Genomic DNA, 252543 nt, shown 5'->3' with positions numbered 1-252543 from the left:
TCCCCCTGATAAGACTCCTATGCACAATTAAAACTCATTTGTTCAAACTGCATCTTGCATCAACATTGAAGTGTAAACACTCATGCCATACCCATAAACACATTTGCTATATCCTCAAAGTTCCTTTTGCGCCTACTCTGGCTCTAATGACTCCTACAATTTTGACACTTCTTGTATGCATTTCTGTAAGTCGCGCTGGATAGAGTATCTGCTAAATGGCTGAATGTAAATGCAGATGTAATTATATGGTTGCAGACCAATGAACTATTACTTTCATTCTTACAATTTGTGATTTGGGCTGAAAGGTTAATTAAATGTTGTAGCAATAGCTTTCAATAGGTCACTGACTGATGTAACTTCACGTACTTCGATAACGACTTGTGTAAAAAGTTACCGCCAACTCTGCGGTGTTAGTAAGCTGTGTATCAGCCATTCCTGTTATTCCATCTTTCTTCCATAGCTCAGATTTTGTGTTTTCACATGGTACTGCGCACGATCAGAAAGGATCCCAGCATGCCATGTGTCCTGTGTCATCTGACCTTTCACCTTTGCTGGCTGGCATGTGGTCCATGCTTTACCACATACCTTTCCTGTTGCAACAGAAGCATCCATTGCTGACACTGTGCCTGCCAACAAGAGCAGTGCCTTTTTCCAATCAATATGTTATGGAAACAGGATCTGGAAGCTACAAAATGGCTTCCTTAACCATTATGCACCCCCACCCCAACCATCTTTTAGATGGATCATCATCCAAAAACTACAGTCTAAATTTAGCTTATATATTGCCTCCATTTTTCCAAAATGGTAATGCTGGGGTCAGCAGATATAGTCAGAATTCTTTCTCCAAAGAATATTTTGAGGTCAAGCATGTTAGGCATAGGTTCAGAAATAAAATATCCCAACTGTTTAAAAAAGGAAAAGTTTCTCACAAAAATCCACCAAGAACCACGCATGCTGTACAATCGAATACCTTTGCGCCTGCACATGTTGCTCTTTAAGCCGAGCCTTATTGACTCCAGGCTCATAATGAATTCCCCTGATAAGACTCCTATGTCTTTACGCCCATATGGCCAGAGTAGAATGGCAATTAATGAAGCTATTTAACCTGAACACATTCCTGACTGGATACTCATTCCTCCTCTTTTCGGTTAGACCTGTTCTGGAAGCAATCACTGCTTCTCATTTATGTCACCCTGGTGGTGGCACTCTAGAACAAATTAGCCAAATAAATCAGAGGTTAGTAACACTTTGTTATAACCTTCTGAGTGATTCCTTCAGACAAGCTTGCAGCAGCCATCGAGCTGTTTCATGGGACTCTGTCAATGCATTTAATAACACAACAACCAAAATAGTCTTCCTCATTAAAATCCTTAACGCATACAAAAAAACAATCCGCAAATTATGGAAAAATAAACTTTATTTCAAAGCCGAATACAAACGCTGTCTCTCACAAGCATAAAAATAGTTAACTCTGTTAATAACGTTGTGCACTGCATCAAAGCTGAAAAATGCCTTGGAGAAGATTCCTGGAGAACTGCTGTCTCTGCTGGTTGCTGAGGCAGATCTCCTCCCGTGAATCTCTCCCCCCGATCGGAACACTTCCTCCTCGGATTCTGGGCCTCCGTCCCTCCCGCTCAGGCTCTTCCGCGGGTTTGCGCAGCCTGGCAGCGGCTCTCCCTGAGTCCTGGGACTCGATCATGTCTCCTGCCGGTTAGGGCAGCGTTTATCTACGGCTCACCCGCAGTGGATTGACCCCGCGCACCTTTAAGCATTCTCGCCCGTCTTTCGCCTGTGGACGGAAGTCATTCAGAAAAATGTTAAATTAAAGAGTGAAAGCGCAGCTCTGTCATTCATAAAACTGAACTACTTCTGTCACGCCTGCAGCTACTACAGATTAAAACAACATCACTTCTAGTGTTACATTACTAACAGCTACAATACCATTTTAAAGTACAATTTCAGGTGTCAAAAGAATTATTTACACTACAGATAGTATAATGTAATTTGATAGTGCAAGTCTAAATAATTAGCTTATTTGGCTGCTTGGTAAATAACAAAATGATCATTACGGAAAGAAGAATGCTTTACTGACATAAGCATATTTTCTGTGTGGTTCTTTTCACCCGTATACCAAACAAATCCAATCTGACTCTCACGCTAATGTTAAGTAGAGTCCTAAGAGAGCTATTAGGGCACATTAATGTGCATTTATCCCTGTCTCTGAAATAGCATGCATTCTTTCTCATCTTAAATGCCATTTAAAGGAAACCAAAGCATAACGAACACTGTCAGGTACTATTTCATTTGCAAAACAAATTTCAAAATGTACTTATTTGTTACTACACTTAATTTATTTACTACTCCTGCACTTTAAAAGTACATTTACAATGTGGGTATTTTGTGACATTATTTGCCTGTGGACGTCTGTACAGTTCAGCACACAGTGTTAATGTGGGGCAATTTAAACACCTTCAAGAAAAAAACTTAAAATTCATCTTTTCAAACTGTATTCCTAGCCTGCCTTCCTTCTTATCTATGTCTGTCTGTCCTCTTGATTGCTATTTTCATTAAACAAAAGGCACTCTACACTAGCCTAGTGCTTAACTTTGTTAATCTTACTGACCTCTTGTAATACTTTGCGATACCTACTCTTAGCATCGTGATGCATTTATTTGGAAGTCGCTCTGGATAAGAGCGCCTGCTAAATGAAGTAATGCCGTGTAATGTAACTGAATATTTTCATTCCTGACTTCAAGTATATGACTAAAATACCTCTGAAGAATGATACTGAAAATGGCCATAATAACTGTATTTAAATCGTCATTATAAGCTACCGGAGTGCATTATACTTATTAGCATAATCCATACATACAACTGAAAATTATGATCTTTGTCCATACCAACAGGTAGTGTTGCTCGCTTTGAGCCAATTTGAGAAAGTAGTTTTTCTGTTATTACATGATCACTACTTTGGTGGTCACTGAGGAAAAACATTTTGTAAGAATAAAAAGAAATGCAATAAATGCTTGAATTACTCTAAGTTAAAGACAAAGCATCATATAATTAAACTGAATTACCCCCTTTACCAATGCAAAAATGATGTAGGTTATTTCATTTTTGGATATTAAGAACAAGATATTACTATTTGTATTCATAGTTGAAGATAGATGTCTACATCTAGATAGTGGAAACTGCATGTGTGTGTCTGTGTGTTTACTTTAGCAAAATCAAGTACTGGCATTGCATGTATTATAAAGTGATCCCTACCTGAATCCCAGAGTAACTCCTGTCTCACAATAATGTATTTTATCATGGACAACAGCCCTAATTCTGACACAGTGTTATATAATAAACATGCTAGTATCTGAAGATATTTCAGTGTTGTCACAAGTGTACATGATTAGAACATATTTTAAAAATTAATTTCAATTAACAAACAATGTGTGTATATTCACTTTTAGGTCATTTTTTATTGGGTGAAAATTTGTCCAATGAAATATAGATTTTTAGATAAAGATGATCCTGGTATTTCAAAATTTCTGCAAATTGCTTTGGTCATGATTTAAGAATTACAAAGAATTACAAATCAGCCAACCTATATGCAGACTTCCAGTTAGCATCATTAGTCCCTGGCCCTGTGGAAGACTGGCACCCCTGATGGTACCCTACCACTACACCACTGGCACCAGGACACTTATGTTCAGTTGCAGTTAATTCCATTCTACAAATGTGTTGCAGAATGAAGCAAGTACCAAAATGGAAGTGAATGTAATCAATTCACTAATAATAATAATAATAATAATAATGGTGTGCATGTATTACTCAGATTAAAAGGAAAAGTGTCATAGCGGTTACAAGAAATGCCATAACCTGGAAGTGGACATCTGTGAAGCAAATAATGAAATAAGCTGTTTCCACAACTTCCATCTTTAGTATTTCCAAGTCGATAAGGACACAAAGATTAAGTCTCATGATCTTATCTTCTAATGATCTTCTATTTTATATTCACTAAATACTTGTGTTGTAATTTCACGGACGAAAGCCATGGAAGAATTCTACAATAATTCTCCACAAACTCACAGATGTTTCATCATGTGAGATCACTTCTCTGGGTACGCTAGAATAATCATAAACTTTTCAGTTTTTTTTTTGACATCGGTAAAATGTCATTGAAAAATCCTAGCCTAAAATCAGCCTAAATTGATGCTCTAAGCATTCTGTGTGCTCCATATACGTTTACCAGGACCTCCTTGGAGTATTACTGGCCGGGAAGCATCGATTGAGATGGAATTCTGGTGCGCGATGTACAGACAGAAATCTTACCCCTTTTCTTTGGTTGCTGAGACAGAAGGTGCATATCGCCCTAGGCTGCTTTACATTACTGTCTCCAGACGCGGTGTACATCGCGTTCAGACAGGGCTGCCCGTCTGCGTTACCGTCACCGAGCAGCAGGACGTTCGCTAGATGCGAGATGTAGCTTGATGCCAAACGGAGAGTTTCGATCTTGGAGAGCTTTCTGTCCACCGGCTCCGTGGGTATGAGAGTTCGCAGGGCCGTGAAGGCGGTGTTCACGTTTTGCGTCCGGTCCCGCTCCCGGGCGTTGGCAGCGTTCCGCTGCTTGACGAGTACCAGCCCGCCGACCCCGGACAAACCGGTGAGCGTCCGGCGCTGATTGGAACCGACGCAGCATCCATAGCTTTGCTCCGAACTGCCGTCACTCTCGCTGCGGTTGTCCTCATCCTCGGACATCACCAGGTCAGGATAAATAAGGTGGGTCGCCATAGGCCTCATCATAGCGAAAGTCATCATCGAAATAGTATGATTTCCGATGGAATATATCAGAAATAATAGAATCCTCTTAGACTACATCCAATAGGCTTAAAAGGACAGCATTACACATCCACGATCCCCTCAAACAACATAAATATGTGCAATGATTGTTTTCTTATTAGTTTCACTTATGCTGTTTATGCGTAATGCTTATATATCTCCGTGTGGTACTCTGACCCAAACACAGATGGTCAGCAGCGCCAGAACTCAGGCAGTTCTTATAGCCCGAGGGGAGGGGTCATTAGAAGCATGCAAATTCCTCCCTTCCCAGGCAAAGGAACACTATTTCCCTCCAGATTCCCATTTATCAATGAGTCCGTGTCATTGAGATTTATTTTACAGCCCCCTTTCTCCTTTGGCTTCAAATTAAAAACATGAATTTTGCGATATTGTTTTAAATGGATTTGGATGACCTTTGGAAAATCTGGGCTAATTCTCTGAATTATTATGACTATCTATTATTTGTATGTATTGGCGATTATGACTAAAACGATGATCACTGCGACTAAGTACAAATCTTTGATTAATTCATTTAACACCACTCAATAATTTGTTACGGACACAAAAAACATAATAAATACATACATTTTGTTAGTAGCGATATAAAAAATAAATATCGTCTTGCATACATTTTTAATTTTACTCGATCCGCAATATGGATTATCTGAAAATGATTATATACAGTAATCATATATAAAGATTAATTTATTATAGTGTTAAGAGACCCAGCAAGTCGCCACATTGTTGCATTTCACACGAGCTTAACTGAAGCAGTGTTACTTTCTTCCAGAGAGTCACACTTAACAAAAGTGTGTTTTCACTCATGTAGGAACATTAAAATATAACTTAGGCGTTTTAAATTATTTACTGAAAATGATAACGCTATACATGTAATGCAATATAAGTGATGGTTTAACTTAAAACAACGTGTAGCTACACGTGTTATCTCTGAGATTTATTTAGTTATTATAATTACGTGTATTTGTTAGTTGTGTGTATAATGTAAAGGGGAATTATGTATTATTCCACTTTTATGAATGTGATAGTGTCAAAAGTATCATACATGCCATTCACAATATCAGTACCTTGAGCATGGATGGGAAAATGTAATATTCATATATTCCATATATAGCCACACAGATTGTAGAACACAGATTACATACTGTAGAATGCATGCCACTTTTCCATGGGCCTGCATGTTTGCATAGAATTTTATGTAAAATAACTAAACATTTCCTTCTGTTATATGCAATCAAGAGCAAATGCATGCATTACATGTTTCTAGAAAGACAATCTTTTGCAAGGAATCTTGCTGCATGTTATCATTGCAGTCTACGAAACTTCAACAAATAGCCAAACCTGAAAGCAGAGCAAAAGAAAAAAAAAAATCCAAGCTGTCATTTTTCTGTAATCACGCACAGTTATTATGGATCATTTCAAGTGCTCCACAGTGGGATATCACCCATGTATAAAATATTTAACGAATGACAGCAGACTACGTGGAACACGTTAAATCCTTTCATTTCTGACATGAAGAAAAAGAACCTCACTGTTCTGTGCTTAATATAACGAATCGGCCATTAAAACAGAGTGAGCGTGGGCTTGTAAGCTGTTTTGTCTGAGTTGTGCCACAGGTCATTGCTTTCTCCATTTGCAGAGTCAGAGGCAGCGAGGGGATTGTTTTTCCTGCAGTGGCACTAACCCCCACAGAAGTCAAGAGGATAACAAGCTTCCTGCACAGCCTCCTTGTATTTATCTAAGCCTAAGACTTAGGTAAAGGGCACATCTCACCCCCTAATCTGCCTCTCTTCGCTTCCTCGGCTATTTTTAGGTTTCCTTTTCTTGGAGGTATGTGTGAGCGGAGCTCCACCTGTGTACACATCCCTATTCCACAGCTTCTTCTGCCAATACCTCCGTATGCGGCACAGAGGGAGGCTGAGTGCATCGGGGTGCCCATGCCAGTCAGATCTGCCTCTGTGCAGGACCGGTAACCCAAGGCCTTTCTGCCTGCACAGAAATCCTGCACAGTAACTGAGCGCATGATGCTGTGCTTGCAGCAGCACAGCTAAAATCAAGGTACTGTAACAAGGCTTACCAACCATGTGTGCAAAGAGCAAGAATACAGGCTGTGTATGTTGGTTTACCAAATACGCGTCTGTTCTAGAAGAAATATTACACCTCAGGCCGAACATCTTATCCGTTGAAATAGTAAGTATACTGTAATTAACATCACTAAATGAAAGCCTGTTACTGTTCATATATAAGACGGGTGACTGGAGTTAATATTAATGCCAGTATGCAGCTGACTCAGCAGGCAGGTTAATCCAAGGGCGTAGCAGGCTGACCCTTGGTTACCCCCCAGTCTCCCTGCTGGATACAGAATCGATAAAAATGTTAGAAAAAAAAATCCAGAGCGCACTTCAAACTTAGGTCTTCTCACTTTCCAGAAATAGTCTTCAGGGGGTGTACTGCAATGTGTGATTCACCAAGTGTCTTGCAGGCACATCAAAAAATAGCTCGTACCGGAGAACTGAAGCCAGCGGTATTGCAGTTAGCATGTGTTCTATCAACTGTATATGAGGCAAAAACGGGAAAAGAAAAGAAAGATTCTAAATGTCAAGTAAAGATGAGTGTAAAACTAATAATAGGACTTCCACAAGTTCAAACTGAAGTTTGACTTCAAAACTTTACATTTGTGTCGCTGTTAAAGCAAACAAATTAGACAACATTTATATTTGAAGATGAAATAAAACAAATATGCTCTTGTGAAAAATCTATTTTCCCTCCAGCAGTGCATTATTTATGTCATTGATTGGATTAGATGAAGTGTGCGATCAGGTGGTGGCTGTCATGCTGTTTTTCGGGGTACTCAGGGTATGAAAAATTTTACTGTGTAGTGAGATCGATAAGCCATTATTCGCTTTGCAACTGAGCTTCTGTTTTCATTTCTTTTTGAAGTAAATCAAAGATTTATTTAATATTTTTTTGAGGTAAGACTGTATTATACAGTACTTCATGTTACAGGTGATAGACGTATGTTTCGTTTTAAATATCATTTTGGCAAGTGACCCCTTGGCATGTGGCAATAAGTGAGCCAACAAACGCTGAAACATTTTCATTTTATAAATTAAAATGAAGAATACCATGCAATATTTTATTAAAATGCATAAACAAACATAAAAATAAAGTCATAATCGCAAAGCCAGTGGTGGCAGTTTTGAAAGTCCAAGGGAAAGAATTGTTGCTGTCACTTAACATCTGTATTTCAAGTTCTGTAATGCAGCCATTACTTAAGTTTCGCTATCATAGTTAGCATATATGAGTAAGACATTTCCTCTGTGAAAGGAATGAAAATGATAAACAGAAATACTCAAAAACAAGCACGTGTTGCGGCTCCCCGCCGGGCATTTGGCCAGATTCACAAATCTGTTTCCTCCTGTTTGTCACTGAAACAAAAGATGAGAAAATCGCTAATGTAACGGCACACCGCACATTCAACAACCCACACATTAAGTCGGCATCCCAAGGGCATAACCCCACCTCCCTCCTATTCAACTTCACTTAAATCATGCATTGTATACTATATTTGGAGGGTGTGTGTAATGAGAATATGAGAAAATACGACTCCACAGTCTCGTTTACAGAAGACGTCCTCATTAGCCGTGCCGGGCCCGCAGCATCCGGGTCTCATTTGTTTGTGTAACGGGAGATAGTTAAGTGTTAAGCAAATAAACAGTGAGCAGATGTGTGTTTGGGGGGGTGGTGAGGGGATGGGGGGGGAGCAATCCTTAGAGCCTCTCCCTGAGTCAGCGTTTGAGAAAACAACCAGAGGAGGCAAATGGCTTCCAGAGAATGAGGATTTATACAGAGAGGGGTCACCAGAGAGCAGGGGCTGACACATTTAGCCCCGCACTGCGGTTCAGCTGCGCTAACAGAGCCGACCCAGAGAGGACCTGAACCCACTTTAAAACGGGGGACACCCTAGTGTCGCTGAGGCCTGAGGTGAGGACCGGCACGGCCTCAATACTGTTTCACCCCCCCCTCTCTAATAATAAATACTTTAGTTCAGGAAGGAATGCAGTGAGCCTGGTAAACAACTCAGGAAAAGAAAGTGCATTTGAAGGCAAATGCATTGTGCATACTCATTTAGCTATTTCAAAACTCTGAACATAGACATCTCTTAAGGAGTTTATAATGCATTAGAAATATAGATACTTCATTTTTAAAATATTGTTTTACATATGTAAAAATAAATAGCACACACGAGAGAGATTTTTATTTGTATTTTTAATATTCTCTTAGTTCAGTTGCAAAGTATAAGTATAACAAAGCAGTATAAACAAAAGTGAAAACTAATTAATGCATTTTGTCATTCTGACACATACGTCAAACAGATTTATTATACTGGTATTTTGGATTTCACATTTGAATGAAATATGAAGTATGAATAAAACATGTATTTATTCTGAGAAAATGATGTGTTGGTCTGTCTTTTGTTTTAATGACGGCTTCAGTGCACTGTAGAAGTCTGTCCACTAATTTCTGGTAACGTGATGGTGGTATTGTGTTCTATTCCTCCTTAAAAGCATTAATAAACTCATCTACTCAAGAGGGCAGTTTTAGCCTTGCCATAATTCTGCATTCCGTTTAACCCCAAAGATGTTCTGACTAGTTGAGTTCAGGGCTCTGTCGTGGCCACTGCATATTCTAATGTTATTCTCTTCAAACCATGCATGGTCACATCCATAGTCACACCCCTTTGCCTGCATTCAGATGGAGTGTACCATGACTACATAGTCCATGGATAGTGTATATTGGCCTACGTTATTTTTTGCATATATTACTAAAAGTAATTTTCTTGTATCTAGAGCAAATGCACTCCCTGTACTATGTAAAAGGAATAATAAAAATTAGACTGAACCAAAGGTATTGAATAAAATATTCCTAATTATAAAAGGTAACTAAATACAACAGGGGCTGAAATGTAGGGGTTAAAAACTACAACTCTTACCCAAATCGTAGACCACGACTCCCGATCGTCCTGCAGCCATTTGTATCTCCAGGTAATGCGTTTATGAAGTAAATCTGAAAGGTTATATATTCACAGTGGAGATGATGTGTGACACTTCATACTCGAATTTCATAAAAGAAGTGAGCGAGTAGAGAAATAAACTGATGCACACTAATAGCCCTCAGGCACTTACAGAACTCATTGGGAGGCATCATCCTGGGAGCCCTCAGAGTTCCATATCCATCTATAGAACTAGCAGAGAAGAACAACAAAGAGAGGAATAAGGAGGATATGACAAGCAGATCTGAGGCCCACCCCCAATTTCTTTTCTTATGCCTGCAGCTTACAGGTAAGACACACTGGGGTCGTGACAGGGCTGCCTGTTATTGAGTTTTTAATGCTTTTGTGAGTCTTATGCCACAAAGACACAAGGAGCATCCTGAACCTGCTGTACTTAAAACGGGGACGTTTAGAGAGGACATCACAAGGAGTCATGACCATTTCTGCATTTGCATACCCAAGGCTCATACAAAGACATGGTGCAAGTAAACTATATTTCTGATTGAAATCATGAATATTTTGTAAAGCCATTAAAGAGTACTCAAAAAAGGAAAAGAAATTACTACAGGCACTCCACTTTTTTCAAAAGGTTTCTGTAAACCTGGAATCTTATTTTCTATCAGTTTTTTTAGAGAATTATAGGATGCAGAGAACATGAAGGTCGCAGTCTTTGGACAGGTGCTTACTAAGCTAGAGAGTGACCAAGACAGTGGAAATACTCAAAGAATGATATTTTGTGAAATGGTCATTCGCTCAGATTCACTGATGAATCTGAACAGGAATTTGTGGCCTGATACTTAAGGCCGCCTCAGTGTCATCTTCCATGGGATCCTACAGGAAAAAGCCCTCACGTCCATCCGGAGGAAGTGCTCCAGGTCAGCCATGAGTGGGAGGTAATCACCCATGTAAAAGGACACCTTTAGGAACCTGGGTGATCCAGCTAGGGAAGCTGAAGAACACTGCTTCAGTGTGAGAGGGGCACAACCTCCAATCCACTTTTACCACGGCAACATATGGAACAGGAACGCTCAACTGAACTGGATTCTTCTGGAGCCTTGCTCAAAATGGTTTAGGGATCGAGCACTCGGGCATAACTCTGTCTCACTGCCCCATTTTTCTTCCACGTACCCCTCTGGGCAATAACCAGGATTCACCCTCCCAAACATAAAAATCTGAAAATATCAAGAAAGCCAAGATGGAAAAATAAAATGGTTTGATCATTCTGGTAAAATGGTGCTCTATAGAGGAGCTGGCCGCCACTTCTCTCATAAACGAGCCAAAAACAAAAAGTTAAAAACCAATAATTTATTTTAAAATCCAAACAGACAAAGAAACCAACCTATGCAAGCCAACAGCAGGGACAAAGTGAGCCTCCCCTGCTTTAAATACAGCCACACCTGTATTTAATCACCTTTCAATTAGCCAGGTGTGACTCGTTACCAAATAGGCTGGCTCCCCAAACAAATTGCCAACGTGTGCACATAATTACAAATGATTGATACACAACTGACAATTTACAATTAGCATTTAGTCCAAGGAAGAGGTGGTGAAGGCTCTTCTTCACATGATTGTTAAGTACTTCGAAAGACCATTGAAAGACCATTTTTTGTTTCTTCAATCATTACAGTACTTAAGATGATGTGTTACACATTATAAGGCAAGTGGTACATATCCGAATATGATAAATGGTGATATCTTCAAGGAAACCTGGTCAATCATTAGTCCTAAACCATTTTAGCTTCCACATTCAAAGAATATTTTTTATGAAATGTATGTATGTTGCCTTCACTATAATCTGACGATATGGTGGCCCAGCCAAATCACAAATGAATGGCTGTGGAGCAGAACCAAGCAGGATGACATTACGAGTGTGATAAAGTGAGGAAAATAGAAAAGCATCAGTCTTGTGCTTAGGAGAGAGACAGCAAATATAACTTGACAAGCGCTGCACTACGACCCACAAGGAAAACGAAGGCATGACAGGCCAAAAAAACAACTGGAAACGCTCCACACTCCATGATCTGAACTAACTGGGATTCTTCTGGCAAGAGGCCAAAGATCTGGCACAGAAACGAGTTCAGGGGAGAACCATGGCAGACACCCTACACTCCTGAGGGGGCCAAGAGGAGTAAGTCAGTCAAGTTTCATACAAAATATGTAATTTGGTCCAAAAAGGCATGCTGAGCAAATACACTTTGCATATTCAAAAAGAACATACTTTCAGTCTACCGCTGATATACAGTCCATGAACTCAAACTTTAATACAGTTGGATTGGGTACAGGATTGAACTTCCTGTACACGTCCTGCTGTGAAGAGGAGCAGCGCCTGTCTGAAAGCCAAGGTCCGCACACAGCCGAGAGCAGGCCATCAGTCAAGCTGGAGGAATGACATCAAGGCCCCACAGATGGTCAGCCGACGCTGTGGCTGAGGGCAAACAGATGAGCCTCAAATTTTGGGCGGGCCGCTGCTCTCGGTGGCTGCGGTGGGCCAGTGAAGCCAGACGTCTTGGGGGGGGGGGGGGGGGCGTCTGGTACGCATTACATGGGCACTGCGGCAGGTAGCCCGCTGGAATTCCAGGCGGGGACCCCAAGAGGCCACACCGGGGGGGGTTGCTTCCACGCGGACGAGCTCTCAGCTCAGGGGTGCAATGGAGGGGTGAATGACTTCACTGGAGGTCACTTTTCCTAATTTTTTTGCGGTTGGCCCCCATGGAACAACGAGGATCAAGACGAAATTAGGGGTTCTTGCGTAGCTCCAAAGAGGGGCTCAAAGGAGGCGCCTTTGTTTCACGATTTAAAGGCTATGCTGGATGATATTGCTGGGTACAAACACAGACCCTCTGCTACAGGAAAAGGAGCAGCAAATGACTGGACCTAAAAGACGACAGGCAACAGGTTAGGTTTTCCTGTCTATCACACAGAGAAAAGGAGCTGCCATCAGCTCCACAGGTGGAGGTGTGATCTGTTCAAAGCAGTTCATGTTGTGCCTCTTCAAGGCCCAAAAGAAAAATTCATGGAAGGCAAAGTTATTTTACAAAATTTTGATTGAAATTACCAGGCAGTGAATCCACGCTGTGTACATTGTTAAGAGAGGTACTGTCCAGAGACTGAGCGCTCAAAAGCTTTTTGTCAGAGATCATTATCACAGCAGCAGTGATCTTAATACAAAAAAACAGTCATTTTTATAAATGCAATTCAGGTCTTCAGGTTATCGTTCACCTGATCTCATATTACCCGGAGCACTGCTTTTCCAAGGGATGGTAATATAAAATGGTAGGTACCTCCAAGCCCAACTGTAGCCGTAGGAAAGCTCAGAAAAATGCCCATATCCATACCCGTATCTCTGGGGTTTATGACTCTCTGACACTTCAAGCGGCTCATGACTTAGGGAGGAATGTGCCCACTGTGTAACTCACACCAGCAATTACATGGAATACTTCCTCTTGGCAGGGATCTGTGATCCATGTGGTGAGTTTTTTTTGGGGGTTTAAAAAAAAAAGGGCCCTACCAGAATTGATTTCCAAAAAAGCGGCAGGTGCGATTCAGTCCCCGGGGGCAGGTTGTCCGAACATGATTCTCGCGTGTCAAGAACCTCTTGAGGATATGGTTACTTCCAGCCGCCCGGCCGGGTCTTCCCTCGTAACAGGAAGTCTTTTCACACGCGACGATTCTTTGGAGGACTTTAACCGTCCTTTAGGGCCGTTTCAGCAGCGGTTCCTCTGGTCCGGTCCTGCCGGCTTCCTCCCGGGCCTCTCGGGGGACCGCTGAACTGTGTCTCCGCTTGGACGACTTTCACATCGTGGGCCGATTATCTCGGAGCGGCAATCTTCAAGGGAGCCATAACCTTCTGCTCCGTGAGCCTTCCTCCAAGGTCAAAGACCTTGATGAAAGAAGCCCTGAAGAAAGGGGCCATTAATTCCCTTTTGTTTGCGACCCTGTGTACGCCAAACGGCTTATCGACACACACCAGCTTAAGTGACGTCTCCTGGGATGTCCCTAACGAGCCTGTCTACTGTATGTCACATACAGACACATGCCACATGCATTCCATGTTTGGCTTCTTGCTTACTTGGTAACTCTGTTACACAAACAATGCTATATTTAGCTATATTTAGCTATGTAAACAGATTATAATGCTTGAAACTAAAGTGAAAACATACCCAGCCATATAGAGCATTATTTTCAATCATCAGATCGGAGATGGATGTTATTCTTTTTTTTGGATGATTCCCTGGAAAACTTATTTATTGGTTCCAGTTGAAACGACCTCTCAGCATTTGACACGCAAATATATTAACAGCATTGCGATGACAGATATGTTAGAAATACTAGCTTTATCGCCGTTCCCCAAAGAACAGAGAGCGCGTGCCTGATATTGTGGGAAAAATTCAATTCTGTCTGCAACCACTGAGGCCAACGTCTAACAGAATTACATTACATTATTGTCATTTAGCAGGAGCTGTTATCCAGAGCAACTAAGTATAGTTTTAAGTAATAAAAGTTTTAGTAATAGTTTTACATGTTATCCATTTATACAGCTGGATATTTACTAAGGCAATTCTGGGTTAAGTACCTTGCCCAAGGGTACAACAATACCCTGGTAGGGAATCGAACCAGCAACCTTTCGGTTACTAGTCCTGCTCCTATGCCACATTACAGCCCTGAATAACATAAATACTCATTTTCTAAGAGGATGCATGCTGTACATCCCACTCTAAGGTCTCCAGAGCGATTTTCTACACCACTTGTTCTTCACCTCAGAACACCAGAAACACATTGAAAGGGCATTGGGAGTGTCCCTGTTGCAGACTCTGCTGCAGATGAACGCAGCTATGTTTGGTAGACGTGATGTGGGTGGCGGAACAGCGCGTTTCCACCGCAGTCTTAAAATAGCCGCCCTGGCGTGGAGCGAATTTGCTCTTCTCACTCTCCCACAGGGGAGTCCTGCTAGGCCCGGTGGCTGGGGAGGGCCCGGCCCAGACTGGAGCGTGGAAGTGTTCAGTTCTCATGACACCTGACCCGGGACACATCCTGTCCCCTGCCTTATGGAGTGTGGTGAGGGAGCAGGCATTGCCAGAGGAGGGGCGTGGGGGACGGGGCGGTGGGGGGGGATTGTGGACTTTCAGTGGACTTTCTTTTTTCATTGTGGACTTTCTCCAGTCTGCGGTTCCTCTGCGGGCCATCAACTCTCTCTCTCTGATCTCCGAACTTTCTCCAATCTGCATCCACTCTCTGGTCTGTGCCCCCTCCAGGTTGTGGTCTTTCTCTCTGGTCTGTGCCACCCCCACAGGTTGTGGTCTTTCTCTCTGGTCTGTGCCCGCTCCAGGTTGTGGTCTATCAGGCAACTTCTGGAAACTACCGCTGTAGTCACTCATCACCAAAACCAATTTAACCCTTTCGCACGTAACTTATTTTATGCTATGTAGTGTGCGTGTTACATTACATGGTTCATTATGTTTTCATTGTTCATTATGTTTTCGTTTCAACGCTAATGAAAACATAACGAACCATATAATGTAACGCGCACTACATGGCATAAAATAAGTTACGTGCAAAAGGGTTAAAATAATCAGCCACAGACCGCTTCATCTTTGGAATACGATAACAGCTAAATGGATTGTTTCGTGCGTTTCTTCACCAGTGCGCATGTACAGGCAGGGAGAGACCGACTGAGCCAGTGAAGAAGAGAAAGTACTTCTTTCAACCACAATGGCCAACGCAGAACCTTTGCCGGAGGGGGACCAAAACAGCCTAATGATCATCATGCACTCGCACGAATGCAACCACGTGAAATTTTAACTCGCACTCTCTCAAAAAATGGTCGCATATGCGGGCATATTTGCAAGTCGCACTGGTGCGCCTAGTTATAAAAATTAATTGCGCTGTCTCCAAAAATGGTCGCAAAATGCGACTAAATGGTCGCAGTCTGGAGCCCTGGAGTAGCTGAGTGTCAGGCCTGATACAGTAATTATGCAAGGCTAGCTAAATCAGGCAGACCTGACACATGGCAAAGAAGTAAAGCTAACTTATTCACTGTCCCTGCCTTTGAAGACAGACCAGGATGAGGCCAGTGGTCTTGTGGTAAACCTTAACATCAACTCATCTGTGGGCTAAATCACACCAAAATTCCTGGCTCTAAACAATGCGTGATGGATGGGGTTTCTGTTCCTGTGAAGCACGGTTATCCTATGCACAGTGTGTAGCTTTAAGAGTCCTGTCACATATACCCACAGCATCCAAATGCACCCCTGTATGTGCTCAGAATATGAATACTGAGGCTAATGTGGAATATGATCAAATCTGAGGCATTTGAATTCTACACCTGTCCCTAGCAAAGGTGGGCTGGCAAGTGAATGCTAATGCAACCTGTCATCAACACTCCTCATAGTAGGTGATGGGTTAATTTTGAGATCCCTCTCTAGCGGTATAAATAAAACAGGGATGTGCTACTGCTGTAGGAAATTTTGTTTCAGACAAAAAACAGGCACTTGCTAAAACCTTCTGGAGGAAGGCCAACTTTCATTCATAATTGCACCTGGTACTTCTCATACATAACATTACATAACATAACACTAAGCTTAGAGTACTATGCAAACTGAAAAACCTAAAGGCAGTTGAAAACCCTTGTGCTTCTCCTTTTGTATAAGAGGGTAATTGCAAATCACTGTCCCTGTAGAGCTCCGCAGAGCCAGCCATTTCTTCCTGCTCTGTTCAAAGCACTAACACTCTCAAATGGTGATTCAATGAATCAGAAAATTAAGTGGTTAAGTTATTTTCTGGACAACAACAACAACAACAATAATAATAATAATAATAATAATAATAATAATAATAATAATCATAATCATCATCATCATCAGATTCATCATCATAATCATCATCATCATAATAAAAGAAGAGATTTTATCATTTCAAATGCATATTTTTTTTCACTTGCTAAAACCCAAGGTTGCTGAATGCCTGGCAAAACCGATCCCTGTAGGAGCAGGACTAAGGAGCCCTGCCTTGCATCAGTGTGAAGCAGAATGACAGCTCCACCTGCTGGTCAATATTTGCACTGCATTAAAGTAAAGGATAGGGTCATTGTTCACTGCTTATTGCACATTGTTTGCTATTATCTTAATATCATAAAGGCAAAGGAATTAACAAATGGAATAAACACTAAGATCTGTAACAAACGTGGCAAATAAGTGTTCCCGTTTGAATAATGCATATTGCCTCCACAGAAGTGCAAAACTTTCACACGGGGCCCGTCTGTGGCTAGCAGAGCACATGAGTGAACAGGCTCCTAGAGCCCAGTAAATATAGAAAGTGATGTGTAAAAACATTGTACTGGTGTACTGGGATCGTGACCTCAATCAATAAAGTCTCCCGGCCTCTTTTGTTGTTTCTTTCCTGTGCTCGAGCAGCTGCTTCCACGCAGTGCGTCTCCCACATCAGTTAGCATTCACAGCCCACCGCTGTTTATCAGGCATGTATCCTTTCCAAACGGCTAGGCCCGTTTTCCACTGCCAGCTTTCATCCATTTCGTCCCATAAAGTCACACAAACGCACATCCGGTTACATTCACATTGTCGCCGTGCATTCCCGCGCCGGAGCTGTTCCTGGAACGAACCATGCCATGACATCGAAGCTTTCCAGAAAGGGATACTTTTCTGAGGCTGGAACAGCAAGTATAAATAGGCATGTTTGATCTCAACAGGGTCAGTTCAGTTCACATTACAGCAGGTGCAAAAAGACTGTATAGCATTATTTTTTCATCTGCAGTGTCAGTTTGATTGATTGATTGTACATGTGAACACTTGAGGATTGATTGATTTTTTTTTTTTTGATTGATTGATCTTCAAATTAAAACATAGTATCAAATAGAAGTTAACAAATAATGAGCTTAAAAGAGAAAAAGAAAAGTACACTATCTTACCAACGGTCATGGGACAGCCCATCTGACTGCAAGAAAATGGGTGTTGCATGTGTTGTGTATGCATGGTTTGAAGAGAATAACATCGGACCATTGTAGTGGCCAGCGCAGAGCATTAATCTCAACCCAACAAAGCATCTTTGGGATAAACTGGAGATGCAAAATTAGGACAACCAAATGTAATGTATAAGCAAATATTACATTTTTTTCTCCCAAGGTCTAGGTTAATTGGTATCTCTAAATTGCTCACTTGTGTGCACACGGGCATGTTTTGTGTATGTGTGTGCATGTATTTGTGTATGCGTGTGCAGGTGTATCTACAGCACACCCTTAAATCTTGTCCTGTAATGGGCTGCTCTTCCTGCCAGTGTGTGCCCTCTCCCTGCTCTCCTCAGTACCTTCTGAGGAGCCCTGCACCCACTAAATGGATGGATGATGTGACATCTAATATTCATGCAACATTTCCCCCTCTGCGAAGGTCTCACCTCATTCCTTTGATCTTATTTCTACTTCCCGTGTGGTAAGTGCCTCTGAACACCTTCAGCATTAGTAAATAAACATGTGGTGTATTGGCCTGGTATTTGAAATTTCTTGTGGGTCAGCAGTCCAGGGATCATAGATTTTTAAAAGGCAAAGTTAAGTCTTTCTTGAAAGACTTATTTTTCACATCTGTGCTTGTGGGAATTTGACCTATTCCCTCACAGAGTAAACAATGACAGGGGTGAACTGTGTATTTTTAAGTCAGTGTAACTGCTAACATCCCAACACAGATGGATGTGGGTGGATGTTACATGTGTTTGTTGAACCTTGAGGTGAACTGTGGCCTTACTCAGTACGGCTCTATCCTGGAGGGAGGTGCAGCCAGTAGGTGGTGTAGATGGCTTTACATCCCTACATCGTATGTCGCTTGTGGCAGTTTGGTTTTACACAGAGTCTAACCCTAAGCAAGATGTTATTTCTACCTGTACCCCCAAGCAAGAATTACATCTCAATACATTTACACTTCACAAGGCCCAAGGCCTCCTAATTAGAATTCCTTCCCCCAATCAGTCCTGTAGATGAAAAAGGACACTGAATGAGAGAAACAGGAATCTTACAAGGAGATACTTTTTGTTGGGATTTTTATTATGCCTTCCTTCAAAAGAATTTGCCCCACATCTTATGCATAAATTCAAAGCGACGAAGACGTTGCCATGGCAACGGACAGACGTCTGGCGCTAGCGCTGACAACCAGGTGTCAGTTAACCCGTCGTTGCTTCAGAGATCTGAAGATCCGAAAGATCTGCGCGTCTGAAAAAAAAATACATTGTTTTTTTTCTTTTTCTTACCGAGATAGTCTCCTAATGAGACAGTGTGTTCCAGGTGGATTGATGTTCAACTTCAAAATGCCATTTCTGAAAATAATCTCTTAAAGCAGCCACGTGATTCACAACATACTAATCAGAAGTCTACTTTATCTGTTACATTTCCTAATGATATCAAGCGTTACATTTTTATAAGATTTCTTATTCAAATAGAAATGTTGTGTATGACATGAAAAATTTGAAATCTTTGTTAAATTAACTGATGAAAGTTAATGACAAATTACACTGTATTTAGATTTAAATCTCAGCCTCAGTTTTCCATCTGCATTGATGATCTATTTATATCTCACAATATTTTGCATACACACAAACTAAATGTGTTGTTTTCATGTTGCGCTGAACAATAGCTACACAGGACATGTTTGTACGAAAGTTTTCAGTCCCTTCAAACTTATTAATTATCCTAGATATACATCAGGCAACACAATAGTGGTAAATAAAATATGAACCAACATTCTCTCTATTTAGCATAACTTCTTTGTATAACTTCTCTGTGGATCTATCCTGCATTGCTACACTATTGTTATTTACAGGTTAGTCACACTCTTGTTACTTTAGAGTTATCTATGCTATTGTCAAGAACATAAAAAGTTTACTGGCAAGAACAGGTTATTCAGCCCAACTAGGCTCATTATACACAAGTTTGTATTCGTCTAGTGTTTATCTAGCACTGTGTCAAGCCTGGTCTTACGCACTCAAAAGCTGTCTGCTTCTGTGTAAATATTGAAAAACTATCGTACACATTAAAACGTTAAAAATACAGAAATGCTTCTTTGTGTTTTGTGTCTCTTTATAATTGCCAGACTCAAGAATAGAGATCAACCTTTACACTCCATAATTCTGTCTTACATTGATCTTGCCCAAATATATAACCAAAATGTATGAACCTAAATTTATTTTTGCATTTGGCTGCCCAATTCTGGATTATGTTTATGTATGTTTATTCTAGTAACTTCTATATTGGCTGCTTTATCCTATTTGGAGCTCCTTCAAAGAAATCCAGGAGATTTGTTAAGTACAATCTGCTTCTTAGAATGCTGTGTTGACTACCCATTATTATACAGGTTTTTTTTTTTTCAGGGAAAAATTCTAATTTATCTGTTATGATAAATTCAATATTATCAAAGCCTCCTGGGTATTGGACATAACTGCAGAAGTATTATTAACCCTTTCCCTGCTGCAGGTCTCAGTAAAGCAACAGCAAAGTGAAGGGCATTTCTGCAAGAATACACATCGATCGGCACAGCATACTACTGAAACAAAACCGGAGGGAACGATATCTGGAAGCATAAAGTTTTAAATTTCATTGCTGCACTCACAAATAATTACTGACCAGATCCCCCTCTGGTGGACAAGCACCCTGACGCTAATTATTGTTAGCGTGGATGAGTCACAGACATGATTGTCAAAATGAGGCTAATTAGTGTTAGCATGAAAGTGTCACAAAAATTACTGTCAAAAAGAGACCGCAGCAGCACTCTGTATAGTGAAAACACACTTCACTTTAATCCAGAATAGGCCAAATCAAGGTAATTGAGAAGTCAATCATCCCTAACAGTGGGAGAGAAGGGCATAGAATTCCCTTCCTGGGGTGCAGCCTAATTTTTTTATGTTGTTGTTTTTTGATTATTTTTTGAATAATGACTCATGCGGTGTGTATGTGGAATTCTCTCAACAATAGACAATAGCAACAGCGACAAGATCAGAGGAAGAGGAAGACAGTGGCGTGGAGCAGACACAAAGGAACGGGCCAATTGCTCAACATCATGAAGTGAGTTACACTGTAGCGCTAGTGAAACAACCTCGCTTATATATCAGTATATATACACATATTAACCTTGTTGCAGCATTATAGTCATGCATTAGAATAATATTTCCATGGCATGTTTGATATAATGGCAGCCTTGTGGAGCAAACATTCTATAAACAGGATCGGGCAGAGTAACAGAGTGTCTTTGGAATGATAAATGCTTGTTTTGTCAGAAATACGCTCTCCATCTCTAAGATCACCTGACATGGAAATGATCTCGCTCTGGACTTATGCATTGGTCACATGACAGGCCACAGGCCAATGTAGCACAATGGCTGTAATGTAGTGGTGAATACAGAAGAGCAATAAGCTGATCCAGGACAGTGCAGTGTAGACATGCGTGATAGTTTGGTTGGCACTGAAAATTACCTGGGTATTGACTGGATGGACCCACTGACGCAGGGCCGGTACTATGAGGGTGCTTCGGGGTGAGGGTGCACCCCCAGACGGACCTCAGTGCATCCTCAGTTGTCTCCTTATATCACGATGTCTACATCGTATTTATTAAGTATTTTTTTAAGATATTGTGTTTTGTGTCGGCAGCTGTCTCAGACAGGGAACATGGACGGCATAGTAGCATAGCGGTTAAGGGACAGGACTCGTAGCCAAAAGGTTGCCGGCTTGATTCCCACTGCTGCTGTAACCCACAAGTGCCTCAGTAAATTTCCAGAAGCTCTGGATAAGAGCCTCCGCCAAACGCCAATAATGTAATGTAATGGACCAGAAGAAAGGGTTAAATAATGAGCATAAGGCAGAAGCCAGCATTGTTCCTGATGTCCCTTCTCCTGAAATAGGGAGGAAGTCATTGCCACGTTTCTATTCATTGCTACCCCAGTTGTCACCAGTGAAGAACATACAGTATGTGTGCTCTTTCACTTTGTAGGGAAACATCACTTGAAAAACTGTGTTCTTTAGCTATTTCATGAGGTACACCTGACTCTGACAGAGCTGTTTATCACTGCCCATTCCTGTACAAATGTTTTTTTTTTCTTATTTATTTTGAAGATGTTCCTCAGCAGAGGTCTTTTCTACAGCTCCTAAAGGTTACTATCACTTTTAACCAAACACCTCTGTCAGCTTGTCTTGGACACAGCTCCAAGCTTACAACGGCACAGGTGAAAAAATGCTGTGCTGTGCGGTGCCAAAAATACCACTGCATCCCAAATCTTCACAACCTTGTCCTAATTCTTTCAGATACCACTCATTACCCTCCTACATTTGACAAAGCACAGGCAAAACTGCAAGGGCTGTGCTTTTTGAATTTTTGCTGACTGGATTAACGTAACATTTCCAAAAACAATTCCATGGAATGCCTTCATGGTTCATGGTTTCACTGCACAATCTGGACCCCTTGCATCTTTGCTGTTCCGTGATTTCTAAAATCAGTTTTCACTCTGACATAACATTCACTTCTATTGAATTAAGTTGTGCAATATTCTCTCTGTGGAAATGGAATCACTTTGCCCTTTCCCTTACCTGTCAATTTCAAAAGCCTGTGGAGTTAATTATACACGCACTCATGTAACCCTGGGGTACAACTCTGTAATTGTGAAAAAGTGCCTATTTTATAAGTTAGTCACACACACAAAAAAAATCTGAGCGGGATAAAATTTCTCCAGGGCAAAAACTTTATCAAGAGATGATTTCCTCTCCAGAGCAGAGCATTTTTTTTTGTTCAGAGCAGATTTCAGAGTGGAAAGTGTCTCCAGGGCAGATTTTCTTCCTTTCACAGTTTGAGTGATTTATTGTCCCCCCAGAAGAACACTACCAATAAATGCAATAATGGGCAGTGTAATTGTTCTGTGTTTCACAGGTTCTTTTTTTCTGATAGCAAGAGGCTATTACAGCTTGAGGCTTACTCCAGAGATTTTCCTGGAGAAACTTCATAGCTGTAACTTTTATGAAGTAACAGCACTTTTTAAAAATAACATAATTGCACGTTGGGGTCGTTTAAGGTCAGCAGTTTTTCTTCCTTCCAGTTTTGGTACACAACGCATGCTCATTTTGTAAAAAAAATGACAAACAAACAAAAAAAAATTAACCTGGAGAAAAAACATGAGCGCTACTAAATTGACACATGCGGTATGTTAAATATTTCAAATGTATGTTTGATCTCTAATGTAGCTAGAGGTCGACTGTGAATTATTTAAGAGCTGAAATGCATTAGCTTGCAATGAAAGCGGTACAGCTCATAACCGCACTTTGCAGCTGAAAGCCATCTCAGATTCTGCTGTTTCTGCTGTTTTTTGTGTCCTTGTTCTGTCCTGGATCCGTGAGCCATCAGAGGGCACTCCAGCCAAAGCTTTACACAACAGATGGAGGTCCACTGACACCTTACACATACACTGTAGCTACAGCAGAATATGTAAGAAATGGGTAAGAAATTTATTTCAAAACCTGCAAGTACATGGAGAATGTGGACATATAATACTGGATTTTCCATTGAATTTTTTTTTCACTTAAGGTATTAGAAGTAAGGGTGACCTTGATTCTTCTCCTGGACCCAAGAATAAGTAGAAATTTGTAATCAAAATACATAATGCTATACTGCACCAATGCGCCTTCGTTGTAGTGTATATTTAATATGATATGGGTTACAACTGCTGATATTTAACTAAGGTTCACTTTCCTTTGAAGCTGAAGCTAGTCAGGTTTGTTGCTATCACAGCGCAAACAGAACAGGTTTCTCTGTTCTTTTATATGGATTGATATCCATTGTGCCTGCTGTGCTCCTCGGAAGATTAAATCTCTTCAGCAACACTGGTCACATTGTTGATGCATTATTTAGTCAATACAATGCATAATGCTTCATTACACATTGCTAACTGCTCAATACAAAAGACATCCAGTCCATTATTACACCTGTTTTGTTGCATGTCAAATATTGTAGGCTGTCGGTTGGTTTAATAGAAAATGAGATTTAAATTCTTCATCATATACTGTTACCTATTTTTGCTTACTAGAATACATACGTGTTTTCACAAAATTATCTATGCTTTAGGTTTGTAAAATGTATGCAATAATGCGCTAAATTCTATTCAACAAATACATAACTCTCTGTGTTCATGAGAGAGGGAGGTTCCTGGGTTTCAAGAAGATAATAAATAAATAAACAGACTAATAAATCAACTGACAGGAGCTCACCTCATCTCAGCAAAGATGTTTTTCTCAATTATTGGAAAAAAAATCTTATTTCTCTGTTTGTATGCCAGATGGTTTTCCTGTTTTTGTTACATGTGAGATGAGAGAAAGAGGAACTCGGTGACAGTAGACAAAGCCTGTGTGTCTAACAGCGGACTCATCTGTTCATGCAAAGCAGTCAGATGTCCAGCACAAGGTAACACTTCCCCTTTGGCACTGTGTGTCTGGATAGAGAACAGCTTTTGTTGTTCCTGTTCAGTAAAATTATTTATATGGCTGTTTTCTTTACAGAGGCACTATTGATAAAATAAAAAAAAAGCCATCCAGAATGGAATGGAGATGGAACAACATCAGGGAAAAAAAATGTACATCTATTATTTAAGAACAATAGAATATCTTTCAGGCTTACTCTGAAGTACTGAGTTGCATCCGACTGGGTGGAATGTAGACAGACAAACAATAATAAAAGTGACCTGGCTCTGTGACCAAGGCGTGACTACAGAACTGGAAATACGTATTTGTAGTATATTAGTTGATGATTATCCTTTCAGAACTGGCAGTAACACTGTTTCAGATGACCTGTTTTTGCTTTCAAATATAATTCCATACAAATATTAGTGTCTATGATACTCAATTCAAACCCATACACTGTATACACACACACATCTTGGTAAAAGGTTACAGTCATATAACAAACATCACAGCAACAAAACATATTGTCCCACAATATTATTTGCTAATACTCCCACCGAACGCATTTGAATTAATGGGAATGTTCCAATTTTCACCATGTTCTCTTAATCACGTCAAGTTTTGAAAGCGGTGTGGCTTGCTAGCTGGGAAATGTCATATTATGTTTCTCATATATATGCCAGAAATTAGGTGTTTGTGGTTTAAAAAAAGATGCGTACTCATGGTATCATTGTGCTATTGTTTTATTAGCATTATAATCATTATTGTCATTATCATTTTTAACATTTACAGAGTAACAAAGTGAAAGACCTTTCTGCTCTCATGGCTTAGATTTCTTCACACTTGGTGGAAATGACTGAATCGAAGAAAGAACAGATAGGACTGAATTAAATGGAATAGTGGACATTTATCCTCAGAGCCATATGGAAGATCATGTAACCTGCCTGACATTTTTGGCACGTGCCATCATTGTGCAGCTAAGCGGAGAATATAAAGTAAATACATGAATAAAAATGGAATTGTACCACGTTCCCAAAAAAACAGAAAACACTGAATTCTTGGCTTGTTTCAATGCAGTGTCCTTTGTCTAGACTTTGAATAGAGTATTTCAGCTAATTTTGGTGTATTTTTTTCATCCCTGACTGTACATCACAGTCTGACTGTTACATCACAATGTCACACATTTGTTGATTGCTGAGAAGAATATAAAATGCTGTGCTGCTCGACAGACATCACTCACTTTGATGTGTGGCTCAGTAAGGACACAGCACCACAGTGGGCAGACTGAAAGGCCCTCGTGAGGGAAATACTGCTGGTAAAATGCCAGAGGAAAACTTTTTTAACAACTACAAGAGTCACAGATGTTACTATATTCATGCATTTTGAATTATTTATGCGATATATATACTCTACATATGCATTTTTTCTTTTAACTTGATTACTGTCAAATGAATAAATGTTGATGTCTGCCAAATGTCTGACAGATGAATAAATATAAATGTAAATGTTATAAGAGGGATAATTTGCCCTGCCAGTTTTCCACCCAATCTCAGTCTTAATCTCAGCAAAGCTTCATGAAACATGGAAATATGAATTTAGTGTTGCTTCATCCCCATACACTTAATCATTCAATAACACATTCATATGATTGACACTTAAGTGCTTCAGAAAAAGAGTAGAGTCCTTGAATTCATGGGGTGGCAGCTTGGATGTATCAATGCAAATCTACCTAGTCTTTCTATTCTTTCTGCAGTTGGCAGACTCTAGTTTCCCGTCTGAACTGTAGCTTCATATGTCAGAGTGTGGTACTGATCAACCTTCTGAAACAGTCTGAAATGTTCAGGAATATAATATTTATCATAGTTATTTAAGGGAAAGAAAAAAGAACAGCAAACATCTGAAGCCTGGAAATCAGCAGAACTGAAATGTATGATCTCAGCAGAAATCACTCAAAACAACTGTGACAGTCACACCTGGCATTACAGGCTCAAATCAAAGGTTTGTTTACGCCCAACCTCAAGGACATGATACGCTGGATATCCTATTATAGTCTCTGTGGTGGATGTCATGGCGGGAGGGACAGACACAGAAAAACTTGTAACAGGTTTGCGTGAACTCCATTTTGTGGTTGTATCATATGTTATGAATATACAGAAAGCTGATAGTTCATGTGACATGGTTTGATCTGTAATCGTTTGGATAATTGATTACTGGCTGCCACACCTTTGCCAGTACTCCATCAACACATTACCAGATTTTCAAAGAGAGCTATTTATAAAGGGGAGTATAACTGATTTAAATGAATGCATGTGAATACATTTAAGTATATGAATGATATACTTTTGAATGGTATTCATTGTAAACAAGTTATATTTCATTCATTGTAAACAAGTTATATTTTATAACATGGAGCATTATGACTCTTTTCAATATTGTGACAGTTTCTGTTAAATGTGTCCTGAATAATTTGAAAATTTTCCTTGCCTAGTTCAGACATTAGTTTCCCATTTTGCTCTTCTGCTTCTGCAACTCTAAATAACCAGCAGCCAGAAGAGAGTTCCCTGCAGATCTGTAAGGATGCTTGCAGTGGCATTTGTTTATAACAGTATGAATGTGAATTTCTATAATGTTTCCCTTTTAAAAGTGATATGAGTCATTTAAAACATAACGTCACGCAGCTTTTAATTGCTAAAGATTGATTTAATCAATGCCATTGTTCTTTTGAACACAAATAGCAGGACATTCCGGGAAGTTAGAGTGTATTTGCAGAGGTGTGTGGTTCAGGCATTTTACCTCTTATTGCAACACCTTATTGATACCAGCTTGCTCTGTTTTTTTTTTTTTCATTATTTCGTTCTAAAATGCTGCATTGTATCTGAGTTTAGTTTATCTGAATGTAACAGCCACAGTAAAATAAAGACTGCAGCACTGAAGAGTCCTGTTGATACTGTCTCCTTATTTGTCATTAGAGTAATGTCACTACCACTGATTGGTGGAAAAGGGCCATGGTGATATTTCCAACCCAGGACACAAAGCCTAGAATTCAAATGGTAAGACACTTTTTGGAATGAAGTACCTTTCTCAAAATGAATTCCTGCCACCAGAAAAACTAGTCTAAGTTTAACACACATGAATTTGACTTTGGTGTGATGAAAGAGTAATTGTCATTCCTTGTGAATTCTAGATCTATGTAAGTGGTTAAGTACAGGTCATAAAATGATTGATGCAAAATGATAAATACCGATGAGACTGGTTATTGCTGTTGAAATTATTGCTGTAAATCTGTAAAGCATAAAAACACATGATTTTCAATCGTTTATTTGGAAAACAAACCAGCCTGCTTGGGAAACAAGACAGGCTTTTAAGCCAAATGCAGGATTAATAATAATTTATTGTAATTATTCTTAATTTATTGCCTGTTAATGTCCACAAACTGACAACAGAACAACAATTGCGTTGCTGTGCTGAAGAAATCATTCCCATGAAGCAGATATAACGCGTCTTCAGTTCATCCCAACAAACTCTCAGTCCGTTTGGTCCTTTTTAAGACCAAAGCCCTGTGGACCTTCTACAGTTTTTCATGCATATAAACAATTTCAGTGAGGACCAGCAGCATTTTACAGTCATTTTGTTCAATAATTCCTACTTAAAATAAATTAAAAGGATAAATAAATAAATAAATAAATAAATAAATAAATAAATAATCAGTTGGTCATAAATAGTCAGTCAATTAATAAAAAAAATACAAAATGCTACTTAAACATATGCCATTCGTCCAAAGTGTCAAGCGCTTTTGGTGACAGAAGAGACAAAAGGACATTGTCTTTGTAAGCGAGTGGCTCAGGCTCCATTCTTTCCTTCTGAGGTATTTCTGGGGGTTGGGAGGGGTGTCCCCAGCGACTGGACTGTTGAATTGCTTATTTGTGCTCAGCTGTGTAAATCCGAGGGAGTCACACATGGGGGGTTCAAACCGGCCATCGTGACAGGGGAAAGGGGCAGGTGTAAGGTCTGTCTCCATTATTGCGGAAGCACCTGATGCAGTCGGGAAGAGGTGGACATGTTTGGTTTTTTGCATGTACCACTATTGCTCAGTTGTCAGTATCCTCTGCCTCCACCTGTTCCGCCGGCTCCAGTGAAATGCACCTGAATTTGCTTTTTTTTTTTAAATAGCTATATTGGTAGTTATAATGCTATATGACAACCGTTGAGCTACATGCATCTTACTGTACAACAGTATTCAAAGGTTTTTAAATATGAGAGGCATTATCAAAGTAAGCGGATGACTGAATGCATCATAAGGATATTAAAACTGTTCTTGCTGTTTGGTGCACCTGTTCAAAAAATTGTATAGACTGAGAGCTGAATTTCTTAGTGTCTTCAAATGACTCTTACAAATCTGAATAATTTTTTTTTTGCATCTGATAATGCCCAACACTTGTGTTAATTGCTTTTTCTTTTCTTTTTGATAAGCAATTGGAGAAAAAATTGGCACAAAATATAGTTCATAAAAAATGATTGCATTAAAGAAAGATGACAAACTATTTCGATATTTAAGTCTGATGAAAAACATGGCATTTTTCTCTTTTTGCAAATACAGTTATAGTTCATTTTCCATTTTTTTCATAAAAAAAGTTGTCAGCAGTTGCAAAAAAATTCAATTCTTAGCAAAAAAAAAGCAGCATAAAAATACAAGAGGTCTTTTTCATTTCAAATTTCCCAAACATTATTTGCTATAAAATATCTGAACTATGAATATGATTACTATCATCACTAGGGTTTCAATCCTTGATAAAAAGTCACATGCTGAGCCTCATAGCTACTTTTCTTGAGCGTGTTCGTTTGTTCGTTTGTTCGTTTGTGTATGTGCATCTGTGTGTACTTTCATAGCAATTGTTCAAGGAAAAAAAAAATCCAGCACCCTTTATTGTCAGCGTCATTGTAATTATTACCTTTCTCGTAAAGTAATCTCAGTAAAAATATTGCTTTCTGAAAAAAGGGAAGCAAGAGATGGTTTTTTTCCAAGAGGGGAGGGTGGTGTTGGGCCGGCGCTGTCCGCCCGGTTAGTGCTCCGAGCAGGAGTCGTCTTCGTCGGCAGAGCCCTTGAAGCAGGCCGACTCGTAGTGCTTGTTCAGGTAGGACTTGAGGGCGAAGGTCTTGTCGCAGCGCTTGCAGCGGTAGTGCTTGAAGGCGGAGTGCGTCTGCATGTGGGCGCGGAGGTTGGAGCGGTCGGCGAAGGCCTTCCCGCAGTGGGCGCAGGCGAAGGGCTTCTCCCCGGTGTGCGAGCGCATGTGGCCCTGCAGGAGCCAGGGCCGGCTGAAGGCCTTGCTGCACACGTCGCACTTGTGCTTGAGGTCGTGGGTGAGGATGTGCATGGCCAGCGCCGGCATGGACACGTACACCTTGTCGCAGGTGGGGCACTTGCGCGCCATCTTGCTGTCCAGGCTTCGGTGCGTCTGCTTGTGCCGGCTGAGGTTGGAGGAGGTGGCGTAGGTCTTGCCGCACTCGCTACAGGTGTGCCGCGCGTGGCCCCTGCCCTGCCTGGCGCCCAGGTCCCCCGTCTCTGCGGCAACGCTCCCCTCCCGCCCGCCGCCTCCTCCTCCTCCTCCTCCTCTTCCCCCGCGACCGTCTGCCTTGCCCTTCCTCCGCGAGCGCCCGTCGGAGATGAAGAAGGCGTCCATGGTGTAGCCCTCGGTCAGGGCCTCCGCCTCGCCGCTGAAGAAGCCGCCGGCCGTCGCGGCCGACTGAGGGCTGTCGGGGTGCTCCATGTCGTGGTCGGAGTACTCCTCCCCTCCACTGCTCGCCTGGGAGTAGGGGGGCTCCGACGCCACCGGCGTCAGCTTCAGCCCCATGCGTTTCTCGCTCTGGTAGACCGACGGCGTGATGTAGTCCTTGATGTAGCCTGGAGTTTTGGGGTGAAGGGTGGGATACAGACACACGCAACATTAACAGCCATGTTATGACCAAATGAAAAGCAACGCAGATTCACTCCTAGACATATTGGTCATGTTCTTCACTCACAGATTTACTAGGCCAAAGCCTCTGATTTTTACACTTAAACAGATTCAAACTCCTTTACATAAAGTATGTTTTAGTGGCCACAACACAATGATCAACTAGATTGTAGTGAACATTGTGTTAAGGTGGAAAATAGGGATGAGTGTCAGTTATGAATAAACATAAATAAACAATGTCAAAATAGTATAATATTGTGTACTGAAATGATCTAAATATTACATATTTCATTCTATTTACTTTTTGAGTTGAATGTTCAGACTACGCTGATCTGAATGCTCAGCTAGGACTTTGTTATAAAGTCATCCATGGCTGAAACACGTTCATAAACTTCAACAAAGCCTTCGCTGTTTTCTCCAACGTTAAATGGCTTGCTTCTGCAAGCCGCCTGCGATGTGCTGCGATAAACTGATGTGCCCGCGTTCATGCGTTTATTTAATCTTCTCCTGAGAAGTTCTCTGCGCGCAGACATTAACAAGTTGAGCGGCGCGGACGGAGGTGAAAGGCCCGCGGCGTTCAAGCAGCGCAAACCCCGCCCGGAGTGCGATTCCCCCGGCGCTAATGTGACGGCACGAGCACGCGCAAAGCTCTGCTGTTTACACGGGGGCGCGCGGGGAGCTGCCTCAGAGCAGCGCGCGGATTGATTTTGCAGGCTCGCGCCTGATTAGATTTCTCACGGCGGAGCACGCGGAGGAGCCGCGCTGCGTCACAGCCCCTCTCTGTTCACGCAATTACGTGCAAATGAGTGAGGAGCAGCTGCCTGGAGGGGATGATCTGGCTGGCGCTGTACGGCAGGGGCTTTCAGTTTAGTGGGCTGAGCACAGCGTGGGGAATGCTTTCAAATCGCTGCCGTAGCAGTAACAATCTTTAATTCTTTGATCAAAATGAATGGCTCTCAGTGATGGTTTGTTTTAGTTAAAGGGGCCAAGCAGTGTTCTGTGTTGGTGTTTTTGGTCTGGTTTGGTAGCTGCTAAAAGCAGAAAGGCCATTTTTTTATTATGGAGCTGTTGCTGAAAGCGAGTATGTACAACCACTTCCTGGTGAAAGACAGATGGTCAGGCCTACTTTTTCATGACTGAAACGTCAGCTCTGTCAGACATTTCACTACCAGTGCTCAAAGTAAGAGAATATTCATGCTATACCGACAATTTCAAACAGTAAGGAAAGTCAACTTCTAGCTTGAAGTGTTCCTAATAGCAGGGCTTATGAAACTTGTTCTAGTGGATGTGGCATTGGCCCATGCTTTGCCTCTCCAGCACAGCACTCGGCCTTGTTCTCCTTCCTGATATTTAAATGTTAAGTCGTCTAATGTTCCAGGCTCATAATTAATGTGTTCTTCTAGTCAGGCTTTTAAAAAATTCATACTGACTTTTCCTTCATGAAAAAGTAACTCATTGGGCATAGACACTCATGGGCCTTTGCAATGAGCCCATGCGATGTAAAGATTTTCATATGTGACACGTTTCATAAAAAGGATTTCAAGCTGGGAAATTTCTGACACAAGGTGGATAAAGCTTAAAGGCATTACATTATTGTTATTTGCATAGGTTACAATTTTACTAGATATTTACTGAGGCAATTGTGGCTTAAGTACCTTACCCAAGGGTACAGCAGCAGTGTCCCAGCAGGGAATTGAACCGGCAGCCTTTTGGTTATGAGCCCTGCTCCTTACTACTGTGCTACACTACAGCATTAGAAAAGGAAGAAGTGAGAAATAGATGTGGGTTTACTTTGATTTGTGTCAAAGTGTGTTTCAGGGTAGAAATCAGTGCACTGCCACAGAAAAGAACCCATTCCAGAATGCTGTTTGCAGCAAGCCGTGGAAATTAAGTATTGACCTCCTTTTAATGAAATTCTAAATTTTGCACAGATCAATAAGCCACTGGGTAAAAGAGAGTGTACTAATCTAGAGTGGGAAGATAGAGGCACAGATGAACACGTTCACTGTTGTGGAAAATAACAAGGCATAATAAAAGTGACCAAGAAGCAAATAGATAAATATATCGTTCATTAAAAGAGCTGGTGGAACCTGTGGATCAGGTACTGAAATGATTTAGAAAGAAGAAATACATATGATAAAGCTTCACACACACCCCAGTTATGAAAAGCAATGTTATACAGGTGCTTCATTTACCTCCTGTTGTATGTGGTATTTTTGTGATCACCATGACCCCTTACTACAGGTAGGACATGATCTTGTGTTATATATACATCCAGATGGAAACTTTTCATTTTCATGTAGATTTCAATAGCAGATCGCCTAGAATCAAACAATTCAAATGATGTACCTCTGTGAGCCAAATGTGCAAAATATATAAGTTAAAGCAGTAAAATTATCATAGACCATTGGCTTGACACTTGCTCATTAAGAAAAAACCTAATTCTTTTGTATATATCCAGTCATTGTTACTGTGCAGCAGTATTAAATATACTAACATGTTTACATTAAACATTCTGACATATCACAGAATCATCAGAATCATATCTACATCACAGATGGTAAACAGAGCCCATTTCTATTATTATTTATATGATATGAACTGTCAGTTCACCTGAATACAATGCTAGACTCCAGCCCGTTTCATTGCAACTGTTTATGAACTGTGTAAGCGTGCTCATGTAACAAGTGTCAGTCAATACCAATCGAGGTCAAACAAAGAGTCCATTGTCATTGTCTCACTGAAGCAGGGACAGCTGTTATAACCTTACCCTCTTACGCAACACAAGAAAAACATTTTATTTCATGATATGCTGTATCCTCCTCTGTTATCTGATAGACACGGCAGATGAAGTCGTTTGATTTATGCAACAATAATGATTTTATGCAAGCCTGTACTTACAGAGCAAAAGCAATTTGCTCTACTGTCAAAATTAAAGCACGGAGAGAGAGGAGTGCCTGAATTATTTACATAATCTCTGTATGTGTGTTTATGTGTACATGTGTCTGCACGTCTGTGTTTTTATAATAATATACGAGACGTGAAAAATGTATACACATAGAAAACGCTGGCCATGTAAACACAACACAAAATATATGAGTAGACACTTTGTGCGTTCCTGCCTAGAAAGAGTCCTTGTTGCTATCAGAGTAACAAAAAAAGCCTGAGCACATCAACAATACACAACTGAGTACAGTGCCTGTGCATCTTTTTTCTCTCTGAGATGAAACTATTTTCCCTCTGTAATCCCTCATCAATTTGATATTGTGTTAAGGGTAATCGACCTCAGCACCAAAATTTGATTTAGCTGTACCTGAAATTGCCTGCTGTTCTGGCGTTACATACAATAAACTTATTATTATTGCAACTTATTAATATTATGATTATTGCACCTGTTATTGTCATACTCTTGACAGTCATTTTGATTTCAGGGTAAAAAAACACCCCATCTTCCCACAGCAACAATCTATGTCCACTTTATTACAGTTCAGAGAAAAGTCCTCCTCAGATGTGTTCTGTTCTTACGCGGGCAGTGTGTGAGACTGCTCAGGAGCTTGACCGTCATTATATAACAGGTGATATCACAGGTCTGGACTGCAGTGCTGTGTGCGCGCGATTACAGGGAAAAACAAAGGGAATGGGACAGCCGGCACCCTGAATCTGAACGCAAACGGGGCAAGCCAGCGGACGGGCTGCGGGAGTCAAGGGGACGTTGCGGCCAATCACCCGCCAGGCTTGCTCGTTTCGGTAAAATACACACACAGCACATGTAGGGAAAAAAAGATGTGAACCCGTGAGTATAGCAGGAGAAGGTGATATCAGACATATCAGATTGTCTCGTGTGCACATACAGTCGTGTGACCTCTAATACTGCCACCAGCATTTCGTTTTTTTTTTTTTCTTTTTCCTTCTCGTCCTACAGTGATGTCTCTTTTTGTAGCAGGGCAGCAATTTGACCCCTAGTGGGCTTCTAACACCCAGAAGGATCGGAATTTTTTTTTGGGGGGGGGGGGGGGGGGGGCTGAGAGAAACTCAAGGGCAGCAGGAGGTAAGGGCAAATGTACCATACCGTGCTGATCAGCATTCTCTGGGAACGGCTGCTGGTTCCCACAAAGGCTGTATGCCGAGAGGAGATGGTGACGCTGGGACACTCTTGGTCACGGTACGTGTACGCTACGTGAACAATGGCCCCAAAAAATCAAGCCCCGTTTCCGGCACTCATTTACATAAGCCGATTGCTCTGCTGTGACCTGAATTCTGTTTGCGCATCATCGGAGTCAAAAAACAAAAGTCTGAATTCATGGAGCATGGAGGGGTGGGGGGGGGGGGGGGGGGGGGTCGGGGGATTTACTTAGGGTATCACTGCAACAGCACCCAGCTTTATGGAACATATGTCTTAACCAAGGACAACAATCCTCAATGGAGTGGCTCTGTTTTTAATTTCAGTAAAAATAACGTTAAATGTTTTTCCTAATATTTATACACATTCCTCGGTACCAGCCACCCATAAAATCAGAAGTAAGAGAGTCACAAGTGTATTTTAAGCAATAATATTTAAAAAAAAAGGAATTCATACTGACCATTTTCACTCAGCCGGACCCCCAGACTGGCCACAGAGTCTGTGATGGAGCGTGCGAAAGTGTAGGAGTCGTCCAGGTGGTGGTGGTGGTGCTGGTGGTGGTGGTGATTGGAGGCCACTGCAGATGACGAGAAATCATCGAGCTTAACCTGCTTCACCAAAAATGAACGGGGCATCTTTCAACAGCCGGCCAGGCGAGCCCAGGAAACGCACATGAAAAAAAAGCAGCAAACACAAAACAAACTAAAAAAAAAATTAAATAAATAAAAACAGGTCGATGGTAATCCGTATGCAACTTCGAGACACCCAGCAAAAAAAAAAAAAAAAGAAAAAAAGGACAATGGAAAAACAGAAGAAGAGGATGACCCCCAAAGCTGTGAGCTGTGATTCCCTTCTCACTGGAAAAAAAGAAAAAATCAATCTTGTTCAGCACTGGATAGCTCCCGTGATGCAAGCCAGAGAAACAGACGGGGGAGAAAGTGGAGGAGAGAGTGTAGAGACAGAGAGAGAGAGAGAGAGAGAGAGAGAGAGGCAGAGGAAAGCGCCTGTCAGACTAGCTGAGATCAGCAATCACGCTCGCCTTTATATGGGGCACAAGCACTGAGATCAGGTGGTCCTTCGAAATGGAGCTGCTTAGCTTTAATCCATCAAATGTCCCGGGGGACACACATCGAATTACTACTCAACCGTCTGTGCACCCACACACACACACACACGCACACACACACGCACGCACACACACACACACACACACACACACACACGCACAGCAACAGAGAGCACAGAGCCGAGCCAGTCTCTCCCCTCCTCACCCCTCCCTCTCTGCCTGCACTGAGGAGAGCGGGGAGCAGGCAGACAATGGAGGCGCGTGGAGGAAACTGCACACAGGATCTCGCTCCTCCTGTTGTTTTTCGGGCTGAAGTGACACAGTTGGCATCGCCTTTTAACCGTGCCACCTCTTTCTTAACCCCACCGCTCTCGAGTGTCTTGTCTTCTCAAGTATCCTTATTTTCCCTTCATATCATATGAGATGATTTTATGAGACAGAGCAGCATGTACAAGCGTCGTACAGATACTGCTATTGGCATTTAAATTGATTTATGAGCTGTTTTTTGGTGCCTGGAGAGATTTGTGTCCTACTAAGCATGGCTATGTAATTCACTCATTTAGATTATGGCTAAATCTACATCATAACAACATTTATTAATATAAAGGAAATAAATTTTGCATGTCATTGTTTAGGTTAATTTCAACCCGAATGAGTATGGTGTCTGAACTGCAAGTGCGCTCCAGTTTTTTTTTTTCCTGACAAAATAGTAAGCATTCAAAATAACAGCATACACGGTTTGATTGTCTCAGCCGCACGGATGAAATTTACAGCGAGTGTGACACTAGAACATTTTCAAAATATATCCTGGCTGAACGCTCACGCGGGTTCAGTTTAGGACAATGCTAGGACTCCCAGTGGTGTGGAGCTGTCACTGGCTGTGAGGCTACACAAAAGATCTGGGCTGGCCGGCCTGTATTGTCTCTTTCGGCTCCCGCTGTGTGAACCGGACAGCTGAGGGTAAGCCCCCTTCTTAGTAACCAGGAGCTGGGGGTAGTAATGCTGAAACCCCTGCCACACTTACGAGGCCTATAATTATACATACTTTATAGAGGACCTCACCTGTAGGATCTTTACCAGTTTTTGGTTTAATGCACAGTATTGGTTAAAGCCTCTCAATCCAAATCAGGCGTCACAGAATTATGAAAGATGCTTAAAAAAATGTAAATGAATCATTACAGGGCTGCTCTATTAATTTTAATATAATACATAACATGAGCGTGTGCAGTTTCAACAGCATGTTTTATACACTGGGGATGAAGCAGAGGTCCTTTAACAAGCAGGCCTATTCCGACTCGATTGTCTGACAGTGAATGCTTGGGTGAATGCAGAGGCAGACCGGGACCCCAAGGATTTCACCACAGTCCGATCTGAGCGGAGCGGAGGCAGACAGGTGGTCTATGGTGACACAATCAAGCGCATTTGGACTGACAGAGAAAACACACTCTTTGTCATTAAAGTCTTATGCCTTATGGGGCGTCCAGGATAAGAGCATTAACTGAGAGATTTAGATAACAGCAATGAAGCATTGCAGCAAAAATTCAAGATGTTCTCCCTCACGCACGCCTGCAACATAACTTCATACCAGAGAATGCTAAAGTCCCTAACCTGTATAGAAGACCGTGCAGTTATGCCCTATAGGTCTAATTAGCTAAAGAAGATGTAAAGCTGATCTCTATATTTGTGATGAGGAACACAAGAAAACATGTCATGATACAGCAAACAACAGACAACAAAGAAATATAAATTCACTCTGTGAAAGCAAGAGACTTGATCATTTATTTCGGTACACTTCTCATTGTAATAAGCAAATCACAGAGGAAAATCTGTGGAGAGCGGTGGCGTCATTAGGTCCGATCGTTCGGGGCTATAGCCCCGAATATTTCAAGCCTAGCGCCGAATATTTTCGCCCTGAAAAAGGAGGTGTTTACAGCAAAACAACAGACAGACTGTGTAACAGAGCGGAACTTGACTTGCACCATCTGAAGGCGTGATAATATTTATTTATTATAAAGGTAGACATAGCCTCCCTAGCCTACCGATGCTGATCTCCCTTCAAAAAAAAGACAAGCCCCAGGCAAACTTGACTTAGCCCCGGATCTTTTCAATAGCTAGAAATATCCCTGGTTGAGAGGATGACTATGGTTTACAGGTCAAATAAAGAGCACAAAGCAACATATGCTCTGTATAATATGAAGGACAAAAACACATATAAAAATACATGACAACGTCCTTATCTTTTGTGTCTACCATATATCATATCTTTGTCTATCATATCTGTGGAAATATTTTCATTTATATGAGCTTCCTCACAGAGATTAACTAGTGGCATTTTCAAAAGACATAACTGGAATTTTGCATCTGCTTGCGATGTGTCACGGTGACCTTTTGTTCTCTAAATGTTCAGGCCTCATTCAATTGGTTAATGTAAGCATCTGGTGGATCGGGGATTCCTTTGAGGTGGGACAGTACCGTCTCTCTGTTTTCATATGCAAAGCGAGCCTTTGAATTGAATTGTTCCAGGGTGCCAAGTGCTGACTAAATTCAGTTGAGTCCCAATTGTCAGCTTTTGCCTCCGTGTTCTCTGCGTTGAATTCCAAGCGACAAAAGATGAAATTAATATGAGCACTAGACACAACCTGCGATATGAAACACTTCACAGATTAGCATTTTTTTAGAGATGAACATTCTTAGATTTATTCACACAAAACAAATGTCAGTAATTTCAAATTGTTCGTATAATTACACACGATTCATCCCCGGGTGTGATAGAGAAACGATTCCTAATGATGTGATTCACATCAGGACCCCCTGGCTGCCCGACAGTGTAACGTCTACATGCGGTAAGCTGTCATCTCACTCCCCACACATGCAAACAACTGCCTCTGCACAGAGATGGCAACCAAGCAGTCGTATGCATATTTTAGCATAATGCTGGCTGTGAATAATTCCCTCTTAACTCGTCCTGACCCGAGATTCAACTCCTGCAACAGGGTATTTTATTATTCTCCTTAATTCACAGTACTGTGGAGGATGGTCAGTGTACTCAGCTCTCATTCTGACAGACAAACACTTTCATGTTTTTTTGAGTTAAAACTCCTCCAGCCTATATTTTGATTTTAGGATTTTCTTTACACATGCTTGAACATGGGAAATGAAATGTATATTTCGACTGAGGTGATGACTGGGTTCATTATCCATTTAGTTCATGTCTAGGTCGCTTTCCTGTTTCAGATTTCTTAAACCCACACCTCAGAACATATTGAGTTTAATCTATCCACCCCTCAATCCCCCCCCCAGAAACAGAAACACACACACACGCACACACAGCTCACGTACCCACACACCTTACAGAGCCTTTCCTGCTCTCTCTCTCTCTCTCTCTCTCTCTCTCTCTCTATTGTTCTGCTGCTCAGGCATCTTGTTACCACCCCGGCGGTCTCGGCCGTGTTACCATAGTGACTCGCACCCTTGGGCCCACGACGGGATGACCTTGCGTGTCAGAGGGGCATCAGTGTCACTCACCGGGGTTTAAACAGGGCGGCTGCGTTTCGGGTGCAGCTGGACCCGGAGCACAGGGGGTGGGCTGTGCAGAGGAGAGGGCCGTGTGATCTCAGGGGACACCCCCCCCCCCCCTCCCCCCCGCAGCCCCCCACCCCCCCCAACCACCCAGTCCCCTGGCAGCCAGAGATAAAGCGCCCCACTTTCCACAGAGAAATCCAACTCTGGGACATGGCTTCCACGTTACACACGCCACACCTTGATAATCTCAAAGAACTTCTACATCCTCTCCTCTTAAATTCTCTCTGAACTCTGCTCACATGGAAAATGAATGTACTATCAGAAAAATATCTATATATTAGCAAAAAACTGTACAGCTGTATATGTTACATTACTGTCATTTAGCAGATGCTGTTATGCAGAGTGACTTACATAGGTTACAATTTTTACTTGTCATCCATTTATACTGGCGGATACTTACTGAGGCAATTCTGGGTTAAGTATCTTGCCCAAGAGTACAGCAGCAGTGCCCCAGCAAGGAATCAAACCAGCAACCTTTTGGTTACAAGCCCTGCTCCAAACCACTGTGCTACACATCCACCCCCTGTATTGACACTGCTTTGTACCGATCAGCTGGCCCCACAGCCCGTCTGCTGGGCTTGGTCAGTGGGAAATGAGAGCAAGGGGCTCAGCATAGCTGTGGCGGCTCAGAGCCACAAAGACACGTCTGCATGTGTTTATCTCTGGGATGCTAATTACATAGGATAGCAGAAGCTCAAACTGCCGGGTGTCTGGACATCACTTCCCCTCCATGTCACAGCAATTAGGGGAAGGGCATTTCAGGTTTAAACTGTATGAATTCTCTCTCTCTCTCTCTCTCTCTCTCTGTCTCTCTGTCTCTCTGTCTCTCTCTCTCTCTCTCTCTCTCTCGCTCTCTCTCTCTCTCTCTCTCAGGCTGCGGTCTGAGAGCACCAAGGTGAGAGGACCGCCTCATTGGTAACCTAATGGCCCACTCTCTGGCCCTGGAGCTTATCTCCTGTGATTGCTCTCCTGAGCGGTTTTCATTTGTATCTAATAAAAATTTCCGCCTCTTCATGAACTGGGGAGATGTTCAGAGATTTACACATGGTCAGCTTTTGTTGCGCATTAGTAGAATGAACAATCTCCCAGCATTTCCGCTGCAGATGGGCTAGGTTAATGATGGAAAAAATAAATACTGTCAGCTTAAAATTGGGCTGGGTATCTGCCTCAGTGGCATTATGGTTATTCTTCCACTGCTTACAATATTCAGATGTTTTTGGTTTATAAAAAAAACACACTATCAAGAAAAAAAACGAAAACATTCCCATGTCCTTAAATTATACAATAAAGACAGCTTTTGTGGCAATGTTCTTGTACAAAGAAACACATAGTGACAATTTTAAAGTGCCCCAGCACCAGTACAAGGGCTGATATATGTAGCGATGGCACAAATCTGTCATACCAATTCTTCCATTGGAGATACACTGAGGAGCCAAAACATTATGACCACTCACAGGTGAACCGAATAATGTTGATCATCTCCAAACAAGGGCACATGTCAGGTCTGGGTAGATTAGATCGTAAGCGAACAATCAGTTCTTGTAGTCAGCGTGTTGGATGCTGGAGTAAAGACCTGAGCAACTCTGACAAGGGCCAAATTGTTATGGCCAGATGACTGGGTTAGGGCATTTATGAAACGGCAAGGCTTGTGGGGTGCTCCCGGACAGCAGTGGTGAGTACCTACTGACAGTGGTCCGAGGAGGTACAAACCACAAACCGGTGACAGAGTGTTGGGCACCTAAGCCTCATCGATGTGCGAGGGCAACGAAGGCTATCCCGTCTGGTCCGAACTGACAGAAGGTCTACTGTGGCACAAGTCAGAGAAAATTTTAATGATGGTTACGGGAGGAATGTGTCGCAACACACAGTGCATCATACCCTGCTACGTATGGGGCTGCGTATCTGCAGACCAGTCAGAGGGCCCATGATGATCCCTGTCACCCGTCGAAAGCACCTACAATGGGCACACGAGTGTTGGAACTGGACCTTGGAGCAGTGGAAGAAGGTTGCTTGGTCTGATGAGTCCTGTTTTCTTTTTGATCATGTGGATGGCCGTGTACATGTGCGCCATTTACCTGGGGAACTGATGGCACCAGAATGCACTGTGGGAAGACGACAAACCAGTGGAGGGAGTGTGATGCTCTGGGCAATGTTCTGCTGGGAAACCCTTGTGCCACCTACCTAAACATCGTTGCAGACCAGGTACACCCCTTCATGGCAATGGTATTCCCTGATGAAAGTGGCCTCTTTCAGAAGGATAATGCGCCCTGCCACACAGCACACATTGTTCAGGAATGGTTTGAAGAACATGATGAAGTGTTCAGGGTGTTGCCCTGGCCTCCAAATTCTCCAGATCTCAATCTGATTGAGCATCTGTGGGATGTGCTGGACCAACAAGTCCGATCCACGGTGGCTCCACCTCGCAACTTACAGGACTAGAAGGAACTACTGTTAATGTTTTGGCGCCAGATACCACAGGACACCTTCAGGGGTCTTGTAGAGTCCATGCCTCAGCAGGTCGGCGCTGTTTTGGTGGCACTCGGAGGACCAACAGCATATTAGACAGGTGGTCATAATGTTTTGGCTGTATAACCCCCCAGCATCATTTTACAGTAATTTTACACATTCAGTATAGTTTCTCATTTCTGACCAACAGCACATTGCACATTGCACTTTTTGTGTTTCATTCATTAATTCATTTGCGTGATAGTCAATATTGTGCAAGAAACAAAAAAAACTAAAGTTTGCTTAAATTCATTATAGTTATGGACATAAGTGTATATGTGTTTAGACTGGATGAGACTTTTTAGAAACAGTTGTGGGAGCTTCAAACTGTGTGCAGGTATGCGTAATTTCACAGCTACATTTTATATTCATACCCAGCACCAGATGAGTGCATGTTCACGTGCCTCATACATTAGGATGAATCTAGGCCATATACAGATACAAAATGGCTGCTGACATACAAAAATCAGTGACATGCCCAAAAGGCCACAGAGATTGAGATCCATGATTACAGTCAACACAGAGTGTTCAAAGAGTGCTTCTAGGAGTACATGAAGGACATTCACAGGAAGTTTTGATGGATTTACTGGACTAAATCACAATGTTAAACTCAGAAGTGAACCAGAATGTCAAGAACTGAAAACTTACACTTTTATTGCACTGATGCTCTTATTTTTGTTTACTCAAAACAAAGCAAAATAATAGAAATATATATTTTTTTCTAAAGAGGACAAAGACAAAGCTGTTCCTCTGATGTATCTCTTTCTAATGAAGACACCGTGCCCAGCATAAATGGATGCAAGTAAGCATATAATACATTACTTATGCCCTATTTGGCTGGTGCCTGCCTGTTATCTTGAGTGTTTCTGTCTACGTATGTGACTGCAATTTTTTTTGTTCACACACAGGCAACTGCCGAATAAGTGGCGTAATTAAGTGTGAAAGCAGAAAGAAGCTAATGTGTTCTTTTCAGTCAAAGGGCAGGATAATGTATGCTAATAGCACTCAATCACAGGATCGGTCTGCTAAAAAAAAAAAAAAAATGATAGCGGACCCTTTTAAATAAAACTTCCTTTTATCCTTTGTTACAAAAAAAGAGACCTGCTCTCGAACACCGTACAGTGGGACAGCTGCATGGTAATGAGTGACAGTTCGCCTGTCTCTCTTAGTCAGCAGTGGGAGAGATCCAGCAGAGGAGAGCTGTGCTGAGAGAACCTCTACAGGAGAGGGAAGGGCATCTTGATATGGGAGCATGCAGTCTATTACCGCCTCTCTGCTGTGCATGAGTGAGAAATGAGCATTATGAGCACCCGGCATGCCTCAGTGGAGCAGGGATGAGAATGCTCACTCTGATGTTTGATGCTGTGCTTAACTCACATGCATCAGAATATTACATTTCATTGCATTACATTACATGTAACAGACGCTCTTTTCCAGAGAGACTTCCAGTACAAAATAACAGAAGTATATCCATTCAAGGTGAACTAGCAACAGTGCCAGACCAGGCTAACAGCATTCCCAGACCTTTGATTGTGAGCATAGCACTATTCAAGCCCTACCACAAGTTAACTTGTGCAGCCTGACTAGACAAAGGAAGCCAAGTGTACTACCATACATTACAGTCACTAGGTCACAGAATCCAAAACAAATTGCAATATTAAATGTAAAATAAACAGCACATAATACAAGAATAGGGTCCAGATTTAACAGAAGTTTGATTATCTGTAAGCTTGAGTAATTTTGAGAGTTGTTGAATTATGTAAAAAATATTATGCAAGAAATAAGCAAAACAAAAACACATATTTTTCATAGTGAGGAGTCATAACCATTAAAATTTCTAAGAGTACGAATACATTTTTAGAATTAACAATGCTAAACCTGAATCCATTCAGATAGTGAATGCAATGCATAAGTCTTGTTCCACCTTAAATTCAGATGAAATAATCCATGGTTTGCACTCATTCTACTTTTTCACTAAAATCAACTGAAGTATTAATTAATCAGTAATTAATCAATCCGCGGATCGAGGCACAACCCTCTGTGCTTACTGTGGCATTGCCTGATTTTTCTGCTGTTTTCCACAGTGACATTCCTCAACATTCTGCACTTCATTCAGCATGGATCGGTTATAACCTTGTAAGGCTCTTCCTGAATGGTGTTCAACCCAAAGAAGACAAAAAAAAAAAAAACCATTAATGTATTAAATCCGATACATGAATAGCACCACTTAATACCATTTAAGCCACAGCTTGGCCGGCAGCCTCCAGAACATAAAATCCTTTATTATGTTGGAGATGAGCAGAATGTTACTGACTTTGTGAGGCATGGGCCATAATGACTGGTCAATAAATAACTCTCCTGGTGAAGGGAAAGTGCTGGACCTGCAAGTCAGAGCAATAAAGAACACGTAATGGCTTCTGTACATGCAGGATAGAACAGTTGCTAATCATATAACAAACTGTAGTGCTGAACTCTTAATTGCCAGCCTAGGCAATGCATTTTAAACTGGTGAAGTTTGTGTTTAAAAATAATAAAACCCAAATTATATGTGTGGTAGCTTAAATCCACTCCATAAATTTGGAAAGCAAATTTAAATGAGCTTGATCAGGTGTCTTCTGAATGTATCCAGCTGCAGACTGCTCCACCCCAGCCAGTTCCTCAGCAGGTTTAGAACAGATATCTTCGGGAAGCAGACAGAATCCAGTGAGTTGTCTAGAAGCATCTCTAAGCAATGGACGGGAAAAAGTCAAGATGACATAAAAGGTTTTTGTCTTTTCAAAGCTCCTCTTGGGGTTCTTCAGCATGTGATTATGTCAGCTCTTGTTTGATGGTATAAATTCCGTCTTGTTAATGTTCTGTCAAATAATGTAAATTTATTACATTTCATTACATTTTATTATAATTAACTTTAAATTGAACTAATGATGTGCCATATGCTGACCATTACAGCCATGACATGGTGATGTTAAAGGCATGTATATACACAAAGGTGTACATTTCATTTCAGTGTTTTATTTAAAAAAATGAAGAATCCTTCCTGTTTTAATGTTGAAATGCTGATGTTAATGCTGAAATTCCTCTGACAGGTGCCTGCTAACCCTGCCAAAGACAGTGGAGGAGTTACAGGTTTGTATTTAAACACCTGTGAAAGACATAAATGAGCAGGGGAGAAAACCTGTTAATCCGAGCCAATACTTACCTGATGAAGCCAACGAAATACATAATGACAGTATACGAATACGAATGACAGTACTAATGTGGTTCCCAGAAATGACTAATAACATTTGCGTCTCTCTCTCATTCTATACCATGTTTAAAAAATCTATTTACCTGAGATTAGAGCTGGCAAATACCCTGACAAATAATTGCCAATAATTTCATTTCAATTTTTAAGACATGGTGGAGGATTTCAATTTTTCCCGTGGCTTTGTTAGGTAAGCCAGCGTTTCACAAATGAGCTGAGTGCGACTGAATCATGTCACCCTGTAAACTTCACCTTGGGGCATGTCAGCATTTGCATATATATTGAGTGCATACGTTTGGGGTTCATTATGACGGCCAGGGACAGGAGGACTGGCAAGCAGCCAATCACCTGTTTCATGAGCCTCCAACTGTGGCCCAGAGAGACAAAAACGCAGACAGATCATTTTAGCAAAAAAACCAGCATCACAATATATTTGGCGCATGCCACATTTTTCCCCGTGCTGTAGTTAAAACAAGCAAAAGATTCACATACGAGATAAAGCCCCCGTTCTCTCAGAGCAACCCAACAACAAAAAAATCTGTACTCATTCACTAAACCTCACATGTTAAATAAAATCATGTAGTTAAATGAAATATACAGTTATGCATTTTGGACAATCAGCTGTTGTCCCTGCAGTGTGTATGCGCATGTGCTTTTCGGTTAGCTGTGCACTCGAGTGTGTGCGTGCTCGTGTGTGCGTGTGTGTGTGTGCGTGTGTGTGTGTGCTTGTGTGTGCGTGTGTGTGTGTGTGTGTGTGTGTGTGTGTGTGTGTGTGTGTGTGGGCACACGTGGTACAGCTGGCAGAGGGGTACCCACCGCCAGAAGCGTCTCCAGGCTGGCACGCACACAGACGGCTCTGGCACCTGGGGCAGCCCTTTTTTTTCCAGCACAATAAAAGCTGCTCCCCTGCTTGGCTCCCGCTCCAAGCTCCACCATGCGCACGGAATACTAAATTCACATTTTGAGTAAGAACTGAAAAGGAAATAGCACAATCCCAGCGCAGTGTGGCAAGTGTGCATTGTAGCAGATCTTTTTTTTTTGTTCTAATTAGTTCTATTAGCTTTAATTAAATTGCTACATGTATTCTTACAGACAATTACTTTCTCATTGTGGCAAACATTATCTCTGATTATTTTATCTGTAAAAAAGTGTGATGTGGGGACACAGTATATTGCACACCCATTTCCCTGCTTGATGTATATTGAATTACCCACATGAAAACATAAACATGAACACATTATAGAAGTCTCTGCCAAAATGAGGCACGGCAATAAATCTGTGATCGCTTGACAGTTTAAGCTGAAAGCACACCTGTCAAAGAGCCCACTAGCTCCATCTCTGCCTCTTATTAAGGCGTCTGGTTTGGCTGGGACTGGTAATGAGAGGTATCCAGGTCTGTCCCCTGAGGTTGAAAAACTGAGTGTGTGATGCAACAGTATCCATCCGTCCATGTCCATTAGAATAATGCATCAAATGGACCTTTTAATGTGAAGTTTCCTCTTCAGAGGTCTCCTTCTTCTTTAATAAAATCCCTAGGCGTTGAAAGCAAACCATTGTGCTGAAACATGGGTTTATCTTGCATACTTAATGACAATCGCCTGGGTCCCCCCCCCCTTGACATTTTGCTGCATTATGAGCTCGTAATGTTCTTCTTGTGTGCATTTATGTATGCATATATGTGTGTGTGTGTGTGTGTGTGTGTGTGTGTGTGTGGTGTTTGTGTGTGCGTGTGTGTGTGCATGACTTGTTGCACTGATGCACTGTCATGACTAACAACCAAATCAGAAAAAATTCTGTGAACAATGAGAGCACTCCTGTCAAAAGGCATTGCACCAACTGAGAAAAGAACAAAACAACAAAAAAACAAAAACAAGCACATATACATTCTGTAACAAATGCAAATACATTATTTATTTTTTATTAATTTATTTTTGTCATATTCATGTAGAAATCTGCATGAAACTAAAGCACTTTTGACAATCCAAGTCCCTTTGAGCACTGAACGTAATTTCAATGGATTATGATTAACTAATGCTTAGATAGTCTGTATTTCTTTAAAAGCATTTAATAATTTCAAGGTTATATTGAATCATGCTCTCAAAATGGATCATATCAAAGTGCATCACATCATGTCAAAGTGAGCCCTTAGATATCCCAGTATAGCTTACTTAACAAGGAAAGACACACCATCACAGGTAGAAAAGGCTTATTGAAGCGCATGTTTGAAAGGGTAGATTCCCTGTCTGGGGTTAGCGACTCCAGGTGTTGACAAAGTAAGGGCTGGGGATGGGGTTTAAAGCCATAACCGGTCGAATGTTGCATGCAGGACCAGTTGCATGTATGTGATTGCACTTTTGCAGATAAAATGGGGTCTGCGATGAATAAATGATGTGCTTTCCCATCGGTTCATAACACTGCACTGTATTTCTGCACCACAATGGTCTGCCCACTTCCCTACAGCCATTAAATATGCATGGGCTCTATCTGTGCATGTGCAAGCGCAACCGGGTATAAACAAAACCCCCTCCTGTAATTACAGGGAGTTTTTCAGCGCAGCACCTCAAGCAGGTAACTGTGAGCTGTGCGGCTGCCAGGGAGGATTGAGCCGTAAGCAAACAAACTGGAAATGATGGGGGGGTCGGGGGGATTAGCACCCGGAGCACTGAACACACACCCTGGGCTGTTTCTCCTCGGGAAACCGGTTTTAAATTACCCAGGGGGTCGTGTCAAACAGTTACGGAATTCCTGAAATACTGTGACATGTGGTCCACTGAGCAAGTAGAAAATGTGGGGCTCCGTTTTTCTGTTTTTCACTACTTGTTGGGTGAATGGGTATTTTACTCAACCATATAAAAACAGGCACAGTAACCTGTACAGCCAACCATATAGAAAAGGGCACAGAAACCTGTAAAGCCAACCATATAGAAACAGGCGCAGAAGCACTGATGGAAGTTTTGAAATTTGTATGATGTGAAAACGTTTGCGGATGAAAAATTCATGCATTCCAGGGGGCTTTGAAAATGTCACACCGTCAGCTGAGCAAACAGTCCCAGCAGAATGTGTGACAGCCTAACTTTGCGCACTTCTGTGACAGCATCCAGCACAGCTAGATTCCTGATAAAGATTTCTTATGCATGGAGAATAAAATGATAAAATAAGAATATAATATGCTTTCATAACAGTACATTTCATAATTGGATAGTACAATAATTAATAATAGATAATAAACAACTTATAAATTACATAATGTCAATTACTTTTTTTAAACACTTTCTTTGTAATATTTGACATTCCATACAATTATTACATTTGTTAAATTTTCACAAGAAGCTGAATGGTCCAGATATAAAATGTAATTGCTGGAATCAATAATTAATTGCGCCACGCGCACGCACGTGTTGTGCCCAGCATGGCCAAGAGAAAGCTGCCGTAGAAGTCACCTTGAAAACAAATGACAGCGGTTTCTCAATGGAGCTGCCCTGTCTCCATTCAAAACCATCCGCCATAGCAAATAAAAGCAAAACGAATCGCCACCAGCGTAACAAAAAAAAAAAAAAAAGCATTTGTCCAAGACCTCATCACTCAGCACTTCTGTGGGGCGTCCTGCGTTGGGGTGACCTCGTTTCAGACGCAGTAACATGCGTGAAATGAACATCACGGGCCTGCCGGCAGTGACTGAGCAGTCGCTGGCCTGCACACCTGCCAGTCCCCAGCTGGCTGCAGTGCGTTGCATACGCTATGATGAAAGAGACTCGCCCTCATCATCGAGACTCCATTTCAAACATCCTCTTAACACCCTGGGGCCTGGCTGTGATGAATGTAAATGTGTAATTTTGGAAAGCGCGGGTTTGGGGGGGGGGGGGGGGGGGTGGGGGTGGGGGGCAGCACCAAAAATAAACCAGTGTTGTATCTTGTCTGAATCTTCTAATATTTCAGATTACTCCCAGCACCTACAAACGTCACTGTTCCATCGTCTCTTGTACTCAGAGATGCAGGGCAATGCAGTGGCCAAGCTTGTGCTGAAACACGTGTGTGAATTTCACTTTTCACTCATAATTGGTGGAGGGTTTTTTTCTTGAACAGCTTATCTGAATCTGAGCAATCCATTCTGAACTCAGCCCTCATCAGTTTACCTGTAAAAACCTCTCATTATATTACTAATATTTACTTTATTCCTCAGTGAATAAATGCACAATATTTTACAGTGGAAATGTGCAGCATTTATGCAGCATTACTGAAGTGGTCCATGCAGGGGATTGAGTTCCAGTCTCAACCACACAGCGCAGTTCCTGCCAGGAAACCTGATTAGCTCACCATGCTGAGGGCCCAGGTCTCCAGCTCGGGTAACCTATTGTACTCCTCCACTGACTCTAGGGGTTGACGTCTCTCTGCAGTGAACCCACATGCACTGCAGAACACTAATACATTCTCCATCACCACACACCCCCTGGTGCCTCGTCCAAACAGCAGCTCTGATTCACAGCATAACTGTGACCTCACAAGCACCTCTTAGATTTGTTTCTGTAGAGGTGCTCCTGGGTCCAAATACTCTCAGCATAGCCTGGAACTGAACTGAAGCTGATTTGGGTATAGCGGTATTTATGTTGGACTTGAAGTCTGACGTAGGGATCACACCTAGCTGAGGTTGCCAAGTTTCTCTGCTCAGAAAGTTATAAGGATATTAGTGCTAAACGTTTATCAGAATAGGATTAAAATCTAAGTGTAAATATTGCTAGCTGCTTTGTAGAAAACAATATGTAAACTCATGTATCTAAATGCAGCCTATTTGCAGAATGTCAGAATCAATCTGAATTTGTATTGTTACACAGAAAAAAAATAACTATTGTGAGATAAAATGCTAACAATAAAGTTGACTTTCTGGTCAGGAAAACAAGTTATATAACACAGTAAGCTGGGCCTTTTTATAACACTGTATCATGTGCACAATTTTTGCCTCTTAAAGGCTGACATTTTATTTCAACTATGCCATTCATCCTTTTGTGATATTCATCATTTTCAGCATTGAAAATCTCCACAGAAGTATTTCTTTGTGGTACAACACATACCCTTCTACAAATGTCACCTCTACCAAAATAGTTCCCCGGTCTTTTTTGTGAAGCTCTATCCCATCAGTGCATTTTGCCCTTGCCCTTGTATGAGGGGAAGAATGAGGGCAAGGCCTGTGGGGTATAGCGCATCATTTCTGTATCTCGCATCCTGTTTGTTCCAAAGGTAAGTGTGTCACAAACTACTCCCCTGCAAAGACAAGCCAAAAAAATCACGGTAACCATGGGGCTGCAAGGGGCTGAGAAGCCTGGACTGTGAAAACACAGCCCTTAGAAGGTGAAAGAGTCCATTTTTAATCAATAAGCCTCCCTCAGGAGAGGCGCCAGAGGTCCCACATGGAAACCAGAGAGGGCAGCTCTCTCTCCTAATGCTCATCTCCCCCTGCGCCAGGTTCCAGCTACACCTCTGCAGAAGCTGACAAATTGTCCCCTGTCTGCCTCAATCAGAAGGAAGGGCCCAGGAGATTGCAGGCTTCCCTCTAATCGTGCTCCTTATGCGCGGATGGGGGCTTCATCAGTGCCGGGGCTGTGACCTGCATTCTCCTCCACTCTCTGCGTACGGCGCATACCGAGGAGGAGTGTAAAAAGACAATAAATTACCCAGCGCCGCCATTCTCGTATGGGGAGGAGAACCATAGAGCCCACCTCAGTGGCATGCCCGCATGCACCTCCCCGCGCCCCAGGCGGCGTTCCGCTGAGGTCGGCCCTACGGTTTTCCTCCCCGTGGCGCTCTAACTTTGAAGCTCTCCCTCGCTTACGCGACTCACGGATGACACGGGTATCAGTCACCCCCCCAAACCCCCCTGCCCCCAATCCTTCACAGAGATTGCGAGATGATCGCGGCGCATCCTGTTTTATTGTTGCAGCGGTGGGGCTGTGAAGGTGCTGATAAGACGGCGAGTGTGGGGGCGGGCGCGAGTCCCGGAGCCGGCCCCCGATGGCGTGAGATCACTGCGGCTCCGTCGCCTGCTCCTTTGTTCTGTGCGAAACAATGGCCCCTGCCATTCATCTCCGCCAGACCTTCTGTGGTCGCCCGCTGCCGATTTTCAGCAAAGAAAAGGTTAATGCTGCGTAATCCCTGCAAATCAGGCACTGAATGTATTAATTCAGTGTTATGTATTAATTCGATATATGGAACAAGTCTGCATTGTATGTTTGTTTATTAACAGTGCAAATACTTTTCAGGAAGCCGGCTGGCTTTCTCTTCATACCTTTGTCCTTGAAGGGAAAAAATACACCTGCCCTCCTGCTGTTTAAATTTTGCAGACTCCTTTGAATTTAGAGGCACACCTTCTCTATTACGGGCACATGACGGCACTGAAATACAAACTCTGGACATATTCATCAGGCCAATTGATTATCTGTCTGAAGGATGTGCTGATATGGGTTATTCAATCTGCCCTGTGACATACCCACCGCTTCTGTGAGTCGGGCAGGTGAGATTTTTTCAAGTAAAAACATGCTGAGATGAAAAGTGTTATTTCGCTGTACTTCTCTGCAGAAAGAAATGTGGTACAGACATCCAAAGGTCACTGACTGTATATACTTACCTGTTAAATACATGTTGAATGGCTGCTAGTCCAAGAATTTCTGTAACAGGTTATTGCATGCATTTAGCTCCTGTTTCAAGCAATATTAGCCTGTCTGAAAACTACTGATAAAAATACAGCACATACAGTATTAGTGACACAATGTTCTAAAAATATGGTGTAATTTTAAGGATATGAATATCAAGCATGGATAAAAGGAATATTTAGAAGCAAAAGCATATTACTGCATCCCAGATTAATATTTTATTAATCTTAGATTTAATATATTAATGTGGATGTTGAACACAAATATAGTTTAATTTTAATTTCAATTTTTAATCCTAATAAATTTAAATTGTTAAAACACTTTGAGACTACAGAAATATGACCTACCAAGCACCCAGGATTACACTCCTATGCATAGATTCATATTCATTGTGTTTAATGTTTTTTTTTTGTCATTGTTTTGTGGCTTTACAAGTGTGACATAAGCTGCATAGAGTAAATTCTCAACTGTGCCAAGCATGTTGTTTCTGTATAGCAAAATATACAGCTCAGTTAGCAGTTTGTTTCCACCAAACGGGTTCTTTATGGGTGAAAAAGTGAGAAAGGACACAGTTCATATGTACATTAAAACTGCATTGTTCCTGGGATACGCAGGCATTGTCTTTCAAATCACCATTGGTGCGTCTCTACAACAATTCATCTGGTCAAGTGAGTACAATTTACTGACGTCATTCACACATGCACATGTAAATCACCAATGCGCAATACATATGAGCGAGGCACAAGGTCAAAGCAAACCGAATATCTGCATTAACCTGCATGACACACTCAGGCAAAGTAATAGGCATCATATCAAATGCGTCCTCTGTATCTCTCCACAAGCGTTCAGTTACCTGCATTTCTCCCTCATACATGACCAGACCGTCTACGCAAAACACCAGGCTTTTATTACTACGAGCACCCATGAGTAATGAATGTTCAATCTTTCAATCCTTGTCACTAATTTGGTAATTACTTAAATAAACACATGCTATAGAAAAAGCAAACAAATTGTCAAGCCACACCCTGAGCCCAATCTTGCAAATTTAGTGAATTTGGTGCAGGCGTAATCTGTTTAAAATGTAGATACACTATCTGAGTGCCTCAGACACTTGTACCTCGGCACTTGAGGACAATTTTTGGCAGGACCCTTAAGGGAACAGTGCGGATCTGAGGTGAAGGGTGGGTTGGGGGTGGGGGGGGGGGGCAGTGGTGAGGGGGGAGTGGCGGGGCGCGATTCTCAGCGGACCGTCTGGCACAGGGTGATATGGGGGAGGACTGCTGAATTATACAGAGGGGATGTTCAACTGCGTTTTAATCTAGTCGTGCTTCAGTCGTGATAAAAGGATTCTCTCTATCTCCCTCTCTTTTCAATTCATGCCGTCATCAATCACACATGTCACTTCCTCTGGTCCCAGAGTTCCCGCGGGTGGGCGTTGGGGGGGGTCGGTCCCCGGGGGGTACGGAAAGGCCCGAGACACAGATGCTGCCGAAAATGAAAGTAGAAGAAAGAACGCAAGGTGCATGAGAGCTAATGAGCAGGACTGGGACAGAGACAGGCAGGGTGACAGCAGCACCAAAGCAAAGGAGGAAAAAAAAAACAGATTAGGACTTCCAATTTACATTTTCTGTAATGCTCTGGGTGTACAAGATTCAGAAAAATCGTGTCCTTCATTATAGCCTTTCCCTGCTGTTTTGACACTTGTGTTACACTGCAGATTTTTTTGCAGTGGCACAGGTTTAAAATGCAGTAACAAGCTCTGAGGCTTGTTTGGCCTAGAGCTCAGTCACCTTTTGATCTTGGTGTAAGGACACAGAGACAAGAGAGAAAAGAGGAATGAAAACAGGGTCTTTGCAGCTGAGAACTCAGCTTTAATTACAAATGGTATTCCCTCTATTATCAAATTATTAGGTATTAACCCACCAAGATTAAATGAGCGTCACTACTTTTCAGATGTGTGTAAAGTGTGCAGTAATTAGCCAGTGTTCCAGTATAAGTCATTCATCTACACAGAGTGTCTCAGTGGGTCAAAGAGAAGGACTGAAATTAAATGAATTGTATTAGTGATATTTTCATTGTTTAAATGTAAAATTTGATTCACATAAAGTGTCTTCGAAAATGCGAATCCTGGTCCCGTGTAGGTATTAACAATGAATTTATATACGGAAAAGGCTGTGTTTCAAATATAGAATTACACTGCCGATGGATAGAACTCAAACAGTCTGGAGTCAATAGTCTGGAGTTATCCTGTTTATTCTTAATGCATTAAATAATGCAACAAATGCATAATGTATAGTATAATATGGATCAAATGACAAACAGCGTTCTATGTGCCCTCACATCTAGATACAACGTCCTTGGTCAGTGCGGTCACAAGTAATATCAGATGAGCCAGAAAGGAAAGGCAAAGCAAATATAATCAATTCCAAAACACTGAAGGTAACAAAATGTAAAGCTATATCTTATTGATTAAATGTAGACTCATATAGACGTGTGGCAGACAAAGCTATCAAACTCAGTTATATATCACAGAGTCCATCCAGATGATACCATAAAACCACTTTGGCCACTAGCAAACAACAAAACAACAAAATGAGCAAGAGAGGACCAGACCAAACACAATTAGCGCGTGCGGCACTTTGCACTGGAATACCGGGTATCTTTAGTGTGAGGGAGACCAGGTTATTCCACTTCAGCAAAAACAACATAATATCCCCTCCTTTTCAGCTCAGCCATCCTCATTAAAGCCTATATTCAGCACCAGCTGTTTGCAACCACTTCTCAAGCTGCAGACAATGCGAGCCATTGCGCTCTTTGACACGACACAATGGCGAGCATGCTCTTGCGACCCCCCCCCCCCCCCCGCCACCCCCCTCTAACACACACAGACACACACACACACACACACACACACACACACACACACACACACACACACACCAGTCGGTATTCCTATGTCAGATCCCATAACACTGCACTCTCTATCCACAATTACCTGCTACCATCCTCAAAAGCTTTTCAGTGTCAACAGCCCTTTTGCCACTGTGGTAATATTGAGGTAATAGGTCCACTGTGGAGAGTTTAAAACATGAAACATTCCCATCCTTTGATGGTCATGAGCTAATCCTGGTGAACACTGGAATGGGAAAAGCAGCAAGCACCAGATTATTGGTCCTTCCTGTCAGTCTCCTCATACTGACACACATTTGTCATACATTTAACAACTCAGCCCAAATAAAAGCTGCCTCTCGGGTTTGCTGGAGAACTCACATACCAGCATAAATATATATGGCAAATAATTTGGTGTAATTGGCCACTAATTACATGCAGCAATTAAAATACAGTCACTTAAATCTCCTTGATTTTCAAGTGTAGGCTGAATGTTGCATTGCTTAACAGTGTGGTATGGTGTAGGCTTTAACTGATTCTCTGCAGGCCTGCACTTTGGGTATTTGGACCATTGCCAGTTTGTCTGTGGTTTTCCTTATTCTTTGTTTTTCACCCTGAATATTTACCAGATGCTTCCTCTATGCCACTGTAGAACCTGACAGCGTTTAAAAAATGTTGACTCCAAAGCGATATCTACTAAAAACAAACTCAAAGAAAACTGAGACAGCCTTTGTTCTGTGGAACTGAGAAATTAGTTCACACCGCTCCTCTCAGTTTCCTGTTTTTTCTTCTTAAGTTGTGTGACTCTTATGGGATAATGGCATAAGTGCTTCATGGGGAGCAATTCATTTATCTCTTCAGTGCTCCTCTTGGGTTCACAGTTGGTTCTTATGGACTCACTTCAAGGGGTCTTCTGTAGCGGTAAGGACTCTTTAGCTAAAGGACACTTAAAGAGCACTAAAGTACCGATATTTCTATAGGACAGCAAAGGAGGTGGGGGCCCACTCACATGTCAAAGCACACACAGGTGGAGAGAGTATGTCACTGAGTCAAGATTTGTTAGGCCTTAATCTCTCTCTCTCTCTCTCTCTCTCTCTCTCTCTCTCTCTCTCTCTCTCTCCCCTTGCTTCGGTTGACCACACATCACACATCTCAGTGCTGACCCCATCCCACTAAGGTCACACCCCCCTGAGCACAGGTTAAGAGGAATGCTCTCTCCATCTGATGAAGCCTCCGTCAGCACTGGCTGTGCTGTGGCTGAGGAGCCCCACTTTTACACTACTGCAGCACACTGTATGATGCCTCAAAAAAAATCAGCTTCTAAAATACTCGCTGATTTCCTCCTTTCCATTTGTGCCCAAATTAGCCTTGTATCTCATCTTGGGCGTCCTGTCTTTGTAATCATTGTCTGAAATTTCTGGCAGTGAAGTCCTAAGACACACAGCCCCCTACTTCGTGTTAGAAATCAAGCCTTCACTCGCAGCATGACAAAAACTCTCTGCACAGCTTTCATGAAGCCTTCACATTATGTCAACGTGCCGCACAGTGAGTACCTTCTCTAATTATCAGCCGAGAAGATGAAGTGATTACGTTCTCTCACGTGCCTCCTGGCTTTTCATGGGGAGATAGTTTTTGGTATGAGTGACAGTTACCTATCTGATGAAGTACAGAATGTTGCGGTATACAGAAAATGAAGACATGGTATAAAAACAATCAACTGCTTCTCACCTGAGAGGAAAAAAAAACCTCATTTGCATTGGTGTGGAATGCATTCAATTGTCTTAAAATGTTACGATACAAACGTGCTGTCACAAGGATATCACATACCCCTGTAAGGAGCATATTGCACAGAAACCTGTGCACGAATCAGATTTTCCAAAGGGAATTGTTAGCAGGTGAGAAACAACTGTAAAGTGAACTGCTGTGAGGATTACATTACATTCAGCACTGTGTAATAAACAATTTACTCTGACAGACCTGTGAGAGCCGCAAAAGGGGAGGCTGTCATTTGATTTTGTAGCAACATAATATCGGGAGCTAGGTCTTGTGAAAATGCTCAGCGCTCACACAGAAGCAGCACAGCCCAAACAAAATGTAGGAAGCGGGAGCCAACCTGCCTCCCACATAGGCATAGAATACTACGCAGGAGGAGTTCCAAGCAGTAATTCATACACTCCATTTTTAAAGGAACTCTGATCCTGTTGCATGAAAGCCAGACTAAGTGACTCTTTAGAACTTTTTAACATCTGAATGCATTTAACTCAATATCATAATTAAAGTGATGCTGAAATATTTCCAGAGGCCTCAGAGCACTCGAAGGCCAGCATTGCTTACTATTAATATAATGAAGAGACGCTGTTTTTTTTTTTTTTTTGAAAATTGGATGTCTGCTGACATACACAAGCGCATATGGGTAGCACTCAAGTACAATACAAAGCAATGATGTAACCCTTATATGAATATGTGTTTTTTTTTGTCGCTCACTGAAACTCATAAGCAGTTTAGCTAATCTGCAATTCTTATCAAAAGCCCAATAAGAATAGAATGAAAGTCATGTGATCTCCAGGGAAAAGGCAGCATTCCCTTCAAGGCAGCGCCCACGGAGACAGCGCAGTCTGTGATTTTGTTCCCGCTCACCAACTGGACTGCCACGCAACTTCATCTACAGATTTGACAGAATGACAGCGCACGGACGAAACTTCTGTGGAACGCTGTGGCAGAGGTACCGGAAAGGTTCCGTTTGAAGACGCAACGTGCGCTGACAAATAGCCACGTTTGCGGTGGGAACATCCAACAGTGGGCGGTATAGAAAAGTGAGAGGAATGATTTAAGGGAACGGGCTTCCGTTTGATGTTTCATGTTTAAACATAAGGTTTGCGCTCATTTCCATCATGCAGATTTGCGGTATAAATGGCACAAAACAAAGATTTCTTATATTTTTCGGCATTACATACCACCAGGACACCCCCATATGTTGCATAAATAGGAGTGCCTGAGTGCCACATGATTAGATAAACAAAAAAATGAATCAACAGAGCAAGAGTCTTGGCTTTTATACTGCAGAACTCATTTTTAACCATCCCTGTGAAGGGGGTAAATATATATGTATATAAATTGTTAGGACTTTGACAAACAGCAAGTCAATATGCAAATTGACCTGTGTAAACTTCATTATAACCCAAGAGAGCCCTGAAATGGAGGCCTTTATGTTTCCAGGGCCAAGTGTCGGCGAGTCATGGCTCCAATTAATCTCTTTGCCTTTTTAAAAGCGGCGGGGGAAGTGATTGCCCGCAGGAGTGCACTGAGGGGGTGTGTGTGTGTGTGGGGGGGGGTGAGCGATGGGGGCCAGGGTGGCGGTGGAGGAGGAGGAGAGGAGGCTGTGGTGGGAGAGATAAGAGGGGTCTATGGAGCTCGGGCCCGGGTCCAGGTTATTCATGGCCTCCCCGAACGCCTCGGAGATTACACAGGCTGCCCGGAGCTGATACTGGGGGCTCCCTACCCCCCCCCTGCTTTGTTCCCATCCATCTGCTCGGATCTCACAAAGGCCCTGCTGGGGGGGGGGGCTGCCTGGGGGGAGGCGGGGGCGTGGGGGAAGAGTGAGTGAGCAGCGTTGTGTATCCTGTATTCACATACCTACACGTGAAATTGCACCATAATACGGGAAATCTTGCCAAAACTGCCAAGACGCACACCTTGATTTCCACTACTGTGCAAAATATTACCGTTTCAAAACTGAGTCTCAAAGGCTATTGTCAAATCTAGATAAACAGGACAGGTGTACTCACCTGTCATAGCTAAAAATTTCATCAACGAACCTGTTAAGCAGCTATAGGTAACTTGCTGGAAAATTGCTCCGGGAAGTGGCTGAACGCGCAGGATTTCAAAGTTTGAATTTGAGAAGGCTTACTTGACCTTATTCTACCTTTGATACCCCGAGTGGTGTCTGAGACAGCAGGCAGGAGCAGAGATATCAGAGCTGGAGGGCTGCCAGCTGGGCAGCATCTGAGCCACTCCTCAGGGAAATGTCGCTCTGTCTATTGGACGGCAGACAGAGGTAACAGGTGTACGGGTTTAAAGAAATACGATGAAATATTCTTCAGCATATGCATTTATTGCACATATGAAACTGACAGCACATTAATTTTCTTGTAGTATATTATGAACATGTTCGTATACATGTTACTCATGCGCTGGATTTCATTTTTTGCTATATTTTGACAAATACGACATTTTTATTATTTTTTTTTTTTTTGTAAGGCACAATTCTTTGTAGCTCAACTGCACATTGTCCCGCATGGCTGGTTCTACAGCTGACAAACCCTGACATGCGAGGAGCTGTTGAGGAGGGGTGGTGTGTGTGTGTGTGTGTGTGTGTGTGTGTATGTGTGTGTGTGGGGGGGGGGGGGGGGCTGCTTTTGTATTGTTTTACTTTCCAGCAGTCGATTCTAAGGTGGACAAATCATTCAGCGTGAGCAGTAACACAGAGGGTGACTCGGTCCCTCTGACAGCTTTCTGAGAGGGGTCCAGCGGCTCTCTCTGCAAACAATGATGAATAAACCGCACTCCATTCACGAGAGCAGGAGGCTCGAGCCCGTCCCAGACCGCATTGACTCAGCTATCCATCTTGCTGAGGAATTACAAAAAGCCCCTTTTTATTACAGGGTTCCTGCGAGTTTTACTGCCCATTTCATCCACAGTTAAATTCCATCTTCAGAGCAGCTTTTGTTCGACATGGGCGTGCAAAAAGAAATGTCTGCTAGAGATATCCTTAATCTACCAAGTTTTGTTATATGAAGGATGAAATTAAGTACTATTAATGGCGGCCAGAACTCAGCATGCAAAAAAAATTACTTTCAAAATATTGCCATGAAATGTATGGTTTGCTGTTGTATCTCATAAATATGTTGTCTAGATGATAGTATGACAATATATAATGCACCTTTACTGTCATTTATGACATTTTAGTCACGGATAATCATTTTCGGTTTTGGTTGTTGAGGTCAGATTTAGTTTACCTTTTTGATAAATCATGGCTACTACAGTTTTCATTAACGTTATTTTCATATCAGTATACCCGGATCCATCCAATTCACTGTCGTCTAGTCAAAAAAGGCTAACAAAACGTGGAGCAGTTTTTGTCATGTGTTGCTGTGATGAATTCAAAACCTCTGATGTCTATATCACCATGTCAATCTGTAAATATAGACAAATGTCTCTCATTGTCCTTCAGGTATGCCTAACTTGTCCATCTACTGTGACAGGGAAGCAGGCCTCTAGACCACATCGTAACCGAAGAAAATTGAAAATGGTCAGTGACAACATAACTAATAATGTAATACATCAGCCAAAACCACCCTCTATCCAATAACGGCCATCCTTTGTGCTACAGTGCAAAAACACCTTACAAGGTATGGGTTAATTTCCATGTCATTTATACCTACAGATTTCTTCTCCATATTATAATTTCACCTTTATAACAGCTAAATAATCATACTAATCATTTACAAAAATTCATAACAAAAATCAATACAGAAAGAAACATTACTGACAAGCTACTTTATTCTTGAACTAATTAAACAGGTCATTATATGCTCTGAACGGACTTCATGTCAGAATACTCAAGACACAGACAGAATAATATTCTGCTGGATCATTCACCTCCTTTTAAAATGATGAGCAGGAGATCTAAGCAAGGTTTCATTCATGGCAGATGAAGGCACATGGAGAAACATAACCAAAAAGGCAAATTTGTGACGTTAAATGTAAAACTGTTGTTCAGGACTCATGGAATCCAGCACTTCGATCTGAAAGTGAAACTGAAATGGGTTTGTCATAGCAATAAGCCAAGCAGTACACATAAGGAGTGTCCTCACATTATAGAGGCAGCTGTCTGCCTCTCTCCCTCTCAGCATCTTCAGCTTTTCACACACATCTACAATAATCACAAAGTCACTTCTCCTCGTGATCCCTTCCAGTGTAAATAGCTCATACTTGAATGTGTAAATGACTTTGAGGCAGTATATAAGTGAAATATAAATTACACGCCAATTACTTTAGCTCAGAAATGGAAATACAGGGGGGATGAGAGAACTGGGAAAGTGGCAAAAATGGCTTTGTTCTTTCAGCAGCTTTCCTCGTGGCAAATTTTCCTTTATGTCCTTAGAAATAGGGGGAGGGGTTAGGGACATATGTTGCTGAGAACAAGAGTACACTATGGGGGAAAAATTATAGAGAAAGACAGACAGAGCACTAGAGATGGTACATATAGATACATTTCTTATGTAACATAAGAAATTATATAAGGCAACTTGGTTTTAATTAAAAAAACATAATTATGAATTTAAGAGAATTGATATTAAACCTTCTAGAAGCACCAATGATTTTTTTTTTTAGTGGAGAACCCAGTTTTGAAGGAAATAACGCTGTTCCTGTATAACATAATAATAATGCTGACAGGAACAGCTGTCACATCACAACTGCTGAAATGTATTGAAACAGCGATTAAGTAAACCAAAGTTAAATGTGTCGCAATAATAATTAATCACATTAGTATCAAATGACAGAAACTTGGGTTTGTAAAAAACATGCAAATGAAATGTGTCAATCAATAATACGGAGTGTATGGAATAGAGCCGGATAAACTATTTTAATTAAAGGCATCAGTATAAGTCTTTAGTTCAACATGTCTTTGCATGTATGTTTCCCATTATCTTAATCAGGCGTGTCCAAACTTTTGACTGGTACTGTACATGTGAGCCAGATTACAGCCCATCTTTGGTTTCCCACTGCAGATCCACAGTATGGCACGGCTGTCATTTCAACGCCAACGCAGGACATATGGCCAGCCTCCCATGGCTTAATAGATGCTGATTCGGCTTTATGTTTACCACGGGGGAGTGAAGACGTCACCTGTTTGAGTTCTCTTGAGTGAGAGCTCAACTCCTGACCCATTGATTCCATCTGAAAAGGTCTCTCATCCATCTCTCTGACTCCTGGAATCCCACACTTTACAGCTGTTAATCACCCTTGCACAGACAGACAAAAAGGCGAGGGTTCTCCTTCCCCCGCCTCACGCGGATGAAGATGTATTTCCCTGTTGCTGAATGCACAGCCATTTCAATTTCCATTTCCTTCATGTAAAGGCAACCTCTCCCTCGAAATGATTCATGCACGTATCTTACCACAAGATTTATAAATATGCATGATTGAACCAAGATAGTTCCCAGGTTCATTATTTTTTAATTTAATGGGTGAGAGTTGCTTCAGTGGTGCCCTGTATTAGCATGTGACACATATCTGATTGTGTTTGTGAAAGATGGTGGACAGACATACCAAAGCCGTGAGAGGACATTTTGCAAAGCAAGTTTTCCTCGACAGCGTTTGGTGATCAGCCACAACACAAAAAGCGTGATGTGTTCAGCCTTAGCTGAGTCCTGAGGGATTGAGTGGCCTGCATGCAGGTTGTTGTCTGTCTGTATCATACCTGCCATGAAACACATTTGCCTGCAATTGATACATACATGCAGAGAGACCCTCAGATAGACAGGACCCTCAACCTTCTCTGAGGAAGACTGCATTGGTCAAATTGGCGGTGTTATTTCCCAAAGCCTGTGGGAGAGTGCCATCTGCTCTCTGAGCACTCTGTGATGCGCATGAAGCCAGTGGCATGACATCACAATACAACCTGCTTCCTGTTCTCAACGTTTTCATTCATCAAGTGCCTCTTTTGGGCAAAGCGTGCCGTCCATTCTTCGGGCCCTACTGTGAGGGAACAGAACGAGAAGAATGACCAAACGCAGTTGGTTCTGGCAACATTGCCGTTTTAATATCTGATAAAAAGCCACATGGTTGGATGTGGTCATTTTCCACATTAGCTCTCCCTAGCCTTGCTTTCAGTGGGTATGGCTGCTCCTGGACCACAGTATAGTATATGAGGTATAGACTGGCACCAATGTGAAATGGAATGCTTTATTGTTATTCATATCTGCCATTTAAAAGGTGCTGTTAATGTAGATGTATATTGTATTGATAATACCAGAAACGATAAAAGGGAATAACTATAAAAAGAAGAATTTATTGAACATGTGGGGGAGGGATCTCCACACAGATACCTCTCTAGTCATAATACTACATATAAATCTTTTAAGGCACACTAATTGTTACACAATATATTTGTGCTACAAATGTTTTGCCTTGTGTTTAATATTTTATTTGCACTATGGATAAATCATGTATTAATAAATGTCCGTTTTTAGATCACAACGGGCAACAGCGAAAGATTAATAATGAAACACCAGCTGCATTATTAGTTGATTAATTTCCCATCCCTCTCAATTAATCACTGCAGCATAGCCCTGCAATCACAACACTTAGGCAAGGTACATACAGGTGGATCAATAAAGTGCCACAAACAAGAAAAAGTCAGGATCCAGAACCATGCAGAGATATCAATCCCAGTTTAAATGACCCTGCAATGCCATGGAAAATGTGTGTTTCTAACACACAGTTACACAAAGGCACAAAATTCTCCTTTACAAACTTTTATACAAACTTTGCAAAATATTCTGCAAGCTTTACAGACCCTGCACTCTTTTAACAGTTCTATGGAGCATGTGAGGGTTGTAATAAACAGCAGCTGTATTTGAAGTATATGAAGCGCAAACAATATTTGTTTTAAACACACATCTACTGGCTAATATATACTTTTTAAAATGTACACTAATAATAAAAAATCTAGTTCAGGAACAGTTGGGTACTCACTTGCGGACTCCTGAAGTGCATTATAATCAACGGAGGCTGATGCAGTTTGCAACATTTCACCACCAGGTTTAATGGACATATATTTCACAGAACAATGAGTTTGGGACAAAATGTTTGCCAAAATACCTTCCGGAGGGGCTTGGAAAGGGATGCTTGATCCGAAAATGAGGACGTTAACCTTTGTCAAACTACTCTTTCCCGCAATATCATTTCTTTCTCATTTGTTTCTTATTGTCCTATTCTTGGTACCCATTCCTTACAATGAAAGGCATGGATAAACAGACCCTTAAGTCTGCTCCGTAGTGCAGCATTTTAGGTGATGTCCTTTTCCAGACCCACAAGATACCCCTTAGAGAACTCTCAGCAGCAGTACAGGCAGGTCTGGTCAGAGTGGTGGTTAAACTGATCCAGACAGTGCGGTCAGGGTCTGTGTGTATAATCTGAAGCGTACTGAACATATTGTTTTTGACATTTATTTTGTAAGGTACAGTGTACTGAACTATAGGAAATACACAAATCAAGTCTGATTGTTAAAACCCAGTACTCGTCCATGTACACCCTTGATAAGGGATAAACTCCATCCCATCCAGGCTGCTCCTCTTTGAATCACCCTCAATAGGCTGGAAGTGTACATACGAAATAACCCTCTTGGGATGGCACGAGTGTGTTAGTGAGCTTCAGGACCTTGGATATCTCTTGGGATTGTTATTGAAAAACAGCCCAGGATCTGCCTGATGGTGAAAGATGACCTCTGCTCCTCTTGAGCATAAGGCTGGGGCACTGCTCAGTACAACAGCAGTGACTGCTGTTGTACCCTTGGGCAAGGTACTTACCCCCCAGTTGTGTTGCAGGATCTAGGCAGTAAGCATCATCTATTTCCCATAGCTACATCACCATCAACCTGGTGATCTTTCCCCAAAGTTTTTTAACATGGTGCATTTAGATTCAGAATGAAAGAGGTTAAGGTTCTACATAACAGTATCTGTCTGTAATCAGAGTGAAGACCTTACTGATCTGAGGACTATGTGGTGAATAATATTGTAATAATTGTTGTGGAATTCTTTTTAATAATTTTACTTGCCTTAAGCATATGGAGCACACATAGCACTGCCATTTCAAGGCCTCATGATCTTTGCATACAAGCAGCAACAATCTATCCCGGTATGTCCAACATTAAGGCAACATCAATCGATAACATCTCTGTAGGATAATTGCTCTTTTCACATCAATTATGTTGTTATGCATGTTACCATGTTAGCACATCTGAACAGTTTTAACTCTTGCAATGTATTTTTCAGTGGGAAGCCCCACTTCTACTTTGATAACGATTATACATTCACCACGTACAGCAGCATTTCTCACACAGACTCTAAACTGAAAAATTATAACGCCACCCAGTAAGACACTGACAGAGCGGACCATGACCATGCATCAGAGATGAACACCAGCCACACGTATTTAATGATGGGGGAGCTCAGCAGAGGCACCATACAAAATCATTCTTAACAGAATTCACATGTGACTGGCGCATCAATGTACCATCAATGTATTTGCACCACATACACTTTCAGAAACACTAAATGTGCATGAGGTTGTATTAGATATATCATGCTTCCCCACTGTAGCTCTGAGGTATCGTTCCAGCATGCCCCTGCTGTCTCTTTGTCACAAAAATTATCCAGGGGGGCTGTTTGTTTGCGCCTGTCTTTTTCCCTCATAAACACAGTAATGGCTGTGTCATAGACCCGTGCACTCGGCGTTAACACTGCGGCTGTCGATGGGCATCAAGCCTCCTGAGAAGATGATGGCTCTCTGAAGTGGCTTCTCATCAGAGCTGCCATTTTCCACTTGACTGCCTTTAACACAAAGGCTGGAACAGAGCACTGCACCTGCGTCTGGACCGGTGGGGTTGAGGCCCAGCCACCAACACCGTCCTGTCAGAGCACAATTCAGCACTCGCCTGAGCACTTAAACACTGCATCAATTATTCAGCGTTCGGTCCTTGTCGGTGTACCACGTGTAACGATATTTTCTTTTCCCCGGTCACATCACCGTTTGCATCTCGTAAGTTTCCTGGTGTTTGCTTTGGTGTTGGTGCAGTCTGAATGGGTTTATGTATAATTCAGCACTTTTGCTGAAGTCCCCCAACAGACATTCATACTGAGGAGTCTTCACTGAGTGACTCAGTTGTATTACAGTGTCTGCTGTTGCAAACAGGTTAGGTGTGTGAGACATAAAATGTATTGAATAAAGTGTTGTCTTTTTTTAAACGCGATACAAAAGGCAGCAGTGTAGCATAGCAGTTAAGGAGCAGGACTCGTAACCTAAAGGTTGCCGGTTTGATTCCCTCCCTGGGGCACTGCTACTTGTGGGTTAAGGTACTTAACCCACAAGTGCCTCAGTAAATATCCAGCTGTATAAATAGATAACATTGGAAAAACTGTAACCAATGTACGTTGCTCTGGAGCGTCTGCTAAATGCCAATAATGTAATGTAGTGTAATAATGCAATACTATACGTGGACTGACCTCCATACTGAGAGAGAAAGGGGGTGAGTTCATGGGGTGTTGCAGTGTGGTGTAGTGGTAAGGAGCAGGGCTCATAACCAAGAGGTTGCTGTTTTGATTCCCTACTAGCCTACTGCTGTTGTACATGTGAGCAAGGTACTTATGCCATAATTGCCTCAGTAAATATCCAGATGTATGAATGGATAAAATTACAATCCATGTAAGTTGCTCCAGATTAGAGCATCTGCCAAATGACAATAATGTATTGTAGTGTGATGTAGTCTATGACCCGGCTTCCTGTATGTCACCCAGGCTAGCTGTGCCCGTGCACTGTGTGGAAGCTCTTCATCTCCATCCTCATCTCTGTATGCTGAGTTCCCTGCAGGCTGACCCTCTTCCCTTATTCCCAAATTTCAGCAGCCGCGGGAAGACAGGCTTTAGGGTTTCAGATGGAACTCTACCTCAGACTGGGTCCTGTCTGTGTCCTGGCTCACCTCCTGTCCTGACAGAATGTTCAGGTACAACCTGCAGTCACCAGAGTGGCTAATGTAGGATTAAAAGTTACAGAAACCTGTCATTGAGATGGCAGGATAAATATTGATGTGACATGAGGGCTAATACTAATTATTGATTCATTGACTCTCTTATGGAAAGCTAACTGACAACTTAAAAGGAATGCTCCTAAATTTCAAGGGCTGATATGTTAAATTATGACTGGCATGTGAAAATGTTTTGAATTCACTTTCAATACTTTTTTGGAATACATTCACCGATAACTTTGAAGACACTACATACTGTAGTCCAATACCAGATGCATAATTTCATGCATTTTCAGTTATGTTTTTCATTGGTTTCTATAGAAAAGTTTTTTTTTTTCCAATTTATTTTTGCTGAGATCACAGACACATTGCCTGGAGAAGCTTCTGGGATTTTTGGCCATTACTACAAAATCCCATCAATTATCAATGCCAAATTAAGCATCATGCAATAACAAGCTAAAGAAGGAGACAACATGCATTTCACAATCCTGTTAGTGGCAGATCAAAAAGAGTGTAAAATTGTGCTTGCAGCTGGAACTGCAGCGTTGCGGACATTTTCAGGCCCAAAAGTAGGCACAAAGCCATCAAGCCAGTGTGTGCAGATTTACAAGGATGAAAAACTATTGCACCAATAAAACTTTCCTCCAAGGTTTCTGTATGCTCCATAAATCTTGTGACATTTATGTAATTTCTTGCCTGCCTTTGCCTGTGAATAGCTACATTAATGTCTGCAGTGTGCTGGTGAGTCTAACTGAAAACAGTGAAGATCAATTTATTTATCAAGCCTAGTGCCTACCTGTGCCTTACCTCTGGGACTAATTATTCAGGACTTCACAAGCAGCAAGACACATTACTGTGTTGGCTGTATGTTTTATTTAAAACTCAAATGGGCCTGAAATAGGGAAAGGCACATTTACTGTCAAAAATGTCCCCAATAATTCAACCCTTGGCCTTCCTTCCCCTCTTTCTTAAACATAAAATTGATCTCTTGCTTTGCTCGGGACACCAGCAGACTAACAATCACGTGTCTGTAACGGCATGCTTAATTCCGGGTTTATCTGGGTTTTATCAGGAGTCGGGGGCGCGTCCAGTCTAACAGTACACGCTTGGGACCAGAGACTGGTTGGAAGGAAAGTCACACGCAGAGCACTTGGTCGGTTCAGATGTTCAATGAGTTAAGTGGCTTAAACGCTTCCAGGCAGCCAGCTGTAAGAGCTTTGATGGCTCAGAGAGACTTCCGGAGAAAAACCGACTTGTTGCAGTGAATTATAAATCAAGTGGCCGTTCATCACTCATGCATTAGCGGGGGAACGGCAGGCACTGACACCAGAGTGTGGGAAGAATTATGGAAGGGAACGGAAAATTTCTCTGCCGTGATGCTCTCTCACACCGCCACCGAGCTTTTCATTATAGGTACACCTACTTAACTGCACTGTAAGAAATCACTCACTTCATCAAACAGCTTTGGGAAAGGTACCCATTAGCGATATTTGCTTTGTTATATGTCCACCTAAACCCACTTTTTAGTGCCTTATCCTTCGATTTCTAGATTTACTGTATATCTATACAGGTACCAGCTACATTTGACTGTTTCCAAAGCCAACATCATGTAAGACCACCTACTTGTTAATGATTGAAGCAGTTAATGATTATGAAGTATTTTGCAGTCATAGGACCCATACAAATTAATCATAATTGATGTTTCCCCCTCTCGATTGATGCATACAATCAGCAGGGCCATCTTTTAGGCTGCTGGGAACTGATGTTAATAATAAATACTTTACCATTGTCTAATTGTCTACTTTCACTCAGCTCTCAAACAAATTGCCTGATTCTTTCTATTGCCATATTCAGCCTTCTTGGCATGTCATACCAGCATATTTTGTTTTCTAAATACTAAACGTATTTGCTGCACATGTTCCCAAAAGACCACTAATGGTCTTTCAGCTCTTATCAGTTCTTCAATAACCTTCTCTATCCTCCACTAAGCATAATGAAATGAGGCAATATCAAGCTATCGTAATGGTCCTGGCCAATGCACTGAACATAAAAACAAACAGAGGGAGGGGAAAAAAAAAAAGTACCTGGCAAAAGAAAAGAAGCAGTCTGAACCAACCAACCAAAGCAGCTGCTTTAAAAAGTGGCCTGGCTCATCAGATACACCTGTCTTTAATATCATTGTGGAATAGCCAGGTGAGGCCTGTTAACCAATGCCTGGTCCAGACAGAGAACCACAAACCCCATTACAATCACAGACAACCAGAGCTATCCTGTTTGAAAATGCAGTCAGTGGAAAGAGCTCAGTTATTTGATAAAATGATAAATGGTCAATCAACACACTGATTGAACACATTTACACAAACATTTAACAGTTTAATCTACAATTAACAAGTTATCAAAAAAAAAAACAGTTGTGTGGAGAGGTATAGAGTTGAAGGCCTTGCTTTACAAGTTTATTCATATCTTCCAGTTACAAAAGACTTATTTTCTATGATCTATGTTGGTGTATTCCACACAGCTGTAACTTACTGCTTTAGGGCAGTAATTCTCTCACCAATGAGTCTTTTTTATTGAAAGTGAGATCTGCTCTGCAAGTCAATAACCTCCACTGCTGGCAGGTTATATATATCTTTGTCACCGGCAAAAAATGATTGCGTTATCCTCCGCAAGAAAACGCATTCATTTAGGCATGCCTCTGAATTCCAGATCCTTCAAAAAGGGACTCGGATAACACATCCTCTGTCATAAGACGAGAATGATCTTCAATTGATTAAATCTCAGAAAGGGAGACTAGTGGTGGGTCACCCTTGGTATTCTTTCTCAGCTACCGCCTGACAAAGAGTAACATTAACTTAGCCGGTCTCGCTTGAAATGGCTGAAATAGTTGCCTGTAGCTCCCCCCACCCACAGTCGTCAGCTTCTTTGTCCCGATTTGAATCAGCTCCGGTGGGGGTTGCTTGTATCTTCATTTCTCTTGATGATTCCAGCTGACTGCTGCTTAATTTCTCCTGCTGGAATCAGCAGTGATGAGATCATTATTCTGCTGGGGGTTTTTTAGGCAAGGAGAAAACATCATATGAATCATATGAAGTCTCTATTGGACGTCTGACTGTATATTTCAGTTACATGGAAACCAGAAGGCCATCTCTTATCTTTCAGCATTGGAGGTGATTTTTTTCCATGATTTTATGAAATCATATGAAGTCTCTTTTGGACGTCTATCTGTAGATTTTAATTACACAGAAATCAGAATTCCTCCCATATCTTTCAGCATCAGAGTTGATTTTTTCCATGAGCACTGTATTGTTCAGTTGATGTACTGTACTTCTACCTCCACTGGTACACAATGTTGGGCAGTGGAGTAACATGCCCTACATGACAACAGTCCTGCACTCTCACCCATTTCTGCCTCACCAACACTGCTGACACATAAAAGAATGCCTACTGAAAAATGCTAATCATCTCTCATACCAGTCTTTCAGGTCAGAGCAGAACTCCCAAGTAAATACCTGAATCTCACCATATTCAGCAGTTACCTGTAAACCACTTCCTGTTAAACAAGCCATTGCAGTGGTTTTATCTTCCTGCAGCCGTTCAAAACTCTAATTTTGGTCTTGTTACCAAGGTGAGTGGTTTTAAATCATGACCAAACATACTTACCAGTGGGATGCCACGACACGGCATCCCACTGGTAAGGTTATACTCTCTGGGTAGTCCAGCCCCTATTGTGTGGCCATTACAAGTGAAGACAAATCTCATCTGCTGTAGTGTCATAATTAACTCAGTATGGCAGCATAACAAGCAGGCACTATCCCCCCTCCCCCCTGCTGTGCAGCCATATAATGGGTCCCCTCCATATGTGATACTGTAAACTTGCGAGACAAAGAGCTCCCAGAGGGGCCAGTAACTGACCCCACTGACCTCCTCACAACAATGGCAGACAGGAAACATTTACATATGCTGACTTCTCCCAGGGGCCGGTCCAGCAGTTCATGAAATTGTCAGCATCATTCACAGCACCAGCCAGGAATGGTATATGAAAGAGGGGGTCAAGAGGAATCCCTTGCCATACAGTATTCCCACCCCGACCTCTCAGAGAAGAGCTGGAGTTTGGCTTAACAGTGACGTGTGTTTAAAGCAGACATGCACATGCAGAGGGAAGGAGAATCTGTATCACTCTAATGTCCATTAAAAAAAAAAAAAACTAATTTTGGAAATGAACGTGGGTCACTTCTGTAATTGTGATAAATGGCAAAAATTAGGAGACTCACACAGTGTGGTAATCGTATCTGTACATATCAATTTCTTTATGACAACTATATCCAAGATATATAGAAACAATAAGGGAAGATTATACATGAATACTATGTTCTATTAATACTATGTCAAAACTGCCTCAGAATGATGGCACAGATAAGTAACTATTTTTTCAATTTCTGTGCTTTATTTCAGCAATTGAATTGGCCACAACTAATTGACAGATTCAGGATATTGTTTCAATACCTGACTCAGAATGTAGGCCATAAATATTTCACGGCGGACAGATTGTGGTGCGGGATAATACACGACTGGAACAAGTGTTAATTGTTCCCGGAGTTCATTCCCTTCCATAAAAAGGCCGTTAAAGGTGGATAATCTAATTTCAATTGACAGGTGCAAAATCCAAACTGCTCACTTGGCTGAATGTCGCTCCAGCCAATGGGGAAGGCCCTCCCCGAGGTGTGGGGCCGGGAGCAGACGGGTCTCTCCTGGAGGCGGCTGTGGTGGCAGGGGCTCACAGGAGCAGAGGGGTGGTCCAGGTGGTAACGCCCCTCCCCCAACCCCCCCTGCCAGACCAGACGGACGAGCAGTACCCATCTGACACCTCGGAGAACTGATACACTCTCAACCAGCGCTTTGCATTTCAATACAGCAACCAATGTAGCTGAGTCAATCAGGGCAGGGACTGGAGATAATTATGTCACAGGGCATTTTACTGAATCCCACATGTTCACTCCGATGTCCACAGACAGCAGGACTCAACAGTTTACGCTTTACCTGCTGTCCTCTTTCAGCTTGCTCATACATTATGCTACACCAGCTTTCATAAACATCCTTATGTTAATACTATAAGCACATGGCTTTAACACATCTAAGCTAAAAACAACACTAGATAATTAGACCAAGGATGTAAAATACCTTGGAAAAATTATCAGAGGAAGATCCTGAGGATTTAAAGTGATTTATGTCCCATACTGGGAATTTGCACAACAGAATAACACCACAAAACTGATTTAGATTCAATGGTCCATTACAAAAGTCTGCTTTTCATCGTGACATACAACTGTGTGCATGCATTGTGCATCAATGTACATTTTGTTTGCTGGTGAAAATGGCATTTGCTTTCTCCTCAGAAGCTTAGATCTCACCAGAGAAATCCTCTGTCTTTAGTTGTTAAAATCATTCACCTCCAGGCGTCTTCTTATTTGTAATATATATATATATATATATATATATATATATATATATATATATATATATATATATATATATTTGACAACACAGATACTTGAACCATTGCATCATATGGCCTTGATGTAAATCTTAACTTCTTAATTATATATGATAAATCTTATTTATACAGAAGCGGAAACATGGTAACGGTCAATTGCCAATACACTGTCTGTAGTCAAATATGAAATCAAAGACACAGTACTCCAAGGAAGAGGTTTCATTAAAGTGAAGTAATTGATGAGAAGCCTGCATGTGAGCAGCTTGCTAGCTGACCTCTACTACAGCAGAGGGAGTTGGGATAATTGAAGCCTCCTCTTTTTTAACTCTATTAGGGTCAGGGAAGCTCGTAAGTGACCAAGGACTGGGCCAGCAGCTGACAAAGCCCCATTCTAATTGTGATTAATTAGATTTTTCTCCCTTCGAACCCAGGTCACGTCACAGTCTTTGTCCTTCCTCATCACCGGCTGTGGTATCAGAGCTGGGGATAGAACAGCTGCTGACTGGAGGCTGCTTTCCGATTCCCATGAAACCCAGGCATCTTGCATGGCTACCGAATGGTCCAGCCGTGCACACGGGATAGGCACTGGGAAAGGAGGTTTGACAGCATGTGTACACATACACACACACACACACACACAATCTGGAACATTTCAATAACAAGTTAAGAAAAACTGTTTTAAGGAAAGGGACTTGTTGCAGGTGTACAGTCTGGGTTTGATTCTTCCAACACCAGGATGAAGTCCTTCAGATTAAAAGCACTCTTTAAAAATCATATTTCTGTAGAATTCCTGGGAATACTCACAACTCCCACGCCGAATCTTTGTATTTGTAGCATAACCTTAAAATTCTGCACAGCAGCTTCCTGGCAGCCTTGCAGACCTCAGATTCTACAGATCGCAGAACACAAATAAGTTATGGTGTGCTGTGTACATACTGCAAATATTAATTTTATAGTTGATAACTTACCATATATTGAATATCCTATTTTATCATAAGGACAGTAAACAAACCCAGTGGTGAGCTCATGAATGCTTTTCACTTAGAAATGTCCCTTTTGACTGCTGGTGCTGGGCAATAGCACCCTCTAGTGTTCATACTTTACCTAAGCCAGCGTTTCCCAAACCTCTCCTGGAGGACCCCTTGTCCTGCTTGTTTTATATCTCTCCCTGCTCCAACACAGCTGATTTAAATGATCAGTTTGTTATTAAGCAGCTTCAGGAGTTCATAACGAGTTTATCATCATTTGAATCAGCTGTGTTGGAGCAGGGAGATACCTAAAACATGCAGGACAAGGGGTCCTCCAGGAGAGGTTTGGGAAACGCTGACCTAAGCTATAGCCTTTTTTGAGTAAATAAACATCTTGGATTCCGAAACCAAGGTGATTAGGCCCCTAATACTGACTGTTAACTATACTCACTATCCCACTGTCCATACATGAAAACAGTCAACTGCTCAAACTTGTCTTAACCAACCAGAGTATATTTCTCTAGTGGGACATTCACCCCCCGGTTGTTCAAAAAGACCAGTTCTACCCATACACTGCTGTTTTCAGCTAATCCTTTTCATGCCGACTGGGTGTAGTATCACTGTAGATATCAAAGCCTACCATTGTGCCTCCCAACAACAAGGCTACTCAGCTCCAGTCCTGAAGGTCTCTTTCAGCACATTGAGACAACTTGGAAAGAATTCTGTATTGGCGCAATGAAGACAATCTGTACGTTTGCGTTGAATTTTAAATTTTTAAATTCTTCTTCTTCCTCTTCGTAAATTGTGTTGTACTGTGATACTTAATAAATCGAATAATACCGAATGTCAGTAACACATTATTTAACATCTGAAGCATGAGCATAAGTTCTACCAGCTCCCATCTGCAATAAAGAAGCTGCAGTTAACCATGTGCAATGATGCAAATGACCTCAATCACACTCATTCTTAAACAGGTTTAGTCTAAAATACTTGATACACTAAATCTGTCAGAAATAGAAAACCGGAAAATGATTTTAGAACTTATTTACATAAAAGATGGCCTCAGGAAGCAGACCTCAAAGTGTCAGCTGCCAGCCTAAAACACCAAATGGAACGTAATGGAACACCACGTGCTGGGATGTCATGAAGTCATCTTATGACAAAAAGAAAAGTGTCCTACATCACTAAAAACACACCTGTTCCCTGGTGTAGAGGGCAGCCCTTTAAAAGATGGTCAGCACTGCACTTACTGATGAGAAAGTCCACTGCTGTTGGCTTGACCACAACTTCTCCAATATTATCCCCGCCAGGAAATTCTGTCATTCTGTCTTGTGAATAAGCTGGAGTCAATCTTAGGTTATGGCTCCTGCCCTACAGTGATTCTACACAAATCTGGTCACAACCATGTGTTAGCAATAGCAATCCATTTTTATATGTTCTTTTTATGAATGTAAATTCAGTCCTTGACATTGATTCCATTTTTTCCCCCAAGCAGTAGTATTACATTATTGGCATTTAGCAGACGCTCTTATCCAGAGCAGCTTACATAGGATACAGGTTTTTTTTTCCACAATGTTATCTATTTATACAGCTGGATATTTACTGAGGCAATTGTGGGTTAAGTACCTTGCTCAAGGGTACAGCAGCAGTGACCCAGTGGGAAATCGAACCGGCAACCTTCCAGTTACTGGTGGTTAAGTCCTACTCCTTAACCACTATGCTACACTGTCACCCAGTATGCTTTCATTGTTTCCTACATTTATTAAATCACTTAACCAAAACCACATTATCCAGGGGTATGCAATCCACATGGCAACTTCAGTAACATACAAAAATCAAAATCATGAACATTTTGAATGCACTGGCTCATTTTGAGCCTTTTGATGATGCTCAAACATGCCTTTGCTGTTCATTTCACAGAACTTCCAGAGGTCACACGTGAAGGAGGAAAGGTTCACTTAAATGGCATATGGTCTGCATTTTGCATCCATCATTGGGTGTGCCATTTTTGCATGCCAACCTTCTCTTGGTGGGCAGAGTTTGCACTCCATCAAACATACGACCACACATGGCTGACACACAAGTGCAAACCCTCACCATATACCAGACAAAATAAATCCCGCCACTGCCAGAACTGCTTAAAGCAGCCCAGTTTTGGACTGGGGTAGGAGAAAAAATATGTACGTATGCCAAATTTTGTGCAAATAAAGGTGTTTGAGACATTTTGGCTAACACAGTAATTTTTTTTCAAAATGGCACAAAAAACATACAGTGGAACCAGCTAATGTAGATGGGAAACTAAGTTATGGCTAGAGGCACACATGCAAAGTTCCAGGGCTCAACACCTTATGGTTTATTTCCTGAAAATTGTTTTCTGATGACCACATTTTGCTGACACCCACAGTGTTATGACCTATGGCAACATATTGGGCCTTCACCCGATATGAAAATGTCAGCCTCTGTGACTTTTCAATGTAGTTTCATACCTTATTTTTAAAAGTGGAAGAAGAAAAAATAAATCTGAACAATGACAGTGGGGCGCCTTGCACCTTTCGCGCCTGCCCCCCTACACACAGAACACAGAGGAGAACAAAAATGGCAGAATGATTTCATAATTTCATAAATAAATAATGTTGGATATTGGATCCAATACGAAAGACACACAATCACACCGCTGTAGTGTGTCAGGACTTTTAGTCTGCAGTTGCCTGAATGAAGGCGAGAAAAACCATTATCTCATTTTTATCAACTTATTTTTACAGCAAAACTGATATTCTGGGCAGCGGCCTTATTTTCAACCTGCATATGGACTCCACTTTCAATTTTGGGTGTAGAAATACATTCTAAAGAATCAGTTCTGATGGGATTCTGGAGAAAAAAAATGAACAAAGACAGCAGAACTAGAGTGGCATACAGTAGAGTGCATACCTACTAGGGCACTGGTCACCGCAGGCCTAAACTCTAACATCTTCCTTTTCACAAGGTGAACCATTTCACAAAGTTCATCGGCCCACAGCGTTCAGTTTTGTTCAGACACACAAACACATAAGGGTTGATCACAACCTCTGCTCCACCTAATGGTGGGAGAGGGCAGTTTCGGATCAATGACCCTTTCAGGACAGACTGACCGTCATTAAAGCATAAAGTCAACAGTAACTTTCTTGACCTCTTGAATTACTTCCTGTACTGCAATGCCTGCCACTGTGGAGTACAAAGAGGCCAAAGCAGACAGGTGAACCTGGAGGGGTCCACAGCACACAGGTGATTCATTAACCTGGTTGGTTGAAAGAAAAACAAATTAGGCTTTTACTATAATTATTTCTGATGTTATCACACAAAGAGCATAAGACCATATGGCACACAGGACAGAGCATGTATGGAAAAGGATGAAACTGCCTAATTACTGTAGACCATGAGTAGCCCCATCAAATGTACCGTAAACAAGTTAAATAATTCCATCTGACCTGGATGTGTGGCAGCTACACAGTTCTTGTCATCTGCATGCAATTTACGAAACAAAAAAAAGAAATGGATCAGATTTAAGGAGAACAAACTGCAGAATGACTTTATCCACATTAGATTCATATATAACTGACTCCTTCACAGACAAAGCGAGTTGGGCTTCTTCTGACACATCGCCTTTACAGCTAGAGATCTGTTACCCTCGGCTGAAGAACGCAGGAGACACAGCGGTCGGTACACTCAATAAGATTATTTATGTTATTTTACAGTCTGCATTTATAACAAATAATAATAAAAAAAGATTAGTAAGATGTACAGTATTGTAATGGTCAGGTCTGTGCTGCAGAGTCCTTCCATTCATCTGTCTTTCTGTCCATCCGGGGAGAAGCAGCAGTCAGGGGGTTTCAGCCGGAGGTGGGGGAGGGAGGAGGGGAGTACAGGGGGGGCGGGAAAAGGGTTTTCGGAGAGTCTCGAATACACTCTGAGGAGGAGACTGCTGCCTGTGTGCGTGTGCGTGTGCGTTTGGTGTGTGTGTGCGCGTGCACGCACGCGTGTGTGTGCATGCCTGCGTGTGTGTGTGTGTGAGTGTGTGTGTGTGCGTGTGAGTGGGAGGAAGGCGTTTGGAGCGGAGTGAAGGGAGGATGCACTCAAATGAAGAGGAGGAGAAGGAGGAGGAGCAGCAGCAGGAGATCAGTTGCTGTAGATCTGTCCCTCGGGGGGCTGGGGCAGCTTCATGTTCTCCTTGCACATCATGAGACGCCGCAGCTCCTGCAGGACTACCCTGATGCTGTAGGAGTTCTGCCACTTGGCCAGGGCCGACACCGCCCGGGTATCCACCTGCAGACCCGGCACAGGGGTGAACGCACGCTCATATGACATTACATTACATTATGTGGCAGACGCTCTTACCCAGAGCGACTTACATAGGTTACAGTTAAGAGTTATTTACAATGTTATCCACTTATACAGCTGGATATTTACTGCCCCAGTAAATATCCAGTACCTTGCTCAAGGGTACAGCAGCAGTGCACCAGCGAGGAATCGAACCGGCAACCGTTCGGTTACAAGTCCTGCTCCTTAACCACTATGCTAAGAAGCAATGGGTTTGAATTTTGTCCAAGTTTTAGAAAACAAAAACAACTCCAATTACGTTCAGATCTGAAAGAAACTGAATGATTAACACAGCATGACCAAAAGCACACTGGTGTTAATATTAATGTGAATGTGCTTCTCATGTTCCAAGCTGCGTTTCCTCTCCCTGGCACTTGTCATCTACCTCATTAAACTGTTGGGGTAGACCTGAGTGTTATTCACACTGTATAATCACCTGGGTCCTCTGGATTGTAACACAGTTGACTGACTGTTTTTTAGTCATTTTAGAAGGAACTGAAACCAAAAGTACAGCAGACACGGATTAGAGATTAAGACTAACCACTTCCCTTTTCTGTGATTAATTATACTGAGGTACACCAAATATACCCACATTCCTCTTAACGGTCACCTGTGTTTTTTTGTTAAAATATCCACAGTACCAAGGCATGGCATCAGCCCCCATTGCCTTCCAATGTAACACGGTTAAATACCATAACAGTGACTATGGTATAACCAGGCAATGAAACTGTCCCAGTGAGCAAGTACAGCTTATCCTCAAATCTACAGCAGCAAAATTTCAATGCATTCAAACAACCGGCGACGCTGTTTTCACAAAAGCCGATACTTTCATACAAAACAGGCAGGCAGGTATGTGATAATGTGAAAGTCTTTAAGGTAATGTGAACAGGGTAGGACGAGCTGCTTCCAAAAAGGCCACTGCTCCGCAGTTAGAGACAAGGCCACGGCACCACAGGGAGGAAATGCAGTAGACCTGTTAAAAGAAGCAACAAGGGACGCCACAGCTCCGCTATGGCAAATGCATTGCCAAGCCAAGGTCACACGCTATTAGCGCAAAACCACAATCATGTGGCTGACAGCTAATGTTGCACAGCTTTGCTATTAATCGCATTTTCCACTCACTTTCATGAGAGGAATACCTTTTGAACTTTAGCGTGAAACACCATTATTTCTTCAAACTGATTTTTTTCGGCGCGAACGTAAATCTCATTCTCCATGCACCATAAGGGCCTCTCAGTTTGCATCAGTAAATAGAGATTTGATAAAACTACGCAGAACAATTTGTTGTTCAGCCATTCAAATTCAAACGATGCCAACCTGAAACATCTTACGAGATGTATACTGGACTGCATGCAAAGAATGTGATGACTGTTGTTTTTTTTTTTTTTGAACGTTTGTTCATTTTTCTCTTGCAAGTTAATGTTAAGATTGAAGAATGGCCCAAATATGCTGATTTAATGGTGATATTAAGTGGAGATGTACATGTTATGCTACATTATATTGCACAGGTTACAATTTTACCCATTTATACAGCTGGATGTTTGCTGAAGCAATTGTGGGTTAAGTACCTTGCCCAAGGACACAACAGCAGTGCCCCTGTGGGGAATGGAAACCGCAACCTGTCAGTTACAAGCTCTGCTCCTTACCACCATGACACACTGCTGCACTAACTTTGCCCAGTTACCTCCTCGGAATACTGAAGTGGGGAATAAAATATTTTTCAGGAGCCCTAACGAAGCTGAATGATGTAGAACTATTCACTCATAAACATTTTTACATAGCTCTTCTGTCTATTTACACTGAGAAGCACTGTTTTAATTAAAAGCTCTGAATTAAGGGTTAGCACGGTGCCACGTTTTTGTAAATACAAAAATGGCGAGAATATCAGACAAGTGAAAGATCTGAAAAATAGAGGGATACTGAGCAAGCAATCAAAGCTCAAGCTGTTCAAAGCATTCAGATCAGCCCTTAAAAAAACACTGGCACTGAGAGAGCCCATGGTCCTTTTGTTGTTGTACTGTGGCATTACTGCATTATTCGCACACATCTTCCAGTTTCATGCTCTGGTTTAGTGTAAATGACTGCCTCCAGAGACTTTGGCTTCCTTTGACTCTCTGTAATGGGAGATACTGACCACGCCATTGGAGTTGTGCACGCCATTCAAGTTGATCTTGGTCACAAATCTGACAAACGGGGGTGTCTCTGGGTATCTCGGTCCACATTCCACCTTCAGACTGTACATCCTGTTCTCATAGATTGTCTGTAATCAAGAGTGAGGAAACAAGAGAGAACAGAGACGGGTCCAGCATTTCAGATCGCTTCTGCAGTTAAGAGTGACTTGATGAATGCATTAAAAGACCGATGGTGCCATTATCGTTTCACTCTGTCTGATGTGTCCAGCACCACGTTTGTACATAAGGGGGTGTGCTTGCTCCCACAATATGGGGTCCTGGACACTTTGGGATAATGCATACAAAACACTCACAAGTACCACTGGCCTGCTGCAAACTCTTCCATTACAATCCATGTTCACATAATGCAATCACAAAATATTCCAGATGCACCAACTGCTTGTAAGAAATTTTCTGCATGCCTTTGTTCCCTACATAGATTGCTCAAGTCTGTCAGAGGTACTGAGTGTTACCACATCGATACAAACAACACCCCATGGACCTTTAATTCCAACTAAATATGAATAATAATGTAATGCTCTCAAGACGAAAATGAATATTAAACAGCCTGTGAAATGCTACCATCCATCAAATGCTGACGATTTGCGACTAATAAAACCCACATTAAGAGAGTACTAAAACAGTGGCAACTTACCGCAGGACCCTTTGAAAACCATAAAAACAGAACATTGTATTCTACTGAGAAGGGCTACGGTCTGAGAGGTGTTAATGAAAAGCCCTATGGCACATTGTGACCGTAACTCAGTGTGAAATGTAGTGACCTGCAGTAAGCTTGTGACGATGGCGACAACGTGAACATAGACTGGTCATTTCAGTTAGATAAACCTGTTCTAACCAGCACATACTGACAAAGGCAACATAACACAGGCCATTTAGGTAAAACAGGCAGTTAAAAGCACCCTGAAACCAATGAAACATACAAATGGATTTAAGAAACAGGTTCTGAAAAACACATGCACTGTCATACAGGAGGAGTTCCTAGGGGTAACATGTACACTGGTACATCTTGCTAAATCTGCACTTAAAACAGTTTCAGTTTTATACCATCTTTATATTTGATCCTGTCAGGGTTCGTCACAATCCAGTGGGTTAATAAGGACCTGCTCTGCATTTACCCCTTAGGTCTTCATTTTACTGCATGACGAGGTACCAGCAAAGCAAGGCCTGTATCTAGTGCCATCCAGATCAATGGTTTTCACAAAATGGTTTGTTAATTAAGATGCAGCTGAACTATCGTACAGGCTAATCCAAAACAAAACAGATTTTGCTCTCGTGCATTAGACAGGTCATCTCTCAACTCAACCTACAATTACATTATTATTACATTATAGTCATTTAGCAGATGCTCTTATCCAGAGTGACTTACACAGTTTACAATTTTTACGTTATCCATTTATACAACGGGATATTTGCTGAGGTAATCCAGGGCTAAGTACCTTGCCAAGGATACAACGACAGTGACCCAGTGGGGGAACTGAATCGGCAACCTTTCAGTCACAAGCCCTACTCCTTACCACTATGCCACGCTAACAACATATATATTGTATGCTAGATACTTAGACTACATACGAAGCAGCACGCGGAGGCCTCTTTCAGGGCCTGACACAGAGCACTCACCCTTGGGGGCCCAATGATCATGCCCCTCCAGCGCGTGAGTGTCATGTCCTCATCGTCCTCCAGCCCCCAGCTCACCGTTCCGTCTCCCACGCCCTTCAGTCCTTCTTCCAGCTCCTCCAGCAGCCGGAAGTTACGGGGAACTTTCACGCCTGGAGATGGACAAGATTACATTAAATTACATTATTTTCATTTAGCTCTTATCCAGAGTGACTCACATGCAGTAGGTTACAATTCATTTATACAGCTGGATATTTACCAAGGCAAATGTAAGTGAAGTGCCTTACCCAAGGGTAGAGCAGCAGTGTCCTAGCAGGGAATCAAACCGGCAACCTTTTGGTTATGAGCCCTGCTCCTTACCACTGCGCTATACTGCTGTACCAAACTAATCCTCATTAACTTATCGCCCTGAACAGGAAAGCTCCAGATGCTTCAGATAGTGCAGCACATACGTCTCTTCTACCAGTGGCTATTATCTGACTTGTGAATTAACAACTGTACTTATAAGAGGAACCATTCGAGGGGCTCGTGCAGTATGAGAATGAATACATTTATTACATTTGAACATATCCAGTTATAAGTAACTGGCTCTAACCGTAAGTCTTCTGCTTGATGAACAGACATTTTCCAAGATACCTGTAGTAATTCTGTCAATTACACGCAGGCCTTTATTTCTTTTTATTTGTCAGAATTGTTATTATATAACTCTTATTTTTCAAATCAGTGAAAAGGGGAACTGAAGAAATACATCAAGTTCAGATGCCCATTTGCTTTTGACAAAACAGGTGCATTTAATCATCTGAAATTTAGAATATGCCCCAAATATGGCATGTGTTTTGTCACATACACCTAATCAGCTATAAAGCCAAAATTCAAATCAGTAAAATGTCAACATTTTTGGGCAACTACCAGTTAGGTTGCTATACACTTCGACTGGAATTACTCTACAGCGTAAATATCATATTAAAGTAATACGCAGACAAATCAGTTTAACAAACCTGTGCATGTGATGAGCAACAAATTCTACTAACTACAATAAAGACTCATTTTAAATCCCACTGCTAAATGTTAGCTAGCTAGCATATTCCTCCGTACTAGATACTTCCTCGTAGATTTTAGTTGACGATCCCATAGCTACTCTACGCATTTTTAAAGAAATCAAGACATTATGCATGGATAGTACTGCGAGCTTGGCGCATTATACAGCAGAAACCCGACTACAATCATCAGTTAGATAGCCAGTCTACCTGATTTTGCCAACTAACTGGCTAGACAGCTAGCATCAGGGCAGGCCGCAAATAGATTCTTTAAAAACAGCGCAGCTTAAATAACGTCAGCTAAAGATCTAGCTAATTAACTAGCAATTCCTAAGTAGGTAATGACTACCTTGATCATTATTTAATGCACTTACAGATCTCGCTCGCTTTAATTGCTTAGCAGTCTTCCTAGCAAATTGGATACCGCATTAAAGAGTCGCTTTCAGCCTTGGCGACTTTGCAACACAATATGAAGATAAAAGTACCTATGATGAATAGCAACACGCCAAACATGCCCTGTCAGACAGCGAAATGGCAAGCTATCTAGCTGTTACGCTAAGCATTGACTTCATTGAAGATAAGAAGATGAAGTCGTTTTCTAGACAATATGAGATATGATGCCGACTACACGGACTAAACAACGTGTTAGCACAACTGGTTGGGCAGGTAGAACATGGTTTATAATACAGAAAACAAGCACAATAGCCAATACAGATGCACCCACATGTTTAACTTACTGCAAACAGCCTGGACTAGCTACACCAGTAAATAGAGAAGGACATTTCCTTGAATCTAAATCATGACGCGGTATTTCTACCTAATCAGCTAGAACTTGATGATCACTATTTAGCAAGCAAAACCTACATACAACAAGTGACTTGGTAGATAATGTTAGATAGCCCCGACCGTTCTGACTTAGGTTCTTTTTAGCCAGCGAGCTAACTACTTCTTGCTCGCTAACACGGAAGAGGTAAGTTAGCCTTCTAGAAATATCAGCGGCAGCTCTGTTACCTTGCTACGTGTTAGCTAATGTTACTGTGTGGATTAACATGTCATTACCACTAGAATAATGCAGTCTGGATATTGCCATGACACCAGCTATTCCGATCGTTAAATAAAACACACAATAATATGATACATGTTAGCCAGCGGGTTAGCAAGTTATGTTGTTCGACCGCCGCAATAAGTCAGCTCGCTGGATAACTAGCTCGCCAGCGAGCAAACCACCCACATTTTAACGATGAGGATGCTATTGAGAATATATTGCGGTCTGTGGACACGTCTCAATTAAACTGCCCAATTTCTAACTCAACATGGTTTACACTGTAAACTATGCCAGTTAAGTCACAAATGTATCTAATTGTGAAGTGTACTTTACCTGATCCGGCGGCGGCCGCCATCTTGTCGTTGTGCAGCGGGAACGCGCACGCCTCCGTGCGCCAGTTCGGGATGGGAAGAGTTTCTCGAATTGGATTAGCTAGAAAAATTGCAGTTTTTCTAGAACATTTTTTGGGAGAGGATTCAGAAGTAGCTCACAAATTGCAAATATATAATTAAAACCCGTGGTGTAATTTTGTGCTGCAGTAAAATTGAAGTCAGTTTGCTGCGAAATCTAGCTAGTACGTGTAGCTAACGTTAGCTGTTTGAAAACTGACATTTGCTGTGCGACCTTTGCTTTATCTGTCTGTATGTACTAAAGAGTGAAAGCAAGCGAGCAATTTAAAATGGGAGTTTTTAAACATCGAAATTGTTGCTCAATGCAAGTGGATGTGCATCTTTACTAAAATATGATAGCTGGCTCTGTTTGGACAAATAGCATCGCTCAACTTCACATTAACTCAGAGGGACCATGTCGTGTTTGTATTGCTCTGTGTTCTTTACTAGTTTGTAATTTTATAGCATAAACCTGGAAATCAGGCACCTTTTACAGTAGTAGCTAAGTAGGTGCAAGCTGGCACCCAATTAGCTAGCTTGCAACATCCCAGGAAATGACTACATTGCGGTTCTATCGCCTCCGGTCCGCTCTCTGGAGCATCTTAAGGGCGCGACAGGCACATGTTCGGTCTCGTGGACGCGCTCAAAGTTGCAGGTTCACTATATTCAGCAGTGGCGTGCTCAAAGCCGACTTGTCGAATGTGTCACCATATACTGCGTCTTCGGAGCAAACGAATTATTATTTTATCTATGCAGTATCTCTGACGGTTAGAATATGCTATGTCATATTATATATTAATGCATGACAAAGGCATTACAAACAGTTTATTTTTTAACTGAACAGCCATTCGTATAACGATATAATCACAATACTGTGGAGAATTACGGGTTACATATACAGACTGCAGCTAGCAGACCAACAGAATTTAATTTATGGGATACTTAAAGATGGGTTTATTATGGAAGATACAGTTTTGTGTTGTCCTATAGGGACACACCTCTTAATACTTTATCCAATACTGAACAATACTTAACGAATTTGCACATTTGTGTACCTTATTTACTTACTGTTAAATTAGTATTTTTTATGAGTTACAAAAATATACAACATTATTCTTTACTACCAAGCAGTATACTATCTAATAACTAGTAGTAAATGTTTACAAACTGTGTGATAAAAACCAGGTTTTCATGACTTGCTCTGTAAATGTCAAGGCAGCTGCTTCAAGCTTTGTGAGCTCAGTGTGTACTGAATGCAATAGACAGTGATGTCAGCCCCCGCAGCTGAGATGTGTGCGTGTTAATTCTCCCTTGGGAAGTATCTGTGTCTTTTTCATAGTGGTCTCCTGCAGGCTTTTGTGCCACATGGTTGCTAAGGTCACAGGGTTCATCCCCGGCTTGGACCATAACAGTTACATCAATCCTTGCAGTGAGTTCTTTATTAACATGGTCATTTCAATGCACAGGGCTATCCTTCTCTTAACATCCACAAAACCTTGACCGGATACTGAACAAGTGCAGATTCCCTGGTGAGTGACTCTGGACCCTGTAATGAGCTTTCATGTTATAAGCTCTACAACATATCCTATTACAGTAAGTGTCCTGCAGTAAAACCAGGTTCTGCTTCCAGTACATAAAATGGAGTGGCACATAGCCAATGAGGATATGGCAGTGTGAGAGTTTTTATGCTGAATTATGCAGCTCAGTGCAATAATTTGGTGGTTGTTAAATAACTATTTAGTCCCACTGGCACCACCTGCATCTTGTCACTCATTCAGGCTTTGTAATGGTCAACTCTCAGATTTTCTTAAAACTTGGCACTTACATAGGTCATGTAGGGATTCACACATAGGCAAAAATGGTACTTCTTGAAATGTCAGTAATGTAATTATGAATACTTTAATATTAATACACATTCACTTTCAACAAACCATAAAGGTCAAACAATTAGGGTGCACCAAGAGCTTCAGTAAAACACCAAGATTTGTGAGTGGGAACACAAAACAGCATCGAATGACTATTTAAATTAACCGTACCTCCAAATCTATTTATCGCACAGGCTAGGTTTGTCTGTGTCAGAATCTCCACATTAGAAATACAAGAGCCATATATGAATCTGCAAAGGTGATCCCACAGTCAGTCCCATTAAACCCATGTTACCTCAACTAAATAACTTACACTTTAACGCCATGCTTACAATGCATGTACACCGCATTATCATTTCAAGGTTGAATTCAGCACAAAAATGCCAAGTAGTAACATAATTGTTTATTTAGTGTACAGTGTATACACATGTCATGTTTTCATTAATGGTCAAAAACAAAAGGCATTAGAGGCATTTTTGATATTTACAAAAGTAAACCACCACACAAAACTTATTCTTCTGAGTATCAGTAATGCTTTATAATTAATGAGAAACTGAAGACCCCAAACCAACTAAACTGAAACACTAATCGTGACCTAATGTTAAAACTCAATTTTACTAATATTCTCAAAAAAAAAAAAGACCTGTGACAGAAAATACTGCTCACTAAATGACCAGTAAGTAATAAATCTCCAATGCTCATTTAATATAATGCATTACTGAAATACTTTCGCATGCCAACTTTTGCACTTCGTTATACACAGTTTTCCCAAGAGAAATCTTGCACAGTAGATGTTCTTGGTTATTATCAGCATTTTCCTTTTTGAAAGACTTACTCACTCCAGTTTCCAGTCAGCCATTCAGAGAATTACAGTCTCAGTGCTTTGATATTGTTTTGATACCTGACCATGGTTGTCTATGGTTAAAACATCCAAATGAAAGTAATGTGATTATTTTTGATAATCTTTTTCTTAGCATGTCACTTGTAGTAACCAGTGCTTAGTTTATATTGATGTTAGGAATATCTATAAATCCACTATGTCGTAACACCTCAGACAGGTAAGAAGTTGTCCCAAACAAACAAAAGTTCATAAAAAAACATTAAACAAACTGTTAAACAGCACAGCTTTCTGTTCTGTTAGTTCTTCATGTAAATAAAGGTTAGTTCTAATATTAATATTAATATTAAGCTAATATTTGGGAAGCAAGAGACATGATGTGCACAGAACTGCACAATGATATCACTTTAACAAATGTTCAATATTTGTCACATGTGGTTCAACGTTAGAGTGCAGTAGTTTTACTTTAAATGTGGATATGGCAACAGCAGTGGACACTCATTTTCATTACAGAATTTGACTGTTTTTCACCACAATATTTCCCTAACTGGACCGGTCTAGTGATAATTGTTATTAAATATAGCCTAGCTTAGCAAGATGGAAGTGCATAGAGGTCTGTGTAAAGGACAATCAAAGCCAATACATCTGATTCCTGACAAAAGCTTGTGTTTTTTACCTAATGCTTTTTCAAAGACATGACATCTGAACTAGTGTGCTTGTGTTACCAACCTGACCTTTATATTCACAGTTTCAACATCAAAACACATGCCTTTTTGTTCTTTGACTGAAAAGATAATATGGTGACTGTGGTATGTTCTGGAGACATACGGTTTGGCATCATGTAACGAAGACCTGAAGATTTCTCTCATAAAAATAAAATGTCAGTCTGATATGGACCGACAATTGACCCAATACACTAACTTGTGCAAAACAATGCAACGTACAAGAAATATAAATTTCTATTGACCTACAAAAATATTTTATGTGTATGCCCGTTATATGTATTAAGCCCGGTAAGTTGCCATGGTAACTTTAAAGCCGTGGCTAAAAGCATTCATTTAAAGTGATCATTGGCTGTTGTAGTACAATACAAATTGCTGGCTGTTAAGTTTCAAGCTGTGAATCACATAACAAATCAGAAAATTCCAAACGAACCAAACATTTGTGCACATTCTGCATTTCTGCCAGCAGGTGGAAGCAGAACATTAGTCAGCTGTTCATTCCTAAAGCAGTACCTAGGCACAGGAAACTCTGCTACTGTAGCATCACTGTGTGCTCTGCAGACAACTCACTTGCTGCCCCAGTCAGAAGCTGTCACTCAACCTGTGATACACTCACGGTCTGCTCCTTTCCTATTCTAATTTGTTCATTCTCCAGAGATACAATACAATACAATAACAATATGGCAATTATCTCTAAAATTATCCCTAAGCTACTGAGAACCTTGTGCTTGCATTGCAAATTACTAAACATATATGAAATGCAAAATGGATTCATAAAGAAAAAGTTATTATTATCGATGGAAAAATTCTTGATTATGAATACTATAACAACAATTCCATGGGTTAACAATTATATGCATAGTCGGATCAGGTATCAAACTTGCTATGATGCATATGAAATGTGCTATACAAATAGCTTATTATTACTTCATTTTTCAACATTTACCATTATTATTGCATTTCTTCATCACAGTTTAAATAACTACATTTCTTTTGTCTTATTTAGGTTTGTCAGGATTTTCTTCAAAATTTTGTAACATGTCAACCAATTCAATATACTGCAAAGCAGAATAGAAATTTCTACATATTGCAAAAACTTGTGTAAGGAGGTTTTACTAGTCATAAGTTTAAACATGTTTAAACTTATTTTTAATTCAAATAAAAGTTACAGCAAGTATAACTTTGGTTTTATTTTCTTTTACCTTTGGCTTAATGTTTTGTGGCATAACAGCTCCTCAGATTAAAATATTACAGTATGAATTCATTTAATGCTGACTGTAGCCCAGAGAGCAGGGATGAGACATCAGCAGTCTCTTACATTACACTCACAAGTATAAAAAATGTTATTGAACTCAAACAATTTTGTGATTTTAACTGCACAATCTAAGCCTTGATAATGTCTCAATTCTACAGCCACCATATACAGAAATAATGCAATTCTCATTCAAGTAATCAGTTAAATAAGGACTAGTAATATTACATAGCTTCCAAAAATATTCAAAAAATCATTACATCAAAGGCATCAAATAATAGTGTATCAATCACCTGACAGGTGGTTATTGGCTTTTTTTTCTGAAATGGAGTTGGATGCTCATATTTAACTCAATAATAACTATGATGATCATTGAGATGAGAAAAGCCGTGTGCTGTCTCTCAAGTCTGTTCCCTCAATTTTGACACCCAGAAGAACTGTAACAGAGGAATAATGTTATGACTCAAGCTTGCTTTGCCTGCAAATATGCTCATCTTTGAGATTAAATGGCTTGATTAAATGGCTCTCAGAGAATTGCTACTAGCATACAACATTTTCATTATGAGCATCTGGTTTGCAATGGAAAACATCTGACTTGGAGTCGTGTTAGGGCAGCACACTAGCATTTGCATGTTACTCATGCAGCCTCTTCCTCTTTTGCTTACACAGCATGTAAGTGAAAAGGCAGAAAATGTAATTCAAGGAAAAAAACCGAGCATTTATCAATAATGATCCATCAATTCAGGCAAGGCATCGTGACTTCCTTTTACCTTTAAATTTAAGATATCCCAACATTCACTATATATCAGTATGCATGTTCAGTGCTGTATTTACAGTCGTAACTAATTGACCTTAAAGATATTAGATCACTTACATTTTATTCCAGTCTAATAAATGCTGATGTCATTCTGATACATAAAATCCCTTTCCCTACTGCCCTATCTCCTCCTCAAGCCGAGCAACTGGCCCCAAAACCTTTCCTCTGGTGCGGAACTAGTTCTGTAGACGTACTGGTGGAGTTAACTGACTACATGACAACATTCCATCTGTCACATCCAAAGCTGTCAGGTAGAATGGAATATTACAGGCTTGGGTAGTTATTCCATGGAGTTTACTACAGTTGGCGATGCAGCAATAGCAATTATGTACTTCCAAATTACCCTGTAACATTTCTTTGTCTTTCTTATCAAATTTCATTCTTTTTCTCTGATGCAATAGGAGTGTGTGACAGCCATAGCTACCCACAGCCTCTCAAACTTTACACTTAACACAAAAAGCACCAGTAGCTGCAACTTATAAACGGCACCAATTGTGACAAGGATAATTACAAAATGAGAGTGATGGTTGCTATTTTAGCTAACACATACTGCAGTTTGTGAACATTTTTTTACCTGTTCTAGGGCCTGTAACTACATGCATCTCCCTGTAATGTACTACAGCATGGGTGTTACAATGGAAAACAAGTCAAGGCCTCTCAGCTCTCAGCTACGTTCACACCCTGGCTGGGTGTGGTTTTGTCAGACGAAAAGGCATGAAACAAGTAATGCAACAATTTCCCGACATTCCACGCATTTACGTCTCACATGGTTTTGTGGTAGTGACCTGGCCGAAGTGATGTCGCACGTCTGGTGCTAACAGCACATACACATGTAGCAGGAATGCCGCAGAAAAATGTGGCCTCTGACACAGCTGGTCTAGTCTTTGGAATTGAACTGAAAGACAATGTAAAGTTTACTTGAAAGGTTCACCTTGTAGTAAAGCTGCCTGTGTGCGGCTCTTAATTTTTGGAAGAGGTGGAAGCTATAAAGAAAATGCATCCCAAAAAGAGCAAAAAAATAGGCATATATATTTATAGCCAAATAAATAAGAGTGCATTCCAAGTACAGGCTTTCTGTAAAATAACACGAGGGACCAGATTCAGTCTAACCAAGAGGCACTTTGTTCTTAACTCTCTATGCCACAATTAGGCAATGTCATATTCTGTTGCTTGCTCAATGCTTCTGTTTCACCTATAGCAATGACTATAATAGTGCATAAGTGAAGGGAAAGTTTTTCACTGGTTTGATTTAATTTTTGAAAGTCAAGGACAAAGCATATTGCACTTTTACTGAAGCTGGGCATAGACATGTCTTTCAGTGCTGCATTTGGGATGCATAAGGCTGTGTGAATAACATTGCATATGTAAAATCAGACATATGTCCAGATAAGACCACAAGAGGAAGACACAAGATTCAGCCCAAAGCAGGCTCAAATTTTAGATGTCCCCAAAAATAGCTTAGCTATGAGGATGCAATCTAGTCACACCTCATTTGAATCATGGAGTCATGGAGATAACAAGCAGGGCTCCCATGTTTGGATTTGAGCATAAATACTGCTACTGGGAAGATATGAATTTAACAGAATCTGTCTGCATGTCTGCCAGTAGGTTTAAATCTTTTTCTGTTCCCGTGAACAACTGTGGCTGACAGATTTCTGTTCAAAGTTTTATTCATTTTCTTTTTAGAAATGTAATGTCCAAATGGTTATCTCTTTGAGTCTTCCTGATATGAGGCCAACTACATTGGTCGCCACTTGGGAAATGGCTTTCTAAATGACACAAGCTAAAGGGTCAGGACAGAGATGGAAATCTGGTTTTAGTAATTGGGTGTTGCAAAAAAGGGGTCGGGGCCAGATCCCACCTAGTGCTTTCACCAGCAATGTCATGAAGGCAAAGTGCATCCTTATATAGGTTTTTTGACCCCATGACTCTTCCAGAGCTTCATAACGTCCTCCATAAAAGGAAACTTACAAGCAAACAAAGTGTACTAGTGTACCGAATTTAAAGCTCAGTTGGAGTGATGGTTAGTTTGAATCTACCTCCTAAAGGCCAGAGGCTTGCACCAGCGTTAGACAAACAGGATAAGCGGTGGCTGTGAAAGGAGTCTGAGGTAGGGGTGCTGCTGGCTGGCACAGTTACTTGGTTTTTTGAGCCCACTTCATGTCATCAGACCTGGGCTTCTCTCCCGTAATGCCCTGAATCAGGTCTTCCAGGTAACGCCAAAAGCCTGTCTTCTCCAGTGGGTAATTCAGCCAGCCTGTAACCAAAAAGGAGTATAGACCTCAAAAGGGTTGGAATGTCATTCTTGCATGAAAAACAATGTAAACTGAAACTAAATCCGAGACTAAGTCAACAGCATTGGCTGTCTGGCCAGTCTTACAAGTGAAGTTCAATTTATGCAGTAAACTTCACTTGACCGGCCACTGAACTCACAAGTGAAGTTCACTGTTTGCTGGATAAACTGAACTTCACTTGTAAGACTGGCTAGACAGCTGAAGTTCAATTCATCCAGTAAACAGTGAAGATCATGTGGCACTTCCAAAGTTAGGCAATAGCTGCATCCCTAATGTCCTACGACAGCATAGCAGAACAACAGACCATCTTGTCAGCCCGACAACATCTACTGGAATGCTGGGCCTTGCTACTTTTGTTCCATACAGTAACATGGTTTGGAATGCAGGCGAGGCCTAGCCTGCTGCCCCTGACAACCTGACCTGTGGTGATGCAGTAGTAGGTCTCATGCGGAGAGACGTGGTGGATGCGATGGTGCTTGCGAGGCAGGATGACGTGGCAGTCCTGCAAGAGGGTGACCCAGCGGGGCAGTCCATAGTATGTGTGAGACCACTTGTGGATCTGGTTGGTGAGGGTGATGAAGATGGCCAGGGAAAAGACATAGCAGTTCCAGGAATAGCTGTGATAGAGCTCCACTACAGGAAACGGAAACGAGACAGGCCCTTAACGGATGTCGAGGAAATCACTAGCCCGCAACATACAAACATGCACATATGATATGCATTTCAGACCCTGCTCTCAAATTCACATTGAAATGAATGTGCTAACGAAAGGACAGAGAAATCTCCGCTTGTTATTAATCGAGAGAGCCTGTTAAAGCTCTGCTTGTTGCTTTGTCCAATGACTGCTCACCAGAGGAGAGAGTGACGAAACCGAAGGCCATGTTTGCCAATGGGATCAGGGTCAACATACAGTTGTCCCCATTGGTCTCAATGAAGTCATGGCGGGTAATGGCGGTGGGGTCGATATGGTGCTCCCTGAATGGTCGTATAAAGGCCTTATAGAGAAGGAGAGATACCGAGGGTTATGGAGGGAGGTGAGGAGCAACGGAGAACCAGACACACAAACGATCCACGCAGGCTACAATGCTCAAGAGGAGCAGGCGGTTTCTCCAGCAGAAGCCAGGGAAAGAACATCAATGTTAATAAAGATTTCCCACCTTCCCAATGACTGGCAAGTCCACAGAGCCCCATGTGTCAGCACCCCAGTGGACCAACCCAGAAGCAAAGTCTGCTGTCAGAATTCCTGCAACTGAAGCAAACGCACAAGCAATGAATACAGGTCTTTTCCATCTATTCTCAAGCGCACAGAAGTAGCCCCACAATTAGCGTAGACAAATGTGGCTTACATTCAAATAATCTCAGTTTGATGTGAATGCAATTGTATAGGACTACCCAGCCTGCCAGTCAAGCTGACAAAACACTAAGCTTTTCAATGTGAGTGCGGAACTCTTCCAACGTCTGTGGCGGGCAAGTCTTGAGTTCACATTGAAATAGCCTGGCCAATCTTTCTCTTACTAAGACAAAGGGTCACAATCTGAAGTATACAACAGCTGGTATGAGAGAGGTAAAGGGGAACATTCAGCATAAGGCCTTCACTAACCTTATACCTGTCTTTACATATAAAAGTTTATTTCACAGTAGGTCACTGCTTTCCCCTTCTCTTAGGTATTTACATGTGAAAACACACCACTGGGTTTTACCCTCACAAGCGTAGTGATGATTTTTTTTTTTTTTATTCACGTTTTTAAACTCTAAGCCTTTTCATTCAAAATGACACCTAGGACCAAAAGTGCAAAGTTTCCCGCCCATAATACCTGGGGATGAAAGACGGAAAGAGCCCTCATCAGGCAGAGCTCTCAAAAACAGATCAGCGGATCATACCTATGCCCAGGATGATGTTCCATGTGTGACTCGTATGGAAGTGCATAAGGAGGTTGGTGAGGTTGAAGGCCATGAGAAAGAAGCAGAGGATGACGCAGATCCATTCTTGACACCTTTTCCCTAAAGACAACAACAAAGTATGAGACCGTTTGGTCGGTTACTAACTAAATGTAGTATTACTTACAGTGCACCAAGGGAAGATCCCTTGGTGCACTGAAAAACTAAAAAACAGTAGTTTCCTTCTCAGTTTTGGATACATGACCCCACATCCAAGGACTGAAGCATGCCATTAATGTAAGGTTTCCTGGAAAAAAACTCAATGCTTGATGAATCATTCCAAATTTTTTCCCTAAGGTGTATTTTCTCATACACACAGAAAATAGAGGCCTTTCAAACTGGATGACTATGTTTTTCATGCGTGCAATTACGCGCCAGTCTGTTCATTCTAATCAGCACACTGGCTATAATTTGAACAGTAATCAAACTAGCTTTTCCCCCATTACTGATAACCCCCTCGTAATACAGAGGTAAATTACTGACATTGACATGAGTAACTGACTTTGTAGTAAATACAATATTACATTTCAGAGTCAGTCAGCTATAAAGCTGACGTGCTAGCGTAAAACTGACGAGGAAAACCTGATGACGATGCAGCGGAAAATCTGCGATGCTTTGTAACACCCGCCTCGTAAATTGAACTGGAAAGCATACATAAAATGTTACCAAAAGTAATGTATCAGAAAAAGTTAGATATCTCAGTAACATTAGCTCGTCGCCCGATACATCCACCCTAAGACACAAATATCTGGTTCACGCCTGAGAGTACAATTATGAGTCTTAATCAAAAGCACATTACTTGTGAATTATCATTCTGAATTTATTTTCACCGTTTTCCCTTTACACAGACTAATCTGAAAAATAAAGACACTCTTCAAGCCCATTTAGAAAACAAACGTAAACCTCTTCATTTCATAGAAACGTTTACATACGACCTGCATGTATTGGAATTTTCTGTAAAACTGCTAAATATATTATGCGTGTCTTTTACCACCTGTTAACCTAGATGTTTCTGTAAACATCTATAGAAATACATTACAATAAGCACTGGACAACGGAAGGTCAAGAAGGACAAAATTCGCGTTTCATAATGCAACTCTTTCTAGAGAGAGCACTTAAATACCACTGCATGACCACAGGTGCTATTACATTAAAAACAATACACTCATAAAACATCTTTCTTTCAGATCTACATTCAGATTTCAGCTGATGTAATGTATTCGTGACAACCAATAACAATGTATATATAATGGGGAAACAATACCTGTGTATGTATCAACAGGACGCAGTTAATATACTGAGTGAGTTTGAACTCGACAGCACTTTATTTCGGGAAGATACATCATCATATGGCTATACCTCATACGTGGAAAAAATGCATTCTAAGCAAAGTATTTGTTTTCTCAAAACTATAACTTTAACAACTGAAACACACCTGAATGTATGCCATGTCATGAGTTATAAACAAAACCTACTTTGAACTCATTTTAAGTTTTATGTGAGCAGATCTAAGCAAATATGTCATGGCCGTTTTGAAGTACGCTGTCAATGTCGTAATTGCACGTTAACGCGAATTTCAATTGTCCCTTTTTACTTTCCGTTGTTCAGGGCCAATATACACTGTATGTGTGGATATGAATATTTAGGTTAACAGCTGATAAAGTGCATCCACAACGTCATTGACAAATTGACATTTTTTAACGTAACTGATATTTTCAAGCAAGTCACAGCTGCTGTAGGTTACAGCATATTTCAACCTTTGTAAGGCAAAAATGCTGATGTGTCCGATTTTCTATTCTTTTGTCTACTATACGTTTTAATGCGTTTTTGCACGTTTTTCACGTAAAGGGTAAATGAAGGAAACGAACGCAGAAGAATAACTCATAAGTAATTTGCTTTTGATTAAGGCTGTTTAATAATCGTACGTTCTGGCGTTAAAGAGACATCTTACTGCAAATAACAAACATCCAGATAACACCATTCAGGGAAGGGACTAACACATAACATCCAAACGCCAACTACGTTAACGTTAAATTATTTTCTGAAAACCCGGAAAATAACTTTGAAGGCAGACAATGCACTGTCACACATCCGGCTACTCTACCAAATCTCTGCAGTGAGCCTGACATTAAACACGTGCTTACACAACACCGTAACCAGCAGTGATCTCGACCACTGTTCAGCTAACAACTTACCACACATTGCTTGCGCTAAACTGATAACATTAGCTCGATACACGGATCTAACAAGTCACATGATTTAGCAAACAAATAGAATCTGTTTGATAACTCAGCCTAGCCACGCTGCCACATTTTAATTAGATACTCAACAGCTGGAGCTATCCCTTTCCTGTTATCAACAGCACTGGTACTCATTTTCCTAAAACTTCCCGATGAAATCATAAATTCCGAAGTGGGTGTTACTGCAACCGGACCATTGCCTACTGATAGGAACTGACTAGTTTTTCAATTAGCCGACTCACCCGGTGAATACAGGTTTGCAAGCTCCCGTGCACCTGCATGTTGCGGGCCCCATCGAGGTGTCCCGTTGTCCGGTCCCGGATATTCAGAGTTTTCCTGTATGTCTTGCCTGCACACCCCGTTTTTCGGACTCGCCATATTCCTCTGCAGGTCAGACCCTTCGCCCTGCAAAAGAATCAACGACACTTTCGACATCAGCACCCAACCACGCCTACATTGAGAAACCACACCCCGGCTCTAGTAATGATTGAGAGTTCAGCCAATAATATTGTGTAGAATGAATGGTAATGAAAATACCACCAATCATGTTGCAGTGAGAAAAGGTTATTTCCTGATCGTGCTTTCCTGTGGCCAATCAGAAATATCTAGCGCGACACTATTTGGAAAGGTTTATCACATGGCATAGGTGTAATCTTGGGACGTGACCGCAAAAAGACCAATTAAACAGTGTATATAATTGATAAAATGTTGGCTTAATAAATGTAGACCGTTTCTCAGATGTGGATTTCCATCAGTACATCCAGCTGATAACGCTGTAATCGATTTCTAGTGAACGGTAACGATAACGTAACTGGGTGATTATTGGATTTCTTGAGACATGCTTTGGAAAACAAGGTCCATAATGTCAGAGGTAATCTATAATGAATTCTGACACCGCACACCGGCGAATTAAAGGGAAAATATTTCCACCCTGCTACACAATGTGACTCTGGGACGTTTTATGAAATCATGTTATGGTGGTGAATAACTAGCAGCGATTCTTAGAGACAAAAGCCTGTCTCTAGCCTGATGATGCTACTTCTCCAGATGCTCAACTAAATGCATCTTCCTTTTAAAACTGGTTACACTTGCAGGTTAAGTGCTTCTCCGCTAGATGTCAGTATAATCATCAGCGCTGGACATAACTGCGTATAAAACATGTAGGCTACACAGTAGTTTGATGGTTTATAAAAAATATGCATGGTGCTTTTACGGAATCCACACGGCTTTGTTTCGTTCCATATTAAACTGTAGTCCTTGACTTGAGAACCAATGCTTTACATTCGAGTTGGCGCACCTGGTAGTCGAACCGGCAACCTTTACGTTACAATCCCTCCTTCGCACTCCTGCTCCTACTAACTGAATGACTAACTACCCTAAACTAAATAAAAGATGTGTAAAATATGTGTAAAATGGAATGGTGTTAATTAAATTGAAAATAGACAATCATTAGTCCCTCAAACAAAAACATGCAACCCAAAACTTGAAGCTCGCTAAACAGTCTATTGGACACTGAAACATGAAGAACTAATTCAGTTCTGTTGAGCTGTGTAGGCTCATTCCGCCAAAAAGCAAAACGAATTCACACTGGCGTCCTTAAAACGACTTTTCACCAACTTCATTTTTTAAACACTGATTTACTGCTAAACTGGTAAAACACGTCACACAGCTGCCCAGCCTTTGAGAAAACACCGCCCTCTGCGCAGCGTTGTTATATAAGCCCGTCTACAGGCGATACGCTGTCAAATAAATCCTTGAGCTTTAACGTGTACTTTACGGCTCCACAGACAGCTCAAAGCCGAATTGCGCAATCACCTCGGCAGGATTTTTGAATCGTTTGCGCCAGTGCACCCAAGAGACTTTATATTTGTTCTTAACTTCAACAAGTGGACTGTCAAGGGACTCTGTCCTTGTCTCAAATGATCCCGCAACCCGGCGGGTGCTAAGATCCATGGAAGTGGCCGGTTTTTACGAGGGGGATTGCCTTGATTTTCACGGCGGTAACAGCGCTAATTGCCATAACAGTAACAGTTTTAGAAAGCAGCACGCTGACGGTTCGATGACGGAACTGGGCATTGCAGAACACGAAAAAACGATAGACTTCAGCATCTACCTGGATCCCACTTTGCATTACCAGCAACAGGCAACTCTAAACGAAACCTTGGACCAGCCTCGCGGGGAGGATATCTTCGCCGATTTCCTTGCTGAGGAAAGCAAGAATAAACGGGCCGCCTCCACACAAAACTACAGAAGCTTCGTGACACTGAACAACCTGAGACCCAGTCAAAACAGCAACCCCAGAGAACCAGGCATCCTCGGCTACCCCGAATTACAAGAAACCCGAGTTGACACCGTATTTAGCCCACAGTTTCTTGGTGGCTACCTTAAACCCGGGTTAAAACAAGAAGTGCAAGAAGACGCAAGAATGGACAGTGGCTCTTCAGGTTATGAGATGAGATCCTATCTGCAGTATCAGTCGGCCCCGAGTGACAGCCTTGGGGACATTTCGACAGCCTCTTCCTGTAGTCCACCTGGGACACCTGCCCCGCCAGGTAGAAGCAGGTCGCCACACCATGGCAAAACGCCTTCCAACGGCAAGGGGAAGAAGCAGCTGGATAGGAACAGTGAGGAATACAGGCTGCGACGCGAGCGGAATAACATCGCGGTGAGAAAGAGCAGGGACAAAGCGAAAATGCGCAACATCGAGACGCAACACAAGGTGCTGGAGCTGGCGGCAGAGAATGAACGCTTGCAGAAACGCGTGGAGCAGCTGTCGAGAGAGCTGGCCACCCTTCGAAACTTGCTCGCTGCTACCGGACAGTGCTGACCCCAAGTCGTCTGCAATCGGACATGGTACTGCTAAGAATCTTAAACTGGTACTTCTAAGAACTTTGGGACTGTATCACAGCTCCAGCGTTGCTGTCCTAATACACTGAGGTGTACGTTTACGTTATATATATATATATATATATATATATATAAAGAAGAAAAGCAAATGAATACTGATTAACAATGTAGGAAAGAAACTGTATGAAACTCATGGTGCATGAATTGCGTATAGGTTAACCATTGACATTGTTGACATGTCACTGTGACCCACGGTCGTATTGTCTATTTTTATATAAAAATATGTTTTACTGTTAAATTTACTCGTCTTTATTTAAATGTTTTTTTTTTTTTCAAGCAATAGTTGTCAAGAGGAGAATTAGATTGCTCATGTATGATGCAATCCGATGTAACAGTATTGGCAATGCGGTGAAATAATCTGTTCAAGATGTAAAAAAGAAAACACATGTTTTAAATATTAACTCTAAAATATTTTATGAAATTAAAATGATTTTACTTTGTTAATATTTGACTTCATTTATTATTATAATTCTTAAAAACGATATTTGGCGGTGACAGTAAAAGTTAAGCCATTCATGTGTGGGCACAGACAGCAGGCTGCAGACTACAAGCTACCGATTCCTTTTTCATGTGCGTGTCGTTCTATAAACGTACAATAATGTTTTATCAACTGTTGCAAAATATTGAATAGGATACACAATTTCTGACTGATTATTGTTTAGGGATACAGGCTATCGTCACTACTAAATATCTGAAAGCAATTTTATGAAACCACACGAGTGCTGCGAGATCCACATATCCCATGGAGATTGGCTGAAAAGAGGTGTTCCCATCAGAGTATTTATACTATATATGCAGAGGTACGACGCCTTATAGGTGGTTGGTTATTTTATCTCTGGCATCAGTAGACAAGAAAATGTATAATCTGGGGGAAAAAATCAACATATGCGCAACCCACAGGACGCGTAAAGATCACACTCGGGTTTCACGGTTTCATCATTTTTACAGCCTAATAATTTGCAATCATACCACCTTTCTTTCTTTATGTCTGTGTTCATTCGATTGTTTATTTAAAAACACCATAAACATACAATGTAAAACGTTTTTTTTCCCTTTGTCTCGAAGGTCTAAATCTCTGTCAGTGTATATATTTTAATGGGAACCAAATTCATAACGTCAAAATACAAGGCGAGACAAAATTGTTGGACGTCATTTGCAGTCGTTTGCGCATTGAAACTACAAACTATGGCCCAAATAATATTTAAGTTTTTAATTGTGGCTCAATCCTAACGATTACAATTCCAAATAACGTTACCTAACCAAATTCAGAAGGGCTTAATGGTTATAAGCTCTTGTTTGTGAATCTTGTTTATCCGACCACTCTGTGTTCCACGTTGTTTGCTAGGCTACATGTTGATATCTAATCGAATTACAACTGTTCCAACAAGTGAGGACCAACTGCGGCCCAAACCTGACACAGGAGATGTTATGCTGAACCTGCTTGCCCTCATAATTCAAGCCATGGACGGCCACCACAGCTGTATGATAATATCTAAATAACAGCTGTTATATTTGTTATAATATATTAACGTCAAACAGGTAAACGGGCCATAACACCGCGGGTAGTACATGGAATGTTAAGTCTTGTCAATAGAATCTTCACCTTTTATCGTGGCTTTTAGGAGAACTGTCATGGTATCATGTCCCTGATCCTGTACTGCAATGAGGCAAACTGTTATTCCTTTTATCGTGTTACATTTTTACCAGTCTGTATAAGTATAAAACCTGAAGGAGGTCAGCCATTACAGTTTGCTTCTGATTGGTAAATTTCACGATAATGGATTGCGCAATATAGGCGATCGTACGAGTATGTACCCAATACAAAACTATAAGGCATAATTACTTTTAAAGTTTTAATTGGTGACTTCAAAAGTCTTGGCTGGACGGTCTCTCTAATATGTTAAATCAACGGAGTTTGTACTTAAAATGCTCACGAGGATTTATACAGCAATGCTGTTTTTGTGAAGCATGTCTCAGTATGGATTTCCTACAAGGTAAGATAAATAGTCACAGATCAAGCGCCGTGCGTTATTATTCCTTAGGCTACAATTATTTAACTGACTTTTTTCTTTGTGTGATGCGTTGGAATAAGTCTGACATATAAAAATATAAGCTTGCGCTACAGTAACAAAACAGCGTTAGAAGAGAGGGCCCTCGAGGTCATGCCTGACTTGGCCCTCTACCTAGCAGCGTGACACTGAGCTCATATGCACTGCTTTTCTGCTTAGTCACAGGGGGAAGTCACGTGGGCTGAACTGCGCTTGACTCAACCTCCCCTGAAACGTCTCTTAAAGCGACAGAAATGCATGTCTCTAAGGTTACGAGGGATGCAGGTTACTTTCAGATTGATTCGCTATCTCCAAACTTTCGTAACATCCTCCACACTCCACCCCATTCCCCCATCCCCCAAAAAAGAAGGAAAAAAACAAAAGCTACTTATAAAGTCAATAAAATACTTTTCAGTAACCACAAGCACTCCAACGGGCCATATGCAATAATATATGGAGAGGTCACATACACACTCAAAAAGAATTCCTCACTGTATTCAACAATGCGTAAGTACACGTAGCCATACTTTTTGACCTCAGCGTTACAGTTTATTGTCCTGAGATTAGTGTGGCCTACCATTATTGGAGGACAAATGAGGAACACCAGTTGCCTTTGAACCAGCGTTGTTACGGTATGGTTGCAGGCCTGATGGCTTACCATGACAGTCGCCCGAGTTAAATATCAGACAGAACTGTTGGGACTGAATAACAACAATGGTTCATGAGGAAAAACCGGGGAATTTGCAACAGCTGTGCTTTGTTGGAAACAAGCAATGGGACCTGCTACCATATCAGCATGTGAAAGAAGTGCGTAGCTGCAATTAAAGCCAAAGGAGGCTGCATATGACAGTAGACTGATGATTTGTCATATGTGTTAAAATATGTCTGGTGCCATAATATTTTACAATGTATCACTAATAACCAGTTTTTAAAAATATTTTAAAAATTCCATGGCTGCGGTTGTCTTTCAAGTAATTATTTTAAATGTAAGTAAAGTTACGGTATATGTTCAAACATCAAGAGTAATTATCAGTCATAATATTTTGTCAGACCCTCAAAGTTTTACAACAGTGAGTGTTAAATATTAAGGTGTCTGAGGAGGTCAACATACGGCTGCAACAGCATATGATGAGGGTTCTAGCTCCCTGTCTTCAATACCCAGTGGACATTGGTAAAAGACATACACCATTATCACATACTGTACTGGTTGTGTCACCAAAACAACACAAGTGAGCACAATGTGCTTACAGCACTGTAAGGCTAATAATAGATTTAGTTTTTGTTCAGGTCAAGTGGGACTCATTATGACAATGACAGGTGGGGGTGGGGGGGGGATTTATGTTGTAATTCTCTGTGGCCAAAAATAACTACGGGGTGAAACTATAAATGGTGAAAACAAGGACACAGTTCTTTCAGCTCCAAAAGTAAACAGCGTTTGTTCCTGAGATGCTTCTAAAGGAGAACCGGTTTTAAAGGAGGACTCTTTTTTCACACTTCTTCTTAATGATGATGCTTATTGTGGCAATTTTCACCACTCGACTGACCTTACTGTGCATCTCTGATGTACTTGTCTGAACTGAAGTGGTGGTGCCATCCGCTCTCTGCCCCTGGGGAGGTTCATAAGACCTCCTTTCTCCACTGCTCCTTCCCACAATCGGTAGTAAATCCAAACACTCAGGATTTTTTTCTGGGTTTCCATGCAATCCTGTTTCAGGTTACATCAGTTTTCCATGTGTGACAGATGTAGTGTGTGTGTGTGTGTGTGTGTGTGTGTGTGTCTGTCTGTCTGTCTGTTTGCAAGTGCGTGAGTACATGCAAGGGAGTGTGTGTGTAAATACATGCAGGAGGAACCGAAAGGCTGTGTGGATAATTATGCAACACTTAGAAAGTGGGAGTTTTCATACTTTTGATTCCTCGTCTCTCAATAATGGAAATTCTGTATACTCACCATGCTGAGGTGAATAAGTTCAAACAATGACATGCTACGCCTTAATCTTAGGAGGTAATCTTGAACCAAGGTAACATTAACCAATGCGTATTGTTACAAAAATGTTCCTGCCTCTAAAACATGATTTCATTTGAGATTAAATGCAATCTATGGTAGCTGTACCCATAAAGATTTAAGGATATTTTATGAGATCATTAAGTCAGTTGTTGTGAAAAATCCGAATTTCTCAAAGTACACTCAAATATAAATGTAGTGAAAGCACACTACTCACCATAGTGGTAAACATTACAGCTGATACTATACACATTGCTCAACACCAACTGCATCCTGTTACATCTGTTCTTTCAAACTGTGACATCAGTTGTATAATTCCAGTAGTTTAACACAGAACGCTCAGTTTGTGTTTCATTAACTGCTGAGAACATTAATTAAATAACTGTGGTTTTGGAAATGGTATCAAGACGCAGAAACATCACACTGTCATACAGTTTACAGTTTACTTTCATGAACGTTTCATGAACGTTCCCTGTTGTTGTTCTGTTGCAATTGTATATGTTCTTGTTTTTTCCGTCTCTTATTTTGTGCGTTGAGCAGTTTAGTGCAAAATGGCTCCCGGCACACAGGGTCTGCAGGCCAGCAGAGTCTGGGCAGAGATTCCCAGGGTCAATGCCATTACACAAGGGGTTAACGCCGTTGGCCCAATAATCCCACCCCTGGCAGGGAATGAAGCTGCCCTCAGTTCCACGGGGCCTTGCGTTGACACATGGCTGTAATTTGAGGGGGGATTTCCCACAGTGCAAAGAGGACTCCGTTTTTTTTTTTTTTTGGAAAAAAAAAGTCCTGCCCCTTTTTTTCCTTACAAATTTACTGTCAGTGGAGCGAAGCTTGTCGGTAAACCACACATTGCGTCATGCCTTGCGCGAACACTGTTAACCACTTTAAACCCAAAGTCCACAACAGCGCTGTAAGGAGCAGCTCTCTCTGTCTTTAATAAAACGAATTAATCAACCGTGCCATGATAAATTAATCATTAAATGAATCAATTGATTAACGGGATGCCAATACTTTATCAAAGAAAGACATTTTAACATCCAGGAATTATGCTTAATACAGCCTTAATGGGGTTAAGGTTTTAAAATATTAGGGAAATATGCTTGCATTCACTTTTTTTCTTTGTGGTCAGCTGTTTCTAGTCATTCTTGTACTTTCTAGGCAACCTTTTTTCAATTCACTGGATGAATGACAAAAAGAAAGAAAAGACAGAATTTCCCAAGTTACACCATTTTCCATAATTTGGGGTCAAACGGTGAACCAGTTTTACCCCAATCTAGCAACCTATCTCAATTATAGAGCAGCAGGAAATCTTCAGGATAAAAATTCATTTAGTTACAAAAGCGGCATCATTAGAAAACATCTCTTGAAAGCCCCCTAATGTAAAATCAGTATCATGCAGGATTAACTTTAAACAGCATTGTTAAGTTCCATGGAAATTACTTTGTGTTTGAAGGATCCACTTACGTTTAACTTCACCTCAATCCCCTTCCCCTAACACCTGCTACCTCTAGTACTTGCTTATTTTACGTGTAGTATTGAGAAGTTTTTTGGATTCTGTTTGCTAGTGACTGATGTATAGTGGTATACTTGACTTCCATTGCCTAGTCAGATTGCACAAGTTAACATAGGGTGGGGCTTGAGCAGTGTTATGCTCACACTCACTGGTGTAGGAGTGTTGTTAGTCTGGTCTGACACTTGCTCATTTAACTTGAATGGATATAGTTATGATCTACTGTGCTGGAAGTTGCTCTGGATAAGAGCATCTGCTAAATGATTGTAATGTAATGTAACTTACATCATCAATACATCACATTTTTTAAATGGCACAAGTATATTCCCTGCTATTAGGTGAACACCTCTTCATATTTTATGGGAAAAGTCAAGTAAACTTAATTCCATGTAAAATCCCTAGTTGGAACTTCCAAGCATGCACCAGATTAATGATATACTGATTTTTGATATGTGTTGCACCTGCCCTGGTCAATCTCGATAATAATGAATGTTAAAAGAGTTTCACTATGAAAAACCTGTACTGTTACTGAAATTTCCAACAATCGCACATTGCAAGAAGACCACAGCTGCACAAAAGTGCGAAGTCACAAACAGGAATAATGCATCAGGGTATATTTTATCTTCAAAGGCTTTTTTTTTCCCCAGATTTTAACAAGGCAAGCCTGACAATTCTTTCATAATGTTTTCATTGCTGGATCTGTTTTCTTCTGAGGCGAAGAAAACCAAACAATGTTAAAGGTTTGCATATGGCCCAGTTTCACAGCTCTGTTGTGGAATTCTGGCAGTCTGCGGTTGTCTTCTCTGGAACTGGCAGCGCACAGCTCACTTGGAACAAGCCGGCACCATTTGTGCATGGTTGTTGCTATCATGATCAGTTGGTGCCCCTGACCTACCAGGAATCCAGACCTGGTGTCAACCGTAAAGTGGTCAGAGTGGCTTTTGAACACATTGTGCCATTTCACTTCTGTTTTTCCCTTCGCTCAGAGGGAAGGGCCTGTGGTCAAGACATGGCAGTCATCACGAGGACCCTGTTGTGAAACTGCAGGTCTTCCTGTTCTTGCTCAATGGCACGTAGTCTTCAGAAGAGAGGATGAGCAAGCATTGCACAGCGCACACGTACCTCACATATACATACCGAGCACAGAAACATCGAGAACCTGAGATGACACTCTGTAGGTCCGCTCTGTGGTAGAGACATGCACATCCAGTTTGGCAGGTGCGGTGGTTAGTATCAGCAGTGGAAAGTCCTCACACTAATCTTTGGCTCTCACTTCAGCTGTTGTAAAGCAATTAAGATGAAATTTACTGTGTTGAGGAAACAGCATTTTGGTCTCAGCACCCCACAGATAGCATCTTGCATTTTAAGCATGATGCTCCTGATGTTTAACCACCAGTTGAGATGAAGCCTCTGCATGATTGCATTCTGGAGGGGACAAAGGTGTGCTGCCACTCCCTGGGCTACAGTCATGGAAAGGCCTGTGGCCTCACTCTGTGGGGGGATTCCCTCTAACTGTGTAAGAGAACCCAACTGTATAGTTATCTGTACACGTTGTGAACCCCATGTCACGATGATGTTCTTGTGTGAAGTAAAACTACCTTCTTCCCGGGTTCATCTCTCATTGAGCACAGTAATCTTTGTATTCTGTCAGATTTGGTGTTTTGAACGGGACAGAATTTTGATGTTGGAGAATCTTTTGCCAGGATCTTATCGATCAAAACGTCAAGTTGGAACAGTAGAGTGGGCATTATTTTATTTTTTTCACTCTACACACTAGCTTTCACATAGAATAGTCTCTCCACCATGTGAGTAATAATGCGGGCAAATTTGTAGGTTGTAAGATGGCATCATATAGATATCAACACTTTAGACAGGCAGACCTGTTTTTACAAATGTGTATGTATCAACATATGTACAATAAATGGTCTGTATTTGTTAGTACCTTGGAGGGTTTGTATCATGAGAGCATTTTTGTTAGTGATCTCACAACTCTTGACAGGAGGACTAATTTTTGTAAATATATATGTACTAACTTGATCTGTACATGTGAGTAAGTTTCTGTGCACTGATATAGTTTGTATTTTAATTCACAATACCTTCCTTTCAAAGACCTGCGTTGACAGAATGTTGTGAATTCCTAAGTATAAAGGAACAACAGAACAGGAATGTCACCTTTCACTCTCACACAAGAAAACCATGCATCATCACTCACGTGATGGCACAAACCAGCCACAATGATAGTCACATCTGGCAACACCTATGACATGGCAGACATGCTATGAACAAACAGTATGCATGAAGAAATAAATTGGGGATGGGCAAAATCAATGTTCATCAGGACAAAAACCTTATCTGACCTACATCATCTGTGCAAGGCATAAGTTTTATGCGCATACGTGCATATATGTAAGCATTATGTACCTGCAGTATTAGTATAGGTCTGTCTTCTTACGCAACCCTTGCTTAAATTGCAATAAGTCTAACATTGTGAAGTAAAAATGACGAGTCCTTTTCATTGTCTACGGAGGTAATAAATTCCTTCATCCGCTGCGTAATCTGTATTTCCAGTCTGATGCAGTTAAACTGAACGCGGAAGCATGGATTTATTCTGTAATTTATGGTGCTGTGTGTATTAATATTACATTTTTCAACATTTTCCCAAATCAGTTACTACGTTGCTCAGTTTACCCTGTTACACCCGCCAGTTCATGTTCCTTTGGCACAGCTGCGTCGGTGTACATCACTATATCATCTAACTTTGAGTAAAAAGGATACATTTTATGTATGATGCATGGATATTTTCATTTTAATGTACGGGTGCTGATCATTCTTTCTATTGATATTAAATTTATTTCTATTCATTCTGTTTTTTCTTCCGTTCGCACATCGCCACATTGAATCAAATTTCTGCTGATTAGGAACTGAGCAACCAGCATGCAGTGCTCTCACCCATAGCTGACCCATTTCCTCACCGCAGGCATTACAGACCTGTGGAAACGTGAGGGGCGGAACACTCACTCTCACGTCCAGTGCGCTGAAAAACTTAAACTTTTCCATGGCCAGGACAAGAATTCCCAGGAGCTAGGGTTGCTGGGCAACTGATTATTTTCAGGGCTTAGGAGGGCCAGGAGTGAGTCTTGCCCTTAGTTACATCCATGTCCCTGAGCACAGAGGGGACAGCAGAGTTAAAGGGGGTAATAAGCATGCAGTCACCATTTTTTTCAGCCCAAAGTAAAGTACCCGCTAAGTTGTGAGAAGCTGTAGTTAATGATTAGAATTAGTAAAGGAGCAAATGCAAACGCAAAAAAAAAAGCAGGTAAGGGTTTCATTTGTAATATCAAAGTAAATGTGACAATGCAGTCTATTCATATCGTACTGCATCTATTAAACCGATTAAACATATTTACAGGACAGCTCTCCAGCTTAGCTAGCTACAAGCTATTGAGCGGGTTACCCACTTGCTTCAGTTAATATCGAGTCATGTGTGTAGATATGTAAAATACAACTGAGTGCCCTGAATGAGGGCCTATGCTAGGTTATTAAATAATGTAATTTCACATGTAAACAATGTAAATTTCACAACAACTGAAGAACAAATTTCACTGAAAGAAACAGAAGTTGAAGCTGAACTGTTTTGCCTCTGTGTTGCATGTGATTATTAGGCATTTGATCCTGCTGCCGGGTGGGCGTCCGCGCACGAAAAGAACCGCGTCACAGGCAGAACAGGGAACTCTGCTCTTGTGCGGAGAGGTCACAAACCGCAAGTCATCCTCTGTCACCGCTCCCAGAAAAGAAGGAAGGCTGGCTGATGAAATAAAGACCTCCCCGGAGGAAAACGCAGCGCTGTTTAGTTGTTACGCTCGTTACCCACCTGCAGAGGTGAGGTGCCTCGTTACAGCGCTGAGCTGAGCTCACCTCGCGCTGCTGGTTGCTGTGCTAGACGAGGGCTCCTGAGGACAATGCACTGCGCTGCGTGCTGCGGTTTGGTAGACGGCCCCCAAGGTGACGAGATCCCACATTTAAGAGCGGGCCGCTGAACCCACACACTGGCACCCACATTTTGAGTGGGAGGGTGCGTCGTGTCTGAGTGAAACACGTCGAGTCAAATAATATAAAAAAAAAAAGACCTTCTGAACTCTTCATGGTCTCCTGAGCAATAAATCCTCCTTTCATCACCAACATTCTTAACAATGTCCATTGTTCCCTACTTGGTACGGTAAACAGCCATTTACAGCATGGTCACGCTGTGAGTGGTGTGCAGAGCCAAGATGGGACATGGATACCAATCATGGCTGTTTCTCGGAATCAGAACAATCAAAAACAACATTTCTGGAGTGCCTTTGTGCCCCACAGTGAGACAGCAGGCAACACAATGGCAGATTTATACCGTTTCATCTCTACTGATGGCACAAGAATAAGAGCGGGTGTTAAAAATTACCTGTGGATGTTTGAGGTGAACTGATTGTGTAACTGTTAAGGAAAAAAATAGCTTAATGTTTTTCTTTAATTCTTTCATTAAATATGAGGATTGCAAGCATTCCCTTTCTTAAACAAAAGAAGCAGCAAGGATGTCAGGACTCCTCTTTTAGTCATTCCAATGTGGAGTGAGAACAATGATAGATGAAGGTACCACGAACTTCACTTCTCAACTGCCATACATCAGTTGGCTTTAAGTATGAACATAGAGCATTTACCGTCTTGTGCACAACCAGAAACTCATTTGTGCTAGTTGGAGTGTATAACATTTCAGGCGTTTCTTCCTATGACCACTGAAGGGCCTGAAGGCATTTTATGACCTCTTCCAAAACATGACAAAGTGAATCACCTTTGTACAAAAGGCAGTATACTAAGCTGAACTGTACTGAACTGAAAACACCCACAGACTGACATAGTGACACATACAGTGTAATCTACAATTAATTTATGCAGTGGATATAGAGAGTCTACACATCCTTTCAACATTTCTTGATTTTATTGCCTTGAGGCCTGAAATGAAAGTCCATTGAATCAGATTTTTTTCCACTTTCATTTAGACATGGTAACCCACAAGGAGACAACTATGGGCAACAAAGAGCTACCAAAACATCTCTGGGATTGAATTGTTGAACGGCACAGATCAGGAGAGGGCTATAAAAAGATATCAAAGGCATTAAATATATCATCATACATGGTAAAAACCATAATCAAGAAATGGATTAAATATGGCACCACCAGGATAGAGGGACTGTCAGGCTGTCCCTCCAAGATGGATGACCATGCAATAAGGAAACTCACCATGGAGACCACCAAGAGGCCAACAGCAAATTTAAAAGAGTTACAAGACTTCATGGTAAGGGCTGGCCACTACATGCATACAGAAATAATTTCATTTGTTCTCCACAATTCTGAGCTGTGGGGTAGGGTAGCAATATGGATGCCACTTCTCGCAAAGAAGAACAGCTTGTCTGAATTAAGCAAAAAGACACTCTGGAACACCTGCTGTCATGTGGATGAGGTCTTGGGTCTGACAAGAGTAAGGCAGAACTTTTTGGCCTTAATTCCAAATGATGTATTTGGTGCAAAGCCAACATTAGGCTAAGAACACAGTCCCTACTGTCAAGCATGGTGGTAGCAGCATCATGTGATAGGGCTGTTTCTCTTCAGCAGTGACATGCAAAATTTTAGAGAAAAACCAGCTAACCTCTGCAAAAAAGCGGAAGATAAGGAAAATTTTTACCTTTCAGCATGACAATGACCCAAAGCACACAGCCAAATCCACAGTGGAATGGCTGGAAAAAAGGAAGATCAATGTCCTGGAATGACCCAAAATCTTTTGACTGACCTGAAGAGAACGGTTTAAAAAGCTGTGCCCTCACTATTTAAGTGAACTAGAACTCTACTGAAAAGAACAATGGGAGAAAATAGCAAAATCTAGATTTGAGAACAGATGAACTTCAGTTACCAAAGCAAAACGTTCCAAAAATGCTCCCATCAAGCATTAATTTGAGGATATGCAGACTTATGCAACCAAGACATTCAAAGTTTTTCATTTTTAATACTTACTTTACTTATTTGAAACACTGAGGGATTTCATTTTCACTTAGGTTGGCTACTATTATGTGTAAATAAAGCTAAAATTACACTTACTCTTAAGTTCAGCTTTTAAGACACCAAAACAAAAAAAAATTGAAAGGGTGTGTAGAGTTTCTCCACTGTAGATTAGAGTGAAGAACTAAAATGATCTGATTTTAAAATCTGAAAATTTAATCAAACTCATTACTTTTCTTAGAACATTATAGTACCTCATAGTGACCATAGCTAATGTCAATGCAAACCTTTTCTCTAAACAAATTTAAAATAAAATAAAAATCCTCAAAAGCACATCAGATATGGTCTGGAGGCATTTAAGTGTGGCTTTCTTGTGGAGCGTAAACCAGTAAGGGATGGGCTAGTCTGAGGGAAGCATTCCTGGCAGAGGGCTTTTTGGCCAGCTCATTCTATTTTCCTCGAAAGCCATTGATCGGGAGACATGTTTCTAGGAGTGAGAATGCCACACTCAGCCACATCCTGTAAATGTTTCTATTAAAACGAATCTGCTAATGCACCAAGTGTGGTGCAGTGAGACGGAGGGTATGTGGAGCCTCATGTTAGAGCAGGGCAGGGACCCTTTGTGTGTTGAGTCTACAGATTTTTCTGTCCAATTTTTGCATGTCCTCTGGTTTCCTCCCGTGCACCAAACACATGCTGTCTAGGTACAGTGATGTGCCTCCATTGTCCTGTGTCCCCGTGCCCTGTGATGGGCTGGTGTCCTCCCCAGGATGTAATCCTTCCTTGTGCCCCTTTTTGCCAGCTTTAGACTCAAGCCCCTCCTATGAGATTACACGGCTACTGGAAATGGATGGATAATGTGCAGACGTCTAAGAATTCTCCAGCTTAACATGTCAAAGAGTTCTGTCAGAGAAGCGAAAAGGTAGCTTTGAAAGAGAGAAGTGTAGCTCCGTATTTGTTCATGAGTAACGCAGTTTCAGGGAACCAGCCCACAAAGAGATTAGCGGCACTTTGTCTCTCTGAATTTCAGACAAAACCACAGTTTTCAAAAGGGCATGAACCCTGCAGTCAACTGACTCAAAAACAGAAGCATGGCCCTGCTACTGCTAATGGCTTTATTAAGTCTGTGTATCCGATCAGTCCATTTGCCACCCACTTCCATCTCTTATCAGAATCTCAGCCCAGGCTCATTTGACAGACCTTGACTGGGCTTTTTCTGTGGTTACAGGACCAATTCAATCAAGTGCAAAACAATTACCCCACAGCTTTCTTAAAAAAAAAAAAAAAAAAAAAATCAGGAGCCACCACTTTGATATTACTGCTGACATCAAAATCTTCAGCTCGAAATACTGATATTTTTATATTATTATGTTTTAAATTTAAATTGCAAAAAAAAAAAAAAAAACATTTGGACCGAATATTGACATACATATCCACAGAGAGGATCGGGGAAAAAGGACCCCTGTCTCTTTAAGAGCACTTCCTGCCGAAAGCCACGCCTTGCCTGTGTTTTCCCCAATGTCGTTCTGCACGGCCTGTTCCATCCTGTGTCTGACGTCTGTTTGGGAGTGCCATTACTCACCACAGGCAGCATTCCTTGGCAGCGCACAGCCCTCACTCCTCTTCCCACCCACCTCCCTCCCACGGCTCCGCGTGCCGGAAACCCAGTCCCCCACAGAAATGCAGTTTGTGTGTGCATTCCTGCAGCTTCCCATGCAGCAAAATTTCCAAGAAGTCTGTTACTTTCCGGGCTCTTAATTCCCTCCGTTATCAAAGCATCTTGTGACATGCGCAGTATCACTGCTAACTCAAGACACTCAGTCTGAATACCTGACATTTACAGTCTTTGGCTGGAGTCTGTCAGAGGGCTAACACTGTCAGTTCGTAAGAATTTAACCAGGTTTGTTAAGACATTAGCAAAGTGACATTTTAAAACATTCCACCTGACTACTGTTTGACATTTATACACGTAAATTAAATTGAAAATGCGTGAATAATCTTATTATTTCCGCTCATTCTGTCCAGTGGGTCACCAGTCAGGTGCTTTAAGCTGGTAAAGTTGACTGTAACAGCCCAAGAATTAAAATGCTACAGGTTTGGCTGTCCACAACTTTGGTTTTGGCTGTCCTGTTACTTGTGTGATTGAGATGCTTGAACTGAAGCGTTTATAAATGCTATATTGCTTTTCCAGGCTATCACAGAGGACATTTTCATGATAGCTGTGTATAATTCATGCCACATGCGATTTTTCCCTAAGGGTGTTCTTTGTGAGTTGACTGGTTCGTTAGACAACTTCCAGCTAAAATGATGAGTAACAGGAAATGATATGGCAAGTCAGTGTTCTACTGTACCTTGAAATAAGCACCTGTGTCAGGGTACAGAAAATACAATGCTCACTTTTCTATATATTATCAAAACCAACCACTTTAGTTACATGCTTATACAATCTCTAAATCCACTACACTTTGCATGCATCTTTTAATTCAAGAGTTCAACAACTTCATCAGAATATCATCACTTATGGGTGCCAAAATGTGTGTTCCTGCATGGAATATATACAGTAATAAGAACATAAGAACATAAGAACATATGATGACGAGAACAGGCCATTCGGCCCAACTAAGCTCGCCATTTCTTAATTAAAGAGTATACAAAACTGCATCAAGTCTAGACTTGAACACAGCAAGGGTCTCTGCCTCAACTACATGACCTGGCAACCTATTCCATGTATTGATAACTCTTTGTGTAAAATAATATTTCCTTACATCAGTGCGGAACTTACTCTTAACTAGTTTCCATTTATGTCCTCTTGTTTTACAGACTGAACTCACCCTAAAGAATCTATTATAGTTAACCTTATTGATTCCTTTTATAAATTTAAATACCTCAATTAAATCACCCCTAAGCCTCCTCTCGCTTAATCTAAATAGGTTAAGTGACTTGAGTCTTTCCTCATAGCATTTATATTTCATGCCAGGAACTAATTTAGTTGCCCTTCTTTGAACCTTTTCTAAAGCTTCAGTATCTTTTTTATAGTGCGGTGCCCAGAACTGCACACAGTATTCCAGGTGTGGTCTGACTAAGGCATTGTATAATTTCAATATAACCTCTTTAGATTTATACTCAATAGTTTTGGCTACATATCCCAGCATCCTGTTGGCCTTTTTTACTGCTACAGCACACTGCCTAGATCCTGTTAAGCTTGGGTCAACCATTACTCCCAAGTCCTTTTCAAATTGAGCACATTCTAGTTTTTTTCCACCCATGAAGTAGTCTTGTTTAAGGTTCTTATTTCCTACATGCAAGATTTTACATTTATCTAAATTGAAAGTCATCTGCCAGGTATCTGCCCACTTTTGGATGCTGTTTAGGTCTTCCTGTATTATTTTAGTTGATTCTATACTGTTGGCTAGACCCCCTAGTTTTGTGTCATCTGCAAATTTTACTATTTTACTTCTAACCTCTGCATCAATACCATAATGGTAAATCTCAGATCCCACACAAGTGCTTAGTTTGTATAGTGTATGTTACTGCATTCACCCATAAGTAATAGTAAAATATTTCCTCTATGACAGCCACACAGAATTTAAATGTAAATGGCAACAATGGTAGTCTACTACTACTAGTATGTGTCTTAATCATCAAGGAAAAATTCAAGGAAGAGTAATGGAAGGCTAATTGTAACAGAACATGTTGTATTTTGAGTAGATTTCCATAACTTTTTTCTCCAAACAGCCCTATCAAGTAAAACTCACCAAAAAAAAAATCTAGAATCCAGAATGCCCCCTAGTGGTGATTTATAACAACAACAGTTTCATGCACTGTCCCAGCTTGTTCTCTCACAGGTATATCATTTGAAACAAACTAAACTTCAAGGAGATAATATAAAAAGTTAAAATTCATTAAATTAATTAAATTGAGGTTATAGTCTTCCATTAAAATGACACTTTTACTATTTTTGGCCACAGATCCAGACAAATATGAATTTGCGGAAGAAAGACAACACAAAAAGCACAAAAATACAGTCCATTTAGCAAAATTAATATGTTTAAAATAAAAGTAAAATCTTCTCATTATTGCTAAACATCAGAGTTCAATATATGTACAAGAAAATATTCATCAAGAAACCTTTACCTAGTCAATGACTTTTAAAGTGCAACTGAAAGTTACATTAAGAATCTTTTATGGTCTTTTATGGGATTTTATGGGATTTCAGAAAAATAAACATCACACAGCAATGGTCTCAGGGAAGATTCTGCATAATAAATAAATAAATTAAGCATCCAAACATGCAAATAACCTCACACAGCTGATATTCATTTCATAAAATGTCATTGCAATGACTCACATACTTACAGTAACAATGACACTAAAGCTGGCCTAAACCAAAAGGTTATATTAATACAGATTTTAAAGTAGCATGTTTGTCAGATTAATTGTGAGGCTGTCCAGATACAAACTGCAAAGGTAAATCATGTAATCACTCAGGCCAAGTTAGTTTATGCTGTGAGAATGGGTCGTATATCAGAGCTTACTTTGCTTCCTTCTTCATTAGTAATAGTGGTTAGGAACTTTAGAAATTACATGACATGGAAACCAGAATACATTTCCTGGGAGTATCTGAAAACCCACCTTCAAAGTCAAGTCTGACCTTAAAACCTTGATGGAACCTAAAACCTATATGGAATAATGCTTTATTCTCTTCATAAAGGATATCAAATCCATTCATGCAAACATCTGCCACCTCCATGATAACTCAAACTCTCCTTCGGTGCTGATGACTGTCTCTGGTGACTGACAGCAGAGGCCTTGACCTCAGAAGGTCAGAGCTGGAAGTGTGAGGAATCATACCACTGGCAAAGTGAAGAGGGGATTCAGGTGGCCACAGGGGGCCTGCAGTCACTGAGCATTAGCTCAGCCTTTCCCCAACACGACTACTAAATATGCCTTAAGAGTTAACTATGACATGTGCGAACACAATTAATATAACCACTGTGTCAAAAAAAGTAACATGCATGTTAAAAAACACAGGTGGCCATGCAGTAGTCTTGACACGGAAGTAACCACGGAAACATTTCACTGTTTCTCTCGGTGGCGCTACCTTGGAACACTCAGAGACAGCAGACAGGAATCAAGCTAAAGCGTAGGAGTCAGAACAGTCCTGACGATGAACAGATTTCACTAGATACGGATCAGGGTCCTGTAATGTAACTACTGTCTGTGCTGTGTCTGACTAACAGACACCTTGGGGGGACCCAGAGGGATGGCAGAGTCTCAGCACGTGGTCTGCCAGAGGCCCTAAGCTCACCTGTCTCAGACCAGCATGGGACAAGCCTGTTTTGTCACTAGTCTACACCTTCAGGGTTAATCTCATACTCTGGTCATTCATACGGAAAACCGTATAACTGGGAGACATACAAGCAGAGAAAGCAGACACACCAACATAAAAATTTGGTCACTGGTAACAGTGGCTGCCGTGTGTGTCTGAGTGGATGGAAATATACTTTCATGAAAATTATGGAAAAAAATATTAATATACATAGGCATATACCATCTCTCTCATATATAAGGATGCAAACTGGCTGCTTCGCTTAGTTTTTCTGAGCATTTTATCCTGGAGATGTAAGGCCCTGAGCTTAGGAGGAACAATTTGTGAGGACTCACCAGCAGGGAAGCCCTACTCATCAGCACCTCTGTTTGACACAGACCCAGCCCTTGCCAGAGGAGGGATTCCATTTACAAAAGTCTGGCCTTGGCTAGTCACAAAGAAAAAGCAAGAGATACAGATTAAAGGCGCAGATCAGTGGAAACAGGCTCTGTAGCAGATATAGGCCCCTAACGCCAGGGCCGTGCACAGGTACACGTTGGCCAGCATGGTTGTCAGTGGCCCCAGTGGAATCTTGGCCTCCTCCTCTGCCTTGCCCTCTCTCTGCTGCTGCGGTGCAGTCACCTGGCCTTCGGCTCTCTGCCTCCTGTGTCCAGACGGGCTGTCGGGCTGATCGCCAGGGACAGATACAGGCAGGGCCAGGGGGACAGGAGGCTCATTCCTCCTGCGCAGCTCAGGCTCCGGGTGAGAGCTGCGACAAAGACAAGCGTGGACAAGCTGGCTCCAGCCTTGGCATGCGGATGCAGAAATATATACAGTGCTTACACTTCACACTGCCATCTAGCACCCCAACAATTCAGGATCTGCAACCGCATTCAAAAGATGCACCACATGTTAGCTTGCACAAAGTGCATGTTAAGGCAAGCTTAATTGAGCCGGTAAGTAAGCCTAAATATACACAAATACATTCCAAACACAGAATTAGCTCAGCAAGCTGTGAACAACAGGATTTGCAGACTTGCACGGGACCAGCATAAGAATACTTAAACTTCAGCAACCATGGTGATCAAGTAATACGAAAATTTAAAGAGGCACATCTATTTAGTCTGCTAAAGGTCTGTGTGCATGCATGTATTCAAAAGAAATGACAAAGTACTTTTTTGATTTGAAAAACAAAATGTACTTATAGATCCAATTAAAATGTGAGGCCCTGGTATGGTCAATGTTTTTACCATTTGGAATAAATTCATGTAGCAGCTAGCTACATTTTTATTACTGGAGTACACTTGAATAATTGCCTCCTTATTGTCAATTTAAATATAATTTTAAGGGAAATTACTATTTTGAAGCAACATATAAAAATGCTAAGCTTCTAACCCTCAGGAGTTCAAAGTGGATACTAAAAAACCGATAATCTGAAATACATGTTCTCTCTTGGCCTTCCTTAAAGTGATACCTGTTTTTTTGGTCTGACCAAAAAAAAAATAAATAAAAAATACCTGGTGACTGTATTTTTAACACAGATCATTGATCACCCCAACGGCAGGTCTTTCTGATGTAGGTCACTGAAGCAATAAATCAAATATTTTTCTGTGCAGTACGACAGAACATTAATAGTGACAATACTCTAGTTCACATTTATATTTGTATAATTTACCTGTGTATATGGAATCCACTGTCACGCATTATGAGAAGCTCCTCCTTTACGTCAGGGAATGGGAGGAACTCTGCCCTGTTGTTCTGAGAGTCTACTCCGATGTGTTTGGGGGGTCTGGGGAGTGGGGAAGGGGGAGGAAGTGGGGGTGTGAACATGGGGAGAATGTCCTCCTCATCTGAATGGTCCTTCCATGCCTCCTTTACACAGAGGAAACAGGATCTCAGACACAGGCATGCTGTATGGAGTCTGGCCACAGCTTAGAGTGAGAGTCCACACAGAAGTAATGCATTTGTTTAGCACGTGAAAAGCAAGAAGTGTGAAAGCAACATGTAATTACACAGGATATGCTCAGCAGCCAATCAGCTGCTGTGCTCATGACTGATACACTCAACCACAAATGGCAGGGCCATCTGTCGATCAAAGAAAAAAGTTAATTGATTATACCTCATTAGTTGATTAGTTGGTAGATGCAGATTTGTTTTGCCATTTTTAGCTACATTAGTCTGTCTCCTTAGTTGAGGTATCTGCATTATCATTTCTAACACACTGCCTTCAAGAAAAAAAAAAAAACTGGCTACTTGATGCCATTCACACCAGATTCAGGTTATAAGGGCTTTTCATGCTTCCTGTTGATGTAATGTGTGCAGGGTTGCCTAGTTAGGCTTAATCACCAAAAGTGGCTGAATCAATACCGATTCCACACTAACCTGTGGGTTGGAAAGGCCAGCGGGTGTTTTGGCTTTGTTTGCAAAATAGCATCAAATGAACTAAAACATAAATTTATGTAAACAACCACAAAAGGGTCTTGAGGGTCCTGAGCATGAATAGCCATATGTAATATTTATGAAACAACAGTTTGCGTTTGCGTTTGCGAGTAAAATAGACATATTCAGCATTATTTTTGGAATGTATTTTTAACCAAGGGTTAAACCAGATCAATGTCAATCAAAGAATTAGTTGTCAACTAAAGCTTTAGCTGATGAGTGTATTTATATGATGTTAGTTAATAAAGTAAATGATAACAGCTTCAATAAACACCAGCTGCAAGCACAGGTAATATATAATACATAAGAAACCCTGGATAAAAGATACAATCCAGATCAATCCACTCTTCACAACCTGGCATCACCAGCCTTAAAATTCACTTGCAACGGCATTTAAAAATTACACAAAATGGTCAGAACACTGGTATCCTGGGTCATTCTGGTCAATTGTGTGCTGCGACTTTATAGGGTACTGAAGCAGCAAACCTGTGCGGATGCATTTCCCAGAATGCTCTTGGCTCCTTCGATGACAGCCAGGTAAGAGAATCGGAGCTGGTGAGCGGTCTGGATGAGACCCATTCGGTACTGCCTCATCTCCAGCAGGACGTCACTGACGGAAACCGATGAAGGGTCTTCCTGAGTGGACATCTGCAGGGAACGATCCGTTAATTACACAATATTAATTTTAATATACAGCATCATAATTAAAGATATCTGCTGAGCAAGTGGGCATCAGTACATACTGACAGTAAAACATGCTGTAATTTAGTTCAGTTTTCTCTGCATTTCTCTTCCAAGGGCAGCATATGAGCACAGTGTATACAATGTGCTGTAACAGCTTTCTCTTTCCATCCACTTTTCTGCATGTTAAATGTGCCTTCATGATGGGTTTAATGTACATAAAAAAAAACAAAACCACAGCTTTGGCTGTGGAAATTAATGGTGGGAATCAAAAGAAGGCTAAACACACTCACAAATAAAGAATTAAGTCTTTGACATTTGAATAAAGAATTTACTAGAGAGTAACTCCTTGATCATTCTGATTTATAATAATGTATATGTGTGTGTATTATATATAGGTAGATATTAATAATCAATCATGATGATAAATAATTAACAATAATTTCTCCATTATATAAATAAATTAAACAAAGTAGTGCAGCTTCCCCACACACTCACCAGCAGCAGACAGGTGTCTACAAGACAGAATGTACCGGAACGGCCGATTCCCGCACTGCAGTGCACAACCACAGGCCCCTGATCAGGGCTCAGACACCCAGACTCCCTCACTTTGAAAAGGAAGTTCAGGAAAGAGGAGGGGGACTCGGGTACCCCAAAGTCTGGCCAGGCAGTGTAGTGGAAGTGAAGGATCTCTCTGGTCTCCTCGGTCTAGGGTTTTTCAATAGTTGTCAAGAAATGTCATTTTTGATAACTGATGAATTTGTCATTCCAAGCAGAAACAGAATGGCACAGTTATGGCTTTGTTAGATTTTGACAGAAAATATGTACTTTTACATACTGTACATTATTTTAGTCATTTACAGTTATAGATGAATGGACAGAGTGAGATTCAAGAACTTTTCAAAATGTACACTGGACATATTAAGTGCGAAGGAGTGGCCAGAGTCAAGGTCAGCTAAACTACACTGCAGCTGCCTCAGAAGAGCTCTGGCACAGCAGCTGTACCCTGGGACCTGAGAAAAAGAGTCTTCTGTCAAGATGTGAAAGCTCGCACAACACAAGGTGAGGTAGAAGGAAGCCACTACCAACAGATTCTCCAACTCCAGCTGCCGCACGGTGCAGTAGGACTTCACATCTTCTGAGATCAGAGTCACCCTAAAGCATGTGTCACCGAAGATCAACTCCCTGTCCAATGGACGTGGCCAGTACTGGGCACATTTCACCTGAAAATGTCCAGAATAGCATCAAGGGAGGTGAATAACTCCTGGTCTGCCATCAACAGATGAACAGAAGACAAAAAATCTTCACACAAAAAATGTGATGGACTATTCACTAAGGTGATGGCTGTGGCACAGTTAAATTTATAAAACTGCATTTGATTCAATTATGTTTAGAAAGACAAACCAGGGTTGGTTTTTAAACTACACAACACGAATAACTACAATTACATTTTATAGAAGGAAATACAAATGGTTTCAGATGGGATAGCTTAAGTGTTAATTAGCTACACACTGTGCTTACAATACACCTAAAACTATACATGTGATTCCATTAAAAAGCTGTACGATAGGACAGATACTCTACTCACAGAGCCCAGCTCAATGATGCGGTTCAGCATCACCACTCCGCGAGACCTCTGCTCCCACACCATCTCCCAGAAATGACCACAGGTTGTTGGCAAGGGGCCCTGCGGGGGCCAAAAGCAGCAGTGTTGCAATCTCACTTCCCAGGAGTGCATAAAACGCACAGGACCACAGGATGGTGTGCACATTATCACCATGAGCTGCAGATCATCTTCCAGTGAAACCTGTGGATTGTGGATAACACCTCCACCGCCTCCCTGACATATCTGTGTGTGGATCTGCTTTCACATGACATGTTTTTCGTGATAAGATCAGGCTTGCGGCATAGTTTTATACCACCTTTAGACAACAGTGCACTTTCCATAGTCTATTGCTTTCTTACCCCCCAGCCTAAGAATGTATGATATGACCCATTTATAACAGGTTTCCATACACTAAACTCCACTCAAGCATAACTTTGTTACATTAGATTTCATATTCACAGCTGAGTATGAGTGTGAGTGTGAGTTTCAAGATTATTGTGGGGTATATGAAAGCACAGTGTTTATACGTGCATCACATTGTCTTTTTAAATGGCTGATCAGTGGAAGCTGCAAGAAAAGGTCCACCTTTCATGGACCTGCAAATCAAACAGAAACTGATCTTGTTAAGCATATCACTGAGCCGAAAGGATTATTTGAAAAGCCACAAACTTCATGGTTTAAAACAAGCAAACATATCTGACAGGTACGCGATAAACATTTACAGAACCTTTCACACTCACTGGTTTTGAAAAGAGAAGGCTGGATGCACAGTGAAAAAAAGCTCAATTTTCAGATCCAGGTTGAGACTGTTTTTCAGTCTACCATGACGGGAAAATGAATGCCTAAGACATGCAGGGGCGAGACGGTTGGCTGTTGACAGAAGGCATAACGGGTGCACAAACAGCTGGGTGAGACAAAAATAATCTATTATAGTACTGACAGGAAAAATCCAGTCATTGTATAGTTGGCAGTACGTGGGCACTGGGCAGTGCACTTTTTCCCCAATGCGATTTTACAGTAATTCTAGCAGCTCTGAAACTGTTCTGTAAAACCTCTATTATTAGGGAGCAGATTAACCTTTATTCTAGTAATAAAGAAAACACTACGAGAAAATAACAATATCCTAAAACAGCCGTGAACGATTATCGCTATAAGTCTGATTTTGAGTCACGGGCAGATGAATCTACTGTACAGCATATGCAGGGGCTGACTCCAGTAATGCTAAGAGTGGTGCATTTGAGAAGGGGGACATTTGATCCCACAATAACAAGTTCCACACGATACCATATTCAACCGCATTGAGACTCTGCTCAATCTTGTGAAAAAGCATGCAGGACCAACCCTGAATAACAAACTGTGTCTCAGAAAAACGTATGTGTGAGGGCAGAAATACGAGAAAGTCAATCCAGGACACAGTCATAACGTATTATTCTGATAACATTTAGACAACATTATACCAGTTGCTCCCTGTTATTAACACAGGTTCTGTAGCTAGCATGGTATGAGAGACGTTTTTCGCTTTGAGGTTCGCTAATATTAAAGAATACATAATGTTACTTAAAGTACTTAATGTTAACTAATTAATGTTAGAAACTGAAAGGACATTCAACCTGAGAAAGTAACAGTTACAGCTGTCAGCTATATTATATGGCTTTGTATGTTAGCTAATGGTATAGGTAGCTTAACTGATGTTCCATAAGCACCATTATCATCAGAGCTAAAACAGTTCTTCATGCACCTCTTAACTAGCGTGTTAATGTAAATTAGCAGTAGCTAGCTACAGAATTCAAATCAAACTAGATGATAATGTTAATTAGAGTCATTGATTGCATTAACATTAACATTAACTGCGGTCTATCAAAATGATTAAATTTTAACAGACCACATATTTGCCAAGAAAAATAAAAATTAAAGGCGAGAGCAGTTTTTAAACTGGGATAAGGTTGTTTGAGAGCTCTTGCTCAAGACTAACATATGGATACTTGGAAAACGCCATCACACCATTACCTGTGTGAGAATGTAACTTCTTCCAGCCTCTTTCATCGGAATTAAGCTGGCATTGATGTAGTCATTGGTACCTAACTGTAAACGTATTCTGCTGTGGTCAACTGCAGGAAAGAAAGCAAGGTGAGAAACTAATTGTGTATAATTTTACATTTTGTATGTTTCAGATCTTGACCTATGCTGCCATTAGCTTACTACTGCTGACTTGCGTTATATCAGTCCATATTTAACCATTTTCTCCCCAAAGTTGCCAAACATAACTGTGATGACACCATACTATTATACCTAAAAATGAATGTATTAATTACAATCCTCATCTACTGTCATTCAGTAGCATTTAAGCAGAAAGTCTGCCCTCATGATAATCTTAACCACATTGATTTTTCATGTAGCATTTTTTTTTCCAGATAATCCTCCTACTGAATAATTTTCCAAACAGGAAAAGCCAGCCTTGCATAGTACTCACACGGGCTCACATCTTTGTAGCGATTTCTCCCTTTGTTTTCAGGTAGTTTGGCATGCTTAAAGGGCAGCTCGCTTGACAGCAAACATATTTCCTGGAAAAAAATATGCAGAGAACATAACTACACTAATGTAGAGTTTTTTTTTTTTCATGGCCGGCGAATATAGGCTTTCAGAAGATAAAGATACATACACTTGTGATGATATGGACTGAAAGAAGCAGTTAAAATAACGTACCCAGAACTGTAATTCTTAGGGTTCAACAATATATAACACAAAAATCTCAAAATGCTGATTCTGATTCTTAAAGTATGTACTTCTGTGACTGAATTCAATATGCACTACCTTAATTTAGCGAACTGGCCACTTATTTATATTTTTAATTGACCATTTCCGATCTTCAGTTACAGTCTCCAGGCAACCAATTAACTGCTCCTGGCACGGTGAACGCACCAGCGTTTGCTTAAATCACCTTGCTAACGTTTGTTATTTCCACATTAAAAATAAACCATTTGATCACGAATACTTTAACCAACTGTCTCAACATTAACACACTGACAAAGTGTTTGTATAAATATACCGCAGCCGTATATTGTTTAGACATCTTTCCAGGTGAAATTAATGTGTAGTTTAAATTAGCTGCTAATTAACGTTAACGTTGTCTAAGTTACCGTTAATTTAACGTTAGCCATCTAACCAGCAAATCAGTTTGTTCAAATTCACTGTAAAGACAGTGGTAACCTTCCTAATTAACCCTTAAATGATCTAAACTGACGTTCGCTAACGTTAGTTTGGTTATCAAACAACCAAGACGTTAGGTGCAGTCACACATGTCGCCTTGCTGCTGACTTTTCTCCTCCAGAACCTGTTAAAAGTAGCAAGCTAGTTAAAGCTAATGTGTTCCAGTATAGTGGTTTTTCCTACCTGGTAAAAGGTGTTCCAATACCCGGCTTCGTCGATTTCCTGAAACTCGGCCTCCACTGTGGTACTCATTTTTCGTCTTATCGGTTTTGCCAGGTCCCTCCAGGTAATTTAAAAGTAACTAGTTACTAGTAACTAACACGTTAACTCATTGGCGCGTGGTTTGGCCAACAGTATGTCTCGGACTCTCGGTCTGTTTATATTAAAAACGTAATAAGATTTTCAAAGCAATGTTACCCTACTTGCCTTTGATCCTATATGCTACCCCTTTCGCCCAAGGGTCTTAATTCACTGATCTGTCGGGGTTTATACAGTGTTTTAAAATGACACTGACATACTGGCCACTCCTATCTATACAGCACCGACTTCCATTATTCAAGGAACCAGCTATTAAAATGGTAAAACCATTGCTAATGCAATGTTGGCGACCAGGAAAGTATTACTTACAGATGTCTTGCAGTTACCACTTTACCTCCCACTTAACTATTGCTCCTGGCTTTTTGACCACAACTTGAAAAAGGAAGAACAGACCTGCAAATTGCATTCTTTCACTGATAAGTTAGTTTATTTAAAAGGAAGGACAATAATGTCTGCCAAAAGAACAACTTAAGTCGGCTTAAGTGTTGAAAAAATAACTTCAGAAATTGCAAACTATTTGATTTGGGTTGGATTACACATTATTTATAAATAGGCACAGACATATATTAAGACTAGAGCTGGAATTTCAATGCACATTTCAACATGCATCCATTAAAAAGTTGCCCTTCTGAAATGCAAAACAACACTTTTGAAACATAATTTATTGCACATTTAAAGATTACAACATAAAGTGGCTTATTATAGCCAGAAAACTACATAGTTTGACCCATTTCAATCCAATCCAGAGGGAAAAAAAGATACATTACACTGTTACAAAATCATAATTCTTCTGAGATCTTGTCTTTATTGTTCATGTAAAATCAAATAAAAAGGCTACAGAGGAATGGCACAGACCAGAAACTGCATAGCTTTATAAAAAAGACAGTGGCTGGGATGTGGTAAAGTAAACCAAACCATAGAGTCCTTGGCACTAATTAAGCTCAGGGGTGAAGAGCTAGATGCACCACTGCACTGCCAATGTTATGGTCCTGATTAGTACTGGAAGATTTCCTATCAACAATGGAATATATTCCAATACTTTAGATATATCAAGATATTATGAATGGAGCATAAAAAACACAATGCGGTTTGTGCAAATTTCTTAATATCTGATGCCAATTGCTAGGAAAATGAATTCATCAGTTGTCACACTATTCTCACTGAGGAAGGACTGTACAATGCAAAAATCCAAACATGTATTAGCAAAGTAAATGCTATTTTCAAGCCCTTTTCCCATCCCTCTCTGAGTTCAGCAATATGTAGGAGTAAGCAGCCTTTACCAGTGGCTTTCAAATTTTTGGGGGTTTTACTCTTTCTTTTTAAATAACCTAGACTAAACCACTTGGATCCTTCACATATATACAATGTTAAATATGAAGCAAGTGATGTTTAGCCAGTTACTCTCATTATTATTTTTCAGAGACCCTCATTTATTGTGTATTTGCAGTACAGGCAGTCCCCACTTTATGACAAGATGCGTTTATATATAAAATTAGAGGTGCCATTTTTTTGACACCAATTTTCCTATGAGAGAGGGGCTGAGGAGGGAAGCCAAAAAAAGCCTTAAAAGACATTAAACGCAGTTCATTCATGCAGTGAGGCTTTAAGGGAGACCTGTAGGGAAACTTGCAACCTTCTATCTAATGTTTCCAGGAACGCACTGTAATGTAAAGTAGGGGCTGCCTGTATTTTCCATAATTCCTTTATCCATTTGTGTAGCTGGATATTTTCATGTATGTAATTAACGTTAAGTATCCTTCTCAAGGGTAACATAGCAGTACCCCACCAGGGAACTGAACCTGAAACCTTTGGTTGAAAGCCTAGCTCCTTAACCACAACCCTACGCTGCTGTCCTAAGTCATATTAACTAGTAAACTTGAGCAAAACAACTCAGTGAGAAAACGTCTTGAGAGCAAAACCTGAAAAATATAAATTAAATAAAGAAGCTATACAGCACAGAAATCATTAGTATCAGATCTATTTACAATTGTCGATAATCCTGTGTCTGTCATTCAACGCTTAATTTTTGAATGGCACTTGTCAGGAAGCTAGTGCTTTTATGTAACATCATAAATCATCGAGTAATCATCCAAAAATCGTCTGTCAAAAAGTCAATAACCTGAAGAAAAACCTGTCATCTTTATTGCTACCGTATACATTTTTATTAGGATCTAAATCTCCATTTTTGCTTTGGATTATGTGGACTTTCAAATCCCAGAAACAAGACAGACCCCCCCTCCCCCACTTAACTGAGTGCTAAGCATACTTGGTATTCCTTAGGGGTTGATGTACAGCACAATAATGGCTACACACAGGAGATGAGGAGTACTTTCATTGAAACTCGTCCTTTACTCCACATACATTTTAGATGGCAAACAAATTAGGACAATTGGTTTACATGTTACGTCATCAATATGTTGACCATTTGCTTTTCTATGAACATACTATAATGGAGAAAAAAAAAATCAGTATTTTAATGATCTGTTCGATATCTTGGAATCCATTCAAACGTGCAGTATTGCCTGTTCAAAAACGGGTAATTAGAAACTAATGCCAGGTTCAATTTAAGTATGTTTCAGGCAGTTATTTGCTTCATGTAATGTGTTTAATGAGACTGAAAAGGAAAAAAAAGGTCTCCCGTGACTGAATTTCCCCTGATTTGGCACATCCGAACAGCCTGAGAACATTCTACAGCGGCCTGCTTTTGATAGCATTCCCAAGCCGTGCCACACTTGCAGTGACAAAAGCGTTTGAATTCATGGTGGAGCGTGTTTCATTACTACTCAGGTATCAACAATTTCAGTTCTTTAAACAAAATAATACATCCGCTACCCAGAGCGAAATTTTGGAAGAAACAGGTAAGCACTGATCTGTTTTGGCGAACTGTATGAAAATGGAGTTAAAAACTCGTACACAGTCCAAGGTGAGTCTGAATCTTGACATGGCACACATTAATGCCGTCTCTTCCTGTCAATCAGTCTTCCCATATCCCTTTTCTCCCAGATCCCAATATGAAACAAAATGAAATTAAACCTACACAGATATTGCTCAGTAAAAAGCCATGACAGCAAAAGACGTGTACCCCTGTCTCGTATTTGTTCTACTCCTGATTAAAAAAATACAATAGCATGCTTAATGACATACAAGAAACCTTCAGCATAGTTGTATTAATTTTTTTTGCATAAAAGTTATAGGAAGAATGCACAAAATGACATGTCTTAGCGGAGCCATGTTGTTGGCAGTCACTCTTTTAATTCATACCTTTGCATCTGTGCAAGTGCAAAACCCTTACAAGACACCTACTATAGTCCACACAATGCCGTGTCTGCAGAGGAAATGATCAGGCATCATTTCAAACATTTGGGATAGTCTGAAATTACTTCTGGGTCTTGCGCACTGAATTTGATTAAAAAAAAAGTATATATAAAGAATAATGAAAATACACTATATACACAAATCATAGTACAAAAGATGATGGTTTCCATAGGCACAAATAAAGAAATAGGACTTCAGTCTCCATACAAACAAAATGAGACCGGGCAATCAGTAGTTGCAAAAAAAAAATGCTTTTCAAGAGTCATGGATGTTTGGACCATTTTCTCTCTTCTGTTACTGGTTATCTTTAACAGGTTGAGTAATCCCACTTGCAGAATCTGTTGGATTTCACTATTCCACACCCACTCTCGTTCCCCCAAACTCAGCTCCATATAATACCACAGAGCTCACATAACTACACTAGCTCTGAATGTCTACAGCAAGTGCTCTTAAAAGAAAAAAACTTTACCATATCCTCCAATGCTGCGTTCCAGTTAATCCAGGGTTGAAATAATAATTATTATAATAAATACAGACTGGATTTATGATTACCAAGATGAAACTCGGAGGTCCTCTGCATGCCACTTCACAAACAGGGCGAATGGAAGGGGGTTTCCCAAAAAGTAAAGCAAGAAATGGCACTTAAATAATCTGAAGTGAAAAGAAAAAGAAAAAAAAGAGAAATCTGAGTGACAACACGGAATCTCTTTAAAGTCCAAATAAATAAAAAAAAAAAAACATGGAAGTTCCACAATTCACAACTTCCTGCTTATTCATTTCTTTCTTTCGATCAGGTAGATCAAAATATTTTTCCATGTGTGGGGCTGGGTGATTTCTGTCCCCAAGAAAGATACTTTGCTAAAGAGTCACGCCAGATGCTGTGGGGTAAGGATGGTTCCTTTTCAGCCTGTTTTTTTTTTTTTTTTTTGACACCAGGGTGACCCGACACCCGAAATAAGAGAAAACTGCATTGCTTCCGGTGGGGGGGATTGTACATCACCTGCTCTGTCTCTTTCGAGCCTTGCAGGAGAGGGGGCGTGCCAGGGCAGTAACTACGGACAGAGTAGCCTCCAGACCGAAGGGTCAATTTGGTACGATGGAGAGCGGCCAATGCATATTTAATCAGTGACCACTGTGAGACTCCGCTGACCTCAAAGCGGGTCACAGATGGCTGCATCGCAGACTTGGGGAGGGAGCAGTTTGTGTTTCTGTGTGTGGACGTCCCCCTTTGGCACCCCGGCTCTTGTGGCAGCTGAAATGGGGGACGCGCTGGGGACAGAGAGAGAGAGAGAGAGAGAGAGAGAGAAAGAGAGAGGGGGGACAGGGGAGAGGCTGAACCAATTCCAGTGAAACACTACTGCCCCACGAGCCCGGGAAGCTTCTAGAGGTTCTCCCCTGGCTGGTACTGGGGCTCGGTGGAGGTGAAGTAGTCCTCGAGGAAGCCCTGCAGGTACTCGAAGGTGGGCCGCTCCTCTGGCTCTTTGCGCCAGCAGCTCAGCATCAGTTCGTGTAGGGACTCGGGGCACTCGGCCGGACAGGGCATCCTGTAACCGCGCTCCACCTGGTCCAGGACCTCTCTGTTCACCATCCCTGAGGGGCAACACCAGAGATTAGGCGAAGACCATCACCCTTATAACAACGGCTGAAACTATCAGCGTCTTATGTCAAAGGCCAGCTAAGTTACACACTGAAAAAAACAACTGTACTACTTCCCCGAATCAATGTTATTTATCTTAAAATAATAATGTGAAAAAATGATTTTTGCATGTTGTCTAATCATAAGAAAATTTCTCTTGTGCACTTTTGCCGCAGGGGATTGTTTTTAAATAAGACACATTATCAGAACAATATCTTGACATAAAAAAAAAATGTTTGAGAAAAATTGGTGCCACAGAATAAAATGTTTCATCTTGAGAGAACACTACAGAAATAGCATGTTTTACAAAGGGATGGGTGTTAAATTTAGTGTTACAAGATAGCTGTGTCACTTGAAACAGCGTATTTCGCAGGTACAGAAGGCTGACTTGCTGCTGTGATCACAGACTGCTGTACACCTTGCAATAGGACGCACTGTACCTGGGTACGGCACTCTGCCCTTGGTGGCCAGCTCAGTCAGCAAAACCCCGAAGGACCAGACGTCCGACTTGATGGTGAAGCGTCCATAAAGCGCTGCTTCTGGGGCCGTCCACTTGATGGGAAACTTCGCTCCTGGTGGGGAGATATGGGACACATCAGACTAGTAAAGATACCCACCACTTGAGAAATCCTTAAGATGCACTGAAAATTCAAATGTGATCTTTTAAATTTGTTTAGCATATACCAGGTATGTAATAATGTAAAGGCAAGTTTGCCATGTATATGCAGGTTTTTAACAGCTGGCACACTACAATGTGTTAATTTGACAGTGATATTTGCCAACATGACTTAACAATAATTCAACATTTTAAAAATAAGCTTCCCAAGACTGAAATTAAAAATGCATCAAGCAATATTTTAATCAGTTTGAAGCCCTTTGAAATACATTTGCAACACAATACTTAGTGGCATATGAGGTTAACGGGTGAAGCTGGTGAAGGAACTTAATTGGAACCATAAAGTTGTAGGTTCTAATCATGGATGAGGCTCTTTGAACACAGTACACCCTTAAGCAAGTTCTTCAACCTAAATTACCACAATACACATCCAGCTATTTAAATGGATATGTTTTAGGATATAGGCTATATACAAGACATTTTTGGGAAACATCTAAGAAAATGAACAATCTTACAATGTTTGTCATGAGAAACTTGTAAGGGAGAGGGAAACCAGCGCCCCCTGCTGTCCTCACCCTGCCTGGCAGTGTATTCATTGTCCTCGATGAGCCGTGCAAGGCCGAAGTCTGCCACTTTGCAGACCAGGTTGTCGCCCACAAGGATGTTGGCTGCCCTGAGGTCTCTGTGCACATAGTTCATCCTCTCCACATAGGCCATTCCAGCTGCAATCTAGGGGCAAAAAGGCAACAGCACGCCAAGTTAAATTACCCTCTACGGTGTCGTTAAACTGTTCATCCTACCATGCCATGATAAACGTATTCATGACAAAACATAAGGATTACTCTCACGGAATATATAGCTATTTTCACTATAACATACAAATGAAGATTGAGGATATTTTTTTTTGAAGTCAGCTGCCCTTTGAGTTTGCTCATACTGGTACTTCTTCCAGTAAATTTGACAGGAAAAAGGCAGATTTATGTTTTCTCCTCATAACATGCAGTAAAGTGAGTGAGTCTGAGTGCCGAGGGTCAGCGTTATCCCCCTCAGAGTCACCTCACCTGAGACGCCATGTCGACCAGCTGGGGCAGGCGGAGCATCCTCCCCGCCTCACCTTTCAGGAAGTCCAGCAGGCTACCTGTGTGGGATACAGAAGATCAGCCCGCCTGCCAGTGAAGGCCCCCTATCCAAAACCACCGTCAAGAGAGGAAAACCCTCCTGCACGGTCTGAAACTTTCTCAGCAGGTTTGTTGTTCCAGTAACACACGTATAAATTAATCCCTGTGCTAAAACTCTTTTGATTATGTGGTGTTCATCTGTCTCTGGCTGAAGTGTGGTGTAGGGGTCAGGCTTCTGAGCATGTAATAAGCTATGCAAGGTGCTCTGGATAAGAGCATCTACTAAACAAACACGATGTTATGTAAAGAGCAGGTTCTACTCTCAGATGGTGTTTAACCTGACTTGTAAATATCCATCATTATAATATACAGTATAATATACCTGCCTGTCCAAATACTATATATTAGTACATGACTGTGTGAACTGAGAACGTAAAGGAGCAATCAGTCTTCCAAAAATAAAAGCATCCTCAGGTGACGTGGTGTGCCGTGTGGTATCTCGTTTCCCGAGAGGTGCGCGGTGCGGACCTTGGCTCATGTACTCGGTGACGATGTAGATGGGCTCCTCGGACACCACAGCGTACAGCTGCACCAGCTTCTCGTGGCGGAGCTTCTTCATGACCTGCGCCTCCTGCAGGAAGGCCTCCGGGGACATGGTGCCCGGCTTCAGGGTCTTTATCGCCACCCGTGTTGTGCCGTTCCACGTTCCTGTATCGCCATAGAGACTGTGTCACCAATCGCTCTCACCGACCTTTACCATTACTTTACAGTGACACAGCAGTGCACTTTGGGCCACCTGTCATGTCTCTTTTTAAAGAAGTCACATAATGTACTGGACAGTTTTGTCCAATGTCAGGTAGATATTCAGGCTGTCTAGTCTAATTTTGGCTTTTTTGTGTTTTTAAAACATTATTGTTGTGTGTATTTTATAAGCTTTCACACTCATTCAATTAATGTTTCACACATTTTATAAATGCAGTCTCTCGCTGTACCCCTGAGCCAGCAGCCATTAGGACTGAACGCCTTGCAGCTGTTTGCAACCTCTTGGTCTGTTTTCCTCTCAATTAATGGAATGGAGGTAAGTGATCCACTGTAAAGAAATGGGTTCCTCTTCTTTGAGTGGACATAAATGAGCCACATGCTCAAGGTACACCAAGATAAGCTGGGTTCTGCTTTGTTATTAGGAAATAATGTGCTCAATATTAAGCTGCAGGTGTCTGCAACTTAATGTTGAGCCAGTGCAGCATAGCGTAGAATAGTGGTTAAGGAGCAGGACTGGTTCGATTCCCCATGGGGGCTCTGCTGCTGTACTCTTGGGCAAGATACTTAACCCACAATAGCCTCAGTAAATATCCAGCTGTATAAATGGATAACATTGTAAAACCTGTAACTGATGTAAGTCGTGTCTGCTAACTGCCAATAGTGTAATGTAATGTAATGTATTCCAATGATCAGAGTAGCTTACCCATCCAAACCTCCCCGAAGCAGCCCTGTCCCAGCTTCAGGTCCAGCCTCAGGGACTCGCGCGGGATCTCCCAGGCATCCCTGGCCAGGCCCTGGGTCTGAGGCTTCAGCACAGGACACACCTCCGTCAGGCTGTGACAGAGCCCATCTGCATGCTCTGGAAAAGGGCGCAGGGGGGGATCAGTGCTTTATTGGTCCTGGGGAAAACTATATCTGTATATTCACAGAGAAGATTGCACTAATTTCTTCAAGTGCACTGTTAGAAACAGTGACAGTTTTTATTGTTAAAGATCACCGGGATAATCCTTAACAGTTTAACATGGGCTAAAAGTATACTGCAGTTTAAGGAGAGCTTGTCCTCTTTAGCTTTTAAGACTGTTTGCACCCCAGGCCAGTGACTCTAAGTCTCTAAGTGACTTAGATATTCAGAATACAAAACAATTAGCTGATGCAAAAAATCAGCTGATCCAGTGACGTTTCCATGGTGCCACCTCTATTTTTACCTTAACCACATCAGCACAGAGTGACATCACTACGCCATCACAGGCGTGATATCTAAGCTCTCAAGAGCAAAGCTCTCGCAGAAAGTCTCCCAGGAGGGGCACGAATGCTCTGCTTTCTCCAGCATCGTCCAGCTGCATGTACACTCACTGCGGTAGTGGCTGACCAAATGCTGCAGGCTGCTGAACTGGGAACGGGACGTGATGTAGAAGCCCCCGCTGTCCAGCTTGCGGATCTTGTAGTGTTTGACGTTTAGGCCCTTCACGTTATCGTAGTCCAGGACCGACAGGCAGTAGGCACCTGGGAGTAAACCAGAACATTAGCTTACTAATGCTAAGCCAAATACTTGGTCTTTGTCAGCACAAGCCTGGAAGGAGTGTATTTGCAAAACACTGTAAGACGGCAACAATTTTGTACTCTGTACACTTTCATGTTTCCCACCATATGTCTTGTTGACAATTACACTGTAATACTGGACCCTGTCAAGTCAAAGCACTTGTGCCATCAGTCTGATACTTTAGACATTTTCTTCAGTCTTCTTTAAAGGACGCTGAGCGCTGCCCTTCCTGTCTTCGAAAAGAGAACACCCCCTCCAGAGGATCAGCTCGGAGACGACTGAGAACATTACGTGTGTAATGCCAGCTCCATCGGTCTGCTAGTGGCTCAATGCATGAAACAATCCTGAATAAAAATACAGTGCAGTGCTGCACCAAACATGAATATAGTGCTCACTTGTTATGACTGAGCCTCTTACAATGGGAACCACAGAGCCTCAAATCCCCCATCCTCCGCCACAAAGCACCAGGCCCTCCTATTCACGCCTGCTCTGTATAGCTACAGCTACAGCTGTGCCAGAAAATCAAAACAAAGCTGCCAGAATCCATACTCTACAGTCACCACTAGAGGGTGCTGTTACAGCATATAGTGGGCTCGGACTGCCTCCCCTCCACCCTTTCCTCTCTGCTTCAGCAGAGATGTATAGCCCGTGGTTATCCAGCCCAGCTACACAGTGACCTACTTCTGTTTTGCTCTCTCACCCTGCAACGCCTCATCACCGATATGCAATCACCTCCCTCCTGTGACAAAGTTCCTTCCCCCGCCTCTTCTCCATCGTTGCCTCACTGATGCACAATGCACAGTTTGCACAATCACTGCAGCGGTTCGTATGCTTTTTTTTTAGGTGGCCTGACTATGCCTGTTTCCTTTGTTTTGTTGGCCTATCCTCATCTTCTTGTGCTTCGATTCACTCCGGTTTGACACACCCGTCTCATCAAGCTCGGCGAGTTATTGGAAATCAGATACCATCTATCGGACCAGTAATACTTCCTGCACAAGGAATCCATGTCAGTTTAAATCTGGAAATCTCTGGTCCCTTTAACTAGAGCACCATGCCAATAACGCGTAGTAAAAATAAGATTTCTGATTATTTCTTAATTCAACACCGTGTTTTATCACAGTGAAAACCTTGGCACTGTGTAAAAACCACCAATTTACATTTGTCAAGATGGCCGAGGAAAAGGCTTCCCTCCGTGACATCTCTAAGGCAAAGTGGTGAGCATTCTCCTTTCCCAAAACAGTTTGAGCTTCACATACAGCACTTCATCGGATTAGAGGAGAAACAGCACAGAGCACAGTGTGAAGGGAGAAAACAACTGCTCTGGTGCACCTTTCAGCATGTGCGGAGTACGAAATCAGATGGCTTACTCTGCGCTTGGGCCTCACTCACCCTTGGTAGTCTCACTCTCTCTCACCAGGAAGGTCCCTCTTCTGTTTTCCAGGCACAAGAGCAGCCTCTCCGAGTCGCGCCGGGTGATCTTTCCGAAAAACCACCTGGGGCGGGCAACAGAAAAGAGTGTGAGAATCTGGGTGGGATGAGTTGGGTCGGGGGGGGGGGTGTGGGCCTCTCTGTGCGCACGTGTGTGTAGGTGTGTGTGTGGGGGTGTATGTGTGTGGCCAGCTAGCGAGAGTCAGATAACTCGGGAGAACAGAAGGACTGCAGCCCTCAGAGCCGTCTCCTCCTCATGCTTGAACTGCGTTTGGCCAGAGGAACGCCGATTTCCAGTCACGACACTGCGCTTTACCTTCTGCCCACGTTCCTTTGCTGGCAGCCAGTTCAGACTGGCAGAGAGGGCTGTGAAAGCAGGTGAGATTTTGAGCAGGTAAGGGACACTGTGGGCATGTCATTCCAAATGTGAGCCAACGTGATGGGTGTGGGGGGGGGTATTTTCTCAGTCCTGTTAGTTTCACTGTAGGGTTTATCAACAAAACAGAAGGAAAAAAAAGAGAGAAGAGGCATTTACTCTTCCGCCTGGATGGAGTCCGAAGGAGCTACGTAATTGCTGGGAATGTAACCGCTGCCTCCTGTAGTCAGAGAGCGAGCTAACCACCAGTCCCCTTCCCTGCAAGGAACAGAGACAACAGGGTTAATAAATCACACGCACGCATACGTGCACGCACACACGATCACGCACACACGATCACGCACGCACACACGATCACGCACACACATGCTTGCACACGCACACACACACACACACACACACACACACACACGCAAACACGCACACACACACACACACACACACACACACACACACACACACACACACAGCCAGACTCCGACACCTATCTCGCATGTTGTTCCTAAAGGAGACAGCACATTCTTCTTAGTCTACCGCTACATTACAGTCTATGTTGTCTCCAGTGTTTTTCTCCTTGGTATGGAAGGTCAGAGAAATCATTTTCACGCATGTACGTGATGGTCCCTCTATTGTTCCTGAAAGAAATTCATTTTCCCCTTATGGAAGAGTAAAGTGAAAATGCAGTTTGTCAAAACACAAAAACCGACGATGACAGTGCAGACCCCCACTAAAGCACTGCCTTTTAATGGTGAGTTATCTGAAAAAAGAGTCCCTATCCTACACCACATACAGAGTTTCACAAAGGAAAAAGGCCACAAATCTGAAAAAATGAGTTGAGCTCTTTGTGGGACAGCCCTGGGAGCAACTGTTTCATTATTATTATTATCTTTACTAAATTCATGCACATTATTCACAATTTCATATTACTTAGAGATTACTAAGAGTGTGCACCCCTGTATCTGTTCCCTGGTCTTAGAATTATTATTTTCCCAACAAACTTCATCAACCAACAATCACTGCTAAAATTTTTTTTTTTTTTTTTTGGTGAACCAGCTATTTTCCCCCTCACTGGCAGTAACGAAAACACCATTTTACGCGATTCTCCATGCCTCGAAAATAGAGGCTGTCTGATGACTAAGCCCGGCAAGCTCTTCAAAATGAGTGCATCTGCACAGAGGGTGAGTGTACTGAGTAAACGGCGCTTAGGTCTGGAGAGCTCAGCACTGACACCCCTAACGCCAGCCGCCCCAAACGCATAACCCGCGAGGAGGAGGAGCCGTGAGGCATCAGAGGGGCGCAGAGAGCACGTTTAAAAATGCGAGGCCGTGGAGCAGCAAGGCACTCCTTCCATTCCCCCATTACGAGCCGTCCCTCATTCTTTACAGACAGTATTTTACAAAACAATCCATCCAGGGTTTTTTTTTTTTTAATGATTCGTTTCAGATGGTTACTGAGAAGTACGAAAGATGTTCTCATGGTTATTCTGCAGAGTAGAGCATTAAAGACGGTCCAGACAGCCTTCCATATTTTGGTGCTGTTCCAGACAGGCTATAATTCAGTCATCTATCTTTGCTAATGTAAGGTATTGGTCCAGACAGGCAATAATTTAGTCGCCTGTCTTTGCTAATATAACAAGGTTCAACAGATATTCTGCGGTTAACGAATTGTATATCCACCTTGCTGAGGAACGTTCACTGCAGTAAATTTTAGTGACATCCACCCCACCATGATTAAGCCAAGAAATAATATACCTGCCTCTTTGTTGGAAAGCTGTTCATATTATTCTGAATAAATGTCAGAATGGCATTTTCACAGTTTGAATGATATACTCACTCACTCACCAGATAAACACAAATTTACACCTCGGTGGAAGTTGAGAGTGAAACTACTACAAATTGCAAAAGTACTGACGGCATGCTAGTGGCAGACAGAGCATGATCTGACAGTCTGGATAACTGTGTGTGGGCCTTGGATGATTTTGGACACTGACCCATATTTAGAGGCCTCACAGATCACAGAAAGATCTACTGATGTGCAGTTATGATGACACATTAGATAGATAGACTTGGACACATGGAGACATATATGCAGAAACCATTTTACTAACCTGCTGTTCACCTTTCTCCTATATAATATCATGAAGCGTGTGAAGGAAGAAACAGACAGCAGGGGGGGGTGAAGGGGGCAGGGGGGTGGGGAGTTGGGGGGGTTAGGAAACACAAACAGCAAGCGTTAGAGAACAAGAGAAGACTTTCTGGGATATCCAGGATAATTCAGAACAAGTTGAAATTTACAGGCAACAGAAATCGCCCAGAAGACCAGCACTGCCTCACCAACCAGGTTAGCAGAAAGCAAGATGCACAGGTGTAGGTTTAGGTAAAATGTGTGTTTAGAAGAGAAGTCTCTCATGCATATCTCTTTGGAAAGGCAGCAAAGGGATACACTCATTCCAGCCACTGCAGTACAGTCCTGTCTGGTGCCTCTGACATTTTTCCTCATGGTGTCTACCCTTACATCCAAGTACTCTGATGGCTGGTTCTGTCTGTTTATGCTAACGAGATTACTCAAATCAGCGGCAAAGCATGGAGCTATAGCAAAATTAAGACGGCATTTCTTTTCATTAGATCTCGCACGGTGCTTTTAGCATAGAGTCTGAAACAATGGCTAATGTTTACATCAGCGACTGAAACAATGAAAACCTGTCAGAAACATAGCACACGGGTCCTTCCCCAGGTAGCCCGTTTCTATGGCGACGGGTTTTCCGAGGTGGCTGGGAGACGGTTGTGGGGCAGAGAAGCCCCCTGGCAGAGAGAGAGAGAGAGAGAGAGAGAGAGAGAGAGAGAGAGAGAGCTGAGACAGGCGAGAGACAGCGGCTGCCAGATAGAGGGGAGGGAGTCTCTGCGTTAATGTGCAGGTGCCTGCCAGTGTGGGCGTGACTCTGTCTGTGTGTTCGTGTGTGTGTGTGTGTTCGTGTGTGTGTGGCGATTCTCCTCACGTGTTGTTGACGATCTGCAGACGGTCACCCTTCTTGAACGACAGATCTGAGGCTGTGCGTGATTCGTAGTCGTACAGCGCCACAAAAGTAGTGACCCCTCCTACAAGATGTACAGCAGGCTTGGGAACTGTACAACACAACTACATTCTTCAGTGGAAACATGTGCATTTCACCTCACTAATTTCAAACATTACTGTTACTAACAAGAGTTACAGGCTGTTAAAAAAATAGTATCACAGAATGGGTCTGCTCTGTGCACCAGACATGGTTATCTGGACACATACTAGATTTACATTACATTACATTGTTGTCATTTAGCAGATGCTCTTATTAAGAACGACTTACATAGGTTACAATTTTACATATTATCCATTTATACAGCTGGATATTTACTGGGACAATTTTGGGTTATGTACCTTGCCCAAGGGTACAATGGCAATGTTTCAGCGAGAAATTGAACTGGCAACCTTTTGGTTATGATCTGTGCTCCTTGCCACTACACCACGCTGCCACCCCATCATAGATCATTTACTTGCTTAGCAGATAGCCTGATCCTTTGTGACTTGCACAGCTTCCACTGATCATGTGATCCATTCAGACATTATGACATCATAAACTGTGGAACACATGGAGATCCCGCCCCTCTACCTGCAAGGGGCCCGCTTCTGTGGGGCGAGCTGAAGCTACCGGTGCTGTCCACGCCCCCGAACAGCGCCAGCTCCGCGTTATTGGTGTGGTGGTGGTTGCCGCCCCGATTGGTGTCCGCGGCCGGGCTCCGATTGGGCGTCAGGGTCTGCTGGGCGGGGCTGTGGTGGTGCCCGCCGCCGGGGCTGATGCCGCCGTCCAGGCTGCGGGACCGCTGGCCCGGGTCCTTGGGTTTGCTCTTGGTTCCCCCCATCACCAGGCCTACAGAGCAAGCAGAGCAGCCCCTGTGAGCATTACATTACGTTACATTACATTGCGTTACACTCACTTAGCAGTCGCTCTTATCCAGAGCGACTTCCAGCACAAGAGAACCATTGTGCCTTCATGTTAAATGAGCAACAGCGTCAGACCAGGCTAACAACACTCCCAGAGCACTGAGCATAAGTACAACACCATTAAAGCACAACAGCAAGTTAACTTGTACAAACCTGAAACTAGACAGCCTCAAAACTAAGGGAAGCCAAGTACACATGCTACAATACATCACAGTAACGAGATCACAGTATCCATAACACATTGTGATACTACGCGTGAAATAAGCAGCAAGTAATACAAGTAGCAGGTGATAGGGGGTGGGGGATTGAAGAGGAACTGAAATGCAGTTCGAAGAGGTGAGTCTTCAGTCTGCGTGGGAAGATGGCCAATGATTCCGCTGTCCTGACCCCTGGGGGAAATTCACTCCACCACCTGAACATCAGGCCTTTCTTCCTTTCCAATAGATCATGTTCCATGTTGTTTCAATGCAAGTGTAGCATAAAAACATTTCTGTAGGTTTTCGAGTTCCAGTTAGAGCTGCTAAAACAAAGCCATTGGTTCTCAATTCACAGTTTGGCTCGCCCTGTCACCATTTACATTTACATTTCCTATAGTGCCTACATTGATGGTGACTTGCACTACTCAAACATGTATGAAACATTGTATTTTTGAGTTTATTTTAGAAATATAGCTGAATTCAGGTTAGTAAGGTTTAAAATAGTTTTAAATATTAAGGTTTTCCCCACCCTTTCATTCTGGCATATAAAGCAGTGTTTGGAATATTTTTAAGAAATGAGTTCTAATATGTATGTTTGAACTGATCTGTCTATTAGATGTAAATTTAACATTGAGCAGATGTGCCTCTATCCCTTGCATGCATGGGTGCGTAACATCATATCCCAAAAGCATCTGCTCCCCTTGTGGATGTAGACATGGATTTGAACAAGATGTTTAACAGTTTGTTACACTTGGTCTTCAAGTCAAATAAACGGACGCATGCAGTAAAACTATTAACAAAAGCATACTACATAAAATGGGAAAAAAAAAACCCAAAAATTCTATCATAACTAGCTCATAGCTGACTCAAACTAAAATTACAAAAATGAGTCAATCATGTAAAAATAATGCTACATTTAGTCATTTCTGGTTTTAACTCTATAGGCACACAGCAAACTCGATTTATTTATTTTTAGTTCTGTAGGTGCTCAGCAAACTACACACGCACAATGTACGACACTTACTGTATACACAGTACCCAGCCAACACCCTTCTCCCATGCGCATACAGTTGTACAGGCATGTAAAGACGCCTCGCCAGAGTACTATTTCCAGCTGACAAGCAATCAGAAAAGGCGACTGTCTCCATGACGACAGCGTTTAGTTCCAGTCTGAACCACAGAGACAAGTGTGGACACAGCTGCCCTGGCGTCCCAAACGACAGCAGCGCCGCGTTCCTCCCACGGGACTCTCACATCACCTTTCCAGCGGAGCCTCGCCTCGTTCCTCTCGGCCCACACTGGGCTTCACACGTCAAAATGACGGTGGGGGGGAGGGGGGTCATATCTGGGGTTTGTCAAGCGTGGTGGGGGGGGGGGGGGGGGTGCAGGCTCTGCCAGCCGCAGGTTTAAGAGGAGCAAAAACGGAAGGCCGCCAGCTCGCAAGCTGTTTGCTTCATTCAGAAAACTGTAAACCAGCTCCGTGCACAGGAGCGTAGAGCACTTCTCGGCACACTGGTATACAGGGCCTTTCTCAGCCTACTGAAATTGTGGAGGACTACCACTCTGAGGCTGCTGTTGGATATGGTTATTGCTATATCCCTTTCCATTGGTTGTGGTGCCTTACAACTCACTGCTGATTGGTCAAAGCAACATGAGGGAAGGGCAGAAAACTCAACATATGCAAGGACTGTTTGGTATTTTGTTGATATAAAATTTTGGGTTAAAAAAAAATCCAAACTGTCACCTTTGTTTCAAGAGCCAAAGGTCTGGAATGGGAGAGATCAGAAATGGTGGTGTGAGCCTGTTGTCAGAACTGTGCTCTTAATTGCATATTTGCTGTGTGTAGCAACCGAGCTAGCCAGCCTGCAGATGCTCAATTTTGGTTTTGGAAAAGACAGGGTGAGGAGTGTTAAGGAGGAGAGAGCGGAGCCGGGAGACGGTGACGGAGCAGGGAGGGAGATGATGACAGCCCGTTAAGAGCCCAGATGAGAGGCGGACGAAAATAGGTCAGCCGCGGCAGAAGGAGGTCAGGCGCGGTCCCTCCAGAGTGCAGATCACCGCTCAGGCATCAGCGACCGAACGCGCATGCTGACAGGGTGAGGGCGGCCTCCGAAGGAAGCCGGCCGGCGACCGAACCCCCGCGCTCCCTCTCCCTACGTGCTCCTTCTCCCTAAGCTCTACCTCGCCCTACGCGCTCCCTTGCCCTACGCGCTCCCTCGCCCCGTGGGCTCCATCGCCCCACGCGCTCCCCCGCCCCACGCACCACCTCGCCCTACGCACCAACCATCCACACCCTGGGCTACAGTCACGCAAAACAAAGGGAGCGTTTCAACGCCGTTCCTCTTTTCACGCACATCAAAGCTCCGGGCCGCCGATCTGTATCAGAGGGTGGGCCGGCGTAATCGGGAAAGGCGCTGGGGCAGTTGAGCATCTTGTCAACACCTGCTTCCCCATGAAGAACCCACAGCCCACCCACCTGCTTCTCAAGAGCTGCCGTTTGATTCATACGACAATTCCTCTTAATGGCGCGGCCGCTTCAGCATATCTACAGTATGTCCATGAGAATACTCCACTATGACAGCATAATCATTGCGTCTTACTTCGACTTACATAATATGATGTATCATATTTCAGTGCTTCCTGCTGAATCAGACACCTACAGAAAGACACTGACCATTCCCTCAGATTACCTCATCAGTGCTCACAGAATGGTTCAGAGGAGATTTTTTTTTTAATTAATATTTGTGGTTCAGAGATCGTATTGCTGAATTCATCAAGATGTTGTAAATATGTATGACAGCAGCACCTCTGTGTTTGACGCACGCTGATGTACAGTACATTGTTACTGAGCAAAAGCCAGACTCCTTAACCGATGGAGGATGTTACTGTTTAATGTACCGTGACAATGTACACGAAACATGCCATGGAGCTGACCCGAAACATATGGAGACAGGAATGGTGGTTATAAAATGACAGTTGTCTAGGATACTAAACATGCTTCTAATAACTGTTTACCTCCCCAGTGGATTTCACACCAAGATTGGTTTGACCCATGCAAAGATGAGGAGCTATTGTTTACTCCCTGTACGCCACCTGCATATTGAACCATGCTTGACTGTAGCACTGTAACAGTTTCAGCCAGTGACCGTATGAAGGTTAACCCATCCGACCCACTGATGATGGAACTGCTGCCTCCTACCGTGCTTTTCACAATTCGCCCGAGACCTGAAAATGGACAGCCGCCTACACACACTCTCATCATATTCCACTGCCTCTGTGAGAGGGAGGTAGCGTGACTACTTGCGCACGTGTGTGTGTGTGTGTACGTGTATGTGTGGGAGTGTGTGTGTGCACATGTGTGTGTGTGCGCGTGAGTGTGTGTTGGTGAGTAAGGGGGAGGGGGGGGGGGGGGGGGGGAGCATAATCTCCCTGGATTTCCCAGCAGCTGTGGTAAAACAGGAGCTACCTTGCACAGAGAATAAAGACCCACTGAAGCACTGCCCAGGCACCAGTTTTGGTTTAATAATTTCAGCAAAACTGAAATAACAAAGACAAAGAGTGTCCAGAAATTGTACACCACTAGTGTGTCACAGGAATGTTTGTATAAAAACCTGCTCCCTGCTAATGTCACCCCGCAGGTCTGCTGTCTTATCTTGTGTTTGAGGAGGTCATGGAATGCCTGCATATGTACGTTCTAGCAGGGCTGCTTCGCCTGCTGCTATTGCTATGGGCATAACATGAGCTCAAGCATGTATAAGCACATTTAAGCACATGTTATCTCAAAATCTCGCTCTCCCTCCTAACGTAAATCATACTTGTTTTTCCGTTTTTCCTGCTAAGATTTGTCCGCATTTTATTTATTTATTTTTTTGTGGTTCGTGGATAAATAAAAAGGATAAATATGGAATAGTGTACCCTTTGGACTGTCACAGTGCATGATATGAAGGTCAAAGTGCCTGCATGGGGGTGTGTTACTCTGGCCTTATACTTGTTAGAACAGCCAGACACACATCAGTAATTAATAATAGAACAAGTGAATATCAAAGTCAAACTTTCTGTGTATCTGAAATCATGTACGGTTCTGCAATGGAAAAATATTGTCCTTTTCCTCCTCGCAGTCTCTTCATCATGACATCAGTGTCGAGGCATTGGGTTACAGCTAATAAATTAATTCAACACGCAGTAACCCCGCTAAACGCTAAAAGCTCATTGTCAGATCGGGGAGACAGAGGTGAGGAATGCACCAAGAACGGGAATATCTGGCGTTGTTGTCCAACCCGTGACCGCTTGGGCAGGCTGAAGCTCGTAAACTCCTCATCTGTCAGACGCAGGGGGGCCACCCCTGTCAGATCTGGCAACCGGCCAGGCGGTCCCCCAGCCTTATCAAGACAGCGGGGCGGGGAGGGGGGGATTCCTGCAGGGTGAGGCGTGCGTGCTGGGGAGAGAAGCAGCCTCATCTAGGAGCTCTTTTGTTCTGGGGGTGCGATGAGGCCCCTGCTGCTGTAACGGGCGTGAATCCTGGGGGGGCTAATTTTACCCCCCCGGCGGTCGCGCTCGCTGAGGCCGGAAGAGGCAGAGGGCAGACAGGTCAATAGGGAGGGCGTTCGATGTGGAGCCCCTGAGGCGGTCCCTCGCTCTGCGGCAGCTGGACCTCGGTGGCGCCGACACCGCGGTCCCGTCAGGTCGGCACACCCGGCCTTCCCTACAGCCCAGAGAAAGGGCAGGGGCAGCAAGGACCAGCGAAGGACAGAACCGGTTAATCAGCCGAGGTGCATGCAAAAACAAACAGAGGCCTCCCAAACGGTATTCTGTCCACCCATTCTGCAACGCTGCATCAAACCGTTTATATACAGTATGCTAAAAACAAACCCCGCGAGCATGTCTCCTTCTCCATTTCCCCTGACCGTGCTTGGTCTAATGATCACGCTCAAACAAGCAGACCATCCCCGTCCTGGGAGAAAAAAAAAGATCTGGAATAAGTGAATGAATGGGTAACTAAAATAAATGATTAAAGGAGGCTTAGAGGGTATGCCCAGGGCATTCTTTAGCTTCTGTTCGAATGAGGGCCCCAAACAAGCGGTGTAATTGAGCTGCGCGGCCGTGGCGGCGGGAGCCGCCAGCCGGTTGCCACACCACTGCACGTTACACAAGTCTCCATACGTCGCCTCCTCCCTAATAACCCCCACAGCCAATACGCGAAATTCATTAATGACACTGTGAGGCGACCGATTCTTCAGGGATAGCCCAGAATAAAAGCAAGAACACAAACGCTCCAGCCCCCCCCCCCCACCCCCCCGCCTCTCCACACACACACCCCAAATCCTCGCAGGAACAAAGTAACAGTCACGCCATTAATTGTTCAAACTGTAAGCTTCTGAGATCCATTGCCTCATTTGGGCCTAATAAGCCTTAGCGTATAAGCACCTGCTCTCAGTGAGGAATAAACGCACGATAACTCTCCTGACGCAGGGGTGGGGGGGGAGGGAATTTGCTTAATTATGCAAGAGTAAAGCCGGATTCACAAGCCCCCCCCCCCCCCCCCCCCCATCTTAACAGGAACCACTTTATTTTCCCCCATTTGATCACGTTGTGTTACGTTACTTCAGACAGAAACAGAAACGCAAATACGGCTCAGGGGGGTTTTCTGACCAGCAGAACATGACTAATTCCTCCCAGAATTGGATTTATTTATACACCGTTAATTTGAAGAACGGAACAGTGGGATGACTGTGACAGTGTCATCATTTAGCCACAGAGAAAATACTATTCAGCGCGGCGCATGAATTGTGTGTTTTTTTTTTTATTTCTTGTCTTTCATCGTAAGAGTGACAGTCCATTCATGCTTCGCGCACGATCCACAGAAACAAGAGAGCAGTGTGGTTCTCGTTTTGTCACAGCTCTCGTTAATTCATCGCCCGTGGAAACTAATCCGTCGCCCAGAACAACCTCCGATGGTTCCTGAGCCAAGCAGCAGGTCTGAGACCCCGCAAAGCTGCAGATGACACCCTAAAGAACCAAACGACTCCCGCTTAACGGTGCCTGTAGTCATCTATTCTAGCAGACAATCGGGGGGGGGGGGTGATAGTTTCCCTGACTGCATGCGGTCCTGTTGAGGCCCAGATTTCTCTGCAGCACTCCCAAACTACTCAACCACATCAGGCTTCAGTCCGTTCACTTCACACCCTCCCTGAAGATCAGGTGCCACTTTCCTGTAACCACAGGTTAGGGTTACTGTAATTGCAGGAAGGACAGAGTTTGTTTGCAGCACTGTCCTCAGTATATTCTCCACACCAAGCAGCTCATTCATGAGGAAAACCGGAGGTGGGGGACATGGAGCGCGCTGCCTCCTTAGATGATTCCCACATAAAACGGGAAAGAAAACATTCCTCACATGTCACATGACAAAGAATCTTGATGTTGGTACTGACGTCTCATTACAGGTCAGCTACAAAGTGCAGTGAACTTGTTGCCAAGCACAAATCTAAAAACCCACAGCTTCAGCCAGGTACTTTCAGTTACAAGTGGCCAAACAGTGTTACATCAGGTACTGGCTTTCTACAAGATAACCATCTGATCATATTTGCATGAACAGACATCAAATGGTAAGGAAACAAGCTCTGCCCCAACTGCAGTTTTTACTCTAGCCAGTGTAACTGACTGAAACTACACAGTCATCATCCTGCCTTTTTGCATTAAAACACAAAAAAGGTCAAAGCGATTTCAAAAAATGTGTTCACCTTAGTGTCACTAGCTCCACTGTAGCATGGAGGTAAGGTGGAAAAAGCTGGGACTTTTGAAACCTTTAAACCCAATGGTCATCAGTTTTGAGTCCAGGTGGACCACTCCTGGTGTACCCTGAGGCAAGGTACTTAGCCAAAATTATCTCAATAAATGCTGTATGTAGCTGTACAAATGGATGATGTGTAACAATTATAAGCTGTTGAAGTCACTCTGGATAGAAGTGTCTGTTAAGCAAATGTAATGTAACCACAAGCTTGAAGTTATTTTCAGAGATATCAGAAAATAAAACCCAAGAAAAGCATTTGGGTGGACATACCTGGTAGGCACCAAGTAGCTGACCTTTCCAAGGGTCATTAAAGAATGCCTGGTATGTCAGACCAATAACTATTCATGGATTTTTCTGAAGGGAAATAACCAGGTGCCTTTTAAGAAGTAATTTCCCTAAATGAGACCAAAGAGGGGAGACAGGGGGAGCAGAGATCATTCATACAATCTTCTCAAAGGCTTTTAGATCATCAGATGTATTACTGCAAAATGTTTCAGCACTCAACAACAGCATGGCCTTGTAACCGGCTTTGGAGCTGACTTCAGTCAAACTTGTTTAACTGCAAGGACTAGTTTGGGCTTGGTACAGGGAAGACATCACACAGGACTGATATTTTCCATATTCACAAAATCACAAGCAACATGGACTTAATGAGCTTTGACACTTAATTTGCTGCCTGGAATATCAAAAACTTCAGACAAAGTCACGTAACTGGCAACACTGGTCTCAATCCAAAAGGCTGTCAGATTATCGATATCCATTTTGTGATCATATTCAGTCGACTCATTTTGACATTCCAGTCTGTGGTCCACAAGCAGCACAGAAATGTCACAGAGAGGTTACGTAGTTTCATGTGACCACGGCCCAGTGCACCTCAAGAACCACTGAAAACACCATTGTTTGTAAAAAGAAGTTACAACACTTGCGGGACTGTACACAAACCTTAATGAGAAAAAAAAGGATGACCTTCCCCACATCCCCTTTCAAAAACAGAGGCCTCCCAACTGGTACTCTGTGTACCCATAATGCAATGCTTCATCAAACCTTTCATACAGCATGCTCCCTGAGGGGAAGAGCACCATGCAGAGGGGTCAGTTAAAATAACTGCTCACCCCAGCCCCCACTCCCACGGTATACCGCGATGCATATTTTTCCTTTCTGTAATGAAATTTTATTAATTTTTGCATTGCAATCAGGAGACCTTGCCAGTGTCAGTTTTCTGACACTTTTACGCCAAGCTGCACCCTGTCTGACATGACTGCTGATAGAAACAGGCAATCTTACACTTATTTAGTCTTCAACAGACTTCAGACGACCTGGATTAAGAAAAAAAAGACAGAAAAAGAAAAGGAACCATATGTGACGCAGCTCTGAGGAACCACACCGCTGGTGCGCACTGGAAGAAGTCATTAAAAATTTGGGACACTCATCAAACACAGAGACAAATTAGCATTGGCACTGTGAGCGACTGTACATGCTCTTTTTAATCCCCGACTATAACACGGATGCCTTTGCAGATACTGAGCTGAACAGCAAGCGGAAATGAAAATTAATTTCCTTCACCTTTCAAGAGGTTGCATGAAAATGCCCCTGGCTCACACAGCCACCACAATATTGTCTGGGCGCAGCCCACAGCCTCAGCCCAAACCTCCATGCTCTACTTGCTCAGTGCTAATCATATGGGAGCTGTTGGGAGTAAATATTTACTGCACCAGAGCAAATGGGCTTTGGGTTGCCATGACAGTAATTCTTTGCATTCCAGGAGCGATGACACACTTACACCAGCGGGAAAAAAAAGAAGGCCTGCTCTGTATAGCCTGCACTGAGACAACATCGGAGATAAGGAGAAGACAAACCAATTCAGACAGGTCATCGATCTACAGATAGACACCCTTCTTTTGAGGTCACTGCCTGTTAACCTAGTAAATAGTCTTTCAGATGAGGGTATTATGTCACTTCAAACTGCTTAAAGTCGCCTACATAATCATATTCAGGAAAGTCACCCAAACCCAATCACATTTAGGAAAAGTATAAGTAAAAGTACAATTATACTCTAATCTTCAGTCTCTGTTATCATCCTGATGCAACTGTGTACACACATTGCCCAGTGAATACTTGTGAGACTAGAGTGCCACACACATTCCTTAGGCATTTTTCCTGCTAATTTCCCATAATAACCTGCCTATGTCAATGTCTCTTGGACTGGGGCTCTTGCAAGTCCAAACAGGCACTGCTAAATGCCATTTTCCCACTCTCCACTGCAACCTCCTGGGAAACATTTGAAAGGTTGGGCTTCAGGCTTCACAAGCATTAGTGGGCCAATCAAGAGAGAGCATTGGAGGCCACCCGTTCAAAGGAAACACTGAACGAAAGCCGTTGCTGCAACTGAATCTGTTGGAACATGTGAGAGAAAAAATAAGCCATTTTCTCATTTGCATTTTCCAACGTAACGACAAATCCCAGAGGATTAATTAATTTAATTTGTTATTTAATAACACAGAAAAAAGACTTTCAACTGGATTATTCAGCTCAGGGCTGCAGTGAAAGATAGGCATTAGCAATGTGCTGTAATCATAACACGGCAGCAATGCCAAGCATGCAGCCTAAACCTGTCGGAAGAGTCGAATTTCACTGTCAGAGCTTGAAGAGGTACACTCTTACAGGCAGAGGTACCATGAAGAGGTACCTTCCTATAGAAATGGGAAGATCTGATTTTTGTATGTGTGGGGGGGATGGTCATGGTCATATCACAAAAAGGGGTGTAAAGGGCTTACAAATATTGGCCCTAAGGGGGATTAAATGAGGGGACATCATTTTAAATGTATGATTGTCTGAAGCAGTACAGGCATGTAAAAGTGAGTGTGTGAGTGTGGGTACACTCTGTGTGTGTGTGCGCGTGTGTGTGTGCGTGTGTCTGTGTGTGTGTGTGCGTGTGTCTGTTTGTGCGTGTGTGCGTGTGTGTGGGTACACTGTTTGTGTGTGTGTGTGTGTGTGTGTGTGTGTGTGTGTGTGTGTGTGTGTGTGTGTGCATGTGTGCGTGTGTGTGCGTGTGTGAATGTGAGAGGAGTGTGTCGGGACAGCTGAGAGCCAGCGATGCCCTTGCCTAACGAATGTGTGCCGGTCAGGAAAGCCGCTGCTATAGCAAGTGATGACCTGCAGATTTGTATGTATTCATAGCAGAGGGGCCGCGAGAGAATACTATTTTTGTCACCGCTCTGTAAGTGCATGTGCATGTCTTCTTTTTATGAAGCAATCTGAGACGCAGTGCCAGGCCAGTCTACAGGTCTGGGCTTCCACTGTCCTCCCTCTAAAGAAACACTGCAACCTCACATATGGCAGGGAATACATATCTCCCTGAAATCTGCCCAGAGACTTCATGCAGATTTCTGACGCTTCAGTTCAAAGCTACCCTCATATCTCCACAGATAAATCTAGCTGCGCGTTTTCCAACAACACACAACATTACCTTACTTACACCGCGTTTGCTGGTGTCCTTACCCAGGGGGGAGCTGCTATGCTTTCATTTACTTAGCCCATTTACAACTTGATTTATACCGAAGCAAATGAAGTAAAGTGCAGTGCTCAAGGGAACAAAAGCATTGTCCCCCCATTGTGAGTCAAACCCAAATACATTCCTTTCAACAATAACAATGGCTTCTTCTAAAAGAAGTTGTATTCTTGTTTTTTAATTACTCAATGTTGGTTTTTAAGTCAACACTGCACTGTACAACTGGAATGTCCAGATGGGCAATCTCCTTAATCACATTAAACAGGGAATATTTACCTCTAAATAAAACTTAAATTAGAATGAAACACCTAAAAACACATAACTGTCAGATTTATTTAGCAGACAGCAAGAAAACAAGAGCAATCCTAAACAATTTATAATGCAGTCTTTCTCCATTCACCCCCTGTAGCACATTTCCAGTAGCAGAAAATGTGTGATAACTTTCACAGACAGTATCTGTTAACTACCATCTATAGTGTGTGTAGTAAAATGCTTTGTCATATATTCCATTTAACAATGCAGAGCCAGCATTAGCCATTTACCACCACTGCCCTCAGAACAGGAACTAGACTAACAAAATAAATATAATATACTGTCATTTGGCAACCTGCTTGAACAACTTACCTTCTGATTTCTCTGCCTTAATAAATAATGCCATGTGAGGTTATAATAAAGAGCAACAGAACAATGACAAGAAAGGAGAGTGAAAGTCAGACGGAACCCTCCTATCATTGTGACTGCGTGTCACCACGGAACACTGAATGGAAAAATACTAACAATATTGCTGGGAGTAATAAAGATCCCTGGGAGTAATAGAGTTCCGTGCAAGTAATCTACATCCCTGCGTGCAGTATTGTTCCCAGCAAGTAATACAGATCCCTTGATGCGAAACAGATCATCCACAGTGAACATCTGACAACATATCAGACATACTTGTATGATAGTAGACCAGCATCACTGCTGCATACAGTGGGTACAGCAGATGGCTGTGGGTTCCATCTTCAATCAGGGACGCCAAACTCAACAACATATGCATGGCCCTCTGGGAACTGAGTGTGACACCCACGATTCAGAGTTAATAGTTTCAGCCATTTAATACTACAGATATGATAATGAATCCTACAAAATTCATTTAGGATTGGACTTCCACGTCAACTGCTTACAGCTAATGTGTAGAGTAATTCATCTCATGGGGCCAACACTGAAGCCCATATCCACATCTAAATTAGGTGTGGCTGAAAGGGGGTCACTCCAGCTACAGCTGGATACCTGATGCTTAAAGAGGCCAGGGTATGGTTACTCTACAACTGGCTGAGGTAGGCATGTTAATGGAACCGAATAAGAAGGAAACAGCCTGCTACAATGTCAGTTTCAGTGCTGTTTCCATTTTGCATGTATATCCCAACAAATGTTCAACTTTCAATTAAGCCCTTACAAACTGTCCAAACAAAGATGATACTGCACTCAGTATTCATAACTCAACTCATGTAGTCCCCTTAAGCTTTGTTGTTGAAGCAACAAATGTTTTACACGTATTCTGCAAACTCAGATGCAATTACATAGCATTTTGCATTTCTATTAAAAATACATTTACTTCAATTTGACATTAACTGTAGTTCATGCGCTTCACGAAGCCGGCGTCTACAAGAAGCTCTCAAAAGCTAAAAGGCAATTATCAGACCGGAACTGGCGAGAAATAAATGCGGGCCTTTGACAATGTAAAGAGTTCAGTCATGCCCAGGAGCCTCAGGAGCTGCGCTGCTGAATGGTTTCACTTCTGATCTATAATTCAAAGGGGCACTTATGAGAATCCCAGTGGAGTTAAAGACTTCAATTCCAGTTTGAGATCAGTAGACTCACCAGCGCAACACGGCAAGTGGGACTTCCCTGCCCAGGCACAAAAACATAGAATATTAAAAAAAAAAAAAAACAGAATGATACTAATACAGAAAGTTACTGTAATTTAAAACACTGATGATGAGGTCCGATCTGGGTGTGGGTACACTGGGGCAGGAGTGAGTGGCCCTGGGGAGAGAAATGAGAAGGGTGGCCCTGTCACTGGTCTGGAATGTGGGGATAGGAGATTGGGCAAGCCTTGACACCTCTTCCACACCCACACCAGAGAATGTGCTGGGAACAGATTGAAATGCTGTCACAGACGTAAGTTGCAGGTACTGAAGGCCCAGCACTTTGCTGTTACATTTTGCTCTATGCAGATCCTGTTAAAATGGTCACTCATAAAACTTCAGTTCATAGGTTTCATAAATGTAGCCATAATACATTTATGTAGTAATGTAATCACTTTAATGTAGCAACATTAAATATTGTGCCAGGAGCTAAGAGGAATGCATCTGTTCTTTTTACCCTGTCTCAACGAAAAAAGAAACACCTCGGTGTAAACAAATTAATTAATACATTCACGGTACCTGAACACCAAAACATAGGGGCTTTAAGAGAAAAGTCCCAGGAAAGAAGCAAAGTCCTTGCCCAGGGATTTCCACGTCTTGCTAAGGAGCACTATGCTTGTGAAACCTTGAAAAGATAACTTCCTGAGACGTGTGAAAAGGGGTCATGTAAATAAATCACATCATTACAGGCTTACAAGGAGTGACAAGGAGGATACTGCAAGGTCTGGAGGGAGAGGAGATCCGAGCATGACGCAGGATTAGAGATAGGATTTTTTTTTTTTTTTTTATCCGACATGTCTCATCAGAGAGAATATGAATTGTGTTATAATGCAGAACTGAATTTAATATATTCTGGTAATAGTCTTCAGCTTTATTTTGGGAAAACAAAAACACTTATGGGTACAGATCTGTTGTACACATGGACTTTGTATGAAATGTTCCACCGGCTTATCACATCTTAGTTCTGCCCAAACACTGCCCAGGGAAAAATGACATTGATTATTTCAGTAATATTATTACCAAATTATCATTATTATTATTATCATTAAATGCGAAGCTTTACCTTGGTTGGTATAGTACTAATGAATGTACCAGCTTTCCAGATAATTTGAATTCCAGCATAGGCCTGATTTCACATGTAACATCTCAAATATGTAATCATGCAGCCTGCATAATGTGCAGATATGATAATATTCATTTGCTGAGCGGTTAATTCTCACACCAACATGTAATTACATACTGATGGGCCAGAAGATCTGGTCATACGGCATCTCTTTCAGCAGATGGTACCTCATACTGGCATCTGTGGAATAACTAAGCAATAACCAATCTGATCATACTAACACGGAGGGGCTAAACCCAATAGACGGCTGAAGTTAGCATCGCCTGATTGTCAGGCGGTTTGTTAGTGGTCAGTTTGTCATACGTTACCTACATCCCCATTCCTCTTTCCTGATTGAGTGGGCTGGACTTCCTCAAAACGGGAAAACAATAATGCAGAGAGACCAGAGAAGAAGAAGAAAGGTAAAGGAAAGGAAAGGAAATAATAAGTCATATCTCCAAATAACTGGGACCTGTACAATTCCTGAAAGAACAGCACGCTAACTAATTCAGCATTCGGGTCAAAGGTGACTGGGAAAGGTACAGAAATGGCACAGGCTAGATGACAAATCAGAATGGAAAAAAGAGACAGGGGTCAGAGTGTCTTTTTTTTTTAGACAAAAAGACAGAAATAGAACAAGAATGATTCACTATCATATCCTCAAAAAGGACTGTGGCATTAAGGGACGTTCCACTGTAAATGTCAAGTCATATAGCATCGGAGCCTGACAACTTAACAGCCAGCTTGAAAAGTTCTGGGACATCCAAAGCTGGAATATTCCATGTTCAGCGCAATTATTTAATAATTCATACAAAAGACACACATGACATGGAATCGTACTGCTCTTTTTCTGATAGAAGGGCCTCTACCTAAATCACCCTATAATGACATATTGATCTCACATTCTGTCTTTGACCAAAATACAGACGATATTTTTTAGTTAAAAAATACCATGGTTATCCATTTAAAGCAGCATCTGTGATTGAGATGCTGACAGACCAGTTCGTTTTACTTGTTTGCATTGTCACTTACTGTCAAAATGTGGTTAGCTAGCTGACTATACAAAAATGCAACAGTTTGCTGTGCTGGGCAAACAACAGCCAGCAGGTACATGAAGGAACATCTGTGGAAAAGCAGGATAGTCTGACAAATGTTTTAATTTGCAAATACGCTTTTACAGTATTTGACTCTTTTTTTGAAATACTCTGAAACAAGCATTTGTTTTGAGCTGTCCAATTACCATAAGCCATTCTTCAAGCAGGTTTCCTCAGATCAATGGGTGTACGCTATGCAGAGGAAAAGCTATTATACATTCTGCAAAAAAATAAATAATGTTCCCTGATACTTGAAAGAAAGCATTACACATACACACAACCCTGTAATACCACTCTACAGTCTGGCACAGGAACAGACAGCAAAAACATTACTATCAGGTGCTCACATTTAACTTGCACTTCAAGATAACTGCCTTTTAAATGATCTCACCTCAGCATTTCCATAAGAGATACTTGGCACAAGAAGAGACAGACAGCAATTCCCACCAGAGCCATACCCTGCCCTTTGTTCACAAGGCAGGAATTTAAATATTAAAATGCGTTTTGCTCCGTAATGAGGGGAAGTTCCACAGGTAGAGGCCCCTCTGACAATGTCAGGACTCATCCCTGCAGATCAGGAGCGTGCCTGTGGCGGCTCTTCCATCCGTGATTGCTGGAAAATATATCCGAGTGACAACACTGGGGACCCTAAAACCGACGCGTGGTCACCGCAGAAACCTCCTGCAGATCAGAGACGCCCCAAAGGCCGTGATGTTCCAGGTCATTCTGGGTGACTGCATTCACCAACTCCAGAAGCACAGATATAGACAAATGCATCCAATAACGGAAACAAAATGAAATACTACCAGCTAGCTAAACAGTACAGAGTCGCTAGAGTAGTTTAACTTGTGAGGTAGCTGTGTAGGTACTATTTAGACCACATCAAGCTACAAACTAGCTTCCAAAGTGTATTAGCCTGCAGTGCTTGCAGCTGCTAGCAGTCTGAATGGTATTCAAACTGATAAATTACTGCAGAAAGACCGTCTAATGCAATGCAGTTGGTAAAACCAGCATTGCACAAAAGGTACTTTTGGTACTTTAATTATGCACACACCATTGACGGTGCGGGGTGGGGACGGTGCGGGGTGGGGGTGGGCGGGTGGGGGGGGGGGGGCGGTGAGGATTTAGAAACGAGACTTCTGTTGCACCTCTCCTTGGAAAAGCTGGCATGAACTCAGAGTGACCCAAGAGGAGACAGTGACACCCCCCCCTCCCCCCCTTGTTCCACTCAATGGCTCCTTGCGGAACCCCGTCATCCGTCATCAGAGGCTCCATTCTAATCTCCCCAGACACATGCATGCACAGCGGGGACGCCAGAAGATAGAGGCACAGACAGCTGACTGATAAACCCTGCGTGGTGACCATTTCCCTGTCCATCAAACGCCACTGTCGCAGACCGTCGAGTATCCATAAACCCCCCCGAGCTGCAGCGAAGAGGAAGCAGATTAAGTCCACAAAGGTCTCCACAAAACCGCCACAGACGAGCAACACAGGACGAAGCTTGGCATCAAAGAACCTTGCTATACGAGAGGAAAGTAAAACCTGGTGTTAGCTGTTCCACTTTGAAAGCCACTGTCCCTGAATGTTACCCGCAGCTAATTTAGATAACACTACACCCCTATGGCAAGGAATACAACAAATACCAACACGGCCATTTCAGACTCATTTGGTGTCAGTGGCACGAAAAATCAATGTGCTCTACATAGAATCTTCACCATAATTAATTAAAACAGCAACCGTTAGCTTCACCCAGTCAGGTTACAATGACTGGCAACACATGACTGCCTTTACAGCATGCTCAGTTGTGCAGATCACATGCTTCCAGAGACCAAAACAAGACCAATAAATTAATTCACCCAAACGCACAGTATCGGTTATTATAGGCCACATGGAAATAAAAACATTTACACACAGATTCACACAGCAGAGGAAACACTTATTCAAAGCCAAGTTGGTTTATATATGCATTATTTTTTGTTCAGTGATCCTGATAATTACCTTTCAACACAATGCAGTTGGATGGGATACTACTACTACTACAGATGCTGTATTATGCCAGTGTTGAGCTCAGCTCTGTAATGCATTTGAAAATATGTGCTCGGTTCCTGTTAAAATAAATGCAACTGGGTGTTGAACTGAAATTATGAGCTTTGAAATATTTGAGACTATATGTCCACATTTGCAATTCAATTTAATTTCATAACAAAGTCACCTGCTGGCTTTTTTGTCTGGTTTGACTCTGAATTTCTTGAAAACCTCCCCCTTTCACACACGGTCAATATACATTTCAGCTGACAAGTAAATGAACGCTTCCGAAACCTTCGCCCCTTTCTTCCCTCTCCAATTGAATTATTGAAAACATTCTGTCACTTACACTTGGTCTGAAGGCCCCTTTATACTTCTGTGACCGGAAACAGAATAAAGTGGCCCTCTAACTGGCTTTTGACCGCACTTTCTGTATAGCATTTGGCCCCGACTTTGCAGGAAGAGCACGGAAAAAGCTATTTCTCCCCCCCCCCGCTATTGATTGCTGAAGTTTTCAGCGCCTCTCAACAAGAGATGCATTTATACCACAGTCCAGTGTATTAAAAAGACGAGAGTGACGCGCCGCACAAGGAGGCCAGAGGCCACAGTGCAGTCGCATTACTAATCGAAAGGAATTTCGTCCTCAAGATGAGCATTCAGATGATCTCATTAGAAGCCTGCATAAACTTCCACAGATCTCGCCGTGGCCCTCGGTGGATTCCAAAGAACATTACTGCAACAAAGCCCCCTCCTTGTTTCGCCTCTTGTGCCGTGCACCCAAGGAAATAAAACGACCATAAAAGGACTGTGGCTGTTTATTTCGGGAATATTACACTGAATGCTCAATAAGAATCAATGATAAAGGAGGTACTACTCTGCGTGAGGAACCAAAACAGAAAGACCTAGATTAAGCGTGGACTCTTTTATGTGTCAGTGTGGTAGAATACTATTATGATAATTCTTTTTCTTCACCACCACAATAGCAGAAACTAATTTTAATGTCATTTTGCCTTGTTTCTTACCATGACTTTTGAACATATATGGCGTTAGCATCAGGGCAAAAAAAACCCAGTTATCACACAAACATAAAGCACACAAAATATAAACAATTTACAAGTTATGACATTAAGCAGTGAGAAGCAGTGTTAAGAAGTGCATGACAATTGCATAATTACTAAGGTTTCCTCATGTCTGCATTCACTCTCTTTACATCAAAGCATGAGGCTGACACACACGCACATACACACAGATGACACCGGACGTTCAGTGGATGAAACCTTTCCCCATTTTTACAAAGTGAACAACAACAAATCAGTCCCCACAGAACAGGGCAAAAAGTCTCTGGTTCCAAGTCGTATTCAAACACATCTGCTGGTGTCATGTTTACCCACAGTGTCAATGCCCACCCCCCCCCCCCTCCCCCTCCCCCAAACTACACAACCATCAAGCTCATATAACATGGTTCCTCTTTATAACCTCATTTTTATGGCTCACGATTGGGACTCTGTGTTATAGTGGCTTTGCTTTATGCCAGATATCACTTATGGTAATTATGCATGCGTTCACACCTAAGTTCACATGACAGTGTTCAGAGATCACATGGATCACATCATCAAAAGGAGATGCTAAATATATAAATGTGTGAGCATTTCTGTGCCTTAGGAACAGCCTGATGGGAAATTATGAGGGAATCTGTCAAAACTGGAGACACAGACAGCTGTTCCTTGCACAGTCACCTAATAAATAAATCTCTGACTTTTGTACCCTGATAAGAACTAGACCATTACTGTGCTACAGAAGACTTTGTTGTAATAGAGTAGCACTGTATGTTACTGTTTTCACTGTGTATGAAAACTGTAAAAAGAGCACCTCTACCCATTTTGAATGGAATGAAAGCCTGCCAATTTGTTAGGTGTCATCTGATTTTAGATTGAAATTACCTCTTCACCTGTCTGAAGCTGACCCATCCATAACCTCTCATGCTATAAAATTATGTGACTTGAACAGAAAGTGAAGTGACTTCGGCAAGTGAAACAAGTACACACACACATTACAATACATATAACAACATAGTACGATATTTGTGCTCTGAAAGTTCAAACTGTTTGGCTAAAGAGAGGGCCAAGATAGACAAAAGACAGACAGCTAATCACTTTCACTTGTCTGAAAGGAGAGGAAAAGAGTGATCAAAAACAGTAGTGCACAGCAGCCAAGTCTTTGCATGGGTAAAGACATGGGGCATGCCCACAACGCCTGTGTGTGTTTTGTGTATTGGGGGATGGATATGCCTGTTCAAGGGGACACAAATAACAAAACTTTCAAAAAGCTTTCAATGTAATCCAGAGTGCATGACCAGATGGGGACACCTTCTGAACAACCATACTTGTAACTGTAAGCACATTATGGCTTTACTGAATTTACATTGGTTCCATGGGTTACCTGAATTTTCTGTGGTGTGGCTGCTGTTCTGTTCTATGAACAATACCAACCCATAGGATCCAAAACAACAAGGGAGATTCCATCTCTAACTACATCTACCAACCCACCAAGACAGGAATCTGGGGTATTGGTAAATACTCCATATAAAAGATAATTATTATTACCATCATTAATTCATGCACACACTCTTATCCAGAGCAATCTACTAATAATCTTGATACAAATATAAACACTTTATTATTTACATACTTTTAACTACATTATTTCATTGCTCACATGACTAACTGACTTGGCAAAACGCTCACCTGGGTAGTGATACTCTGACGAAATTTCAAAAATATTCTTGTATCAACACATACAAGACTCGCTTTAGGTCAACTACCTCAATATTTCACATTATGAGTCATCGTCATTCGCATCGTAGGAAGCTTTCCCGTGTGACAGACACCATCAAAAACACAGTCCAGGCATGCACGGGGAGAGAACACTGACTAGGCAGACATTATCGCTCTTAATAATGGACAGGTCCCCTTTTGAAAGCATACGATATTGCAACAACAGATTTGTTTCCGAAACCTTTTTAAATCTTAAGTTTTTTTTCCATCAGAAGCACGACCCTTTTATCTAAAAAGTAAAGGACGATCAGCACTGTTCTCATACAAGCCGCATGGGTTGAGACAGTCGTTTTACCAAATTACAATCAAGTTCCAGACAGGAGCGTCATCTGGGCAAACGGTGCGGCGGCAGAGGTGAAAGACCCAGATGTTTAACTCGTCGCAGTCCGTGCAGTCAGCGGTTCACGATTTGAGTTAACCTGAGTTGGAAGTTTTGGTCTTCTGTTGCCATGTATAGCTAGTGTTGGCGCACTTGTTAGTAGTGTTGGCGCATTATTTAATTTACGATAAAACGACATCAGAACACGACTTCACTAACACAACGACGACCACAGAAATAGTGAGTAACAATGGGAAGGTGCAGCTAAAGGTTACAGTAGATCTCTTTCACAATGCTTCAACTGTATCTGGGTGGTTAGGTAAATGCACGCAAATCGCTTTAGGTTTGTTGATATACACGTAGTTGGTCTGCTAGTTTAATGAATGAGGTTCGCATATTCCACATAGTTACAGTTACACCATCCGTACATTCACCTTAAATAGAATGTTTTTTTTCCCCATGGAAAAAGTAAGCTACCGAAGAGACGTTACATGGAAAAGGAAGATTTAGCTGGCTACCGCCTACGACACATTTTTTCTTTGCGTGAATGGCAATGGGTAGTTCAACCACACCATTTTATATTTTGTTGGCTAGCCTGCATTGATTCATTTCGAGCAGCTGCTACTTAGCTCAATCCGAGGAAGAAAAACACACGAGAGGTTACAATGAATACGAAAACAACAAGTTCATTTCAAGCGAAATCTATTTCAGACCTGGTTTTGTTGAAAAATAATGATTTCAGGGCAAACAATAGCAAACCGCAGAATATGGGGAAATAAAATAAAAACTAACCGAACACGACGTGAGCCCACCCGATAAATTTGTATATTTATGTTAAGGTATACTGTAATATTTTTGATCAGGCGTAGGTTATAGATACTGCTAACTAGTCTGCACTTACTCGGCTGAGCACGCTGTAGCTGCGGATTGCAAATACTAGCCATTTCCTAACACAAGCTTTCAAATCGACCATATTCAAACCAATAATAACAAAAACCAAAATCTCACCTTTGAAGCGCAAGTGGCTTGGGGTTTAGCCCGGGTCAGACAGATGCGTAGCGTGATTTGTGCGTGTGGACCAAAACAAATCTTCATTCAGACCGCCATCGAAGAAGACCGGAGAAATAATAACCGCTTGTCGCTGACACTGGTTCACAACAGACAGGCAAAAACTAGGACCGATGTGAAATCCCATTCAATGCATCGACGGAGCGTAGTGAGGTCATGACGGGGATCGCCTGAGGAAGCAGCTGGCTCCTCTCTTTTTGAAGGCTGTCAAGTTGGTAAAAATCCCAGGAGCTGTGCAAGGGGGGGATGTCAAACCCCCGTTGAGCTAGATATTATACTATTGTGCATAAATGAACAAACGCACGCAAATGACAGTGTTGGGCGTCAAATGTCGTGCAGCGACACAGCACTGCTGAGTCTGATATGGTAAAAACAAGCGTCGTAGGGGGAGAGAGCGATACCATTCTGTTATATTGACGGAAAACGCCAGCGCATAGGATAAGGGGCGGAGATGCTATGTTTTTTTTTTGTTGATGTTGTTTATTGCGTGGCTAGCTCAAGACAGGCATCGAGGGCCCCATCCGTGGGACAGTTCGCATGTTCGCTGCTTTTGTATGCGTATTGTCGTTTTAGATTAGGAAGAAGCCACGGATAGAAAATTGGGGGTGTTAACGATTACGCGCTGAGCAGCGCCACGCTCTCCTCAACAGTCAATCAGCTGAGCTTCATTATTGAAAAGCAAGCAGAATTTGAATGTGTGGCTATTATTTTCTTTTTGCGATTATTTGTCGTGCATTCATAAACTTCCATATTCAGTTTGTTGGAAGACATTGTCTTATTAGAGGGGGTATTGAAAGCTACTCTTACAATGTCTGTTGTATGCTTCCCTAACTTTTCTTCGGTTACAAGTGTCCTGTTAATCTAATTTGCATTACAATAGGTTTTTATACCAGAGTACATTAACGCTCGTTTAGGTCTCTGATATTAAAAATACAGTCTACCAAACTGTCGTGTTAATTTGAACAGGCGACTCATATGGCCATTTCAATACGCTCCTTTCGACCAGCTTCTTTCAATCAAGTTTACAGACATCACATTCACCAAGCAACTTCACGAATTTTAGTTATAACAAAAATCGGATGCTTCAAAGATTCATTTTTATCTAATAAAATACTTGTACATAATGACTTAAAACTCCTATGACAACCATGCATTTAAGTGAGATAAATATGCGTGGATCGCTGCCAATTGTAGGAGGGTCCGTTGCTCGTTACCCACTTGTGGCTAATGAGACCACTCCATGCTGATGATGACCCATTTGATTGAGTGGGCTCGGTGCATATAATTCCAGAGTTCCAAGCACGCCTCAAATCTGGTAAGAGAGGCCAAGATTGAAAGAAAAAGAAAGAAAGAAAAGGAGAAAAAAACCAGAGGAATTCTTTGATGGTTAGGCAGATAACATTGGTTTCTGCTTGGCCCAGAGTAATGAGTACACCCTACTGGTCCAAACACAGGCTCCAGCTGGAAATAACGTTTCTCTTTGAGATGTGTATGGTATAGTGTCAGCCAAACACAATCCTTTTTGTCTCTTCCCATGAATAAAAGCCTAGCCTAAAAATATAAACATTACAATGTCAATTTTTGTCATCCACTTTCACCTCCCACCTGCCACGTTACAGCCTGCTCAAATGCTAGTCTGATACATTGCTTTCCAGACAGGCCATCCACGTCAATCTTATGTGTTACTGTTGTGAATGAATGCGATTCCTGAACTGACATCTAGTCATTTACACACAGTTACTGCTGTGTGTATGCCAATATAATTTGTATATATATATATATATATATATATATATATATATATATATATATACACACACACAACGACAACGTGCATATATATGCAAAACAGAAAATGTCATTCACCATAAACACAAACAATATCAGAATGTAAAATGTGAGTGGGGAAAAAAATAATGATAGGATTTGTGGAAACAAAATGCACAGTGCTAGCCTTATTCCAGACAATCTTCTTATGTGAGTACAGGGTTTAGCTGTGGAGCATGAACGTAGACGTGTGGTTAGTCAAAGCCGGGGTGAATATTCCTGGTGTTAAATTAGGCCTGTTGTTGAGGGTCTTTTTCATAAAACTAATGGTGTTAAATCCATATCAACTTATTTAGCAAGTGACCCATTTGGAGAGCGGCAAGAGTGCACTCTGCCCTGGAGTTGTTTTTTTTTTCCACAGATATTCTTGTATTTCATTTATTTTTCCACTCAGCTTGAAGGCAGAACAGTAACTTTTCTGTGGGAGAGGGATTTCATTATCTTTCCTTGTTCACCTACATTAGACAGAGCACTAGAATCCACATCCTTTAATGTCTTATGATGAAATGGAACATTACATTCACTGCATAGTCACCGCTGCGAGTCATGAGTGAGTGAAGAGGTTTATTCTCTTTCAGAATCTGTCAGAGTATGTTCTCAGAATATTCCAGTGGTCCTTCATTCAAGACCGAAACTATAAGTGCATGACTCAACACGCTACTTAGGTTCCTCATAGGCTTTCCAGTTAATGAAGTATCGCCGCCACATCTGATCTCATCCCCCCTTCTTAATTTACTCACTCACTCACTCCCTAAATTATAATGAATCAAAGTATAGCCAGAGTGAATACTCATACAAAACAGCAAATCATTAATCTTAACTTGATCATAATGTAAATAATCACTTGAGATGGCGTTCAGATCAACCTGTCACCATCACTTGACCAAGAATGAAACCGGGATTCTCATTTTCAAATTCAATAAACACGTCAGCTACAGTATTTAAGTATTCAAGTTTGGGAAAAACTCATGGCCATCTCCTACCTGGTTTTCACCCATAGTGGAGGGCTTTGTCACAGCAAAGATATAGACAAGCTGCAACAGGCTACCCAAGAATAGACTGTAAGGCAATACACTCTCTCGGAGGGTAGTGACGACAGAGAAAGCACTATGGTCATGTTGCCCCCTCTCCAGCTCCTGTTAATTTGCATAAAATATACACAAGTCATTTTATGTCAGCAAGGTAATTTCTATGATATCTCTTACTAAGAACAGCTTTTAAATTGTGGTTTTGTTTTACTGTGTTGGATGCAGTAACTACAACCTTTATCTTGAGTATGTAATTACAAGTTCATTTCTGGGTCGTGAAGTGAAAAATCACACAAGGAACACATACATTTAAGTTACATCTAATGTGTTTACATATGATTTTTGGACAAAAAAGCTGCAAATGACATCAAATGCTACCATTTTCATACTAAAAATAATCTGCGACTGTCCAGTAGGCAAAAATTCGACCCATTCGATGACTGACTAGAGGGCAGACATTGTCTTGACAATATCGCCCTCTACTGGGTAGCTGAGGAATGTTTGCTCATTGAGAAAAATAGACAATCTTGTATCACGTTACTTGCGACCTGGCAGAAGCCGATACATTAACCGTACAAACGCAATATATGATTTGGCACATTTTCATAAATTACACAAACGCTAACCACCACAAAGAAGCAACGGAGGGGATTATTCCAAAATTTTTATTTTATGTCTCTACATTACAGAAACAGAAAAAAACTTGAGTGAAGCTGATATACATGGGGACGAAGTGAGCTATTACCTATTCAATGTGTCAAAAAAGACAGACGAGTCTATAACAAGGCTATATTCTAATTACAATGAACGGGACAGAAGGATTGCATTAACGTGTAGGCCTAAAAAACAAGATCGCGAAGTTGAAAATAAAAAACAACATTACTATATGATTTCAGCAGATGAACTAACATTTCGAAACGTCGTTGGTAATGATGCATCAAAACAGCCTAATGTAAGCAACTCTCCTGTGGGGTTTTTCCACATCTTGAACATTTTTACATGAAAAAAAAATTTCAAAGTGAACTACATTCTCTACATTCAGATTACTACAAAGTCGGCAAACAATTTTTAACATTTTTCATCACTCATAATGAATACTATCTATTCAAAGTTGCATTCAGTGAAAGAAAACATTAGAAAAAAAAAACACCAAATAAAGCTAAACTGGAAACAGAGCAGAAGAACAGATTATTGTGATCTATATGAGAAGAAACGGGATAAACTGTTGTGTGGAATCTATGTTGTTAGAAATATACAGTTGCTACAGATACCAGATGCATTAAAGCTGGTGTGAGTCAGTCAAAGCCAAATGTGATTTTAGGTGAATATTTGGCTTTGAAAAAAAAAAAAAAAGTCGAAATGGGTACACGGAGTTGTGTTTCTTGAGTCTCTGAAAGCTTGAAGCTGTGCAGCAGATCATTTAGATGCCTTTGCATTCTGACACATTGACATAATGTCATACCATGGTCTGACACACTGCAAACAAGTATTTCATTGACAGTGTACTGTATATTGTATATAGCGCAGTAAAATGTTGCAAAAATGAAAATTAAATGCATAATTTGTTCAGGTGTTCTCTCCGCATGACTTGATTTGTCACCTGCACACAGGTAGCAGTCCAACATGATGGAATGTACCTATCTGAATGGCAACACAATGCAGGGCAGACAGGCAGGCTTTGGGGCAACGAGCAAGAGACCGTGGGAAAGAGCTGTACAGGAAACAGGGTGGAGTGCAGACAGACACTGTGCAGGTTCTGCTGTACCACAATATGCGCTCACTTTTGGCCATTGCCAGGCTTAAACTTAACCTCAGAATCCAAAGAGAGACTGAACAAAAAAAATTACACATATCGAGGTATAGCAAGGTAATGATAGTACCCACAGTGCTCTGACGCAAAACTGCACCAGCAAATGTAGCTGCTTCCATTTATACCATCCTGTTTATATAAATGAGCTTTTTTAGAATGTTTATTCATGAGCTGTTTTTCATGAGTACAAGAGCACAAGAGATTTTTTTTTTTTTTTTACAACCATATGGAATAAAACAGCGAAACGAGTTTGTGCTGCAGAGGATTGATATGTTCCATACTGAATGCGTCTCAAAAGGTCCCTGTTTTCCTCTTCCGCTTTTTTTCCTTTAGCCTGGAATGTGTTTTTCTCAGCAAACATGAGTCATATTACATTGCTGTCATATAGCAGATGCTGCAATTTCTTTAACACATTATCCATTCATACAGCTGGACGTTTATTGAGACAACTGTGGGTTAAGCACCTTGCCCAAGGGTACACAGCAGCAGTGCCCCAGTGAAGAATTGAACCAGAAACCTTTTGGTTACGAGCCCTGCTCCTTACTACTACAGCGGATGACAGTTTGGCGAAGTTGCCAGACGCTTGAAAGAGAAAATAAGACCTAAAATGAGCTAAAAACGAAAAACGGACGCTGCTGTGAAGACCCTCTCTGCCACGCGCGGCTAATACTCCCGGTCGTCGTTGTCCCTGGGCTCGGAGGACACGCTGGGAAAAAGGGCGTCGCTCTCCAGGGACAGGTCGCTGAGGCCGGCCATCTTGTTGCGCAGCAGGAAGTGCGTCCGTCTCTGCAGGAGGCGCTGCTGCTCCTGCTTGAGCTCCAGGTAGGAGCGGGAGAAGGTGTGGAAGATGGAGGTGACGGGGAAGGCCATGAGGAGGATCCCGCTCAGGATGCTGCTGAGCGCCACCACCTGGCCGGGCACGCTGCGCGGCACCATGTCGCCGTAGCCCACCGTCGTCATGGTGATGACCGCCCACCAGTAGGTGGCGGGGATGCTGCTGAACTCGGGCGAGGCGGCCACCTCGTTCTCCATGAGGTAGAGGAGCGGGGAGAAGAGGGCGATGGCCACGCAGAGGAAGAGGAGGAGCAGGCCGAACTCCCGGGTGCAGCGGCGGGCCGTCAGGCCCAGCGTCTGCAGCCCCAGGGAGTGCCGGGCCAGGCGCATCACGTACAGAATACGCAGGGCTCTCAGCACGCGCAGAACCAGCCCCACCTTGTCCAGGTAGCTGCTGCCCGAGCCCAGCCGCTTCTCCCCCATGGAGGTGCTGTCCACCAGCAGCGTGATGTAGTAGGGCAGGATGGCCATGATGTCGATGAGGTTGAGCGGCTTCCTCAGAAAGGCCAGCTTGCTGCGGTCCTGGATGAAGCGCAGGGTGAACTCCAGTGAGAACCAGGCCACGCACACCGTCTCCACGATGAAGATGTTGTAGCACATCTGGGAGCACTTGCCCTGGGACGACAGAAAAACACCTGCGATTATCAACTGAGAGCGGGATGCGTGGAAAACACAGGTGGTGCATCACAGAAATATATCATCCTCATTATGCTAAAACTGGTACTGATGCTCCCTTGTTGTCCATTATGAATTCCTTTTGATAATAATATAGACATTTCAGGATGCTCATAGAGTGAGATGATGAAATGTATGCGTGGTAAAATATTCACTTTCATTTAAGTTGTTTCCTGAGACACATTGCCCTTGGACAACAGAAAAAAACCATGGCGATTAGCAGCTGATAGAGGAATGCATGGATACAAATGGAACATCACAGACTAGTCATAACAAACCTACTTTATGCTAAAACTGGTACTGCTGCTTCTTGCTGTCCATTATGGATTCCTTTTGATAATAATACAGATATTTCAAAATGAGTGAGAAGATGAAATGTATGTGTAAAATTTTCATTTTCATTTATTTCCCAAGAGACATAAAACAAACGACATCATAAGCTATGACATGTTATCAGTCACTTTCATAACACTTAAGGTCTCTGAAATAATTCTGGCTGTCTTGTGTAATGGACTCTCACCAAGCACATGTGTAAACGCCAGAAAGTAACAGGTGAGTACAAGCCAAGAGAAAAGTGTAATATAGTATACATCTGCATGTCTCTAGGTTTTCCAATAATCTAGAAGACCTGTGTTTTATTGATGACTGAGAGTAGGTACTGTACTGCAGTTCAAAAGTCAGAACATTAATTTTCAAATTCATTAGCATTATCAGTATAACATATCTTCTGTATAATTCATAAATTTCTCTTCTCTGACTGGGTACATTTCATTCATTTCATATTTGCTCTAAGCAAATTATGAATTTTTTATGAGGAGAACTTCATGATCTTTGGAACTATATATGGATCAAGCCAAATAATTTCAATAAAAATAAAACAATTTATGACATTAACATAAAATAAAAAGTAGTGGATGTGAACTGAAATTATAAGTGCTAAGTATAACAGAATCCAAAACATCGGCATAATCTGTCTGTGCTTATTTCACTCTAATGAAAGCAGTATTACATATTTGGCACTAGAGGGAGATGTGGCATTACAGTTGAATGACGTATGCAAGGTAAACTATATTTGGAGATTCTTCAAACCATTCTCGAAAGAAAAAAAACATGTCTATTTAAGATGCACACCCACACCAACAAAGTCTCAGAAGGAAATTACATTTTTAGCAAATAAAACATGAAATTTGAGTGACATTGCTAATAATGAATTATGGTCCCAGTTATTTGTCATTATGAACCAGTTGCTGTTAGCACTTCACTATCAATAACACTAACATGATTTTATAATATAAATAATACATATGCTTCAATACCTGTGTACATCTGCATAACCATGTTCTTTCTGTATATAGAAGGAAAGGTGCAAAGGGTGACCTACGAGTCATGACATGACCGTATATCTCAGATTGTCCTATGCAACACAAAACTTGTGATTTTATTATGAATTCAGCTAGTTCACAACAGGGAAGCAGAGACAAGCGAATTGGCTGAAGCAAGTGCATCACAAGTGATTGATTTAATTAGAAATGCACAGAGATGAGGTCTTTCAAACTGAGCATAAACGTCTAATTTAGTTTAGTTGTATCCTTCCTGGTGAACCAATGCACCGTAGCAACAGGCATTTTTAAAATCGACTAACTTATAATACTTGGTGCTGGTTGCTCTGCTTGCATCAAGCTGCCGTGGGTACTGAGGTTTCGGGTCTTACTCCCAAGCCCTTCCTGGATTCCATCATAACTTCAGATAATGAGCACCAATAAAATCGTCTGACAAAAACCTGAGGGCAGTCGAGTTCAAATTTGCAAAGCAGCTTTGAATGAACTGAGCTTAAGACATCTCCTAGGAATGTGGTGTTCCCTGATTATAAATACATCAAAGCCAGCCCAGTACACTGTAGATCAATGTCTTCCTCAAGCACTGTAATAAAGGGAAATAGATCCATCACCATGGCAACTATTGTAATTGCAACTATATCAGACCGCTCAAATTAAACAAAGTACAAAGTGATTTCTGCAACACCTGAGCAGATGTAAATTAATTATGCCTATAAGCAAAATGAGAATGTGCACTCCTCTCTTTTCAACGCAACTGAATCATTTGGCAGCTCAGTTGAGCTCAGTTGTAACATTAATCCGTTTTTAAATTAAATGGATGAAAAAAATCTTCAAATGAAACGTCTGGAACATGGATAGGTAGTTCCATAAGATAAGTATTTTCTTATTCCAGTTTATCCTTATTCAATACTCTCGAGCTCAACAGTGCAATTTCATGCATTGCTTTTGATAAGAAGTCACAGAGCTTAGCAATTGCCAAGATGAAAATTTTGGTTAAATAATAAAAAAGTGGTGCATGTTTAAATTTGTCAGTCAAAGCTGGAGACACACCGCAAAGCAAAAGGGCTGGTCAAAAAATCAGTGGAGAAATAATGTTTTCCTAAAAAACAAAAAAAATATATACAATGCAAACATCACCTTACTAAAGCTATCAATAAATTTGTTTGTGGACAGGTTTAATTTCAAATGCTGGCAAAGCATTTCAGTACAGAAAATATGCAGGGCAATTACAAACTACTGACTGTATCAAAGACTTTGTTACTAAGGTCTGGGATGGCAGTGTAGCATAGCAGTAAGGAGCAGGACTCATAACCAAAAGGTTGCTGGTTTTATTCCCAGCTGGTTCACTGCCGTTGTACCCTTGGGCATGGCTCTTAACACACAATTGTCTCAGTAAATATCCAGCTGTATAAATGGACAACATGTAAAAATTGTAAGTCACTCTGGATGAGAGCATTTGCTAAATGCCAATAATTTAAAGTAAAGTAATAATTAATGTAATGTAACAGCAGTCTGCGGAGGCTTTATGGAGCACGCTTACCGTCTCCTCCTCCTCCCTCATGGCCGGCATGGTGCTGATGGAGAGGTTGACGGCGGTGATGGTGACGAAGAGCACCGACAGGCAGGCAAAGATCTTCCCCGGCAGGCCCGAGTGGGGCTTCTCCACCATGTCCCTCAGCCGGCCCATGCACAGGCCCAGCCGGGAGTCCTGGGCCCGCGGGTCTCCGGCGCCGGCCCCGGCCTCCAGCAGCTCCTCGGCCCGGTCCAGCTCACGGCACTCCTCCACACGCTGCAGGAGCCGACGGCGGCAGCACCACTCCAGGCTGTCCTCGGGGACGCCCCAGTAGCGCAGCTCCTCGCGGAACGACAGGGCGCAGGTCTCCCGCAGCATGCGCAGCCGGCCCGCCTGCAGGAAGGTGACGATGGTGCGGAAGGCGCAGGGGTTGCGGTCGAAGAAGAACTCGTTGCGCGCCACGTCGTAGTCGTCGCACACCCCCATGATCTCGTCGAAGCTGGTGCACAGCTTGAGCCGGCCCAGCCGCGTCAGCGGGAAGTTCTCCAGCGTGGTCCAGGGCAGCTGGTAGCGCAGACCCCCGACGTTGATGATGGCGTGGAGCTTGCGGGCGCCGGGCTGGGGGTAGGGGCCGGCCTCGTCACCCGGGGGCAGGAGCTGGGCCCTCTTGTAGAACGCCCCCTTGAGGGCCTCCCTCTCCTGCAGGGGAGGACCGTTGAAGGAGGTGTCGGAGGCGCAGCTCAGGGCGCTGTAGTCATAGTCCGAGCCGTCTCCCGCCAGCAGAGTCATCCTGAGCCCTTGCTTTCACATGCCTCTTGTTGCCATGTACTATTACATCGCCACCTACTGGAGGAAAGATGAGTGTGCCGTGTGAAAATTTTGCCAATGCAAGTCTCATACTGTTCCAAAACTGTACAGTACACAGGCCTAGCACTATGGGGTTGCTTAGGGGTGCATTGCACCCCCGGACAGACCTATGACTTTTTGTGCACCCCCGTGGATTGCAGTTGCACCCCTCTGTATCCTGGCGCCAAGCCTGACAGTACAGTTGAATATTGTGAGCAGGAACACTCATGTTCATTTTAAGTAGAACCTTCTACCAGGAAAGAGCGCGCTGTCTGCGGTCTTAGGGCATCAAGGATATTATTTGCACTGAAAGGACCAGTCGTTCACTGTAGGAGCGCACAGGAAACGCGCTCTGCTGAGACGTGATCAATTACCTTAGCACGATGGCGTCACATAAAGCAGCCCTGAAGAGCGCTGAACAGCGTGTTAAATTTGAGCAGAAAATTCAGCTAATGTTGAGTCAATGATACTGGCGAGCGTATTTCAGAAAGGGTGGCGGGACCGTTGCGATGGTGATTGAGATTTTCTTGCAGGCTGTTGCTATTTCAGGAGCCCCTCATAACACTCTGAACACACACCAGCTGCATGATAATTACGCCGAGTGGAGCCGTTACGGCGCACGTCACAAACAAGGCAAGATTTACCATTCAAACAGAGCAATGCAGACATTAACATATTATACTAGTTATTTACAATAAGATCTTGTGGCCGTAACTTCATTTTCTTCGCGGGCTGAAGCTTGCGCTTTTTTTTTTTTGTGAAAGTCCTAATTACCTCGTAATCGGCCGTAACATCGGTGGTCATACTTGCATTTGGATTCAAAGTTAATTCACTTATTACGGGGAGGCATATTTGCGTGTCTGAGATGAATGGCTGAGTCTGGGGACATTAAGCCCCGCGATCTTAGCGTGAGGGATGAATGCGCTGCTCTGAAATTCAAGCACCTGCGTCACTGCGCGCTTATTAAGCACCTGCAGAGTCAGGCACCGCCGGTGAAACATTGCGCTTGCCCTTTTGTCTCTAGCCTGTCAAATTGCCGTGAACTTATCTTCTGGGTGAAGTGAGCTGCTTTATGCGTCTTTCCCCGGTCTCCACTGTGAACTGACGCATCTCTCTCCCCCCCTTTCTCTCCACGGAGCTCGGCAGATTCCACCTGCAGTTCACGCGTTTCTGAGAGATTGGAGTGTCGGGACAGGTGGTGTTGAGACATTCAGACAGGCGGTGACTCGGAGCAGATAGCTCCAGGCATGGAAAGCTCCCGTCTGTCTGAAAGCATTTCATTAGCGGTCTAGTGATGGGAAGGGGACCTACACCTGTGTAACGTTACACGAAATCATATGACACGGCTAAAGCAAAGCAAAGCTGACCTGTGTAACTTACAGCAGCACAACTGAGTACAGATGTAACATCAAAACGTGAAGGTACAGCCTTGCCGTCCACGATATTTTCGTGTGGCATTAAAAAAAAAAAAAAAGATCATTAGAAATGAATTTTTGTCGTAATTTTTATCCTTCGGGGTATTTGTGAGGCTCCGCTGTTATGGCTGAGGAGGCTTTGATGGAAGAGAGATCCAGGGAACGCTCCACAGCAGATTGCTCTGTGGTATGTCCCCTCGGCATCGCTATGCGACGGCTGCCAGCAACAGGCCCAGATTGCGTGTGACTCAGCCCTGCACTGCCTCCAGAGTCACTCGCCTTCTCGTGATACTTCAAATTTGGACTTGGTCTGCTTGAAGATAAATGGTGATGCCTTGCAAACCGTGGACAGTTGTTTTTTTTTTTTTTTTTGGTACAAACCAATAGCTAGAGACCTATACTTAGGTGTACAAATCTATAATCACTGCATATTTTCCACAAGTTGGAAAATTACGGTTGTTAAAGATGTCTAGACATGTGGGTTCTCATCACGGAAGATATTATGCTTATCCAGAGCAACATACATCAATTACAGGTTTTTACAATGTTACCCATTTATACAGCTGGATATTTACTGACGCGTTTGTGGGTTAAGTACCTTGCCCAAGGGTACAGCAGCAGCGCCCCCATGCGGAATCAAACTGGCAACCTACACTGCCGCCCATCTAAAGACTGGGCATGTTTCTGAACTGAAAGGTATCGTCTATCCTTGACCCTTTGTGTGTGAATTTACAGGGCTTTGCCATCCTCCATGTATCAAAGCAGGTCTTTCCTCCACCTGAACCGTTAAGCCTCTGTTGAGGACATTTCATTCATCGTAGGTCATCTGTCCACCTTCTTCAAGGATGGTTGGCACAACGCAAGGATAGCCACCCATCCAGTCAGGACAAAGTCCCGTCATTCATTTTCAGACTACATGACTATGGGTCCCCACGCCATCTCGACTAACAAATGAAGTAGCTAATGATAACACAGTGGATGCAAAGAGTGTAACTGCTGCTTCCTGGGTTAGCCAGCAGGTGGCCCCAGAACTTCCCGTGTTCTCTCATTTAGTTAATGTCTTTCACCGCTGTTGAATAGTTATTGTTTACACCTGTGTTCCCTATTATTGAAGCCATGCCCTTTGTTCATGTATTTGCTGTCTTGAGCCTAGTGTGTGTTGCTCAAGTCTTTTTTGTATCTCTCCAGTGTCCAGTAAAAGTAACTTTGTTTTCTTCGAATGAAACCTCTTGTCTTGAGTCCTCTCTGCATTTGGGTTCACCCTGCTCCTCATCACAGTGGGAATATTGCTGCTTGGCCAATACAAAAATTGCATATGGTAGCAGCATCATAACGGCTTGTGTCTCGATTCTGGCACATTATAAATCAGAAATGTTCAAAACTGCTCTCATAGCCTTGTGAGGTACCTTCAAGGTACTCTCTTATTACAGACTAGCAATGTCCTGACTAATTAAGGGTGGCGTGGTACTAATTAGTGCTGCATTCCCTTGTGCCCTGTCAAAGTTCCCAATGTGGCTCTCTCAATCTGTTCATGTATGAGTTATGCACATTGGTGCTGGATGAGGTGGCTGTCACCCTGTTAAACACTCTGAGATCCATGAAAAACACTATACTACTACTAATAATACATTAATAAATAATAATAATAATAAGGGGAAGAAGTAATCTGCATATTGAAGGACAGAGGGGGATCCTTTCTAAAGGAGGAACTGTCACGTGTACACAGAAGGCAACATTTTAAAGGATTTTGATAGGTGATTGAGGAAAGCAGATCAAAACCGCTGCATGAACATATTGCATTATCACAGCGTTAAACACGGGGAGGAAAATGGGGTGGGGGTCAATATAATGGACTGCATCGCTTATCACACGCTTCACAATCATAACACTTTCCGGTTTTCAACAAAGTCTCACTCGGAAGGCGGCACTGTAATCTAAGAATGACACTCAGAGCCTGTGATTTCTTTTCACTGTTTGATTTGAGACGAATCAACCAGCATCCACCCGTACGCTAATGAGCGTTCAAAAGTAAGATGACAGAACTCCAGCCCATCTGTTTCTCCGCTGATCACCCCAGCTCCGACCAAGAGGCCAACAGAAGCAGAGGAATAACAGGCTATCCGCACTAAGCGAAGTCGCTTGGATCGCTGTGGATGCGTCTGTGCTTCCTGTTAATGACCTGTGCCAGTGTCATCTGTTTCGCCTGCATTCCCTGATATCTGACTAATCCTTTGCCTACTCAAAATGATGTCTCCTTTCCCCTCTGATTAAGGCCATCTGCTAGCACAGGAAGGCAGACTGAACACGTCTAACCAAACCCCGCTTTTGATAAATAAGACCGACGGGGCCGAAAAACAAGTTCTGTCCCTTTCAAATTAAACCAATCCGCATTTTGAAACTCAAAACCGGAACGGGGCACAGAGCAAGCAACTGATTTGTCATGCATTTGTCATCGCCAGTGTGCTTGAATATTCTAAGCTATTCCTGTGTCACTCTGTTTCTTCTTGGACACTACAGTCTGTATGGAACTGCGGGGAGCCTGGACAGAATGCCCATGTACTAGCAGAAAGCACATTCTCTCTTATCTGTGTAGTAATGGCTCACCATCCTACCAGGGTATTTTTACTTCTTCGAACATCTCAACCAGAAATAAGTAACACACACATTCTAGGGGGGCAAAAAAGCTTTTCTTTTTTTTTTTTTTTTTTTCAAATGTGAAATACATCGAGGAAACGACATTTCAAAGGAAAAGCACTACTGAAAACTCTGGAGTGGTGTCCACTCCACTGGACATCTGAGGGTCCCTGGTTTTCATTACATTACATTGCATTGCAGTCATTTCGCAGACACTCTCATCCAGAGCAACTTACATGGGTTATAATTTTTGCATGTTATTCGTTTATACAGCTGGCGATAAGTACCTTGACCAACGGGACAAGAGCAGCGCCCCAACAGGGAATCAAACCAGCAACCCTTCAGTTACGAGCCCTGCTTCTTACCATGGTGCTATGACGCAGACATGTAAGTACAGTCAGCTGTATAACCCATATCAGTGATCATATTTTTCAAGTCATCATCAGCTAACAAGGATTTTTTTTTTTAAACAAAACAGCCCCAAGCAAATGATGTATTTCCTCACTTGCACTTTCCAATACACCTCTGAACCAGTTAGGCTAATCATCTTCTCAGTGTTCAAAGCCTGACAGGAAATTCTGAAGGGCACGGGCAAACTTGGCCCTCTATATTTTGTTGCTTCACACAATGTACTGTGACAAAGTGCCTTATGGCTTTGGCGCAGAGAAGGGTGTCGATTAGATGTCATGGAGATATGAAGCTTTGAAAAATGTCAAAAAGCAAGATTATTATGTACAATTTACTCAGTCCTTTTAGAGAGCCTCATCCTACGAAGAACTGATATTTTTGGTCGCATTGGAGAAAATCATTGTGCATCCTTTTAAGATGAAATTGCAGTTGAAGAATGAAGTGATAATGATTGGCATAGAATAGATTTAAACAGTCAACTACATTACAATCTTGATAGTACATTGTGCTTTGCAATTGATGCTCTAACAATAGACTGAAGATACTGAATCAGATCGTCTGTAACAAGAAGTACGTGCATACAGTTGGCACACATGTAACAACATTAAAATGTAGATTGAGTACTATTTTAAATTTGAAATGTAGCTATACATGTTCACATATGAAACTAATTCAATTAACAGTAGTTGATTTTGATTTTTTTTTTTTACATCTAAACACATCTAACTGCATTTCAAATTTACAACAGTACTAAATTTTCACATGCAGTACCTTGCATGCCAACAACATGCAGCTACTTCTTGTCAGATGTGGTCTCAGTCATGCATTTTCTGTCTTGTTAGGAGATAAAGCGTAATGTAATTGACTGTTCAAATTGCAGCTCCACATCATGTTCTCTTCATTGGTCTTTAATTTCCACTCACATCCAGGAAAAGATTGCTGCAATTACATGCATTACCCAATGCATAATACATGATTGTGCATTTCATGTAATCAGTCTACCCTAACAGGGAATTCTGAATGGACACCAAAAAGTCAAATGTCAAAGCTAATATCTCTGAACTCATAATTACCTCATGGTGGTGTATTCAGCCCAAGCCCACTGTATAAATTGGCACCATATTCTAAGAAAAGAATATGGATTCTATTTGGTATTCATTTGCTCTTACCGATAATTGGCATATGTGGCTATTGTATTCTATAATGGTACGTGTTTCAATAAATGGTGCTACAGGCATTGGGACATATATGGACCACCTCTATTGGATGACAAAATACAATAATAAGATATTATACATTTAACCCTATAAATATTAAATTTTTAAGCATCACAGTGTATTAATCATGAACAGACATGTGCGCATTCAAAGTATTACTGTATGTTAGTAAACAAATTACTTTTAAATTCTCCACTAAAACAATAATAAACAAACCAGCGATGCAGAAGCCAAGTGAAAAGCTTCCTCACATTATATGCATTATTATTATTGTGCAAATGATAAAATCACTAATATTATTAGCATTCAATTCGTAGTCTATTTTAGCTGACCTTGTACTTTCATGGCAGTACATTTGATGTACTTTGAATACATCTTCCAAATATTGTAATGACATTACATCACCTTAGCGCTTTATTTACAATGAAGTGACTCAGAGCTATTTAAGCAGGTACTTATACTTGAAACAATACTTATACTTAATTAATGCTTTAGAGTAATTGCAGGCTTTCAGTCCTCCTGGTATAGGAGCATTCTCATACCTCTGTATTCAAACCAAACGCTGAACCATTCACCAGTACATAATTATGATGACAACATAGTTGTGGTTTATGATTTTATTTTGTTGTTTGTCATTTTTAACGTCAAGATGATTCTAAATGTCGAACAAGTAACATATAAGCTTCTGTGGAGGAAGAGCTGAATTCTCTCTTCTAAGAATGCAATGGCGATAGTCTCTTACGCTTGTGTTAAGTTTCATAATTAAAGCATAATGGTGTCAAAAGGAGAGCATACTGGACTGTGTCATGTACTTTTGCTGTGAACAGTACAATCACCAAACTCCTGTATGTACTGTAAATGGACACCAATAATGTACAGCACTGAAAAATCTTATTACTGAGGCAGTGGATGCTTAAAGTGCCATGTGTGTCTACAAAATCATTGAAAACATAACTCGAATTTCAATTAAAAAAAAATGTTTCTTTTGCAACGTTCCTATTCCATTATCTGCAGGCAATGCAAAGCAAATGCCTTTGCTATATTTGTGCCAGGGCACAGGAAACTAGATAGCTGCCTCCAACACTCATCATACATTTGTACAAGTTTAAAAAAAAACTGATCAATCTTGTCACATGGTTTTGTCAGAAAAAATAGAATGGGGAAAAACAATACAAACCACATAAACGTTTGACTTGGACACCTAATGATAATAATATCAGCAATGAAGAAGGACTCCTATCCCATTTGCAATTAACAGCACGTACTGTTTGTGACAACGACACTAAACTAGATATATTTAAAGTCAACATGTCATCTGCAGTCGAAATGGAAATAGCAACTCCCCTCTACAGACATCATTACACACATTACAGTTATGCTTTCCCCAGCATACAATGATTACATTTCATACCACCTTTATTCTACATTATATTACATTCATTTAACAGACACTCTTATCCAGAGCCACTTCCAGCACAAGAGAACAGAAGTGTATCCACTCCAGCTGTATGAGCAACAGTGTCAGACCAGATCTTATGAGCTATTACAGTGACTAGAACATTTCCCATTTTTCCCCCAAGTCAAAAATATTCTCACACCAAACTGTAAGACTCCGAACAGATCGCTACCTCTCATTCAAGGAACACTCAGCCAAATACCACCCCAAAATGGTAAAAAAAACATGGTCTATTGATTTGATTGATGTACCTCAGATGCAACAGACAGAAAATAATGCTCAATTCTTTTTTTAGTCTTCTGAAAACACACAGAATTTCAGTGTGTTCTGTTCACTCTGTTCTGGAAAAATGTGTGAAACCATCAACATGCTGCCAATGATTCATACAAATCCCAGCCACTTGGAAGTCCGACCTGCACTTTATTCTCCCTTGAATATGCAATCAGGGTAAAATTGAAAGTAATAACATACAATAAAAACATTTAGTACGATCAAAACATTCTACATATTAATCTTATTGGGACTTGTTTAAAATGGGAAAAAAAAGAAATACTCACTGTCTCAAGAGAAATTTTTCAGCATCCGCAAGTGGCCAGAAAAAAGGTCTGTGAAGAGGAGAGACCCAGAGTTGTAGCTCCGCTGCACTGATTCCACTCCGAGTGAGGGAGAGAGGTACCGTGACTACGAGCAGGTTACTTTATGATAATAAGCAACAGGCTACAGCCCAGATCTACGTCTCCGGGCTCTGACATCACCAGGAGGAAGTGCTATTATTCTGAGAGCTTCTGACAGAAATCCATAGCAACCAGACAACCAGTAAGCAGGGGATTTCCCCTTTAAATAGAATAAACTCACCCTTTCTAGCACTCATTTTCTTACTTGTTCAAAAAGATCACCAAGTTTGCCTCAGCAAGGAGGTTACACTTAATTAGAGAGAAGTCTTAAAATAAGTGTCTCAGCGCTTAACAGGTGTAGAATGATGTGCAAGAATTTCATCCTCTGTGCTGAGATTGTGTTATTAAGAATCTGCACTACTTCTGCAACTGCTGCTACCACAATAATAATCATAAATTATTATTATTATTAGTATTATTATTATTTTACTATATCAGTATTTGCCTTCCTGTAAGACTTTCTCTGTTAGCCCTTCCTCCCCTGTCCACACCAACACTAGCAAATTAAATCTCAGTGAAACAAATCTAACTTAAATCCCAATGGTGCACATCCACTTTCATGTCTGCACCCTGCACATGTCCCCCGTAACCGTCTCTGCCCTCTATCAGCCAGGTCACCGTTACAAAGGGGAAAAACACTTTCAGAAGAGAGGAGGTGGAGGAAATCCAAGAAATCCTCTCCCAGTCTCGCCCCTTCAGCCCCTCATCCTCCGACACTTTCTGCTAAAACATCTCTCTTCCAGGCAGAAATCCAGGCTGGAGCTGCAAACCCATGCAAACTGCCATCTACCTTCTCCCTCCTTCTCTGCCTCCTCCCCCCATGTTCTCAGCCTCTCACCTTCCTCCTCCTCTACGAAAGACTTTGCACTCTTCTTCCAGAATAAGCAGCTGATATCCACAGCCTCTGGCTCTCTACCTGCACAGCCAGCCAGACTCCATACACCTGTACCCTCTCCTGGACTTCCCTCCCTCTTCCCCTTCACTCTGTTCAAAAACTCTCATGTCTCCTTCTTCTGCTGTTTCACAAACCTACCACCAGGTTTCCGGATTGGACTCCCTCTTTCTTTCTTTCTTTCTTTCTTTTTCTTTTTCTTTTTCTTTCTTTCATGCTGGCTCTCCTGAATCTTCTCTATTTCCTTCCCTTTTAATGCCCCCTGTTCCTCCGTCTCTTACTGGCTTCAAACAGTGTGGTGTATAGCACAGCTGTGTGGTGTAGTAATTTAGGAATTGGGCTTGTAACCCAAAGTTTCAATTCCCAGGTTGGTAACTGCTCTTACATGCTGGGTAGGGTGCTTAACCCAGCTTGCCTCCACAAATATCCAGCTGTATGAAAGTCTAATATGTAATAAAATTGTAAGCTATGGAACGTATGCTGTGGATGAGAATGTCTGATAAGCAAGTATAATGTCAGGTAATGGACACATCATACCCTTTCTGATACAGCTCACTTCATCCCTCTGATATTCATAACTAGGTCTAGTATGTCTGGTATACAAGCTTCTGAAATCATACAGAATATTATGAACTTTTTTGACATTTCTGAACTTTCCTGGTGCACTCAAGAGAAATTGTTCACCGCACACAAAGAGCGGGTGTCACAGGATCAGAGCCAAACCTAGCCATCCTCCCACTCAGATAGCAGATTGTTTTGCAGTCGGCCATAGCAGATGATCAAATATAGTATTAGATAACAGGTAATCTTCACTTCATAAACACAAATACATTTACAACATATAATGTGGTTCTCCCCTGTCCTGGCAACATCACACGACAGATATGTGCCCCACCCAGGTGCATACAGCATCACTACCAGGTAAGTGTGACCATCAGATCTCACTCCAGCACTCCGTCTTCTTTCTCCCTTTCCTCATTAGTCCAGTGGTAAATCTCTGGCTTTGTCCTACAGATCTCTCTCAGCATTGCACAGTCCAGGACCCCACAGAGAGCCAATCTGGGATCTACAGGTAAGCGCGGCGGTTTTATCCAGGATTCTGCGTGGCTGTGGAGACTGGTTCACTTTGAGCACACGCTCTGTATCTGTTGAGAGGCGAGAGCTCCTTACAAATGTACTCAGTGTTCTCTCTCCACAACAGCTGTTTGCAACACTGTTTGTGCCACGTCGCCTGGTCTGCGGAGCTGAAAAAGCCAATTCCTTGTATGGGCAGCTCACACATTGCAAGGGAAACAGGTGCATCCTCCCTCTGCCGTGGCAAACAGAGGTTCTGTCATTACCACCGTATAAGATGCACTTTCTTCTCAAAAAATGGCCCAAAAATGCACGCTATGCTATCCTATAAACTGTTAGTATAATTTATTTTATCACTTTGAGTGTTTGCAGGCTAAATAAGCTACCCCAGCCATGTCACCATTTTTCCTGTTTGCTTTTTTAAAAAGTTCTGCTAGATGCCAGGTGTAGCTGCGTGCACCAGACTGTTTACTAACGGCAAGCATATCTGAACAGTTTTAGTTTTTCTTTTTAGGACTTTACAGACTTTTGGTGTTTTGATAAATCATGATAATCAAGTTTATATGTATAGAAATACATCTATTTTATTGTGGGTTGCCATTTTGTTTCTTAACAGTGAGCTAGTATTTATTGATGGTAATTACCAAAGAAATATTATTTTTTGTGCTGTGTTTAACTATGTTTCCATTATAATAAAAGTAAATATTAGCATCACATTAACAAAACATTAAATTAAATACCAACATCACATTAACAAAATGTTAAATTGTTATTTTCATTTCTATTTATAATTATTTTCTTATTTGTCGAAATGATAGTCCTTGTGATACAGCGGTGAACTGCTTATAATGACAGGTACATAAGCTGATTTCCCACCATGCCTCTCTCCCTGCTACTTGTCAGACCTTGTCACAAGCATTAGGAAGCATGCATTGATCTTAAACCACAGCCATACACCTAAGCATTACTGATTCTGCAACTCAAATTACTTCAGATGATGGATTACTGCATACTTCTCCATGCTGACATCATGCCTTACATGGTAATCATTACAAAGAGTTTTCATCGCATTGATAATGTGTAGACGTGAGTGGCACTGAAAATGTTATTCAGGCCTGGTACTGCAGTGCTAAAAACGCTGGTGGCACACTGCATTAACATTTTCTAGATTAATGCAAATATCTGGCTGCTCAAGACATTCAGTATTTTACTATTCAGAGAGAATTATGACACCCCATTAATATGGTTGCGGTTGTCAGCACTTGCAGTATGACACACTCGTAAGATTTTTTTTTTGACCTTAATTTCACTCATACTTCAACATCGTCAAACCTTAATTTTCCTGAAATCGACCTCGCAGGGGCTGTATTGCTCCAAGACACAGCAGATGCCCTTATTAGGTATAGAGTTCTGTTAAAGGCAACCAGAAACTGATAGACGTGACTACCAGACAATGCCGACAGGGTGCAGGCAGTTTTTTTTCAAATCGCAGATGAGTGTCAGTTGTTTTCCTTGTCCCAGCATTGCTGCATGGTTTTCTGCACATTTGTTTTTTTCTGCACAGTTGGTGTTTACCACCAGTCATCAAGTTCACGTTGCGTCTGTAAATCAAAATGCCAATCCATCTGTGATGAAAAGAAACAAACCTCAGTCTCACCAATTCACTTTAGATGGTTAAACGCATACGCACACAGCCCTTGCCACGGACCAGCTACATACAATACTAGTGTCATTCAATGCCACAAGTTTCAACGCTTTCTGTCTTTTTTGTCCATTTATAAAATGAATGAACGGACCAGTGAAGATGACATTCTTTTCTTTATCTTCTGAAGTTGAATGTTAAAGCAAGACATTTTTCATGGATGTGCCCATCAGTGATGAAGTCCATTCAGAAAAGGACAACATTTATACGCAGTCACATGAATGGGTGACCCCCAGGACACACATCATTTGACATACATAAACTCAACCTGAGCATTTTTCTATATAATAACCTGAGATGTGTGAGCATTGCTTCTTATATTTATATGATGGGCAAACAAAAACATCTAAAAACAAAGAAGTGTGGTATGAACACACCTTGCACTAATGTGAGGTAGACATAAGATACTTATGTAAATGTATGGCTCAAGAGTTACATAGCGACCTCTGGAACGTAACCCTTATTTAACTTTGGGACCACTTGCACACAGAAAGCACATTTTCAGTATAAGCATGAACGTGCAAATACAGTGAAACCATCATTTTTCTTTGGGGCTTTTAATTCATAAGTCATTAATACTCTGTTATAGCACAGCTTTGTTATCCTCTTCATTAAGTTCGGGGTGTTTAATGGTACCTCAGCTTTATCTCAGGGGCCATTCAATATCACACCACCCTGTCATCCTTTGTTTCGGTCGAACAGCACAGTCTATCATGGGCTGTTCCCTACTTGATGATATGTTTTAATTTTGAGGACATTTTTACACACATAACAGCTGACATGGTGTCTCAGTGTCTTGGTTATGAACTGTAGGCTTCTTCAGGCTAACAAGACACTTTAGATATAGTCGTTAGGTGTAGGTCTCTGTACCCATGATCTCATGGAATGGATGGCCAGGTGTCTTAAGGTGAGAGAACAGAGAGGTCTACCTGGTGTGTATCGTATGCCTCCTCATTTTTTATTATTATTATTATTTTTTTTCATCTAAGCTCAATATGAATCTAGCCACTCAAGATAAACTAGTCCTTTACTCATCAATAACCAGTTGACACATTTTAAGGCCTTTAATTCATTCATTTTTATTTCCAGAAGTTACATGTGACCTCATTGTTATAATTAATATTTTATCCTTCCTTGTAGTTCATAATTTTTTCCATTATTTTTCTCTTTTTTAAAGTAAACTTAGTCTTGGGTGTTGAGCTTAGTTTTCTCTCACCATACTTCATCCAGTTTCAGCCTTGCTGTGGGTTCTTGGCTTATTGGGTCTGGTTCTAGGTCTGGACCCTGGGGGATCTGGTCTTCTTTGGTCTTCACCAGTCAGGCCACAACTGTCCCCATTTATAAAGAGAAATCCTTCATCAATTATTAAATCTGTTACGGTATTTCAGAAATGGTAGATGAATCATGCATTCACGTAGCCCTTGACACATTTTATGATTACTTGGCCACATTCTAAATGGCTACAGTACAGTTAAAAGCTGAACAGAAATCACACTTTCATCTTTTGGTTTCATAGCGTGTAATTTCAGTTAAACACACCCCTCCCTCCTTCCTCTGGGAGTAATCTCTGGTCAATACCTTCCTGTCAACACAATCTGTTGCCTCTGAAAAGTATAGATTACTGTAGGTTAAGTTCTGGAGGTTACAGTGCATGAATCTGATACAAGAAAACAAATCCAATCATAGATTTTGGCTGGAATTCCCCTTTAATGTGATAGGAGCTGTAATTGGACACTTGCAGGACTAATGCAGGTCTGAGTGCAGGGTGGGAGATGGAGAGAGGTTTCATTCACGACACTTCATCTGTGATCTACAACTCTGAACACTGAAGATCACAGCACTGCTGGGTTAGGTTAGCACTGAGAAGGTCAAAACTTGGGTGGGGAGTGATAACTATACCTAAGAGCTTTAGGAATTGCAACAACAAATGCAAAACTGATGTACATTACATTGCCATTTAGCAGACGCTCTTATCCAGAGCAACTAACATTGGTTTTCATTTTTACATGTTATCCATTTATACAACTCAACATTTACTGAGGCAATTCTGGGATAAGCACCTTGCCCTATAGGGTGCAGCAGCAGTGCAAGCCAGCAATCTTTTGGTTATGAGCCCTAGTCCTTACCACTATGTTAACACTCTATGTTGGATGGCAGTGTGTCTATTTTTGCATTACATATTTGACTTTGACAAAACTTCCTTCGCATTAAGATATTTATGTAAAAAATTAAAAAATATATATGCTTATGTTTATAGATCTCATTGTTTCATGGTGGTAATGACCTGATATCTAGATTGTGAGTGAGCCATGTCATCAGTTCCAGTCCATTCAGTGGGGTCAGTTTTGCAGATATTTCCCCAAATACGGTAAACTCATTAGTGCCAGACCTACAGTAAACCCAGCCATGTGTCTCTCTAAATGGATAGATACCAGCAGGGCCATTACCCAGGTTCATTACAATCAGCCTTAAAAGATCGATTTTCATTTTGAGGATGCTTTCATAAAGTCACTTAAAATAAGCAGGCAATCTATCTCACTGTTCCTGTGATAATGGAAATATCTCAACTTTAAAACAGATGCTGAGTAGCACGAGAAACCTGATAGGTACGCCTGCAAAATATTCACAAATTAATTTTCAGGAAAATAATTTAAAAAAAAAAATTGTAGCCCATGCATTTCCATTTTATACCTACCATTTACAACCTATATAACCTATATATAGGTTACCTATGTATAGACAACCTTGTTCCTCTGGACCACCTGTACATTGGTACCAGTTAACCTCATTCATTATCCTCCCCCTTATCCATTTAACCTCAGTGATTATCCAGATCAAAAGTGGATTTCGGAGTCACAGGCTAATCGCATGTGAGAATATTATTGAAAGCAGTAACCATGCATATTTAACATGTGCCCCCTGCAGAAGATTGCTGATTTTATCTTGTGGCATTATGTCTTTTATTGTTACAGAGTTATTGCTGATGAACAACCACAGGTCTTCTTGGTCTTTTCTGTACTCTGTGTACCACACATCTTTCCTGGTCATTCCACAGATGTTCAGGGGGGCTCAGATGCATCAAAGGTGTCCTTCTTGACATTACTGTCTGGTAATGACTGTACACTCCTGCCCTGACCATCACTCTTTGACTCTTTAGCACAGCGCTTGTAGGCATCCACCACTGTGGCCAAAACAAAAGCTCCGCTCATTAAGAAAGACTTTAGCAGTGCCAGAAGTATGGCTGCTGCCTTCTTTTTTTGGTGTCTCGATGAACTTTGCGGCGGGACTCTGTATGGTCGTTGAGGCCTTGTTGAACAACTTGTAGCCTTGCTGAAGTGATAACGGTGTAGCTGTTGTGTAGCGGCAAGCTGACCTTCTGATGCGTGGGTTGCCGTGACTTGATGTTACTGCTGCAGTGGAGCTAGCCATGCGAAAAAGAACTACGGAGATGGAGCGTGATGCTGTCTCAGTCTTGGCAAGGTGTTTGACACATGGTCTCCCAGATTGCGCCGTCATCACCGGACTGTTTGGCTGTAATGTCTTGCCAGGTTAGAAACTGCTCGTTGTGAAAAACTCAGAAACACTTATCCACCCATTAACTCTAGAGCTGCGTTAATGCCACATTGTTTCAGTTAAATGAAATATACCTCATAATAACTAAGGTAATGAGGCCATATATAATCAAACTTTATCAGCCAGTCTGATAAAGCACTGATAAGCATGTAAGGCCGTAGGTATGTACTTGGCTTTCAGAGATGTTGAGTAGCATGTAGAGAGTCACAATGAAACTCCATCCCTGCAGAATTCAGGGGTGTAAATTAAACTCTGGTTTATTGTCAAGGGCTAGTCTAGATAATAATGTCACATGAATCTTTCAAAAAAAAATAAATAAATAAAAAGGCATCGGGGATTGAGACACAACCATCTCCCATCTTATCACTTCTGCTCTCTCCTCATTTCCCATCACCCACCTCACAGCTTCCCCAAAAGACTGCCAAATCAAATATGCCAATATCCAGTATGGTGTGTCATAATTACAGTTCCTCAATAAAAGGCTCACAAGCACGTTCAGTTATTCTTTATATCTGAAGAAAGTGACAATGCTGTATACATCCTTAAATTCAAGTTTTAACAGAGAGCCATCTCTTTTGGAAGCCACCTAACTCAAGTCAATCAACAACAGCAAGATTTTTTTTATCTAGCTATGATCTAGATTTCGAAATTTCTAGCAGAAATAATCCCTGAAGAAGTGAATGGAACCAGATGATGGGACACGTGATTACCATAGTTAATATCTAAGAGCTGCTAATTATACCAGTAAAAAGCAAAACACTATATATTGAAGTTAAATCAGTTCTACTTTATTTAAGATTAAGCTGGAAGTGTGCAATCACACTCTGCTTGGACTGCCTGCACCTCTGGTCAGTTATGTTGCAGAATGCTCTGCATGAATATGTACACCTTTGAAGTGGGAATATGAAATCCATGTGACAAAACAGTATCATATCTTGCATAAAGAAAAAAAAACCTTGAGTTCAAAAATCCTGGTACAGTAACTTAAAGGGCTTGTTAAATAGAACACATCTAAGATTATTTTTTTTATCATTTTTTAAATTTTTTTGGGCCTTTTTTTATTTGGCAGTTCTATAAACAATGCAGGTTCACTAAAAGAAGAGATTATTTCTGACCAATGAGAAAACAGGACTGAATAGTTGGACAGACACAAGTGCATCGTCTTTCATTTGCAGTTTTTAGGTGCATCACTTCATGTGTGTACCAGTCTAACATAGTTAGTAAAGTTATGTCCTGATTCTAGAACTCTGTGGATTCAAATCCAAGGTGGTTCCCTGTCAATACACCCTCAAACAAACTACTTCACCTGAATTTATTTGGGTTAAAACGGTGAGTAAATAAATAAAAAAAGAGTTTAGTGGTAAGTAGCTCTGGATGAGGACATGTACTGAAGAAGCATCTAATATACTCAAAGCTGAAACATCTTTCCATCAGTCCCTGCTACAGTACCACCTAGCATTGTCATAGGGCTCAAAGTAAAAAACGTTTGAAGTCCAAGTTGCCTTCTGGTTATTACTGCTAAGGGCTCCATGCCTTTTACACAATAGGTTGAGTGGCATCACAAAAGATGTAGAACGCCTTACTTAGTTTGTGTTTGATGTTTAAATTGTCCTGGTAGATGATTCACAGCAGTTAGATTGCGCTAAAAATGAAATTTTGACCAGAGTAGCCAAACTGCTTTGGAAGCTCTTTACCAAACCTGAGCGCACACCAAATTGTGTTTGGGGTAATATTTGCAGGAAAAAAGACTGCAGGCTGAGGTTTGGAGCAGGGGTGAAAGACTGATTTTGGTCAAAGTGACATGTAAAGATGAAGGTTGACATGCAATGTCGGCAAAGTTGATCCGCAGCTCTGCTAGAGATCAGTTCTAGACTGTAACAAGGAAAGCCTGAAGGTATCCCAAAAATAGACGCTGGACAACTACTGTTTTTAATGTACAGTGATCTAATTAGTACCAATTGTTTTTTTTAAACTGCCAAGATTGTAGTGATTGATTGCCCTTTAGGGGAAAAAAATGCCTTTTTTTGGTTAGATTAAATTAAATTTACCATGGCAGATAGATGATCCCACAGAGACAGTAAAATAATTGCTTCGTTTCAGGGCTGTGATTTGCCCTTTGCCTTTATCCATAACAAGGTCCCCCGGCGACAGATAGTTTAAAATAAAAATTACATCTTACATGTATGGCTGGTTTTATGATGGAGATCTCCTGCGGCGCTGGGGAGAGCTGAGGCTTTTGATCAATGCCAGCCCTGGCGGAAAGGCAGAGGAGATAAACAATGTGGTTGGTGTGTAGTTGTAAAGTACAGCGGACAGGGCCGCTCCTTAGCATGCCTTCTTAGCACACCATAAACCGACAATGGCATAGATGCAACCGCATTTTACAAGTTTATCTGTAATGTGGCAATTAGCAGCAAGGGGTACGACAATATAAACGCAGGGCAGACAGATTATGCCTTTATGTTATTAGCTATTGTGAATTGTTTTGTGACCTGATGGTTGTGTTGATTTACGACCATGGGAAAAACTAACTAATAAAACAAGTCAAAACAGCGACAATAATGAAAGCAGATAGTCTTTGTTGTGGGAAATTCAGAGGACAAGAGACACGTCAGTCGAAGCAAAGTATAATGCAGACTGTGATTAGCTGTGTGATTATTTATGATTAGTTATGTGATTAGAAAAACCCCAGGTGAAAAAAACTTTAAAATAATACATCAAAAACAACAATAACAATAATGAAAGCAGATACTCTTTATCGTAGGAAATTCAAAGCGCGTGTGTGTGTGTGTGTGTGTGTGTGTGTGTGTGTGTGTGTGTGTGTGGTGTGTGTGTGTGTGTGCGTGTGTGTGTGTGGTGCTTGTGTGCGTGTGCGTGTGTGTGTGTGCGCGTGTGTGTGTCTGTCTGTCAGACAGGCCCATCTGTGTGTCTGTTTGCATCTGTGCATCAGTGTGTCCTTCAAGGCCTGTTTGTAAAGCAAGCCTCCCAGACTGTGACCAGATTCTCAAAATCACAGTGGCACACAAAATCAGGACATACTACCAAACACATTTCTGCCATTGATTATCACCTTTACCAATACTTAATTAGTTATAATATCTGAGGTCCCCGCTTTTGGTCCATGGCCAAAAAACACAGAGGCCAAAAAAAAAACCCCAAGAGGCCAAATGACGACTCTTTGCATTTATTGTGTTTTAATATGCTGAAACACTTAGCATTGTAAACCTCTCATAATGCAGGCCTTCACATCGTTTTTACTGGTGTTACAACAGAAATCTGATTGACTATAGGCTTCTGTGACGTTCACTCCTCCCAGTGCAACAGCCTGTTGATGATGCAGGACAGTCAGTGATGGATCCAGATGTAAGTACACAAAGTCCTAATGCTCAGAGCAGCAGCAGCTGTCCTGGCCACGCCCCAGTTCCAGTGCCCTACCGATAGCAGATCACGACCAGCCAGGTAGATCTTCACCTGTGCCACCACCTCCATCACCCATCTGCCCCCCCCCCCCCCCCCTTTCTGGTGAAAGTATCCCATTGGCCAGCAGTGTGGGAGTTGAGGGGGGGGGGTCCATGAGGGCCACCCCTCTAGCTGTTCCAGCCAGTGGTCCCTTCAGCTCCAGCTAGATGCAGGACACCTCCCAACTGTGAACCCCAGGTGTCATAAACGAGGAGAGGACTGAGAAAAGAGTGAGAAAAGGAAGAAGAGGGTGGTTCGTTTGGAAACAATCGTGCCTTTTGGTATAAATACAGATATTCTGAAACCTTGTTTTAAACATTTTTGTACTGTTATTCACACCTGTTATGTAATAAATCCACCTTTTATTTTGACATCACTTGTTCCTGTGCTTTAGCAAATCTTTTGTGTGGAACAAAAAAAATTGGCCAGCTTCATCAAAGACTTTTTGAAATAAACTTTTGGGACTTTTTGAAGGGCTCAGTATTAAGTCACCCGACATGTCTTTGGGAAGCAGAGAAACAGCTGCAGGTTCCACTCCCCTCACGTAACATTTTTAATGCAAAATTCAATAGACTTTGAGAGGGTTATTGGCTCAGGTTGTAAGATATGTACTATTAATATGTGAGATATTGCGTGACTCATAAGAAAAACTGGTAGAAAAAAAACTGAAAACTCAGAGAGAGACAGAGAGAGGTAGCTGATCTTCTGAAACAGTAGTCTTTTGAAACCATCCACCATGGCCTTTTCAAAGACCGGATAGATCTTGATTGCTGTATGCACTGTTCTTACCCGCTCCGTTTCAAAAAATGTTTCATCTCACTATGGAGGCTTTATGATTAAGGATTATGTGGTTATTATATTAACGGAGTACTTTTTTGATGTTGGGCTTTTAGAGAAATGAATTTCTAATTGTCAGCACCAGAGAGACATGAAAAGGCAGGTCTCCTTCAAACAAACGCACTTTACTTCAAACACTCCTTGACTACTGGTAGCATCGTGGATGTATCTAAAATGCAAATGCCCACCCTCATACGTATAACAGCGAATATATCCTCATTGAATAGTTTAAAAATGCTGGCGCTTGATATAAGATACTGGTTTAATTTTTCTGTTGATACTACAGAGAAAATATTCAATTTGCAATTCAATATGTCAGTCTTACATAAACAACTGCAACAAATGAACACGAACATTATAGTCCTCCATTTTGTGAATGGAAACATAATTGAACAAATTGAGAGTGTAGCAGATTGTGTAGCTGATTCATTTGTGGTGATTGTCCTTCCTTCAGACGTCATCAGAAAGTTAGACAGAAACAGAACTGCACTGTACAGGCAAACAGTTGGTGACGCACATATTTTCCTCCTCGTAGATGGATAATAATAGTTAACGCTCTGAACTTTGAGGCAACGGTCCCTGCTCTCCGTGACCATGCCCATGTGACTCCAGCATGCCCAAGGCATCAGCAGGCTTTAATGGTTATGACTCACGCAGTGAGGAGGTCCCCCAGGGCATCCACACTGCATTCATCTCATCGCGAAATGACAGAGATGCTAATAAGTGGATCCCCCAAAAGTAGCTGCAGCCCCTGCGTGGTGCATGCTTGCACTCCTTTATTTAAAGGCAACTGGATGGTGGCTAATATCGTGCAAGATGCTCAGCTCTCCATTTCAGACCAAAGCAAGACCTCTGAGGAGGTGCCTCTGGGTAAAACGGTTACTGTGCACTGGAAGAAAAGCCAGGGCCGAGGATGGTGGTTATCACGCAAGCTTGGCGCACTCTGCCTCTGTACAGAACGGTATAATCCACAGCTGAATATTCAAAATTTCCCAAACTTTGTGCTCCATAATGTGGAGCATTTCAATCTCTTAAGTGTTTCCAAAACACACTATGCTTGTGCCACCATATAAGTTCTATTGATATAGTATTATAGTGAATTTAAGTTTAATTTAACGCATCCCGTTTCTTGGATAGCCGTACTGTGCATAGGGCATGTGTCTGTGTAGGTGTTCACACCCAGATGTAGATCCCTTGGTGCTAGCATGAGAGCCCACAGTAAGAATCCCATTTTGCATGGTGAAGTCTAGTCATGGCAATAGGATTTTTCTTCCATTGTCGTCCCAGCTTATGCCATGGGCATATGATATTCTGCATCCATTTGTCAAGTATATTAAGAACATTCACTGGAAATGACCCATTCACTGCTTATATGAATACCCATACCATTACCCTCTAACACATGAACGTCCTCAGTAACACTACTCTCACACTGCCTGCTCCATTTAAAGGGACAGCTTTGCTACTCTATGACTCTGAAGCTGCCAGATGTTTCATCCATGAAACAAGATTGAAAAAAAAATCATAAAAACAGGAACAGAAGCACAAAAAGGCTTGTTGTAAGACCAGGTAGAACTGGAAGGTCAAGCAAATAAAAGGGCAAAAAGGCTAAATCATATAAAGCCTAAGGATAAAACCAACCCTCCCTTGTTCTATCCTGACTTCCCATCCTTTTCCTGTGTCACAACTCACCTTTTAACACCTGGTGGGTGTGGCTTCTCAGTTAACCAATTTAGCAATTATCCAATGCCTACCAGCTACACACATACATTCCCATGCTTTTGACTGTTTAGAGATCAACATGATGATAAACCAACCAACGTTACTCCTCCATTTGTCTTGCTCCACTGGCTCCCTCTAGCTACCCGCATGAAGTTCAAGGCCCTGATGCTTGCATGCAGGACAACCAACAAAACTGCACCTACCTACCTGAACTCACTGCTGCAAGCCTCTGTTCTCTCCTGTCTGCTACACTCTGCTACCTAATGGTGTATGGTGGTCCCGTGGCATCACGGTGTAAAATCACTATCCAGAACTTTCTCGACCATTGTCCCCTGATGGTGGAATGAACTTCCATACTTCATCAGTTCTGCTGAGTCCCTCTCTGCCTTCAGGAAACATCGGAAGGCACAGCTCTTCCGCTCTCACCTGAGCACCTGAAACACTACCACCTAAAGGAATTTCTCACGTCTCAAAACTGTTTCCATAATAAAAAATGTAATCTAATGGTTTCATGCACTTGTTACCAGCTAGCTTGTACCTTGTCTGGCCAACCACTGAAACCTGGTCATGCTTCTAATATTGTTGACTCCTTATGGTTTTTTGCTTGTGTTGTACTCTGCCTCACTTGTAAGTTGCTTTGGATAAAAGTGTCTGCCAAATGAATAAATGTAAATGTAAATGTAAAAATGCTTCTTATGAGGTTTGTAAATAAAAAAAGCACATGGCCCCTACACAACACATTATTACACATGCATAAAAACAAGAAGTAATAAGGAAGACTGCATCTTCACTGGCTCCAAGGATTTTTAGGAACTATGTCAATGAGCATGGAAAAATTTAACTATTGTACCTATGTCATAAACTGATACAACAGCAAACGCACCCTGTAATGTAAATATTTTCCTGCACCCACACACACATAAATTGGCAAATGTTAATTAAGTATAGCTGCTGGAATTACAAAACAGATCATATTAAGAGCCACTGAGAGGCAATTAACTATAAAAAAATTCTTGGCAAGTGTTCGCATTTCTTGCAAAATCAAAAATGCGTGTTTACCTTCCTGTAGCTCAAATTCATAACTAACTTCATAAACAATAATCAAAACCATAACAATCATATTCACATTCATTATATCATAAAATCAGTTAATAAAACTAGCATGGAGGATGTCTATCATTGATTAGTTTCATTTTCCTATTTTCCTTTGACAAGATTCACCTCACATGAAATGATACTGTATTAGCCAATTTGAAAGCAAGCAGCAGATAGTGTATGGGATAAGGTACTATCTCAGATCATTCATTTACTGATCTCAGATCATTCATTTACTGATCTCAGATCATTCATTTGCTTATTAGCCTCTTTTTGATGGTGCTCTTCAGATCAGCAAGAACAGCACAGTGCTGGTGGGGACAGAGCACTGTAATTCAGTTTGCCACTTGCAGCAAAAAAAGGTGTCTAAATTGGTGGATTCTATTATACTTATGCTATGGTATCCATTTGATGGCGAGAGTGCAACCCTAATTGCAATGAAAAGAGACAGCTGGTGCACAATGCGGTAAAAGCTAACAAACAATTGAATCTGAGTCACAGTTTAATGGATCCCACTGCAGATGGCAAAGGGGTGATTTTAATCATTGACTAGAGGACAGCTGAGTGATTCGGAGACACCATAATATATTAGTGTCAGGAGGGCTGAAAAGACACTTTTAACAGTTCAGTGTGTGCGGAAGCATTCGAAAGTACCACGTTTGGAAATACCCAGAAATGCCAAGATGGCATAGTTTTGACAGCACCGCAAAAGTCACATACAAGGTAGAGTGCAAATTTTTTTTTTGTTTTGAATGTTCTTCAACAATTGAGCTTGAAATTCAGATTCAAAACAGTGATGATCAAAATTTAATCAACAAAATTTGTTTTCCCTGGTCCCACCTGACCAACGAGACCTTTCAGCATCTGTTTCAAATGACTTTAGGCTTACAGTTTTGATATATCCAGTCATGAAGTCCCATGTGGGGTTGAATAACAACTGAAATATTGCTCCACATGCATAATAGCTTTGCATCCCCCTCGATACACACACACACACACACACACACACACACGCACACACACACACACGCACACACACACACACACACACACACACACACACACACACACACACACACACACACACACACAATGTTTGTTTGCAGCTGTAGTGACAGCTTTCAATTTCGCAAACAGACACCCTGAAGGCAGCAAAACCCATGTCCAGGTGTCGTTTTTCTCACCAGCCATCAGCATCATGCAAATGCACCTTTTAGCTGAAAAAAAAAAAACCCTCTCCTTCAGGTCTAGAGAGGTTTTACGTTTGTTAGTGGATCATTGATTTTCCTGCAAACAGTCTTAAGTAGTCAGGGTAAATGGAGGCCTGTCAAGTGTGTTTTCCTCCTCCACAGGCTGTCTACAGCTGTGTTCTGGCCCTCCTCTGTGAAACATCCTGTACACAAACAACTGAAGAAGCCCCCTTAACGGCAGCCATTTTGTGTGGTTTTCAGGTGATGCTGTATTGTGATGGAAGTTGCTCTGGATAAGAGCGTTATGGTTTGTGTCCACTCTCAAAGCAACTGTTGTTATGATGCAGTGGCAGGTAACGTTGGTGGCTGCCGTACCAAAAATGGCAACTTTGGCCAAAGGAAACTTTGTAGTCAGCCCTCTAATACATTGAGCATGGCTCAGGGTGTGTATCCGCTTTAAAGATTCTCCAAATGGCCTGTCAGACTGACTCCAAGCCTCTATGGTCATTATTTCATTGATTCATAAAATATGCTTATCATCATAATGAAGAAAACATATCACCATATTTCAAATTTCAATATAGGGTCACATAAAAGAAGTTAGTTTCAAATAGACCTGACATCGAGACTGCCTCACTTGTTCATTTGTTATGTTTCATGTGTTGCATTAAAAAATCACTGAAATTAATAACAAAATAATAATAAAAAAATACTGATTGTTATAAAATAAAAAGTTAAGGACATAACATATATAGCACATACTGAATATTGCTTAGTATGGCATAGTATAGCATATGGTAGCATCTGGAGCACAACAGATGTGGTGACAGTGAAGCTGCTCAGGTGAGACATCAGTACTCAGGGAACTCACCTCAGCGCAGTGTTGACTGAAAGCTCATGGTCTGCTGGCTCAGTAGGTTTACGCCGCTGCACACACCTGTTGGGATGTTTTACTGAGAGCAGGGAGGGAGAAACACAAGCCGCTGTGAACAGCAAAGAGAAACGGCTGGCGTTGTTCCTTCCGGGCTCCTATTGGTGAGGAGACCCCGTAGTCCACTGGTGTACGATGCCTCTTCAAAGTGACTTAAAATGCATATACTGACCCAAAGAGTACAGAGACACACAGCTGAATGGTTACCTTGGTACTGTCTGCAGCTCTGTCCCTGTATAAGGAAAAGGGCTCTGCTTCACACTGCACATTGACAACTGATGTCCCATTTTTCTTGCCATTCTCCTGGGGGGGGGGGGGGGGGGGGGGCATACAAATGATGTACCTCAGCAAAAGAAAACGGTGTGTTTCTTTTTAATGTAATTTTTCTAATATTTGAATACTGAGTAATATATCAGCTTCTTTTCACACAAGCGGCCTTCACGGGCGACAGGACTGGTGAAATTAAATAAGGCTTCGGTTATAAATAATGCTAATGAGCTGAACCGCTCCAGTGTGAGCGGCTGAAGACAGATGGGTAGCCAATGTACACGATGCACTGTCAGGGAACCGAGCTGTTGAAGAGAGAATCAGATAAAGTCCACTCTAATTTAATAACGTGGTGTTCTCACCCATGTAAAAATGCCTTCCAAGGAGTGGATCATTTCTGGTTTTCTCAAGCAAGCAATTTTCATAACTGCTGCACATTTTGCAAAGGAGCTAGGCTGTTAATTGGTATAAAAATGTATTCTCTCAGCTCCTGGATGCACTCAATTCATTAATTTGATTATGTTTGTATGACTTGATATCAAATGTCTTTTTAAATTCCTAGTTCTTGTTGTTGGTACTCTTTCTGGTGTAACCCCGTTCAGCTCTTCCACATGCTAACTGTGTGTGATATTTCACTCCTTGTTTGCAAAAAATTCATTGTTAATGTTATCGAAACACCTCTGAAGCTAGATAACCTGCTGCTTTCAAACACCTGACTTACACAAACTGAAAGCACTCAACTCATCTTTTTACTGTCTCTTGTGCATACACAGACAGAAAACCTCAACAAGTCAGTATAAATGGACGAAACAAAATGATTAAACATTTTTTAACTGTATAGATGTACCTATCCTACTGTAACTACTGAGTTAGCCGCACTGGCCTCTTTTGGAGGAATGTGATATTTTAATTTTGTTGTGGAGAAAATGTTAAAACACTGCAAAAACACAAAGAAGATGCAATAAGGTAGGCTTTGAGAGGTACTTCAGTATTAGTCAATTACACTCAATCCCTGCATGGACCCAGATTATGGCCCCCATCTTTTACCATATAGTTAATTGACCATTAAATCCAGAATACAACCATAACTGTAAAAAAGAAAGAAAAAAAAGAGATCTCTCAGGGCTTCCACTAAATAACCTATGGCACTTTCTGACAGAGTAGGGGAGATACCCTGTCATCCTGGTGAAATTCCCAACCTAGCTCTTCCAATCTGCCACCGAATCATTGCTCCGCAATTAATCGGCCATGCAAAAACCCTTCCAGATCCACCCGGTTTCCCTGGAAATGACAAATACTTTCCCGCTTACTTTAATTTCCTAGTTAAACAAAGTAAACAGTTCTGGTTAAAAGAAAGCCATAAAGCCCGTTATATTAAAACTTTTCACTTTTTAAAATATATGTTGATTAAGGATAATCATTCACTTAAATCGGAGTTGCTATCTTGATAAACTCTCGATAAACATTGCATAACCACCAAGACACCACAGGGGGCGGCTAACACATCTGCCACTCCCCCACCAGCTTCACGGAGCGCAGATTCTCTTGGTTTCGCCGTCGCAGATGCAGCCTGGTTAGCCCGATGCGGCGTTTCTGCCACGGTTCTCCATTCCTGTGCAGAAGTGCCTAGCGCTGGCTATTGCCGCTACTCCCCAGCTGTTCAAAAATCACAGATTTAATTTCACTTCACACACACAGTAAGAGATGCAAATTGGCTGAATTTAAATGACGGGGAAGGTAATTTCCTGGAAATAAGTAAAGGTAATTAAAAAGCACAGAAGTGAACACAATCAATTTAGATTGAAAGTACAGTTTAAAAATAACTTTTTAAAGATCAAGTTGGTGAACTCTTTTGCATGTTATTTGATCAATTCTTTATTAATTGATTCATTCTTTTTATTTATTTATTAATAAGGCTTGCCGTTTTTACAATTTCAACATTTAGCTTGCTCTCACTCTAATTTTGGAAAAGAGAGTGACCAGGCTGGGTTTGTCTATTTAAGCACACCGCTGGTGCATCATGACAGCGCTGTGATGGAGTGTCCGGGCATGCAAAACCTTTTTTTTGGCCTTTGTTTCACTACTTCGGCAGTCTGTTGCCACCAATAAGATTTAAATCATATTTGTTTTGAATGCTTTTAAACTTTTGGTGTGATTTCTTTTCTTTTCCACCATGAAACGCCGTGATGTGTTTCTGCAAGGTGAAGAGCAAAATCGTAACTTGACAAGCTCTTGTTTTCGCTTCTCTGTGATTTCGACCACCTGCGGATTTAATTTTTGCTATAGTGCGCCATCTGGTGGGGGATTAATAATAATGATTACAAATAATATTTACAATAAGACTTACAACTGGGCCAGGTGCATCATCAATGGGAAATAACTACAAATAATTCTAGAATTCTCCATTGCTGAAAATTAAATAAAAACATAGTGTTTGATCCAATGTTATCATATGAAATATTCTGTTGAGATTAGACAATTCAAATGATAAGGTTAAACTAAAATGAATGCCTTGAAATTGTAAATGACACAATGACAAAATGAACTACCTGCCATTAATGGAAAGGTTTACTAAAGGCTTGTTCTAATGTTCAGGTTTGCGTTCTTGCAGAAGTAATCTTACCAAGATGAACTCTGGATTCATTTCCAAAAAGACAAATGACCATATGGATCATATAAATACATATCCATAATGTTTGTTGACATAATTATGACTGCTAGGGTGATTTATTTTGCAATCTTTCTCTTTGAAAATATCATTCAGAAGTGTCACACACCCAGACTGCAGAACTAAATCTATGGTCCTTGATGAAAGTCATCTGTACAGTAAGGGGCCCATAGCGGTTTCTTAAACATTCAGCAGCAGATATTGTTGGGTTTTACTTTAAGATATTGAAGGTGTTGTTACTTTCGATATAATAGACTTTTGAATCTTTTGGAGTGTATCACTTTGGAAAATAGTTTTCAAGTAATTTGTGAAAACCTCCAATTTCTCTTAGTTGCTTGGTGACACAAAAAACATATCTGTTATGAAGCAATAATATTATGCCCAGGTACATGACAAGCTATGTTTTAATGATAGTAAAAATAAAACCTCACCTGGAGAACTTTGTCAGTCAGATAAGACTACTTTGCAGTCTGGTGAACTTTGACGAGTGACTTAAAATTGCACACTGCTATCTTTGTTCTTGTGCTTAAAAGGTCAGTCCGGACAGTGTATATCAAGATGTTATGAGCTTCTGGGATAAAGGTCACATGACTCACAGAACATTTGCAAATGAAGAGAGAGAAAGACAAAAAAGTCCCCCCAGCAAGCCTCTTTTTTCTCCTAACTAGTGATGTAATAACAAGAGGCTTATTCAACACAGAGTTCATTCACAACGTCCTCCTCCACGCAGGGGGGGTGTTTGGAGTTTGGATCCAAAACGAGCCTCCTCCTAGCAACTGGGAGTCACTACATCCTCTGTGCCATCTGAGGCAGATGTAATGGAATCCCTGCCCTTGACTGAGCTGAAAGTCATTTGCATACCTTAACATAGCTCTTACTTTTATATTTAGAAAATCAGAGCCTGTAAATGACCAAGTAATTCAGCTGAGATGCGTTTCCCTTAACACACTTTTTATCACTATACCACGTGTCACAATCAGACGCAGTCAAAGGATCATGAGCCTGTCACAACCTTCACGTCCAACTGTTTGAAACAATGGCTCCCATAAACATACAGTAAAGGTCACGCCAGAGAGCAATTAGAACATTCTGCACTTACCCACACAAAACATTATGTACGACATCTTCGTGGACTAATAAGATGGGTGTGTTGAAAAGCCTTACAATGAATCCCATTTTTTAAAAAATATTTATCAAAAGACTTGGCGCTGACAAAAAGAGAATGGGGTTATGAATAATATCACAGTAAATGAGTAAAAATGTAGATCAAAGAATGCTAATGATTCACCAACTCTAAAATCTAAATAAAATTCAAACATTCCTCTCATTTGAATACTCCTCATTTTAAGAATCTGTTTACAACAATAGAATTTAGCAAAAGATCAAATACATTTTAATCCAGAATTAAATCCGGGATTCTGAAATGTGTTTGTTATTTTGGACTCATTCTCCTAAAAATTGCATGTGTGAATCAAGTGGTAAAACTATTTATGCTTTTAAAATACTTTTTATGCATTTCAAAACATAGACTTATTTAAAGTGCATGTAATGTAGTTCCTCCGAAATATAAACTTTGAGTGATATGACAAATGGGTATCCACTCATAAGAAACTGTAAGATAGATATCATAAGAATATCATGAGAAACCATTACCATTAGTGAGAATGGTTGGCTATATTAGTGCAAGTGTTTTTGCCATGTGGCATTTTGCATGGGCCCTCTTCAGACAATAAAGAGGGCTCTCCATCATGGTTTCACAAGGATAATATGTGTTCAACTTTGTGTGAATAAAGTCAGATTATCTCGCACAGGGAAAAATGTGAGCCATGTATTTGAGTTTCTTCTACTGTATGAGTCACCAGTTTCACCAGTTGCATATGAATGGATGGGAAATATACTGTTAAAATGGAAAAAAGCTGTCAGAATCCACCCCAAGCCAGAATCTCTTGAGCTATGTTGAATTATGCAGGTCAAGTCAAAGGAATCAAACTATTACTATTCAAATGCCATTGATTCAGCATCATTCATGAAAGTAAAATACATTCACTCCTTTTTATTCAAGGCATTTTGATCTCGTACAATGGGTTGCAAATCTTACACAGGTGAAAAAAAAAAGCATTGTCAGAGCACAGACTGTCTGGCTGAATAAGTAAGGTAGGGTACTCGATGCAAACATCACACTCCAGTTTGCATTGAAACTCAGAGCAGGTAATCACGCATACTACAAGTATCCACCTATCTGTGGGAGTGCATAGCACAAATAAAACCTGCTTGACCAGAATGTGTGGGCTGCATACTTTAGATGGCTTCACTAGATAGCTAATGCTAGATTTAAAGAGACATGCAAAGTGAACTGTTTGTTCAATCCCTGCAGTATCCTGGCGAAAGTGCTGAACAAAAGAAAGTAATCACAGCAGCATGAAGGTTTCAGTTTTATTGCTAAATTGTACTGATACATGATTTTTTTTTCTTAGAAAAAAATGACAACATTGACATTGAACTGTTTTAAGGATAGAAATAACAATAAAAAAAAAAAAACAAAACTAATTGGAGTAAATGTGTAGATTGCATAGCAAAATAAAAACTACATTCTTAAGTATTGAGATCAAAACATAATTTTCATTAGTGAGACTTTTCTACTAATATTACTATATTACACTTTTTTAATAAGGTAGATTACATTATTTCTATATATGTATGGATTTGGCAATTAATATATTAATAAGGCATTGGATTAACAAAGAATGGCATACAACTGATGCAGTTCATGAAATATTGATTTTGTGCTAAATGGATATTGCTTTTTATACAGAGATAGGCAGTTGTTTATTTACAGTAACGAGTAAAAACAGGTTGCGGATAAAGACTACATTCAGAGAGAGTGATGGCATATTAAAGGCTATGTTGCACAGTGACAGGATGGGTGTGTGGCCAAAGACAAATAACTCAGTTTTTCCATGTTCTGTATTTGAATAGCATATGCATCTGGCCTTCAAGCTGAAATTTTAGATAACACTTCCAAACAACTACAGCATCCACTTTACTGCAGTATCCTAGAGAGACAGAATCATATAAAAATAAGACTTTACTCATGATTAAGGCAAAATCATAACATTAAACTAGTTTATGTCTGTCATTAAACAAAGAGGAAAAAAACTGCCCTTTGTATATGGCACGCAAAAACAACAATTTCTATATTAAAACAAAAAAAAAAAAACATCTGAATAAGATTCCAAATTATTTACATTGAGGAGGCTGTTGTACAATTTGTATGACACATTTATATTGCATGAACTTTGTTCCAGTTCTAGATGCCTCTATATCTTCTCCGCCTGTAAAGCTCTTTTCAGATAAGAACATTATTTTAACTGTATTTGTAAATTACATTCTAAAGGAATTATAAAAAAAAATCAGTTACTTACAAAAGAACAACTATATAACAAACACAGCTAGAGAGATGACGTTTTAGCACATACACCTCATTTAGTTTTTAATACCAGTTCCATTTCAGATGCCTCAGGTATAATTGTGGGACCTGTTATTTTTCTGAGGACTTTGAAGTGTTTTGCCGAAAGGCTTCTCCTCACTCGTTGTAACACTACTACTATCATGTTTTCCTCACAATGTTGTTAGAACAGTCTAGGCTTGTCCATTTCATGATCCCAAACTTTTGACCTCTGTTAGCTTTACTCTTTTGAACTAAGTGGAAATCATGACACATGGGTTTGGCATGGTTTGGGGTATAAAGCCTTTTTCACTACAATAGCAGGAAGACAGTGACGCAAAACATTTCGATATGTAAGGACAGGAGGGTTTCCTCAAGCGAGAGTCAGGGCCTCATATGGTGCACAGCAAGAATTTGTCGAAGATTTGCATGGTAAATAATTTGATGTAGCTGCCTAAAACGAGAAGATATAACCAATGCTGTTGGTACAGTAGGTTGCATCTTGAATTAGACCCTGTGACAGTTTGCCTACAGACTTAAGATAACAGAACAAGACACTTACACTAGAGTATACTGTAGATACAAATAAAATCTATACACATCAGTTTATGAGGAAATATTTCAGGAGTATTGTCTCGGAATATTTTCAGGAATATTGTCTCATAATAATTCCTTTCAAAAAAAGAGATTTTACAATCTTTGATAGTTTGAATAAATGAAAGGCACTTACATCCTTGTAGGCAACACAAAGAAAAACAACGATCTGCTACATGAGATAGTAAGGTGCAAAGTCACACTAGAATTCCAGTATAAAGATGCTCAATAGCATTTGGCTCTACCCTGTTGTAGCACCTTCTAGTGCCATGCTGCATGGATCTATAACTTCTACAGAACACAATGTCTGGTATGGTTACCTTTTTGATTTTAATTAAAAGGAAACTGATGGAGTTTTAGTGCAAAGGTAAATATAGCAAATGTACTTTCAATAACTTCCAAACATAATTTTCAATAGCAATATTATTAATATGAAAAAAAAACATGGAGTATGACATTCAGCCAGTTTACAAAGGCATTAATTACACTCAAATTATCCACCTAATTAACTTCTGAACACTCTTACACAGAAGGATCAAATGAGCTTGAGAACAGTTGTTGCATTTGGTGTATTCATGTCAAGTATCTTCACAAACATAATTTTTTTTTTTTATTTTAACATCGTAAAGCAACCAGCAACACAAGACACTTCTCTTTGATATTGCTGTTCCATCAGAAATGGCTTTGTGTAACCGGCTTTGGTCAGAGCAGATTCTTGATTGGTGATGCTGCAAGTCCACAGTGCTGCAGCATGCTGCTATTTCAGTGCTCAAGATGAAAAAATTATAAAACTGGCAGGACTTCATATGCACCACTGGCAATTCAAACATTTGCCACGTACACACACACACACACACACACACACACACACACACACACACAAAACAAATCAAAACAAATCAAATACCATGTACACCATACTAATCTTTGTGACCTAGGACACAAAAAAAGCAAAATGGACACCTCTCAAAGACCACAGACACTTTGATGTTTTTTTTTCTTTGGTGTACAGCTTTAGAATATAGAGCAACAAGAATGAGAAACGTGTTCATGCAAATCAGTTTCTTTGATTTGTTTGACTCCGATAAATGTTTCCAACAGGTAACTGAGATGATTGGAAACATCTTGATACACAATAAACCCATTTTTTACACATCTCCACTAGCTGTCCAATTAACTAACACATATAATCATGTCAAACATGTTCCGGAAGTCGAAAGTCAAAGTTATTTCAGACATCTTGGCATGAATACCTAGATGGTGAGATCCATTACTAGTTACATGCACTGCCCAGAGAGTTGAAACCTTGCCCATCTTTGCTCATATGTTGCGCATTTCTGTGGACACTCAGTGAGGATGTCATGTTGCTTTGTATTTTATCTGTGACCCAGTAGGTCTGTAAGCAACCAAATAAGGCACAGTCCTGTGAGTTTAGACATAGACAGGGTTCATAACACAACAAAGGGAACCCAAGGCAGAATGCATTGCAGTGGTGAGAAAGACGGGATGAATAAAGTTTGGCTGGGATTGGCCGGGAGCAGTTCCTTGTCCTCCTCTTCCTCTATGTCTGACCCCTGCCGTGGACGGTCAGGTCCTTCCTTATGATTTCATTAACTGTAGAGGGAAAACAAGGGCAATGCTCAAGGACTGGAGAACATGAAAGGAACGATTCACAGACCATTCCTCCAAGCCACATACTGTACTTTCATGCAGAAAGACAAACTGTTCCACCTTGCCTTACGTTCAACTGTTTGAAGTGGCCTTGACATACTGGTGCACTGTGCGTGCACCATTCATAGTTCACTTTGAATATAACTGATAAAATTGTTCTCCACCAGCAATGAGGGCATCTAGCCAACTCTGTCTCGCTCAAAACAAAAACATTTATAGGCCTTAGAACCCTAAACCTTATAACCCTACTTCCATGAGACATTTACATGACCTGGCAATAGGGACATACTTTGTTGTACTTCTGTTAAGCAATTTTTGTGTAACACAAGTAGGCCCTCAGCAAAAAGAAAAGCAAAGTCACGATGTTATGCAAACCATAACTGACATAATCACTCTGGAATCCTTCAGGAATGTACCAGCTCCCTGAATGGCAAGGTTTTCTTTAAAAAAAAAAAAAAAAAGAATGCACTTTTCAAATGCAGCCGATCAAAAAAAAAAAAAAAAAAAAAAAAAAAACACTTACAAAACAAACTGTGAAACAATAACCTGGCATACAGGCTTGTAAGTCAAGCTTCAAAAAAAAAAAAAAGCTAGAACGTGAATTTTGCAGTGAGTGGCTGCAGTGACTGCAGTTCTCCACAAGGAGGTGGCGGACTCTCGCTGTGGCCGCCGGTCTCGCCGCTTTGACACCGGCTCATTGCGGCAACGCTTCCTGTTGTTTCACCCGGGGAAGTGACAGAGAGGGTATAAATGGAAAGTTTTACGGCCTCATCACTATAAATAGAAGCAGGACGCAGAGAGGTGCTTTTACCTTCGCTGTAATCTGAAAGGTGGTAAGGGAAAATACATTCCAGACACATTTGATGAACTTCTGAATCTTTTGTCTACCTGACAGCGGGAAAGGCCAGTGGAGATATTCTCAGACAAATGAAGGATAATGCAGAGAGAAGAACAGACTGTGATGTAGATGCCGCTCTGCCTATACAGCATAAAACGGCAACAGCTAAAACACGGGCTTTACTATTCCTGCAGCGCTGGTGTCCAGTTATAACAGAATAAAGAAGGGTTGGTTTAAATGACACACAACTAATACGGCTCTACAATGCTAGAGACATAGCATTTCCCTGTTGCTGGATCGCTTCACAAATACTAGTGCTGGTGAACGTGAGCTGAGACATGAATAAAAATCATGATTCAAGTCAGGATACATTTGGAGATAACGTGCCTTAATAGCAAAAGGTGACAACAAAATATTTATTCAAATATTATGTTTATTCATTCAATCTTGCCATTTATTCCAGTACAGAAGTAGTAAACAAATAATATGTATAAAAAGAGGAGACTGATGAAAAATACTCAGGGCTGCACTGAGTTTATACACTCCTTGGCCTAATTCATAAAACTATGAAAAATTTTCTAAATCCTCCTAATATTGTACACTTGAAAGTATTATAAGTCTCAGAGTAGTATCCAGCTGCTCCTGGAAACCAGCTGTCTATGGTGGTCAGTGTGAAACTGAACCTCATCAAACAGAGTAACAGGGAAGTCTGGCTCTACATGACAAAGAGTAAGAAACTGGGAAGTTCCCTTTTCTCATGTGTCTGGTGGCACTGAGCTGGCACCCCCCCCCCCCCCCCCCCCCCCCACCCAAACACTTGTTATGCTGATGTTACACAAGCTCACTCTGTCACCGTCACGTTTCAATTCAATTCAAGTGGGGTGGCGGTGTAGCACAATAAGTGAGGAGCAGACGTCCATAATTGAAAGGTTGCTGGTTCAATTCCTCAGGGGGACGCTGCTGCTGTACCATCAAGCAAGGTACTTAACCTAGAATTGCCTCGGTAAATATCCAACTGTATAAATGGATGACATATAAAAAATTGTAACCTATTTAAGTCTAATTGGCTAAATGCCAATAATGTAATGTAATTCATATTAAAGGGAGAGGAAAAAGCAGAATGGCAGAGGCAGAGAGGAAAGATCAGAACACTGAAGGGGTGAGCTACGCAGAGACATTCTCACTGACCCCTGGACAGCTGTTTTTCAGAGGTGGCTGTCTCTGACCACAGCTACGGCCTTCGTAAAGCACCATGGGACTCGGACACAGTGAATTAACGGGTCTGTGACAGTCTGGGAGAGGATGGGGAGGCAACAGTAGAGAGGGCCCACAAACCCTCACTCTGCTACTCTGCTGGAGAGAGGAGGGATTTTAAGGATCCTGTGGGAATTTCCAGAGAGAAAGGTGCTGAACTGCAATTCAGTGTGTCAACACACAATGCACAAACATCTGCAACTTGAATATAGATAAACAAAAAAAAACTACTGTGTGTATGTACATAGACATATAACAAGATATAAACAATTATAAACAATTGCCTTTAAATTGAATGGGGGTAGTTTTGATAATGCTGTAATTAAAAAAATGTACTTATATAAATAGATATCAAAAAGTAATAGTTACCAGGGGTGTGGGATTATTCCCATTATCTTTCGTCATTAATTTTTACATTACATTTTAGACATAAAGACAACACAAGGTTAGAGAAACAGCCCAAACTGAGCTAAAAACAAAAGAAATGATTTCTGTCATCTTCAAAAATACTAGGCCACGCTCACTGACTCGTTGACCTTTGCCTTGTAATTCTGTGACACAGACAGGGGGGCTCGATATTCACTCTGCGTTACGGGACCCTATTTAAAGCACTGACCTACATACTGCAGCAAGGGAAAGGGTGCAACCATTAACACGCAAGTAAAGCGAAAACAGATACCAGCCTGCACCGAGCTGTGGGCTGTGCCAGACCCCTCCCCCACCTCCCAAAATCAAAGTCAAGGGGAGCAGCTCTCAACGGGGGGGGCTGCTGCTGAGAGCGGCCCAGTCACACCACTTTCACATGCTTTTTGACTGCACCCTTTCTGAGTTTACTCCCGTAGAGCTATTGTAAAGTTATGTGGTTTAATTGCGACCAGTTATGTTTCCGTTACTCTTTTGCAGGGGAGTGACACAGGCTAACACACAGAGTCATCTCTGAAGAAAGGGTGAAATCCTGTTACTGTAAGTTCGGGGGGGGGCGGGTGCTATTGAACCGAGCAAAGCGCGAAAATCCTCTTACTCATTTAGCAGGTTGCGTTTCTGCGAAAAACTCCTTTGCGGCTTTTCGCACATCGTTCTCTGTGGGTGTGTCTGCATGTGCAACTGTACCTCAGCTCCACAGAACGTCACATCCTCATGCCTCCTACACATTTTAGCAAAAGCAAGACCTGGACACATTGGTGGTCTGTGATGCTGTGACCTGTCTGTGTAACCAGCATATGTGAAAGGGAAAGTACCTAAAAAATGGACCTCAGAGTAATCTGACAGTTAACTGCAGACCAGGAACTCTGCAGATACCTAAAAATCTGCCTGATGAAAAAGCCAATGATTCCTTTTATACTTATATATATATGTTTGTGTGTGTGCGTGTGTACATATACATGTACTATAAAAACACTGTACACGTACACACACACATGCAAAATGTAAATAAATTCATAACTAAGCACATGTTCAATGTGCTGAAGTGCCTTAGTTATAAATACATTTTTAATACTGACTTTATATGCTATCTGAAGTATACTAATCTGTTGTTCATACATTCCAGGAATATTTGATGAACTTCATATGTCTTACTAATATTACTTAGTCAATCCAAGTAAAAGCATCTGCCAAATGAATAAATGTAACTGTAAAAAAGAAAATGTCCCATTCGAATAGAATGAGCAGATTTCCAAACAAAACTGTGTCTTATTGCTGTGTATAACACTGTACGGGTCACTGCACACCAGCCTGCTAATGTGTTAAAAGCCCAGGGGGTGAACTTGCTGCTGAGAGAAACCCTATTTATGTGACCCAAGAGCCCAAGAATTTAAACTGGAGCCCATTTAATTTTCTTACCGCCCCGTCCAACAGCTTCCCATGTTATCTCACTACCCCGCCCATCAAGTGAGGAGATTGGGTGGGCTTGTAGAGGGGAAATATTGCAAATAGAAGGAATTTCTTGGAACAGGCTGGCAAGATCCCTGGTATGGAAATATCAAAATCCCCCCCCCACCACCAAAAACACACACAGGCACAAGCACACATACACACACGGCATCCAAGGGCTGAGGGGGAGATCCTGGCCAAGTATAACAAACAAAGAGGTTTTCCCTGGCTCTCCCAGGCAGCATGTTCCACTGTTTGACAATGGTTGCCATAGAACGTGTTTTGGGATCATAACAGTGCGGACATATCCAGGCAGTGAGGAGAGCTGCTGCTTTCTGGAGACAACAAAAGTCTCATTTCCTGGTCTGTTGCTGGACCGTGTGACCCTTACGGGTGCACCAAGACGATGATGCAAACTGGGGGTACAACAGTCCCTGAAGAGTGTGAACCGGGGAGAGAGCTCTTCCCCAAAGATCACCTTAATGTGTGATCATACTGCGTTATGGCAAAAAGGCTTCGTCTTACAACACCTCTTCAGCTGATGCAGGAAGAAGAAGATTACTCCTGGCAGACGGGGCCTGAGAAAACATCTGAGCAGGAAAGCTGATTTCTGGAGTTTATTGCAAATAGGCCGAAGTTGACTACCCTCCATGGTGTTTCGCATCTTACGAGCGAATTCCCCAGTTCTCTTCTGGCATGGTTTGTTGCTTATAGACTGGTTTTACACGTTCAGTCTTTTGCAAAGAGAAAAGGCCCATCAATGTCACATTGTTCAACAGCGGTATCTCAGCTGTTGTATTATGTAATAGTCTGTTGTGGTCTGCACATTCATTATGATATAACTACTTCCTTAAGAAAAAGTGAACCAACAGTATTTGTAAGAGACAACGTTGAGGAAATAAAATCAGTTCTCGCCACATGGCTTCAGTTCCAAAAAGTCTGTTTGGCAACTACGGTAACCAACCTGCCATCCCATATTTCCTTAACTCGTTCTGTAACACAGGCACAGGGACCCAATACAGTCCTTCTGAAGAACAACCACCAAACCCAAGAAAGGAGAACATCTCTCAGCTGATCCTTGGCCTTCTGCCAAATGGCATGAGTAAGGCATCTAATTGGACGGGAAGTGAAAACGCATACTGTTCCAGGTATCAGTCAGCTGCTAGTTAAAAGGCATTTCTGAAACCCGGCAGCAAGGATCACCAAGACCAAGACAGGACACCACATCATATGCATGCACATAAAATAAATACTAACGCTGTTTACGTGAACTGTGTGTTCTCCTGAAATCTCTTTGAGAATAGGTCTGAAAAAAACAATATCTCTGTTATACTGTGTTCACACCTATATGGGATATCATAAAAATGTTAGAAGTTTTCCATATGCAAATGTCGACATACAGTATGTCCTGTGACGACACTAGTCTTACGACCGTTTCAGAAGCTGCCAAAAAGTAACAACGACTCAAACTTCTTTCATGTAATACTATTCGCATTTAAACATTTATATAAGATATACATCAGTTCAGCACTAAGCGTTTAGCTAAATGGCAAACACATGCGTTATTACAGTCTAGTGTTGCTCTAACATAGCATCTGGATGCTAACACTGCCACGTGGTAACCCGCTGTGTTACATATGTGATGACGGCAGCATAAGGCAATGCCCCACCCATTCTCAGGTATTGAAACTGATTCTCAGAAGGCGGGTATTGCTTCCTCTATATTACTGCTCACAAAAATGGATGAAACGTACAAAAATGCACCATATGTACAGCACATACTGCCATGAAACTAGAAAAGGAGTGTGCTTCACAAACTGGTTTCAGTGTTTTCTGACCACACTTTATTCAGTTTGAAGCGGTCAGAAAACACAAAGGAGGTGGCATTTCATTTGAAATTTCACTTCCTTTATGATAAATTTCAAATGAATTCAATATTATTTCATGCATTTTCTGCCCAGGGGGCCTTTTCTTTTCCTACATCTGTTTTTTTTTCAAATATGCAATTAAACAATTGTTTTCACAGTCAAAATAAAGATCTGAAAAACTGAATGCCATGTGTTTACCATGTGGTTCAGGCCTAGGATCTCTGTAAAGGTGCTTTATGACTAATTAATCTTTGCAGAAAGTGCTATACAAATAAAATTGCAAAACTGAAACTAATCTGCAATGAAAAAAACTCAGGAGAACACTGAACAACAAGAAGCACAGACATCACTCAACTGTATACACTTTAGGTCATAAATACCAATTTACTGTGTTCATAAGTGAACAGTAGAGTGTAAGAGGACAGAGGAAATTTTGCTCACCATCATCCAGGTAGGCCTGGTCAAGGTTCTCCTGCTTAACAGTAACTCTGCCAGGTAGGGCGGGTCCCTGGTCACCTGCGGGAGGGCACCTGGAGGCGTGGCCCTGCCCGGGCGGAGACCTGCCCCCTGGCACCTTGGGCGCGTAGGACTGCTGCTGGATGACAGCGTGGTAGGCGATGGGGGCGGAGTCACAGTACACGATGTGCTGGTGCTCGGGGGGCGGGGCGCCCCCACGGAGCAGGTGATTGGTGGGTGAGAAGTGGATGATGGAGGAGGGGGAGGAGGAGGAATGCTGGCCTGGGGAGGTGGAGAGCTGGTGGCTACCCATGTGGGAGGGCTCAGACGGGGAGGTGCCGTGCACCACCATGCCCCCGTGCTGCTGGTAGAGCACTGGGCTGCTGCCCAGACTCTTGGTCCCCCGCGGGTACACGATGGCGGGGTTCGGCTGCTGGAAGAGGGGGTCGGGGGAGAGGCCAGAATGCACCTGCTGGCAGGACGCCATGCCGGCCGCCAGGCAGCTGTCAGGGTTTACCAGCCCACGGGGGCTGTGGTAGTACGACTGGGGCGACATCCCCAGGATCTGAGACACCGCGTACCCCATCTGGCCAGACTGGTAATCATCAATTGGCTCTGTTTTAATGGAGGGAACTGAGGGAAGACAGAGATTGACAACATGTAAGCTATTACCACTCACCCGTGGCATTACTATGCATTTTTTTATTTCATTTGTTCATGCATTTTATATCAGATGTATTGTACTAAACACCTGATAATGATATTTCATTATTCCTGATAGCAAGTTAAAAAAAAAAAACACAGGAGCAGCGATATTAGAAGAACACTGTCTGTGCAACAGAAGAAAGAGACAGATTGAAACTATATAGGCTGTTACTACATGGAGTCTTATTATGTGGCTTTACCATGTATTAGTTTTTAAAATTGTACTTGTTTATGCATTTTAGATCAGATGAACTGTATTAAACACCTACTAAAGGTATTTCATTATTCCCTATACTGTTTGGGGGCAGCAGTGTAGCGTAGTGGTACGGAGCTTGTAACCAAAAAGTTGCTGGTTTGATTATCCACTGGGGCACTGCTGCTGTACCCTTAGGCAAGGTACCTAAGCCACATTTGCCTCAGTAAATATCTAGCTGTATAAATGGATAACCTGTAACATGATAACTGAAACCCATGTAAGTCGCTCTGGATAAGAGCGTGTGCTAAATGACAATAATGTCATGTAACATTACATCATTATTCATGCGGAACTGAGCTGACGGGTTGATTAGCTGTGTGTAACTCTCACCTGCCAGTGGAGTATAGGTGAAGTGCTGGGGCTGACTGCGTTTCCTCTTCCCGTTGATCACACAGAAGTTCACTTTGACCGAGTGGCAGACGGACGGGTCTCGATAAGGGGGGACTTCCACAAACAGCATGTTCTACAAACGGGAGTGTTTTCAATGAGTGTTCGGGCCTGTTTGTCTTAACAACACCGCACCATAGATACAAACACACCTTGTAGTGTGATTGACAATAACACGGCACACAGTCAACACACAGGTCAAATGGGGATGCCTGTGACCCAACAGGTTTATGTACAGTACCAGTCAAATGTTTGGACACACATTTTTTTTTCTTTATTTTTACTATTTTCCACATTTTAGAATAATAGTAAAGGCATCAAACCTATGAAACAACACAAATGGAATTATGCAGTGACCAAAAAAGTGTTATAAACAAATCAAAACTATCATATTTTAGATTCTTCAAAAGACCCAAATATTTTGTTTAATTAATTTTTGTATATTTTTTTGTAATATTTGTCTAATAAACAAATCTCAAACATTTAAGCATGAGTCTTTAGATCAATATGTCTTTGAATGCATGTTTCCCATTATCTGAATCAGGTGTGTCCAAACTTTTGACTGGTAGTGTAGGTAAGGAAATACTTACAGCCTGGCTCTTGTCTTTGTCCACTGTGGCTTCCACATCCCAGATGTGCTGGCCATCTGTAAACACACACACACACACACACAAGGTTGGTTTTCAGGCAGGGGTTAATGATTTAACAGATGAACCACAGGAGATTTTTCCCTCTGTCCCACAGAAGGGCTCCATTCAGACATTCAGGTGGAGCCACTCTGTAGTTCAATTGCAAACACTATGCAAAGAACCTATTGACCATTGAAAACGGTTCACAGAGACCTATTAAGCCATGGAAAACCCACAATGAATTTTCTACGAGAAAAAAAGACAAGGAAAAAGAAATTTAAATTGCTAAGGTTGCTTAACAAAATATTTGAGACTGCAGTGGAAACATCCTGAATTAGTAATACGGGCTGACAGTACTGGGCTAAATCAATGGCCTGGAATTGTGTCAGATAACTTGCTGGCCTAAAGCAAGTAGCATGTGGCAGCTCTGACACTGCTCTGACTCCACGTTTCTAACAAATATGTCACTGGCCTGCTCCCTTTGGTATAACCCTGATTAGAGACATCATATTATTATTATTGGCATTTAACAGATGCTCTTCTCCAGAGCACAATACATTGTTTTTTTTGTTTTTTTTACAGTGTTATCCATTTCTACAGCTGGGTATTTACTGGGGCAATTGTGGGTTAACTACCTTGACTAAGGGTACAGCAGCAGTGCTGCAGTGGGGAATCAAACCATCAACCTTTCGGTTATGAGTCCTGCTCCTTCCCCACTAGGCTACACTGACGCCCCATGACACCAAGAGACGCAGCATCGGGTCCGGTGATTGTCACAGGTGTCTGCGAGACAGATTTCGACCTGCATAGGTGTGGGTGACCTGTATCTGCCTCCTACTTCACTATATGTAAGATTGAAGAGACTGCCTTCGCTTGGAGATCGTATCGCTACCGTCAGACCACATCCTCTGACGTCCCTCCGCACACCTCACAGAAGAGCTCGAAGCTGAGATACGCACTTCTAATTTACCTTTAAGTGACTTATATTTCACGCATTTACATCCCAGTAATGTGCCAACCAGAGCCAGTCCTTGTGTTTTATGCCTTGACCTGCACCGAGGCCAGGTTTTGAAAGAACTTGGAACAGATGCAAGTACAAATGCACCTCCTCAATGGCAAATGCCAGGCGTAAAAATATGACTTACATGAGGAAGAAGGATACCAGCACACTGCTGTGCTCTCGTTTTAGTTCTTGTGAAAATATATGCTGTTGTGCTCCCTACAAGTCCCAGGGGATCAAATGCTTGCTTGGGGAGACTAAAGAGGAGAGCATGGTTATAATGTAGTCGAGCAGTCACATAGACATTTGTTAACTTTATTGTATTGGCCTGAGAGCAAAAATTTTGGAAATACTTCCCAATTGATAAAATGGTATATTTACTACATTCTTTGAAAGCTGAAGTTAGCATCTAGAATCATGCCCTGATTCTTAACTTCATATTTGATGTTTATAACAAATGGCCCAAGGTTTTGAGCTATTTTTCTCTCAGCGCTCTTGTCCAATAACTTATCTTGGTTCAGCTATAAGAATATGTGTGGCCTGTCTGACATGTAGCTTTCTAAGAAGCTGACTGGGATTTCACCCTCGGGTAAAACAGAGATACAGTTGTGTATCATCTGCATACCTATGAAAATGAAGACCATGTTTACCAATGATTCTGCCAAGGGGAAGAGAACACCAAGGAGCCAAGGATAGATCCTTGTGGAACTCCTCATGTAATATCAGTATTTTCAGAGTCAAATTCCCCCAAAGCAACAAAACACTGTTGGCTGTTGATTGTGATGACTCTTAGTATAGCTATAAAACTGTAATAGCACTGTGTGATATTAGTATAGTTAACAGTGGGCTTGAAAATGTGTACTAGATAAGCTAAACTTTGGAAATATGGTGCAAATGTAAAGGTAATAGTATTGACCCTGTCCCTCTTGGGGCCTCAATTACCCGCCATTCATGTGCACGATTTCATCCTAAACTGTGTGCATAGGATCACTTTCACGTATAGTATAACATTTGCTAAAAAAAGCAAATTTTTTTTCCTTCCACTGCCAGACTGTGTGTAGGCACATTTGACATTGAGACACTCTCAATGACAGTGCTGTGGGGGAGAAGTTTCACTTCTTTTTTAATGCTTTTTTCCCCCCTTTATGCAACCCTGGAATTACCAGCCGTTCATTAGGCCCATCTCACCGCAACGACCTCTGTGCTTGCACAGAAGCACAGAGATGAGATGAATGCAATCCTCTAATACACTCACACACACACAACCAGAGGCTGTTTCTCACACTACGAGTCACACAGTGCGTTGCAGTAACGTGGGAACAAACTAAAGGATATACGTTACACAACTTGGAATTTATCAACGATATTACGTAAATCTGTGCGTATATAATTTTCATGCATGATAAACAAATCACATATATGTACACTCTGAATTGTACCAGTCAGAAAAAAATAACAGTAGTTTATACAGTAGTATAAACATATGTTGATAAATGAGGTCTTACTCCTATAAGAAAAAAGTTCTGAAATTTTTCTAAGGAATGTTAATACTCCCTAAAAGGGTGCGCTAGATTCTAAACTTCAGACATTTCTGGAGGTACAATTATTCAAAATACACTGTTTTATAATTACAGACAACACACTCTAAGACTCAAGCTCTATGACTTAAACAAAATTGAATCTTACAGATTTTTTTCATTGATATATTGAAAAAACGCACTCTTAAATTAATTACAGAAAGGTGTAAACAAAATGCAAAGAGGCTGTTGATTGTAACTTCTGACGAATACAAATGGACTTCAGTCTAAGCTACTTCTTGGTTTCTGTCCACTTTCCAAAGCAGGGTGGATGGTAGTGCTGAAAAGTAACATTAAACAACTCTTTTTCCATGGACTCACCGAGATCCAGAAAACACCAAGTCTACAGGGCATGACTGTTCAGACATATTTATCTACATAATATTATCCTTTTTGTTGTTTTGATGGGCATGGATCTCCTGCTTTTGCTGTACTCCAAAAACCAACAGCAAACAGGAAAGGATTATGTCAGCACCAGTATGAACGAACATTCAGGCTTTTTTTTTCCTTTGCTATGAAACATGGTACCTTTCCATGACATTTTAAAGAAGCACCCGACAGTCTGCGACTTCTACCATGTGGAAGCCATGTGTCAGCTTAATTTATTTTTCTTCTTGTGGAGTGACAGCAACCACTTTCGTGATGCCCATGCATCCTCCCTGGCATCCACTGCACAGATCCATGCACAGAACATCAAAAAGCCACTATTCTGTTTTTCCAGTGTTTTCCACAGTACACCTAATCAGTGACAGGTAATAAATCTGACATTGAACAGTAGAATAATAAAAACACGTTTACAAAACACAGAACAATAAAAACACATTTACCTTTACAAATAAAAAAAAACTGAACTCTAAATGTTCAATGATCTGCAAGGACAAATTGACACTGTGACAAAAAACAATCTGCCAAATAATTCAATTACCATTTTACGGCATTGAAGAGAAGCTTTGGTTCCGGTAAAGTTGAGCTTGCTTCAGGAAAGAACCACCAAGTCACTTAAAAGACAAGTATGTGTGTTTGATACTCTGTTCTTAAGCGAAATTATTTCCACCGACAAACCTTTGGACAAGTGTCAGGCCATTGAAAGGTATCTCTCAGGAAACAACAAACTGCATTGAAAGCGATGCAAATTCAGTTCAGTTGCAGCATTACTCAGAGGCCATTGAGTTTGTTTTGTGTTTTACAAGTGCTGTTCACTGTGAGGAAAACCCCTGGTCAAACTGACAACAGACTGCACATGGATGAAATGAGTAAGTCAGAACCACAGGGGGAATTCCATTCCCTTTGCCAAGGCTAAAAAATGCTTCAAATTTGCTCTACAATCAACTTGTTCAGTTTCAGTGAAAAAAAAAGACAGCTGCTGACTGCTGCCTCCTTGGTATTTAGGCTGGTTTGCATTTTTATTCTGAAATGGATCCAGAGGAACTCCTTGTTTCCAATAAGGCATTGGGGCATCAAGTTTTAAAGCCCAGGCTGGCCCAGGCCTCTCCCCTCGTGGAAGCCAGTTGTCTCCCATCCAGAGGATTTCACAGTCTTGCAGTTCCAGACATCTGTGTCATACAAGGAAACCTTCCAAAACAATGGAATTTTTGTCTAATTTTTTTTTCCTCAATTTTTCTCCAAACCCCAACTTTGGTTTCCAAAAATCTTACGTGTGCAGCAGGGAACCCCTGGACTTTGAAAAAAAAATTGTGGAAAAAAACTTGGGGATCTAGTTTGGAGCAGATGCAAGCCGGAGTGCACTGCTGAAGCTCCTAGGAAAGAGCTGACTTCTCAAACTCGCTGCACACCGTGGGCGAAGGGTAAATGAGTCACGACCGGATGCTAACAAAGCAACAGAACAACAGATACACATCTGTAGTAGAGTCTTCAGCGATGTAGACGTGACATTGTGGATGGTTACATACACAAACCACCCGAGACACTAGTATCCAGCTACAGATCCTGAGAACCTTTATTGCCTGGAAATCAGAGATGTGGCATTCAAAACGTGTCCTTCCTTTTCTTGCAATAGATTCTAAACACAGTGTAAGATCTATTGGGAAAACTTGATGGGCTTGTAGGACCACTTCATAAGGACTGTGAACTGGTGTCATCTAACTAAATGAAAGATCGTAAATTGAACAGCTGAGATTGATTTGGCCAATTACCTGTGCTGGGTCTCCAAACAGATGAAGAAGAATCCAATGAAGAAATGTCTCTTTTTATTGGTGAAATAAAAACTGCAACAATTAACTTGTTGTCAGACGACAATGATGTGACAGAGTTAAAAGACTGTTTTGTTTCAGAACATAAAACACCTGGTCAGGAGAAGATGGAAAGGAAGTCATGCATCCTACTATAGCATCTCCCACAATAAGGACACTAGCCAGTGCTCACACAATATAAGAGAGGAAAGCCATTCACTGCTACTTTATTGGATGACCGGTAGAAGCATAGTTTTATTGCTGCTGTACTGAAATAGAAAATAAGATTAAACTTGGAGGGGAGAGGGGAGAATATAAAACCCTGAGTCCCGATCACACAAATCAGAACCAAAAAGGATTTCTATGATGAATCCACCCACCTAGAGAAGGTACACAAATGTGAGGAAGCAACACAAAATGCCTGCATCTGATTATCCACTCAAAAAAGCTAATACCAGCGGAAATCTAAGCTTCATGCAAACCAAATATTTATGCGGCAGATTAGAAAAGGTCACGATTCAAACGGAAGCAGCAGTGTTTTCTTATTTCTTTCTGGCGTAACAACTAAAGATATTGACTCTACCTGCCCAGGGTATTCTCCACAAACACTGGACAAACCATGTTGATTTAACATGCTCCAGACATTACATCTCTATTTGATGAATGGCTCCTTATTTTAAGCTACATAAAATAAAGAAAGCAAGGATGGAATGAACAGAGGAATTTGGTCTTGCAGATATGAATTTGATTACATACACCTCTCCACTAAATGGGGTTTGCTACAAACATCTCTTTTACAGGAAACAGATTTAAATTTAGTCAGGGATGTACTAATGCACTGTCTCGATAAATGTAGGAAATGATGAGGCTGTTTCTGGGAGAAATGTGTGATTCAGAGAGAAATTTTTGTAACCAAATGAAACTTGCTGAAGAGGAAACTGCACTGTAGCATCAAACTGTGTAGCATCGATCCTTTTATAATGCACCCTTGGTAGTTGTACCAGAAAGGTTAATTCGGGGAAAGTGCACAATGTATTCAACGAGTTTTAATCTTCCTGTTACAGTCTGAGCTGTCCTCTAAACCGGTGTTTCTCAATCCTACTCCTGGAGGTCCCCTGTCCTGCATATCTTCTATCTATCCTTGCTGCATGATTAAATCAGGTGTGCTCACCTAATCAAAAGTGCCACTGATGAGTTCAGTTGGGTAGGTAGATCAGGGAAAGATGGAAAACGTGCGGAGCAGGGGGCCTCCAGGAGTAGGACTGAGAAACACTGCTCTAAACGCTCCTGTTGCCCTGTATCTTTGTCATTTGGCTGAATTTGATTCAACCACAACCAAGGCATACAACATACTGTAGCATTAGATTAAAGGCCTGTAACAGCAACACCCTATCACCAATTAAACATCAACACTAAGACATGCTCTGTTCTAAAGTTCACACCTCAAAAGTGATTAGACTACAAATTTGACCCTTTTTCTTAATAGCTGATGTTGTCGAACGCTATCAAACAGCTAGCTATCTTTGATGTAGGCCATGATAATCCACTGCAGGACATTCTCTGACTGAACTGTATGTTTGCCTGTCAAAATTATGAAGGACTTCTCACTGATACTTGCTGTGTGCCAGTGGAAGGCTAATTTATTTCCAAAAATTCACTGGAACTAAAACATTACATTAACCAATAAGCACATTTTACTTAACTGCCTTTTTTAATTGAAAAATCAGTTTTTATTTTTTTTTCTACTATTTGTTCTACTATGTAAGCTCAGTATATAAAATCAGCTTTGGCTCCAGACCTGGTCACACATGGTGGTGGCTGTATCATCCACTGAAAGAAACGTTTCACTTCCTACTCTTCCTGTGCTGATGATTTACACGTTACACACAGTTTCACATCTGATTCATGGCACACAGACTCTATCCAATCTTGGCAGTCACTTCTTGAACATGCAAATAAGTTATAATAAATGAAAAAAAAATTAGAACAAGATATTAACTTTCACTAGTCACATCTGAGTAAGGAGGATCAAATGATATAGTAATTTAATGATGTGTTCATACACACAGGTAAAAAGATGTTACACAAGCACAAGAGATAACAATCCATAATTCTGTCATAATATCCAATTTGTGGAAAAATGCAAAACGCATCAGAAGCAATTCTCCACTATGTTAACGTGCTGTGCTGGCAATTGCTAAGAATTAAATAAATTATTAATAAATAAATAATAAAAAAAACAGTGCACCAGAGACCTACCCACGCCAATGTTATCATAGCAAAGTACAACAACAGGATAGGCCTATGGTTGGCCTCTCCACGACCTAACAGCTGTCAACATAAAAGGGACTCGTAGTGTAGGAGACAATAGCAACAGCTCCATGATGGACAAAAGCCAAAGCTGGAGGTAGAGGAAAGGAAGGCAGGATCCTTATCAGCCTCTACATGCAAATCGGTCTGGGGGTAAACTGGGCACATAGCATGTGTTACATTTACTAGTCCCTATTGGTACTGGGAACTTAACATTATGTTATTACACACTTAACCAGTGTGACTACACATTTAGAAGAAAAAAATCCCGATGCAAGTATGAATTACAAGAGGCACATTGACTATAAATGCCTGTTTTATATGTAGTACATGTAAAATTGGCCTGGGGTAAACTGGACATGTGAGACTTTTTATATTTTCTATTTCCTATTGGTACTGAGAACTCAAGACCTATCCAATGTCATTACACACTTACAAGATGCACTATAAACACCTGTTTGACATGTAGTACTTCCTGAGAAAGTACATTCACAAAGAGAATTTAGCAATGTGCATACACAAAGATTGAGGGGGTGATTCCATCCTCCAGCAGAGCCTATAACTTTAGCCTTACTTTATCTGTAACCTGATGCACTTTGCTGGTGTTTGGAAGGTGTCTGCATGCATCGGTCCGATTCCTTTTTTCACTTGAGATCACACCTCTGTGAGTGAACAGGTAACACATCTTTGAACCTATGATGCAACTCCCCACCTTGGTGGTGAAGTCTGAGTGCAACAGTTTTCCAGTCTGAGACCAGTTTTACACACTGACATTGTTATGTAGCATGTTCACATTTTTGCTGTTCACACCCATCTTCAGATTAAACTACCAATATTAAAGGTAAAACAACACACACAATTGCTTAGACATTTCTCTCAGTACTATATCGAACTATATACCTACATTGAAATCATTATTCCATTGTAACGTCTTCAGCGTCCACTGACACATGCGTTGCCAGTTTCAACAGAAACGAAAAGATGGGCCAATGAAAAGTGCTTAACTTGTATGTGTATTTACAAACCTTTGCTTTAAAAGACATTTTACTTTGGGATCACTCCTTTTACTTTTATCTTTAATATTAGAGAAGTTACTCTGGGTTTTGAGATTTGACTTTGTGATTATTTTCCAGTATTTTCCATTACATTACGTTACATTACATTCATTTAGCCGACACTTTTATACAGAGAGACTTCCGCCACATACATGTTGCCTTTGCCTCACGGAGGTCTCAGAGAGGTCACTCACCGTGCGTCTTCTCGGTGAAGACCACCTTGGAGTCGGAGGTGAAGTTCTGTCCCGTCACAATCATCTGCTGGCCCCCCAGCACTGAGCAGCTGTCCATGTCCTGCTTCTCCACCATCGGGAGCTCGTGGGCCGATCTCTGCGCTGCGGATGCACACAGGGAGAGTCAGACACCATCCTACTCCAGGTCATCATTACATTACATTACATGCATTTAGCAGACGCTCTTAGCCAGAGCGACTTCCATCACAATAGAACATAAGCGTGACCATTCAATTTAAATGAGAAACAGTGTCAGACCAGGCTCACAACACTCACAGACCAGTGAGTGTGAACACATCATTATTCAAGCCCCACCACAAGTTAACTTGTGCACTATGACAAACTCATCACCCATCTCCAACTAACGGACCTGAAGCTGCAGTTGATGGGGTCAAGATGTTACTGTGGAAAAATTCACTCAAGGACTTTTGGCCTAATGCAGAGAAATTTCAAAATGTCTTAGCACTAGGTATGTGTGTCATGCTTCCACATGTATTAGTATGTGGTTCCTTCCACACCACTTACGCACCAGTTTCAGTAACAGCAACAAGATTTGTAGTAACATGCCACATTGCATTGAGATCAGTGAACTTCAATCTGAATGTATCAACAATAAAGTCTGTAAATGTTAATAGACAGCAGTTTCCATTGTAAAGTGATTCATACAGCATGCAGACATGCCATTTAAATGTCATTTCATGAAATGGCATCCAAAAGTTGGCATGAAAACATTATCACTTCCTGACAGTGGATAGTTGCAGTGAATGATGTTTCACAGTTGTCCAAGGTCTGCCGTGCTCCTTCTTGCAACCAATCAGAACTAGCAGAGCAGGAACTGCTTTTGCCAGGGCATGTAGCTCATTGCAACAGTTCACCAAACAACAAACAGCAAACGGTTTAGTTACTTGAACCAAAATGCCAATGGGCATAAATGTGCAGTCTTAAACAAGTTTATCTGGACCTTCCAGTTGAAATTACAGCCTAAAATGACAGCTTTCACTGTCAACTTGTGGAACTTGTTATCTGTTCTCTTTAAACACCCCGCATCTGCGGACACACTGTCGAAACTACTGGGCATAACACAACCACAGTTCCATATACTTGAGGTCTGTTATGAAAATTGTATTTTTAGATATCTCTCCCACATTTTCATAACCCCTTTCAGCACCCCCCATCATTGCAGGAGAGACTAAATGTTTGAGAAGTGAGAATTTTTCAAAACAAATGTATAAAAACTCAGTTTTGCCGGGTTAACAGCACTTTTACATTGCAGAGAAAAACAATGGGAGACTAGACTTCCTGAGGATTATCATGATAACACAGGAAGAGTGCATTCATTAAGGCAAACTCTGTGACCTCTCCATGAAGCAGACACCGTGCCGTACTCTCCATAGACAGATTTCCTGCACAGATAGGCTAAAGAGGGGCGTGGACGCATAGAAACGCATGTCTGAATTCAGAATACACCACAGTAAACTGTCAAATTTCATCCTCTTGTTTCGTAAATGAGCTTTTGGTTATGCCTCTTGGTCAACAATAACCCTTCAGGAGATAAGCACAAACTGTGATGAGCTGATTTCAAACCCAGTACATGTAGAAGAAAAACACATGCTGTAAAGTAACTAACATGTTAAAGCATCATCAATTTAACATTTCAACAGCAGTCTTATCTACAGGGTTGTCCCACAGTACTAAATGCCAAAAGCACTAATTGAATGAAGACAAAACCATTTCCTCATGAAAATGACATTTGAAATGATACACCCTCACATAATATCAGTTTGAATGTAAAATGCAGGCAAAGTAATCAGACCTTTTTTACCCTGTTTCAAAGGCAAAAATTATCCTATGAGGCAGACTATATCAAGTGGTGAATCTCTTCAAGCAAAACAGACAGCCTAGGATCACTTGTGACACACTCACTTTGCTCCGCTGGACATAAAATGATATTTCATAAACATAAAACATATGCTGACAAAGTCATGCAAAATAACTAAAAATTAGTATCATGCACACATTAGAGAATAATATTCACATTCAAAAAAGCAGGCAAGTAACCATATTGGCATTCAGGTGCAGCAGTGGGTTGTGTACAGACGGTTAGTTGATAGCTGCCTAATAAAAAAAAAAAAAGCCAACCAACCAACCTGGGAGCTACGAATTTCATGTTTTAGGTGATTAAGACTCAGTATCCGGGGTTGTTCCAATAGTCACCTGCTCCTTTTATTACAACCAAAATTACAACCACAAAACACATGGAAGGGAACCCAAATCTTGCATTCCAAGACCTGTTTCTTTTGTTTTGACCCTGGTCTCAGTCTGTACCTTCTGTTGGTTATTAAGTGAAACACTAATGTCCTACTACCCATGCACTGTACAGAGTCCTGCCACCTGCACAGGTCTTTAAGGACTTTTAAAATAAGCAACCCACAGACTGAAGGAACTGGTGCAAGTCTAAAGAAAGCTCTGGGTGACTCAGCTCAGGGGTCCAGCCATATTGGAAACCTCTGGGTAGTGTTTACTGGTTTGAAATGTTTTAAGAACTTACAGCACTCTATGGGATGGGAGGCCACTTGGAGGGACACGGGTTGCCCTCCGGGCTGGGGGATGTGTATGCGGAAGACGAGGCGGACTCGGGTGTTCTTCCGGCCGATGTCCGTCTCTCCTTTCCTCAGCTCTATGTCTGCGTTCTTCAGTTTTAGAATCCCCGCACAGTCGATGCTGTGAATGGAAAGGTTGTGGATAAAAGAGCAGTTTAACATCTTAAACAGACTCTCACAGAGTGAAAGCAGTCTTGAACTGCGCCATTGCGACCGCTGCAAACCTCTTCCTCGATGCGTGAGCTTTTTCAGTTGACTATTATTAAACCACGTGTGCAGAAGCTCACAGCAACAGGATACACAGACAAACCTCAAAGGGCCTACACATCTGATATAGGGGCCGCATCGACATAAAGTGGTAGGGAACATGGGCTGAAACTTAAAGGTTGTTGGTTTGATCCCCTAACGGAGACTGCTGTTGCTGTACCCTTGAGCGAGGTACTTAACCCAAACCGCCACAGAGTGAAAGGAAGGTAATGGAATAACTGCAAACTGCATAAGTTGCTCTGGAGACGAGCTTCTGCTTAGTAACTGTAATGCGATTGCAGACCTGTGTGGGTGGAGTACTGAGATGCACTGACATGCACTTGGTTGCTCACAATAGCAGACCTTAACGAGAGTTACCTTTTCAAAAGACAACTCAAACAGTTTAAACGGAGCTGTGAGCCCGATATGTACAATTCAATTTAAAAACTGTGCACCAGTGGTTCCGGGTACTACTCTGGTGTTAAGATCATGTAACTCCCCTACTCAGATGTGTTTTAATTGGCTTTACTGAATGAGAAAAATGACTTGGATAAATCAAAGACCGTATAAGGCCTGTGAACAATGTTAACCAGCGTGGTGAGTCACTGAAGCGCACACTCACTCTCAAAGTGTGCTTAAACACACTACAGTGTGCTTCATGGACCATGTCTGCTTGACAGACCACAGTGTACTTTACAGTACAATACAGTGTTTTACATGATACAGTGAATAATCCAGACTACTGCGTGCTTTATAGACTACTGTGTGCTTTAGACTACAGTGGGCTTTAGACTAGTGTGCTTTGCAGACTACAGTGTGGTTTTGACTATAGTTTGCATTGCAGACTACTGTGTGCTTTAGACTACAATATGCTTTACAGCCCACAGCGCAGGACAGAGTCCCTTACACTGCTCTCATGTTGTTCTTCGGCTCCAGTGGAATCTCCAGGACCTTGGTGTTGTGGATTATCTTCTCGTAGCTGGTGGTGGTGACGGTCTTGCCAGTGATGCGGTGGACTTGGTAGAAAGCGTGGGGCTTGAGGATCCTCTCGTCGGCCGTCCCGATGAAGATCTGCAGGCCCAGCGGGTCCTTGCCCCTGTACCCCAGCAGCTGGAGAAGCACAACAGAGCCCACTGTTCACCCGTATGCAAAGAGGCGATACTCCACCGCCCGCCACAGACAAACAAACAGCCTATTGTGCACTGTTCCTGTCAGTCCAAGCAGGCGAAGTATCCACTTTCTGAAGTCAGAGCTTTGTTCGTTCCCCGCGACATGGACCGTCTAACTGTAAGAATCCAGTGCTCCTGCATAGATTAGTAAAGACTAAAATGCTCTGTTCATGAGGAATCTTTTATACTGAAATAGATTTACTACAGGCATAACATAGTACACTTTATATACTGTCCCTGGCATCAAATGTGTAATCACAGCGACTCCTTAACTCCTGAACAACTTAAGCGATAACCAGAACTCCTGAGGTAAAAAGTTAGAAATGCTGAGCAAGGAGTCTCCGTAATGGTCCAATTTCTGGTAACAGCATAATGGTGTGGTAATGTCTTTGATTATACATCGATTGTTTTCTGTTTTTCTCAGTAGTGAGGCAGCATGTGTTGTAACAGTGAAGGCTGGGTTTGACCACGAGGCATTGCTCCACGCAAGAATGAAGAGGAGCTGCTGAAAGCATTAGCATCCCTTGGCAACCTCGAAACTCCGCACGCAGAGACCGCATGCTCCTGGAGGGTCACAGGTCACAGCTGTTTTTGTGACACAGTCTCAGCATCTCACTGGAAAACTCCTGGAAAAATACATCTCGCTGGTACTCTTTAAAATCAGAAAGCAGAGTGGCTGGCCATTGGTTATCTGACCACATGTTCTAACAGCTGTGGGTCTCTGACTAAGACGAGACATCATTATCAAGCATGTAAGCATCACATTTGTTGTTACATTCTAAAAGACCTAAAAGCCTGTTTCAAAGTTTTGCATAAACAGGTTCAATATAACAACAGCCAAACCAACAGCCAAGTCCACAGACATAAAAAAGTATTGCTAGAATTTCTATTTATATATACATCAAATAAGCAGATGTATAACTAGGAGAGCAAACTCAAAGCTCACTGCTAGTTTTTTGCCAACAAAGGCATTTTAATGTGTGGAAAATTTAAACAATTCACATATTTCACTCAACAGCTTCCCTTTTTTATACATCTCAGTGGATACCTAGGTAAACAGCAGAAATTTACATAAACAAATTATCAGCATGCTCTTGTTGGTGTTTTCTAACTGAATACTTGGCAATCAGCAAATGTGAAAAAGCTACTTTTGAATAACAGACTACAGGAGGAGCACATGGTCTAGTCACGATGCCTGGCTTACAAAAGCCCACAAGGAAGAGAATGAAAAGAAGAAAGAAAGAAAGAAGAAGAAAAAAACGTACCGAGCGCCCTTTCACTTGCGAGGTTTCAAAGCCGTAACATGTCTCATTGTTTCAAGAGCGCACGATTTACTTTGAAACAAGGTTTAATTTTATCCTTACCAATGACATTTCCTCTACCACTGTGGTAATAATTTATAGGAGCAAACAATATGGCCATTCATTTGCAAAGGGCAAATAACATAATTGTAGTCATTTTGAAGTACATACATCAAGTAGGCCGGATCACTTGCAGCAATGTCTGTGGGTAGACATACACATACACACATACACACACACACGCACGCACGCACATGCACACACACACATATACACACATGCAAGTACAGACACACAGACAACAGATCACTATAAAATTGCAAAACTTCATCAAGGGAAGCAAACGGAAACCACAATCTATGAAGTTGCAGCAAAGATGTACGTATGTTTGTGCAACTAAGCAACCGAAAAGACCTTCTAAATGCTATTCAAGAATGCTACCGAGAACGTAATGCTATTCAAGAAAGAAGTCATAATTGCAAGGGGTTTTTGTAATGGTCATGTTTTCTGAGTGGTCCATACTTGTTTGTCCCTACACACCTATGTCCATTGTTAAATCTGAAAAGCAAATTCAGTAAAGGACAATGTAATTTCAATATACATACAACCATTAATGGAATCGTACTGAGAGTGACGTGTTAAGCCTTTTTGTTCAGACCAAAACTGCATCCCTCTGCTTGTAATTAGGTCTTAATTCATCTCTAGACTGAATTGGCCATTTACAAGGGTCTGCCTTCTGTGACCAGATGTTAGTGCCACGTGTGCATCCCCTGAAGAAATAAGATCCTTTTCTAAGGTCTAACTGAACAAATCAGTTCTCAGACAACTGCAACTATTTTATGTGATGTGGTCTGTGGCAGCATTAATGTGTTTGACTGATCTAGAACAGGGAGCCAATTTGAATGTACCGTATGAAAAAGATCATTTTTTAAAAAAATGTGCTGTTAGCTCAACTGAGGATGAATCAAAGCCAAGAATTCAGAGGGAGTTGTTGTAAGAATGTTGAATCTCGTCTGTGTGCAGTCATGCCGTCTTACCATACATCACAACTAAACACTGTGGCATTGTACAGACTGTAGTAGGTTAGGCAGGCAGAAGAGTTATGAGAAAGGTGATATCTTGTGCTAGCAGTCTGTGGAATCTGAGCAGAAATGATATCTCCCAAGCTTTCTGGGGGGGGGGGGGGGTATAGGATTAAAAACCAAGTCTCTTAGTAAAAACAAAAACTGTAGGTAAAATTTTGAAAAGGCACAATTTGCGAATGTAACATACAGAGAAAAACAGTACAGTTTCCATGGACAGTCTGTGGTTGTGGCTGTCATGGTGCGACGTTGGTGCTAGTCAGATTAGGGGCAGGAGAAGAAAAACGGACAGGAAGCTTGACTGAACCCCAACTTTGGTTGTGTGACTGGCGCATCAGCACAGCGAAAAAAAGAAACAAATGGAAAATGAGACAGCACAGTTGAGCAATAAAGAGTAGGCCTAGACACTCACCGCATGACAACACAAAAACATAATACTGAATGCTGTTTCATTAATTATTTAACATGATGGGGCAGGAAAGAGACTGAACTGTCATATTTTCCTGTGCTGTAATGCACTCTTGTTTTCGCTTCCAAGCCATAACATGGCTAATTCTAACTCATTACGACACGGAACCTTAACACTTGGACAGTTGCTCGAAGATTTTAATTACGGTAAATCATGACTTAAATCATAGTAAGATTCCCTTTCATTTCCCTAGGAGCCTTTTCCAGCATGAGAATAACACATTGTTTGTCCAATAGGTGCTACACAGCATATCTGAAAATGCGGTGCCGATACTAGTCATTAATTTGCATGATTTCAAATAAGGACCTTCACTGCGCACACACTCACACAGACCAGGAACACAGAGAGTTTCTGGCTGCCCTTGACTGTGCTCAGTCTTTTGGGATTTCGACAGTGCCGAAGTTTCAACATTTTGGACTCTTCCGACTTTCTGCGGTCTCAGCTGTTTTATCACTTTCTATGGGGCATCCAAAGGGTGAAACCACAGGAAAACAAAGGGAAGCTGAAAGAATGGCCAGCTCCCCCAGAGCAGACCGCAAACTGCAAAACGTAACGAGAAACCACACCAGTGTGGCCGTGCGGTTGCAAGTGCTAAATCACCACTTTGTGCTGGCTTATTTTGTGCAAGAAGACACAAGGCTCTCTGAAATGGCATCTGGTTTCTAATTAACTGCCCAGCTCCAGACCCAGCTATGTGGGCAGCCAGTCAGAGCGTTCGGCTATTTTTAAAAGCTGGCCTGCCAGTTAGGGTGGATGCCGTCATAATGGCTACACTGCAAGATGTTTCTTCCATGGTCTAACACACAAGGGGCACAAACAAAACAGAGTTAAATCAAACGGCAAGAAGGATGGACTTCAACACACTGACTACAAGTTATATCATGGAGGAGAGACAAACACATGAATGGCAATATGAGGCAGCCATTCATTATGTGCTTATAGTAAAGTCTTAAATGTGACTATTTCAATATGAAATCTGGTTTACTTTAGCCCAAAGACAAAGCCTGGAGAAATCCCAATGACTTCTTGAAAAAACAGGGGTTACTTCTTATGATAGAAGACGCTCTTGTTGAAGCTGACTTCTGGTGAAGGCTAACAGAGCAGAGACACCATGGTGGCCCCAGGTACATAACTGCGCTTGGTTTTAATCTCCTTTATCTGCATTCCAATATAAGTCTTTCGGACAAATATATCAACTTCCTTTTCCAACAAGAATGAATTGAACCCAGGGGGAAGTGAAACACATCTTTAGACAACTGCAACATGTTATTGGGACCTTTGTAGCTACTTTGATTTTCTCAGTACATCATCCTTAGTTCAATGAGCACCTCAATTGCTTTGTCTGGAGCGACTCTTTGGAAGCATGGAGAGCACTCTGTTCTGGTTTCAAATCTGAGCCAATCTTCTATTCCCAGGACAAATAACGCATCCATCCAGACAGAGGGCAAATTCAAACATGTTGGTCTGAAGAACTTAATACTGAACACTGCTTTCTATATTTGTCTGTGTAAACAGAGATCACACAACACTATTCTTGACTCCTGTGCAAGAGGCATTGACCAGATAAGGCAACAAAACACCATATCAGGTTTCTGTCCCCTTCTCAGGGCAACCTGGTGTGAAAAATGACATCATCTACTTTTATTATTAGCATACTTAGCACATAATATTAGCATGCTTATTTGTAGTTTCAATTTCTCATATTAATATTGTAAAAACACAAGTGAGACCGAATTACTACTGATATTAAAATCGATGACACTGTTTTCACTTCATGCAGATATTTCTGTTTTTGTGCCAACTGTAGTATTGTAACCTCACTGTGCATGCTTATATTTCCAAAAAACAACACTATTCCCCACCACGTTACAAAAAATAATTTAAATATAGCCACACAATCTGTCCGAAAGTACAAAAGAATAAAGGCATTCACAGCATAGTGAGGGCTCTCAAGGCACCATAAAAATACTTACCGTGTACTACAGACTGATTAGTAAAATAATAACAATAATAACTGAATAACCACTGATACAAATGTAAGAGATCACAGGTATTGTTTAAGGTACAAAACACAGCTTGCTCCTCCCTTTTGATAACAATATAACCAGCAAAGAGCAGGCAGAAGACACACCTGTGCACTGACGTATGACATATTTCCCCAAATGGCACAGGTCAGGGTGTGGACCTGCTTGAGAGGCACTGACTGTGCCCATGCCCAGTGGAGGGTAACGAGTGTGTGGGTGAGAGGGGGGGAAGGCGCAGACAGAACAAGCCCAGAAACACGTATGATCATTTTCATAAATCCTGCCCCAAGGCCTCACTGCCACCTGCACCGTAATGACTAGGAAATACCACCACACGCACACACCTGTGCTCAGGTGAGCACGGAGCAGCGTACCTGGACCACCGGGTGACCCCCGCTGGGCGCCTTGACCGCCCCCCTGCTGCCCTCCGTCTCGTAATGGGCCCGGTGGTGAGGTTTCGGCTGCACCTCGATGCGGAGCTCGTACTGGTCATTCCGGCTGGGGACAGGCCACTCCAGAGAGGGCAGAGAGGCCGCTGGAATACTGCCAAAATGGATTGGAAGGGTATCGTCACAAATTGCCTAGCACTGAGCGCGGTGAAATGGACATCAAACACAAAGGCCCAGATTCAGTCTACCTGGACTGCAATTTGGCCTTCAATGGGCAATGATTTTCAGTGGTCACTACGTTTTCCCATTAAACAAACAGAACATTGAGTTCAGGAGTTACTGACACGTGCAGTATGCACACAGGCAACTTGCTGAATCGTATTCGAAACGAGGGACCAATGAGCAAACATCCTAATATATCATTGCTTTTGATGTGCACATAGTATTTGGCTTTCTGCTCATTTGTTCTTCAAAGTATTCCATTTACATATAATACTATTCGTTCAAATTAGATATTATAGAATATATAGGATATTCATTAATATATCTCATATTCAAATATAATATAATATAATTCTATTTGTACAATTAGAAGTGAATGAAAGTCACTTCCCATACTGCGTGCCATCTACCCTAATTACAACCCAATGTTGTACAGGGGTTGTAATTTTGTGTTTATTAAGCAGACATGATACATCGTTTATGGTTCAGAGCTCAGTCTGATAAAACATACAGCAGTTTTAATTTGTTAATGCTGGAGGAAGTGCATATGAAATTACAATTAAACACAATCAATTTCCTTATATCCTAAAAATGGTGTTTATCGCTGGGTGGTACCTCAAGTCTATAAAAACATCTAAATGATGCTGATGCTGTCTTATGCTGACGATAATATTACTAAATGGAGCAGATGCCGTAGCTTGCTAATGTTGACATGATTTGTAATTTAGTGTTTTTGGAAAATGTCCTATTTTTGTTGAATAAAGGGGAAAAAAGAAGCTACTGTCTCATGTGTTGCCCTCAAATTCAGGCCAGTGACATTACATTACATTACATTACAGTAACCTCAAATGTGACAGAGGTGAACCGGCCCGACGGAGTCTGCCTCCCATTACCTGCAGTGGCCAGATGCCAGCTGATTGGGCCAGATGGGAGGAATGACAAAGTAGGGCTCGGCGCCAGGCTTGCTCTTCACGTCCTGCTCACAGGAGAACAGGCAGCTGTCAACCTGGGTCTCGGGGGAGGGCCAGTAGTCGAGGTTGGGCTTGATGATCTTGGTGGGGATGGACCCGGGCATGCCGGTGTTGAGGCCGTTCATGGCCTCGGCCAGGCCAGAGGAGGGGCCGTATTGCCCGGCATGGTGGTGGTCCTCGTAGCCTCCGTGAGGGGAGGGGCTGCGAGAACGGGGCCGAGGGACCAGGCTGGGGCTCTGGGACATATCATAGGTGCGTTTCCCCTGTGGGGAGGTAGAGCGGGAGCCGGGCCGTGGGGACGGGGAGCGGGCCCCCAGGTAGCTGTCCTCGGTGACGCTGGTGCGGGGGGAGGTGCCAGGGGAGGTGCGGGGGGAGCTGGTGTGGATGTTCTGGAGGCGGGGGCAGAGGTCAGCGGGCGTGTTCACGCTGCTAGGGGAGACGCAGGGAGAGGCCCAGGGGGACAGGCCCTCGGAGTGGCAGCTGGTGGAGGAGTTGCTGCTGGCGGGGCTCAGGCAGGGCAGCTCCCGGTACGAGGGGCCCTCGTGCCCGGGGACTGTCAGCGAGGGCCGGGGGACGATGTTGACCGGCTGCGCCTGCAGGCAATCCCTGACGTGCTGGTAGTGCTCGCAGGTGGGGGTGATCTCTATCCTCGGACTCATCGCCGGGCCTCCAGGCCTGGAGTGGTCCAGGTAGTTTTTGTTTTCCAAGTGTTCGTACCCCGTGAAACCATCTGGAAGCGGCTCCCTGTAGAGAGAGGGGCTGCAGGCCTGGGTGTAGGCAGACATCTCCTCGTGGGGGTAGGCCATACCGGATGTGGGGTTGAGGACTTTTTGAGAGGGGAGACTTGGTTCATCTAAAAGGAGATGGGGAACATGAGGATAGCATGATCAATTACATTATATTACTGTCATTTAGCAGACACTCTTATCCAGAGCGACGAACATAGATTACAATTTTATCCCTTTATACAGATGGATATTTACAAAGACAGTTGTAGGTTAAGTACCTTGTCCAAGGGTACAACAACAGTGCCCCAGCTGGGAATCAAACCAGTAACCTTTCAGTTAAAAGCCCTGCTCCTTACCACCATGCTACATCACCACCCCACAACTAGGTAACTCCACCTACAGCAATACAAAACAAGGTATGATGCAGACAAAGGAGAACAGATATGTCAACCCATTAAGTAATTGTCACGCTAGTAATGCTACTATAGATCTATATGAAATGGCATATGTGAGGGTTCATCCATGCAAAAACAAGCAATATGCTCCCTCAGAATATCTCTTCTGTCAGATAAATATCCTGTCTTAATGTGTTCTCATTTAGTGTTCCATAATAGCTCTACCAGTGCAAATATTAGTACATATATTAATCAGTATTAGTGTCAAACTTGTCATGCACATATCCTCAAACCTGTGCATTTAAGCACACAACATCTCCCATTCTTGCATAACCCACAAAGTTCTTATTGTAGTTTAATAGACTACAGAGGTTTAATTGTTGACGTGGATTCTAAAGAAAAAAAGAATGTTGGGTTGAAAGAGAACTATGTAACACAAGTGCATACAGCCTGTTGTAATCAGGATATAAAAATATATTTCAAAATAATGCACTTATTTCAGCATACTGTTTTAAAAAGGACATAATCATTAAAAAATACACATATATTAATATTTTTTTTAACAATTTGCTTATGTGAAGAGGTGTCACAACCAACATTTCAGACTAATAGGTTATCAGTGCCAGGTTCCTCTGGCCTGAAATGTGTCACGTACAGGACTAATACCTCCGCACAAATGCAACTTAAATGTTCATGTGGACACTGCCGGTCACCGGCTTATTCAAGACAGTCCCAAATGACACTCGAATTGCAGCTATGCATTTCCCCATATGGTTTCCAGAAGTGTTCACCTTTACTTTGGTAAGTCAGTGCAATTCACAAAAAAACATTTTAACCGTCTGTATATCTGGAAGATTCATTTCCACCTGTACATACCCCGTGCTCACATAAAGCACTGTTATCAATATGCATGACGAAACAAAACTAAAACATAAACAACGAATGAGTAATGTATCTACAATTCATTGGAAAGTATTAACTCAGGACAGTTTACTTCAAGTGCAAGACTTATACCAGACAGTTCTCATCCTGAACATTTGAGTTGCCAAAAACATGTACAATATTCTGTAAATATTGTATAGCAGGGCTACATGCTGTTAATACGAAAGCTAATGTTTGAATGCAAACAGTATTTCTTCGGATGTTTATGTACAAATGAAAACGAAGACAACAAATGGCAAATATAATTTACCAACTGTAACTGAACCCATCACGCAAGCCTCATACTGTTGTATCTTTACAAACCTTGGTCTTCTCCAGGAAAATCGTTGCAACCAGGGTACACAAAAATGTCAGAAAAGTCCAGCTCATCTTGGTTTACTTGGCTGAGATCCCCTGTTATCCCTAAAGAATTGGGGTCCTTATCTTCGCAAATGGAGGTCATTTGTTGTCTTTTTAAAATAAACTGTAACTCAATAAAGTAAAAGCCCTTCTTAATTAGGACTCATATGTGTTTTGGCGATTATCTTCAACCCAATCCCAATCGGTCTGCACAAATAAATAAGTTTCCTTTGCACAAGATATAAAACGTGGGCAATTTGAAAATGGCTTGCTCGACGTTTGAACGCGCGAGTTCTGCACAGATGAAATTGACAACAACTTCCTGTTTCAATTTAACCACATGCAGATGAGGCGTGCCTCACTTCACGCTCTAAAGTAAATAAATATAAAGGTGTGAATGGCAGAACTGATCACTAATTCAAATGTTCAACGGCAACGGTTTTAGACGCTATCGTATTAATTTCTGATGAACACGGTTGCCAAAGTTTAAAGATGCTTTTATTAACCTAACACCAGCATCAACAAAAAGAAATTATGTCTGCATACCTAGAGTGACTGAAGTTTAATTGTTATGTACTGCTGCCCCCGGGTGTCTGACAGGAAATACTGAGAAAACAATGCCAGCGCGTGAAACCCTGCCAATCCGTCATCTTCTTTCTGAGGGGTACAATAATGCGGTTTACGGGAACGAGTTTTAGAAAATAAAAATGCAAAAGTCAGGGTGTCTTATTCACTCATTTACTTACACACGATGAACAACGACGACAACAACAACAACAATAAATAATTGTTGCGGTTTTATTAGCAGTAGCAGTGCAACGGAAATGGTAGTACCTGTATTTGTAAGTCAGGAACAACGATGACGAATATAATTAGCCTGATGTAATGTTTATTCTACACAGACAGAGCAGCTAAAATAGGAAAATGCTTTTGCCAGCAACATACTAATTAGTGTATACGCATTTAAATACGGCAACGTTGGCTGTGTTACAACATAGCAAATAATTTGTTTCCTCTGTTCTTTTGCGGATTTAATTCTACTGCAGACAAGACATTTACACCTTTACATATTAAATTATTTAAAGTATTATAGTATGTATTCAGGGAATGTGGTAAATTAGTCCTACTCAAATTTCACTCGATTGACACAGTCCAGTTTAGGATGTACTTGATATTTTTTTGTTCGCAAAGGCTATGTTTTGATCTGTAAAGTTTGACGGAATGTCTCAGAGAAAGTTTTAGTGTTTCTGGCATGGATAACCTCCACTACGCTCTAATCTCTGTGATTTTGCACAAATTGATTTACCATGTCACACCTATACAGATACATATAAAATGTATGGGTGTGATATGGTGAATCGACTTGTTGGACTGGAGACTACCTCAGCAAACGAAATCCGACACAGTCATTTTAGACTGTATGAATTGTACTGTGTTTTCCTTAACATCCAGGTACCGGAGCAATACAAATACAATTAAACAAATTGTTTCAATCTTGCGTCTGTAGAGCAAAAGATGGGCTTCTTTCCTGGTATACTGCCAAGTAGAAATTCTGAAATAAAACAATAGATTACCCATATAAATGAATGGGGAAAGCACGGAGCATAAGCAGGAGAAATATGGATGGCAACAAACACGATTACGATGCCAATTATCTGCACGGATATGGCATTAAGGCAAATTGACTTAAACAGGGAAGAAAATGCACATTCCAAATGTAGAAACAATTTTCTTCAAAGGACATCCGGGGGACAAAAGAAAGAAGCAATTTTCAGGAAGATGTCTGGCATAGGCCTAGTCGTGTTTTTAAACTGTGATTAATTTGGACCCTTAACTGGCTTCAGCAACCCGAAATACAGAGAACTACTGTTCAAATTCTGGGCAGAAACATGGCATGTCTTGCTCGCACAATCGTCCTTGTCAAAAGCTAGAGGTCTCACTCGTCCAACTAACTCTGTCGGTCTGAGAAGGAGAATCTTGAAAAAATATGTAACAACCTAAGTCCGTCTTTAATGAAAGCTATTTACTTCGGATATTAAGAAGAATTTCATTAATACAGCGAACAAGGTACATATCTCGAATATGTCTTGAATTAAACTTTAATTTGCAACACGGACATTTCATTGTAGCGTTAAGTCTTGATCGGTCATGTCTTGAAAACATCGGAAAATGATCCGATTGTACCGCTTCCAAGAAAGAGATGAATAGAAGTCAGAACTTTTAGCTCAGACATTAAAATATGTCCTTTTGAACTAATCCACTGACAAAAGCAGATTTTTCTAACCATATCCTCGACGTCTGATGATTTTATTCTCAGTCGCAACTGGAAGATAATGCTGTTCAATATTTCATTGCCCTCGAAGTATTAAATTTCATGCTCCTGCCAAAAAAAGATGTACATACTGTAAACCCCGCTGTGCAGTTGCGTAGGTTTGGTTAAATTATACAGTTAGTTACAGCGACTCTCCCGTTTTGCACATACCTGCTCACGCCCATTTAATAAAATTGGCGAAGGCAAAATACAATATATTTTTATCATTTATTTCAAAATATCATAACATTATTTACTGTAGGTCACCTTAGAATGTATACAGGTACCTTGTTCAACAGGTAGCCCCAACGAACCCTCTCTTTTAGACGTACAGACCAAAGCACGTGACCGATTAAAGGCTAGGCGGAGAGCGTTTTCCAAACACGTATTTACTATTGCAGCAGAAGCGTTCCATGCCCCCCTCCCCCCTTAGAATGATTTCTAAGAGAATACCCATTGATTAACTGAATTTTCCGTAAACGCGCACATGATTCTCGGGCGTTTTTTCTTTTTCCGAAGGCTGAACTCAGGAGCCAGAGACGCAAAACTGTGATCCTCCTTCGCATGTGCGAGGAGATTCTTGACACTGCAGTTGTATGTAAGAAAAACCCTGGAGCAGGACCCCACAGCGCCCCAGAGACGCAATAATGGTACAGATGTGGTCCGTAATAAATAAAAAATAAACACAGTCCACCTGCGCGCGGGCAGGAACCACAAACATATTTAAACATCAGAACTGAAAGTTTGGCTTGTAAAACCATATACAGTAGATTAAACAGAATATCCCTTGTACTTTATAATTATGACATTCAAAATCAACCATGGCTATTCTGGTGATTCATTTTTGAATATGTATAAAAAATATCTAAGTGTACATTTCCAAAGTAGGAAAATATTCAATAAAACTTCTTGCGTCCAAGATTTGCGCCACAACATTTCATCACGCGCCTTTCCTACCTTGATTCATCGATCGCATGACGTGGTACTGCGCCAGCCTCCAAGATTCTCTAAACATTTGGGAATCAGAAAGTACTGTAGTAATCTAACTATAACACTCTACGATCTCTACCAACCATGCTAAAATATAACTTCAAAAAGAAAAAGCTGTACAAAAAAGACTTTAGCTGGAAAAAGAGAACAGAACAGCTCGGTATGGTAATGGTATGAACTCTTTTCCTTAAGCCGTGAATTACTCGAGTAACAAGGGCAGCTTCCTTCCCTGCTCTGGGTGTTTATAATCTTTGGATGCTGTAAAATAACGGGATTCCCTCAGTGTTTCCTCCTGTTTATGCGCTTTGCCATGGAAACCTGGAACGGCTCCATCCCGGAGACTCAGGGCTTTCCTGCAGAGCCCACACTCAGGAATCCGTGACGTCTCCAGCTCCCGCGCCAAGGCATATCTGCGGCTCGTGTTAGACAGCGGCACACAAGAGCTTCGTTGTAGGAGTGAGGAATTAATGGAGGGACCGGGAAGGGGAATGTATAATTACTGAAATACAGATATTAGTTGGCGCATGGTTTTAAGTGCACCTTGGACGGTTGAAAACGCTCAAAACGGGAGCATTTTCCCAGCTCCGTGTTCTATAGCCATTGTAGAGGCTTAATTAAGGGTTACCGTTACCCTGTAGTACATCAGAACTTTTTGTAGCGGTCTGAATTTGCGCCAATATCATTGGTTTGTTAATTGAAACTTTTTTATGTTTTACCCCAACACCATACAGATATAATACAGTGTGTTCCATTTAATTAAATCACAAAGGGAGAGGCAAAACAACCAGAAACCACTTGATTGTTCTTTATTTTTGCTTTAATATTCAATCTATAAAGCCAGCAATCACAGTGAGGTTACAGAAGAGCTGTGTGAATGCATTCAAGTAACTTTTTAAAGTTGTCATATTGACATTGTGTGACTGCACACTCCTTATGAATTACAATATATTGTCAACCTGAAATGCAACCAATTTAACACTAGCAATAGCACAGTGGAAAACAGAAACCAAAACGCGAGAACATGGAAAGATATCTTGTTTGATTCCCACTACATAGGAAGAAGGTCAGAGATGCCCATATCAAGAAGACAGATATTGTTATCAGGATGTTATTGCTTGCAGAAATGAGAAGAATGACTGGACACAGTTTTTTGACATATAAAATGATATGTCAAAAAAGTTGTGTCCAGTCATTCTAGCACAGTTCCATGGGGGAGAATGGTTTTATTTAATCTGAAATGAACATCCTGCCAGCATTCCCACTCCTGGTGTTCCGATGCAGGATGTGCGTTACACTGGGCCGGAAATACCAGACAAATCTGAAATTCTACAGGTAACGTAAATCTGTGGAATGCCTGGCTGACAAGGGATTGGGCCGTCCCTGGATGCAGCCCGGAATCCCTCACATGGTGGATCTGTGCCAGCTACACAATGACAATGACAATGGACCAGACACAGGTGACAACCACAACAGTCCATTTATATTATTAGTAATTTTAGTAAAAGCCTTGCCTAGCAGATGTACATGTGCTTGAATAATACTTCGGTAACTGAAATTATTATAAAATTAATACATCAATAGTTTCAGGGAATATGTTGGAACATGTCTCCCTGTCATGTCAGGTTCCACTATGGACTGTTTTCAGACCGGATGTAACTTTGAAATACAAAGCTTGCCATAACAACAGTGAATAATGTTGCTGCTATTTCACGTGTATAACATGGCTTATAGGTGCCTCCTCTTTTCTTACTTCAGTATCCAATGCACTTGTAAAAATTAATATCATTTTAGTTATTAAATCAGCAAAGGTTTGTGCTACTTTGTTTATGCACTTGCAACTCAATGTCTCCTCTGTTCTACCAGTGATATGATATTTGTTTGTTGTGTGAACGTTTTTCATGGCAAGTGGCTGTAATGCATATCAGGAGTTCCTTGGTGTGCTGTCATCAGTGTCTGTTGAGCAGTGATGAAAGTGTGTGCACTCAGCTGAGAGTAGGTATGTTAGGGGCGGGGGGACGGGACGGGGGGTGATCTCAAAATTCATAGAAATTCCAACCATAAATTTGAGTTAACAAAACCAAATCACACTTCCAACAACACCGCTCAGACATGCACTGCCAAATTCGAAAGTAGTCTTAACTGCGGAGGATTTAATTAATCTGCCTGGAAGGTATATAAGTGTTGTTGGAGGACGACAACTGGAATTTTTTGCAGCCCTCTCGTACCAGTGAAAAAAAAAGAATATCAGACACAATCTAATCAAAGCTTCCCAACACTGCCCAGCTATAAATAGTGCTTCAGCTGGGTGTGAGAACATGCTCAGCAAATGCTTTCTCTCAGTAGTTTGTCATCACCCATATCCTGTGTGTGTGTATGGTATCGTAGGTGACACAGGTGGGATATTTCTATGTGACAATGTTTGCAGGATGTCCATAATTATTTGGGACTTTATTTTACGATGTGTTAAGCATACTGCGCATTAGTGAGTTATGAGTTATTTTTATATATTTTTTATCTTGAAATGGATATTTTTTTCTGATCGTTACAATTTACGTAGTATGAGACTAACGCAGGGTCTCCAGTTGAATCACTCTGTAAGAAATGGCAGAGGCATCAAATGACAGGCAGTGCACCTCCTGTTAAGTTTCTGAAAAAGAAAGCACAGACATCTTTTCTTGTGGTTACTTTATACTTCCAAATAGTCAAACCCTTCTATTGACAGTGTTATATGATGCAAGCAAATTGCCCCTTGACAAGAGAACACTGTGAACAGGGATATTATTTGAGAAAATCGCCCTGTTCATAGTGCACTTGACTGAGGACACAAAAAGTAGTAGCACTTCTTATGCACATGCGCGTGTGCGCGCGCACACACACACACATACAAACATACACACACGCGCACACACACACACACAACCCCCCCCCCACACACGCACACTCTTTGCTCTTAAATAGGTCACTCCACATGCTAGAAATCCTCCAAAATGGACAGTATTTTTGGATTAAAGTATATTTTATATACAGGAAATTTTAAAGAGAATCACATCACCTTCATTTGTAATTACTATAGTGTCTTATCACATTTCACTGATCCAATATTACAAAACAATGACAGCTTCCCTAAGCAAAATTTTCCCTAAGGAAGTTTATCTTAATGAAACCATTTGTCAGTCTGAGCCTGTGAACACTGATTTTAAAATAATATCTGACTCTGATAATATTTACTTTAAAGCCAGCTTCATTTGTCTTAAAACAAACTGCCTTGGTAGTGATTACTTAACATACAATCAACATTTGTCATAACAAGTCATACTGTAACAAGTCATACTGTAAGCAAATCCAAAGCAAACTGAAAAATGTTTGTGGCAAAAGGCAGGGACAGAAACATTTTGAGGCTTTTGTGTATGTCCGATTAATGTTTTTCATCTTTAAGGCTGAACTGATCTAAAAATCCCAAGAGAAATCCTTTTCTGAAATCAGGCAGACCGGAATGAACCCCTTTGCTCAGATTTGAGGAGCTGCAGTTTTAAAGCACCCTGTTCCTACTGACCAACATGACTTGAACAGGCAACAGTGGCTTCTCCAGCCCCCCCTGCTGGTAAAACAGTCGATGTGCACAGTGCTTGGGGCTTTGGTGGTGTGTTGGTAGCAAGGGACGAAAAATACAGCAGTCGAAAAGGAAGGCTGGCCCACACAACAGCAAACAGTGCAATCTGCTGTTGTTGCTGTTTCTTGTTGTGAAGCCGAATTAAAATCTGCATGTGAGTGGACAATAAAGTCAAGTCTAAGCCTAAGTCTGAGTATAAAGCCATGAATGTCAGGTTTATTCAGTACAGTTCAGGCCTGTAATTGTTTTTGTTTGAGCGTGGGGAGAGAGTGAAGGGGCAGCCTGTATGAAATTGCTCTAGTCTTCTGTAGCTCCGCATGGCATCCCCTGGCCTGTAAATCAGAATGATTGGGCAGCTGCAGCCACACTGCAGCAGGAAACTCACCATTGAGTTCAGCCTTCAATGGATTCAAACCCATGGCATTTACAGCCCTGACAGGGTTTCCCTCGCAAACATACAGGCTTTGTAAGATCAAGATGATGTCTTATACTCATAAGCGATGTTAAAATGCCAGCTACTTCTGTTTTCCGTGGTCAGAAATGTTCTTGGATGCTATTATTTTTCCTTTGCTGTCATGGCGTGGTGGTGTCACATCTTCAAGGTAGAGAGAACAAGAGTTATTTTCAGAAACTGTTCATTTCGTTAAAAACAGAGTTGAAAATTATGTAATGTGCTTGCTATGTATTTGCCCATATTAGGCTCTTACTCTGTTTTGGGAAGCAAATTAAACAATACCTCCATTAAACCATTTTTTAAAAAGGGTGCAGTTTCTACTTAACAGTAGTTACTCCTGTAATAAACAGAAAGACCTTGGCAGGGTCAACAAGGCAGGAAATTTATGAAAAGCTGAGGAATTTCCTCTTCAATATTCTAGAATGCCGGTCGCTGTGTTCTCTGCATGCTGTTCGTCACAAACTCACCTTCAACCTTCCTCGTCGCTGCACATTCCAGATGAAGCAGGGGACAACTGGACACCAGAGACTTCGCTTTGAGTGAGCGGACGTTGGAAACCTTAATCGGGACGTGGAATTTCTGAAAAAATTGCAAAGGCAAGCAGAACTCACTGAATGGTAGCCAATTAAAATGAATCTGTCAAGATGTATACACCAGCAAGGGTGTAAATATCTGATTCATCCACACAACACTGACATTTAAAAAGATTCCAACAGGGAATTGTTTTTTGGTGAAACCTGTGGTTCTTCCTCTACGCCAGAAAAAACTGGTTAGCTGTCCGGATCTACATCCTTTGAATTAAACACAACAAAAATACAACAAAACTGCACAGAAATGCCCAAGGTCCTTTTTATCACTAATGTGGAATCTTGCTGCCTCTGACATACCCAGGCTGTTATAATAATCTGTAAAAATGCCTGTATTTGCCTTTTACTGTGCAATCGAATAAATCACAATCAACCATCAATGAGTTATAACATACCGCACAGACATAATTTCAAATGGCTAACATGTTCTTGTTGTCATTAAAAATTAACAAAACAAATTAATAAACAGATTAATACATTAATAAATGTCATTTTGACAAAGAATTGGGAATTCAAGTGAAAATGTGGAAAAGACTGAGAGGGTTGCTGTCATCCACCAACATTGATTATAAGGTGTCATTATTGCTGTCAGTGACTTTGTGTGGAGGAGACCAACACATCACATACTAAAATGGACCAGACAAGGTCATACTTTCCCCCACAGTCCTCCAGCTCAGAAACACGAAAACCTCCACCTTCTGAGACTGCCACCTGCCCCACCGCATTATTTCAGTTTCCCATAAGTTCAACTGCATCTGGGGCAGCAGTGCAACATAGTGGTAAGGAGTGGCACTCATAACCGAAAGGTTGCAGGTTCAATTCCCCACCAGGGCACTGCTGCTGTGCTTGGGCAAGGTTCTTAACCCAGAATTGCCTCAGTAAATATCCAGCTGTATAAATTGATAACGTGTTAAAGCTGTAACCCTATGTAAGTCACTCTGGATAAAAGTGTCTGCTGAATGCCAGTAATGTAATAATATAAAGCCTGAGACTAGAAACAGGCAGAAACAGGCACTTCCTCTTATTGAAAGATTTACCTTCATCGTGTATGTATGGATGTTACATGTATTTACTACATACAGATTCTGCTGAAAAAGTATGCAAAGACAAGATTAGTCAGTCTGGTTTAAAAAAGAATGGCATGGTAAAATGCATGTTTCACAGGGTGCAGGGTGAAGTTTGTGAATACGTGTATTCCTATTCACATGGGTGGCGCAGTCCCTCAAAACAGCACTTTTTAAAATAGCAAATTAGAGGGATTTTACCCAGTCAACCCACACATGAAGCATTCATGTCTGCAGTCATTGCATCTGTCTTTGTAGGTTTACCCACAGTTAAATCACACCTTACTTCCCTCACAATGCAATCCCTCACTAATACCATGGCAAGCCAGCCTAAATCCATGGCTGACCAGAGTTTTGATTCTCAGGAAACAGAAACGATTGCAAGACCGGTGAGGAGATAAGCCAGCTCTCACTTTTTCCTCCACTCCCACGCCACAGTCCACTTCCTGGATCACACCAGCATGGCTTCCTCCATCCCCAGTAACAGTGATCTGGATGGGTTGCTGGCATTGCCTAGTTTGCAAAGGCTACACTCCAGTCTCCACGTTTGCTTGAGAGATTTCAGCACCTCAAGGCTAATGAAGCTTTCTTTAAAATCAAGGGGCAAAAGAAAAATTAAAATGAATTAATACTAATTCATTTTACAGTGCTTCACAACAGGAAGCTTTAATATACTCTAGCCTTGAATTGCACACAACCCCTACATCAATAACCTAAATTTGCATTGCATTTAATGACAGTTTTGGGAGGCTTTAAGTGGATTTGCATTTTGTTCATGAAATTTCAGTTTAGATGCCTCTAAATATATATAACATGGATGCCTCAATCTAATTATCCCATCTGCAGTCCAAACGACAGATGAGCGGATCTGAGAAGAAGCAGAGCGAACTGAGAATGGCATCATGGGATAGCTGATGAGCAGAGAATGAGGGAGGGAGGGAATATGCAGTATTGAGGAACTGCCTCTCCCTGTGGATCCCTGCAGAAGCTCCAGGCTTCTGGTTCAGTGCAGTGCCACAGCTCGGGGGCTGGCAAAGCAGATCCACCCACTCAGACTCTCAGGACTCCAGTCCTGCCTGCAGCCAGGCCCAGCACACAGGTTATGGGACAAGACGTGGACCAGACCAGCCTGTTTTAAAGTCCTGTGTCAGCCAGAAGATGCTTACCTAAACCTGACACACCACATTTTACTGAAACACAGGATTGCACTCTGACTTTCAAAGGAATGTATTTGTAAAGTAAACTCATGTTAAATGTTCTTTGCCCCCCCCCCCCCCAAAAAAAAGAAACCAGACTAGAATAAGCAAACTGAATATTTACTAGGCAACATGACATTGACATCCTGATCATATAATGAGACTTCACATTGCTTTTTAAAAAAATAGGTTGGTGGTATTTTCCTATGATGTCATATGAGTTAATCACCACTGCAAGATTTTTTTTTTAATCAGTGTGCGGTACTTATTTTTATATATTCACTTTTGCCATTTTTAGTTAAAATTAATACATTTAGCTAGGAACATCTGATGGAAAATCTGAAGTCACAGAGCTCCAAGAAGCTTCATAAAAACACTGCATGTTAAAATAGGCAGTCTAAAATAGGCTTTGACAAAATTATTGAGTATATCAGAAATGAATGAAGAGAGAGCCTTGTGACACTCCCTGCTGTCCCCACAGCTTTGTATTAGAGTCAGTGTGAGAGATTCTTCATCAGATTTACTGCCAGATCACAAACCAACTAATTCAGCAGATACTGCCACCTCCTGTAGCTGGATGTAGAGAAGATAAAGACTTGCAGATTGTTTACCAAACCCTGCTGCTAAGAGAAATTTTTAAAAAATCCATTTATAGACACCATGGAAGTAGATATTTCTACTCCATACCCCATTGTCAAACTAGTAACACCTCCTTGACGAGGCAGCAAAATGCTCTATAAAAGGCTTTAAACAAACAGACACGCCCACCCACATACACACACAGGCCAAGTTTCAGAGCTTAGACACATCAGACAACACAGCTGGGTGTAAACCCACCTAAGACAAAAGACTTAAACTGAATTTCACAAGCCTCAAAGCCCAGATGGAAGTTTGCCTCCAAAAATTCATTTAGGATAGGCATTAATGTCATACTGTACTTCCACACCAGTTCTATGTAAGTCACAGGATCTTGTGGTGAACCTGGGTTTTCCAAAAATCAGATGAAGGGATTAACATCCTAACAGTCTTGAAATTAAATCTCGAAGACAAATCCCAAGAAGGGATTTGTCACCAATGTGTCATCGTTGGTGTTGGTATAAGGGATGCCACTGAAAATGATGAAATGTGATCATAATTTTTTACAGCCTATCATCCGCACATTGAGTTTTAATGAGCATTATAGTCGGCTCTCTTTTTTCCCCAATATGGGTATTTACATTCTCCCTCCTCTCACCTAGGACCATCACATTTGCAATCACACTTTCATATGCAGGCACCCAAACGAAATGGGACTTCAGTATCCATCATGCAGTGCATTTAGCATTTCACCTAACCCCTGTGCCTTGCCTGACCATACCCCCAGCAGTCCAACAGGGCAGTATTTATCGGACAACTCAGAAAGTCAAAGTTCCTTTGCAATTTAAACTTGCATCTGTATCAGCTCACTGACAAAACATGCAAGTGTGGATTCTGCTCAGTTAACTAATCAAAGGTGTTGCCTTGCAATTTTTGCGGTTTTGTTCAATTAATACTGAAAACATTAAATTAATAATTGATTTTTTGGATTCTTCTTCAGCATGGCCACAATTAAAAAAAAAAAAATTCTAAACTTTGCTACAACTCTAAACTGCCCACCACAGACACATAAACACACAATGTCTATATTATAATGCATTGAATCAGGGAAGGACTACCCATGTACAATTACAAGGGGTTGTATTTCCAAATGCTTTCTGGTGCAGCCTGATTCACTGATGAGCACTGTGAATACAATGCTTTGTTCACGGCCCCAGCATCTGGATTATGTCTCAGAAGTGCCGAAGCCCTCCCACAATCTCACACTGCCACTCAACATTTTAATAAAACTCAATTGTGTTGGGAAAAACGTTCTGGAGACAAGCCACTTTGCAGAGGCCTCTGAACATCTTCAGTAACAAATCCAAGTCACTTTTATAACCCGGTCTCTGCAGGTGTGTAGCAACCCACACAATGGAGACCTGTCTCCAGGGAGACTTCTGATGTCACAGAGCAGTGAGGCTTTTCCTGCCGAATGCGCTGAACTCAGGCAGGCAAGGCCTATGATAACAATCAAAGCCCAGAAGAAAGCGACAGCCTCGTTTCGTACCTTAAACTGTCACCTTCTGTCTGTACTTGCAAAGATGAATAATTGCTAGTTCTCTAGTTCTTGTGTACAAATCTGTACACAAATCAAATAGATTGCAATTGGTAAGAAGTGGGCCAATGTCAAATAATGTTTGAGAGATAGCCCTTAAACATTTAATATTTTAATCATTCACAAACAATTAAGCAGTTTTGGGGACAGGTGAAAGTTTTCCCTCATGAGAGTATATTGAATAATATGTTGTTCCTCTTAAGAATACATACATTAATATGAAGCACACATATATTTTAATATACCAAAATAATATATTGAATATATTGAAAATAATTTACATATTTTCAATATATTCATTGAACTAAACATGTATCCTCAATATATAATTTTTTGTATGGGCAAGCAGGGATTCAGATGTATGTACCATTTCGCTTGTGTCCATATGTTTTTGTTTGTTTTTGCATCAGTGAAAAAGTGCACCGTCTAATTTACATGCACCCTTTGGGCAACAGAGAGGGTATGGAACTGGACTGAAAGTTTGCATGCTGAAGGCAGTCAGATGGAACCCTACTATTGTACTGCTGGAAAAAGTAGTTAAATGGAATTGCTAGAGTAAATCGCAATATAATAACATTGTATGTCCTTTAGAAGCAATACATTATTGTCTGACAAGTGCATTTGCTTCTGAAAATGAAATCGAATAACCACAACCATTTCTCAAACAAACAAAAAGCCAGATCCTGCTGGAATCAATATAATGACACTTTTTTCTCTCTCTTGTTCTCACACCTTTCTTAAATTTCAGTGTCTCTTCGTGTCTGTGCTAGACTAGCTCCCTGACTGCTGGGGGAGGAGGGTGGATTGTTTCGTTGTCCCTGCCAGCCATTGTTTAACCTTTTCCAGGAACCAACAGGCTTTCTATCGCAAGCTGTATCCTTCAGGGGTAAAATGGAAATCCTCCAAAAGGGAAGTCGCGCGGCAATCAAAGCGATTGTGCAGGTATAAACCTGCAAAACAAATTAGTGAGCTGTCCTCTTTGGCCCCCCCCCCCCCCTCCCCCACCCCTCACCCTCCCCAGCCGTGCTGCACCCAGGGCCCAGTCCAGCTATTCCTTTTCTGGCGTTTAGAAACTCTTCCTGCCATATTTAGTAACTCGAATGTTGTTATTCCCCCCTGTGCATGCTGATGTATATTACAGGCCCGTGAATGGTATGTGTACATAAGCAATTCTGACCACAGGTGAGCAATCTGTCCTCAACCTGTTCCGGTCATGAACCACACGATGGCAAACCAAGATCACCATTACTGTACCTCTATCTCTTTATCCACACTACATGGTCAATGATCTAAGTGTAGAGAATTGAAGGAGAACAGAGTTAACACATGCTTATTGACTTGATTCAGTTCAGTCTGATGAGCGTCACCGATTCAGTCATTTCATTCAGTTTGCTCACCTCATTCTGTTCGTCCACTTCAATCAGCAACCACAAGGTGGCTCAGTGTATCTTATGAATGGACCACATCTCACTAAACAGTGTCTGAGTCAGTAAGTTAAAAGCCATGTGACATCAGTCAAAATTGCTTGGTTCACTTTTTTTTTTTTTGGGTATGTTATCATGATAACATGGTGGCATACTTAAAATGCCATCAGGTAGATATATCGTAAATAATTTAGATGAACTGAATGTTAATTAGTAATTTTAATCAATTCACCCCACTGGCATACCTGGTTGTGACCTATGTTAGGTGTAGGAAAGGGGTATTTACCCAAGGTACCCAAACTAGCTACACCAATTAGGCCTAAATGTAGTTTTTTTTTTAATTATAACTATTATCATCATTAAAATGTTAGATAGACAAAGATAGTATCTACACATTGTGAAGGAAAAAAGACATCATTTGTTATTTGAATTGCTTTCAACAAGGACCATTGACCAATTACATAGCCATGGCTTTAAAGAGGGGAACATTGAGATACTGTGGAAGAGAAAAACATCAGAGTGACTGGTTCACAGGCTGCACATCACCACATTAAATAGTGGTCACTAAGCCTTTGCATATTGCACACACACACACACACACACACACACAAAACCAAAAACACACGTACACACACAGAAGCTTTGTCAAACAAAACATAGTTTTCTCTCTTAAATCAAGAAGCATGCATCAAGGCAATTCATTCAAATCTAACTGCGGCTTCAATGTCCTACAAAAGGGAGGAAAAGCTGCTTTAGCACTTTGTACTGATTGCAATTGGGCAAAGTGATCAAAGCCCATAAATGAGTCCATTAAACAGGTGATTGGCTGTATGTTACATCCTGTGTTTTAACAGCTGGAATACATGGTATAAGCAATAATAGAGCTGAAGATTACAGGTGTGGCATTGACACAATTTAGCCATTACAAATGCGAATCATACTTTTCTGTGCTCGTCTACGCCAAGTAAAATATATAGTGCAATATGCAAAGTACATAAACAAGCTTGTAGTCAATGCTGAGTTTTAGTTATCAACTGGCAAATCTCAGGATCCTGCTCGGAGGAACGGACACAAAATCCAAAAAAAAAAAAAAACACACAATTAAACCAAAATACTTTGGGTGAGTCACTCAGGAAAACACGCCGTGACTCACGCCGTGACTCACTGCCGCCCACAATTATACACTCCATCGATTGTCCAGGCGTCCAGAGGGACACCGAACCCCAGCCCCAGGCAACTGTGTGGGAAACCTGTGCCCAGCTATCCACACACAACGCTCTGACATTTAACAACATGGGAGAATGTGGAAAATGTGTTGATGTTGAAGGGAAAATAGACTGGTTAAAGCCCTCAGGCAAGAACCAAGGGGGCGAAGCAGAGGGCTATTCCCAGTCATTACCATTAGTCAGGGACAACACAGAATCTCCACGCCTCGTCTCCCCTATCAGAAGCTTTTAACTGTATCGGCGGTTTTCAGAACAGAATTTCACGCCTGTTAACACTGTTTTGCTTCTTACTTTTGCACTGTTTGACTTCTTAGATTAAAACATCATACGTGCTGATCTCATTATATAGTTACAAAATTATGAGATATTGACTATGCATGCATTCTGAGAGAATTGCTTCCTTCAGGTGATCAATGGAAGACGGAATTAATGCATAACTTCCTTTATGTATTGTTGATCAAGGCCACATGTCACTGACTCATCAATTGCAACCTGGTCCAAAGGTAGCAAGACCTGGTATTTGTTGGTTTGAGAAATCTAACCCTGGGGGCTGCAGTGTGCACTGGGTAACTATGTTTTATTCAAAGTGAGGGGCCACCCCATAGCATGGGCAGGCCTAATCAAGTGAGCTTTATCAAAGTGCAGTGCTATATCGCGGACACTTTATCAAGCTTGGCACAGTGCTGTTGAGATGAGGCACTAATACACAGTTGCCCTGGCTCCTGTCGTGCTTTGACCAGCCAATAAGAGAGGCATCCTTTACTGAGTTCACAAAAGCACCTCTTGCCCTTTATCTCGTTAGCCTTGTTCCGCTAACCAGCCCCACTCAGTGTTTATATGCAGCGCCTGACATGTGTCATGCCAGCAAGCTGCAAAGCAAGGCTGTATCTCTTATATCACTTCCCGAAAGGAACTGACCTCACAGAAATGTTAATGTAGCACATACATATTCAGTTCAATGTACCCTCATGTCCCCATATTGGATATTCTCCTCTTATTGATTCTCACCTTCTCATATCAATTATTTAAGGGTAGCTACAACAGACGTCTCCAGGAAAAACTGAAACTCATCAAAAGTGTTTGGTTGGATAGACCAAGCCTTCATAAATCATCATTAAGCACTATATATGTTCATTTATTTTATATATGCATGGCACACTGGACGAAATGTTGCCCATGGGTTTATTTTCAGAAAATGTATTGATCTCTTCAGTTTACTAGCAGTAATTTTTCATTGAAATACCATTAGCATTTTTATTCCATTACTTTAGGTGTTAATAATTGAACACATTGTGCAATTTTAGAATAAGCAGAAGTTTTTTTGTTGCCTGTGGAAACCTCTGATATTTTAAGTCTTCCAAAATGTATAACTATGAACATATCACCAATCTATAACATTAAAATGATTAATTTTGACTTTAATTTTGAGTTAATCCTAATTCTATTGCAAAAGGTGACTGCAGAGGTCTGAAAATGAAAGAAAAAAATGATGAATGATGAAAAAAATCAATGATTATTGCTCATTACATAGATAGACTGATTTAAAAATAATTGAGAATGATAAAATGTTTTTTGAGGCTCTACTAGGAAATACCCCCTCAATGTCTTGTTGTTTTTGCAGTGAGGAGAACATGTGGTCTTGGAATCCATAGGCCCTTTGGATGGAATCTTGAAAAAGAATAAATCAGTTATCTTGATGTTGGGCACTGCATGTTCCTGAATAGCCAAGAGCCCTGGTTTGGTACCTGATCACTCAAAGTCTGTAACCTCATTGGGACACTGTTCATAGCAGGATTTGTTCTTTTGCTTACATGTTAAAATAAAATAAAACAAACGGTGTGATGATTGATTTATTATTATTTTTAAATGCATTTTTATAGTGAACCGGTTTTCTGTGTATTGGTAGACACACACAAGTGCACACACACACACACACACACAGAAGGACAGAGAAAATCACAGCCACAGAAAGGTAACAGGGGATTGGAAAAGGATTGCATAAGGAACTGATCTCTGCTAACCATCAGCCCTTACAGACAGAGCCAAGAAGTGACTACACTATCTACGAACAATTACACAGACAATTACAAGATGTACACTCTATTAAACAGAAACCTGAACAATCTGTGGACAAAAAAAGATATTTTCAAATGATGTCAGAAAAGCCTTTAGGAGAGCAACATGACCATATGTTTCCTTTAGAGTGTGAGCATGACTGCTTTCTCTCTGAGCAAGAGTCAGCCAGACCTACAGCAAAGACAGTTTTTCACAAAAATGTGAATGTTAAGTTATGGAAAGGTATGGATGAGGAAAAGATTGGATGAGGAAACCCAGTTAAATATCCCTTTAATGGTATTTGGTTTATAGATCAGTCAAATTATCTGAGTCACTGTAACCCCCCCCCAGTGAAAGAATGTCTGGCCATATTATCTTGAAATAAATATGAAAATATATACTCTCCTGCATTTGCATTTCAGTTATTATGGAAACTCGGGGACCTTCTGTAAATAAAAGTAAGGCAGATAATGTGTACTTCTTCTGGAGATGTCACTTATTACCCAATCAGCAAAGGTTAGCTGGAGGTCAAAAATTGTATTCACTCATGTGCCTTCAGCTGACCATCAGATGACAGTCCTTACAATAGCCAGATGTGCATGGAAGGGGAGAGTCTAGCCTCACTGCCCAGTTCTCAGTATGAAGGCAGCCTGGCTCCAGTTTCAGACCATCGTTACCTCAGCTAATAAATAACCTGGCCTGTATGGCTTACATATTTGACCTTTGCCCTCACTGACCTCAACCTTTGGCAGTCCCAGGACACAGCAATGAACTTAGATTTATCCACCGTCTAGCCTGTTGCTCATATTCCGGAATGAAGCCACCGAGACACAACTCTGGAGCATGACCAATCCAGTGGGCATCGTCTGACGCGGAGAATCCCAAAACCCCCAAAATGCCACAAGCCCACGCACGGGTACGAGGTGGGGAGGCACCCTCGCACCCAGCCCGACTGTCTGCGGTCACGCTCGGCTCCACCCTCACAAGCTGGCATCAGGGAAAAACGCAGCCAACACGAGGGATTAACAGTGATGCAGCAGTGAAGCAGCTGAAGACCTCAGATGTCACCCCGGCTCTGTTTATTTATCACCACTGCAAAGCTGCACTAACGCAGAATGTCAGCACTACCGCCATCCACGTTTTACACCCAGCTCCGCCGCCATGCCCAAAATAAACCGCTATTCTTTCTCCGCCCGGTTACTTGTTTATTTGACATCTTGTTTTTGTGTGGCATTGCTTATTTTTGTCTTTCAATTACAGATGGTTTGAGGTTGAAGTTGTTTTTTCTTGTTTGAAAAAGACAAAATAGCACTTTATGGGGAAGTCTTCCAGGTTATTTTAGAGATCAGATTGTTTAAATCAGCAATTCAGAGGGGCACAATCAGTCTTTATGCAACCATACTGGGTAATTTGAGCCCACAATTGGTCATCTTTGTAAAAACATGAGTGTGCCTCCACAACTGACCTTGTCCTCTATGATTCCATTGACACCGGGGCAAAGAAAGTGCTGTGCTCTCGTATGGGATGTGGAAGTCCACCCACCCATTGACCTGGCCTCACACTGCACAAAAACAACCCAAATGTTCCAAGCCCTCTTAAACAAGGTCCCGGCAGATCAATAATAGACTGGTCTACTGCTGGAATTGTGATTGCTTCCAGACAGCATAGCCTCTGCAAACTACTGCCTGGGCAAACCTTTCAAAGTAAAGCAGAAGTAGGGTTTACATCATGTGGCCCTATTAAAAAGGTTCGGATTAACCATGGAAATCTTTATAATAACAAAGGGGACACCTTACAGGACCTATGTGGCACTGTCCACTGTTCAGTATTCTGAGATTTACTTAGATAATGATCCTGCTTGATACATGTAGCTGTCTGACAGTTCCATTGTTCTGACCACTGCTATCAATGCATAGCTATCCTGTCAAATACATGTGTAGAAATGTGCAGGTTCGTCAGGCTAAAATGAACCATTTTAGCAATCAATCGAATGGTAATTTTGTTTGTTTTATTGTAATTACTAATTAATGAGATTCAATTCACTTTGTCAGATTTCTCTTGTTTGCAGAGCAAACCTTCTTGGATGATTCCAGTCTTTGAGGGCCACAGATCTCTCAGTCTTTTTGTGTGTGTTTATCTCCTGAAAGATAGCACAGTACCTACACTGCTCTGTCTCGGAGTTTGCAATTACCCAAGGGAAGCATTAAAAAAGGCTTCAATATAGTCAATCGCTATGGTCATCGCAATTCCCCTATATATTGTAAATAGCGAATTCCTTCTCCTTTTGTGCCAGCAGCTCCTAGAAAGGCAACATGCAACAAGCCAAAGCCGCTGCAGTTTCTGCATGCAGTAAATAATCAGAGTTAGGAAACCAATGAGGGGAAGTGGACAAATATACAGCTTTACATATGAGTTCCACAAACTCTCAGACAGACTGGTGTACAATGTGCGCCATCTGTTGGGAGACAATGATGTTAAAATGACATCATTGTTTTGTTTGGAGGTCACCTGGTGTTCCAAATGTAAATCAAGCTGTTTCGTCATTTGTTCCTGAGAAACCACAACTGTCCTGCTTTCACGCTGTACCTATAAACAAGGCACAGAGGTGGAAAATGCATGCATAATCAATCCAGTGATTCCCAGAGAAACACTCAAATAAGGAAGAAAAGGGAGAGGTCAGCTAAGCTGTCCACTTGTGGTTAGCAATAGTGTGGATGCTCACATCAAATAAAGGCATTCCAAAAAAGAATGAGGTTTTCTTCGTCAAAACAAAGCATTCTCAGTGTCCGTTGATGCTGTGTTGCTCCACGAAAATATATAAATGTTGATTCAACCAGTGAAGGAAGTACACCTAAGTGAGTGATATAGGTCTTCCCATAAACTGTGAAAGTTCATAATCAGACTACAAGAGATTATACCTGAAAGTATCCATTAGACATGTGAACATAAACCAATTACCTCTGGTTTCACACCTACCACTGCATTCTGTCTCACAGTGGGAGGTTCACTACTCAAAGTCCGAATGTTGAGGCGATGGCACCTGCCGAATGAAAGGCAGCTCCAAAATCAACACAACTCCTGACAGTAAAGACCGACAGTGCCTGTCCATGCTGTGACTTTCAGAGTCTCTGGCAGATACGACCAGAACTTGAACAAGGACAGTCACAAAGCAGCTTCCACAATGATGTAAGAGGGCAGCAAGACCCTCTGGAGCCATTTTCAGTAGGAATAGCATCAAAAATGACTCATTCAGATGACTCATTCAGATTTTCCATTATATAATTTTTTCTTTTGCTTTGAATGTATATATTTATTTATGTGGTAGACACTACCAAGGAGACTTTCATGACTTATGTGTTTTTTATGTACATTTATTGTTTTTTTTTTTTTTTTTTTTTTTACCGTTCAAGATTACATCTATCAGTTACAATTACCAGACAATTAACAGAGCTAATGTTAGCAATCTTCAATATAAATGACACTGATAGGTTTACAATAAAATGTGCAAATAAAGCATGCCAATGGATACAAATATTTATACACTGAAATATGTAGAACATTTATTAATGGTTAATGACTATATTTCATACATTCATCAAGAATCACAAAATGTTAAAAAATATTCAAAAGATTCAAAAGAAGTAGTCAGTGAATTCAGAGTTTGTTACATATGAACGCATTATTTCTTCAGATACAATTATGACTGCAGATTATTTCCTGAGAACCCCACAGAAATCATGTAATGAATTAATTTCTGTCAAACTAAACATACACTCAAAAGGAAAGGAGAAAAGCAAGTGATTCTTATGTTAGTATCTATCACTTTATGTTAGCATAGTGTTGCAGTGCTGTGGTCATAAGTCTCCAAAATTATGATCAGATGTCATTCTAAAACACATATCAAATAGCTATTGCTAATACCGATAAGACATAGGGGCCTCTTCCTTTTTTCTTTAAATGGATTCTTCCCATCATTAAATTATTATCAAAGGCAAAGCGCTGTCCTGCTGCCCTTAACTGTGCTGTGTTAATGATCTATTCTCCCAATGCCTTGGTGTTAAGAAGTGTCTTTGATGGCTACATCAACAACATGAGCCACCTGTTCAGACCCAGGGATTATAATATGGGTGAGGGTTTTCCTAATAATTTGGTGCTCCTTTTCTTGTATATATTCTATACACATGTATTTTTGGAGAGGAAAGATAAGAATTTGAATGTTAAGAAATGGATTTCCTCCCCCAAAAATACCATCACTGAAATGATAATGAATATAGTTAGAATTGTTTTAGAGATGTACCGTCTTGACAA

At 41.5% G+C, this 252543-nt stretch overlaps 9 protein-coding genes across 11 annotated transcripts; 1 reads left to right on the top strand and 8 right to left on the bottom strand.

Annotated features, from left to right (window-relative positions):
* Positions 1–1673: 1673 nt before the first annotated feature.
* LOC118779881 (transcription factor 15-like) lies at positions 1674–5128 on the bottom strand. The gene is made up of 2 exons (XM_036532199.1): positions 4324–5128; positions 1674–1789 (listed from the first exon to the last, which is right to left on the bottom strand). Exons 1-2 carry the CDS (start codon positions 4807–4809, stop codon positions 1724–1726), a joined length of 552 nt encoding a protein of 183 aa, XP_036388092.1. The 5' UTR covers positions 4810–5128; the 3' UTR covers positions 1674–1723.
* Positions 5129–29161: 24033 nt separating this feature from the next.
* LOC118779797 (transcriptional repressor scratch 2-like) lies at positions 29162–35152 on the bottom strand. The gene is made up of 2 exons (XM_036532063.1): positions 34858–35152; positions 29162–30225 (listed from the first exon to the last, which is right to left on the bottom strand). The coding sequence occupies exons 1-2, from the start codon at positions 35030–35032 to the stop codon at positions 29387–29389; spliced, it is 1014 nt and encodes a 337-aa protein (XP_036387956.1). The 5' UTR covers positions 35033–35152; the 3' UTR covers positions 29162–29386.
* Positions 35153–74335: 39183 nt separating this feature from the next.
* ube2v1 (ubiquitin-conjugating enzyme E2 variant 1) lies at positions 74336–83206 on the bottom strand. Its single transcript, XM_036530372.1, has 4 exons — positions 83164–83206; positions 80752–80900; positions 79077–79202; positions 74336–76888 (listed from the first exon to the last, which is right to left on the bottom strand). Exons 1-4 carry the CDS (start codon positions 83183–83185, stop codon positions 76742–76744), a joined length of 444 nt encoding a protein of 147 aa, XP_036386265.1. The 5' UTR covers positions 83186–83206; the 3' UTR covers positions 74336–76741.
* Positions 83207–88728: 5522 nt separating this feature from the next.
* Positions 88729–95593, bottom strand: LOC118778723 (plasmanylethanolamine desaturase-like). The gene is made up of 6 exons (XM_036530371.1): positions 95428–95593; positions 92889–93008; positions 92165–92256; positions 91858–92002; positions 91428–91640; positions 88729–90970 (listed from the first exon to the last, which is right to left on the bottom strand). The coding sequence occupies exons 1-6, from the start codon at positions 95561–95563 to the stop codon at positions 90849–90851; spliced, it is 828 nt and encodes a 275-aa protein (XP_036386264.1). The 5' UTR covers positions 95564–95593; the 3' UTR covers positions 88729–90848.
* Positions 95594–96943: 1350 nt separating this feature from the next.
* On the top strand, positions 96944–98094 carry LOC118778722 (CCAAT/enhancer-binding protein beta-like). Its single transcript, XM_036530370.1, has one exon. It carries the CDS (start codon positions 97137–97139, stop codon positions 98010–98012), a length of 876 nt encoding a protein of 291 aa, XP_036386263.1. The 5' UTR covers positions 96944–97136; the 3' UTR covers positions 98013–98094.
* Positions 98095–115479: 17385 nt separating this feature from the next.
* Positions 115480–123172, bottom strand: LOC118779626 (tyrosine-protein phosphatase non-receptor type 1-like). Its single transcript, XM_036531801.1, has 9 exons — positions 123104–123172; positions 122184–122274; positions 121721–121821; positions 119696–119794; positions 119193–119330; positions 118606–118815; positions 117913–118074; positions 116663–116859; positions 115480–115756 (listed from the first exon to the last, which is right to left on the bottom strand). The coding sequence occupies exons 1-9, from the start codon at positions 123170–123172 to the stop codon at positions 115480–115482; spliced, it is 1344 nt and encodes a 447-aa protein (XP_036387694.1).
* A 4291-nt stretch (positions 123173–127463) lies between these two features.
* LOC118778668 (proto-oncogene tyrosine-protein kinase Src) lies at positions 127464–159406 on the bottom strand. Of its 2 annotated transcripts, XM_036530286.1 has the most exons (13): positions 158786–159406; positions 137673–137930; positions 137025–137124; positions 136137–136154; positions 134189–134287; positions 133615–133718; positions 132039–132188; positions 131389–131544; positions 130452–130631; positions 129867–129943; positions 129381–129534; positions 128630–128761; positions 127464–128143 (listed from the first exon to the last, which is right to left on the bottom strand). In XM_036530286.1, the coding sequence occupies exons 2-13, from the start codon at positions 137920–137922 to the stop codon at positions 127935–127937; spliced, it is 1629 nt and encodes a 542-aa protein (XP_036386179.1). In that variant the 5' UTR covers positions 137923–137930; positions 158786–159406; the 3' UTR covers positions 127464–127934. The 2 variants fall into 2 exon arrangements, with proteins under 2 accessions (XP_036386179.1, XP_036386180.1); XM_036530287.1 differs by lacking the exon at positions 136137–136154.
* A 4767-nt stretch (positions 159407–164173) lies between these two features.
* LOC118779625 (potassium voltage-gated channel subfamily G member 1-like) lies at positions 164174–168658 on the bottom strand. Its single transcript, XM_036531800.1, has 2 exons — positions 167897–168658; positions 164174–164959 (listed from the first exon to the last, which is right to left on the bottom strand). The coding sequence occupies exons 1-2, from the start codon at positions 168656–168658 to the stop codon at positions 164174–164176; spliced, it is 1548 nt and encodes a 515-aa protein (XP_036387693.1).
* A 32521-nt stretch (positions 168659–201179) lies between these two features.
* On the bottom strand, positions 201180–234631 carry LOC118779761 (nuclear factor of activated T-cells, cytoplasmic 2-like). 2 transcript variants are annotated; one of them, XM_036531993.1, is made up of 10 exons: positions 234414–234631; positions 228664–229594; positions 227534–227702; positions 222022–222224; positions 220817–220989; positions 218230–218370; positions 209866–209921; positions 209219–209351; positions 207913–208560; positions 201180–201582 (listed from the first exon to the last, which is right to left on the bottom strand). In XM_036531993.1, the coding sequence occupies exons 1-10, from the start codon at positions 234469–234471 to the stop codon at positions 201530–201532; spliced, it is 2565 nt and encodes an 854-aa protein (XP_036387886.1). In that variant the 5' UTR covers positions 234472–234631; the 3' UTR covers positions 201180–201529. The 2 variants fall into 2 exon arrangements, with proteins under 2 accessions (XP_036387886.1, XP_036387885.1); XM_036531992.1 differs by lacking the exon at positions 234414–234631 and adding an exon at positions 231110–231421.
* Positions 234632–252543: the final 17912 nt, after the last annotated feature.

This window comes from Megalops cyprinoides, chromosome 6, assembly GCF_013368585.1.
Source record: "Megalops cyprinoides isolate fMegCyp1 chromosome 6, fMegCyp1.pri, whole genome shotgun sequence".
In the NCBI taxonomy this organism is placed as follows: domain Eukaryota; kingdom Metazoa; phylum Chordata; class Actinopteri; order Elopiformes; family Megalopidae; genus Megalops; species Megalops cyprinoides.
The sequence above is the reverse complement of the archived record's forward strand: the minus strand, read 5'-3'. Positions and strand labels throughout refer to the sequence as shown.

Excerpts from the sequence above, each read along its gene's own strand:
- LOC118779881 (XM_036532199.1), bottom strand. The coding sequence starts at position 4,809 with ATGATGACTTTCGCTATGATGAGGCCTATGGCGACCCACCTTATTTAT. Across the intron at positions 1,790-4,323 it reads TCAGCAACCAAAGAAAAGGG|GCGAAAGACGGGCGAGAATG; the intron begins GTAAGATTTCTG and ends TTCCGTCCACAG.
- LOC118779797 (XM_036532063.1), bottom strand. The coding sequence starts at position 35,032 with ATGCCCCGTTCATTTTTGGTGAAGCAGGTTAAGCTCGATGATTTCTCG. Across the intron at positions 30,226-34,857 it reads GGTCCGGCTGAGTGAAAATG|GCTACATCAAGGACTACATC; the intron begins GTCAGTATGAAT and ends CCAAAACTCCAG.
- ube2v1 (XM_036530372.1), bottom strand. The coding sequence starts at position 83,185 with ATGGCGGCCGCCGCCGGATCAG. Across the intron at positions 80,901-83,163 it reads GGCGGCCGCCGCCGGATCAG|GCGTGAAAGTTCCCCGTAAC; the intron begins GTAAAGTACACT and ends GTCCATCTCCAG. Across the intron at positions 76,889-79,076 it reads TGCACAACTCCAATGGCGTG|GTGGATACCCGGGCGGTGTC; the intron begins GTCAGTATCTCC and ends CCGGGTCTGCAG.
- LOC118778723 (XM_036530371.1), bottom strand. The coding sequence starts at position 95,563 with ATGGCGAGTCCGAAAAACGGGGTGTGCAGGCAAGACATACAGGAAAAC. Across the intron at positions 93,009-95,427 it reads TGCAAACCTGTATTCACCGG|GGAAAAGGTGTCAAGAATGG; the intron begins GTGAGTCGGCTA and ends TGTTGTCTTTAG. Across the intron at positions 91,641-91,857 it reads TTTCGTCACTCTCTCCTCTG|TGGAGCTCTATCACAGCTAT; the intron begins GTGAGCAGTCAT and ends CGTTTCCTGTAG.
- LOC118778722 (XM_036530370.1), top strand. The coding sequence starts at position 97,137 with ATGGAAGTGGCCGGTTTTTACGAGGGGGATTGCCTTGATTTTCACGGC.
- LOC118779626 (XM_036531801.1), bottom strand. The coding sequence starts at position 123,172 with ATGAGTACCACAGTGGAGGCCGAGTTTCAGGAAATCGACGAAGCCGGG. Across the intron at positions 121,822-122,183 it reads CTACAAAGATGTGAGCCCGT|TTGACCACAGCAGAATACGT; the intron begins GTGAGTACTATG and ends TCTTTCCTGCAG. Across the intron at positions 116,860-117,912 it reads TGGGAAATGCATCCGCACAG|GAGGCATGGAAGGACCATTC; the intron begins GTTTGCTGCTTC and ends CTCTGTGTAAAG.
- LOC118778668 (XM_036530286.1), bottom strand. The coding sequence starts at position 137,922 with ATGGGGGGAACCAAGAGCAAACCCAAGGACCCGGGCCAGCGGTCCCGC. Across the intron at positions 131,545-132,038 it reads TTTGGTCAGCCACTACCGCA|AGCATGCAGATGGGCTCTGT; the intron begins GTGAGTGTACAT and ends GCCCTTTTCCAG. Across the intron at positions 130,632-131,388 it reads CTTCGGGGAGGTTTGGATGG|GAACGTGGAACGGCACAACA; the intron begins GTAAGCTACTCT and ends ATGGCGATACAG.
- LOC118779625 (XM_036531800.1), bottom strand. The coding sequence starts at position 168,658 with ATGACTCTGCTGGCGGGAGACGGCTCGGACTATGACTACAGCGCCCTG. Across the intron at positions 164,960-167,896 it reads TGAGGGAGGAGGAGGAGACG|GGCAAGTGCTCCCAGATGTG; the intron begins GTAAGCGTGCTC and ends CTGTCGTCCCAG.
- LOC118779761 (XM_036531992.1), bottom strand. The coding sequence starts at position 231,248 with ATGACCTCCATTTGCGAAGATAAGGACCCCAATTCTTTAGGGATAACA. Across the intron at positions 222,225-227,533 it reads GGGGTCACCCGGTGGTCCAG|CTGCTGGGGTACAGGGGCAA; the intron begins GTACGCTGCTCC and ends GTGCTTCTCCAG. Across the intron at positions 218,371-220,816 it reads CTCCCATCCCATAGAGTGCT|CGCAGAGATCGGCCCACGAG; the intron begins GTAAGTTCTTAA and ends GTGCATCCGCAG.